At 41.3% G+C, this 288,358-nt stretch overlaps 1 protein-coding gene across 1 annotated transcript; it reads left to right on the top strand.

The window, feature by feature from the left end:
- Nucleotides 1–64,814: 64,814 nt before the first annotated feature.
- On the top strand, nt 64,815–285,422 carry LOC115773465 (thyrotropin-releasing hormone-degrading ectoenzyme). Its single transcript, XM_030720212.1, has 20 exons — nt 64,815–65,309; nt 74,933–75,177; nt 99,522–99,798; nt 137,784–137,910; nt 191,475–191,629; nt 222,249–222,362; nt 233,274–233,411; nt 234,225–234,290; nt 240,850–240,915; nt 241,469–241,647; nt 251,863–251,951; nt 254,742–254,875; nt 254,984–255,039; nt 262,513–262,660; nt 262,783–262,886; nt 263,630–263,737; nt 274,709–274,876; nt 278,525–278,665; nt 278,758–278,839; nt 284,305–285,422. The coding sequence occupies exons 1-20, from the start codon at nt 64,815–64,817 to the stop codon at nt 284,455–284,457; spliced, it is 3,045 nt and encodes a 1,014-aa protein (XP_030576072.1). The 3' UTR covers nt 284,458–285,422.
- Nucleotides 285,423–288,358: the final 2,936 nt, after the last annotated feature.

The raw sequence follows: 288,358 nt of genomic DNA, 5'->3' as shown, positions 1-288,358 counted from the left end.
TGTCAGAGAAAGCTTGCTGCTTTGAAATCTCAGTACTCCCATGCCTTATTGACCTAATGAACAAGAGAGGGCAACAAGGGCATCTCTGCAGAAACACAACGAGCCATTTACTGATGCTAAGGTTTTTAAGCATGGTGGCTGTTCTGGAGGAACTTGTCACTGACAAATCTATGGACAGGATAACTGCATCTATTAAACAGATATCTCTGTTTGCTGAAACCGTTGATCGCCTTGTTCATGTTTTGGCAGAGGATGTCCTGCAAAATCAAAGAAGGCCGACAGCCATTGCTGGCTATTGATGAGTGCACCGACAACACTGACGTTTCTCAGATGTTTGTTTTCGTCAGATATTTAATGGCAAAGTTTTCAAAGAGGAGCTGCTGGCCTTGATTCCAATGGAGGGCGTTTCCAGTGGTGCTAATATCTTTGGTAAGCTGGAGGAGCAATTTCAAAAGCATGGACTGTCATTTGAAAAAGTCAACCTGGTTGTCACAGATGGCGCTCCTGCCATGATTGGCAGAAACAGGGGACTAGAGAGCACACCAAAGTGTGCTGTGTGCAAAATTAAGTGGCGATCTTAAAAAGGTTAAGGACAAAACAATGAAAATAATTAACTCCATCAGAACAAATTCAAGAACACAGTTCTGAAGCCTCTCATGATGATCTCTGATGACACAACAACGTGCGCTGGCTCACTAAAAGCAAAGCACTGGAGCGTTTCTTTGAACTCAGTTAATCAAAAGCAGCAGCTGACCATCAGACAGAGAATGCATGTGCTACATTGTATTTTCAACAGCTATAGTTTCCTATTTCCTAGCACTAAATCTACAACTGCAGCGGGAAGAAAAAAACTACAGTGATATGGTGGAAAAATGATGCCTTGGAAATAAGCTTGTTGTCAGGGAGGCTGGTACACATTAGCACACAGCTGAGGGAAAATTTCTCTTCCAGATTTTGTGACTTTGACATTTACACTGGATTTGTGTGTGGCCCATTCACTGACAGCCCAAGTGGAGAATTCTCCATTAATGTAAGGAGGGTGATGCTGCGGGATGAGGTGCCTATTCAAGGGGAACTGACTTTCCGGCCACTGGTGCCATGAAGGCTGCTGTCCATGGTGCTGAAAGTTTGAGTGCTGAAAGTTTGAGTGCCTTTTGCGTGGCTTGTCCCTTAGAGTATGACACACTGAACACACTGATCATGTATGTTCCCACCATGTTTGGATCAACATACACCTGTGAAGCTGTGTCCTCAAAAATGAACTCCATAAAAACCCATGAGATGAACTGACTGCCAAACCAGTCTTTGGAAGACTGTTTGCACTTTTGTTGTGGGGTTTGTTTATGTTTGATTTTCTAGTTCCTTGTGTTTCCCAGCGTTCAGTGTCAGGTCTGCGTCTCTGTTCCTTTGAGTCACTTCCTGTTTTATTTTGACAGTCTCGTGTTCCCTGTGCTTTGTGTTTAGCTTTGCTTCCCCTTTGTCATTAGGTTCATTTGTTTCACCTGTTGTTTCCACTCTCCCTGATTTCCTTGTGTGTATTTAAGCCCTTAGTTTTTCTCTGTTCTTTGTTGCACTGTTGTCATTGTTTCCCCTCTTTGCTGTGTTTTTCTAGTTTAGCGGTTTGTTTTTCTCTTTTCTCGCAGGCTTCCACTTTGTTTTGCCTAGGTTGAGATTTCGAGTTTTTTGTGTTATTGTATTTTTCAAGTACCTGAAAATAAAGCAGTTTTAGTTTAAGTCCGTGTTGCGTCCTGCATTTCAGTCCTTTCCCTCTCCACCCAGCCCCCACCGTGACACATTCACTTTCCTATTGCTGGAAAAATGCACCACATGGTCCAATCAAAAAAATTATATGGCAACATCTTGCTGTTGGAGTGACAGCAGTAAAATAGACACAGCAATATTGATAGTGAGTTTTGAAATTTGAGAGATTTGAGTTTTTTTAGCTTGTTTGGAGTGTAGTTAGTGTGTAGTGTAGTGTGTTTGTGTAGTCATGGACAGGCAGATGCTGCCAAAAAGCCACTGAAGGAAGACTCTGATGTGAACGCTCTCCCCAGGTGTACAACAGGAGAAGTGACACACCTGGAAGGGAGGCCTGTGAGGGCGCCCTCTGTCTGTGGTGGGCAGGAACTATTTTTTGGAGCAGCACAAATTATTTGTGTTGCATCTTATTGAGACACCTGACTGAGTTATTGTCTGCATTTTTATGTAAATAGTTGTATATAACTTTGTCGTTTGATAAATTTCTGCATAACATTTTGAAAATTACAACTTATATTTTAAGTTATGAAGACTGTTTCTTAAACTTGTGGTTTTGACATCTTCCATCTTTCTCCATCTCATTCTCATTCTCTCTCATTCTGGGAAACAGCAGCTGGACCTTTAGCAAGCAGACACACTGTGTGACAAACTGCACACACTTTGTGTGTTTGCTGATATTTGTTGAGCTGATAGAAATGTTGCATTTAAAATTACCTGCCACAAATCTTCTCTCCATAAATTCTCGCTCCTCTTCTGTCACCCTAGCTAGATGCTGAAGTACCACAACTTACGGACATCTGCACTTGGTCCGGCTCCCTGTAACCCCTGAGTACAGAGGCTATAAATTATATGGTTTTACCTCTTTCATCATTTCGTGTATGTGCTAAGCCCCAGTGATGGAGGATACTCCAGTATGATTGTCTGTGTTATTGTTCCTTCATTTTTAGGCTCAGATCAGTTTGATGTTTGAAGGCGCAGTGACCGGAAATAAAAACTTCACTCACACATTAAACCTAAAGTAAAGAGCCTGTTTTGAAAATTTAAGGAGTAGAAAGTACAAATATTTGTGTGAAACTGTAAGGAGAAAAAGTAAAAAGTTCTCAGAAAAATAAATACTCAAGTAGATTTTTCAGGTATCTGTACTTAAGTACAGTATTAAGTACAGTACTTAACAAAGTATTTGTACTTTGTTACTTCCCACCTCTGTCTGTGGGCAATTTAGAATCACCAGTAAACCTAACCCCACTAATTGTATGTCTTTGGACTGTGGGAGGAAACCGGAGTACCCGGAGAAAACCCACGCACACACGAGGAGAACATGGAAACAGATTTTGGATTGGAACCCAGGACTTTCTTGCTGTGAGGCAATAATGCTAACCATGATGCCACCATGCTGCCCAATTTTGATTTATTTCATATTATTTGATTTAAAAGGTGGATTTTGTAATTTTTTATGACCTTTAGTTTAGTGGATGTTCTGTTTTTTCTGTTAAACAGTTTATTGGATCAGTTATTTAAAACAAAGTGTGTGATTTCAGCTAGAACAATGTGCTTAATGTTCGAGTTGTGATCACCCCGCCTAGTTTAGATACAGAACAGTGAGGTGCCACATATACAAATGGAATGATAACAGTGAGTGTCTGGGGCATGCAGTCCTGCATCGGAATCACCACAGCAATGACAGACAGCACCATCCATGATGCTGCCAATAACAATACTCAGTAATAATAATAATAATAATAAGCTGTACTCTTCTGCTAATGGGTATACCTTTTATTCCCCTGGATACCTCCCAAATAAGAAAGTTAGTGTACAATGAATCAGATTGCAGTGATAAAAAGCAAGTTTATCAGTGGCCTAAGAGTTCCTATCAGTGGGCATCCCAACCCTTGCTGATGAGACCAGCTGCAGCTGGAAAGAAGCCGTTCTTGCTGGAGGGGAGTAGTTCAAAATTTTTTGTCTGGGGTGGAATGATTGGCCATAATCTTTCCTGCTCACCTTAGGATCCTGGAGGGATGGAAGATTGAAACCAATCACCTTCTCGGTGGAAGACTTTTCCTTTTATCCTTTTCTTTTTTGGAGGAGATGCATGTCCACTTACAGCAGGACGAGAAGGAGCCTAAAGGGGATAGAACATGAAATACTTTTGTATTTTTTCTGCAGTGTTATGTCAGCAGATTTATTTTACATGGTCAAATTTTCAGAATAGGAGGTGATTATGTGTAAAATGCTCCTTGCAAGTCAAAAATCCAGCTGTTGTTCCAGTTCTGTGTGATGTGTTTGTGCATGACTATAGTGGGAACAATCTGCACCCATTTAATAGTTTATAATAGTTTTATAAACATTCGCACAAAGGCACCACTCAAACAATGCATCTTAGAAACTTCCATGTGTTTTTACCATACTGGCTTATCAACCTGGTCTCATGGACGATTATAATATAGTCACAACCTGCTGTTTCATAATATTAAACATGAATTTTCAAATATTTTTGATTTTTATTTTGGATGTGTTCTTCAACACGGATTTCCCAACTTTATTTTGTGTCCATGAACGTGACGTTTTATCCCATACCATCTTGGAAAGGTGCAGGATGAGTCATGTTGAGATTCAAAGCAGAGCCAAGTCTGAGTCATACATGTCACATCATTTATATAATTTTGAATGCATCATGAAAAATCTTGTTTGGTATTAAATATGTTGCTTTGTTAGGTTTATGCATTAAAAACTGCTGTGTTGGGTTTAAATACAACAGTTGCCACTTTGTTTAAAATTTTTTCTTTGGTTTCCATCGTTACTTTCTTCTGACACCAAAAACAATTCCTCCTGAAAAGCATTACTTAGAATTTTGCTCGCTGACAATTTGTGTCCAGAAAAAAACAGATTCAGTTTTTGGGCCTATTTCACAAACTGCTGTGACCGGACTGGTTTTATGTGTGTCACAACCTGGTGAAAAATATCACTTAATTACCCCAGTAATTAGAAAGAGAATAAGACTTAGCAGTCATAGCAGTGAAATGAATATTTTTTTCCTCTTCCTGTTGAAGAGATGATCCCCTCTTAATCTTTGTTTATTAAGGAAGAGGGCATCCTTAAAGGGACACGAAGCTGATCTGGCTGCATTATGCAAATCCTGCTCGTCAAACCCCAGATAAAAAAGACAAAACTAAACAGACACACAATATGTCCACTTAAATCCCCATTTAGTAAGATAGGGCAAATGCACCTCTTGTGTAGGTGACACCTTCCCAGGCCAGATCCCTGTAGCAAGTTCTTCATCTCCTTTAGTGTCTCCTTTGAGCTTGTTGTGGGAAATTGCAAAGTCTTCCTCAGCTGACTAAGAGCAGTGCGAGGAAACGTGTGCTGTCCCAGCAGGTCAAAGACGAGCTCAAACAAGGCAAACCAGCTACACATGAAATAAAAAGAAAATAAAAAGTAAGCTGTAGTTACTGAAGGTGCTCTTTGGAGATAATGGACTCAGGCCAGAAAAAACCCTCAGTCTTGAGTGCTTTATCCCGACACTAGATGGAACGCGAAGGCGCTGTCCGTGAAATATTTATAGTCATGTTATCGGGGACAAAGACCTTCATATAAATAAGGCTGCAGGTTACTGATGAGCAGAGAAACAATTGATTGCACTTTTCCCATTTAAATTCAGTCAATAATCCGATGCATGTTTCCCTCCCTGCATTTCCTCATTTATTTCATTAACTCCTGCTGCTGTAACTCTCACTGTACATCTCTCACAGCATTTCCTTCCTCTCTCCCTCTGAAGTTCATGTAGAGATAAACTTGTGACAGCAGAAGGCAGTCGGATGTGTCAGCGTTCTGTTTCTGTGTGTGTGTGTGTGTGTGTGTGTGTGTGTGTGTGTGTGTGTGTGTGTGTGTGTGTGTGTGTGTGTGTGTGTGTGCGTGTGTGTGCGTGTGTGTGCGTGTATGCAGACAGCATGGTTCTGCTTCAAAGCCCATTTTGAGTCAATGGGTGTGTCATGATGGATTTTTGTCAGCCTCCTATGGTGATCCGAGACTTTCTCAGTGTGTGTGTCAGTCGGAGAGTTTTCTGTGTGTGTTTGTGTGTGTGTCTGTGTGTGTGTGTGGTGGCTGACTCAGTACTTCAGGGTCGATCCCTGAAGCTCAACTGTCAAACTTGATATTTCTTCTTTGTTTCGTTCCCTCTCTGTTACTGTATATCACTTCCTTCCTTGTCCCGCTTTCATCTTCTTGTCTTTCTTTATCTCTACCACTATCTTTCCTATAGTTGGACAAATGAGGTCAAAAAACTTTCACATGTTCAACCTGTATTGGTCCTAATATACTGCAATATATTTAAATCTAAAATTAGGTTGAAAAGCTTTGGCTTCTTATATTTGAGGAGTAGAATAAAAAGGAAAGATTAAAGCTGTGTTCAAACCACATTTTCACTGTTATATTAGTTGATTCTAAAGACCTACCATTAATTGATGGTTCAATGTTAAATATAATCTATTTTATTAATTAGCTACTTACCACAAGACTTTAAGGTGGCAGTAATTAAACCATTACTTAAAAAGCCATCACTGACCCAGCTGTCTTAGCTAATTATAGGCCAATCTCCAACCTTCCTTTTCTCTCAAAGATTCTTGAAAGAGTAGTTGTAAAACAGCTAACTGATCATCTGCAGAGGAACAGTTTATTTGAAGAGTTCCAGTCAGGTTTCAGAATTCATCACAGTACAGAAACAGCATTAGTGAAGGTTACAAATGATCTTAGAGCCTCTGACAGTGGACTCATCTCTGTTCTTGTCCTGTTGGACCTCAGTGCAGCTTTGATACTGTAACATTTTATTACAGAGATCAGAGCATACTATAGGTATTAAAGGTACTGCACTGCAGTGGTTTGAATCATATTTATCTCATAGACTCCAATTTGTTCATGTAAATGGGGAGTCTTCTTCACACACTAAGGTCAGTTATGGAGTTCCACAGGGTTCTGTGCTAGGACCAATTCTATTTACATTATACATGCTTCCCTTAGGCAGTATTATTAGAAAGCATTGCTTCAGTTTTAATTGTTATGCAGATGATACTCAGCTTTACCTATCAATGAAGCCAGACGACACACATCAATTAGTTAAACTGCAGGAATGTCTTAAAGACATTAAGGCCTGGATGACCTCTAACTTCCTGCTTCTAAATTCAGATAAAACTGTAGTTCTTGTACTCGGCCCCACAAATCTTAGAAACATGGTGTCTAACCAGATACTTACTCTGGATGGCATTACTTTGGCCTCCAGTAACACTGTGAGAAATCTTGGAGTCATTTTTGACCAGGATATGTCCTTCAATCCACATATTAAACAAATATGCAGGACCGCTTTTTTGCATTTGCGCAATATTTCTAAAATTAGAAACATCCTTTCTCAGAGTGATGCTGAAAAGCTCATTCATGCATTTATTACTTCTAGGCTGGACTATTCTAATTCATTATTATCAGGCTGTCCTAAAAGCTCCCTGAAAAGCCTTCAGCTGATCCAAAATGCTGCAGCTAGAGTACTGACAGGGACTAGAAAGAGAGAGCAGATTTCTCCCATATTGGCTTCTCTTCATTGGCTCCCTGTTAAATCTAGAATAGAATTTAAAATCCTTCTCCTCACCTACAAGGTCTTGAATAATCAGGCCCCTCTTCTGTGGAACCAGCTCCCAGTTTGGATTCAGGAGACAGACATCCTCTCTATTTTTGAGATTAGGCTTAAAGCTTTCCTTTTTGATAAAGCTTGTAGTTAGGCCTGGATCAGGTGACCCTGAAAGATCCCTTAGTTAATTTGGAGGTTTTTCAGCCTAATTTGAAGCTCTTGTTCTAGACAGGATGAACACACTATCATTCTTAGTCAGATGTCCTTGTAAATATAGTTAATGCAGTTTAATCAGCATTTCCATTCACTACCAGTGTGCTAATATAAGCAGCTGAGAGTACTGACAGAAACATCAAGTGGCATTAACTCCCTAGTTCAGGGGTATTCAACTCCAGGCCTCGAGGGCCGGTGTCCTGCAACTTTTAGATGTTTCTCTGCTTCAACACACTTGAGTCAAATATAGAAGTCATTAGCAGGACTCTGGAGAACTTGACTGTATACCGAGGAGGTAATTCAGCCATTTGATTCCGGTGTGTTGGATCAGGAACACATCTAAAACCTGCAGGACACTGGACCTCGAGACCTGGAGTTGAATACCCCTGCCCTAATTGATGGATAATACTATAGTTAAACAAGCTCAAAAGGTTAAACAGTGAAAAACCATATTAAAAAGCATTGTGTACACCCCCCCTCATGCTGCTCTTACCCAGTCTGGTGCAGACACTGTAACTCTGTTGGTCTTCTGGGTAGTGGGGTGAGAGCCCGGTGGGTTGGACTTGTTCCTGTACATCCCACCGATGCTCAAATAGACTGGGATCCGGGGAGTTTGGGAACTCAACAGTTGAGCTTAGACTTCCTGTTACAGGTGGTGTTTTAATGCACAAGGTGTGTTTCATCTAAACAATGTTTGTCTAGATGGTTAGTACCAAAGTCCCACTGGTGGAAGGGAAAGACCCATGACTTTAATTTCAGTGATCCTCAGTAAAATGTGTCAACAATTACATTTATCTCTGTTTGAGGTAAGAGTATGAAGCAACTGCTAATAGGAGTGACACTCACTGACAGACATATTTAACTGGAGTCTGGAGTGTCTGCTTGAAACCATCCATCAGCTACGAAGCAATACACAACAAGCAAATCTGACCAATGTAAGTTTCTTTGATAGTTTTAAATCAGTCTGCTATGTTCACCATCTTTGGCAGCTGAAACCAAAAACAAGTGTGGCTGACAGGGAAGTTATCAGTGCTGCAGGCATTTGGCCATACAGCAAAAGAAATTAAAAAATTCTGACCTGATGCTGGTGCCAGATAAACAAGTCATGGATTAAATACATCATCCCCAGGGGTGCATGTCTGTTCAAGATTTAATGACCCAGCTGACATCCCAGAGCCGACCCACCAGCTGATAAAAGTGGTTTAGCGCCTCCTTCAGGTCAGCCTGTGTTATTTTAAAATTACTGAATAATTTCATCACTTGCTGCAGTGAGTGTCAAATAGGCAAAGTGCAACTGGGATAAAGGCAAGTTATTATTAAAATTGTGCTGGATGAACTGTGTGCTTCTCTCTCTCTCTGTATGTGTGTGTGCGCGCGCATTTGTGTGTGTGTGTGTGTGCGCGCGCGTGTGTGTGTGTGTGTGTGTGTGTCTCCTTGGGCAGTCAACCAGCCCTCTCATCCTCACTTCCTAATGAGATTTAATGCTGAGTTGTCCAGCTAACACACACACACACACACACACACACACACACACACACACACACACACACACACACACACACACACACACACACACACACACACACACAGAACCTGGCATTCAGATGCTGCTGGGTCCATTTAAAGTGGAACATCCCATAATGATGGTGTGTCCGTTTCCATGGCATTCAGTAGTATGAGGCTTTTGGACACAAATCAGTTCAAATTTATTGCTGAATGTCATCATCAGAAGGAACAGGAGGGAACTTTCAAAGTTTTCTGTTTCTCCCCACAGCTCCTCGTTTTCTTTCCATTTTATTTTGAAAACAATTAGCAAGTAATTATACACGTGTCTGTTGCACAAAAATTAGCAGTTAATTTACAAACTCAATGAATTAAAAAAAAAAAGGCTGACAATAAATTTACCCAGCAGCTGAGTGTGGATCATAAATACTTTCTTTAATTTGTAAATTTGGTGTATTGCCAGGATCCTACATGCTGTCTGTGTGTGTGATAATTAAAGCTGTTTTCTGCCAAGAGTAAGTAGTTATTTCTGGTATGACTCCAGTAAAAACAATGCCAAAAAAAACCAAAACACGAAGGCTCCAAGAAGACATTTACTTTAGTGGTGAAACCTTCTTCAGCTCCTCAGCCATGAGTTGGGTGTGACAGTTTAACTAATTCAGACTGTGCTGTGACTCAAATGATGTACGTCTGCGCTTTAAACTGCTGTTTTCAGTGCCTCAATGCATTGTGGTCACAATCTTGTTTATGTAGCAAACCACCATATCTGGTGGCCTTTTGCAGGTAGGAGGAGTTTATGTCCTCAACACCAATGCCAGCAAGCAAAGGGGGAAGATTTTTATCAGGCACTGATGTTATACAGCACGTCTGGTGTTAGAAGAATTATTATGTTCTGCTTTGGGGTCTCCTTTCTGCAGGACATGCCCCAAACACCTCACCTAGGAGGCCCCTCAGCTGGCTTCTTTGGATGTGGAGGAGTAGTACCTCTGCTCTGAGCCCCTCCAGAATGACCAAGCTCATCAGCATATCTCTAAAAAAGGAAACTCATGTCCACCACTTGTATCCATGATCTCAATATTTCATTCACCACCCCGCAGATTGTGGCCATAGGTGGGAGTAGGATTGTAGACCCGCCAGTAAATCAGCAGCTTCACTTTCACACTTTGCTCTCTCTTTGCAACATAGCTCGGTACATCATCTGTGCTGCTGCTGATGCTGCACCAATCCATCCATCAATCTCCTGCTCCACTCTGTCCCCACTTGTGAACAAGACCCCAAGATATCTGAACTCCACTGTTTAGGGCAGCAGCTCATCCGTGACCTGGAGTGGGCACTCCAAACTTTTCCAGCTAAAAACCATGGTGTCAGAGGTGGAGGCGCTAATTCTCATCACCACCTCTTTACTCAGCTGCAAACCACCCCCAGCGTAAGTCACCATCTGATGAGTGTGATAATTACTGTCATATTTTCATTTCTGGGATGTGCACAACTTGCCTCGTTCACACACTTAGCAAGTATGCACACAGTACTGGACGTGTGGTAACAAAAGTACCCACGATGAGACACTGTGTTGGTGAAAGATCGAGAAAGCTGTCACCATGGATCCAGCTTTACATAAACACCAGAAGGAGAATATTTTCACTCGCATGGAACAAGAAGGAAGCTCATGTCAGTACGGGATGGTTCCTTAGCATCTGTCTTTGTGTCTCAGTGAGTTGAGCTGAGATAAGGCTTGAAATTGTCTTTCATAAATTAAATGTACTTCTGAGATTGGAAATTCTGATCACCAAACCTGAGCCGGCTCTGTTCTGAGGCAGCCAGTGAAACTTCTACCAGTCAGTCTTTCTGACTGCTTGTTATGAACGAACAGCGTTATTGGAACCATTTTTACTGAGATACTGGTACAAGGTAACACACATAATGTAGTTTTAATGTGTTCTGCATGGCTGAATAGCTTTAATAATGTTTTTATTCTTCATATCTTAGACAGAGACTTTTATATTGTTGGTTTATGAGTGCTCATCTTCCTCTCTCTGTCCTTATGAATTATAAAGTCCCACATACAGTTTTAATGTAGCGGCATCAATCAGTATTTTATATGCCATAAACCTGAAGTACAACTTATGTTTCTGTCCTCCTGCACAATAAACTGCAAGAAAGCAGGAAAAATAAAATGGTGTATATGATATATTTGCTTTGGCTGCTACTGATCATTTCCAAAAATAAACTTTACTCATTTAAGAAGAATTATTTTAAAATGGTTACAACAAACTCTACGGTCACCACCGAATGAGATAAATCCCTAAAGTGTAGTCAGGGTGTCGTTGGCGTAGCCACCTTTAACAACAGTCAGATCCAATCATGAAACATCCAAAATACTCAGAGCCAAAGCTAAGACAGTAAATACCCACACAGTGCAATAAACCCAATACAACACCAAACACTTCCAGTCATGCCTGCATGGTTACCATGTGACAGCTACATAAACAGCTTCATTTTAATGAGAGCAGCTGTGGTCAGAAACCTGCTGCAGCCAAGGTGGCAGGACAGGAAACGTTTTTCAGCTTCTTTATGTTTCCTTTGGGAAACACTATGAAACCTTTATTTCCTTTTTGGGGGCATGTTTTTTTTTTTTTTGGCATGCTAAGAGAAAAAGTTATCCAACCCGAACTAATTGCTGCCCTTCTTTCGAGGTTCTTTTCATTAGCCACACCCAGGCTGAATTCCTGCCAAATTAACAAATCACTGAAGGAGAGCCTGTCTGACAAAGTGAGGCAGGCTGAAAGATCTCAAAAAGCAGCACCAAGTTTGTGACGTCTATCAGTCTGGAAAAGGTTACAAAACCAGTTCTCTGATTTGATACATGCAACAATATGCAAAAAAAAAAAGAAAAAAATCAGGAAGGGGGGAAATCCTTTTAAAATCACTGCACATCTAAACATGTGATCTCAGTGTGGATGCTGCTTTTTTTCTTTGTGGCTGTCAGAGGTTTTTCACACCAGTAAAAATGATCATTATTCTACCTCCTGACCGACTGTCTCCAATGATGCTGATAATTACAATTATCACACATTTCATGCTTGCGTTGCTTAAAGCGATCTTCCATGTAGCTTTATTTGTTTTATTAAATATTAGCGTGATGCTCATTCACGTCTATTAGCTCGCGGTATCTGACTCCTCCTGAAGCTCTGAATCTCGTCCTGGGCCATGTAGCCAGTGTTTTGCGTTTTTTCTGTTTCCTGTTGTATTTCTGCTGTATTTGCTTACAGTTTAGATTCCTGTTTGTTGTGGTTTTCTGAATCCTGTCATGAGTTATAGTTATGGTGCTTTTCATTTGCTCTTCTTGTCTTTGTGTTCCAGAGTCTGTTTGGTCCCTCTGGTTCTTCGTCCTTTGTCTTGTGTCTGCTGTATTTAGTTGTGTCCCCCGTGTTGTGCCAAGCCTCCGTTTGAATCATGTTTGGTCTTTTCCTCTTTTATTTTGAAAGTCTCCATTTCCATGTGCGTTGTGTTCAGTTTGCTTCCCCTGCCTCGTTAGGGTCACTCAGTGCACCTGTCCTTCCCAGCTGTTTCCTCTTGTCTCGTTACCTCATGTGTGATATTGTCTGCGTTTTCCCCTTTCTTTGTCATGTTGTTAGTGTTCCTGCAGGCTGTGCGCTCTTTCCTGTGTGTTGCCTTTTGTTTATTGCCACACGTCCTGCATTTGGGTCTAACCCTGAAACCACACAGCCTAACTGTGACACAAACAGGCGCATCAGGCTGCACAAAATGAGCTGATTTGATTTGTTTGGAGGATGTCTGCTCGTACGGCTTTGCTGGATTCCAGCAGAGATGCTGAAGGGATTCGAAGGACTTTTAGAGTTTCAGTTGGTATATCAGAACCCCGGCAGCCAACCAGGCTTAAAATGACCTCTCACTTGGCCTTGGAAACATAATTCTACTTTACTTATGTTTGCATTACTGGTTTCTTGAACATAGCAATCAGTTATGTGTTTATCTTCCCACCCCCAACCCAGGATATTTGTTTGCAGGAAGCATCCTGGTTACTTTAATAATCTGGGGGCCTCTGCAGCCTCAGCACCACAGCAGCAAACTAAACTAAACTCCGTAGGATTGAGTGTGAGATTGGTCGGGATTCTTCACTCAGCCATGCATTATTAAACTTTCCTTGACTTTATCAAGGCTTTAGCTAATATGAATTCATTAAATTTCATTCACTCCACTGGCATGTCTTGAAGGTTGGATGATTTTTGATTGTAACTGTACAAATAAAGCCCCAAATTCCTATTAACATACAGATTGAATAAATAAAAGTATATAACCTTGACTGAACTTTATTTCACTAATAAAGCAGCATTACGGGTCCTGCCGCTCAGCAGTAAAACACTGAGAACACACTCACACAGGCAGACACACAGATGTGCTCTCAGTCCCGGTGGTTTGATATCGATCGACGCGCTGCGACGTGTTTGATGAAGGATTTATTGCAGAGTGGAGCAGACAGGCTGGATGGAGCTATTTTAGATGAAGCTTTATTTAACAAGGTAAGTCCCACAGGGGTGGAAGTCACAGAGAGAGAAAGAGAGTAGGAGACAGAGAGAGGTCAGCTATCCAAAGGTCAGAGGTCGTCACGCAGCGCTGAACGTTTTGACTTGAAAGCAGCCGAACAGACAGAGCGAGGCTGCAGAGGATGTTCGACTTTGTTCAGCTCAGATGAGTTCAATTTATTTACCTTCGACTGCAGTTTGTCTTTATGCCGGCGCGTCTGCTTTGATCCACATCCACAAACATATTTTTACATTTCTCTCCTAATTGTGGACCTAACTTTCCTTCTCCATATGGTCAGCTGACAGATGAAATCATTTCCATTTCTGCTTTCTGTTTACTTCCTTTCTTATCTGCTGTAAAGAAATCAGTTTGAAATACATGTGCTTGAGAATTTGTGTTTTATGCTGATTTATGCTGAGACTTTGCAGAATTTCAGGGTCAAATTAATTCACGTGTTGTTTCTGCATCATACAAATAACAACTTATTACGTTTTATGTAAAAATGCTGTAAAAATATGATTTAATCTAAATATAAATCTAATTTTCCAGACTTTCATTGACTGAATTTGCCAGGATCTCTGTAAACACTCATTTCCAGTCATAAAACATGAAGTCTGTTCTGTAAATTTTGGTTATTCTACTTGTCAGGACGATCTTTCAGGATAAGCTCCTTGGCCAATGAGCATGCAGCTCCACAGTCAGACACATTTTTACAGTTTGAAAAATGCTCATGTTGGTGCATCAAACCACAGATCTCCCACTGTACAGCAGAAAGAAACATGCTGAGCACGGTATGAAAACTTCTTCAGGTCTCTGTTGATAGTTTCTCTCCTTCATAACAACTTTGTGGTGTTTTTCATAACTCATCCTGGAGTTATACTGGTGGGGCTTAGAGTTCGGGATGTCACTAACAAGTGTGCAGGCACAGGCAGCTGCAGCTGATACCTGCTTTCCCGAAGCTAATTCATCACTGAGCTGGACCACTCAACTGTGTTTGTGCTGTTGGGGCCTTTTAGAATAATATATTTTGCTGTGTGCATATGCATGCATGCATGTGTGCTTTCCTTTGAGTGCTTTTGGAAATGGCATTGCAGCTGCAGGTGTCTAATTCCTTGATTTAATTCTTGCAGCTGCAGCAGCGGTTGATATTTGTGTTTGCGAGGAACGATGCCCGAATAAAAACTCTGTGTGTGTGTGTGTGTGTGTGTGTGTGTGTGTGTGTGTGTGTGTGTGTGTGTGTGTGTGTGTGTCTGTTGTGTGTGTGTGTGTGTGTGTGTGTGTGTGTGGGTGTCTCTGGGGAGGAAGCGTCACCTTTAGCTCTTGTGGTGGAAGCTGACAGGTCATTAGCAGGACAAACACTCACCCACATATAAATACACACAAACACACTGCACACTTAAACACAATTTAACCGCCAGCAGGGTCAAAAGGGGTCACACAAAGTGACACCATAATAAGTCTCTGTCAGTCTGATCAATGACTACACCCACACACACAGTGAAAACAAATACATACACACACACACACACACATAGAGAATACCAACAAATGGACACATACAGTGAATTTTAATTAGCCAGTGGACTAAACGAGGCAGTGATCCCATTTACTGCTCACAATACAAAGAGTTTCACTTTCTCCCTCGCTCTCCTCCTCCTCTCTCTCTCTCTTCTCATGTTAACAAGTTTGTTTTTTTTCATGCGCCAAGTCATTTATCAGAGCGAGAGTGAGCGTAAACATGAATTAATCAAGTTCTGTTTGTTTCAGCACAATTAGTGATTGAATCAATTCTGCCTCTAAAGGATGCAGCGAGGGAAGGAAGAGGAGTACAGTGCCTAAAAGGGGGAGGTGATTGAAGGAGGAGAAATATGAAGGACAAAGAAAAGAGGGGAAAAAAGAAAGGAGGATGAGGACAGCGTGAGATGATGTAAGAGGAGACAGAAGAAAGAAGTGAGGGAAGCGGGAGAAGGAGGCGGAAAGTGTGGGAAATAGGATCGAGCATTTCCAGGGACGTGATAAACAAAAAACAAATGAGGAAGAGGAGGAAAAGAGGTCAGGATGGAGTTACAGGAGGGATACTTGTGGAAAGAACGAGAACATCAGGAATAGAAGTTAACAAAGAAAGGATCAAATTAAAGGAAAGGAAATGGAGCAATAAAAGAAAAATGAGTGATCAAGAGGAAATAAAATGAATAATAAAATGAATAAAATGGCAAAGAATGAAGAGAAGGGCATGAGAACAGTCTAGGAAAAGGGGAAAAAAGAAGGAAATGTAACCAAGAAAAGAAATAAAAATAATGTGTACGAAAGATGTGACAAAGGAAAGTCAAGGAATAAAGAACTGAAAAAAGGAAAGGAAACAAGGAAATTAAAGGAAGTGGTCAAAAAAAGAAAAATGAGACAGGAAATGAAAACAAAGAAAGGGGCAAAGTACAGTGAAAAAAACTGGAAAATGAAAGAACAAAATGAAGTTTAATCAAAGAAAAACAAAAGAAATTAAAGAAAAGGAACCAAATAAAAAATAAAATTCATATAAGTTTAACCAAAGAAATAATCACAAAAAGGAAGGAAATGAAAGAACTGGGACAAAAAAGCCAAGAACACAAAAGCTGTGAAATGATTCAAAGAACAAGAAAAGTAAATGAAAATGAAAATAAAAGGAAATAATCAAATGAAACCAAATGAGGAAATAAAAAGAAACAAAAATAAAATAAAAAAAACAAAGAGAAAAAAAAAAAAAAAAGGTTAACAAATTCATCAAGGGAAGAAAAAAGAAAGGAAATGTAAGAAAGTAGAATTGGGTTAAAAAAAGAGGAAAGAAAAGAAAGCAAAACAGAAGGTAAATGAAACAAAACTGTTATAGGAAAGAAAAGAGCAGGAAAAATAATGAGAAAACAGCCAAAGAATGAAAGGGTGAAAGGAAAGGACACAAGGAAATAATAAATATCTGAGAAAGGAAAATAAAATTTAATGAACGAAACAGCATCAAAGAAATTATTAGGAAAAGAAATGAACTAAGAAACTAAAGCAGGTAAAGGAAATGTAAGGAAGGAGGCTAAATGGTAACAAGGTAGCAGAAGGAAGCTAAAAAACAATATTAAAAAAAATGAAGTGAAGCAACAGGAAAGGGGGAAATGAAAGAAAAAGAAAGTAAGAAAGACAAAGAATGGGAAAAATAACTCATGATTGGTCAGTAAGAGTGAGTGAACGAGTGAAGGAAGCAGAGGAAGAGGAAGTCAAACATCAAAACAGACAAACTAGAACAACAGAACAAATGAAGAAAGAGAAAAGATGAGTGATCCGAGAAAAAGACAACAAGAAGCACGAGAAACGACAGAGACGAAGGAGCTGAGGAAGGACAGATAAAGAGGAGACACTCAGAGAGACGAGGAATGATGGAGGGAAGTGAAGGGATGAAGGGAGGATTGATGAGTGCAGTTTGGGTTTAGATGTGTGATTAGCATTTAGCTGACTGAGGTGAACTCTGGGGTTTCATCACTGTGTACTGCTGACACACACACACACACACACACACACACACACACACACACACACACACACACACACACACACACACACACACACACACACACACACACACACACACTTCACTCTTTATGAAACTATAAAGGAAGTCAAAAGTGGCTCAGTGCAAATTAGAAATACAAAAGAAAAAAGTTGTCAGAAAAGGATAAAAAATGTTTCCTCAGTAAAGACTTTTTGTTTTCCCGACACTCTTTCAGCTTTTCTTAATCCCTTTCTTCCCGACATTACCTGTATGAATGTGAATGAAGGCGAGAGAAACTGGAGTGAAGGAGTGAGATAAAGCAGGAGAAGACAGAAGGAAGTGAGAGGAGGGAAGGTGAAAGGAGGAGGAAGAGGAGGAGGAGGCAACTCAGAAAAAGATGGAGATAAAAAAAAGTGAAGGCAGGTGAGAAAATGTAGGGAATAAAGCTGATCAAGGTAAAGGAAAATGGGAAGAACAGAAAAGGATGCAATTTCATTTAAGGAAAAACAGAAACAAAAGGTGCAGAAGGAATTCAGAAAAGGAGGGAAGAGAAAGGAAAGTGAAGCAAAAGATGTAAATGAAATGAAAGGAAAAAGGAAATAAAATTACAGCAAAAAGGGAAAATTAATGCAGGAAAAGTTCGTGAAAATAAAGGAAATGCAATAAAATAAAGAAATGAAAAAAAAGGAAATAAGATACAGTAAAATAAAGGGGAATGAAAGAATGAAGAAAACAAATAATGCAACACAAGGAAATAAGGAAGAGAAAGCAATTGAGTAGAAACACAATGAAAAGTAAAAGGTGACGACAGTCTAATGACAAAGCTAACGATGAACGGCCAGCACGTCACTTCAGTGAAAAACAGTTTCTAATAAACAGTCTGGAAGTCAGAGCCTCTGAGGGTACCGTCTCAGGGATGAACCATTTTAAACCTAAAGGTACTTTAAGGGGCGGCACTGCAGAGAAAGAGTTAGCATTGTCACCACACGGCAAGAAAATATATTAAATTATTTTCTGAGTGTTTTTCAGGAGATTTTTAAGATTTTGGATTTTGTCCTGTTGTGATTCATTTCATTCCATCAGCTTCCACACGTGCTGCTTTCTCTCTTCCTGAATATGTAACTCTCCTAATGATGCTGGCTGTGCAGAAACTCCTGGTGCTGATCTCCTTCCATGTTCTTGAGTGTAATGACCTCAGAGATTCCAGCAGGGCTTCAGACTCTGTAACTGTGTTACCCCAAAGCCATGCCTCTGGCCCTGTGCAGCCGGGGCCCATATTACACTCCATCTGATTCACTTATTTCATTCAATTAGGTGCACAATTCCCTGGTATTCCTCAAGCTATTTCTCTTTAACATTGTTCTGCTGTCAAAATGTCAAACGTGATAAAAAGCATCGTTTTTCTCTGAAGCATGTACAGCAATGCACAGCGCCTCAGAGTCTTTCTTTTCACAGTGGATAGAAATGATAACCCGGAGCCCTGTTCTTGACCTCACGATGCTGCTCTTGGCCCACTGCTAATAGGAATAAACAGACACGGTGATGATCAATCTTTTAATAGTCCCTTATTGTCACAGTTTCACGTTGATTTTTCTTTTTTGATGAAAACAGCTTTGCAAATTAAAACTGTTCACCCCTCACTTCCTGTTTGTATGGTGACTGTTTTAGCGAGCAGCTCAGTGTTGCGGCGGTCCTCGATATCAGCTGAATCTCCAGAGCGTCCATCATCCTGCAGATCTGACAGACTCCAGCTGTGCTGCCTTTTACTGCAGATGAAGCTTCAGCAGGTGGTTCAGGTTCTTTCTGTCAACCTCACCAAGTCTGCATCCTGAGTGGAGGGAAGTGGAGTGCATCTGTGGGATGAAAGACTCACTGGAGAAGCAGCTAATTATATTGCTTTGTTATTTATTTGTTAAAGAGCACTGGCAATAAATTAAGGTTTTTAATGTGTGTTTAACTTAATAAAAGGGTATTTTATTGCACGTCCCATTGCACTCACTTCACTTGTAATGAAGTGCTTTGAGAGGATGGTCATGTCCCATATTAAAGGATCTATTCCGGACACAATAGATCCCCTGCAATTTGCATCCCGTCAGAACCGTTCAACTGATGATGCTGTTAATGCAGCCATCCATACAGCCCTCCCACACCTTGAAAATAAGGACACTTATGTTCGAATGCTGTTTATAGACTACAGTTGAGCTTTCAACACTGTCATCCCAAGCAGGCTGGTTGAAAAGCTGTTCACCCTCGGAATATCACCCTCCCTCTGCTGCTGGGTCTTGAACTTCCTTACAGACAGACCTCAGGCAGTCAGAGTTAGTACCAGGACATCAGAAACAAAGACAGTGAGCACTGGGACCCCACAAGGCTGTGTGCTCAGTCCTCTCCTGTACACCCTCTTCACCTACGACTGCATCCCCTCCCAAAGCAACACCTCCATCGTCAAGTTTGCTGACGACACCACCATCATTGGGCTGATTACTGGGGGAGAGGAAGAGGCTTACAGGGAAGAGGTGGCCCAGCTGGTGTCCTGGTGCCAGGAAAATAATCTCTCCTTAAATACACAGAAGACTAAGGAGATGATTATTGACCCAAGGAAGAGAAGAGACCAGCATGCTCCATTATTCATCAACGGGACTCAGGTGGAGAGAGTGAAGACCTTCAAATTCCTTGGCACCCACATCAGTGAAGACCTAACTTGGACCTACAACACAGCACAGACTGTCAAGAAAGCTCAACAGAGACTCTTCTTCTTAAGGAAACTGAGGAAATTCGAATTATCCCCCAAGCTCCTCAGCAACTTTTACAGATGCACTGTGGAGAGCATCCTGACAAACTCCATCATGGTGTGGTGTGGAAACTGCACCACTCAGGACAGGAAGGCTCTCCAGCGTGTCATCAAAACAGCACAATTCATCTGTGGCGCTGCCTTCCCATCACTACAGGACAGTTATAATACCCGGGTAATAAAGAGGGCACACAACATCATCAAGGACCGTACCCACCCACAGCACACACTGTTCACACTCCTGCCGTCTGGCAGACGTTACAGGAGTGTAAAAGCAAGAACAACCAGACCAAAAAACAGTTTCTATCCACAGGCCATCAGGCTACTGAACCACTGACTGATTATCAAACTGTGATTACCTGCCTTTCTTTTCATCTGTATATATAATATATATCTGTATATATTGCACTTGCTTTATTATTTATTTATTTTTATTTTCTACGTTTACTTTCCAAATATACTAGTTCTTAAATTTTATTTTAACTTAGTTGCTTATTTCAATTGTTTGTAAAGCAGTCGCAAGTAAGAATTTCATTGCTCAGCATAACCACAGTGTTTTGCGGTGTACATGACAATAAACGTCTTGAATCTTGAATCTTGAATCAAAACTGAAAAATAACTTGAGCCTAAGTGGTTTTGAAAACCTGCCCTCCTTGAAAAAAGCATAGATATTGGTCGTTTCTGCAGCCATGTTTTACGACCAATATCTACATTTTAGAATGAAATAAACTTCTGGTTGTCGTAGACAAAAGTGTGTTTCATTAACGTGTTCGGTTTTCTCTGGCAAATTCTGAAAAACAAATATGTAAATATGGGTTTCCTCAGATTTCAGAAACGTCTACGCAGACTAAATGGCATCAGATGCAAGCAGAAAAGTTAAAACAATAAATAAATTGACTATTCTTTTATATATATATATATATATATATATATATATATATATAAAATGCTTTACTTGAATACTTGGCCACTCAAAGCATTTTATGCAACATTCCTTATTCAGCCAAACACTTCAGTATTTTGCCCGCGGATACTTTTGCATGCCGACTGGAATAGCCTGGGATTGAACCGTCATCTGTCAGATTAATCGATTACTGTTTTACCTCCTGATCTATGGCAACATTACCCACGGACGTGACCACATGATACGCGGAGCCACGGGTAGGAATGCTCATTTTGGAAACGTTCATATTTCAGGGCCTGCAGAAACGATGGATACTTGGGTTTGGATTAGAGCACATATTGAGTTTTGATGCCTAAACGTAACCAAAGAGTTCAGCTAAAAACAGAGTTAGTGACTTTCCTGGTGGAAGGTTTTGTACATCTGTACAAGCACCAACCAGCCAGCGTCCTGATTTCAGTTTCTCCATGATTGTGGTGTGGATCATTTTAGGAACAAACTACCATGAGCGTCGTGCTCAAGGGCACTTTTGATCTTGCACACTTTTGCTGCACTGTCGCCAAACGCTTACTCTTAGCGAGCTGTTGAGTTTGTCTCACTAATATAGCAGTCTTTAAATTATAAAGTGCCAAGAGGTAGCTGTTGTCAGCTGGTGTCATATAAATAAAATTGAATTAAATTCACCAAATTTAATTAACAGAACTGAAAAATAAAATTGAATTAGAAAGAAAATCGTCTAACACTATTTCTCCTGAAAATATTACAAGTAATATTTCCATATATTGCTTCATCTGCTTTGTGTGACTGTTAATGCCAGATAAATAATGACCACAGGTCTGCAGGAGTATTTGTAAGTGGTTTCTAGAGTTTCACTGATCTTTCAGCAGTTTTGTCCTCGTAACTGTATTAAACCTGATTTTCACTCTGCAGCTTCAGTTTTCCACCACTCTGATCATATCACTGTTGCTCTGCATCTGCTGCCATTCCTTTTATGTGTTTTTATTGTTTTCTCATCTTAAACTGTGTCTGTAAACCAAATCGTCCTCCTAGGACGATAAAGTTCTGAATTGAATCAGAGGTTTTTATTCAGCAAAAGCTGCCACAGAAATGCGCCAACGAACAATAACTTCTAATGGATTTATACAGAGCCGGGCAGGCTATGTGTGTGTGTGTGTGTGTGTGTGTGTGTGTGTGTGTGTGTGTGTGTGTGTGTGTGTGCTGTACTGTAGCAGTGAGTATCTGCGAACCCCTGCTGAATATAAATGACTCAAAATCCAATACTGATCTGTCTCTTTCTCTGTAACACACACACACACACACACACACTGCAGTAGTGACCAGTCCTTCAGTAAAGCTGTTCATTTGCTGCATTAACTGTTGGCTCCTTCTCAGACTGCTGGAACATTTCAGTTTTAAAGCTGCTCTCCTCATACACGCTGATGTCTCCTTCCACATGAATAGGCAGGAATGTACTGTGTGCTGACCACAAACCTGAACTGCCAAACATAATCCATGATAACTTCTTAATTTAATTAATGAATAACTTAATTTCTGCAATATAGATTGTGGTGAGGAGTGCAGTCATTCAGCAGGGGCTCAAAGTAGAGCTGCTGCTCCTCCACATCGAAAGGAGCCAGTTGAGGTGGTTTGAGCATCTGACTAGGATGCCTCCTGGACTTTCAGCTCTCTTTAATTTTTCCTGCTTTATTCTGAAAGTTATTTCCTCATTTTGTGCTTCTCTTCCTCTCCCCATTTCTGTCTGTATTAGTTCACCTACACTTCTTTCCTTGGTGTGTGGCCTGTTTACTCTGTGCTCTCAGTCTTTGTCAGATATTCAAGTCTTCTGCTTTCTGTTTCATGTTCTTCTTTGCTGGATTTCTGCTGGACGCCCGTTGGACATTTCGTTTACATTCTTTGGATCTTCCTCCTACCAGCACCTGAGCACCTAAGTATTCATTAAAATTGCTTTTATTTTACCACCTGCTGCTCAGTTTTTTCCAATTTTTTTGTGTCAGCAATTTGACACACTTGAGAAGCTTTGCATTAGGAAGAAAGCTGTCTTAAAGACAGGGAGGGCAGCCTTAAAGGAACAGAAGCTAAACGGGCGTTTTCCAGACTGATGTCAAATGAGGGGCTGCACTAGCACCTGCTATAAGATAAATAAAGAATATTGTAAACTGTGAATCATGCAGATCTACTCTAGTAGAGTCCAAGACTAAAAATATGGCGCTGGAGAGGAGAACAATAGGTCCACTTTAAATGTGACATTTTTTCATTACAAGTGATAATATCAGCTTAACAATGCCTCTTGTGTTGAGTGCCGGGACTGTGTGAGAGGTGTATACTCCATTTTTCATTTAAAGTTGATTTTCAAAGCTGAATAAGTACCTGCATTTGTATTATCTGTTTCAGAGAGAAAAGACAGAGAGCAGAAAGAAATGTTTCCTGATGTACTTTTTCAGTATTTTATCCGGGTTCCTGAAATGGAAACCATATTTAGAATAAAAGTCCACTTTGTTGTAGGTCATGGAGGCCTGTGTCATGCTGGCAGGAAGACTTAATTCAATATACAATATGTCCATGATAAATATGAATTGCATAATATTTGTAACTTGCTGCAGTCAGTCTGTGTGCAAGAAATAACTTTGCTATCTTGTGCATGTCCCACAACCTAGAACACATCACTTTGCTACATTAAACACCTGCAGGCAAGTTTAGGTTAAGGCTGCGTTTATGTTCTCCCGTAAAAGGAATGCTGTCCGTGGTACCAGCGCGGTTCTGTGGGCTGAGCATTTGGTGCTCTCCGTGGTACCAGCGCGGTTCTGTGGTACCAGCGCGGTTCTGTTGGCTGGTACCACGGAGAGCGCCAATTGCGCTGTCCTTGGTACCAGCTCGTCTCTCTGGGCTGAACATTTGGCACTGTCCGTGGTACCAGCGCGATTCTGTGGGCTGAGCATTTGGCGCTCTCCGTGGTACCAGCGAGGCTCTGTGGGCTGAGCATTTGGCGCTCTCCGTGGTACCAGCGCGGTTCTGTTGGCTGGTTCCCCGGAGAGCGCCAATCGCGCTGTCCGTGGTACCAGCGCGGCTTTGTGGTATGGTACCACGGAGAGCGCCAATTGCGCTGTACGTGGTACCAGCGCGGTTCTAATTTTGGACTGTATGGAACAATTTCTTTTACTGACTTACTCAAAGACAGGTCTAAAAGCTCAGCATCATAAAACAGTGAGATGCAATAATCAAGGTTGTAGCAGAGAAAACACTGAAGTGAAATGTTGCTGAGGCTCCAGTTGATCTCAGTGGGGCATAACCTCCAGTTTCTTCTTCCAAAACTGCATGCATGCAGTACCAGTTGCTACAAGTATGTATGTAATTTGCTAAATTGTGTTTTTAAGATTGTTCCTAAGTATAATTCATTAGGTTCTGCATTAGTGCATGTAGTGACAGGTGACTGAAGACTCCTCAAATGACAAAACAACAAGAAAGAGAAAATATCATTGAAACCGTGTCCACAGAAGACAGACTCCCTCCCAGAGGGTGTAGGGGCAGCCCATTGTGAGAGGCAGGGGGTGATCTGCAATGGTCCAGCCCCCTCCAGAAAGGTCTGGGGTGGCTCGAGGCAATGATGCGAGAAATGGAAAACAAAACTCAAAGAAAAAAGAGAAAAGAACAAAGAAGCCCTCCGTGTCTCCTTCCTGCTGGGCTCTGCTGTGGTAATTCTGGTACTGCCAGATTTCCTGTATTTTTATGTAAGCTGTTTGTCATGTTTCATGATTCATTTCATTACCTGCACACATGCACTTTTATGCATGTGCAAAAGTATTAAATGTACAGTAAATACAGAACTTCCCGCTGTTCCAGGTCTCTATTAGATTTGGTTTGTTTTTTTGTTTTGTCTCACTGCTGTTCTGACTGTATGTATAAATCTGATTAACCAGCCAAAAACACCATCACTGTGCAGAGTAAAGTAGCTGTACGTATATAGAATTACATATTTAGAATTTCTTTTCCAAAAATGACCCATAATCTCCTTGAAATGGTTTGTTCCACATCTTTGCGCATTTAGTTTGTGCAGATCTGTGAAATAAACAAATAAACACCTGCAGGGAAACCCGGCCCCACTCACTCACCAGTTCTCCTGCTTCATGGAGGGTGACATGGTGCTAGCTCACTTCAGATGTTCGTGTATCGTTATGCATGAGTCTTTAATTTCTAAATGCATCAAAAATGGAGCCTGGAGCACACTGGACAACAGCCAGGTGCTATTTGTTAAAGCTAAACAAGGCTGTCATCACAAACAAAGCTTCTAGATGGATCTGCAGTTTTTATTATGCTTACAAAAATCTAATCACAGTGTTGAGGTCAACACCAGTAGCTTTAGCTTCATGTGTGTCTCTCTCTGCTCTGTGTGCGCCTGTGTCAGATTCTAAGAAAACAGAGAGCAGAGGAGAGAAGAGAAAATAGCAGCACCTTAAATGAGAACACATTTGACACACTGAGCTGAACAAAGATCACATACAACACAGTTTCTGCTTGACTATGTTTCATAAAGCGAATATGTTGCTAATGATGGATGATGATGGTGATAATGGTAATGATGGATCATGTTCCCAACTGATAGCGCTGATGCTTTTTGTTCCACGGGAAAAATGATTTATTACGGCATTAATAGCTTGTATCATGCATATGTTGTGTAGCATTAGAGAAGCAATAAAAGTGTATATCTCTCCCAGATCTTATGCTTTGTTTGGATGATTCCCCAGAAGTCCATCTACTTGTAAGTGCACATTAGCAGCTTCACTATTGATTTAAAGTTTGTCTCTAGCTACATTCTTCAGCAGAAGAGGATCCAGTCTCTTTGGTGAAGGTGCGTCACCTGCAGTGAAGAGCACGACTGGTACATGTTCATTTTTTTTTTCCATTAGTCGCGGGGTTGTAGAGCGTGGATTTACCCCTCAGGGTCAGACTGTTTGAAGAAGAACATTCTGAGCAAATGATTTGAAATGTAGCGCATGCCATCGTGCTAATGTGCCCAAACTCACAGTTCATTCAAATAACACACTTTTTAAGGCTGCATCAACACAATCTTCATTGAAAATCAAAGCTGAAGTGTCAGCGTGTTTCACACAAGGTAAGAGCTTTCGGGGGGGGGGGGGGGGGGGGGGGGGGGTAGTATGAGTATCTAGGAGAGGTCCAGCACTGCCCCTGAAGATGACCTCAGAGGGGTCAAGAACCACGTTTAAACCAGGAATGATTTTTTTGTCTTTTAGATGCAGTCACTAAACTTTTTGATCACACCTCATTAAAAAAAAAGAAAATCCTAACAAGGTTAAAAGCTTGATTTTCATTGGAGGGGGGGTTTAAAAGTAACACTACAAAGCTGTTCTTTGGGTGATGTCACATAAAAGCTCATTGAAGGTATTAGCAAGTCTCCATGCTCGCTATCAAAGATGAACATCATACAGTATCATGTGACAGACTCAGCCGCATGCTGACACCATTAATATTTATGAAATATTGTCATCAGCTGACTCCCTGCTGCTTGATGCCTTTGACAGGCTGTGACAGTGATGAAAACACAGCAGCAGCAGAGCTCAAGTGTTTGTTTCTCAAATGATTCTTAAAGTGATAATGCTCCTCTCATATTTAGCAACTGAAGTGACAAGTGTAGCTGCTTTTCATATTTAATTTTGATATTCAGCAGTTTATATTTTGTGTTTGGAACCGTGTGCTTTTAGTTTGTTCCCATAAGGCATCTTTCTTCTGCATTTGTCTCATTTATTGTCTTACTTTATCAAACATCTCTGAGCTGTCATTCCAAGCAGGATTTCAAAGACTGATTTACATCTCAGGAGAGCATTCTGCTTCGACAAAGGTCAGGACACAACACATCTTATGAAAATATCTATCTATCTATCTATCTATCTATCTATCTATCTATCTATCTATCTATCTATCTATCTATCTATCTATCTATCTATCTATCTATCTATCTATCTATCTATCTATCTATCTATCTATCTATCTATCTATCTATCTATCTATCTATCTATCTATCTATCTATCTATCTATCTAGTCTGTTCATTTTGTTTCTAAATGGCCTGCAGAGATGGATTTTATATCCTCCATCCATCATCTTTGCAGAAAGATGTAACCTGAAGAAACAGCCCACGCCTTCAACACTGCACTCAGAGTGAGGGAGTGTGCACGTCTCTGACTGTGTTTCTGTGTGTGCAAGTGCACGCACAGGGATATAATAGAGGTTAAGCAAAAAAGCAACGTGACTTCGGCTGCCTGAAGGAAAGCGAGAAGAAGAAGAAGAAGAAGAAGAAGAAGTGTGTGTGTGTGTGTGTGCGTGTGTGTGTGTGTGTGTGAGGGCTTTAGCTGAATAACTACATTCTCACCTCTGTGTTAAAAATGGCCCTGAACATTAATGTATTCCTTTCTACTTTGCTCTTCATATAGCCGAGTTTCCTCAGCTGTCTCTGTGTGATGACCTTTGCGCGTGCACACACACACACGCACGCACGCACGCACGCACGCACGCACGCACACAAACACAGTGAGCTGTTCTCTTGCAGTATTGCTGTCTTTCAGAAAGGACGAGCGAGCAGCGTGGCTGATCTTGAGTTCCTGCAGTAACAGTAAGAAGTGTTGTTGTGGTTGTGTTTGACTGACAGAGTAGAACAAACTGACCTTACCTGAGCTAATTTCACATTCACAAATAAAGGAAAACTGGTGTATACAGTGCAGACCGTGAGTATCCGGACATCTGCAGTGTAAAGTCTCAGATTGAACTTGACGTTTACATCAATGTAGAAAGAACTATAAAGGAGAAATGGCTTTTTTAAAAACACACATAGTGCCAGAAGTTTAGGGGTTCAAAAGTTACTGGATCTTCTGAACCTTTGTTAAATCATTGAATGGTGTCAGATGATTTCTTGCACAGCTGAGCTGTCATTTAAAGATGAACTCACAGAGAGTTAAGGCAAACGTATTCTGCTTGTTTCCATCTCCATATTTTCATTTTTGGATGACTACAGTGGCTTAGCAATGTATCACAGATCTTTATTATTCCATATTTATATTATACTCACTGGGGATCTTGGTGAAGCCAATCAGGTCATCACTGCTGTACATATGATTATCTACCATTGTAACTATATGACAGAAAACAAGGAAATGTATAACAGGTTCCCTTTAAGGCAAAGTTCTTAAAGTGGCCACAAGCTGCTGACACTAAAAAGGGAAGAACAGAGCAGCAGGTGGTAAAATCAAATCAACTTTAATGAATACTTACAGACGATAAACAAGGTGCTGTTAGAAAATCAACCCATCCACACATCCATCTCCTCAGCAGCTCATCCAACTCAGGGTTGGGTGGAGAGGGTTGAGCCTAACCCTGCTGTCATTGGGTGAGAGGTGGGGGTCCACCCTGGACAAGTGAGTGGACCAGGCACAGCAACAATTAATTCAATTCAATTTTTCAGTTCAATTGTATTTATATAGCGCCAAATCACAACAAACTGTCGCCTCAAGGCGCTTTGTATTGTGGGTAAAGACCCTACAATAATACAGAGAAAACCCAACAGTCAAAACGACCCCCCTATGAGCAGCACTTGGCGACAGTGGAAAGGAAAAACTCCCTTTTAACAGGAAGAAACCTCCAGCAGAACCAGGCTCAGGGAGGGGCAGTCATCTGCCGCGACCGGTTGGGTTGAGGGGAGAGAAAGACATGCTGTGGAAGAGAGCCAGAGATTAATATCAATTAATGATTAAATGCAGAGTGGAGTATAAACAAAGTAAATAAGGTGAATGAGAAACAGTGCATTATGTGAACCCCCCAGCAGACTAGGCCTATAGCAGCATAACTAAGGGATGGTTCAGGGTCACCTGATCCAGCCCTAACTATAAGCTTTATCATAAAGGAAAGTTTTAAGCCTAATCTTAAAAATAGAGAGGGTGTCTGTCTCCCGAATCCAAGCTGGAAGCTGGTTCCACAGAAGAGGCGCCTGAAAGCTGAAGGCTCTGCCTCCCATTCTACTCTTACAGTAAGTATCCGAGGAACCACAAGTAAGCCAGCAGTCTGAGAGCGAAGTGCTCTGTTGGGGTGATATGGTACTATGAGGTCTCTGAGATAAGATGGTGCCTGATTATTCAGGACCTTGTATGTGAGGAGAAGAATTTTAAATTCTATTCTAGATTTAACAGGGAGCCAATGAAGAGAAGCCAATATGGGAGAAATCTGCTCTCTCTTTCTAGTCCCTGTCAGTACTCTAGCTGCAGCATTTTGGATCAGCTGAAGGCTTTTCAGGGAGCTTTTAGGACAGCCTGATAATAATGAATTACAATAGTCCACCCCAGAAGTAATAAATGCATGAATGAGCTTTTCAGCATCACTCTGAGAAAGGATGTTTCTAATTTTAGAAATATTGCGCAAATTCAAAAAAGCGGTCCTACATATTTGTTTAATATGTGCATTGAAGGACATATCCTGGTCAAAAATGACTCCAAGATTTCTCACAGTGTTACTGGAGGCCAAAGTAATGCCATCCAGAGTAAGTATCTGGTTTGACACCATGTTTCTAAGATTTGTGGGGCCGAGTACAAGAACTACAGTTTTATCTGAATTTAGAAGCAGGAAATTAGAGGTCATCCAGGCCTTAATGTCTTTAAGACATTCCTGCAGTTTAACTAATTGATGTGTAGGTAAAGCTGAGTATCATCTGCATAACAATGAAAATTGATGCAGTGCTTTCTAATAATACTGCCTAAGGGAAGCATGTATAATGTAAATAGAATTGGTCCTAGCACAGAACCCTGTGGAACTCCATAATTAACCTTAGAGTGTGAAGAAGACTCCCCATTTACATGAACAAATTGGAGTCTATGAGATAAATATGATTCAAACCACTGCAGTGCAGTACCTTTAATACCTATAGCAAGCTCTAATCTCTGTAATAAAATGTTATGGTCAACAGTATCAAAAGCTGCACTGAGGTCCAACAGGACAAGAACAGAGATGAGTCCACTGTCAGAGGCTCTAAGAAGATCATTTGTAACCTTCACTAATGCTGTTTCTGTACTGTGATGAATTCTGAAACCTGACTGAAACTCTTCAAATAAACCGTTCCTCTGCAGATGATCAGTTAGCTGTTTTACAACTACTCTTTCAAGAATCTTTGAGAGAAAAGGAAAGTTGGAAATTGGCCTATAATTAGCTAAGACAGCTGGGTCAAGTGATGGCTTTTTAAGTAGAGGTTTAATTACAGCCACCTTGAAGGTCTGTGGTACATAGCCAACTAATAAAGACTGATTGATCATTTTTAAGATTGAAGCATCAATAATTGGAAAGACTTCTTTGAACAGTCTAGTAGGAATGGGATCTAACAAACATGTTGCTGGTTTGGAGGAAGTAACTATTGAAGTTAACTCTGAAAGATCAACTGGAGCAAAAGAGTCTAAACAAATACCAGCAGTGCTGAAAGCAGCCGAACATGAAGAATAATCTTTGAGATGGTTATGAATAATTTTTTCTCTAATGTCTAAAATTTTATTTGTAAAGAAATCCATGAAGTCACTACTAGTTAAAGTGAAAGGAATACTCGGCTCTACAGAGCTCTGACTCTTTGTCAGCCTGGCTACAGTGCTGAAAAGAAACCTGGGGTTGTTCTTATTTTCTTCAATTAATGATGAATAGTAAGATGTCCTAGCTTTACGGAGGGCTTTTTTATAGAGCAACAAACTCTTTTTCCAGGCTAAATGAGCATCTTCTAATTTAGTGAGACGCCATTCCCTCTCCAGCTTTCGGGTTATCTGCTTTAAGCTGTGCATTTGTGAATTATACCACGGAGTCAGGCACTTCTGATTTGAAGCTTTCCTTTTCAGAGGAGCCACAGTATCCAAAGTTATACGCAGTGAGGATGTAAAACTATTGATGAGATAATCGACCTCACTGGGAGCAGAGTTTAGGTAGCTGCTCTGCACTGTGTTGGCACTGAAGAGCATAACAATGAAGGAATTAGATCCTTAAACTTAGTTACAGCACTTTCAGAAAGACTTCTACTGTAATAAAACTTATTCCCCACTGCTGTGTAATCCATTAAAGTAAATGTAAATGTTACTAAGAAATGATCAGACAGGAGGGGGCTTTCAGGGAATACTTTAAGTCTTCAGTTTCTATGCCATATGTTAGGACAAGATCCAAAGTGTATTGTTTGTAATGTGGGTGGAAGCCAGAATAGTTGGGGAGATTAGAACCATCGCAGACACAGGGAGAACATGCAAGCATCAAACTTTATTTCACTCTCGGGAAAAACCAGCGTGCCGCATCCATCCACTGCATTTCCTCTGGATCTTCCTTTATTCTGTTAACCTTCCCTTGCCACACATCCACATTCCTCTTCCTCCTTCATGGGCAGGCTTTTGTCCCCATCTCTGAGCCCCGGACTCTGTTCAAGGACTCTACAAATATGCATTCAAATACTCGTGACTTACACCTGTGGCCTTGGTACATTTTGACACTTCTTTTGATAATTCTGCATGTGATTACACTCATGATGAAATAATGCTAGTTTATGTACAATAGCAAGTTGGTTGCCTGAATATAATAAAACATTTGCAAATGCTAACGAATAATGAGAAACACTCTTTCTGTTCTGCACAAGTAAACATTTTCTAAGGATTTCACATATTGTTTTGATGACTTGAACCTTCATTTAACAGTATTTTCTGAGAATTACTGACTACTGTTGAGGATAAAAGTGAAATTTCTCAGATGTTGATTTGAAGAAAACAGGAGTTTCCGTTCTACACACAGAACAAAAACACATTTCATGGGGATGCTGCTGTTCCTGTGAAATGTTTTTATCTGCAGACGCCTCCATTTTCAGAAATTGCTGGCACTCTATTACTCTTAACCTTAAAAATAGGCTTTACAATACTTATACTTGTGACTTAGACCTGTAAGTTAACTGAGCACAATTTGTCATTGGCTGGTGTGAGATGTGGGAAAGCAGAGGTGATGTAAAGTGAGAGACAAAAACCCTCCAGAATAGAAATGTATGTAAAGATTCAGTAGCAGGAACTCCTCCTACCAAACAGCCAAACCCAGAAACATCCAGGCCAACTGTGTTTTTCCAATGAGGCATGCACACAGCTGAAGTTGACAACAGTTTCTAGTGTAAGGTGGCAGGTTTATCTACTTATTTTCATTTTTAAAAATGTAGGTAATGAAGCTGAACCAGCTGAACCAGCTTGTATGGTGTAGTGGGGAGTGGGTGGAAAAGCTGGTTCTATATATTGCATGTGAGTGACTGGAGGTGTGTCAGCCAAAAGATCCAGAGAGAAGTACAGTAGGGGTGTGCGATACAGTCTCAAAATTATATCACACTATTTCAGGAAAATTTGTATTATTTGTAGTATTTTTGATGTTACTGAATGAAAAATTCTTGTAGATAGAAGCATTTATAAGTAACTGAAGGGCATTTTCCATCCTTCTTTTCTGGTGAGCTGCTGTCATTGATGACATACTACCTAATTCAAAGTGTGCATCTATTAAAACATGGTGCCAGCAGAAGCAGCAGTAACATTACAGCACAACACCAGTGACACAGCAAGTCAAATGTAATCACACAAGTAGCTTAGGTAGTGTTTCCTTGGAAATTTAAGCAAAACTATAACATGATTCCTGAACACGTGAGTTTAACGGAAGTAGCTGTAAAACAGCTAACTGATCATCTGCAGAGGAACGGTTTATTTGAAGAGTTTCAGTCAGGTTCCAGAATTCATCACAGTACAGAAACAGCATTAGTGAAGGTTACCAATAATCTTCTTAGAGCCTCTGACAGTGGACTCATCTCTGTTCTTGTCCTGCTGGACCTCAGTGCAGCTTTTGATACTGTTGAGCATAACATTTTATTACAGAGATTAGAGCATAGGTATTAAAGTACTGCACTGCAGTGGTTTGAATCATATTTATCTAATAGACTCCAATTTGTTCATGTAAATGGGGAGTCTTCTTCACACAATAAGGTTAATTATGGAGTTCCACAGGGTTCTGTGCTAGGACCCATTTTATTTATCGTATACATGCTTCCCTTAGGATTAGAAAGCATTGCATATATTTTTATTGTTATGCAGATGATACCCAGCTTTATCTATCCATGAAGCCAGATGATGCACATCAATTAGTTAAACTGCAGGAATGTCTTAAAGACATTAAGGCCTGGATGACCTCTAATTTCCTGCTTCTAAATTCAGATAAAACTGTAGTTCTTGTACTCGGCCCCACAAATCTTAGAAACATGGTGTCAAACCAGATACTTACTCTGGATGGCATTACTTTGGCCTCCAGTAACACTGTGAGAAATCTTGGAATCATTTTTGACCAGGATATGTCCTTCAATGCACATATTAAACAAATATGTAGGACCGCTTTTTGGCATTTGTGCAATATTTCTAAAATTAGAAACATCCTTTCTCAGAGTGATGCTGAAAAGCTAATGTCAGGATGTGGTGGTGTTGTTGCTATGGTGCTCTTTTTCTTTTCCTTTTCCTCCAGGAGGCAGACAGCATGGAGCCCCTCGAGGGTGGGACTGGTGGTCAGGGCAGTCACACCTGTTTCTCGTTTGGTGGCCATCTATGCTGTACTTAAGGCTCTGCCTGATGCCCCCCTCTTTGCCAGAGTGTCTGCTATTGTGTGGTAGGAAATCCAGGCCTTTTGGATTTTGTGCTTTCGCTCATGCCTCTGTGTTTGTCTGGCACCTATATTGCTTGGTTCAACTCTGTTTCCATTTGCCAGTACTTTAGATATTCCCACCTGCCTTACCTGCCTTTTGCCTGCCTGCCCTCCTGGACAACCTCAAGGCCTTCACAGCAACTACATTTCCACTTCCTCGGATTTCACAAGACCGGCGCACAAGTAAGACCCTCTGCATCTACTTGGAATTATCTGTATAACACTACTTCTCGCTGCCAAACATTTACTTCTCCTTCTCTCGATCCAGAGAGGCGCCCTCTCTCCACCGGTGTGCTCCCTCCACGCTTGGTCCCTACGAATGTACGCCCTATCTGGACCTTCCCTGGGATTTTCCCCACCTAACATTTTGACTTGGTGTTGCTTCATTGTAAATAAACTTTGTGCTGTTACGTTCAGCTGTCTTGTCCTGGTATGCATTTGGGTCCTCCTTTTGCCTGCGGCTGTTAGCCGTGACAATGCATGCATTTATTACTTCTAGGGTGGACCATTGTAATTCATTATTATCAGGCTGTCCTAAAAGCTCCCTGAAAAGCCTTCAGCTGATCTGAAATGCTGCAGCTAGAGTACTGACAGGGACTAGAAAGAGAGAGCAGATTTCTCCAACATTAGCTTCTCTTCAGGTGACCCTGAATCCTCCCTTAGTTATACTGCTATAGGCCTAGACTGCTGGGGGGGTTCCCATAATGCACTGAGTGTTTCTTTTCATTCATCTTTCACTCTTTTTTTATACCCCACTCTGTATTTAATCATGAGTCATTATTAATCTGTCTCTCTTCCACAGCATGTCTTTTGTACTGTCTCTCTCCCGTCAGCCCCCCCTCAGCAGATGACCCCCCCCCCCCTCCCTGAGTCTGGTTCTGCTGGAGGTTTCTTTCTGTTAAAAGGGAGTTTTTCCTTCCCACTGTCACCAAGTGCTGCTCATAGGGGGTCATTTTACTGTTGGTTTTTCTCTGTAATTATTGTAGGGTCTTTACCTACAATATAAAGCACATTGAGGCGACTGTTATAATTTGGCACTATATAAATAAAATTGAATTGAACTGAATCAAACCCTACGGATTAAGAATGCAATGTCACTTAAGTTCATATGTGTGTGTGAAGGCAGACAAGTGAAAACCTTTGGCGATATAATGTATTTTAGCCCATAAATTTTTACTATACTGTTTCATGCAGCTCATATAAACAAGAACAGGCAATGAAAAATATCACTTCATCACCAAGATTGGAATTTTAAAGCAAAGAAATAAACAGGCAGTAAAGTGAAATGAAATGCCTGTTACATTAAGAATAGTCGATCCTCCTGTCAACTCATATTTCTCTTTCATTTGGAGAAATGAACCAGTGTAACTCCCCTGGCAATACAGCCAAACTGAATAACAATAAACTACACTCTCATTTGGATCATTTTAATAAAGCTAATTATCTTTATTTATAGAGCACTTTTCTAAACTAATATTACAGACTGATTTATGGGAGAAAACACCTTTGTTTAAACAAGTGGCAAGTCTGCGGCTTTGAATCATGGTAGGGCACCAAACCCTTATGAGAACCGCTCAGATACTTCCAGGCCGCTTTAACAACCTGTCAAAGCCAAACTTAATATTTACTAAAAGTGAAGCCAGTGTAGAAGTGACTAATCCTACATTCTTGCTGGGTTTGTTAGAGGTTGTTTGGAAGTCCATCGCTGCTTGGCTCAATGATCTTTGGAAAAACTTTCTCGATGAGTTTATCAGCAAATGCAGCACGATGTTCACTAATGGCTTTTTTATTTATATAGCACCAAATCACACCAGTCGCCTGAAGGTGCTTGAAAAAAGCTAAGTGGGCAGACCTACCCATTCACACATATACACAAACACACAACAGGTAGGGGGAGTGGAGAAAAGGAGGAGACCGGGACAGCGCTGGGAGGAATGAAAAAGCCTCTTTCTGAGCATCGGGAAAGATTTCACATTGTTCTGATGACTTCATTCAAGAAATGAAGGAAAGCTGTTCTGTTTATGAGAAAATGGAAAACAGTTTGAAACAGAGTTAATTTGGTAACTTGACTTCAATCCTGGCTAAACAGATCCTGGCATCGCAGGATAATGAAGTTCGGATGATGGAAAAGCTTTTAGAAGTTCCCTGCTGGTTACCAGGGAAACAGTTTTAGGGGGGCACAAAGCAGCATCTGTGTGTTACACTGAGGCATCGTGATGTTTAAAACACACACATACACACACACCCACTCCTGCCAGATGCATTGTGGGTATCAGGGGGGCAATTTAGTTCAAGTGCCTCTGTCTGAACGTGACACACACACACACGCTCACAGATACACTCGCACGCACTTGACATGATTCACCGTGCTGAGTTACAACCCAATTTGCAGGGGGAGAGTTTCACTGATGACCTGGCAACCCAGCAGGTTCTTTATTTACTATCTGGCAACCCGACATTACATTTTTTTCCAGCTGAGTCGAAGAGACGCTGGACCGTTTGTTTCAAAGCATCCATCCTTTGAAGCATGTTGGGACAAACACTTGAGTCGTTTCCACAGCGACAAGAAGCTAATTATGACCAACAAGCCAGATTACCCATCATGCTTTGCTTCAGATGTGTATGAAACAAACTGGAGTCTCATTACAACAAGCGGTGTGTTGTCATTAGATTCAATGGGTGCATTATCACAGCGGTGTGTGCGGGCGTGCCAGATGGTGACGCATCAACCATGCAGTCATTATGAGGATATGAGAATAATGAACAAACTGTCTCCTTTAGTTTCCTCCAACACCATAAATACTGCAACATAAACAGCATACATGTGATATTACAAGGTGGCGCCTGTGAGAGTTTCTAATCCTGCCTTTCTCGCAGTTTTGGAACATGTTCAGTGAGTAATTAGTCATTATTTAAGGTAAATTTGTTTGTGCGACTCTGCAGTCGCATGAAAAGACTCCTGAAGAGAATGCTGTAGAAAGACAGGACACCATGTGTTTAGCTAACGATGAGTTTCCATCAGAGAAATCAAGTTCCAGGAGAATTTGAAGGGTTCACATCAAACTTTTGTCAGGACTACCTGGAGGTAAGTACTCCCTGGAACTACAAACCTTCCAATCCCGTTTACATTTACACTGGTTGTAGAGACACTTAAGTACTGGAACATCTCCTTCTTTGCAGTTTATGTTTTCTAATCCAGACTCCTCATTTCCTCTCTACACTGCTGGAGGTAAGGTGCCTGGTAGCTAAATCAAAATTGTATTTCCTCTTCCACATATCAGCTCAATAAAGCGTTGACTTTACTGCCATTTCATTTTTAACAGCGGTTTCCAGGGCTGCATTAACGAGTTCAATCAATCAAGGTACGCCTGCATCGGTCAGATTTCCAAAGCCTTCTGCTCCACTGTAGAAGCTAAAATAAAACCTCAGAAACTGACTTCTAGGAACTCTAATGGTCCATTTCTGTGCAGACACCAGAAAAAAGGAGGTAGTACCTTCTATGTGGGCGGCATGCTGTCAGCACCGTCACCTCAGGTTCTGGGTTTGTTTCTGCTGAAATGCCTAAACGACTGTGTGTGTGTGTGTGTGTGTGTGTGTGTGTGTGTGTGTGTGTGTGTGTGTGTGTGTACTCAGCTCAAAGACATGTTTGATTAATTGGTGTCTCTAAATTGGCTGTACGTGTGAATGCGAGGTAGAGAAAGCCCTTGAGTGCATTTAATATGGTTCTGTATGCATGAAAATGGTGAATGTGTCTTGTGGTGTGAAGTGATCAGTAAAACTAGAAAACTGCAGAGAGAATCCACTCCATCCCAACCATTCCCAGAACTATGAAAAGGCCCCGGAGACAAATGTTGGACTCCTAACAGTCACTGCTGGGGTGTTTCCAATAATCACTTTCAGCAAAGAACTTTGGGTGACTTGATTGACACTTTTAATATTTCATAAATGAAATTAAAAAATAAGTTTATTGAGGTTTTGTAGCTGCATAAAGAAATCCTGGTAGACGAATCAACCACAAACTCCATGTTCAGTGATAAGAGTAAAACTATTAACTTTAACCTACCTGCTAGCTCAAAGTGTTAGTGATGAGTACTGAGTCATCCTGCTGGTAACCTGTTGTTGTGGGTTACCTTTGAATTTAAACATATTTGAGGAACATTTGTAGCTTATCTTAAATTAAAAATGACATCATTTAAACTCTAATTTCTTTCTCATTTGTCTTTTTTTGTCTTTGCCTGAGCCACAGTGAGCATCTCGGGGGAACAATACTCAGAATCTCCAGTATTTCAGTCGGATCCTCACTTTTTTTTTCCCTTTTTTTTAAAACCTTCGTCACTTAGTTGTAAACACGTTGGAAAGCGATGCCTTGTCTGGCTTTTTCTTTCTATACAATTGTTTCTGTTTCTTCAGTCAGACCTGCATTCTTGCCTGAGGTGTACAGGATCCTCTTTCTCTCCTGGAGGTAAACATGCATCCTTATATAGAGAAATGTGGCAGTGTGCACACAGTGTACCGATTGGTTCAGAACAATTCTGATTTACTAACATACGTGCAGTGGTAAGAACAGCATAGACAGATGGACATGTTTCATAAATCCCACTGTAATTTAGTTGTTTGCATAGTGTGAGAATGAATCCACACACATAGTAATTATTACAGTAGAAGTCTTTCTGAAAGTGCTGTAACTAAGTTTAAGGATCTAATTCCTTCATTGTTATGCTCTTCAGTGCCATGTGCCAACACAGTGCAGAGCAGCTACCTAAACTCTGCTCCCAGTGAGGTCGATTATCTCGTCAATAGTTTTACATCCTCACTGCGTATAACTTTGGATACTGTGGCTCCTGTGAAAAGGAAAGCTTCAAATCAGAAGTGCCTGACTCCGTGGTATAATTCACAAACACACAGCTTAAAGCAGATAACCCAAAAGCTGGAGAGGGAATGGCGTCTCACTAAATTAGAAGATGCTCATTTAGCCTGGAAAAAGAGTTTGTTGCTCTATAAAAAAGCCCTCCGTAAAGCTAGGACATCTTACTATTCATCATTAATTGAAGAAAATAAGAACAACCCCAGGTTTGTTTTCAGCACTGTAGCCAGGCTGACAAAGAGTCAGAGCTCTGTAGAGCCGAGTATTCCTTTCACTTTAACTAGTAGTGACTTCATGGATTTCTTTACAAATAAAATTTTAGACATTAGAGAAAAAATTATTCATAACCATCTCAAAGATTATTCTTCATGTTCGGCTGCTTTCAGCACTGCTGGTATTTGTTTAGACTCTTTTGCTCCAGTTGATCTTTCAGAGCTAACTTCAATAGTTTCTTCCTCCAAACCAGCAACATGTTTGTTAGATCCCATTCCTACTAGACTGTTCAAAGAAGTCTTTCCAATTATTGATGCTTCAATCTTAAAAATGATCAATCAGTCTTTATTAGTTGGCTATGTACCACAGACCTTCAAGGTGGCTGTAATTAAACCTCTGCTTAAAAAGCCATCACTGACCCAGCTGTCTTAGCTAATTATAGGCCAATCTCCAACCTTCCTTTTCTCTCAAAGATCCTTGAAAGAGTAGTTGTAAAACAGCTAACTGATCATCTGCAGAGGAACGGTTTATTTGAAGAGTTTCAGTCAGTTTTCAGAATTCATCACAGTACAGAAACAGCATTAGTGAAGATTACCAATGATCTTCTTAGAGCCTCTGACAGTGGACTCATCTCTGTTCTTGTCCTGTTGGACCTCAGTGCAGCTTTGATACTGTTGACCATAACATTTTATTACAGAGATTAGAGCATACTATAGGTATTAAAGGTACTGCACTGCAGTGGTTTGAATCATATTTATCTCATAGACTCCAATTTGTTCATGTTAATGGGGAGTCTTCTTCACACACTAAGGTTAATTATGGAGTTCCACAGGGTTCTGTGCTAGGACCAATTTTATTTACATTATACATGCTTCCCTTAGGCAGTATTATTAGAAAGCACTGCATCAATTTTCATTGTTATGCAGATGATACTCAGCTTTACCTATCAATGAAGCCAGATGACACACATCAATTAATTAAACTGCAGGAATGTCTTAAAGACATTAAGGCCTGGATGACCTCTAATTTCCTGCTTCTAAATTCAGATAAAACTGAAATTCTTGTTCTCGGCCCCACAAATCTTAGAAACATGGTGTCTAACCAGATACTTACTCTGGATGGCATTACTTTGGCCTCCAGTAACACTGTGAGAAATCTTGGAGTCATTTTTGACCAGGATATGTCCTTCAATGCACATATTAAACAAATATGCAGGACCGCTTTTTTGCATTTGCGCAATATTTCTAAAATTAGAAACATCCTTTCTCAGAGTGATGCTGAAAAGCTCATTCATGCATTTATTACTTCTAGGCTGGATTATTGTAATTCATTATTATCAGGCTGTCCTAAAAGCTCCCTGAAAAGCCTTCAGCTGATCCAAAATGCTGCAGCTAGAGTACTGACAGGGACTAGAAAGAGAGAGCATATTTCTCCCATATTGGCTTCTCTTCATTGGCTCCCTGTTAAATCTAGAATAGAATTTAAAATTCTTCTCCTCACATACAAGGTCTTGAATAATCAGGCACCATCTTATCTCAAAGACCTCATAGTACCATATCACCCCAATAGAGCACTTCTCTCTCAGACTGCTGGCTTACTTGTGGTTCCTCGGATACTTAAGAGTAGAATGGGAGGCAGAGCCTTCAGCTTTCAGGCGCCTCTTCTGTGGAACCAGCTCCCAGCTTGGACTCAGGAGACAGACACCCTCTCTATTTTCAAGATTAGGCTTAAAACTTTCCTTTATGATAAAGCTTATAGTTAGGGCTGGATCAGGTGACCCTGAACCATCCCTTAGTTATGCTGCTATAGGCCTAGTCTGCTGGGGGGTTCACATAATGCACTGTTTCTCATTCACCTTATTTACTTTGTTTATACTCCACTCTGCATTTAATCATTAATTGTTATTAATCTCTGGCTCTCTTCCACAGCATGTCTTTCTCTCCCCTCAGCCCAACCGGTCACGGCAGATGACTGCCCCTCCCTGAGCCTGGTTCTATGGAGGTTTCTTCCTGTTAAAAGGGAGTTTTTCCTTCCCACTGTCGCCAAGTGCTTGCTCATAGGGGGTCGTTTTGACTGTTGGGTTTTCTCTGTATTATTGTAGGGTCTTTACCCACAATACAAAGTGCCTTGAGGCGACAGTTTGTTGTGATTTGGCGCTATATAAATAAAATTGAATTGAATTGAATTGAAGTAATGTAAATAGTAGCAAATAAGGGCCTTTGGGTTTGTATATTATGTGCTAAACCTCTCTGCGGACCTGTATGCAATACACTTCAGGTGAGCCTCTCTGACAGGTTGCCTGAGTGACTGTGTTAATGAGTGTGCAGGTGATTCCAAGAAGCTGATTGGTGCCAGTCTGTAGGTTTAAAATTTCTGTCCAGACAAACCCTGTAAAACTCAGAAAGGTTACATATGTCATTCAGTTCTGCCAAAATGCTGCTCGATAACTTTTTGTGTCAGTGTACAAATGTTTTACCATCAGATCCCAGCGCTGCTCCAACCAACAGCCGACAGGTGCATGCTCAGGGAGCGTGAATCAGCCAATCGCTGCGTTTCATGCGTTCTGTGATTAACTGGAAGGCAAAATCTGATCTGACTTTGCTTGTTTTTGAAGCCTTTCTGTAAATCTTATGAGGCGTGAGCCGGGCACCCTCCAGAGTCCCAGTCTGAAACAGGTCTTAACTGGGAGATGACAGAGAGCGAGACTCCGGCCTTCAAGCACAAATAAGCTCATTCATCTTTTGCCTCCCCTCATCTGCATAAATTTAAATATGGAGAGTAAACAGCAAAGTGTTAGTCTGTTAGCTCACTATTGAGCTCCTGGACCAGATCCTGTTACATGTAATGTTGAAGAGAAATGCTCAATTACTCGTGTGTGTGTGTGCGTGCGTGCATGCATGCTATGCTAATAATTCCATGGAGGGTCAAGGCAATCAGAAACCTCTCACTTTTAATCAGCATCACACAGAGCTCACACTCACACACCAGCACTGCTTGTTGTAAACCAGTTTGACAACTCCAGTATGGTGAGACACGCACAGGCTCACACCTGACAGATTGAACAAATAAATGGCTGTCAGAGGCCGCATGTGAACGAGAAACAGAGTGTGACAAATACACACATGCACATTTACTGTAAGCTTAGTACACTTTCACGCTCGTGCGCACACACGCACATACGCACACACCGCTGTGCAGATAAATGAGAAGGTAAACGGTGGGATAGACGGATGCACCTATCAAAGAGACGAGAGAAGCAATCTGTTCTACATTTGTACAGTGAGCTGTCAAACATACATATTGTGCAAATACACACTTTGCAGCGCTCACTCTTCTTTGGTCTCCGAAGCAATCTGGGACTGCAGAGGCAGAGAAAGAACGAGGCAAAAAAATAAAAAAATAAACAGAACAAAAGATAAAATAAAAGTGAGTCCCAAAATAAGTCCTTGACTCCAAGCTGCTGTTTGTTTTCTCAGAATCAATACCTGCCATTCACCCAGTGAGCACAGAAACCAGAATCCATCTGCTTAAGTCTGATGGTATTAACCATCTGCAAATGTGCACATGCTCTTTCAGTTTCACTGAGCACCTGCACCTACAGATACACATGAAATAAATGACCACTCTGTCTTATCCTGGCTGTTTCAACAAAAGCTAACATCCAGGTATCCATGAAAAGAGGATGTTGTAGTTAGCAGGAATTTGGCTACCTCATCGGCATATATATATATATATATATGATACCTAAGGATCCACGTGTTTAGGTTTAGAAAAATATGACAGTTTGGGTTAAAATACAATGTTGCCATATTTTTTAATACTTTGTTTTCCTGGTTGCTACGGTGACACCTTGCTGCTACAAAAAATATTTTTTCCTGACATGAAATATGTTTCCTATTCAAACGCATCTCTTAAAATTTTGAGCTCACTGACATGAAAAAATATCCATGAACACAGAAAAAATGAATTCATTTTTCACGACTGTTTCACAAACTGCTGCGACACACGGCTGATTCACAGCCAGAGGTTAGTCATCGACATGTCGCTGCGTGGTTTCGATTGCTTCCCATGATAAAGTCCTGATCCGGAGCTTCGTGTCCGCACTGAGTCTTCAGATATTAAAGGTGTAAACTCCAGCTCTGCCCATGGTTAACACTGCATGGTGCACATACTGTGGGTTTTTAAAAACTTATCTTAAAGGTGTGTTACTCATAAATGGTGCTAATGTGGAGACACAGAATATGAATTAAATTGTTGTTGAAGGATTGCATCTATTCAGAAAACTGGGGACAAAGCACGGCAGCGTGTCACAAAGCCGAGAGCCACACCCACCCTGGTATGCTTTGACCTGCTTGAGTGGTTTGAGGGTGACCTCTTAGATGTGGCAGATTGTCCCATCAAATTACTAAGTGACATCAAGCACAAGACATTGATCCAAGTCTGATATTCAGTTGTCTGTTTATCACAAAGCTGTGGGGGAGCAGGTGGGTTGTTGGCTATGGTAGTGACAAACTGAGGCCTTCTTCCAAAGTGCAAGCTGTACCACAGAACCTGTCAGACAGACCTCACACTCTGGTAAGCAAGCAGACGTTGTAAAAGCACATGTATCACCCGCAACGGCTCCTGCAGCAACCATTCGGAAACGGGATGGCATAACAAACCTTTGTTTTTGTGAGGCTATTGGCCTGTAAACACTCAGAGAGCTGAGGTCAGGCATGGGTGACGAGCTGTGCGGCAGCACTGGGAGGAAAATGATGTAATACCAAACATTAATGGTTTCCAATGGCAGAGTGATGGAGGAGTGAGGGAGTTTGTCTGTGTCATCTGTGAGGTGGAGCTGGAGATGTTCACGCCACACTGTTCATGGATCATTAGTTTTTGTGTCATTTCCTCTATTAATTTCGACACTAGTCAAAACAAATGGCTTTCCTCCCATGTTTAAGCCTATGGGAGCCCCGTAGGACTCGCAAATTCATCTGCGAGTGCTAATCGTTTGTAAAGCCTGAACGTTGCCACCATTTACAATCTGCAAGTAAACGTCCAACACCATTTGTTGGGCCTCAAGGTTATGAACTGCATTTTAGATGGAATCTGACTTGATTCTCACCTCCCTGAAGGCTTGATCTGAGATTGATGAAAGGATGGATGCAGCTTACAGATCTGAAGAATGCAGCCAAGTGCTTTGAACCTGCATTCTTTTCAGTGGCCAGCAGGGGACAATGTCTCTGGTTGTTAAAAGGTCAGATTGTATGGAAGTCTATGAGAAAATGACCTGACTGTTCCCTATATTTCATCTCACAAGTAAGTTTCCAGATGAGTTTATTGTTACTAATTTTAAGTGTTACTGAAAAAACTTTATTTATAAATGATGGTCCCCATTAAAGTCAAACAGCCTCCTCTTTAGCAGGTAAAATGCTCTATAGGGTCTAAGTCTGGAGGTTGATGAGGCCAGTCTAAGACCTTCTACTTCCTGCCCCTGATGAACTCCTTTGTAGTGTTGGTTCAAGGTTACTTTATTGTCATATATATGTAAACATGTAATGAAAACATATAATGAAATTTTGCGTTCCAGAACACCCATCCAAGAAATACAAAAACAGAAGCAAACAGGGGGGGCAGGTGTCCTGAGGTCATGCAGCTGACTCGCAGCGCTACCTTTAGCAGAAGAACAGAAAGAGATACACTGGGATAGGGAGGTTAAAAAAAAAACATCTCGTACTGTATTCATTATAAACACCGTACGAGGTTCCAAAAAAACACCTCAGCAGAAGCATATTTGCACATGTAAAGCCAGGATAGCAATATGGTGGGTAAGGTCAGGTCAGGAGGGGATGCAGACAGAGACGAGAGGGTGGGGGCATTGTGGAGCCCAGATGCCAGCTCCTAGCCAAAACAGTTCGCTGATAGTGATGGAAATTCATCAGCGGCCGTGGTACACCAGATCCAGCTTCACAAATCACAGAGAGGGCTGAGGGGGGAGAGCGACCGTCACACATAGCCCTGGAGAGATATGATTGCCAGCCCAGGGCCGGCTAGGGAACTCACTGGGGAACCCATTCAGTAATCCAATATTCCAAATTCATTAGTTACTGTCCTCACCGTGCAGAACTGAACCTTATCTCCAGGTCAAACCCCTCTTGCCTGCAAGCACGTTCTCAGCTGGACTACCCGTCCGCTTTACGGCTCAGGTCCACCAGGCTTTGAGTCTGAGTTTGTACAGCCCTGCACCGCCCATCCACCTGGGTCGGCAGCCTCTGCAGATGTTGAACTGCTGCCCAGATTTTCTTAATTTCCCGGTAAATCAGGTATCCTCCGAGCCCAAACAGAAAAGATACCGCTACCAAATAGCCGAATATGTACAGTAGACGTCTTCCACGTCTTCGGCCTCGAGGGATGAGAAGCACACAGGTCTCCACAAGCTCCAAGAATCGATGATGTATCCAACCGGGTCTGTTCCACTCGGACACGCAGGCTCCCCTTTCCCCGATCTCATAGTGGAAAAAATTCGAAAAAATTCGATCAATGGTGTTTAGGGTCCAGCTGTTGGTTATTATCTTGCCACATGATGAAGGGTCTCCCAATCAGTTTGGTTGCATCTTTCTTTAAATTGACAGACAAAATGTTTCTGTAGACTTCTGAGTTCATTGTACTGCTGCCATAATGTGTGACATCATCAGTGAGGATTAATGAGCCAGAAGAAGCCGTGTAAGCCCAAGTCATGACATCACCTCCACTGTATTTCAGAGATGAGCTTGTATGTTTGGGATCATGAGCAGATTCTTTCTTTCTCCAAACTTTAGCCTCTCCATCACCATCTTTGTCTGATCAGTCCATAAAACTCTGTCCCAGAGTTTCTGAGCCTTGTCTCTGAACTTCTCGACAAATTCCTACCTGTCCTTCCTGTTCTTCTTGCTAAGTATTGGTTTGCATCTTCTGGTGAAGCCTCTGTACTTTAGATTGTGATACCTGGCTTCAGACTAAAGGTGCTATCTTCTGAACTTGTCTCATATGAATCTATTTTATTGTCAAACCCAAATGTTTTCAGCGTACAGCAAAAATAAAGGGCCTGGCCTCTCTGTTCCAATATGTTTAGAGGGGAGCGCACAAATGGATTTGAGATGTTACTCTTTTCAATCAAGTAGAAATTCAGACTCTGCAACAGCTTATTTCAGACAGCAGGTGAACTGAAAGGCTGTATTAGAGTCAGATACATTTTATTATAATGTAAATCATGCAAAAATACTAAAACTATTTAAACATGGCAATTGTTCCATAAATCCAGCTATTATGGCTTTAGATTATGACTTCTGATATGAAGATGATTTTCAATTGGAGCTAATTATTCAAAGAATTTTCCTCAGTTACCATGGTTATTTGGGATTGGTGGATCCATATGCATCCATATTTGAGTGTCTGTTGCTGGTGGAACACATGCATTAAAGTCCCCTTTTTTTTTATATCAGCCTCATTCTGTTCTTCTGTTGATTTAGTGAAATAAAAACCTGCTGGATGTTGATGCTTAGCACTGAAAATGTATTCACTGTAATTACACCACTGCAGTGACAGACTCAACAGGTCCCATGCTTTGCAGACAAGAAAATATGGTCAACCATCAAAGCAGCTTATTAAGTTTTCATTTGAACTGTAATTAATCCGCAGTCTCTATCAGGATATGTTATCCAGACAGGGGAAACGTGTGAATGCACTTCATTGTAAAAATCATCTAAGCAGTTGAAAGGTCAGACAGCTCATCTCTTCCTGCTATCAGACACAAGCCTGACAAAAGGAATACACAGTGGGCTTGGTGTGGAAAAAAATATAAGTGCTTACAGCTGCAATCACAACTCACATTTTTAATATCAGCTGTAGATGGAAATAGACAATTGTATCCAGATACAGATTTAATATCAGGTAAAGATGAGATGGGGCAAGTGAAGGTCAGCCTCTCACTCGTAACACTAGCAGGTGTGGATGAATCTGCAGGGTGTTTGGGTCACCTGGCAGGCTGAAACATGAAGACACCTAATAATAGTCATCAAGACCTCAAAATGAGTCCATTCTGGGCAAGACGTCCTTTCACTGAATCACCTGAAAAAAGGTGTCAAATAACAAGCTAGCACGACCTGCTGGGGACAGGCACCAACTCGAATTGAACTGGGAGGTTTTAGGACGATTTGAACTAACCCAGAATGGTTCTGTCCTGAGGCCCCACGCCCTTCAACCCTTCTGTTGGGTTTAAATGCTTCTAGCAGTAAAGGATTTGCTGCTGGCTGGGTCAGTGACCTATCAGGAGCCAGATCAGTCAGTTGCTGACCACAGCTGATCATCTTGAGTATTGTTGTTCTCTTTCAGCCACTAAAGCCAACAACGACTGATCAAAGGAGCGGTGTAATCCAGATGTTGGGAGTAAAAATCCCATTCTACAAAACCCCCACACTGCAGAGCTACACTCGGGCTTCCCATGGCACAGCATTCACCAGACACACATCACACACCTTCAGTGACTCAGTGCACTGCTGACCACAGGATGCGCTGTCGGTCTGTATCTGCATCGCTATCTCTTTCATGTTGTGTGACTATGAATCATGGATGGATTTGTGCTTTCAAGGAATTTTGAAATATTGATGTTTGGATCTGTGTGCATTCAGCAGTCTGTTCTCCCTCTGACATGCTCACTTCTCTTTTTATTTCTCTGCTGCTGCTGCTGCTGCTGCTGCTGCTGCTAGATTGGTGTCAAGTGCAGAGACCACACACACACACACACACACACACACACACACACACACACACACACACACACACACACACACACACACACACACACACACACAGAGCCGTGCATGCACACAGGCATATATTCAGACCCCCCTTTCTTCCTAACAAGTGATACACATTCATTACATTTTCTGCCCACTGTGTGTGTTCTCTGCACTTGACACCAATCTTCCCCGAGGCAGAAGAGTGTGCCGCCCACTTAGAGCTCTCTCTCTCTCTCTCTCTCTTGCTCACTCTTTCTTTTCCCTGCTGTCTTCCACCTTGATCTAGTTGGCTGAAATAGGACTCTAATTGGCCGTGAAATGCCAGAGCGACTGTGTGCTCGACAGGGTGTGTTCACTGACCATTACAATACAGACTACTATAGTAAATTTGTTAAACCTACACAGGTAAAAAATGCTGAGCATCCTGATTGTAACAATATGTGAAGGGTCACAGAAACAAAAAGGTTTATCCACTTGGAAAGAGTAATATGCAAGATCAACTATTTGGAGGCATTTTTTTAGCAGATCCTGTAGTTTTAAATTCTGATTAGTTGTGCTGCAAAAGGAATTTATGCATCACTAAATTAAGACATTTTACTCTGTGTAAACTACAGCTCATTCAGGACCAATAAAAAAGAAAAACATTATTATTTCAATTTCCAGAAATCTCACTTTAGTGATATAACTAGGTGCACATGTAAAAAGCTGAAGGCAGGAAAAAAAACAGCACACAACAGCACATTGACATTGATTAAATCAGGCACTGTGTGAAAAGGAGGAGTTACTGTGGAGGTGAGTTGCAAAGTGGCTTGCAGATACACAGCAACTGTAGAAAGGCTAAAGCGACTTAAATAGTAACAAACTGATGCCATTTGGCAAAAGCAACAATTGCCGTGTTTGGAACACAGAAATGGAAACTTGTAACAGAATAACTGTGATGCTAAAATGCATGAGATTTAATGTGAAATGTAACAGCTTGTATTTTTTGCCTATTTAGCATGTGACTAAAGTGAAACCCAATCTTTACCCTACAGGGGTCACCAGTGACCTGGTGGATATTAAAAGCTTAATGGTGCGGCTTTATGAGAATATTTAAGCTAGTTTGTAGGTAGAACTTTGGAAGAACTTTAGTTGTAAAGTTAGTGATACGTTAAAGAATCGCTGCTATAACCCATAATGAATAAACTGCAGAGTGTCAGTGAAGTATTTAAATACTACAGTGCACAATAATAGCTTTGATGCTGTCAGTGTGCCACCCATGCGTCACCTTTGGGGTGAACTGCAGCTCAGACTGCATCAGCCAGCATCAGCAGCTGCCCTCAGTGCTGGTGAGGATCCAGCAGGGGCGAGCAATTTTATTCCTATCAGATGTCAGTGCTACTGAGCGAGTAACTTGCCGGCCAGAAAATATTGTGTAAATAAGCAACTCGATTCTCTTTCCAACAATGTACGAGAATGTGCCAAGTAGCAATTGATTTCTGTTTGTACCTGTAATCTTGGAGGCAAGGGGCGTACAATAGAAACTACAATATCATTTCCGCTGCACATTTATCGTCACCTGCTGCAGTATAAACACTACTTTCCTGCTGCTTTATGTTTCCAAAGCAGAGGCAAAAACTGCACCACTCACTGCAGCACACATATATTTACTGAGCTTTGTGGATTAAGATTCTTAACAGAGAATATGTTTGATGATTAAATTTTGATGGATTACAATAAACTTTTAACACTGTTAAAATAAGCACCGCCTTTAGAAAAATGCAGTCTGAGATTATATACCTCCACTGACGCAGAGAACCTCCCTCCCTGGACCTTTTTTATTTTATTTATTTATTTTTTGGCAATACCTCTCAGGTTTTCTTTATGTGAATTTTTTATATGTATTTGTGAAACTTAGCTGCAGGAATCCTTTCAGTAAGGAGCATCCTCATTGGATTCCTCCATCAGCCCCCCTCTGTGTCATGATCCTGGGTCCGTTCTCCCAGCATTTTTTTTTTTTTTTTTCTTAGTTTTTGAATTGTGTTTACCTTTTCTGTGCTTCTTTTGTTGTGTTGTTGGTTATGTTTTGATCTCTGCTTTCCCAGTGTTTCCCGGTGTGTAGTGTCTAGTCCGTGTCTTTGTTTCTCTGTCTTCCTTCCTGTTTTATTTTGGCGGTCTTCTGTTCCCCGTGTGTTGTGTTCTATGTTACTTCCTTTTTGTAATTAGTATTATTGTGTTCACTTGTGTTCCCAGCTGTGTCTACTCCCCTCATCAGCCCCCTTGTATTTAAGCCCTGAGTGTTCTCTGCTTGTTGTTGCATCCTTGTTTGTGTACTCTGTCTGCTGTGTGTGCTTTCCCTGTTTAGTTCCCAAGTGGATCTCATTTTTGGATTTATGCAGACCTTGGGTTTGGGATTCTTTGTATTGTTATTTGTATTTTTGGATATCATAAAGAGTTTCACCATTAAAGCTGCTTAATTTCAGTTCTGTCTCACGTGTCTTGCATTTGGGTCCACCCCTGACAGCCACACAGCCTAACCATGACATGCTGCTACAGTTCTTATCCAACTTTTTGAGCAAAGCTGTTGACAAACAAATGAAGGCGTCGCTGCCGTGGCCTTTGTACATTTTTGTGCTCCTTTGTGTTTCTCTTCTCTTCTGTGTTCTCCTGTTTTATGTTTTTCAGTGTTATTTGTCTTTTTCTTCACTGCCTGCTTTACTTTTCTGTTGTCCTGCTGTTCCTGCCTCAGATCATTTTCCCTCCTTTCCTCATCATTGTCCCTGCTTTGTTCCCACCTGTGTCTCTTTTCCTGATCAACCCACTTTGTCACATGGTCTCCTTGTGTCATGGTTGCATTAAGAGGACACGGCTGAGAACTCACAGGATTTATCAAACAAATTTAACAATAATTTACAACAGTGAAGTTTTACCAGGTATTTTTTCCATCAAGCAGAACGTTCAGCTTAGGTAAGTTTTACTAACACTCAATCCATAAGTCTCCTCCTCTGCTTTTCGTTCTTTCCACAGTGTCCACAGCAGGTATGTTTCAGTGGGTCAGGCAGGTTCACAGGTGAGCGCTTCAGCAGGAACACCGATGGGATTGTCTACAGAGGAAGAGGAGATGACGAGCAGGTAAGCACAGGTAACAGGACTGCAGCACAAGCAAGTAAGCAGGTAATTAATCAAAGACGCAAAGCAGCCTGCGCCACACCACCATGCTGAGTAAGATAATCTGGCAACGTGGAAATGAGAGCCAGGTTCAAGTGCTGCCAGTGATAGAAAACAGGCATAGCTGCTTGAGTCCTCCCCGGATCACGCCCACTCCTGAAAGAGCGTCGTTAAATCCACCCAAAAACACATTTGCATGGACAGAAGAGGGAAAGGGAGCACCTGGAGAACAGGAGGACCATGACATTGCTGTCCTTTTTTTTAAAGTAGAATGAGCACCTTTGGTAGCTTGCGTACTCTTACTTAAATACAGATGTGTACTTCTTCCATTGCTGCCCACCAGTGTGTCACTGTGGAGCTTTCAGGCTGAAATTTTCAACTTTTTGACACTGGCTAACAATCCCCACACTGCATTTATCTCATTCATCCTCATTATAGCTGGGTTTCATTGGGTGGTTTTTGGAGCAGAAGTGTTGGACAGACGATGGGCAGTGGCCTTCTCTCCTGTCCTTTAACTTCCAGCTGAGTAAAAGCATTGACCACCGAAGCATCTGAGAGGCCGTTAGTGTCATCGCTGAACGTGATGTGAACCCGACAGAAGTCGCACACACGTGTTCCTTTACCACATGTGTCATAGTTTAAAATGGAGGCAGCTAAAGTTGAAAGCTCCCACTCGGACACGTGTAGTTGAACACACGCGAGTCCAGAGGCAGATGGGTGGGGACGCCCCAATCGCTGTAAAATTAATGGCTCATCTGATAGCCAATCAAATGCTCGGCAGCCTGTGTCAATAGCCAATCAAACAGCTGGCGGTGTGAATGTTGATGAGCTGGACTCTGTCAGTGTCACCTTGGTAACAGCAGGAGAACACCTGACCTTCAACGCTCCACCAGGCGGGAAGGTTTACCAGCCAGCTTTAATTGGCTGGTTACCAAAGGGCCCTGAACTGGAAGATGATGTGAAAATAACATGACAGCTGATATCAGCACAGGTTAGAATCAGAGTTACCTGTCAGTTATTTTCATGTAAAACATAAAGGTGCTGTCAGTGTATTTCCTAAATGTTTAAAACACCTTGTTTATTTTGTGAGAAAATGAATATACACTTTTATTTGAAACTGAGTTATGAGGCTATTTCTTTTAGAGAATAAACTAAACTTTAATTGAAACCTGTTGAATTTTACATATCTTTATTCCCATACTTCTTGTCCACAAGTGAACGTAACTGTTCAAACCTACAGGGACTCATATGATTGGTCCCAAGTTCATTGTGACAGTGAGCTCATCTTCAGCCATGGGGGGCTTTGACAGATGGTGTGCCTCCAACAGGGTCCAGATCTCAACAATGTGGAGCCGGCGTGAGGAGATGAAGATACTGAGTCTGACTAAATCCCCAGAAGAACTGTGGGAATTTCTCCAAGGTGCTCGGTACAACTTACCTTAAAGTACCTTGAAAAACTGTAAGTGTACTCCAAACGCAAAGAGTGCTCATGCACTCATTTAATTGTTGTTTTAGATGTCAACTTACAAACTAGTGATTGCAAAATTTCTAAAAGCATCCTCACTTTACATCCTGCAGCTAAAACCTGTAAGGAGAGATCATTTGAAAGAAGTACAGAGATTGAGGAATCAGGTATGTGGCAATCAGACTCAAAGCTAGCAGAGCAGATTCCAGGCAACTTCACTGTAAATGTGTTGGAAATGATGTTCAGGAGAGACGTGAGTCTGTGTCCCTGAAAGATGTCGGCTCACATTTAAAAAAAAAAAAAGATCGATGCAGTTTTTAAGAGGACGTCTGAAGATTTATTTACTGAAGTCAGAGGTAAAGCCGTGTGCTCGGTTTGTGGAGAGCAGATTGCCGTGTTGAAGGATTACAGTTTGAAGCTCGCTGAATGAAAGGCAGCGATTTGTTTATGGAGTAACTGTATGCCTGGATGGGCTGGAGCTGAAATGGGACAAAATGGGAATGTTGAAGAAACAGTGATAAAATGTTAGTGTTGCATGAATGAGAGTTTAAAAGGCTGTGATACTGTAATGGGTGGACACAATAATTCACTGTAAATAGCAAAGGAAAATACTGGCTCACTACTGTAATTCCATTTAATCCTGTCTGGGAAAAACTGACCAATGGCAGAGGAGATCTTTTAAAATGATTGTTTAATCCTCCAGTTTCAGAGAAAAAAATGACACTTTAAAGGTTAGTAAAAGTTTGTAAATCACTATTATTATTATTATTATTATTATTATTATTATTATTATTATTATTAACTTAAGCTTGTGTGGGACATAGGTTTAAGCTATTTTGACTCTTTTTTTTTAACACCGCCTTACAGTTTTTAGCATTATTACTAAATTATTCTTTATTATAAACTAAAAGGCTGAGAAAGAACCTTAAAGTTAACCTGTGTTCACTGAGATGACTTACATAATGAATATTAGCTACGTCTTTAATGTCGGTGACTCACAAATATCAATATTAGATGTTTTCATTCTCTTGCTACAATGTTTTATGCCTACTTTTTAATTTCTTTACACTGTTATTTAAACTAGCACATATTACACAGAGAGACGCACTGCATCGCACACGTGGAGAAATTATGTCAAACGTGCGTTGTCTGACTGAAATTAGGTGGTGGGATTTGATGCAGCATGAATTTATTAATATCAGATCAGTCAGATCAGACTCCAGCAATAGTGAGAACTCGCTACATTGTACTTTAATAAGGAAATTTGTTAAGCTGTGTTCAAACCATGTTACTGATGAATGAAGCTTCAACTGTCTAAGGAAAAATATGATGTGCTTATACTTCTATTAGGGGAAATTGTCCTTTTTGTGTCTCTGAATAATTTCTTTGTTTAAAGAAATCGTTTGCCGTGCTCTCTCGTGATGGCCTCATAGGATCATGCTGGATTGAGCTGTTGACACAATCATGTTGGTGAATAACATCCACAGATCACCTCATACAGCATTACATGCTGTAATCTGTGGATGTCATTCACTAACATGGGTGCAGCTGTGTGAGTGCGTCTGGATGCTGAAATCAGTCGATATTCTTCTTCCGCAGTGCTCAGTCTGTCTGTCACTTGTCAATTTCTGTCCCTCTCTCATTGGATACCAAGTAGAAACATATTTCCTCATCACCAAAGCTTCTGTCAGTGCTTGGGTTGAACCCAGGACAGTGAGCTGTAGTGTCAACCTCCAATGAGACTGAATTTTAGGAAGATCAGTTGAAAGGGTCGGTACACTGATGATGCACATTATTTTCACATGTTTTTGTCCTTTATTGGACAAAGGAGATGCTTTTTGCATCAACCAGTAAATGGTCAAAACTGAGTAACCTCATGCAGCTCTGTTTATCACATGCAGAAAATATCACAACCGGAGGTCAACCAGCTGAAAAGTGTTTCATTTAAAAGCCTTTTTTCTCAGCGAGTCTGAACCTCTAATTGTTCTGGTGTTATTTATTTTTAATTATTGCTCTGTTGTCTTTGCATACGACTACTGAGCTCAGTGTCTCTAACTTTTGAAAATTAAAATTAAACAGAAGCTCCAGTTCTGCTTTGTTGGTGATTACAAAGTAACCAGTTTTTTTTTTTTTTTCCTGCATAGATGCTTCACATCTTAGCAAATGCCTAAGCTCATTTACTGAAGCAGATTACACAGTTTTTATTCTTCACATCTGTACGTGCACAGCCATGAGTGTCGGGGTCATTGCTCAAAAAAAAAAGTCACGTATAACACATTATTCATTATTATTATTATTTTTTTAAAGTAATGCATTATGTTACTTAAATATTCCCTACAGAAAGTCATTTGTCACTACTAGTTACATTATGTTTGCATTTCTGACTCTCAGTTTGTATTTTTTGAAGTTTTGAGTTTTGTACCTTTTTACAGTTGTTCCTGGTTGGTTACTTTATAGCTACGTACTCTCATACTCATACGCCTTTTTAGTTGGAGTTATCTGGGTTCTGTTCGTGGTTGTTTGTGTTCTGTTCCTTGTTACAGTTTATTTTTATTTTCCCCATTTTTTGTTTGTTTGTTGTTTTTCCTGTATCTTAAGTCTCAGTGTTTAGATGTTCCTTTTCTTTAGTTACTTCCTGTTTTCTTTTGTTCATCTCTCGTCTCGTGTGCATTGTTTAGTTTTGCTTCCCTGACTCTTTAGTTTGAGGATGTTCACCTGTGACTTGTTTTCTCCAGCTGTGTTTTCTCTCCCTAATTACCTCATGTGTGTATTTAAGCCCTCAGTTTTCTTTACGTCTTTGTTGTGTCATACTGTAGTTTCCCATCTGTCTCCTGCATGATGCCTGTATGTGCCCCAGTTGGATTTAAGCCCTTTTTTTTTTCACCTACTGCCTGGGTTCTGCTTCCTCAAATAAAAGTCAGTCTTTGTTTTTGCAATTCTGTTTTTGAGTGTACATTTCAGTCCACATCCTGTACTCCACAGCACAGGACAAAATCGCTATCCTAACGAGGACCCACACAATCTTTCTTTTGGTGTCTGAACACAAAACCACCACCACAAAGCAAAGTTCAAAAGCAGCCCAAAGAGGCTTCAGAGCGAGCACCACGCTGATTCTACTAGAGAAACATGTACAGGTAGAAATGGAGGCTGCACAGCAACAGTTCTGACTGCTCATCACTGCTACCTGATGATCAGGCTCTGGCTGCTGGGCTGGACTCAGCATGCATTCAGCTTTAACATTGCTCTGGGTTCTTTGCTAGCTTTGTGCTAGCATGCTGTCCAGAAGTTTCCTCCTCCCTGCACATGAACTTAAATCAGCTGACTGTCGGAGGAAGAAAAAGGCAGTTTTGATGTTTTTTCTTCTTCTTCTTTCTATCAACCCATTATCCAGGTAACTTAAGCAAGAGGATAATTGTTACTGTAGTGGGATTACTGGATTTAGTGCATTAATGCATTATCATAAAATGTAATGATGCTGTTAGATTATTGTCCTGTTACTACAGTTTAGCTAAATTACCTTTGCACACAGGTAATGAGCCAGAAATGTATCTGGATGTTCCTGGGACCATCTGTAAAAGATGCAACTGACAACAGGCTCCTTCTTCCTGATGTTACTATCACTCAGCATTGCTACATCTATCACAGCATCCTACCTCTGCTTGTCGGGAGACAGACACCCTCTCTATTTTTAAGATTAGGCTTAAAACTTTCCTTTATGATAAAGCTTATAGTTAGGGCTGGATCAGGTGACCCTGAACCATCCCTTAGTTATGCTGCTATAGGCCTAGTCTGCTGGGGGGTTCACATAATGCACTGTTTCTCATTCACCTTATTTACTTTGTTTATACTCCACTCTGCATTTAATCATTAATTGATATTAATCTCTGGCTCTCTTCCACAGCATGTCTTTCTCTCCCCTCAGCCCAACCGGTCGCGGCAGATGACTGCCCCTCCCTGAGCCTGGTTCTGCGGGAGGTTTCTTCCTGTTAAAAGGGAGTTTTTCCTTTCCACTGTCGCCAAGTGCTGCTCATAGGGGGTCGTTTTGACTGTTGGGTTTTCTCTGTATTATTGTAGGGTCTTTACCCACAATACAAAGCGCCTTGAGGCGACAGTTTGTTGTGATTTGGCGCTATATAAATAAAATTGAATTGAATTGAATTGTCCACCACTGCTATGTCTGGTTGTTAGCATCACCAGTTTGTCCATCTGTATCTGGAAGTACCACAGGACCTTAACTCGGTCATACTCAAACACCAAGTCCACCAGTGTCCTTGATTGCCTCGGGGGCATCTCTGCACAGCCTCCACCTGGGGTCTTGCCTTGTGTGGTAGACCCCAGCCTCTATTGATCTTGTGCTTAGAGCTTGTTCCTGTGCTGCCATGATTAGTGCCTCTGTGCTGTCTCTCAGCCCAGCTTGGTCCAACCATTGGTAGGATTTTTTTTTATATCAGTAGGTGTGAAGCATGTCAGGGCCTGGTGCCACTAGCCAGTGAGCATTGCTGTTGTGTGTTGTACCCTTCTCCCATTTGCTCTTCCAGTATGGCTCCATCTCCAGCTTTGTTGTAGATGGAGCCATATTGTTCTCGTGCCACTGGGAGTACACTTTCGATGGTTCAGTGGAGAAATTCTGAGTTATTTTCCTGGCTTTTAGCCCAATAGCCAGTCTTGATAGCCGGGGATTGGTCCGCCAGGGCCTCCGCCCTCGGCCACCGCCCGACACACACTGCACCCGACCCCTACGACACCTCCTGCGGGTGGTGGGCCTACAGGAGGGCTGGCCCATGTAACCTCTTCGGGCTGTGCCCGGCCGAGCACCACGGGCTAATGCCCGGCCACCAGACGCTCTCCCTCGAGCTCCCTCCCCAGGCCTGGCTCCAGGGTGGGGCCCCGGTAACCCTATCCCGGGCAGGGTAAACTGTTCCCTTGCTTTTATAGACATAGGGGTCTTCTGAACCGCTCTTTGTCTGGACCCTCACCCAGGACCAATTTGCCATGGGAGACCCTACCAGGGGGACAAGCCCCCGGGCAACATAGCTCCTGGGATCACTGGGACACACAAACCCCTCCACCACGATAAGGTGGCGATTCACGGAGGAGGCTTTTATATCTCTGGTATACCTCTTCAAGTGGCTAGCCAAGGCTCAGTCTCTGCTTGGCAGTTGCTAAGACTTCAGGCATGGACAGCATGTTGCAGCTCTGACAGCCAGCTAACTTCCCTCTGTGCTACCATGATCTTGGCCTCTAATCATCTTTAGCATGGAGCGTGCTGCTACTTGTGATTGTTCATCTTATAGTCAAGCATCTCAAGGATCACTGTTGCCGTGGTACAGGCCACCTGGTCACTTCATGCCCCATAACAACACGCTGGCAGTCAACATGATAACTGAGACTTTAAACCGCACACTCCAGAAACCAGTGGCTCTCGTCACTGAGGCTACACCTACTCATCCTTACCTGCCCTGGAGGAACTCCTACAGTTCTCGCTGTCGGACCAAAATATCAAACATCCTGAAGGACCCCGCCCACCCCCTGTTTCAGCTCCTCCCCTCAGGCAAGCGATACGGAGCTGTTAAAACACACAATACAAGACTGTTAAACAGTTTATTTCCCAGAGCCATCACTGAACTGAACTCATTCCTCAACGACAACCATGTGCAATAATCTGTCTCATGAAATAAGCTTATCTATCACATGTCCAATACAGTTTATTTTTGTACTTTTTCCCTTGTATTATATATCATCTTTTATATTAAAGGTGTATTTATTTCTATATAGGATACTTTTACAGTCTCTGTACTGCTCTATCCCAGAGTGCACCAACATTTTGTTATATATGCAATGACAAAGAAACCTTGAACCTTTCTTTTACATGCAGTCTGTGTTATAGAGCCAACACTTTGACAGCAATAAGCACTGAGTCACCTGCAGATCCTGTGAGACAATGTGAGATATTTGGAAACTTCCTTTTGCACTAAGCAGTCTGCTTTAGGTACGAATTGGCTGGAAAAGTACAAGCACAAATTGGCTGTCATTTGAATTCCTAAAGTGTAATGCTTCATTTCAAAAGGGATATTTTTAAATATTGTTGCCAGACTCATAGGCATCCACAGCCTTGTTTCCCCCCCCTGAAGGCCTTGGAGAGCTCTTTAGATCTTGGCATAATGATACCTCACACTTCAGTAGTAAAGAGAACAGCTGAGCCTCAATGTCAGAGATTTAAATAAGATGACTTCTGTCACTCTCCAAGGAGGCTCTAATCAATCAAACCTAATCTGAGCTTGTGATTCTAATTTTATGGATTTGAAGGTGTGATCAGTGCAATGGAAAACAGTGTTCTTAAACTCAAATAGTGCTATAACTTCATTTTAAGGATAAGCATTTCTTGCTCTTGTGGTAAAAGAGGCTGACTTTTCTGCTTTCTAGTAATATGGCACGTTAAGCCCACAGAAAAAGCTTCTGTTAATAGCAGGGAGGTATATTCTTCTGGGTTTTTTTTAAGTGTAAATGCTATAGGGTATACACACCACAGCTGTACAATTATGTCCATATAGATCTGGACAAGTAAACACCTTTTTTGTACAGGTGGTGTACCTCTGTACACCACCTTTACTGCAGCTACTGCTTGTTTTTTGGGGGGTATTCTGCAGTCAGTTTTGTATTAATAACTCAAAATCAGCTCTGTGAGGTTGAGATCAGGTCACTGACTCAGCCATTTTTTGAGAAGCTCTTGGGTTGCTTTGGGTCGTCATTTGTTTACCATGTGAAGCTCCATCCGATCAGTTTTGCAGCATTTGGCTGAATCTGAGCAGAGTACAGCCCTGCTCATCAGTAAACACCAGTGACCTGGTGCCACAGCAGCCATACAGGCCCCTTCCATATTGTGGTTTCTCTCGTTATCCATTCTTTCTTCTTTACCTTCATTCTGGTTCAAATTCATCTTTTTTTTTTTTCCTTTCAGAGCTGTGCAGGTGTTTCATCTAATCTGTCCTTGGTCTTGTGTGTAACCAGTGGTTTGCACCTTGTTGTAAACCCTCTGTATTTCTATTCATGAAGCTATATTATTGTAGATTCTTGAAGGCCTCTCTTAAGCAAGGAAATAATTCTTCAGTCATTCACTTGAGTTGTCATCTGTGGTATTTACAGCATTTTGGTTTTGCTGAACTTGCCAAATTGTTGATTTGGACACTCCCAGCGTTTTTGCTCCCTCTCTCTCTCTGATAGGTGTCTGTTTTGTTTCCAAAAGGCAGATGTGCTGCAAAATGTTAACAGATTTAAAGAATAATGTTGCAAGGGCAGCAGGTGAGAGCGTTGCTTTGGTTAATAACTCAAACTTGTGTTTTCTCAAGGCCAGACTTTTGGAAATAGCCTCAGGTTGGTTCTGCAAAGTCCCACAGGCATGATACACTTTCACAAGTCCTCTCACAGGGTCAGTTCTCAGGTGAGTTTCTTTGAAGGCCCTGAAGTCCAATTCTTTGATTAGCTCAACTCTCAAGTAAGTTTCCAGAATTCTCCACAGGTTCAGCTCACAGGTGCGTTAGCTCTGCTTTCAGGTAAAATGCTCCAGGCAGGTTTCCAGAAGTGATAGAGCAGGAAGAAATCTGTAGGACAGGCAGGGTAAGTAAACGGGTTAGTTTTGCAGAAAAATAAGGTTGCCTGACTGATATTACCAAGTGAGTAGTTCAGCAGTCTGAGAATGAGTGCAGAGGAGAACTGGGGTTAAATACAACAGGTAAGTGTCATGAGGAACAGGTGCACCAAACAGCCACGCCTACTTCTGAGAGGTCAGCAGTTATTCATCACATGCACACTCACACAGGATAGGAGAGACAGAGCAGCAGAGGAGAGACAGAATGAAGGCAGGTCCACAGGAGGGACCTTGACTTTGACATCTCGTGGACCTCATATTGAGAGTTTAAAAGCTGCCAAATACAAGTTCAGTTTGAAGGTCATATGTCCAACATTGGCACAATGAGTTTTCAGCCAAGATTAGATGTTGGGAAAAGACAGTCGATGGTCGTGGACTGCAAAGTGTTTGCTGGGATGCTGAAGGAGGATGATATCCAGTAAACATTTTGACTGTGAATAACCAATGACTGATGTCACTGCCATTGGAGAAAAATTGGTCCAAAAATTAAAATTGTGCTGACTTTGAAGACGTGATGTTGCCATCTGCCATCCTTTTTGAGCGTCGCCTACCTCGTCATCCCGACGTCTTGAATAATCCTTGACCTCCACTCACTAGTTAGGTTTAAGTTACGTACACACTAAAAGTGATTTCACAGTGATGTGGCGACTACAGACCAGAGAATGATGATGATTGGTGGATACAGGCGACATAACCACTGGCGATGTGAAGTGGACGGGACCTGAGAAACTTTTCTAAACTTCCAGGCAAGTGAGTGGAGTGATGACCTATCAGATGACCTATCAGTAAATATATTAGAGGGTTGCCTAGGCAACCAGAATCTAAACTGGCATACAAGGAGCGAATCGCTTCCAGTGTGGATGCAGCTTTTAGCACGAACAACAACCTGGATTGGAAAGATTGTAGTTTGGTGTCTCACTCTGCACTGCTGACCTCTAACTCTGAAGTCTAACAGTGAGCAGAGAGACAGTGGGACAGTTCAGATAAATACAATGCTCAAAACAATCTAGGAATATGTTTTAACTTTTTTAATCAGTGTAGCATTAAATCAATTAAACTTCTGGGATATTGACCTGGTCACTTAAGTAGCAGAGGGGGGTTGTTAATCAGTTTCAGTGAGGCATATCCATGGAGGGACGCACAGACCTCTGCACTCTGACTGATTTTAGGCACCAGGGTAAAATCTTTGGACCCGCTGTCAGACCCTATGCTGGTGCAGTTGGTCCTGGGTTTCTCCTGGTGCATGATAATGCCCAGCCTCAAGTGGCAAGAGTATGCAAGCAGGTCGTGGAGGATGAAGGAACTGATACACTGACTGGGCCCCACGCTCACCTGACCTAAATCCGGTAGAACGTCTCTGGGACATTATGTTTCTGTCCTTCCAATGCTGCCAGGTTGCACCTCAGACTGCAGGAGCTCAGTGATGTCCAGATCTGAGAGGACACCACCCTCCTCCCCTCCCAGGACATCAGCCATCATCTCAGGAGTATGCATGCCCTGACATTCAGCTCTGATATCTTCAGTGTTCCTTTATATATATTTTTTGAGTGGTGTACATTGGCTATAGATCGCATAAATGTGTCTAGATTTTAAGGCCATCTGGTAATAGTTTAAATGGATGTTGTGGAGCTGTGTGTTCACCATTTTATCATCAAAATTGTTGGCGATCAATTGTTGCAATAAAAAAAAAAAAGATGTTTGTTTTTATTCTTTATTGCAATAATGTGATCAATGTTTTTTTGCATTGTGAGGGACAGTCTGCCTTGTACATGACCACAACATCAACATGACTGTCTGTGGTGCAGCTTTATTGGAGGGTTAACGTTACTCCTTCAGCCCTGTTTGTTGGGATTCTTCAGCACCACATCTGGTCCAGCTGCAGAGAAGAGTCTGCAGTTCCACACTGAAGCCCTCAGATGGAAAACGTTTTTTTCTTCTTCTTTTCATGCATTGTCTCCTCTGAAGACTCAGTCCTGGGAATAAAAAAACATTCCCACAGTGTTATAAAGAGCTTATGTAGTTTCAGGCATTTAAACTGTAATAACTGAAATGCAGAAGCGCAGATAGAGGCCAGAGGAAGTAAAGAGACTGTAATGAAATACTAATCTCAGCAGACACATTAATTTAAGGAGAAAGCTACAAAGGAAAGGCACCAGTGAGTCCTGGTGCCCACAACTCAGTTACTTTACAGCCAGATAAATCTGCATGAGTACACACACACACACACACACACACACACACACACACACACACACACACACACACACACACACACACACACACACACTGGGTTTTACTCTTCTTTCATCGTTCATTTTCTTTTGTCTGGTTTGCGATACATCCAGAGAGAACAGACGAGAATAGAGCAGAATAGATTTGAATAGAGCTGGGTAGATGTAGCTTTCACATTCAGACCCCCACCCGCCCACCTCCCTCCCTCCATCGCTGCCTCTCTCTCCCTCTCCTTCGGTCAGCGCGTGCCTCTCGGTTGGAGCAGCAGCTCGTGCTCAAGTAGAAACGCACACCGCGAGCGCACTCAGTGCTGAACGGGCGACACGAGACTCTTCCTCACCTCCATCACCGCACGTCACTTTCCTCAGTGCACGGAGGGATGCTAAGCAGGAAGGCTTCATCACCGTCATCATCATCATCATCGTCACCGGGAGAGGAGGGAGCGAGGAGCAGCGGCTCTCCGTGGGCTAAAAAAGTTGAGGAGGATCCGGTTTATTAAAGGAGCGCCGGAGGGGCTCGTGCCCAGTGTTTACGCGGGATAATCCTCCCGGCACGGTCCGTTTCTACTTTGGACTCTGCAGGAACGGATGCGGTGCCTTGTGGGATTTGTTAACGGCGCTTTCCAGGATCGTTTTCGAAACGGTCCCCGGTGCTGAAACTGATCTCCGGCGCGTTTGTTTTTGAGCCACAGTTTTTTTCTTCTTCTTCTTTAATGATTGCCCCGTTATTATTAACGGATTCCGGTGTATAAGTCCTTCAGTGTGCGCTGGAACTGGTCTCTGGCGGTTTGAAGGGATCCCCACGTGTGCCAGCGGATCAATAACGGATTCCTGACATATATCTGTAAACTCCCGTGATGTCCGCGATGGATTTCTCCTACATCACACGCACTTAATGGATTTCTAAAGGCAGAGTAACGAATCCCGGGACAGTCCCGGGTGGACTTGAGGGTTAGTTTATTGACTGACGGTAACCTCAGCCCCCTCCCCGGGGACTAGAACAAGCCGCAGGTATACAGCAGGTGCTCACATATGAATGACCGAGGAAAACGACGCGTTTAACGAGAAAGCGCGAATCATCGGCGCTGAAGTGAGTCCTCCTAATAAGGGATCACCTCCGGAGAGGTTCCCCACCACCCCAGGGACCGACTGCCGTTTGAAACGGACACGGAGATCATCGCTTCCTAACGGGGGCGAGAGAAGTTACCGGAGAACCAGAGGAGTTTTTTTATTTTTTTAATTAATTAATATTTACCGGTGGACTCCATCAATATCAGAGTGATCTTATTAAAGGAATGGATTGATGGATGGATTTTTTTTTAAGGGGGGAATTTTCACCTCTTCCTTCGGATTTCTGCCCCCCCCTCCCCCCCCCGAGTGGCATCCATTTAATCACCGCATTCCTGGGTTATCAATCAGTTTTAATCCAGGTTCCATCCATCAAGCTCATAAGCTGCCCAAAGCAGGGATCGTTTAGACCTCGTGGAGTGGCCGAGTGAATTATCTCCTCCACGGTGAAATAAACCCACATGCTGGCCGTAAATTATCCACTTAACCCCCCTCAAGAGAGAAAAGAGAGAGAGCCATAGAGAGAGACCGCAGCGAGGGTGTTATTACCCTTATTAAACAGCACCTTTATCAGCAGCAAAGCAAATTTTAATTTGAAATCCATCAGAGAAAGGGGTCAAACTGAGGCGCTTCCTCCATTTTTAACAGCGAATTTAAGTTCATTTGACATGGAGGCAAAAAAAATAATGTAACCACAACGCTGGAATTTAAAGACAACCCCATCATTACAGCAGTATTCCATTTTTGGATATAGCTTTACAAAACGAGTTTTTATGAATTGACCCAAAACTTTTAAGGAAAAAGAAATAGTCTTTCTTGACAAAGATACAATTCTGAGCCTTTATTCAAAAAAAGATCTGATACTGCGTCAGTGTGACTTTGATTTGATTAAATCTTCGTGTGAATCCAAACCTGAAATGTAATCATAATAATCTCCAGGAGACTTGTAGCTCATCTTAATGTCCTGTAAGGTGTTCTAATCTTCCGCTGTAACATAATGAAAATCCCGTAATGGTCTCAAAGGGCTTTATTTATGCTTTATTGCAGATGTGAAGGAGCTTTAACTCAGAGCAAATTAACTTTACAGGTACCTTGGGAAAACAACCTGCTGCTTTAACTCTCTTTTGTTAGTTCAGACTTTAGTTTAGGACCTTTGTCTTGATAAAGTGACCATTTCAAATATTCAAACTGAGAATTTCCATCAACCAAAAGTGACTTTAACTCATAATCTGTGAGGAAATCTCCTCACTCTGCTAAGTTGTACTTGTATTTTGAGCATAAGACGTTATGCCTCACGGTGGTTAAGTGTTTAGCTTACCCAGCTGATTTCCAGTCTATGGATGGTACACTCACTGCATAGCCACATCCTCAACGGCATACCTCCTCCTCTTCACCCCCCTCCTCCCTCTCCTTCTCAGTCTTTGCTGCTCTTGAAATCGAGTCATGCAGCATTGATTTTTTTTTTGTTTCTGTTCACCGCAAAACCAAAACTCACATGATCATCTCATTTTTTCCCCCCGGTTTGTCAGTTTGGTTGACTGAAATGTAAGACATGCCGCAGTGTTGATTTTTCATGTGTAGGCACAGCTCAAGGATGTTGGTAACAGCCCATCAGCAGTAAGGTCAGAGTTCAGTGTTTCTGATGTATAACCGCTGGAGTTTCATCGGCACAGACTGAAAGGCTGACAGGCTGAGGACTGGAATCTTTGGGACGATCAAAAAACACTGTAAACACCACTGTAAACAACCTGGAATCTGGCCTGTGCATAAATGAATAATTTTCTGAATCAGATTCTGTTTCTGACTCTAAACTCTGAGATTATTTCTTTGCTTTTTTAGTGAAATTTGAAGCTAAATGGGACTAAACGACAGCAGCCCGGGAGCCATGCGGAACGGCCGTGGCCTCTCAGATCAGTGGGCTGAATCAGTGGTGGTCCGGCCTCGAACCACTGAGCGCCACATAACGGTGCACAAGCGCCTGGTGCTGGGCTTTGCCCTCTCCATACTTACCCTCATTATCGTAACAGCAGTGGCAGTGGTGCTCAGTGTCCGATTTGAGGACTGTGGTGGACGAGACCGCGATGGAACGACTGGGGAGTCGAGTTCCCGAGGCCCCGGAGGGTCTGCAAAGCTAAATGGGAGCAGAGGGGAAAGGACGGGGGAGAGAGGGGACGATGAGGTGGTCCAGCCATGGAGAAACTCGCGACTACCGGGCTCGGTGAGGCCTCGGCACTACGACCTGCGGCTGGCCGTCTACATGGACAACTTCACCTTCTCCGGAGAAGTCAGCATTGAGCTGGAGTGCATCAATGCCACCCGCTTCATTGTGCTGCATGCTGATCGCTTAGAGGTATGTTGGTGCTCTGTGACAAATCTGTGACAGGATTCCTATTTTTGCTCATAGGGAGACACACCGAGATAATTTCAGTTCAAAGATGTAGCCTTTTAGAGCCCCAGGAAGCACAAACTGAATGATCGCCATGCTAGAAGTTGTCTGAAACTTTGGACCTGGTCCAAAATCAACCTAGGCACAGACGCTGCTCAAATAGACCCAAAGATACTCAACCTGTTCCAAAATATGATCAACCCGCATGAACCCTATCAGAGAAAGAACCCAAACACCAAACATGAGCTGTTTTTACGGCCCTGACAGAACGCAAAAGTCCAAAGTCAGATTTTTAACCTGTCAGATGCCAAACACCAGGTTAAGCAGAGCCTGTGTTAGAACAGCAGAGGTAATAGTCTGCTGAATTTACAGAGAAGGGAGAGTGTTTACCTGCATGCCCTACCCCAGCAGCACCCTCGCCTTAGCTGGCCTGAGTATTTCCAGTGAAAAAGAGCAACTTTGGATAAAGTACCAACAATCATATTTGCTGCTGTTTGCATGAATCTAGACTTTCTGTCCTCTGAAAGACCACTGAGGAACTTACATGCCAGGAGATTTTTTTTTCCCTTCAATCTTTTCATGCCATTAAGAAATAATGTGATGAACAATTTTTTTCCCCTGTTCTCCTTCTTGCACAGATCCACCTAAACATAAATGAGACCCATAGCAGTAACAATAAGACCCTGACTGATCTGATTAAACTTTGGTACTGGATCAGGTCTTTGCTACTTCGTCCAGATTCAAGAATTCTTGGACTTTGGAATCACCAGAAGTAGTGTAGTTAAATAAAGTCAACTTTATGAAACGGACAGTGCTGGAAGCTCAGTTATCAGCCATGCATTGGTTGCTGTTGGTTATGGCTGTTTTTGTCAGCGCAAATTCAGTAAGCTATGAAAAATGGAAATCTTTACTGGTATTGCATCTCACTACAGCATCTGAAGTGCCCAGTTCCTGGAAATGTCAGCAGCGTTATTCCCGGCCAGTCTTAAATCGGGTACTTTTTTCCTTCGGGCGTGATTAAACCGTCAGAGCGTTTGTGGTCTCAGGCTCAAACGTTACCATTTTCTTGAGAGGATAGTGAAGAAAAAGCATTTTGAGCTTTTACAATGGCAACAGTTACTCCTGTTAGAAGTGTGAATGCAACAATCAAATTTAATGATATCTCCGCATTTCTAGTTGCTGTTCTTATGTGAAATTTCTGCTTCAAGGCATGAGTACGTAGTTTGGCAGGGATCACTAATATGATCAGAAAACGTGGTCTGGATTTCACTAAAATCTACAATAAATTTAACTTAGCATCCACCAGATTAGGTGGATGTTAAGAACTTTTATTATTGAAGACCTGTGAAGCCAAAATGCATCATAGCCTGTTGATGTAAACATTTTGATCCTTTTGATAACTTTCCAAACAAACCTCATTGTTTGCATCCAGTGGTCTGCTCTGTGCTGAAAACACCCCGGCGCTCTCTAACAAAGAATGTTTATTTCCAGATTTGGCCTCGGAGGTTTCTTTAACGAGGCTAATTAACCGTCAAAGTTGCTGTTTCAGCCCAATTTCTGAGACAAGTGCGTGGTGGGAGAAAGCCTCAGAGAAACGCCTGAGCAACGTGATTTTTTCAGGCCGGTCATCTCTGCTAATGTGAGAGAGGGATAAATCTGCCTAATTTGGGCAGAGGCCAATTAAAAACCCTGCAGCCCCTTTTGTGTTTGTGTCAGAGCACACTGTGAATTAAGAGGTGCTGTCGGGTGCCAGGCAGGTCTCCTAAGGTATCCTCAGAGTTAATGCATTATGAAAAGAAAAATTGTCAAGATGTGGAAAGGCCAAAAAACAAAAATGTGAATAAAAATAGAAGCAGCTGGTTGCAGGAGGAGGGGAAACACTCCTGAAAAGACAGCTTAATTCACAGGCTCAGAAAAAAGCACAAAAGGCACTCAGCATTTAGCAAAGTAGAAAACGCGGTGGAGGTTTTCAGTCTACGTGTTTCACTTGAGATTTCGGCTGACCGTTTTCCCGAGCTTGACAAACACTGTCAGTTCTCATCCAGGTTTCAGTCCTTCCAGACAGTCAATGGTTTAACTTCATGTCAAGTAAAATTAACATGCAGGGGCGCCTTCCATTTGGCTAATTTATGCCTCCTCCAGTCCTCCTTCCTACATCCTCGGATTGTGACCTGGAAATCGTTAGATGTTCCAGTCTTTCAAATGCACCACAGAGGAGATGAAGCGATGAGGAGCTCTGAGCGCAGAAACACAAACGTATCCCACGTCGAAGTTTTATGCAGCCTTTGAATCACAGTGTCTGTACAGTAAGCAGTAAAAGTCAGACATGTCATGCCCATTCAAGCTGGGAGGCATGTGCTATCTGGATTTATATATATTTGATTTTATTATTTATTTTATTCAATTTTGTCTTAGATCATAACAACAAAACCCACACAACCCCTTTACCCTTGGTGCGGACTCACAACAGGTGCTCGCATACGCATGAAGGTTACAGCTTTACGGTGTGTCGCTGAAGTGGTTATAATACAGCCACTTCAACACATGGCAGTTGCTTCTCTTTTGAAGGGTGTGGGGAAAAATGCAATAATTTATACACAATTATATTGTTAATTGCAAGCATAGATTGTGTTGCCTTTTTCAATCTGGTGTTTCAGCTATGCTGTGACTGATGGTCGCGCAGCATCTTATATACAGTTGGTAAAGGGGAGCTGCGTGAATCTTATAGCAATGAGCTCAGTTTTTACACAACTGTGAGAGGTGGTAGTTGAATCCACTTTTACATGTCGAGGTGAATATGCTGCAGAGGTTGTCAGTATATTATCTGCACATGCACAGGGGTGTTCAGGGGTAGGGTGCACATCAGCCTCTTTGTAGCCATAGACACAGGCAAATGGAAATGTTGTTACAGAACTGTAAGGCTTTGATTTGAAACTGTGCTTGTTTAGCATATGTCTAAAATGCAGCCCTAATCCCATGCCTAAGTGGTTCACTGGCAGAGCCCAAGGCACAGGCGACATGTGCGGCTGCATAGGGCCCCCTGACCACCAGGGGGCCCCCAAGCTCACCTAAAAATGTTCATGAAACTTTTTTTTTTTTATTTTACATGCCAGTGTCGTTAAAGAAAGAAGAAACTATCAAAACACCCCAGAATTGCACAACCGTAACAGTAATAATTTAATAAGTAGACTACTCGCTGACCGACTTCGTGTGTCAGCGTGCATTTGGTAGATTGGGGCAGGCACGCGCATCAGCAGTGATCCAGGTGACCTAATGCTGCAGCGGTTATGCCATTTCTGGCTCACAGGCTTTCCCTGTCTTCCTGTCCCGTCAAGGCTCCCTCTTTTTCTTGTTTATTGTCCTGTTAAATAGATTTAGTCCTGGTCTCTGTTCCTTGTGTTGTAGTTTGAGTCCTCCGTTGGTGTTCCTTACTCTTGTGTCTAGTTGTCTATGTTGTGTCCTTGTTCCCTTACAAGGTTCTTTGGTTCTTTGGATGGGACTTTATTCATGCATGCATGTTCAGACATAACTGTGCATCTGTGAGCTGTGGTGGTTCAATCCGACTGGTTTACTCACTGTTTCTGTGGTGACAGCGTTTTGTTGTTTTCACACTGTGGTCAGGTTGCATGGATAGACGAGTAAACCTCGCTTTTATGCCTCATTTGTGGGTGCCACCACGTCATTTTGTGGTATAACGGAGTAATAACATGTTTACAGCACTTATTGTAACACTGGGCCCAACTGCTGGCCACTTGTATTTGATATTATTCTATTGTTCAGCAATTCTGTATACGGCATAATTAGTATTCATATACAGTACCAGTCAATAATTTGGAGTGGTACTGTATTACAAGTGGCATCCACACCACTGCACCATTGCATGGTCTGCAGTGATATTTCCTCCGGTCTGGCAGATCAGTTCAAAGGCCTCATTGAATTCTCTAAAACAGTCCATCATAGATTCACAAAATGACTCTACTGACGATATTAGACAGGAACAAGCTGTGCAGCAGGTGTGGAAAGCAGCCGAAGCCGCCGGAGATAAATTCAAAAAGAAGTGGAAGCATTGTTCCAAAAATAGAAACCGTACGCAGTAAACCGCAGAAAACAATGATGGATTTTATTCTACATGTTCCTGGCCTATTTTCATCTATGCTGCCCCGGATATTTGTGCGTAATCCAGCGATCAGCGGCCGGCGCTGTTGCCAACTTTTGTGCAAGAAAACTCGCTGTTGGCTGTCTCAAAAGTTGCCCTTTTATTAACAATTAAATGGTTGCTGTTTGCCGCAACCAAAACAAAACAGTAACAACAACGAGACTGACTCGGATAATGACGAGAGGGAATCCGGCATGCTTGATGCCGAAATCGCCCAACTGTTCAACTCAGACACTGAAGATGAGGAATTTAAAATGTGAGGGTATTTTTCTGTATTTGTTACAACTGAACAATATTCTGAGTTATTGTGAATGAGTTGAATAAAGTTCGACTTACCTGACGCTTTTGCTTCGCTCTACATATGTTTTTATCATGCGCCTTATAACCCGGTGCGCCTTATGAGTGAAAATAGACCCGTTCATTGATAGTGCGCCTTATAATGCGGTGCGCCTTATGGTCCAAAAAATATGGTACTAGTCTGTAATTAGGTGCATTTGCACAGTTATGCAAATATATACATCTTTTGGATGAAAACACATCCATTATGTCCAAAAGCAGGTCAAAACCCCTAATCACACATTTCCTAAAAAGCCTATGCCCTCTAGATTGAATATGGCATCCACTGACACTTGTCCCATCCTCCACAATGTCATGGCCATGACATAGTTTTACAATGTGTATCTTACTGAAATACAGCGGTTTTCAATGGGCTTGTGTGCATGGGGCTGAAACAGCAATACATCCCAAAAATATTTATATTCAACTTCAACGCTCCAGCATTAATAACGGTTAAGCTCAAAATCAAATTTTGCTTAGGCCCCCTTCAAGGCTTTGGCAGGCTCTGTTCACTGGTGACCTGCTGCTGGTTAACAGGTTAAAAACGGCACTTTTGCCTCTCAGACACAGCATGCTCTTTCTGCACTGCCTGCTTAAGTTTTGGAAAATATCTGGTTTGGATATCTGTGTTCACAATGTTAATCGAGCACATTGAAAATTTATGTTAGAGAGTAACTCATGCTTTGAAATGCCTAGGGGCCCTGGCCAAGTATCCACACCGGACTAGTTTAGAGTGAGACTGGGTTCTTTATGCTTATATGATAAATTTTTAATGAAGACTAAACACTGCTCCCTGTGCATTGTATTTCAAGAGCTTTTACAATGTTTACGAGTTTTGCAGCTTTACCCCTGTTCTGTATAGATGGGGTCTTTCTATATGACTCACTCCACCTGAAAGTTATTGGAGGATTAAAATGTTCAAATCTAACCCAAAGTCAAACATACAGCTGTCCAGGATTTTGACTTGCATGATGCTGCTGGTAAAAGGAGTGACTGGACTGTTGGAGAACACCTTTACTTTTTAGCCTTGCAAAATTTTAATAAAGTGTTAATATTGCATTACAATTTTGTTGTGGCTTTTTGAGAAAATATATATACCGTTGCAGTACAATGCAGCCACAGAGCAACAGTTATTATTATTCTTTTACAACATTTTTAGAGTACATATTGATATTTTCATTGGTTCATGGTTTCAGTAATTAAGGGTTAGAGTTAAGGCCAAACATGGCTGGAACACTTCTACCAGAGGTCCAATAGTGTGAAGCAGGAAGCCCTCTGTAATAAGACTGCGAGCTTTCTCCTCTTCCTTGTGGTCCAATCTCGGGTATTCCGAGTGTCAAAGGGTTCATTAACACCAGGAGAGTTTTCAAACCCCACTGGCTTCTCCAGTCATGCGTGGATCACAGAACAGTAATGAAATCTGTTTTAAAGCCATCCTCACCGGCTTCACTCTACTCCACATTGGACAGATTCTGCACATTGACCAATTTTTACAAAACACTTGACAGTTTGCTACAGATTTGTCGATGACTCGTTGCCGTCTCTTCAAAATGACTTTGCAGGGAGGGGGGAATGTCACATATGTTAAAGAGTTCCTCCCCTTGTGTCTCTCTGTCACAGTAAACACTGAGTGAAACTGAGCTGCAAAGATGCAGACGTGATGAAAGCAAGCAGCCAAATTAGCTAAATAAAATGCACCCCAAAGCCCTGCGTTGCTCTCTTTTTAGCTGAGAAATCAAACCCGCCACCAACAAACAAACAATTAAAGAGCGTTTGTTTGAGCAGAACATTTGAAGGCATCTCAGAGCGCGCCGCTGCGTCAGCTGACTCATCAAAAAAGCCTGAAAAACATCCTTTTAATCTCCAATGTTTCCTCTCTGTGTCAGCAGGCTCTGTTTGTATTGATCAGTTCTTTTATCAAAGGACACACACACACACACACACACACGGTGTTTGATTGGCTGAGGATTACTGATGTGTGACAGTGGTGAGACCTAAAGGTTCCAAACTGTTCCCGTTGCTCCGGGCGTGTTCCCATCATGCACTGTTACTCATCCATTTTTGTAATAATGACTAATTTGATTCATTTTAATTAATTATTTGATACACAAGAGAATTGTGGTACAACTTTAGGGTAAAGAACATGAGAGAAGAACATGAACATGTACAAAAAGAGTAAAGTTAAATTTACTGACATGTTGGAGGTGCCAGAAATAGAAGCTGTTTGTCTTCTGCTTGTTCTTTGACCTGTGTAAACCCAAAATGTACTGAAGCTGCAAAACTACTTTTACCCTCAGGAAACAGAATGCCCTCTAAAATCCAACATGACACATGCTTTTACAAAGTATATTACCAAATTAAAAATGGATGTATTACAACATTTATTTGTACCCCAGTTCTGAATTTTTATGAGACAGTTATCCCTAGTAGGTTCTAGGTCTGTGTTTTCCAGTTTGACCTGCTGTTTGCACCTGCTTTTATATGCTGTTTGGTTAGGCACCAAATATGATGGATGATGTTACCCCTTATGGACCTTTGTTGATTAGGTCAGGTGGCAAGTATTCCCAGAGGGAGACTCCTAATACAGTTAGAAAAAAGGCCGTTCCATTTGGATAATTTCTGTTCTTAAATTCATTCAGCCTGAAAACAAACATTTAAAAACAAATTCTTAGGCAAGAAGGCAGGTAGGTGAGGTAAGAATGTGTTTTTGGGAAATTGCCACGTTAGTTAGTTAAAACCACATTAATGGAAGCTGACTGCAAACATGCCAGATGTTCTTGGTGAAGCAGTTTATACTGCAGAGCCTTGTGAAATTCAGTGTTTGACGAGTGGATTTTGGTTAGATTTGGCTGTTGTGAGCGAAGGTGGGACTGAGAGTAGCAGTACACTGATCAAGACTCTTTTTCCCCAAATACTCCTGTTTTTCCAGGAGGTGTGTGTAATACTGGCTTACTTTGCATTTCCTTGACATTCAGAATTGCCTTTTTTTGGGGGGGGGGGGCATCGCTTCGTACAAAAAACTGATTAAGATCAGCAGCTGATCTGCAGACCTTTTAATATTATTTGTAAGTATGCTCTCACGGTACACCCACAGAAGTGTTTGCACTTATTGTGGCTGATTAGCCCTCTTCACAGGACTGTGTGGGTGTGTACAGAGAGTTCTTGGCTAACACATCCCTGTAAGTTATATGTTTGGATGGATGATTATCGTTAGTGCATCGAGTTTAGTGACATTTCACTTAATTACCAGTAAATCCCCACTCAGCGTCAACCTGAGCTCAGGTCTAATCAGCCAGAAGTCAGAACACCTGTGAGGCTTTGCGAGGCCTTTAATGAGACAGGTGCTGTCCTCTTCCTTCAGTATTAATTCTCCTCAGCTATCGACTGCCTCTTTCTTCATCATCTGGTCAGTTTGACTCCAGAGCATCACAATGAAATATGGATGAATGCGGCTAAGCTGGCAGGCGAACAAACACTGAGATCTGCTGAGCTTTCTTTCTTTTGACACTCCTTCCTCTCTACTTTGGTGAAAACACTCAGATGCTGATACTTTTTTTTTTTTCCCAAGCTACTCTGATACACCCTTTGTTGTACATGTGGTGCCTGCCACATCACCATAGCGACAGCTCTAGCATTCAGAGCAACAGCTGGCAGGGAACCGGGGGCTGCTGATGGCGTCCATCCGAAAAACTGTAAATGCCTGAAACTGATGCAAATGTGCAGATGTTGAAAACAGTGCGTCACTGTGTTGGGTTTGCTGCGTAAATGCGCTGATTTTCCTGAACTGCAGAGGGCGCATCTTCATGGTAGAGCTGAGTGTGAACACCTGTTTTGACACTTACAGTATGCATGCAGTGTTTGATCGTCGCCCAACACCTAATTACTCTAATGGGGATAAATTAAGTGGAATAATTCAGTCAGCTATTTATTTTAAGGAACTGCAGAATATGCACCAAGTGGATATTTGGCTTTTGTTCTGTGACTTGTCATTAAAGTCAGCAAAGTGGAGAATGGAGAATAAAATTCGACTGTACTTAAAAGATGGACAAAGCCACTATGAAATTATTTGTTGGTTTTGAAGCTTTGAGTTTGGCTGTCAGCATCTCTGTTTATGAGCGAGGAGGTGGATCTGACTGAGAAACTGATGGGTACTGTGTTATGAGCTCAACTAAGACGTAGGGGCATTCAGGGGCAAAGCAGAGGAGTCACCCCCTGCTGCCCATTGAAGGAATTCAGTTTTAAATGACTTTTTTTTAAACCCAGAGGCTACATTTGTCTTTTATAAACAGTCTATGGGAGTAGCAGTTATCAGTATACCCTCAAGAAGCCCACAGACTCAAAGTCTACAGGTGGATGCTTGGGTGGAGGTTCCTGAAGTGTCCTCAGGCCGTGTATAAAAGATGGACATGACCATCATTATGTCGCTCACTGGTTTCTGGACTGCACCTGGTGATTCACCTGGTGATCCAAGTTTGTCTTGGTTTTAAAGTCACCCCCTTTTGGAAGACTTCTCACTTTCTCTCTGAAAGGTTCAGACATTTTACATGCACTTCTCTGCAGGGTCACAAGAAGTCAGCAGTCACTTCAACCCACTTCAGAAATCAACCACAACTATCACGTTTCAGGCTGGAAGTGACATTAACATGAGCAGCAACAGGTAGTCAGGAGCTTGAAAGGTGTTTTGGATGTGACTGAGTGCAGAGAGTATCTGAGGATGCAGGAGTACAGTCTGCATGTACTAATGCATCCTATTAAACGTCCCTGCAGGCTTTCTGTGCCAAGTTGCTGTTAACATTAGGTGTCACTCATCAAAATGAATTTTGAATATCCTGAAGGTTTTTTTCATTTTTAAATCCTGTGCTGTTCACATTCATGTTTTCTGGCTTGAAGTCTCTCAACTGAATTTGTTGATGTGTTTTTGTGCATTTTGCCTTTATCTCACCAAGTCAAAACAGATTTTATTTATTTAATGATATAAAACCAAAAATCTGATTATGATCTCCATTTACAGATAAGTCATGGTTCTAAACAGTCTTATTGTGGAGGAACAGTTGGTACGTACGTGGGTGTCTTCATTCCTCTACCTTTCTTTCAGGTGGAGCGGGTGACAGTTACCGCTGAGGGCGGTGCTGGAGGTCGACCTTCTAACAGGCCTGGGGGTGGAGTCATGCGCATCCACCGGCATTTCCCCTTCCCAGCCAATCAGATGTATGTCGTGGCACTGCACCGTGAGATGAAGCCGATGAGGGTTTACCGGTTGAACGTGAGCTTTGATGCTGCCATCGAGGATGAGCTGCTGGGGTTCTTCAGGAGCTCGTACACCATGCAGAGAGAGAGACGGTACACACACACACACACACACACTTTTCTTATAGCAGCAGGTGGTTCAGCTCGAAAAGGTCAGAGCTTCGCATTCACGACATTGATTAACTCACACACACCACATGCCGTACGCCTGTGTGTACGTGTCTTTGTGTGTGTTCCACTTATCACACACACACACACACTCACTCTCTCACACACACACACACACACACACACACACACACACACACGTGCATGAAATAATAAATGTATCAGAACACAGTCTGTTTCCCACCGGCACCATGGGGAAGAAATCTGATGTGGAAACAGCTCTGCAGCAGAGGCTTATGGGAGATTCATAAGGAGTTCTGTGTGTGTGTGTGTGTGTGTGTGTGTGTGTGTGTGTGTGTGTGTGTGTGTGTGTGTGTGTGTGTGTGTGTTTGTGTGTGTGTGTGTGTGTGCGCCGTCTCACAGCATTTTATCACTGTCTGTTATTGTGAAAAACACAGTCGCAGTTAATTGATGGAAAAAAGTCGAGCTCAGCTGTGATTGGATAGAGTAAAAGCATTACCATATAAGGACTGTGCCTTAAGGCAGTGATGAGACAGTATAAAAGTAATTACTCACTTTTAACCTTTGTATTTGGGTATTTAGTTGATTGTGATTGGCTCCATGAGCATAGATATTGCCATATAGACAAATGCTGCCTGAATATGATAAAACTGCATCATAACAAGACTCATTAAGGGAAAGGATGAATGCCAGGAAATTTTTTTTACTGGACACACTGACTGCAGAGTGATTACCATTATTTTATGGAGAGGACATAAAGCAAATGCAGAATGATTGCCTTATTCGAGAAAGAATATCTGACAAAAAAGCTAACTGAGGAATTTGGGGAACTCTGACCTGATCCTAAAGAGCTGTATTAGACATGTGGGTGTATTTTAATGAATTGCATTGGCTAAAATTAAGCTGCTTAGAGTGTTTGAATGACTCAGAGTTCAGTGCAGGGATCTGAATTAGTGTAACAAGCATTTAGGCAGCAATGGCCAGTGGAAATGACGAACATACCAGCAGCAGGTCAGATCAGCCTATTAATGTTAACTTTGATAACACAACAGTATTAAAGTTGTGTGTCTCTGTTAAAGTTCTCTCTTCGTCCAGGGTCTGAACTCAAAAATAGAAGGAAGAACCTCAGCTCTGCTATACTATCCAACCACAAGTGGACAGAGGTGCAGGGGTCTGTAGGTCAGGGGTCTCCAACCTGTGACTCTTTACCCATCTCAGTGGCTCCCTGTGGTTTTGACAGAAAACTAGATGAATATGGAAATAATCAATGGTTCTTTTATCATTATTGTAAGTGATTATTTACATTCTCCAATTGTAATATTTTTTACAGTGAGCTAAAAATGATTGAATATTTTCTCAGCTTTATTGTGGATCATACATCTGTCAGCTGGGACCTTCTTGTTCTTTTGGCTGCTCCCTTCAGGGGTCACCACAGTGGATCATCTGCCTCCATCTCACCCTGTCCCTCTCATCCTCCACTGGCACACGATATCCTGCTTCACTACATCCATGAATCTTCTCTGAGGTCTTCCTCTTTTCCTCCTTCTTGGCAGTTCCATATTCAGCACCCTTTGTCAGTAGATCCACTATCCCTCCTCTGCACGTCTGAACCATCTCAGCCTTGCCTGCCTCTCTGCCTCTGATATACTCATTTCCAATCCTGTCCACCCTGGTTCTCAAAGAAATTTTACTCATCAGCTGGTGCCTTATTCTATTAATCTTGCTGAAGCAGTAGCAGGGGTTAGCATGGATGTATTAACATAAATAATACGCCATGATTCCCAGTTAGCAGTGCTGCTTTCATTGCCAGCACTGCTAATTTACCACTATGTGTTATCTACACCTGGATTTTCAGTCAGAGTTAAACTGAAACCAGTATTTTACTTTCACTCTTTTTAAAGCTTTTATTAGACTGCTTACTTATGATTAAATCAGGCTTCTTTTAGTATTTGCAAATGCTGGTAGGACACAGCATTTGGCAGCACGGTGGTGTGGCGGTTAGCACTGATGCCTCACAGCTAGAAGGACATCTAGAAGGTCTGGGTTTGATTCCACCTTGGTCCAGGCCTCTTGCTGTGTGGACTTTGCATGTTCTCCTCGTGTCTGCGTGGGTTTCCATGTCTGGGTACTTCGGTTTCCTCCCACAGTCCAAAGACATGCACTTACTGGGGTTAGGTTAATTGGAAACTCTAAATTGCCCATAGGTGTGAATGAGAGTGTGGATGGTTGTCTGTCTTTCTGCATTAGCCCCGCGACATACTGGTGACCTGTACACGGTGTACCCTGCCCCTCACCCTTTGGCAGCTGGGATGGGCTCCAGCCCCCCCGCGACTTTGAACAGGATAAGTGGAAGAGAGTGGATGGATGGTAGGACACAGGTGGAGTGCATCACTTTAAAGCTATGGTTTCAAATCTGAATGTATTGAGATATGTTTTTACTCCACAGTTTTCTGTATTGTTGGTAATGAAAATAAAAAATCATTATTTATTTCTTTAATTATGAATACAACAAAAACATGGCATTATTGCTAATAATGATAAATGACCTGCTGCAGAGTAGTTACATGTCACAAAAGATTTTAAATATTTACATGTGTTAGTAATTTTGATATACTAATCAATACTTAACAGGCCATCATTATGAGGCTCAACTATGTGTTGCGGCATAATACTGATTTTTTTTTTTGGTCAAATATTGCTCAATTACAGCTCTTTTCTCGACCTTTGCTATAATCATGTCAGTTTCAGGACTTGTGTTCTCAGGAGGTAGACCAGGTCATCTACTAACTGGAAGGTTGGTGGTTCGATCCCTGGCTGCTTTGGTGCTTTATATTGGTGGTGTTAAACAAATCAAATATCCATGCTCGGTCAGTTTCCGACTTGTCACCGCTGTAATTTCCTTTTGGGTGAAAGCCTGTCCACTAATGAGCCAAATGCTGTTTAGCGTCATAATTGAAACAGACATGAGTGTCATCAGTAAAGATGGTGATTTTAACTATTTTGACTGTTTAGAACATAAAAATTAGTAATGCAGCAAATCTAATAATAGAGTAATACAACCTTGTGCAATATTTAGAGAACTGGATTGATCATCAGAGATATGAAGGATGAGAGGAGTGACTTGGTAGATATGATAGATAAACATAATAAAGAGAGTATTGAAAACGTAGTATCTAAATAAAAGATAAAATGTCTGTGTTTAGTTTGCTGAGACTAAACTTATGTCTCCAAATAGTCAACACAACTTTGGACATTACCTTGAACAAAGCAATATCTCAATTATCAGTGAAATAAAATGAATGTAAATGAGTTCTGAGCATAAAGACCACCAAACTCAGAGGTGGAGGGTGTGATGGTGGCCTAAATAAAGCAAACCCCACATATGGATTTGTATCCAATCTGGAGACGTGCTACATGTATTATTTATTTGATTAAATTGTTGTTTGGTGAGTTTTGATAAAAAACAGCAGGTTAAAATGTGAGCAGATGATTGCATGTCTGAAGGTGTTTGTCGTTTTACATGGACTTACTCACCACACTGTGAATACTGCCGATGTAAGCAGGGTGCATTAAACCAGAGTATGTTCACAAATGAGAAGCTAGAGTCAAAAACCTTTTACAAGACAACTGATTGCTTATTGAAATCCAGGCCAAATTTGTGAAATGGGTTCTAATTACATGCATTACTGCGCCTATTGAGGTGCTGTTATTTGATCCATCCAGGCAGCTGTGAACGGGTGTCTGTTCTGCAGAGTAAACTATCCCCTAATGTGGCTCAACATGAGCAGAGTCTAAGAGTAATGGGTCTAATGGGCCGATGAGCAAACCAGGACAGTTGCTGCAGTTTGTTCAGAATGTGATCAAATAAACAATAAGGCTTTTTAAATCCATCCCTGTGACATGGAGTTCAGATTTTCATGTTATGTATTCATGGATTTGTGGCTTAGGTGGTGGAGCAGGTTTCTGCTGTTCACTGGCAGCTTGATCTCCAACCCTTTGTGTCCTCGGTCAAGGTGCTGACCAAGAAGGCGGGCAAGCCTGCGCTGCAGCTCTGCCAGCAGCGCTGTGTGTGAACGAACAAATGAGGAACACTCTAAAGTGCTTTGAGCACCACTGAGGTTAGATAAGTGCTGTAGACCATTTACCACCTGGACATTTATTGTAACATTAAAAAGTAAAAGCTGGGTAATTTCACCTCGGGTGGTGGCTATATACATGATACAAATCCAAAATCTAACACACAAAAAGAATTTATTGTTTTAATACAAAAGAAAAAAATGGCCACATTTCTGATTGATCTGCATTAACATTCACACTGAGTCCTCATTTAAGAGCTGCAGAATAACAAAATATCTCAAAAAAAAAAAAAACTCTTTATGGACCATCAGTCTTCATTCACTTCCTCTGCTGTGTTCATGTATAGCGATGGTATAAAACTGCAGGTTTAATTGGTTTTGATCAAATTCAGAATGAACTGATTAATACTTCAACACTTAGAAATCTGAAGTGAGAAGAAGAGTAGAAAAATGCTTATTTTACTCTCTATCAGCTCAAAATTATGATGGAACTCTTTGGTGGTGGTGCTATAAATACCAATCAGACTCGGCCTCTCAATGTTTGCACCACCCATGGTCCAGTATTCACTAGCAGCTGCTGTTTGGATCAATCCTGGATCGATACGGCAGCTGCCGGACCAGCAGAGCTCGATCACGACACAGCAACCTGTTAGTTAAACCTTAATGCTCCAGCTGCCAGAAACCCGGTTACAGTCGACTTTGTGCACTAACCTGATTTCTTAAACATCACACAAAAGAGAAACTCAGTTTGCAGGGTGATGGAAAGGTATTAGAAAAATCTGGATGCACTTAGTGTTTGTGTCCAGGAGAGAGAATTAGATGCATTAAATATAATGCAATAAATATAAAGCCAGTAATGGATGATTTATGGGATTCGCCAGTCTGCGTTCATTAAATATGTTAATCTGATGACTAAGAGCAAAGCAGTAAGACACATGGTTAAAAACCACAGCTGATTATCTTTAAAAAACAATCATTTTATTCAGGAAAAAAGCTTCAGAATATCAAATAAACACAAAGCTGGTGTTCAGGGACCGTCCAACTGATACTCCGCTCAAAAGTGTGTGTGTGTGTGTGGGTGTGTGTGTGTTAGCATTAGCTGCACCGCTGCATCAAGCTAATCCTTAAGCTAACAGTGAGCTTTGTATACACACACACACACACACACACACACACACACACACACACACACACACACACAGAAGCTCCAATATGAGATCTGCTTTATATCCAGAGTTACTATAAACCCCAGGCTGGACTTAAATGCTTAAAATGCTGGGAGGGGGAGAATTAATTAGCCTACACACACACACACACACACACACACACACACACACACACACACACACACACACACACACACACACACACACACACACACACAGTATTGCTGTTCAAGCTCAGTATTGATCTTTATGCAAATGACGTAAAGATGAGTTTTGATGCTGCAGTCGCTGTCATCTGCCAGTGAAGCCATTTTTAATTCTGGCTGATTCCGCTCGTCTGTAGAGACGACCGGCTGTCCGCTGCTCACATGACGTCACATCAGGACAAAAGCAGATATGTTAGTACTCAGCTAATGTATAGGAAACTGGGCCAGAGCAGTGCCACATTCACTGCACTGTTTTCCTCTCAGATATCCATAATGTTTAAAGCCCGTGCACTCATCGTGGTTCCCAGGGGACGTTTCATAGTTGTTCTGATGTAATTCATTCTTTAAAATCAACTTTAAAGACGTTGCAAGAATTTTTTGTCAGCTTCACTTTATGCAAGCTACTAAACTGAATTTAACATTTTGTGCCGTTTCAGTGCTCTGTAGCTTTTCATGTTTTCAAGCGGTTGCATCACCATTCTCATAATAGTGTTATTATAGTGTTAAAGGGTTCCCACAGCAATATGCGTTTCCTTATTTTATCATACGCTGAGTTTTAGAGTTGAATGTTCTTATTAAATGCGGTTAAACTTTCAAACAATGAGCTCAACATGTAAAAGTAAGCCTTTGTGGCTCAGCCTTCAGACTACTCTGAATACTTGAGTTTATTATATGGATTACTTCATAAGTTCATCTGCTACAGAAGGCTCTCAGAGTACAGTCCCTTCTTATTCTGTGGGGTTTAGTAATGCTGTTTTGCTAGATGCTACCTGTGTCTCCCCTGTAGGCGTGCGGTGTCCTTTGGCAGTAGTCCCGCAGTTGGCGTTGCAAGTCAAAAGACATTGTAGAACCTTCAGCACCACTGAGTCTTTGTGTATATTTAAGCTTGTATGTGTCCTTTTGACCCTGTGTGGATTAAAGAAAATCCTAATTCAAACTTGTGCTCCTAAATCTTGTTTTTAAAGGCATTAAATATGCATGCTGTACAATCATTCCAGGACATTCATGCCCATGATGAGTGCGCTGCGGATGCACCGGATGCAGGAAAATTGTGTGCTGAGAGATAATGGTCCTGTTTGAAAGTCCACATTAGAGAGTTAGAAGGATGCTGGTGGCTTAAGTTGCACTTATAATAGCTAGGAGACTGTGGTTTTCATCCCATTTTGAAACTTTGTGTTTGACACTTTGATTATTAAATGTGCTTCAACTTGCCGGTTAGGTTTAGGCACGGAAAGGGAACCCTTAGCTTAAATTATGCAACCTCAAAATGCATTAAAAAAATGAGAGACTGGGGGTGACAGACCTGTCCCATTAATGCCATAATGTGTAAAAGTGACACTCTACCCACAATCACTGGACACTATGGGGCAAAGTGGTTTGTTTCAGATGGAGGATAAACTCAGGGCAGGTATTAGAGATTTTTCTTTTTTGTTGTTACACAAAGCTGCTTCTGGGGAATCCAGAATAAAAATATAAAGCTGGAAATGATCTGAATCGTTCCCCTTTAAAGAGGAGGCAGTTTTGTCTGTTTGCAGTTCTGTCATGGGCTACAGTTATGTTTAACCTGCAGTTTGGTTCACGTGATTCAGATTGTTTTAGCTCAGGTCCAGTTTGTCTTCACAAGTGTTTGAAAATGTGTTGTTTGGTTCATTTTTTTCTGTGTCATGTGTTCACTCACTGCTCCATACAGTACATTGTGGACACTCGGATGCTACTTTTTTGTTTTGCATGTGTAGTTCTACACACAGTGGATACATGGAGACCCTCTGGACTCAGCAATCACCTTCACTATAATGAATGGGACGTGATTTCAGGCCCAGCTGCTGCACTTTAGCTTTGGTCTAGGTTGTGCTCATGCTGACATTTCACAGGTAAACGCATAACAAAGACTGACATGTTTGAAGCTAACTAATGCTGCTTTATGAGCGAGCACCATCCAGCATGTGTGATGAAATGATGGTACATTATTTCTATATAAAGCACACTACATCAAGAGGATCATTTTCCTGAACAGGGTCCCCACTGGACTGAAAGTGTGCCAGATCCCTGCCTCCTTCCTGAAACTCAGACTTCTAAAGGAAACCCAAAACCCCAGAGCAGAGCTTTTTTTTGTTGTTTTTTCTTCTCAGATCCTGTGAGGAACATTTTCATTAGAGTGAAGCTGTTTTTGCAGAGCTGCCTTTCTTTAACGAGGAGAGGAATTACAGTTGACGAGGAGTGGTGAGGCTGCTAACGAGGCAGGGTTGGATGAGAAACAGAGACGTTGGAGCATTAACAAAAGAGACAAATGGTTAACGAAGGTTAGGTGTGGGGCTACATTTTAATAAAGGTTTGAAAGAGGTCCATTGGTTTAACACGTCTACCTCATCTCATATCTCTTCTTCATCAGCAGCTTCTCTCTGGCTTTGCTGTCTGATCTCTCCCTCCTTCATTCTGATAGAGTAATCCGGTGTTGAGATGAGATGTTTCAGATCAATACTGTGCTCACCCACTCTGCAGTGTGCGTGTGTCAGAGGGTAACCTATCTAACATGGCACTCAGCTGAAGAAACTTAATAAATTCATTCGCTCTCTGAGCCTTTACACACATACAAAAAAACACAGAAAGGAGGAGGCGGAGGAGAAGCTGCTGTGGAATAGAGGTCTTCACAGATACACAGTATTGATTTTGACCTGAGAGACCTTTGACTCTCTTGACCTGTTAATTTTTAGCTACACTAACATCGTGGTCTTACTGATTTTCTGTCCACTTTAGTTCAGAGGGAAATATCTCAACAACAATTATAATAAGTGCAGTAAAGTTAGATGAAAATATTTCTGCTTTGTGGAGGATGTTGAGGTCACACTGACGGGTAAACCTGATGTCTCACAGAGGAGCCTGCAGAGGTCAAATTCTAAATTCAGTCACTGATTGTATTCATCAAAAATAAACTCAGAGTTGCTCTAACTTGCCAAAGCAGATTATCCAGCAATCTTGTGTGCAGAGTTGTGAAGGCTTCTGTCAGATTGTGTGCAGTACTATTAATGCTATTGTGCAGACAGTGCATGAATAGGAGAGCAGTGTGAGGCGTAAAAGTAGGTGTATTCCAACCACACAATGCTGTCTCTTTGTCTGTGATTGAGTGATCTAAATCAGAGGTCCCCAACCCCCGGGCCGTGGACCGGTACCGGGCCGTGGGACATTTGGTACCGGGCCGCACATAAAGAATAAATAACTTAAATTATTTCCGTTTTACATTATCTGCGCCTAAACTATATTTTATTTTGAAAAATGCGCGGATTCGCTCCGTTACTTCCCTCCATGACTTCCTCTTGACGTGTCAAGACGTTTCTGCTCACATGATACGTCACCGCTAAAATTAAACCCAGAAGCTTCAGGCCTGTCTAACGAAATCGGTTGGTTGACCTACATAACGCTTCTTTAAATTTTTGAGTGCTCAACAAGAGTAGAAAAGCGCTATGTAAGAACTAGTCCATTTACCATTTTTATTTATCAACACCGGGGATAGCAGTGAGGTAGACCCAGCCATCAAACTGACTCTCCAGCGCTTGACACCGCGGCTCTGCAGCCACGCTCCATGTGAAATCGGCCGAACCCAGTCAAACCAGAAGCCAGCAAAAATGAGTATCAGAGAAACAAGCTCAGGGGGCTTACACTGATTCAGTGTTATGGTGAGTTGTATTTTTCATGCGCTTTATACAGTAAAAATCACCTAAGTCGAAGTCGCATAAATCGGGTTTTCGCTCTAGTTGGATGGCATCTGCAGGTCCTGATTTTTCCTAACATTAATTCCAATAAAATCATCACATAAATCCGTCGGATATTCACCTACCTCGGATGAAAAATCTGGTCCCATTGTAATAAATTTCCAGTTAAATGTGATCGCATAAACTGGATGAGTTTAGCGCTAAAACCCTCCTCAGCTCCTGTCCGCCCACTTCCATGCATCGGCTCGTTCGTGCACAACTACACACACACTAACAACGCCTGGAAATTGTTTTAGTGTTTATATCAGTTCATTTCACCGGGGACAATCGTGGCAAGTGTAAGCTACAAACTTGCACTTACGAGTAAAATTTCAGATTATAAAATTTGCAGAAGCAAATTCATAGATGAAGCAGAAGCCATTGCAGCGAAATTCGATAATAGACCCCAAACTGGGCCATTTGAATCCGACTGAGGTGATTTCTACTGTATTTGTTTTTGCGGTGTATCTTATTTTGAAGGCATGTTTTACCATGGCTCTAACAGCTGACCAGGGAGCGCTGTGGGCAGAGAGCCTGTTATTCATGTTGAGGCGGGATGTTACGAGAACGCTGCTGATAGAGTTGCATACGAATACAAAGTGGATTCCCGTTTTTTATTATTATACGTAGAAAATATCACACTTGGTTATGGTCGTATCATTTATTTTGACGTATTTATTCGCCACACCTTAAAAGCCGGTCCGTGGAAATATTTTCTAACACTAAACCGGTCCGCGGCTCAAAAAAGGTTGGGGACCACTGATCTAAATAGTTTAAGGTTACTTAGACCTGAACATGATTAAATGCACACCTAGATCATCTTTACTTCAAGACAATCAAAGTGATATAGTGGGATTGTGTGTATAAAGCATGCTACCTCAGGCTAATGTGAAGACACTTTAAGATGCTTTTCACATGTTTTAAAGGCATGAAAAGCGTTAGGACGCTGTCTTAATGACACCTCTCTTTTCAGTCTAACAGTTTAGTGTAGAGTCAAAGAGTCTGGATGTATCTGGATGTTCCAGGTGAGGAGAAAAAATGACTTATTACCTTCTGGTGGAAGGTCAAGATGAGTGCATTAACCTCTCAACATCCCCCAACTGGCAACACATCTATGGTTTAAGGGTAGGGACCGGTAACTGGAGCACCCAAATTCAAACTGTGTGGAGTTTGTGCCTGTTTGTGTGTGAGTTTCTGGGACTGCCTCCCGCAGGCATGAATATAAGGTTATCTGTCTTTGTGTTAGTCCTCTGATTGACTCGTGACCTGTCCAGGATATATCCTACATCTTACCCAATGACAGCTCCAGGGATAGATACCTAACTTTAGGGTTAGGATAAGCTTTTAGGTTGCATTTAAGACATCTCAGCAGTGTAATATGGACATACAATAAGGATATTTGGGCTTAGGCACCATTCGTGACATAAAATAAAGTGAAAAAAATATGTTTTTATTAGACAACTTGTTATTCATATGTCATTTTATGTTACTAAGCTTTTTTCCTTTAGTAATCCATGTCCTAGTAACTACTGTTGTTTCTGTTTGCAACACCTCAAAATAGCAGCTGCATAAAAGCAGCAAATCAATGTATGCAGATAACTTAGTGCAGTCTTAATGTTACCTTATTTAGAACTCAGAGCTTTACAAGAAAGTGGCACATGTGACAGAGTGGCTTGAAAAACCTTACAATGGCAGACACTGAATCAGATTTGTGTTACAATGAGCACTGAACCTGTGGTGCATTTAAGTCCTGTGCAAGTCCTACACAAGTCAGCAGGCTGTTTATTCATAAATGCTCTAATTATAACTTGAGCAAAATTGCAATTGAAAAAGATTGTTTTCTAACCGCTGTATGCCAGTTAGGTGTGCAACCCGCCAGCTGCTCTGGTGAACATATTTAACATTGGCAACCAATATGAAACCTATGAGATGCTTAAAAATTCCTGTCTGAAGTTTACAAAAATATCAAAATGGGTAGAAGTGAGCAAAAATTAAATGGGACCATCTTTCTCTCGTTGTCTTGTGTAAAACTCCATCTGCATTCACGTACTTGCTTGAAGCATAATCTGGACATAAGGTCAAGGTCACCACACATTCATCTCATTCTTATATGAAAGCAATACACGAGGAATGCTTTGAGTCATATTTATTAATATATAATTTGGCACAAACATTCACAATGAACTGATTAGCATTTGGTAGTAAAAGGTCAAGGTCCCTGTGAGCTTGCAAAAGATGTTTTTGGACAGAACTCAAGAATTCATATTCACATTGTGGTGAAGTTTTACTGAAATGCCTAATAGGATAAAATGAGGAAGTGATGGCATTTATATGTCAGAAAGGTCAAATCTGCTTAGACACCCAAATAATTTGCAGCCTGACTCGCTGGCAGGGGCACCTGTCATGGGTCCAGGGTTTGTGTTATGTAGTTTTGGGTTCCTGCTTTGATTATATTATTCTAAGAATACTGGTTTATTGGTTATTCCATATTCCTACACTGACCTACAGCCATAAACTGTTGACACAAATGGCAGAAATTGGTTCAGAAGAGTTTCTAAGTTTAACCTTAGAGACATCAGCTCAGTCATTCAGGAGAGGCTGAGAGCAGAGCTGCTGCTCCGCCACATCACAGGAGTGAATTTGGACATCTGATTAGGAGGTTTCTTGGACACCCGTGTGCATGGTTTTTTCAGGCTTGTCCAAATATGAGCTCTCTGTGGAGACCCAGAATTCACCGAAAATTAATCTTCTTGCAGTTCCTCGAGAACACCTCAGCGTTCCCTCGGACAGCCCAGTCTCATAGCAAAATGCTAAATATTCAGGACAGAGGAAGCTGTTTGCTCACGTACAAGCACAAACAAACAGAATTTAAAAAATAAAAATGATTCAATTTCGCATCGGAAATTGAACTGTGGTCTCTGGTGTGAGTGGTGAAATGATTGATGATGCCACCAGCACCACTGCTTCCAAATGCAGACTTCTTCTAAAAGTGGAAAACCTTTACTTTGTGTAGACATGGGAATGGCCTGATAGAAAAATTGTGTTCATGCAAATGGGGGAAATTCCAGGAACACATTTAATAAATTAAAAATCCTCACTATTTCATGAACTGCCATAAGACTGTGTTGCCCTGGAAAGGGAGGTGGTGGCTGGGGAGAAGGAGGTCTGAGGATCTTTTCTAAAGCCTCGTCCACGTCCCTTCATCATGCATCAGTTTGTAGCTAATGGTTGGTTGCTATAGGACGTTCCAGGCTCCAGTTGCCCAGGTAATCATGTAATGCATTTACCACCACATCATATGTAAATTACGGTGTCCTTTGCTCTCACTGGTAGTCATTACAATCAGTCACATCAAAGTTGAGAAGACTTTAACTCAGGGTCAGCTCATTTCACACTGACCTTTTTTGACCTCGTGTAGATGGACAGATGTTGATGAAAATTTGTACTTCTGATAAGTAACAGGTTCTTCACCATTTAATATACCAAGACTGCTTGTACAAGTCATACTGAATCCATTCATATAAAGCTGTTTAATCAACCAAAGTGGAAAGACAGTATATAAGGCAAAAACAGGGCTTGTACAATTCTAATAAGCTTGAAAGTCAATATTTGGTATGACCAGTTTTATTCTTCAGCACAGCCTGAACTCTGAGGCAATGTTCTGTGATTTCTTTAAGTGGTCTTCAGGAACAGTTCTCTGGGCTTCTTGGAGGACATTCAAAGCTCTTCTTCAGATGTTTCTGCCTTTTGTTCAATTCTCTGTCAAGAAGATCCCGCGGTGCTTCAATAATGTTGAGTTCCAGGCTCTTGGGACACCAGTCCCTGACTGCTGGTGTTCCATGGTGTTTTTTCTATGCCAGTATCCTTTTACTGCATTGATAGTATGTTTGGGATCATTGCTATGCTGAGAAATGAAGCCATTGTCAATCTGAAGTTTTCCAGGTGGTATTGCATGGTGGATCAAACTCTGACGGTACTTTTCTGTGTTTATAATTCCATCAATTTTACAAGATCTTCAACACCACTGGCTGAAACGCAACCTGAATCCATGACAGAGCCTCCACAGTTTTAGAGGTGGCTGTAGACACTGTTGGACCTCTCGCCTGACCTCCTCTATCATATTGACAAAAAAATTGACCAATAAATTTGAATTCTAATTTGAACTCACCACTCCATCAGTACTAGATGGATCAGCTGACAGGTCATATGTGTCTTTCGAGTCCTGTGCCAAGTTTTTACTGGATTTTTTTTCCCTATTTCTTAAAGACTTTCAGATACTGTTTATGTGCTGTAGATTTTTTTAAGGCCTGCCACTTCTTCTTTTGTCCTCCACTTATCCAGTTTCCTCAATTTTTTTTGAGGACACACTGCACACCCTTCTCAGATATGAGATAGTTTTTAACTAATAGCTCTTTGGGAATTACCTTGTTGGTGCAAAAATACTAAGTTTTTCCTTTCAGGCTGTATCTTTGGCATTTTTCATAGTTTCAACTAAAGAAATGGGAATAAATGAGTTTTTGTGACAGGATGTTGGTAACAAAGTGTCTAAAGATACAATTTAAATTTGTTTCTTTGATATTTTGTCTGTTATGTGCAGACACAACACTGCTTCATCCCTGGAGTTAGGTGCCTTTTTCATCCTCGAATGATTCATAGGTCAGTGTTAAGTGCCTTAACAAACAAACAAAAATAAATTCCTTCGAAAAAGGTCAGGACTGGACTGAAAATGAGCGAAGAAGCAGCAAAAAACTTTGAAAGACCTTTAGAAGGCTGTTGCTCAAGACTTTTGCACAGTACTGTACATGCAAACCATTTTGCAACCCACCTTCATCCCAGCTCCTCCTTTTGTGCCTGACAGTCAGTTTTCATTTTTGGCACTGATGGCTGCTCTGTTCTGTTCTGGAGCTTACTGTTGCTCTCCCCACCTCCAGCTTAGTGTAAGGTCGCGGGAGCTCCCACAACAGATCCATACCTCCAGATATATTAGTACATATGGAAATAACCTTCCTTTTACTATTGAAATGGAATTTCTGTTCTTTAGGTGACCACCCTATGAAACAGCTTCAGTCAAGATATGATCAGTAGTAACTGTACAGCTGCATGCCTCTTAACACAACCAATCAGATTCCTGTATGGGAGAACTCACTGAGAACTCAGTTATGAAAGAAACCAGCATTGGCTGAGAGAGGGTTCTACTTTGGTTTTATACTAACGCTGAATTTCTCACAGCTTCATAAACTGCTTTCATTTACCTCCAGTGTCCGGCAACCGGAGAACCACAGAGAGGAGCAGGAAGCCAAACAATGATGCCCTTATCCTCCGTCTTACTTTTTATTATGATTTTTTTAATCTCTTCTTGATCTCCTACGTCTGTGCCACCTCCTTTGCTCCCTAAATAAACTAGAAAAGCTGAAATCTGACAAAGTCCCATCCCCCCACCCCCTCCACCCAGCCTCACCGTCTCATCCATCAGTCGCATATTTTACACCGAAGATGATGAATCAGCCTCTTCGGCGACTTCCTGTGTAAAAGTATAGCAGTAACAACACACACAGACGGACACACACACATTGCAGTCCTTTCAATGTGAAGGCGGGGAATTGCAATTTGAGACATTGCTTAAACAGATCAGTGTGTCCAGTTTATAGTGTGTGTGTGTGTGTGTGTGTGTGTGATGACGAGTGTGAGAGATGGATATAGAAATGAAACACACTCGCAGTGAAAAGCACCTTACTCAACAGTTTCCCCTTCACTCACATCTCTGAATCTAAATGAGGATTTCTTTTCCAGTCTCCCCTCTGTATGTGTGTGTGTGTGTGTGTGTGTGTGTGTGTTGGATGTGTCATTCACACACCTGCTCTCTTCTTCGGTGGTGTCTCCAGACAATATAATGGCTAACATTACGGTAGGAAATGATGTCATTTCCATTTCTCCTCTGCGTTTCTGGAGGCGAAGCAGTGCCGCATGAATTCATGCATGATTGTGCGTGTGTGTGTGTGTGTATGTGTGTTTATGTGTTGTTGTTGTCCAGGGCAACCATATAGGCCTGCTTGTCAATCAGGATTACTGTTACAACAAGCGTTACCTTGGCAGCAGTGACTTTTGGCAACCCGCAGGGTGTCACGTTAGCTGTGTGTGTGTGTGTGTGTGTGTGTGTGTGTGTGTGTGTGTGTGTGTGTGTGTGTGTGTGTGTGTGTGTGCGTGCATTACAGACTCATCCTCCTCTCTAATAGATACTCTCTTTATCTCGTCCCTCTCAGGCTTTCTCCATTATTCTCTCTCTCTCTCTCTTCCAGTCAGCCTCGCTCAGCCTGTTTATTATTCCCAGTTTCTCTCTCTCTGTCTCCCTTTCTTCACCTCCTCCCTCCCCTCATCTATTCTTCCTCTCTCCTTGCTCCCTCTATCATCATCTCTCCATAGCTTGTGTCACGTTCATTTCTTCAGTCTCTCTCCTTCCTTTCTCCTCACCTCCCAATTCTACCTTTCGCTTCCACTTCTTCTGCTTTCTATAAATCTTTTTCTCCTCCTTTCCTCTCCCAGCCCTCCTACTTCAAGTGTCTCCTTCTCATCTTCTCCCCTCTCTTTTTTCTGTCTGTCCATTTTTCTTATTGCCATTAAACCCCCGTTATTACAGCTGTTTCTCATTTTGGTCCCGTCTCTCCGTTTTTGCATTTTCCTCTCCTTATTTTCTTCCTTCCTTTCCTGCAGTCTCTTCTCACCCTCATCTTCGTCCTCTTTACTCCTCCCATCCCTTCCGCTGTCACATTTCCCTTTTATCATCCTCCTTTTGGATTTTTTTGCGTCCCCTTTCTTCCTATTACTCCACCTGTATTGCACAGACACCCCATCCTCCTGTTTCTTTCCTTTCATCTCTCCTTCCACAAACTCTGGGAGCAAAATGCAGCAGTGTGATAACAAAGATTTCATAGGGATTATTTCCTCAGGTTTTAACTTCTTCCTGTGTCTGTCAGGTGACTGACAGATGAACGTAACAGCGCTCCGATGTGGAAACATTCAGCCTGGCTTAAAGAAATCAGGAGGAAACAGAAAGTTTGCCCGTGTTTATTGTGGATTATCTCACCGCGGATGCCGTTTCTGAGACGAAAAAAAGTTGAAGTAAAAATGGCTCCATGTGAAAACTTCTGCCTACAGGCGGCCAACCTGTCGGCTCCGACTTCAGAGGATTATCCTTTAACCCCCTGAACTCTGATTCCACCTTAAATTTCTCCTTTGATAGGTTTGAAAGGTTCAAAGACTAAAACACTAAAACAAAATACAGCTTCACATGACACCATCACATATTCTGTATGGATTTATTCCAAGGCTTGAGTTCGGTGTGTTGAAGCTTTGAAATCAGAGCCAGAGAGCAGATAAGTTCAGGGCAAATATGAATGTGATGAATTAAATTAAGGGTCTCTTCATGGGTAATTTAAAGCCACTGCAATTCTGCTTAACCAACCACGCTTAATGACATCATTTTATTTTCGGAGGCAAATGCAGCAAATTGGGGTTAAAAGGGAGAGCTGTGATTTGTATCTTTAAACCATAAAGATTTGGCAGCTGGTAGAATTTATTTTGTGTTTTTGTGTTTAGGCAGTTTTATTTATCTTTGAAAGATTATTTCTATTTGCAGTAATTTATTTTTGGTGGCTTGGCGACCAAGTGCGTACAGGAACTCTGGAGGAAGGGAGAGCAGCAAGAGGAGGCATCAGTGACCACAGATAGGACAATCAGATGCAGCATGAAAGGTGGAGCTGGGGTTGAGGTGGGTTTCAAAGCAGCTTGTATGGGAGCTGTGCAGCATCTGTGGACAGACGAAGGCAGCTTAAACTGAATGCCTCATTATGAAAAAGTACCAGCTGAGCCAACAGCTGCTGGAACTGCCATCAGCTGATTGGCTGTGATTGCTTCTAAGCTTGACTTTGTGGCCCTCCTGAACCAACGCTATGATCAATTTATGCCTTAACTGTTGTCATCATATTAGCTACACGCTGTGCAGTTTTGACCGCTGCAGAAAAAAGATGGCCAGTGCAAAATAATCATTATCTTTGACTGAGAGCCTCCTCATCATCCTGGCATCATACTACATCTGTATTTGTGCATGTATGAATATTTGCATAGGCTTTCTTCTTTCCAGTATTTTATCCAGCTTGTAATTTGTTACAACTAAAAAAACAAGGCACTAAAATCAGCTCTCTCTCCAGTGAGCCAGTGCCACTGTCTTGGACTGCAGCTGGTGGTGATTGTCTTTGTTCCTGCTCTGCAGCCTCAGTTAGCACCTCCTCAGCTGCAGTTCCAATCGATAGTGCTGTAGCTCATCTGACCAAAAGGCGAGATCCTTTCTAAAGAAGCAGCTGAATGTTACTGACAGCTGCTGCAGTCACAACCTGGTTGTGAGTGAGCCGGTAGAGATGCAGGTCATCTGCCAATCGAAAGGTCAGTGCTCCTCCAGTTCATGTGTGGAGATGTCCTTGGGCAACATCCTGCCCCCAATGCACCCATCGACATGTGCATGTGTGCATGATAGATTAAAGTGCATGGACTGAAAGCACTCTGATTGAGAATTGAGCTTTTAGTAAAAAATTTTTTTAGTGTTAAGTAAGAAAAAAAAAAAAGCTACATAAATGTCAGTCCATTCAGGGAAAATGTGAGTTTGTTTTACCAAAACAGTTGGTAAAACTGTCTGAAGAAACACTATTGTTATAAGAACAGTAAAGAAAGATGGAAAATGAAGAAATTAAGCGGTGGATACCAGACCAAAAGAACTAAGAGGAGGGACATTTTTTGGCTGTTAAAAATGAGACGTCCTGTCTTCACTCTGTCACACAGTCGGGGCTCAGGCAGCTCATTTACACAGAGTTAAGCAGGTGAAGTGACGATAACTTGTTACTGGGGGCTAATTGGTGTTTCTCTCCAGTCCTGCATAATTCTAGCTGCAAAGTTTGGAAGAATAAGTTTCACTTCGCAGCTCTGCAGTGGGAATAGTAACACGAATGAACTGGCAGCAGAAAGTGGTAAGAAAACTCAGCTAAAAGCAAAATCTGAACCTAAAATGAATTATCTGCATATCCCTTTAAGCAATGACGTGAAGGCCCGTCAATAAAACTGCTTCCAGGTTCAAGCCTCTGCTGCACTGGCTGAACCTCATGGCTGCAGTGCTGTGTGCCTTGTTTCTTGATAGACATGCATCCTTAAAAAGCTATTCAGTTGTCATCCAACCTCTTTATGGCTTATTCTTTTCTTTTTTTTTTTGATCAGAACAATTCATGCATATCACACCTTTAGGCGAGTTTTTAAAAACCCGATGAAGCCAGCAACGATGGCCTGTTGACCGTCTTTGTTGTGTCGCTGCCTTTTTTGATCCTCTTCATGTGACAGTATGGTTTGCTGTGTAGTCCGGCCCATCTGAGAGGGGTTTTCTTCAGTGTTAGTGTGTAATAAATTGTATTTTATTAGATTGATGCTTCTTAAGCTCAGTTTGTCTGCAAACTCGACAGTTTGAGTGCAGCTTACTAAAAAACCAGCATGGCTTCCAGCCTCGAGGCTTCCCAATGCTAATGACTGACACGGTGGCCATGTCAATTATTTACAGATAATCTATGTCCTCAGAGTGTAGTTGGTTTTTAACAAAAGACTGCCTGTGCTATGACCTTTAAATTAACGTAGCCATCCTCAGGAGGAGGCAAATCAATAAATATTTAAATTTTGCTAACACTCCAAAAAATTGCTGCTTAGTTTAGTTTTCCATCTTGTGTTTCAGCAAAAGCTAAAGTAGTGCTCAACACTCTTTGTTTTTCAGCCAGAACATGTAGATATCAACTAACTCTTGTAACATTGAATATCCTCGTTTTCATTGCTGCCTGGCTGCTACACTTGGTTGTTTCAATCCAACTGATACACTGACTGGAGAGAGAGACTGAGGAATGCTGCTTTTTGGGGGCAAAGGGACATTTTGGACCAATGGCATCGGACTTGACAAGCAGCTAGGCCTGGTGTCAGTTCTTGTAAATGTCAGTAAGTCTTTATTTGACAATTTGACAAGGAAAGAAGTTACTGTTTATTGTATTTGATCAAACAAGTTGCGAGTTACACCATCATCTGTACCTCAAGTACCACAGAAAAACATGCAGTGATACGTTGCAGAATCTCAGCATTGACTCGGTCCCATAGTATCTGTTCTCATGTTATTCCCAATGAAGAGTAGTCGTTGCAAAGGATGAAAAAGGGGGAGCTGAGAGACAAACTCAAAGCCATAGGATTTTGACCCTAAGGTTGTTGAAACTTCCAACAGCAGCTGTGAAGCATTTCGAGGTCCCAGTATTTTCAATCTTGTTCCCAGTGAAGAGAAATTGGTTTCTGTTGGGTTTTACAAGAAGTTTGACTGGGTTACATGTAGAGAGACACAGCAGGTTGGCTTCATGCTTTTGCCCTGAGGCAAAATAAGTAGGAAAAGCAGCTGCATGAGGTTTCATCAGACTATGGTGCAGCAGTCATTTTTTTTTTTTGGGTGTAAAATGTATTTATACTCATCTCTGAGTCACTCTCATTGAGGCTTGACCTCTGACAAGATGACTCTTCATGTTGTACAAGATGTCCAGAGAGAATATTACAGTGAGTTGCAGATGCAGATAGTGGATGATGTAGAAAACAATATCTGGTTTGTTGTGTTCATCTCAGTTATTTGACAGCGTGAGTGAGTCATCTTCAAGTCTTTGAAAAGTGTTTTGAGACAGTTATGGAGGACTGAAGCAGCCAAAAAGAGAGAAATATATAAAAATCATTAAATCAACAAACATAAAATTATATCCTGATTTACTTGAGGCATGCATTCATCAATATTCATTTTATTTACATATTTTTTCCATTCATTTCATCAAATCTCAATTTAATTTAGTCAGTGCTAAATTAATTTTATTTGTTCCTGTAATTCTTTTACAGTTTGTCACATTGTTAACATTTTAATTAGCTGATATCTAAACACATTTTTACTATTATTAGTAGTACTTTAAATGGTATATTGGCAGTTTTGGTCGTTCATAGAATTGTTCACATTGCACATGGAAATTCAGTTTTGTCTTTGTTATGAAAACTGTGCCATTATTTCAAATAAAGCATCAAAATTACAGGGAAAAACTGTCATAAAGAAAAGTGATCTGAACAGCGGCTGAGCAGGTAGCTTTTGTGGGAAATGGAACTGGGTAATTAGAGGCAATGTAAATTATAGTTGACCTGAACACAAAGAGAAGTCGAACCCTGGCAGCAGCATTGTGTTGAGCCAAATTACAAGCAGGTGTGGTGGAAAAACGAGCAGCAAGGGATGTCATGTTTCCACTGCTTGCTTTAAAAATCACATTTTCTCCTGCGATGATGACGGCAGTATGCTTTGATTCACTCAGGCATCACATATATCAACACACGGACCTGCGGTGTGGAACGAGGCTGAGGTCAAAGGAAGAGTTAAAAACAAAAATTGATGGAAGTGTAAGACTGAATGGAAGGAAAGGTTCAAACATGATGAAGAGAGAGAAACGGGAGCATGAGGAAGATGAGGAGGATGAGGGCTTTCAGAAAAGGAGAAGAATGAAATAAAAGTAAAGACCCATGGCAACATAAAGGGACCGTGCTTCAAACTAATTAGACTGAAAATTTTCTGGACCGAGTCGTTGTGAATGCCCCCATGAGGTCCTCTAAAGGAATAACAGCGTGTTACTTTAAGATGAAGAGTTGAATTCATAAGCACACTGAAGCTGCAGGACTTTGGTTCAGTTAAGTATACTCAGGAGCTTTGCTGCTTGGTGTGGCCAGTAGCTACATGTAGTCCCACCCACACCAGAGGGAGGGGAATTATTAATGACTCCATTTAACTTTGTATTATGTTTTAAGCTCATCGGGCCGAAAGGTAAATGTTTGACTGCTAATTCATATTCATACTATACAAACTGGGTTTGTAAGTCTGATCTCTGCCATGGTCCTGGGCTTTTATATCTCCTTTGTTTTCCCCATCTTTATGTTTCAGTTAGTGTTAGTCATTCATGTTTTATTTCCTCTGTTAGTTTTATCTTGTGTTGGTTGTACTTCCAGTTCTTTTCCCTCATTCATGGTCGTCTGCCCCACTCTCATTCTTTCACCTGTGTCTGGCTGCTCCCACCTGTGTCTTGTTGTTCAGTCAGTTCTCTGTGCAGACCACATATTGTCTTCTCTCCCGTTTCTCTGTTTGCACTCTCATGTTATTTTCTTGTTACTTCTGTTCATTTTAGACTCAGGCATCTTTTTTGACTTCATCTGGGTCTTTTGTTATCAGCCTAATAAAGGACTCACTTTTTGTTGTTTCATTGACCTCAGTGTCCTGCATGTGGGTCCTCCCAACACCAAAAAATTGTGATGCCTGCTTTTAGCTTGTGGCCTTTATCAGGACCATGAAAGATGTATATGATTGGCCTTGAGCCACATGACCACATGCCCAATAGCAGGTTCCCCATTCACTGATATGTGGATGTATATGTGTTTTGAAACCTTCTTCATATCTATCTTTCCTATTTTATGATGACCTTGATGAAGGCCACAACTTGAAATGCATTCGTCCTTTTTCTCTTCACTCTGAAAGAAGGTGAAGGCACAGCAGCAGCAACCTCTACTCTGCTTCTAAATATTATAGGAAAAAAGACACAAAGTCTGTTTTACACAGTTTGTGGTGTGAGTTGGTGTCCATCCCTTGGCTGTGCAGAGAGGCTCTGGGGGGAATCCAATGCAGAGGCTACAAAGATGCACTTGAGTGCAGTCCTCCAGAATGCCAACAGTGCACAAGCCAGTGGCAAAGACATGATACACAAACTGAATGGTGATTGGTTGAAACACTCGGTGTTACTTCATTACAGAGAAGTTCTCTGTATCTTGTGGCATCTGTCTTTTCTGTGGCAGGGCTGAAGCTACAGCCACAAATACACATAAGAGGAGTACCAGCAGTGACATTACAGCTGCAACAAGTAGACTCGGGTCTGCAAATTTCTGTGTAGCACCTCTGGAGTATGATGCCTGGACCTTCTAGAAGGTCATATTGGCCAAATACAGGACTTTCACAGAGGAGGCTGTGGTTTGTCTCCTGTGTGGTACAGACAAATTTTCCTGTTATTTTGGTCACATCATACTCTAATTTGAAGGTTGGTGGGTCAAGCTACTGCTCCTCTTATCTCTCCTACTCTAGTCTGTCTGCAAGCCGGGGGGTTATTGACCCCCAGCACTGAAAAAGACACATGCCTCAATCATCAGTGTCTGTTAGAGCAGAGGTCCCCAACCCCCGGGCCGTGGACCGGTACCGGGCCGTGGGACATTTGGTACCGGGCCGCACATAAAGAATAAATAACTTAAATTATTTCCGTTTTACATTATCTGCGCCTAAACTATATTTTATTTTGAAAAATGGGCGGATTCGCTCCGTTACTTCCCTCCATGACTTCCTCTTGACGTGTCAAGACGTTTCTGCTCACATGATACGTCACCGCTAAAATTAAACCCAGAAGCTTCAGGCCTGTCTAACGAAATCGGTTGGTTGACCTACATAACGCTTCTTTAAATTTTTGAGTGCTCAACAAGAGTAGAAAAGCGCTATGTAAGAACTAGTCCATTTACCATTTTTATTTATCAACACCGGGGATAGCAGTGAGGTAGACCCAGCCATCAAACTGACTCTCCAGCGCTTGACACCGCGGCTCTGCAGCCACGCTCCATGTGAAATCGGCCGAACCCAGTCAAACCAGAAGCCAGCAAAAATGAGTATCAGAGAAACAAGCTCAGGGGGCTTACACTGATTCAGTGTTATGGTGAGTTGTATTTTTCATGCGCTTTATACAGTAAAAATCACCTAAGTCGAAGTCGCACAAATCGGGTTTTCGCTCTAGTTGGATGGCATCTGCAGGTCCTGATTTTTCCTAACATTAATTCCAATAAAATCATCACATAAATCCGTCGGATATTCACCTACCTCGGATGAAAAATCTGGTCCCATTGTAATAAATTTCCAGTTAAATGTGATCGCATAAACTGGATGAGTTTAGCGCTAAAACCCTCCTCAGCTCCTGTCCGCCCACTTCCATGCATCGGCTCGTTCGTGCACAACTACACACACACTAACAACGCCTGGAAATTGTTTTAGTGTTTATATCAGTTCATTTCACCGGGGACAATCGTGGCAAGTGTAAGCTACAAACTTGCACTTACGAGTAAAATTTCAGATTATAAAATTTGCAGAAGCAAATTCATAGATGAAGCAGAAGCCATTGCAGCGAAATTCGATAATAGACCCCAAACTGGGCCATTTGAATCCGACTGAGGTGATTTCTACTGTATTTGTTTTTGCGGTGTATCTTATTTTGAAGGCATGTTTTACCATGGCTCTAACAGCTGACCAGGGAGCGCTGTGGGCAGAGAGCCTGTTATTCATGTTGAGGCGGGATGTTACGAGAACGCTGCTGATAGAGTTGCATACGAATACAAAGTGGATTCCCGTTTTTTATTATTATACGTAGAAAATATCACACTTGGTTATGGTCGTATCATTTATTTTGACGTATTTATTCGCCACACCTTAAAAGCCGGTCCGTGGAAATATTTTCTAACACTAAACCGGTCCGCGGCTCAAAAAAGGTTGGGGACCACTGTGTTAGAGTGCTGCATGTGCAGAGGAAACGAGCTGTATGAATGTGTGAGGTTTATAAAGTGCTTTGCAGTGCTGTATAAATGCAGTCCATTTACTTGTCGATAAAGAGGAGCTTTGTTTCATTTTTACTGGCATTCATAACTGCTGACCTCTCCTTCTTTGTATTTATTAACCCCTTAACATCTGCCATGCTGCCAGCGATCTGTTTGGGGTTAATGGGAGGGTTACGTTCACATCTACCTCTTTATATGAAGTGTTTACCTTTTTGACATTCCCAGAAGGAAATCTTAGAGGAGAAGAAGTGTGAGGCCAAAAAAGCACGTCGTTTCTGAAATTGTTTGTTTAGCATGTGGCTAAAATGTACCCCAAAGTGGTTTGTTGGTGACCTGATGTCAGGAAATCTTTATATAATGTTTATAATTGTTTATAATTGATATCTTTTTCTCCTTTTCCTCTCCTAGCTACCTGGCAGTGACTCAGTTCAGTCCGATCCATGCCCGGAAGGCCTTCCCCTGCTTCGACGAGCCTGTCTACAAGGCCACGTTCTCCCTCACCCTCCGCCACGACCCCCAGTACACCTCGCTGTCCAACATGCCGGTGGAGAGCAGCTCGCTGTCGGACGAGGATGGCTGGGTGACCAATCACTTCGCCCGGACTCCCCGCATGTCTACGTACTACTTGGCCTGGGCTGTTTGCAACTTCACCTACAGAGAGACGCAGACGGACAGCGGTGTAACGGTCAGTCCTGACACGCACAATAAACACCAGTCACTGCTGCTGTTGATGCAGTGTTAGCCTGCTGAGAACGAAATCTCTCTTCTAGTGATGGCTTATTTCCAAAAAGTAGGTTTGTAACACAACTCACAGATTCACAGATTCACAGCTGCAAGCGTAAAAAATTGAAGGAAGCAGAAGCAAAAATGAGTGATTCTAAAGGTAAACACATCTAATAAACACAATAAATAGACACAAGACAAAATTCATGGAGGTAAAATAACAATCTAATGATCCAAATTTAATTATCTTCTCTCACAGAGCACGGAAATTAAGCTTTTGTGGAGCTCTAATTCATTTTAAAAACATTTCTGCTGTGATCTTGACTTAATGGTCTCATTATGTAGCAAATACCAAATGTTGTTGATTCTATGGCAGCCTTTTTCTTCTTCTCTCCTGTCATTGCGGCTGTGTTTTCTTTGGGGACTTGTGTTTATCGCGGGGCTGAGAGAAAAATGCTTGCGTGATGAAACCTGTGTGTATAAAAGATAAAATGCAGCCGCCTGTTCCCTCAAAATAATGTCACATTTTAGCCCCCTGTTCATCTCTACACCGAGTTTCATGTCATTTAATTATAATCCGTGGGGTTAAAACACTAAATATGAGCACCAACTGTTATCTTGCGACAGTAATTGACATAATGAAGTTCTAATTTGTGAGTAAGAGTTTTATATCTCACAGAGAAAAGGAGGAGAATAGAGTCTCACTTTTAATTTAACATGATTAAGGCAGTTTACCAGTAATGTTAATGCAATATGTATCGTAATCATGTGCATGCATTCAAATAAACTGGTATGACTTTGAATATGAAGATATCTGTAAAAGTTTTAGGAGCTTTTTGCTTCCCTGCAATCTGAGTAGCTGTGACCATCTTAGGCGGTAACCCTGATCTTCCCTGAGCCTTATGTTGGAGAACAGCAGAGTAAAACCAAAAAGAGAAATTTGCAATATGTGCACAAGAATTCTTATGAATACAGTAAAGGCAGTGTCTGCAATAATAAATATAAATCTGGAATATACTGTATAAGCAGTTCAAATTATTGCATCTCTGAGTTATTGCGCACATAATAAATTACAGTGATGAACCATAGTGTCACCCATTAAGGGAGGAGTTATAGAGTTTGATGGCCACAGGTTGGAATGACCTCCTGTGGCGCACTGTGGTGCATTTTGGTGGGATGAGTCCTGCACTGAATGTGCTTCTGTGTCATAGAGTGGGTGGGAGCCATTGTCCATAATGGCCTGCAGCTTAGACAGCATCCTCCTCTCCGATGCTGCCATCAGTGAGTCCAACTCCTCTCCTACAACATCACTGGTCTTGTGGATCAATTTGTTGAGTCTGTTGGCGTCTGTGGCCCTCAACCTGCTGCCCCAGCCTGCAGCAGCATAGAGGATAGCACTCACCACATAGAAGATCCTGAGCATATTTGGGCAGATGCTGAAGGACCTCAGGCGTCTCAAAATATAGAGATGACTTTGACCCTTCCTGTATAGGGCATCAGTGTTCTTAGCCCAGTCCAGTTTATTGTCAATATGCACCTCCAGATATTTGGATTTGCCTTTATACGCACTGACCAGCGTGAACTTGCGTCACTCCACCTCATTGTATAGACTTTGTATGTTTGTGTTGTAGTCTGGGTGCTTTTGGGGTTTATCAGGGTTAAAGCTTCCACCCTGATTTTATTAATGTATTATTTTTTTTAGAACAAGTAAATTTTCTCCAAAAAAATTAATCAAATTTGTAATGAACTCTGTGAAACAGGACAAAATATTATCATAAAAGGACTGTTCGTAGTCCAGTTTCTGCCTTTTATTCAAGCCAAAAGTATCTAGGATGTGAACAAACGTTATTGTTTCAGGTATATTTGTTTTAGCTTAAGTTGAATATCTTAAAGGTGCCATAAAGCTGCCCTCTGTGGTCTGCTATATCAGGTGGTGTAGCTGGCAGTGACGTTTCATCCTCAACAATCCCAGGACCTGATGTGTTGTTGTCTCCTTTCCCTAATTTGTTATTCCAGGTTCAAGTCTGCTAAGAGATTAAGGCTCAAACTCTAAATCCACGCCTTTGGCTCCAGCTTTGGTTAATGAGCTACAAATGTGTAACCAGAGTAACACCATGCAAACAAACAGCTGTGTAGTTATCAGTATCCATTCAGTCAAAGGATTGGACAACCCCACTCAGTCAAGAGTTTTTTTTTATTGTTTTTATAATGTTTTAGAACTAGTCTGAAGACACTGAAACTATCAACAAACATATGTAATTATGTAGGAAGCAAAAAGTGTAATCAAACCAGACAACAGCAGCCAGCGTTTGCCCTCTTGGTATATTTTAACCAGCATTATGAGGTCCTCACATATAGTGGATTTTAGTTAGTACCTGATCCTTTGTGAAAGTTGGTGGAATTTAGGATTAAGGAATTGCTATATAATAGCAATATCATTTTAGTTTATTTAAAAACAGTCCATCAGTCACTCATGATGGTCAGATAATGTAGTCAAGAACTTTTCAAATGTACGTGCCAAAAAAACTGCAGTGTGTTGGAGTACTGCTGCAGCAGCTCTGGCCTCCACAGTCACTCAGTCTTAATCCAAATGTCATGGTTTGGGACGAGTTGGATGGTAAAGTGAAGGAAAAGCAGCCAGGAAGCAGGGGCGATTCCAGTTTTGTTTGCTTTTTAAACGGTGGCTTACAGGGGATCAAGAAGCAGTCACGGATGGCCCGTGGGAAATCAGAAAAATTCAATCAGAAATAAAGACAGCATTGAAAATTGGCTTAAGGAACACTGGGCTCTCCTGTGCCCTACTACAGGTAATATGGCTACACAACAGAACAGTGAAAGAAGTATTCAGATCCTTTACTGAGGTAAAAGTAGCTACACTTCATCATACGATTACATCACAGTTGTTTATTCATTAATGAATGGCCACTTTTATATTAAAGTTGGAGCTAGTTTTAATTACTTTGTGTACTACTCCTGGGTGTCTCATTATATATTATATCACAAACTGTTAGATTTGTATCTAATATTATTAGTAGAAATCTGCAAAATAATTTGTAACTAAGTCAAGAACAATATTTGCATCCAGTATATGGGGACTTAATAAATTAATAATGCTTTTCATTTATATTACCATTTATTTGTCATACAAAGATAACCTGTTTAACTGAAGGTAGTAGTAGTAATATTTTTTTAAATGATTAATGCTCATATTAAACATGGCTAGAGTTTGAAATAAGTTTCACACAGTTTTTTTTTTTTTTTTTTTTTTTTTACTGTTAGTTCTTTGTGATATCATATAGAGAATAATCCTTACATGGTCATCTCAGGTGTGCCCCACTGACCTACTGTTCAAACCTTCAGTTTACAGAGGGCCAGGAAATCAGGAGAAATTTGTAGTGGAGTATTTTGAAATGTGGCTCATGCCAGTCTGATTTCATGGTGATCAGATGCCTCTTAAGTAAAGCTCAAGTTTAAATGTAACTGTACTGCAGTGCAGCAGTTGAGTAAGTGCAGTAGTTTCTTTCAAGCGTTTGTGCTTTCCATGCTCTCATCCAGTAGCACTGGGCATTGTGAGGCTGACCTTGGGGGGCAATTATACTTCAAGAGGGGGGCGGTTCCACTCCTTTAGACATCCTTCTGCCAAGTGCTCAGTATGTGTTGGAACGTCTTCAGGACTGCTGGAGAGACTCCAGGAGACGACCTCTTTAAGCTGGTTGAATGAAGAAAGTTTTGTGCAGAGGTTTTAAACCAAAGATGGCTGTTCTGAAGAAAAAACAAGTTTGATTTGTTAACACTTTTGTCTCTGTGTGTTATTTTATCCACTTCATTGTTGATCCACAGTGCAGAAAATGGTCAGAAATCAGGAAAACTTTTGAATAAGTAAGTCTGTCCAGACATTTGATTGGTACTTATTGACTTATCGACTAATTGGGAAAAATAAAATTAAGCACCAGTAAGAAAAAGACCCAGTTTAGTTGCTGGGTCTTGCTCTGCTGAGCTCACTGTCACGTGTTTCCATCTTTAGAGTCATAGTACCAAATCACTAGAGTACTTCTTTCAGCAACAAATCACACAAGCTCCTTCTTACCTTGAGATATGAGGCAATAATGTCATGATTGACATGCACACAGTTTGTCATGTTGATAAAATGACACAAACATGCCACCGCAAGACAGCAGTGCTTCAAGCTAATGCCGTGGTTAAATTGCTGCATCAGGACTACTGAGTTAAAATGATTTAGTCTAAATATAGAGATTACAGTTTAATATACGAAGATGATGTAATTAAGTGAGATTGAAAAGTTTATCTGGGGATGACATGGATATTAAGATGTGAACTTAAGATAACATTTTGGTGTCTTGAGATAAGAGGTAATTAGCTTGCTTCCTTACAGGTCGACACGGTTTTATTACATTCTTATTCCTCACTGGAGTTGTGTCAATATAACTGGGTGTGTTGGGAGGCCAAACGACCAAATCTGAGAGACCCGTCTGTGGCTGCCAAATTTGCATGGTGGTGGTTTGGATTAAGGTGTTGGTTTTAAATGAAGTGAAAATGAAGCCACTGCCAACCACATGCTTTTCAGATGGTCTTGAATGGTGGATCAAAATCTGACTGTACAATTCTTCATTCATAATTCCATCCACATCCAAGAGGGCCAAACACCTTCCAAGGTGTGCCTTTTGAAAAAGTTTTTAAGAATCATCCCACATTATAAGCACTTGAACCAGATTCGGGCCGATGTCGGCTCCCAGAACAAGAGCAATGAACTGGAGCCAAATGTTGTGGTTGAGAAAGTCCACCCACAGGCCTGTTGTTCCACCTCCTTTTATAGTTTCTGGGTTTTAGTGTTTATCTATCATGTCCATTGTTTCCGATTTGAAAGTCAAATCTGCATTTTCCTGTTATCCCATCATCCTTTAATAGCCGTAACATTTAAAACAGAAATATGCACACATCCGTGTTCTTACACAAGGACAAATACATGCACGACCTTGTTTCGCCTACTCCTTCTTCTTTTTCTTCCTCTCCTCTGATCATCACTCTATCAGTGTAATTACAGCTCATCCATCTCGTCTGCCAGAACCTCAAGGACAGCACTCCAACTCACACACACACACACACACACACACACACACACACTCCGCCTGTGTCTTGTCTTCTTGTTACCGCAAGATAATTTTGGTGAAATGCTGTTTTAATGACAAATCCTATCTGGGTCATTTATAACCATCACCAGCCTCCAACACTATGTGTGTGTGTGTGTGTGTGTATAAGAGTGTTTTGTGTGTAGAGTGATGTTAGGGAGGAATCAGTCAGGCTTGCCTTGGTCTTTGTAATGAATAAATTAATCTTTATTTTTGTCCTTTCCTTTTTTGTTCACCAAAAATACAAAATAAAGCTGCCATTATTTCATATTCATCACAAGCAGATAAAGGAAAACAAAGGCACGTATATGTATCCCATGGACTTGTTGGAGGTACCTTCAGGAGTTCTTTATTGTAGGAAATGCATATGCTGGTGATGTGGCCCTGCTGGCTAAGCTTCTGGGGTTGGTGCAATCAATACTAGATATGATAAATGAGGAGAATCAGTCTGCAGGCACCTCAGTCACCAACTCACCAACAATCACACTAATTGTTCACAAGTAGAGCCTATGGCAAAGGTGTAGCAAACCAACTCCACCCAACTACCAACCCCTGAAATTTTTTAGGAGGCCAAACAGTTCAAAAGCTTGACCTAAACACCACTCATCCAGCTGGAATTAAGACACGATCCACTGGGCATGCTGTGGTATCCAGTTGGTGGTATGCAGTCCAAATCAGCAGCGCACAGCTATCCAGACCAGAAGTAACTGGGCTTTAACTTTTGAAGGATTTAGCATAACAAAAGTCCCCCAAGACATCTGTCATATGCTCCAGGAAACTGTTGAAGCGTGTGGGAGAGAGCAGACAGCCTCGCCTTATGCCGACAGGTTCTTTTGGAGCCTGCCCCCCAAATTTTGTTCTTCTATCCACCATGACTGGAGGTTATGCAGAAGATGAGAAGGTCTGAATCCACTTAGTTTTTTTCCTGGGAAAAAATATTGTTTTGCTCCAATAATTAGCATAAAATCTAAAATGTTATATCCCAATTCCCCCACCCTTTATCCCATTTAAAAAAAAAAAAAAAAAAGTCCACTGAAACAATGGTGTATTTGAACGATCAGCATAGAGTGGATGTCTCTCAGGTGAACTTAAAGGTGGAGGTTATTTAGTTCCTTTCAACAATGTAACCAGGTTTACTCCATCTGAGGAACCTGGTTACATTAGCCAGCATTTGAGAGCTTGAACTTTTGAAGTTCACCGGCGGGCCTGTGGTAAATAAAGGGTTAAGGTCTGCAGACTGTATGCATGCAAGGACAAAATAAATAATTTGCACTCTGACCCGGTTCAGATAATTTTACATAAAACAACTCACAGATGATTGAGTAGCTATGTTAAAGGATCAGAATGCTTTTACTTGCTTAAGGCTTAAATCAAATCAGGTTCAGGTAATTGTTGTTGGGAAACACTGCCAACAGAATATTATTTACTCTGACCGTCAATCGCATTCATCCATTTCATTTTCAACAACCGTTTATTAGTACGTCTTTCTGATGTATTTTTATTAAATTCCTCTACCATATTTTTTTTCTTTTGCAAACATCGGCCTGACTTTAAAATAGGTGGACTAGGTTTTTAGAATAGTTTTTTCCCTGGTGTCTCTTGGCTATACATGGAAAGTCTGTTCGTTTTGACATTAGTTGTGGAGCTGTTACTACCTGAAATTGGGGATGCTTAACAGGTGGAAATTTAAAACATAGCCTCAAGCTTCAGTGGTTAAAGCACAAAAGGCGAGGGAGAGGAACAAACCAACACTCTGTGCTGCTGCTAAAAACAGAGTGTGAGGCAGAGCTGTGCTCCATCCCAGTGGACATTACAGTGTTGTTGGTGATCCTGTGACTCAAATAGGGAGGACATGTGGGGTTAAACAATACAACAAAATACAATACATTCAACTTCATTAATGTCACTAGGGTCTTTTGTTTGGAGCAGCTGGTTGTTGCACAAAGCACAGTAACACAAAGTAACACTAGAGACAGAGGGAATTGTTTCGGGAGAAGCATTTTGGCTTCAGCGAAATGCCAAATTTCAGGCAGGCTTGGCGTGGATGTGTAGTTGTGTGTCTACATACTCATACCTCTGACTCTTGGGTTGATTCCCCAGTATATACTGGTCAGCTTTTACATGTGTAGAATGTGTGGATGCTCAATTATAGCAAACAAATGATCATAAATGAATTATATTGAACTCAACTGATCAGTAACTCATTATATCCTTAATGGGAGTCTAAAATTCTAAAAAATAGTTTAACTTCCCTTGTCTTGTTATCCCACATAGACAAATCTCTTACTTTGAAATGACATCTGCAGCTCAATGAGAATCAAATTGCAATTAGACCGAACAAAAAAATTAAATTATACAGTAAGAGTCAGTGAAAACCTGTTGTACATCAGTGGCAAAGAAGGAACAATTAGGGAGTTAATTATGATACAGTGATTAGAATAATGGCACTCACGCTCTGGTCAGGAAACTGTGAAGATGAAAATGGGCCCAGCAGTGGTGCTGATGAAATACCTCCATTTTCCCATCGTTAAATGTTGAATGAATGGGTTTTCTTTCCTTTAACGTATGCGTGCTGTTGAACCAAGATAATTCATGTAGACTGCATCACATCAGCTGCCAGAATCATCCTGAACACTGTGAAAGGACAGATTTCAGATTAAGAGTGAGATTGTCTTGGTTGAATGATGTGTTTTTTAAAAAAACAGGTTATGGTTCTATTTACAGACAATAAGTGTGCTGGGCATGAAATACATCCAGGAAGCAGCACATGCATATTTTTATATTTACAAACAGTTGCTGGCTACGCTCTCTGTGTCTCTGTTACAGCATCACACTCATATTAAAATCCTTGTTTCAGCCTGAAGGCAGTGGAGAGGCTGCTGTCTGTTTGCAGAGCAGCTTCCTCTGACAGAAACATTAATCCTCGGATCCCTCCATCCTCCTCCTCCAAAACCTCCAAAAGGAACAGCTTTATATGACAAAAACATCCCTCTGTCCCCTTCATAAGTGATAAAACAGCTTCATCTGACAGAAACATTCATTCTTCCTTCCTCCTCAAAACTGCAGAAGGAAAAGGAAAGCGTCTGTAGGAATGCTGGACTGAGAGCAAGATGTTTTATTCTGTGTATAAATGCTGTAGAACAGAACGGGAATCTTCAAGTTAAACCGTTCTTCTGTTTAAGCTGCCCCAGGGAAAGATAACCTGTTAATGACAGTTAATTGATCGACAAGGTTAAAGCCAGTGTTTCCTCAGGGAGTGTTTACTATAAGAAGAAGCTCCAAGATGATTTTTCCACTTTGTACTGAAGATTTTTAACAAAACTGTACCAAAATGCAAAAACATTTACTTTCAGTAGTTTCATTTTTATTTAATGTACTGTCATAACGCTGATTGGTGCTTTGGAAACAAATAATAAACAGTCTAATAATAGATACATCAAAAGTACACTTACTTGTACCACTCACTTGTACTAAATAACTACATATCATCTTTTTGTCAGTTCTGTGTCCCAGCTTTGCTGCAGCAACGGTTCCATTAAACACAGAATATATTCTTAAATCTTATTTATTGCTGTCCATGGATGGAGTTGGTTATCTGGTATCAACAACACCCCATGTACTTGAGTATATCTGTAGCTAGAGTTCAGAAACCCGGACTTACTGGATAACTACCTTCATGGGATTGCTTGGTGTGATTGCACTGTAGCAGCTCAGTGAAGGTAGATAATAAAAAGTCATCCTGGGTATGTTGAACTCTGTGGTCCAGCCCCCAGCAGTCGGACTAAAAACCGGGTCGTCACTTTCATCCCCTGACATGACTAAAGATGAAGCTAATTAAGGTAGTACACACAGAACTGCAATTTTATCCAGTAACTTCTGTTTTATGAGTCTTATGAACTTTATCAAAAATGTAACAAGAATTACTTAAGCAAGTATTCCAGATTTCAGTTATTACTGTGCACCTCTGACCAAACCATTTAGTCTCCAGTGATTTGTCCTAAAAAAAAAAAAAATATATATATATATATACAGTATATATATATATATATATATATATATATATATATATATATATATATATATATATATATATATATATATATATATAAAATCAGTTTTTGTGCCATCAAATATAAATGCTGAGCTCATCCTGGCCAGCCTACTAAATATTGGCTCCGCCGCTGGTCAATTAGTAATCGAACTTTGGCAAAGTGTTCCCCTGTGGCTGTCCAGCTTCTAATCTATTACTAAGCAATTGTTCATTATAGAGGAACTGCACAATAACATTTCTTTTTAGCCTCTAATCACATTATTGTTTGGCAATAGGAGGTCTTATTTCATAGACCAACTGTGGTAGCAGCTGCTGTGCCAAGTACAAAGCGGTACTGCCTTACCATAGCCTCATTTTGTTTTTCTCATACATAGCTGCTGGTAGCATTAGCAAGCCTGATTAGCAGTGGCATAAAATGCATTAACAAGATTTATACTGCAGTGGCAGTAAAAATAATGATGCTATATTCAAAACTTAAACCAGATTTTTAGAGCTGACAAACAGAACCATAAACAGCGGCAAGCAGCAGGGCTGTGGCTATTTACTGACGCTCCTTCATAGGCTCGCATACCAAGTAATGGGTCAGAATATTATAAAGCTCAGCTTAGCACACAGTGGATGCTTAAAAACTAATGTTGGTAGGAAACACTTGAAGGAGCTGTTATGGTCATAAAAAAATCAGTATGGAACAAACACTCTCGGTGAGCTCTTAGTCTTTCAGACCATCTGAGCAGCACAAACACATCCGTCAGGCTGGGCCACTTCCAGGCATCTTTGTCACACACAAAATTCTTCTTCTTTCTTCACCTACTTCAAAAACAGCTGTTTGTCTTTTGTGCCTCATTGTAGTATAGCATAATGTGCCTCTGTGAGAATCTGTTCCTGTAATGAGACGCTTTCCCTTCAGGGAGGATTAAAGCCTGACAGAAAACAAACAAACAAACAAAACAGTGTGTGATGACCCACTGCGCACAGACCCCGGTTCAATAAAACCTCCATCTTTCAGCCATTTAGCTCGTTATTCCTCCATTTTCTGTCATTTCACCCACTGGCAGTGCCATAAAGCAAAGCCTGTTGGTGTTTATCTACCAGCTAATCACTGCTGGAATCTGAATGGGAGCCGGTTTTTGTCTGCAGCGCATCTGCCTTCAGCAAGACGCAAACAGAAAAGCTCGACAGTGAAGGTCTGTCACACCGAGATTACAAAAGGCAGTTTCAGTATTATGGATGACAGAATTACACAAAAATAACTAAAAATATATATTTAAAAAAAAGTGTTTTACTGACATAATAAAGGTCATCAATTTTGCATGAGCATAGCTGATATTATAATTAAAGTTTATGTAAATTTTCCATATTGATGCCATTACATTAATGTTATAAATAATACATGACGACAATAATGGTCTCTGCAAATACTCTGTAATGCTAATCTACTAATTCTGTATCATATTACACTGATGACTATAATCATAATGAAGACATTGTTAGCATGCTCTAATATTATAACAGAGACATTATAAGAGAGAGGCATGGAAATCTAAACAGAAATCAATGGGAGAATTCCTTAATGGAAACGCTGGCAGTTGTCCTGCCCATTCCAAACCAGAAAACTAATCCATCTCACTCCCGTCAAATCACACAGCGCTTGGTCAGAACCTGCCAGCTTCTCTTTGTGATACACTGGGTACCACTCTGACTTCATTTTTTTTATTGTGCAGAGCATCTCTGTAGGAGTTCGGTAGGTTTAGAAATAGACGTGATGGACCAAATGATCTCCTGGTTTCGTCACAGTCGTGGGACACTTAACTAAATGTTGGAGAAGATTCTTGGAGATGGAAAAAGTTTGTATTTTGTTGCATATTTTATGCTGTGAAAGTCTGTGTTTTAACCCAAACCAGTTACAGCCCCTGAAGATAATATTAGTTCCTACAGTAAACCTTGATGGGACTTGAACTCCTGACTTTAGGTTGAAAGTCTTTTGGATTGTTATGAAGATTTTTGACCCACAATCTGTGACGAGCTGGGAGTGACAGTGTGATGGGGAAACACACGAGCCAGTCTTATTGACACGGTCAATGTTTTCATGAGAGTTTGAACCGTGTGGTTATCACTGTGAAGATGTGGGTAAGTGTACTTAGTATTTTTCTTGGATAATCGCATCAATAACACAAATAAGCAGTTGTGGTGTTTGTTCAGCAATCGTGGGATAAACAGAGATTTTGATCGTGTCGCACTCTGGGTTAAGGCATTAATGGAGCTGTAATGATGTGTAACTTTTGTATATGAGTAGTCAAATGTGATTGATTGGGGGAAAAAAATATTTTACACAATATTTTGGTGTAAAGTTACCAAACTTTTGAAGTGGTTTCTGTCAGATTTGGCTGCGTTTCTATACATGCAGTGTTGAAGCTCTCTTGTTGGGGTTTTCTCTGTATTCTTGTAGGGCCTTAAAATATAAAGGGCACTAAGGCAGCTGTTGTGGTTTTGCACTATATCAATAAAAATGAATTGAATTGAACTGTGATTACTGCAACTGGTCATAATGTTCTCCCACTTTATTTAACTGGGAGTTTCAAATGAATACCCAGAGGTGTGGCCAACATGGATGCTGGGTGGTAACATTTGCTTCTAGAAGAAGAAACATGCAGTTTTGTCCAAGTGCACAAAGTATCAGTCAGTGGCAGGTTATGGCAGGAAGGGTCTGTCTCTAACAAGCCATGTTTCATCGTTCAGGGTTAATGTTTTATTTGGACTGTACCAAGAATGCATTTATTTTCCCCTGAGTCATACAAACCTTCCTTGATTAAACTGGACCGCCTCTAAACATGTCAGCTGGCATAAATCGGTGTTAAAAAGCTCATGTTAAGGGTGAGCTATACCAATCAAAAGACCTTTGACCGGTACTGTATCAGAGATCCTGTATATCCTCTCAGTATGAGTTTGCACTCAAAGCCATGCAGCATGTTCCTCTGTGCTACAGAGCTCCACTGTTGTCCAAAAGGTATTAAAAACACATCTGTGAGTGACATTTTTGCTGTGGGTGATATGTGAACATACAGCCTGTGGTCTGTATGATTGTGGTAAGGAATTTTTAATAAGACTGCATATTCCTCATGCAGAAATAATCTCCCAGCATGTGCAGATGTAAAGTACAAACTATGGAAACACATTATATGGAAAATAAGGAGCACCTGTGCATTTGCTACTTTTCTTAGCAGCATTAGCATCCAATTGTTGTTGGAAAATACAGTAATGTCTGTTTATTGGCCACAGTCTGATAGATAAATGTCACATTAACATGTTATAATAAAGCAATTTTGCATGAATTCTAATTATGTTTAAAGCTCTGCAATATTAAGACTATAAAATTAGAATCAGTTTTTTTAAAGAAAAATAAATATTACACTGTTGTTATAAAACAGTAATGAAGCTACTTTATTAGTACACCGGCAGGCATTTTTCCGCTCTATGATTAAGGAAGCTGGAAGGAGGAAAAAAAAGAAAATCTGGGGTATCTGTCTACCATTAACTTCTTTAATAATATTAAATGTCACATTTACATTCCATAGTAATAATAAAGGTCATGTTAATGTCCAGCAGTGACAATTAACTGCAGGTCAGATTCATTTTTAAAACGATAAAAGGTCTCTTTTAAATTTGTTATTTGTGTGACATCGATTACTTTAAAGTTTAACAACATGGATTTAAATGCATGCAGCGCCATCAGTTTGTGTGTGTGTGTGTGTGTGTGTGTGTGTGTGTGTGTGTGTGTGTGTGTGTGTGTGTGTGTGTGTGTGTGTGTGTGTTTGTGTGTGTGTGGGGGGGTGCATTTAAGTTATGGAGCTGCTGAGGCCTAAAATGAAGGGCATGGCTGCTTTGACAATATGCCTACAGAGGCAGTGATAGCTTGTGGTAGCAGTAGTAGTAATATTATACAAACAAAGCACAGTATATATGCATCCATCCATCCATTCTCCTCCGCTTATCCTGTTCAGGGTCGCGGGGGGGGGGCCTATCCCAGCTGTCAGAGGGCGAGAGGCGGGGGTACACAGGTCATCAGCCTGTTGCAGGCTAACACAGAGACAGAGCACACAGAGCACAATAAGTAAACTGAATAACAGTTTTCAGTGGTTTAAATATGAAGAACTTCTGTACCGTTCATTGCTGCTTTTTTCTTTGATCTTAGAGGCTGTAGATGCAGCTCTCCCAGCTAATGTTGCTCTTGGGAAACAATTTAAGTATCTTTCAACAGTCTGTCAGGACAAAAGCGTTCTGCTGGGAAAATTGCTTGGGAATTTAGAGCTGTCCTGATTTAATGGGGGTGCCTATTAGTTGACAGGCCAGTGCTTCTAAAAAAATGCATACATGCAAAAAAAAAAAAAAAGATAAAAGTGACTGTAAGGCTTAATGCTTGAACTGGTTACCCTCTCTTAACTTGGAAATCAGAACTTCCTTGAGATCCTTGTTGAAAAGTCTGAGGAATAAGCTCACCGACAGGAAAGAAGAGAAGAGAAACCACCAAATTGATTTTTTTTTTCCCCCTTTCACTTCTTGCTTCTCAGCTCAGTGGATAGTTTTACCTCCACAGGCCACCAAATATTATTGGCATTCTCAAAATGAGTGAAGAAACTTATAACTGTAGTTTCAGCACAGTCCTGCAGGCTCACACAATTTAATCTGGTCAGTTTTGTTCATGGACACAAAAAAAATGCCTACAACACATTTTGACAGCAGTTTATGAATTCATCACACAATCGTTTGACAAAGGGGCAGAATCAGCCGTGGCGCTGGGGGCACTGGTGGTGCTTTCAAGAATCCACAGTTTAAACCCCAGACTGGACCAATATATGTACATATGAATGACAGTTAATTGAATGAGTGAATCATGCAAAGGTGGAAATGATACTCACACTGAGCAACAGGAGGAATACATCCAGCAGCTCTGTGAGTCGGTGCTTTCGCTAAATCTCTGGACAAATGTTTGAGTTCAGTTGTGTCCTGACTCTTTATTCTGAGAAGGGATTGCTGCATGTATCAAACTTCATATAATAAATTTGGTGACCTTACAAGAAAATATTTGTTTGCTGTACATAAATCCACCAAAAGACATCTTTTGTAGTTTTGGTAACAATTTAGTAACTCTGCATTGTCCTAACTTTGAGCAGGATTTCCACCAGAAATACTGTCAAACCTGATGTGCGAGGTATTAGCATAGCATAATTAGCATAATTTAATGTTGCATTTGATTCATGTAGCACTCACTGCTCAATATAGACCAAAAAGCTAACTGTACGTGATGGGAACCCGATGCTGTGATCTCAGTCAGCAGCTGCGCAGCGTGCAGTGATGTTCACACATGCAGGTTAAAATATAAAGTCTGATATCTGGATTTTTTTTTTTTTCCTGTGAAAGTAAAGCAAGCAGATGTTAGCGGTTGTAGGTAAGGATTGTTTGTCTCTCTAACTAAAGTCAAAAACTTCCTGTCATTCACATCTTTGCCTGCTTGTACTCACACTCCTTGAATTGTGTTGTAGGTGGCCAAGTTGTGGTGATAGATGGGTTCAAATTAAGTTCAGATTGCTTGCAGTGTGTGTAAACTACAGTTCACCGACGATCTTGGGAACTTATTTATAAACTACGAGGGTCACTAAAATTGTGGGGGTTTTATGAAATGGAGTGCAAAACTGGAAGGGTGACAGTAAGGCCTGGTAAGCACGGGAGTTTGGCAGGTATACAGTACCAAACTACAGGGGTGTTGCACACACCTGCCAGGCCTGAGTTACTCAGATGTCAGAGTCCAGGTAAACCTGCACAGCTGCAGGCTGATCCTAGGAGGTGTGCGCAAAGGTGAAGGTTCCAGTTAATCAAGACTTGAAACAGGATATGTGGGACACATAAATGATGCACATAGAAGAGGAGGTGTGAAGCAGGGCAGAATGGGAGGTGTTTTCATTCATCATGCGCTGCTTATCCCTTGTCTAGCTTTCCCTTCTTTTTCTAGTCCTTCTAAAGTCAAACCTCCTCCTTTTGCGTTTTATTTTGTTGGCAGTGAGAGAGTCTGTTGTCCTTGTTCTGCATCACTTCATCAAAGCGGTGTCATCAGCAAAAGCGATGGCATGATTGGACAGATGTGTGGTGCCTGACTCACAGGTCAGCAGTGTTTGTTACAGAGAGAGCAGTGACTGTCTGAGGCCTGTTGAGTTCAATGTCAAGGACCCACAGATGCTGGAAGGAGAGTGCCTTAGTATACGCTGGTGCACCCTCTCGGTGCTCGTATCAGTTGCTAAACCATCCATCAAATTACCGTGGCAACTGAGCGTCCATCACCCCATCCATCATCCAAGGGCGACAGACGGAGCATCAGAAAGCAGCGAGAGATGTCACGGACGAGTGAAGAGATAACAAGGGGAGAGGGGAGGAGGGAAAGAAGAGAGAAGAAAGAGGAGGAAAACGAGGGAAAAGCACTGAAGGGACTTGTGGGGGAAAAAAGGCGGAGGAAACAGTAAAAAGGTGCATTTATGTGCCTGTTCTGTGCTTGTACTCTGATTCCCCAAAGTTTGAATAATATTCAGCTTTGAGCAGAAAGGAAAATGTCACAGGGGCTTCTTCTCCTCACTTTTCTCAGGTTGATTGACTGGTTGACTGACTGGCTAATGTTGTGGTTTCCTGCTGAGAATAAAATGATGTTTCAGAGTTGTTTCCCTGTCTGCCTGACCAGACTTTTTAAAACCATTCAGGTATCCAGAGAGGGATCTTATCCCCACTGCTGCAGACCGAGTCTGCCGTTCATGTGATGTGATGCTGTTACATTAACTTATCTTATGTAGAGCTAGCAGAAACGTATTTTAATGGGTAGCTGTTAAAACTTCCCGTTTCATAAATTTTAATGCAGAAATCGGACTCCTTTCATTAAAAATGCACAAACAGTCCACCTGCTTTCATCTGTAACATCCACCATCAGCACCTTGAAGCTTCTCTGTTTAAGGCTTCATATCATGTGGACAGTAAGCTGTGGTTTATGGGGAATGGGGCAGATTGTTGGCTCTGACCAGTGACTCCCTGGTGTTTCCACTGCTTGACTGGGCACTTGTCTTGGGAGCAACATAGTCTAGAGCATGACTGTTCTTCAAAAAGACAGTATGTTCTCATCCCATGGTGTCAAATTTGTCAGAAGACGCTGGTGTTTAGGACCAGCAGCTGCAATATTAGAGGTTCATGGTTCATAGTCCCATTTAAAAGAGCACCAAAGTCTGCATTAAGAGGCAGATGTAAGAGTGATGGTACAAAACCTTTAAATTTGTAGTTCAAGTCCTGTTTAAGAGCTTTTTGTTTCTGCCTTTCTTTTGCTTTTTCGCCCTGCTGGTTACATTTAGGAAAAACTGGTTTGGGTTCAAATGTCCACAACGACAGTACCCACAGTGTGCATAAATTAAGAAAACAATATACTGTGTATTCAATAGAAAATGCATTTGCCACATTAAGTGACACATTTATTACAGGTGACCTATTTGGTAACAATTCTCGTGACAAATGAGTGTTTTACATTCAGACTTCATGTGTAAATATGAACAGAAGAAAGACGAGCAGGTTCAGTGGAACCAAAACTCCAGACTTTAACTGAGCGTCACACAATATGGCATCCACAGTATTATACATTATCCAAAAAAAGTTTATTTGCTGAGCAAACCTGAACCTGACATGCTGGTCAGATTGAACAGGCACTGGTCAGTGTGAAATGGGCTGCTGTGATTGGTCAGAATTCTATGATAACTTAATGAATGTTGTCTTTGTATGTTTTTGTAGAGAACAGATTTGGTCTTTTGTTGAAATAGTTATTTTGATACCTGAAAATCAAACCTAACTTCTCAGGGCAGTCATGATGGACCGTTTGTTGAAGTGCCCGTTCAGCCACATCATGTGCGTGTCTTAGTTTGGAGGGTTTTTTTTTTTGTCACTTTCTTTCTCTTTTCTTGCATTCCAGTTAGTTTTTCTTCTTGTCTTCATTTTGGCTCCCTCCTCAGTTTTCTGACCTTTCAGCATTTGCATGGTTTCCTGGACTTTAGATAGTTTGCCTTTCTCTTTCCTCTGTTTGCCAAAACCAGCCAACCTCTTGTGTATGACCACCGCCTGGAGTTTAATTTTGAAGATATTGACTTTGAACTTTGACATTGCCCTCTTTGTCTGGCTCCTCTTTCACGTGACACCATTACAGTGGGTATCTCTGTGGTGCCAGCTGCCTATAACAAAAGACAATATTTGACACCCTGTGAGTGAGACAAGGCTGTAATGTCACATTCATGACATCTAATATCTCCTGCAACCTTTGATTCCTGCTCGGGTGGAAGTACTTTCTAGAGATGAGAAGAGGAGTTCTCTTTAAATCTTTAGGAACGTGTCACTGATTTGTAAAAGTTTTTTTTAGAACAATCTGTTTTATTCTGTTCCGTCTAGTTTGTCATTTGTATTCATTGTTCTCCAGCACATTGAACTACAGGTGAAATCCTGTGACCGATTACAAATTTCAGGCCAGGTTGATTTATGTAGAGGAAGACATCCAGCATAAAGTGGAGAGAAGCATCTGTTTTTGCATTTTCAAAGGCACACGATGGAGAAAAACCTCCATTACTCTTTGAAACATGACGGCGATAAAGGAAGGACTGAAGGGACCTTTTAGTTGCTTGGAGGTTCCCAGACAAACAGTCCTGGATCAGGCTCGGCTCACTTGCTGATGGCTTATGTTTAAAGGACATAGGAGAGAGGCCTTGGCTTTGTATGAAATAAAATAATCTGTTCATTATAATGAATGTTTAATGAGGCACAGTGCAGGGTTGGGGCATTAAGTGACTCTGGGAATTTCAGTACTCTTTCATTATATCCGAGACCCTGTGAGTGGTTTGTTAACAGTTGCAGGGACGTTGTTGTTATGGCGGTCTGTAAATTTCTAAAGGACAAGGGTGAGAACGTGACACAACAAAACAGCATCAGACCCGCTGACTGTCAGTGGCTCAGATCTTTATTTCCATTGAATGCAAAGAAGCAGGGCTAAATTTAGCGAGCTATTATTAGATTCAGAGCTTTGAGAACTTCTCTGTGTTTCATCGTATTTAAATAAGAAGCCTCTGTGTTTTTGATCTGCTCCAGTTTGCTGTGATAATTTGCCGCTGCCGTGCTTTGCTGTTAATCGGTTTTACATTAAAAGCTTCCCACCAGTTCAGGAGGAATAATCCTTTCACCTCCTCAATAGGATTTTACTGTGGAATATTTGCAGAAAGTGTTGTTTTCACTGACAGCAGTTTAATTCAAACTGCAAAGTAGATTCCACCGGACTTAAATGATGAATGGAAATGGCATCGCAATGAAAAAGAGAGGCTCGGAGCAGCAGAGAGGGGAGTACTGCAAGACTCTGTTATTGCACTGATGGGAAATAAGATATATACCTTATGCTGAACTGAATGCGAATTTAACATGCCTAATGTTAAATTCATAAGAGATGCTAATGTAAATCAGTTGTTCAGCCAGCTTTGGTCCAGAATAAAGTATCTTAGAAACTAAGACTCAAACGCAGTAAAAAGCGCTGAAGTTAAGAGCTCCTAATGAGGCACAAGTGTGGCTTCACAGTTGTGTACAGAGTGGCCAAGTAGTGTTTCTGCAACAAATAACATGTAGGTTGAACAGAAGGTGCTGGAAGTCACACCAGTGAAATGTGGAGCACAAATGGCGAGGAAGGTGAGATCAGTGAGATGAGTCTGAACATTTCTAGCCCAGCTGGGGAGATGATGTGGTGGAGATTGGTTGGTAAAGCCGGTGTAGATGTTCTGAAGTGGTTAATTAGTTGATGGCCATGAGGTGAGGCCAGCCAGAATCTAGCAGGAACTGGAGCTAAGTCACTCGTCAAAACCCACACACACACACACAGAGAGGCCTGAGTCCAGCCTGGCCCCTACACCCTCCCAACTCTGTGATGTGTGAATTTGTATGAAGTCAAGCTTGTGGCTGCTGAAGTTCTCCTAATTGTAAATTGGAAGAAATTCAGCAGCAAGCTTTGGGATGCTTTCACCTTCCTCCAGAGGAAGCAGAAACTGCCACTCAGCCTGCGCTGCAATATTTAACTAAATCACATCGATACACTTGAATCATATCATCACAAACACTGATGTACGGAAAATATTTCCTGTTTGCTAATGGAAACCTCAGACCAGCTCTATAGTTTCTTTACACTGATCTGAGATATGAACTCTGATTTGAGCTTCCACATTAGGTTTTTAAGATGCACATCATTGATGTTTTGATGCTTTTAATAATACATCAACACAATGTCTGGAGTTTTAACTATATCCCACCAAATGGTTTTAATGTGATTATTTTGAAAACAAAGCAGAAGGCCACACCGAGAACACCTTAAAGCATATTTCTGTCCATTTAGCTCAAAAGAAAATGAGGTCTGTGTGTTCAGATATGTCTGAGGCACTTTCCTGTTTTTACTGCACATCTGTCTGTCTTTCCAAGAACATCCATCATGCTTGGATTTAATTTTCCCTGATATCGGTTTTCCATCTCTTTTATATCTTGATGAAATCTTTCTCCATGCTCTTTGCTGACATCACCCAGACTTGGTGGATAAAAAGATGAGAATGTAAGAAGTGCATCTTCAGTGACATTCTGGCACTCATTAGTTGATATGCTTTCAGCATGTGATCCACAAACTCAGGATAATTGCTTTGTGCCTGCCAAGTAAATTCTGGACAACCTGCATGAATGCTTCCTATGCCGCTGCTTCAGCTGGGTTCAGTTTCCTTTTGAACTCGTTATCAAGCATCAGCTCACGGATTTCAGGACCAACAAAAACACCTTCCATGATTTTGGCTGAAAATGCTGAAGCGCATCACCGTATCCGTCAGTAATCCTCGCTGTCCAACACTTGGAACATCATAACTGAAAAACGGGGCATGCTAGATGAAAACAGTTTTCAGATTTGGAGCCAACAAGTGAAATTTGTTAAAAAGCAGGTGAAAAAAAGCCCAGGAGCAAAACGCTTGTTCACCAATGTTATAGGAAAATGCTCCAATTCTGACCCAACATCACGGCAGCAACATTTATGAAATCCTTTGCTATCCTTGAGTGACTTTAACAGCATTAATAAACTACAACAGGAAAAAAAAATCTTTAATACATCATTAGTCTCGTTTAATTTGCTTCCTACAGAAATCTGAAATACATCTATCTGCACAAACAGGTTGTCTTTTGTGAGGTTTTAATTTGCCTTTGCAAAGAGGTCAAACTGCAATAAGAGCACAGCAGGAGTGTGTATGGTGCTCGACAACGAATACCAAGCACAGAATCATTTATAGGAAGAACCCGCCGTGGTCACAGAATACAATCAGAACCTTCTGTGTGAAGGAGAGCTTGTACAGACGAGTGTATCCTGTAACAGGATTATACAAAGACAATAACATGATACTATGGAGCCGTCTGTCTACCCATAAGAACACAATTACAAAATACAGAGGAGGGAAAAATCTTAAAAATTTCCATCACAAAACAAATTAATTATGATCCACTTTCTTTTCATAATTTTCATAGTCAGGATATAAAATTTCCACCAAAGCCATTTTATTTCATTTTTTCCTGACAGTCACACTGACCTCAGATTAGTATGGTGTAACATGGTCCAGAGGCCCATCAGTGTTTAATTAGGACGGGTGAAATGGAGTGAAAGCATGAAGGGAGAGGTTGTAGGGGGGGTGGAGTAAAAATGGGACCAAGGGAGAGGAAGAGGAGGAAAGGAGCAGGGGAAGAAACATATGGACAAAAAGGACAATCAACAGTGGAGGCATGGGGACCGTGACACCTACTGAGCTCTGCTGGCTCTGTGAGAGACACAGTATTGAGATATCTTTATGTGACGCGTAGCCGTGGATTTAGGTACAGCTATTCGTGCTTCATTCAGGATAACCTGTGATAACATTGTTGATCACTGAAGGTTTGTCAGCTTTATTTATGACTGCATAAACCACAAAATAGCCCACAAAGCTCCAGTACAGTCTCAATGCAGGTTATGAAAGGGTCGAAATCGAAATCTCTGTCAGTGTTCGTGGTTCTGCCAGTTTTCAAATTAGGAGGTGGGAGGCAGTGGAAGAGTTTACTCTTTCTTGGCATAGGATATACTTTGAGCTGAAATACATTAGTCATGCTGTCTGGCAATTAAAGTTACATTGCTCCTAATTCACCATTTACCATGAGACTGGAATGAAAGTTAGTGATGGCCCCATCATCATTACTTTAGGGTTTGTATTAATTTTGCCCATATTTGAAAGCCAAATCTTGAATTAAGATAGTGAACAACATAAATGGGAAGCTGAAAAATCTCTGTGCCTTTTGGGGGCATTTTTTATGCAGTTATCTAAAAATAACATGAATTCATACTTGGTTAATTGCACTGACTGTTAAAGCAGTCCGTGCTCCAGTTTTAGTGGGTGAAACTCTATAACTTATCAGTAAGGAGCAGGTATCTGTGTCTGTATGATGCACCAATGCAGTTTGTGAATGCAGCTTGTTAACAAAGCTTGCTTAGTGGTGGGTGACAACGATGGTCACTTCTGGCTCCAAAGAAAATCACCAAAAATGAAACCCAAGCAAAGATGGTGGCATCGATGAAGCTAAAGCTGAGGCTTCAAAGCTGCAACATCAGGACGTTTCAAACCATCCTTGCCTGAGGCCTGCCTCCCCGAGCACCGAGTATTGCTGCAGTCTCTTGTTTCTTTTTTTTTTTTTTTTGCACCCAGCTTGTATCTCTGTATGTTACATCACAGTTCCCAAATACACGGTCCATTTCCCCTGAAGTTGTTGACTTCTGAGAAAGTAAAACCCCTCGCACCTTCACGTATTTATGGGCCCTCTGCTTTGCTGATGTAGGTTTGATTTTTATCGGGGCTGAGCTCCAGCTGTGGCTCTCACAAAAATCACAGAGATGGGATAAAAAGGATGCTGCAGCAGCCGCCAAAGAGAGTGTTAGAAATTGTTTTGTTTTGATTGAAGATGCTTTCCTGAAGGCAGCGTGTTTTGGGGCTGAACATGAAATATTCTTTACGTTTATATTTTATCATCTCATTATTCAGGCTTAGAAAATGGCAGTTTATGCATCCTTTCATGCATTTTCTAGACTGTTCAGTGGGGGCATTAAGAGCTGCAACAGGTCCCAGGATGCTCTCACACCTAGAGGCAATTTAAATTTCTGCTTGAGCTCACCTGCATGTTTTCAGAGCATGTGAGGCTGACACGGCGAGAACATGCAAACTCGGCAGGTCGCGTTTAAATCGAGGACTTCCTTCCTGTGAGGCAGCAGGGCTAACCATTTAGCCAATGTGTGACGATTTTAGTTCAGGTGAAGCAGCACATTTCGGTCCTGGGGGACATGGCGAATGCATGCGTATGATGCTTTGAAGTCACACGTCACACCTCGAACCCCTCCGCCGCCTCCCCATTGGAGAAAATGCAACACGTCCGGGTTTCTCCTCAGCTGTGAGAACATGACCAGAGGCACTTTAGGAATCCTCAGGAGATGATATTCAATTCAGGAGCTTGCTGTCAGTCTGCCGAAAGAAGCTACGATTTCAATAAAGCCTCCACTTTCTGAGCTGATATTCACTCTGCTGGCTGCCGCGCTCTGAGATGAGTTCTGGTGGAGGGAGGAGAATGGGGGGGTATAAGAGGAGAGGAGCTTTAAAAAGTTTGAATTTTTATTGGAAAAAAAATCAGTCCTGCTGAGGAAACTGGAGAGGAGTACAGTGACGGGGCTGGATTGTGATTAGGGAAGTTTTAGTATTTGGGATTTTGTTAATAACCTACAGTATTTATTAATGTAGGTGTTGGTATTTATTGTGTCAGTTAATAGTATTATGGGATTGGGAATCTGGTAGTATTTTACTGAATCTCCATATCAAATCTGTTATGTAATCTGTTACAGTTAGATTTCTGATCTTTAATCAGCCTTACCCAGTAAGATAGCTAAGACACAAACCCCTTTTTTTTCTTCACAAGCTACTGTATATCCTCCATGTACTGCATCTCAAAAATATATTAAAAATTCATGTTAATTTCATGAAAGTTTAACTCTGAGAATCTCTTAAAATAGATGTGCAACAAGAAATAAGCCTCTCTCACAAATAGTGCAGGCACAATTTTCTGCTGAAGTTTTCTACTTGAATTGTGTGAATACTTACATTTCTACACAAATCTGGGATTCATACCCCTACTCTTTGTACTCTGCAGATAGATTCAAAACTACCAAGCACACATTTTTATACCTAAATCTAATTATAGTAATTTTATTCACCAATATTTAGTTTTCCAGAGCAAAATCAATCAAAATCATGCTTACAGAAGACACGCTCCGGACATTTTTTCAGAGATACACTTCAGTTCAATTTAAGCCAATTTTATTTATAAAGCACTTTAAAAACAGCAAGCACAATTTAATTCAAATCAACTTTATTTATATAGCACCAAATCCCAACAGTCAGTCGCCTCAAGGTGCTTTATAATGTAAGGCAAAGACCCTACAATAATAACAGAGAAAACCCAACAGTCAAAACAACCCCCTATGAGCAGCACTTGGTGACAGTGGGAAGGAAAAACTCCCTTTAACAGGAAGAAACCTCCAGCAGAACCAGGCTCAGGGAGGGGGGGTCATCTGCTGTGACCAGCTGGGGGTGAGGAGAGAGAGACATGCTGTGGAAGAGAGCCAGAGATTATTAATAACTGATGATTAAATGGAGAGTGGGGTATAAACAGGGAGTGAAACAAGGTGAGTGACGATGATGTCAGCAGCCTAGGGCTATTGCAGTTTAAATAAGGGAGGGTTCAGGGTCAGCTGATTCAGGCCTTACTTAAAGCTTTATTTTAAAGGAAGGTTTTAAACCTAATCTTAAAAGTAAAAGAGGGTTTCTGTCTCCCAAATTGGGTTTCTTGCTAGTACCGCGTTGAACTACTTTTTGTTTGTTTGCCTTCAGAGCTGTTTTAGTTCTTCATGGCAGATTCATCAAGGTGCTGAAAACATTCCTCAGAGATTTTGGTCCATGTTGACATGAAGCATCACACAGCTGCTGCAGATTATGTGCAGATTTGTCGGCTGCACATCCATAATGTGACTGTTCAGTTCCACCACATCCCAGGGGCCAAATCAGGCTCTTTGCAAATTGAAACCTGGTCCATGTCACTTTAGGCTCTTCATAAATTTTGGCCCAGTTCTATTAGTTCTCCACACAGTAAGATGCCTTGCATGCACACGCTAAACGGGACAGAGTAGCCTCAGCCTTACAAGTTGCTAACATAAGGATAACACTCGGCAACAAAAAAGGGTTTGATACAGAAGGTAGAACATTTCAAATGAGGTTGCTGATAGAAAACTGTCGTCTTTTTGATGTTTGAATCCATGTGCTAGCAGAGATATGGAGTCATATACAAGGAACAGTGGCTTCAGAAAGTCACTGAACCAGAAAGAGGCAGGCAACCACAGCACAAGCCAAATCTCAAAGTGATGGAGCTGTAAAGGGAGGTTTCCTTTTTGTGTGCAACCAGTCTCATGGCAGAAAGCTAATCTGTCTGGTACAAGTCAACTACATAATCAAAGAGCTTTTACTTTTCTGTTTAATGAAACTTCTTACACAGCTATTAAGCTGCCATGTTCAGGTCTGTGAAACAGGTCCAGTAAAACTTATTGACATGCACATTAAAGATTAATTGCTTTGCTTTAACATCAGGATCCATTTGGCTTTGTTGGATGTCCCATTCTAACAGTACGGCTGCAGTAAATTCAGATCAAATCAGAATACATGATTCTGTTTGACTAAATGTTATAAAGCTCGTGCACTGGATGAGGGCTCTATATGGACAAAATCATATGGAAAACGGCATTTTTAATTAAAATAAATAAATAAACTACATATATCTAGCAGGTGATGTGAATTTTTCCCAGCTGAATTTAGAAGCCCAGTTTTAAAATAATACCAAACAGAAAACAGCGTTTTTCAGCAATTTCTCACTTATGGTCATTTGTCCAATAACTGCACTGATGTTCTCATCTCAGGCTAAGAAGTGAGCTGGTCCATGTCCTCCAGACCTTTTTGATTTTGTTTTTTCAACTAAGCCACAGTCCGAGTCTCATGGGAGACGCGGTTTATCACCTCGTTTATAGCGGCCCATGCTTCCCCGAGGAAACACCCGGTATGCCTCCTCTCAGGCTTCCTCCTTAAATGCTTTTGTTTCCAGTTTTTTGAGTTGTAAAATTCTCCTGCTACTTTTTCTTTAGCTGTGCAGGCTCTTCTCTCACTACATTTCTCCATGATCCACTGCAAGCTAATTTCCTTTTGTAGACAAATGCGGGCGTCTCAGTGTGCACATAGCAAACACACACCTATTGAATTACTCTAATTCATTAACATGTTTACTGTGGTAAGAATAAATTGGCTCGTGCATACTTCATGAATAATTTTGCAGTTGCATTTCTCAGGTGTGCAAGTTAAGACCAGTTTTTCACCCCCTGAGGTGCAGTGTCCATGTGCAGTCTTACACTGGTGTTACAGATGCTTGTCTAAGGCCATTTTCTGCCGCTCGTCTGGGCCCAGGTCACAGGGGCAGCAGTCTAAGCAGAGATGCACAGACATCTCTCTTCACTGGCCTCCACCTCCAGCTCTTCTGGGGGAACACCAAGGCATTCCCAAACCAGCTAGGTGCCATTCCAGGTCGATGACTTTGAGTTTGTAATCAGTTGTATGTCTCAGGCATATGAATAGATCACAACCTGGTAGTGAGTTGGATCAGGTAGTGGTGGGCGTGTGTTGCAGAGGCCTCGGTTTCTGTTTAAGGATAGATGTCTATTTCATGTGATCCCTTTACAACTGTTGAAAATTGAATTTCTTCTTTAGAAAATTCTCATTAATCACCTCCTGCTGATGCTGCTGGTGATGTTTTGACAATTTTTCCACCAAAAGAATCCATCAGTATCAGCTTAGATTTAAAGTCTGCTTCCTGACTGAGCCACAAAACACTGTCTGCTAGCAAACTAAAGAAGCTCTGCATCAACCAGCTGATTATTACCATCCCAAAGAGCCATGTTGCTAGTGTGGCCAAAGAGATTATAGAGGAATAAAAGGCTTGATATGAGATTCGTTAGCTACAAAGCTTAGAAAAGTTAACATGACAGTTTCTGTTGATTTTCATGTCTTTCACCTGTAAAATTCACGTCTATACTTTGAGTTCGGACTAGTTTATTTTGGCGTAATGAGCAATCAGACTGAGCTGGAGCAGGACTGTTCCTGTTCCGGGTCAGATGGTGCTGAAAATCTATAAAGATTATGGTCAATAAATCTGAAGTCTTCCAGCTGCTTTCAGTTGGTGAAAATCTTTTAGAAACATGTTTATTTGGGCAGCCGACACTGACTGAAGATGTTAGTTGACTGGAGTAAATACCTGAAGCTGGCCTCAAATTCCCTCCACAGGCTTTACAGTCCAACAGGCCTCTTTGAGTAGGATCTCAACCAAACTCTGAGCCTCTTTCATTCATTTTTTTTCACTCTGCAAATAAACAGTACAGGCTGTTAATGTTTGTTTTGGTGCAGGAACACACGGAATGAATCTTACAGGACTCGCAGGATCTTCTCCTGCCAGGATTTCTGCTCTTTCTTGCCCGGTTGTTCAGTCTGTTCCTGTGTTTACCCACTTGTGCAATTTCAGCTCCTCCTTGACTCTCAAAGACTAAAATGTGTGCAGTTTGGTGGAAATATTGTATTTACTTTGTCCAGTCTTCAGCTGGACTTCAGGCATGTTCCGAGCTTACGGGGCCTTTCAAGCAGGCTCCCTCCATTGTTTTCACTGCAGACTGGACAGCTGCTGAGATTGGTAGCAGCAGCAAGAGAGGAAGAGTGATGAATGACACCCCTTTCCCAGAAAAGAACAGACAGATCAATACAGAGAAACGGTATTGGCACAAAACCTGCCTCAAAGTCAGATTAGCCTGAGTGGAACAACTGTGATACAACAGCAGCATGGCTTTCACCTCCCAACCCTCTGAGGTCAAAGTCATCATAGGTGATAACCTTACCTAACCCTGTTTGGGAGAAAGGCAGCATGGGCTTTTTGGAGAAATGTGAATTGTTTTTGAGTCAGATGATTGTTTTATTTGTTCATTGCTTGAGACGAATTGAATGAAAACAATATTTACATATCGTGACTGGGGTTAGGATTGGGGTTGGGGTCATCACAGGGTTAAGTTTGATGGTGGTGCAGGATTAAACATGAAGGATCAACACTGTGATTAGTCTTCCAGGACCAACTGCATAAATGAATGCATTTTCATGGGAGATAATTTGTCCAAAATTAATGTTCACAATGTGGCCCATCCAACCATTGAGTTCAATTCAATTTTATTAAATTGTGCCAAATCAAAACAGGCACCTGACTTTATATTGTAAGGTAAAGACCACCCAATAATTACAGAGAAAAAATTAAACTGAAGAAGGACAAGAAACAGCCTTTATTGTCCCACAGAGGGGAAATTTGGGACAGAGGGGAAACAATGTTGCAATCTGAGCTCAAAAAAGACAGATGTGGTCACTGCGATGTTGCCCACTGCTTTCTGGACTCTGGACTTTGAAGCCTTTTTGAAGCATTAGCATTGGAGCCAGAAGTGCCCATTTTCGGATGAGAGGGTAGCGTGCTTAGTTAACACTTGTTTATCCAGCTCACATAAATTCTGAGTAGATTGCACAGATGCACATATCCACTAATTGGTGCTAAATAACATGCAAATTAAATACTCTGTGCTCACTCAGCACAACTGGAGCACAGACTTCTTAGAAAGTCTGCTAATACTTAACTGATTAATGTCATTAAAAATGTTCCAAAAGGCACCGACACCATAAACATGGTCAAAAGTTCAAATCCAGTTAGCAGAAGTGAGACGAACCTGTTGGGACCAAGGATGGTCTTCTTTCAGCATTTACAGCTCAGAGTATTTATGCTAGGATGTTTACATGTTGACACAAATTAATCTTATTTGTTTACTGCAAGTACTAAACTTTTTAACCTGTTCAACTAAATCACAGAAATTATTAACTGATGTCAAAACAGGGAGTCCCACTATTTATAACCTGCCCCATTACTGGGGTAAGTTGTAACAATAAGTGAATTAAAGAATTAAAAAATGAGACTGCATCACAAAAACTGCATTTTGATCATGTTACTGTACACTCACCAATACTTCAATGCTTCTTCTAAGTCTCTAAAATCCCCTCGGCTGTTTGAACATGTCCACTAGGTTAATAGTGCAGTTTTGTTTATTTCTCCCTCATAGTGGTAATGCTTTTCTCACCCACTGTCTCACCATGCTGGAAAGAAGGGAGCAGGATAGTGAAAATGTGTTCAGTTGTCATCTTGGTTATAGTTTTACAAGGTGTTACGACCATCTCCACCCCTGTCAGCCATTATTTAGATGCCTGCTGCACAATGGTAGTTGGAAATCAGTGCAGATGGAGTGCTTTAGATTTCACCTATAGCACTACTAATTTTAGCAGCATCACTACTGATCAGAATATACAGCCGATCAAATTGGAAATCAGTGATTTTGCTGAAACATCACACAGCTTTGCAGTTTCACATGCAAGGTCACAGAGGAAGTTGTCTGACATGAACCTGATGACATGATTCTTAGTGAAGTGATGCTGTTAACATCCACCCATTGCTGCACCCATTCTTCCCTAAATCTACAGAAGCCACTTGACTGAGATGGTCGAGTAGATTGTGATATTTCATTTTAGATCAAAGCGGCGGACCGAATAACTTAAAAATAAAAAGTTTGATGAGACGTCTGTTTGAATTACAGCTCAGAGCACACTGCAGAGTGGCAGCCGTGTAAACGCTTTGCATGCTTCACCTGGAAAACTTGCTTATGGTTTCGCTAGAAGGTGGCTTAACACTACAAACATTCATTTTTAACCTGCTTTTATTGGTGTTTGTGCAGGTTTACAGGAGTTTTTATACGTCACAAACACAGTGACACCATGTAGCCGCAGATTCGCAGCGTTTTGACTGAACAGGATTCAACATGTTTTTACAGCTTTGTGAAAACAGAATTTATTAGAGTGGAAGTGAAGCTCAGAGAGGGAGCAGAGTGGCATTACTGGGACAGTAATGTTTGCCTCTGTGTGTGTGTGTGTGTGTGTGCATGTGTGTGTAGTAGGACAGCAGTGATACAGCAGTATTACATCATGTTTGTGTGTATGTGTCTTCATGGGGAAAATAACACGTGTATTTTATCTTTGTGTGTGTGTGTGTTTACCTGCTGCTGTGCATGTGTGTGTCTGTGTTTGTGTGTGTGTGAGTTGTGTTTGATAGCCAGTCTCTACTGTCCTTCAGCTGACAGTGAGCTGGTTTCTCCCTCTGACAGTGAAACCATTCACTGCACGCACACACACACACACACTCACTTTGTCCTTTTTTTTTTCCCATTCACACATGCTGATTCGTGCGCATTGATCAGTGATATCACTGCCGCCTGTCGCCATGGTAACCCCTGTCTGTCAGCTGACATTGTTTGTGTATAATTAGTCTGGAGGATCAGTCTGATTAACTGCTCCATCCATCACCCAAACAAAGCGAGGAGAGCTGGCAGCTTGTTTTTAGGGGACATTTCATTCATTTTGTGGCTTTCTGATGGTTTTCTGTAGCGTTTCAGTGTGTTTCTCAAAGCTGGTCAAAGTAAGGAAACTTGTTTGGAACTTATTTTAAAAAAATGTCCTTGTAAATCAAAAGATCACAGTGAGTTAATGCAGCTTTTGGGCCTAGTATGCATCACGTAATGAGTGCTGGTTTCCCACACAGTACATTATCACAGGAAAAAGTAGATACAAAATTAATTTTTAATTGTCGTTATGCAATTAATGCATAATGAAAGAAAGAGGCATGAATGCAGGTATTGTGCGATGAAGTGGCAAAGATTTTGTGGCAGCGGAGCTGAAACAGATGTTAGAGAAAGTGTTGAGCTGCGTGTCCAGAATGTGGTGTAGAGGGTATTAACCATCCACAGCCATTCACCACAGCCACAGTCATTTGGATGAGGTCTGCGTCAGCTGATGGAGGAATCCAAACTGTTAATTCAAACTAATAGCAATGATAAATTACCTCTGCAAGTAAAATGGACGCATCGTAACATTTCAGTATTCAGGTCACAGAAATGTTACTTCTCAAGAACATTTTATATACTTGAACAGAGCAGTTTGAGGTCAGAGCACCTCCCATCAGCTTCAAGGCATTATTTAACAGTTTGATTCCAAGCTTTCTTCTCTGTGCTTTACAAGCTGGAGATTTATAGCGCGCTCCTGAAGGCATCATCACAATCTCATTATGGAGCACATGTGAGGATTATCTGTGATGACATATTATTTTTTGAGTGCTGTTTTGTTGCAGAACTGTGCATCTGTTTATCTTTTTTTTTTCCACTGAAATTTTAATTTGATAACACTTTGAAGACTTTTCTTATCTTTTGATATGAGGATGAAAATCAACAAAATTCAGATTATCTTACCACTATCCTACATTGTAATTTCATACCGTAAGAGAGGAGTCTGTGTAAGCTGTCGATGTCCCATTTCAACGTTACAGTTTCTCGTTGAACTAAGTTAGTTATTGTCATGGAAAGCTGTGTGGCAGGCAGGAAAAGACCCCAATGCAGGACTCAGGAAACAGGACAGAACTTAAATGCAGCTTTATTGCTGGTTAGCACAAATATGCTAAACATATACTGGGCTGAACAGGAGCCAGGAATACTAGGGGGAAACTAGGAAACAACATGTAAAAACACTGAGAAGGACACAACGAGGAAAAAAGGAAGACTACGACTATATATACACGTGGAGGTAATCAGGGGGATAAGACACAGCAGAGAGCACAGCTGAAACTGGACACTGAAAACGAGACAAGGGAAGTAAAACTAAATACAAAACATAGGAGACAAGAGATTACAGGGACACACCAGGACTCAGGAAATATAATATAAACATTACCCATGAACTAAAAAAGAACTAAAAACCTTGGAATATAAATGTAAAGAAACAAACCAGGAACAAAAATAATAAGACACATCACAAACTCTGGGTCCTAAACCCAGAGACCATATAATTGTCTCTCTGGGAAAAGGATTTAAGGAAATTTGTCTTTTGCTTTTCCTGCAATGAATTTACGAAAGAAGGTATTGCATCCATCAACAAATTCATCAAAGACCATGTGACTGAGGTAGCTATTCAAGACATCATCAGCAAAACTTACAAAATAATCTCACAGCGTGAGCAAAGAAACTGATCTGAAGTCTGCTGGTACTGCAGTGATATTTCTCTGCAGCTTGATAGCAGCAATAAGGTGACTGGCTTTGTCCTCTGTCTTTCATAACCACTGCAATTTAAGATTGCATTTATTGTACAAAAAATGCACAAGAAGCAGAACTAAAAGGAATTTTGTGCAGTGGAAAGCTCAGAGCTTACACAAAGGTGTGGGCAGTGTGTAGCTTGGTAGGCAGGCTGTAGTCTGCCAATCAGAATCCACGGCTATTTTTTTTTTCAAATGTTGGATTAACTTTTGATTGGGTTAGCAGTGTGCATATTTGCTCTAGGCTACCATTGGTCAGGGTGTATGATCAAAACAACAGCCTGTTTTTTTTTGCGTCGATGTAGGCGAGCCATTGCAGTTCCTAAAAATTATGTTATACAGAATGTGGCTGCAGAAACTCTGCAATAAATAAGAGTGAATTTATTGTAGTCTTTGCAAAGCTGAAAGCCAATAAAACCCAGGCATTCTGCTAGTGCATGCCGGATGGTCTGTTTAAAGATTGATTGCCTTTCTGGATCATGTTCACATATGGTTTCTTCTTTGCATGACAGAGCTTTAACCGGTATTTGCGGAGGGCACAGTGAGCTGTGTTCACAAATGGGGATTTCTGGAGGTGTTCCTGAGCCCACGCAGTGATTTACAGAAACACACCTGTTTTTTATGCAGTGCCATCTGAAGGCCCAAAGATCACAGGCATCCAATATTGATTTTTAGCTTTGTCCCTTACGCACAGAGATTTCTCCAGATTTTCTGAATATCATTGACACTACATAAAATCATCATAAGAAATCTTCACAGTTTTACACTGAAGAACATTATTCTTAAATCGTTCTACAGTTTGTAGATGCAGTTTTTTTGCAGGTTGGTGAACATTTTTCCATCTTTATTTCTTAATTTTTTTAAGCTCTTCTTCTCTAAGATGCTCTTTTTTGTATCCAGTCATGTTACTGACCTGTGGCCAGTTAACCTCATTAGTTGAAAAATGTTCCTCCAGCTTTTTTGTTTTCAGTCCAGCCTTTTGTTGCCTCCAGCCCAACTTTCTCAAGATGTGTTGAGCTAATATTTTCTAAGAAATAGTTTAGAAATATGTTTTCTATGTTTGATTGTGAATAAAATATGGGATTATGACATTTGCAAATCATTGCATTTTGTTTTTGTTTGTATTTTACACCATGTCCCAATGATTTTTGGAATCAGGGTTGTATAATTTTTTTGCTGTTTACCTTTTTAGACATGATGACTATTCTTTGTTACGGTTCCATTAGCACCTCCCACAGAGTCATAATTTTGATATTGAGTGTTTTGTATCATTAAGTGATGGTAGCTGCTGCTGATGAGGCGTATGAACTGTAGGAGTATGCTGCACAGTGAGATTAGACCAGCTGACCTCAATCACTGGATGTCTACTGAATAAAGCAGCATCAGAAGCTAATTTTCTCTTGCAAACCTGACACATGCTTTTTTTCTTTTTTTTTTTTTTAATGAAAATTGACTCAGATGGAGCAGATGTCTGTCTGTCTGTGAGGTTGAAAGACTCACTTCAGTTTAAAGAGTCAGAATCACAAGAGGGCAGATTGATACCACACCAACAAATACTAAGTTAGCATCAAAGATTAGAAAATAGAAATTTCTGTTTTCAGTTTTCCTTCACAGTCAGAGAAAAACTCCTCGTGTGTGTTTAAACAACCTCAATGAACTTCTGCACTGCAGCTGAACTTTTGTTTACTGGTGGCTGGAATATTAAAATCATAATAGGTCTTTATTTTAAAATCTTTATCCTTTTTTGGTTGGCTTCACAGAAGCTGGCGGCCTGTGGGCTGGTCGTTCAGGTGGTGCTATAACAATGAAAATCTTGCTGGGATCATTTTCTGTTTTCTCTGGTGCTACCAGCAGGTCAGAAACTTTCACTCGCTGAGTCCAACGACCACCAGATTATTTTACATAAAATATTAACCTGCACACATTCACGGTCCTCATGGGTGCATGATCTTAGAATTTCCAGTGGCAGAACCCCGAGGTTCACGTTTGTTGTTTGGATGTTTCAATTAAATTTGGTTTTAAATGCTCATTCTTCTCAGGATAAAGTCTAAATTTGTGTCTATTGTCAATGTCAACATCAACATTTGTGGTCATGTCAAACTGCTGACATTGAAGGAACAGTCAGTTGTTTTTTACATCTCACCTCCACCTTCTTGGACAGAAGTGAGCTTCACTTCATCGACTTGTAGAGGAATCCTTTTACAGCCTCTAGAGTAAATAGATATGGACAGCCTACACTCACTACGGATGAAGGGCTGCCAGAATGGTTTGTCCTACAGCGGCCACCGTAGCTAGGACTATGCACCTGAATTAGAAAGGGTAAGAGAACAGAATTCAGTTGACTGCAATTTCAATCTACTGACATCCAGCAGCTTAAGTAGATTTTTCAGGTATCTGTACTTTACTTAAGTATTTATTTTTCTGACTACTTTTTACTTTTACTCCCTACATTTTTACACAAGTATCTGTACTTTCTACTTCTTACATTTTCAAACAGACTCGTTACTTTTTAACACGTCAGAGAGAAGTTTTTATTTCCGGTCAGTGCGCCGTCAAACATCAAACGATCTGACCCTAAACGGAGGAATAATAACACATAAGAGACAATCGTACTGGCGTATCCTCCATCATCGGGGCTTATCTCGTACAAAGGGATTAAATACGCAAACCCATACAATTAATGTATCATTTATAGCGCTATAATCAGGGGTCACAGCGGGCCGGACCGAGTCCGTAAGTTGGGCTGCGGCACATAAACAGCTTAGCTAGCGCTACTGAAGAGGAGCGAGCACGAAGGGAGTAACGTGTGGCAGGTAAATGCAACGTTTCTAAATGCTCAACAAATATCAGCAAACACACAAAGTGTGTGCAGTTTGTTACACAGCTAGCTAAAAGAAGAGCTGCTGTATTTCAGGGACAGCAAAGAGAGAGAAGTTCACTCAGAGATGGAGAAAGAGGACAGGAGAGGAAGAAGAGAGGTTAGAATTAAAGGTAAGGACTGGAAAATAAACTGAAGTATGCTGACGTTGTGTAATTCAAAGATTCTATGAAAATGCTGCAGTTTAGGTTAGCTTGTTGTACTGTATTTACAGTACAGCTCTGTGTTGGACTGGAGCACAGTGTTTGTGTTCATGGTCAGAGTTACAGGTTACATCAGTGCAGCAGAGATGAGTTTGAATCAAAGCTGCTGATGCTGAGATTCATTCACTGAATCCAACATTTCTACAGCCTGTATGCTGTCAGTGTAGGGGATGGAGATCAGCTCAGAGAGCTGTGAAATACTGGGTTACATCTTTGTGAGTTCACTTCATCCACACAGAGCAGTAAACCTCAGAGCAGCAGCAGCAGGTCAGCTGATCACAGCCTGCACACCAACATCATTTACTGCAGCTACAATAGAAAGCTGTGATTCTTCTCCCCATGCAGAGCCACTACAGCTGATCTTAGGGTTCCTCCACCTTCTGAATCCCACTGTAACCCCTGAGTATCCTCATGTTGGTGTTTAGGTGGAGGCACAGTCACCCTCTACTATGGAGGACACAGAGAATAGAGCTGTGTTTAAATTCCCTTTAACAGTTTGTGTCCTACATAACAGATTCAAGCTGAGTGCATTCATTAGGATTAAAATTTAGATTGGAATAACATTTGTATTCTCATGTAATATTATTTTATATTATTACAATAATATATAATGAGGTTCGGTTAGTTTTACACAAAAATAGCAGGTAGAAACATCCTCCAAAGAACTACTTTTACTTTCCTACTTTGAGTACATTTCAGAGCCTGTACTTTTTTACTTTTACTTAAGTAGAGAAGTTGAACCAGTACTTCGACTTTTACTAAAGTATTTTTTAACATAAGTACTTGTACTTCTACTTAAGTACAGAATGTCAGTACTTTTGCCACCTCTGAAGGTAAATGATGTCTGTAAATGAGTGAAGTCAAAACATTGTGAAACTGGGCAAATCCATCTGACCGTGATGATGCCCCATGGCCTGCTTTAATGGTGCTCTGACTCATATCCAGATGAACGTGTTGGAGACATACAGAATGAATTCAAATGTCTTTGTATTTCAATAGAAGCCGTGCAAAATTTAGCATTGTGTTTTTTAATTGTGTCTTGGTGAAGCTGTGCACTGTTAAATGGGGTTAAAAAAAAGGGGGTGAGGTGAAGCTGCTGTCACAGCTCTGCAGTGAGAAAGCTGTGATTTTGCTTTCACCCACAGCTTGTCAGTAACTGTGAGGCACAAAAAAAGAACCTCTTCTCAAGTACAAACTGCCATCTGCACCAAATAATAGAATCACTTTTGAAACAGCAGATGATCATTTCAATCCCAGCAACAGTGATGAGTTTGAGCGTCTCACACATGCGCTGTCAGCATGTGCTCCTGCAGCTCTTTCAGTGAGGTCACCAGCCCGACCGCTGAACCACCAGAGCGTGCTGATAGGCGCAGAACCATCGTGTGACCCGGTACTATTGATTATTGATTGGAGCATGTGGCAGAAAAGCTTTTTGTGGTGGTATTGGTAATTGTAGTGGTTGATGTACTAAATATACTATAATGCATGTAAGATGAATTCTTCTTTCCATCCCATTTTCTTCCACTTTTCCAAGTCAGGGTCTGGGGGGACAGTTCAGGAACAGTTCTCCATCCTTCTTGAAGGACATTCAAAGCTCTCCTTTGGATGTCTCTGCCTTTTGTTCTGTTCTCTCTCAAGATGATGCCACACTGCTTCAGTAATGCTGAGGTCCAGACTTTGGGGAGGCCAATCAATGACTGATGGTGTTATTGTGTTTTTTTTTCTATCCAGGTATGCTTTTGCTTCCTTAAGCTCCTTCACAGCTGCCCCATTTCTGATGATGCTTCAGTTAACAGTAGATGGATCAGCTGAAGGTCCAGATGCATGTCTGTGTTTCAGGTCTTTGCTGGATTTTTTCCTATTTTTAGGACTTTCAGATCCTGCTTCTTCTTTTGTCCTCTACTTGTCCAGTTTTCCCCACTTTGCACACCAAGCCAAGATATGCCAGGTTTTTGGCTAGTACTGTAGCTCTTTGGGAATCACCTTGTTGGTGCAAAAACACAATTTTATGCCTGCCAAACTGTGTTATCTTTGGCATTTTTGTTGTTGTTGTTGATTCAATTAAAGAAATGGGAAAAAAATGTGTTTTACAACAGGCAAAATAAAGACAAAGTGTCTAAAAATACAATTTAAACTTGTTTTTTTGCTAAGTTGTCTGTTATGTGTACTGACAACACTGGTTCATTTCTTTAGTTATATGCTTTTTTCATACTTGAATGATTTAAACGCATTCCTCTGAAAATGGTCGGGTACAAGGACTGGGCTGAGAATGAGTGAAAAAGCAGCCAAAGACCTTCAGATAGCCTGGACAACTATTACTCAAGAGCACTTTAATAAAAGAGTGTCTGGCTCCTTGGAAGCAAAAAATAAAGAAAGTGTGGGGTGATTTGAGACTCTTGCACAGTAACATATATTAAAATAAACACAAAAAGGTTTATGGATTTTTGGTGCTTTGAGGTGAGAGCCCTTCAGTTACATTACATTCAAAAGAGACAACTCCACAACTAGATATCTCCAGAACTAGGCAACTCATAGCAAAGCAGTCTGTGTGGCCAAACAGCACTACATGTCAACAGAAAATAAATATGTAAACTTGATTTGGGGTGAACAGTCCTTTTAAATAAATGATGCTGCAGCTTCAACTCCTGTCCGATAGCGAGCCCACGCAGCATTAGACTGTGAGAAATATTAAAATCCACCTGAAGCAGAGCTTTTAACTTCAGTTTTTTTTCTTTTTTCTCCATCTACTGTCAATATTCTTGCTCACAGTTGTAAATCAATTTTTTTCTTGTATATTTGAACCACAGTCAACTCGACCCCGTTACTCTGTCAGGAGGGGAGAACATGAAGTCGACCTCGATCAGTGATTCTCTCTGTAGATGTGACCCACCGAACGCAGACCTGATTCCATTTGTTTCTCTGCAGATTTTGATAAAAACGTCCCTCAAATATAATTTTTTTTCTCTCTGCAGATTTGAATTTAAACCACCCCTGATTGTATTATTTCCCCTGACGAGTTTAATATACATGCAGCCTTCTCCTGTTTGTATCTGCCAAATTTAATTTCCCTTTCTGTATAGATTTGAAAAAAAAAAAAAAAACGTGGTTTAATTCCATTTTATTCTCTGTAGAGCTGAACATATGCTAATTCCAATTTCCTTTCTCTGTATCTGTTTTTAGATCCATCTCTATTAACATCAGCCTAATTCCATTTCTTCTTCTTCTTCTTCTTCTCTGCATCTTTGTCTTCAGATCCGTCTCTATGCCCGGCCAGATGCCATTTTGAGCGGAGCAGGGGACTACGCCCTCCACATCACCAAGAGGCTCCTCGGATTTTATCAGGACTACTTCAAAGTCCAGTACTCTCTGCCCAAACTAGGTAAGGCTGCTGACGTCCTCTGCTTCCTCTGACGTTGCGCGGGCTCGTCTCCTTCGTTGTCTTGCCAGGATCTGCTCAGTGTGCGCCACAGCTCACAGACTGCGTGGAGCCGAAGTAAAGGCAGAAAGAAACACTTTGTTCCCCTGAAGTCTGATTTCCTGTCAGCATTCATTAAATAAAAACCACACTGTTTACTTCCCATCCCCCTGCTGATCCAAATTAGGAAAGCGAAAACAGCTTCCACTTCCTGGGTGGCTCATTTTAGGGAAGTCAGCCAACTCTTTGTCCTTTGTACAATTACCGTTAGGCTCATCAATTTTCACTCATATGAGGCAAAGAAAACACACTGTCCTCCTTTTCCTTCTGTGTGTCAGGGGGCTACAGCACGATTACATCTGGGAATTGAATCTCAGCTGGTCCGTGTCAGCCCTACATATTAAACACTGACCGTCAGAGTGTATTTTTATTAAAGGAGAAAAGGGTTTGTCTTTATCCTCATCAGAGCAAGGTTTCAAAGTATTGAAGTTCAGTGCCAACTTTGTCCCTTCATCCTTTATATTTTTAGACTCTTGTTATATAACTGCTTGAATTAAACTAAAGGAAATGTGTGATTGCCTCATTGCAGAAATAAACTAGTTTAAATGCCTTACAGTTAGTTCTTTGAAGCTTCTGAATGGATTTGTATGGTAGTGACAGCTGACACTGGACCACTGCAGCTCAGACTTAACTACTGCATTTAAAGTGTAAGCTGTAAGTAGCTATGAAAGCACTTCTATCAGCCTGCGTGATTGTTTTTTTTGTGTTTCTTATATAGATGAAATAGTTAAATGTGTGGGTCTTAATGGAACTGAAGCTGAACCTGAATTTCAACTAAGTTTGAAATAAGTTTAGATTAGAGCGGTGAAAGGACTTTTATCAGCCCGTTTTTCTACTTTTCTTACATTAAACTCTGTTTTGTAGTTGTGAAATGAGCACGTAATTGAAGATGAAGCTAAAGTTGAAAGAAGTTAAAGCAGCAGTTTGTTGAGTCACTCAAAAGTCAGTGCTTTGTAGATCTTGTGTGTGTGTGTGTTGTCTAGGGGTTGAATTAGCACCCTAAGATGGAGTGTAGCTGAGATTAGCTGACCTGCACTGCTGCTGAGTCTCTTTGTGGGTTTGACAGGACATAAGCAGATGTTTCACGATCTATCATGATTTTCAACACTAGACGGCATAAAGTTTGTATAAAAGCTAGAATTTGGCTTGTGAATATGATCACATCATCAGCTTAAATTTAAACTGGCATCTGCTACCCCTGCTATAACTTTTTTTTTACCCCTGCTATAACTTAACACTGACCATGAACAGCTCAGCCTGCTCAGCAGCAGCCCAGCACCGTGCATTACTGCAAACTGACCAGTTTAGCCTGCACTGAAAGGTACTAAACCGGCCTGTTCATCAAACTTTGAATCACACAAAATTAGTATACTTCAGTTTGTTTTTCAGGAGGCTTCCCAAACATAATTCCAGCAACGCATCATATTTAGATTCAATATCCTATTAAAAAAAAACTCTAAAATGAATCAGCAAGTAAGCTTCAAGTTTATGAAATCAGACTTGCTGGGCAGTCTTTGAAAATAACCTCATGCTCCTGTTCTGTCCTCTAATCTTCCCTCTTTCTCCATCTCTGAGAGTGAATGTGTCACTCACTGTTGTCTTTTCTCTCCCCGGCTGTATGGCATTTCTTCCTTATTACTGAGCAAGCAAAATTAACTTGCTTGACAGTATTATGCATTAATCTGCCCATCAGATTTAATCGCTCATTAACTGAAGTGCCTGCTTTAACCCCTCGTGTGGCCATAATTGCTATATATGAGGAACTTAATGGAATTCGACCTGAACCTGCAGTTGAAGAACTGTAAAAGTTGAAGTGGCAGCAAAAGATGAAGACATGTGTGACAGCTCATGCTATAACCCTTTAAGAGGTGAAAATAAGTATTGAAAGGAGATGAAGTGTCAGCTCAGTTGGGCAACAAATCAATATGTTTGAATTTTAGATTGCTCACCATCTCTTTGTCTATTTTGGAGTTTTTGGAGTTGTGGGCTAGTAAAATGAAATGAAATGGAAAAAAAAGAAATATTAACTAGAAATGTCAAAAAAATCTCAATTTGCTGTGGCATGCATATTTGTTTTGTTGCCCCAGAGATCGTCCTCGTTCATAGTCACCCGTGGGTTGCAACAGTGTCGCATCTCAAGTGCAGACTGAATAACCATAAGTTTGTTCCAGATGCAGATAGTGGAAGATTGAAGCAGAGACACTGAAATTGAGATAAACAGAGTGGGATGACAGCCAAATATGTGACCACAGATTTCCAGTCCTGTGTATTTTGCTTGAAAGAACTCTTGTGTATCCAGCCCAGCATTCAGAAACGGTCTGGACTCTTTCCAGTGATGTATAAGATCTTATCTGTGGGCGCAGCAGAATGCTGCAATTTGCATTCAGAAGGAAATTGGTCTAAATCTGATTTGAATTTAACTCAGACGTTATGGATTAAGTGAAGCCAGTTCAAAATGAATCAGTCAATACATGGATATTTTTCATGCCAAAAATATGTAAGGTCTAAAGTTTACATTTTTTTTGTGTCAATAAGGGTGACAGAGACCATATTGTATTAATCACTGCCAGTAAACACCGTGGTATTCATGAATGTCCCGGCATTGATCTGTAGCCTTGGTGAAAACAGTAAATACTAACACAGTACTTTGATTATAAAGACTTGGACAGAAATGTATGCATGCTCCTTACAATTAACTATAAATTCCTTTAATACGCAGTACAGTCGCCTGGCTATGAAACTGACTGCTTTCTCTCGAGATCCCTTCAGGAACAGAGTTTTACACCCAAGTATGCAGGCTGCCTGGACTTAAAATTAAATAAAAATAATTGATTCTCATCTTCCAGGAACCATTTGAATTTCCTGTGTAGCCCTAAATGGTTGAGGAGTTACAGTAATGTGAAGGGCACGTGGTGAAATCTGCTGATTTTTCCGTGTGTTATTAGACAGCAGTACCTTCTGAATGCTTTGTGCTACCACGATGTGCCAAATATCTCCATAAAGCTCGTCTTCTCTTCTTTCCGACAACATTTTTCTCTTTAGCAAAAACGGTAACCGAGTTACGTTCATTTAAAAAGTGTGTGTCAAATGTGCAGGCTCATAGTAAATAAAGGGTTAAGCGTAAAGACCTGGAGAGATACGTGTCCGCCATCATGAGTCTGTAGTGGTGTTATGTGTAAAACTCTTTCCTCAGGGCTTTTACTTTAAGATGGATAGATGTTTCGAGGCTTTTGATAAATAAATTGTCCCATTAAAGGTATTGTGCAGTTTGTTTGTTTTTTTTAATCAATTTTTGGACATTTAAATGGTTTTATAGTGGTTTCTGTTGTATTTGTTAGATTTTATTTGCTGTTATGTTCCTGATTGATACTCTTTTCCATTTATTCTGTGTTTACCCTGTCTGCCCTTTTATTCTGTAAGTTTTTGTGCTGTTATTTTGAAAGTTGGTTCTTTCTGGATTTTTTCTTCCCTCTTGTTCTTTCTCCAGCCCTCGCTGTCTTGATTGAGTTCACCTGTGCCTTATTATCTGTGCCTCCTGGTGTGTCTGTAGTCTGTTTTCAGTCAGTCTTTGTTTCATTGTCTCTTCTCCTACATTTGGCTTGTTCTTTGTTCTTTTTTTCAGTATAATTAACTGTTGGATTTTTGTTGTTGTTGTTTTTCACCCACCATCACCATGCATGGCATTCTGTTACTTTCAGGTAGCTATTAAAGTACCTGATGTTCAATTCAGTTTCGCCAAATCACAATCAACAGTTACCTTAAGGTGCTTTATGTCGTAAGGTAAACACAATGCAAAGAAATCTGAACTTCTGAATTGAGAACTTTCATTAATTCAGCATATTTTGGAATTATGATGCAACGGAGATGTTGTTGCATAAAATTTGTGCAGCACTTAAATACTATATTAGCACACATTCCCATAAACTCGTACAGAACCTAACAGCAAATACACGAGTCTCATATTTGGATCTATCAATCATCCACCCATCTGTTTCTTAAAAGCATATCCAGTTGGTGCTGTGTTGCAGCTGGAGTTTGTCCCAGGATTCATATCCACCGTGATATCAGAGCAGGTTCAAACTCAGAACCTTCTTGCTGTGATGCAAACATGTTACCACTGTACTGCCCTTCCACTCACCAGTCATTTCAAAAACCTGTCCAAAATATAACACCTAAAGTTAAACTCAAACAAAGCTGAAGTAATTCTAACCTTATACCAAAACAAAGTTAACTTCTTTAGAGCGAGGGCAGCTGTCAGGCTTTGCATAATTAAAGCATGCCACTTTTTAGTGTTTCAAGTGTCATTTTAACACAGCTTCCTTAGTGATTCACACTCACTTGGTGTTGGCTTTCAAGATCCCTGAAAAGCCTTCAGCTGATCCAAAATGCTGCAGCTAGAGTACTGACAGGGACTAGAAAGAGAGAGCAGATTTCTCCCATATTGGCTTCTCTTCATTGGCTCCCTGTTAAATCTAGAATAGAATTTAAAATCCTTCTCCTCACCTACAAGGTCTTGAATAATCAGACCCCATCTTATCTTAAAGACCTCATAGTACTGTATCACCCCAACAGAGCACTTCACTCTCAGACTGCTGGCTTACTTGTGGTTCCTCGGATACTTAAGAGTAGAATGGGAGGCAGAGCCTTCAGCTTTCAGGACCCTCTTCTGTGGAACCAGCTCCCAGCTTGGATTCAGGAGACAGACACCCTCTCTATTTTTAAGATTAGGCTTAAAACTTTCCTTTATGATCAAGCTTAGTTAGGGCTGGATCAGGTGACCCTGAACCCTCCCTTAGTTATGCTGCTATAGGCCTAGGCTGCTGGGGGGTTCCCATGATGCACTGAGTGTTTCTTGTCATTTTCTGTGATTATACCCCACTCTGCATTTAATCATTAATTATTATTAATCTCTGGCTCTCTTCCACAGCATGTCTTTTGTCCTGTCTCTCTCCCCCCTCAGCAGATGACCCCCCCTCCCTGAGCCTGGTTCTGCTGGAGGTTTCTTCCTGTTAAAAGGGAGTTTTTCCTTCCCACTGTCACCAAGTGCTGCTCATAGGGGGTCGTTTTGATTGTTGGGTTTTCAGTATAAAGCGACTTGATGCGACTGTTTGTTGTGAATTCTGATAAATAAAATTGAATTGAATTTGAATATTTTTGGGAGGCATTTAATGCTAGTTAGTATTTCTTCCTCTACTGTACCAGAAAACTGAACTAAGTCAGTTAGTTGAGGGTATATAACAAAACTTTATATTTATAGAAATATGATCCTTTTTTTTTTAATCTGTGCTTTCTCAGTTTTCCTCCTGTAGCACCTTCATCCTTTCTGCAGCAGTGTGCATCCACTTTGCGCAGCCATATTTGCTGTTTACCCTCCTTCCTGTCCAGATTAATGAATCCTCTCAAAACAGTCAAATTTCATCTCATCCTCTTTCTTTTGTTCTTGTGTCTTTGTAATTATTTGTGTTTTATTCTTCTGACCTGCCAGAATCAATTAGCTCTGTTAGAGCGCTACATTTCTTTTTGCCTCTCATCACCCAAACAAGCTAATGTGATCACTGTGGCCCCATATTGTATATGTCAGACACTTTCTTGCTGTCCACATTCATCCATCACATTAGAAATTCACTTTCAGTCAAAGCTTCCTGTTTGTTTTTATCGGCTCAGATTAGGCTTGACATTTAATTCCACCCTCCCTGACCTTTACAGTGATATTAGCAGCATTAACAAGCTGCCCCGTGCTGAGTTAAAGGTGACGTTGCGTCCTGTCGTCCAGACCCGGTCGCACAAAAGTTTCAGGTTAAAACCCTGAATCTCTAAGATGTCAGCTTGTGAGGAATGGGTTTTATTGGCCTGTCAAATCGGTCTTATCTTTTATATACTGTGACAGTGTGAAAAATCTCTGAGAGTGGAAATGAGAGATTCTGATACAGCAGCTATGGCGTAATGAAAGTAAATGTAAAAGATACTTAGCATTAACTGTAGTGTTTAAAACATGTCCGGAAGAAGCCCTGCCTCATGTGTGTTGTAATGTACATATTACAAATGAATTACAGATACTGCAGTCCGCCTGGAGGCAGCTGCATGTGTTGATGTGTTCTGGAGGCATATGGTTTTCACAGGGAATCAATAACACACTGAGGACATGTAATGAAGGGAAAGATATTTGGAGTGACGTGCAACAAAGGTTCCCCTGTCAGATCCAAACTGAGGAAGATGCAATTCATGGCGCATGAAACCTCCAGGCCAGGAGGGACTGCAGCACGATGTCAGTAAAAGATGCACTAGAGATCTTGTAAGAGAATTTTTAATTTAACTTGGAAAATGAAGTAATTATCTGGTGGAATACCATGTACAGAAGTGTTTATCTTGTGGGCATAAAGTCAGTATGTCTTAATTTGGGTACTTCTATTACAGATTCTATTGTGTATGATATGTACTATACTACACCAGTCAAGCATAACATTATGACCACCTGCTTAATATTGTGTTGGTCCCCCTTTTGCTGCCAAAACAGCTCTGACCCCTTGAGGCGTGGACTCCACTAGAGCCCTGAAGTTGTGCTGTGATATGTGGTACCAAGATGTTAGCAACAGAGCCTTTAAGTCCTGTAAGTTATGAGGTCGGCCTCCATTGATCTGACTTGTCCAGCAGATCCCACAGATGCTTGATTGGATTGAGATCTGGGGAATTTTGAAGCCAACACCTCAAAGTCATTGTTGTGCTCCTCATACGTGTCAAAGTAACATCCAGATGAATGGCAGGACCCGAGGCTTCCCAGCAGAACATTGCCCAGAGTAACACACTGCCTTCACTGACTGGTCTGCAGCTATGCAGCCCCAAACACAACAAACTGTGATGCCCTGTGTATTCTGACACCTTTCTATCAGAACCAGCATTAACTTTTCAGTAATCTGAGCTACAGTAGCTCGTTTGTTGGATCGGACCACACGGGCCAGCCTTCACTCCCCACATACATCAATGAGCCTTGGCCTCCCATGACCCTGTTGCTGGTTCCTTCCTTGGACCACTTTTGATAGATACTGACCACTGCAGACCGGGAACACCCCCACAATTTGGCCCTCGTCAAACTCACTCAAATCCTTACACTTGCCCATTTTTCCTGTTTCTAACACATCAACTTTAAGGACAAAATGTTCACTTGCTTCCTAACATATCCTACCCATCAACAGGTGCTACGATGTAGAGAAATCAGTGTTATTCACATCACCTGTCAGTGGTCATAATGTTATTCTTGATTGGTATATGTTCTTAGTTGTCTAGTTAGTGAATTTCAATAAATGCTGGTAATTTCTAACAGTGAGTTGTGCACTTACAAAAAAAAAAAAATTACATTTGTGATGCTTCACTTTTTTTTTTTTTTCAAACCAATTGATGGTAACATCAAAAACTTCATCCAAGACAATGTCTGAGGTGATCCATTAGTCAAAATGTTGCTGTGTGGTTTGGATTACTCACTTCATGTGTAATCCAAAGGCTTCATATCCTCACTGAAACCGCAGCTGGCTTGAGAGAGATCATTTTGTTTTCTCACAATCTGGTGTTCAGGACACTGTGAGGGCTGAATGTTTTTTTGAGTGGAAGAGCAGGGTGTGATGATACCAGGATAAACCCACATTTCCCATCATGCTTAGTTGTGCTGGGGTAGAAGATGTAGTGTAAAGGATGTTTCAGTTAGCGTGCTGCCACTGTGATCCTGAGCAAGAGTCAGACTCTCATATAGATGGAGAGTCACCCGAGGGCTGTTGAGTTATTGTGCCAAACAGTAGTCCAATAATCCCCAGATGTCCTCTCAGTTCAGCGTTTTGAAATTTTGAAACTCAAATTAGATCCAAACTCGAGTGTCGACTGTGGTAAATACACGAGTGCAAAGAGAGCGAAGTCTCTGTGTGAATTCCTCTTTGATTTGTCTTTCTGTTTTAAGTTGAGTCAGATATTTCCTGTATGTGGATGAAAGAGTGTGTGTGTGTGTGTGTGTGTGTGTGTGTGTGTGTGTGTGTGTGTGTGTGTGTGAGCTCTGACTGAATGCAGTCTTCCATTATAAATTAGCTTTGTGTGTGTGCCCCCCTTCATCTGCATATATGCACATAACCATGGATTGTGTGCATTCATACTGATGTTGACATCAGTTTTTACCACAGCTTGCCTCTAACCCCACCCTACTGTTGCCAGCTTTCTCACTCTGTGTGTGTGTGTGTGTGTGTGTGTGTGTGTGTGTGTGTGTGTGTGTGTGTGTGTGTGTGTGTGTGCGGTCCCAAAGCCTCAGGGCTCCATCTGTTGTCATGCAGGGCATCAAGCTCCCCTGAGAGAGCGAGAGAGAAATGATGAGCTGCGATACAAATTTAAAGGGACAGAGGGAAAACGGCTCTGCACAGACAGATGACGGGCCATAAAAACAGAGTAATAGCAGGAATAATTTTAGCTTTTTTCCCTGTTCGAGATGAGCATTAAGGTGTCAGTCCGTCTGTCCAGCTCTTCTTCCGCTTCACATATCCCGACATCTACTTCTTAAAAAAGTGCTGAATGTATCAGGTGGATGGTAATTAAACCAAACGGTGTCATTACTGTCTGGATATATTCATGATAAAATATATATGGATACCTTGCAGAACTCAGAGCAGCTGAATCATCCTTGTATTTCCTGGAAGTTTCCACAAAAATCGGTGACATCACCTTAATACAGCCTACTGTTGATAGCATAGCTTTATTCACAAATCAGATACCATTAAAATGCTTGCTTATACTTTAAAGTAGGTGTAGAAGAAGAAAACATGATCAATGGAGAAACAGCTGGATGTTTAAAGTAAGAAGTGGTACTCATATATATTATATTAATATTGGTCAGCTACATGACTGCATCCCTTACTTAACTAAACCCACCAATTTAATCCAACTATCTAAAACCAGGACATATCAAGCATAATTAGTTCAGGCAGGCCACAGAAGTGAAGACCCATAGAGCTCAAGGTCAGGTCAGTCCATCTGAGGGCTCAGCTGACACCCCTCTGCACATCCAGCTGCCAAATCTTACGCAAGACGCTTTAGTCGGCCCACAGTTGGATTCTGCAAGCCACTTTGAAACCTTCTGACACCCCAGCTCCTGTTTTCATGTTACATCTGTTGCCATACATGCTCTGCTGCAGCCTTACTGCTGCTCTCATATAAGAGGAGGGAGGTCACAGAGCAGAACCAAATCTCAGTTATTCCAAATAGAAGTAACAATCGGCTTTTTGCTGTAGTGGTCATGATTGAAGCAACAAAATTCAAAATCCTGCTTAAATAAATGTCCATAAGTACTGGCAACAAAATGAGCTTAAAGTATCAATAATAGAAGTAATTTTTTGCAGTAGCGTGTCCATGGTTATTGATGTGAGTGAGCAGCATTTGTTCCTTGGAGCTACATTACAGGATAAATCTGAATCTTTCCGCTTGTATAAAACACTCTTTGGATTTTAATGCATTTACTTGCACAGTTCATCTATTTTACTTGCATAGGGTATTGTCTCATATCAGAATACTCAAGTCATGCATTTACTGGTAATAACAGCTGCAGCATTACCCCAGCTGCCAAGAGGCAGGGTACACCCTGGACAGGTCACCAGCCTGCTGCAGGGCTAACACAAAGAGAGAGACAACCATTCACACCTATGGGATATTTAGAATCACCAGTTAGACACGGAGAGAACATGCAAACTCGTCACAGAAAGGCCCCGGCAAGATGGTGGCTTTGAACCAACACCACACCACCATGCTGCCCTGACCAAATATGATACCCAAAATATGGACTCCATTTTAGGCCATTAGCTGCTGCATTTCACAAATATTTACGCCTTCTCGAGCCTCCGAGTGTGAAAGTAGTTTTTTACCCTCATGAATACACCATCTGAGTACTTCAAGTGCACTTTGTGGAGCTTTACTTGACAGTGCGATTTATGCAGAATAGCAGCAAATGTAAATACGTAAAAGTTCACATACAAAAGAACCTTTATTCATTTTTAATAGTTTGTATTTTCTTTTATAAAAGTTTTTCATTTATTAGGAAAACTTTACTTTGTTTGGCAAACTGCTTCTAACTGTCAAACATGACAAGTGACAACAATGCACAATTAATACTACTTTCTATTTCAGTGCTTGTAAGTTATTTCTTTAAAGTTATCATCTGTACAGGGACTAGAAATAAATAGACTTTGAGTGCAATGGTTTTACTAAAACAACAATGAAAATAAACAGGCTGCCTCAAATTTGGACTTCAACACATGCACCTGAATGTGGTTCCTTTGCATTTTTTGGTGCATTAAAGCATAATTTTAAATATGCTGAGAAATCCCAAATTTCCTTTGGAATGTGATGTAGTTCAGGGAGAGATTCCTGAGCTCATTTCAAATGTTTCCTCCAGTTCTTAGTAAGGACTACGATACACCTGCTCAAGGAAAAGTGTTGACAGGATAACGTCTGAACTTTAAGTTACCACACTGTCTTCAAGCAGAGCTTCAGCTGAAGTCCTTCACAGATGCAGCAACAGCTGCAAACTTCAAGTTTTAGGAAGGTAAGCCAATCAGATGATGTCGCCGGTGACAAGAGCAGATGGGTTTTTGCTGCAGACAATGAGTGGATTCAGCCAGTGTCTAGTTAGTTAACAGGTGTGTTAGCCATGTGCAAAAGTTTTCAATAATGCTGAGGAAGTTAATTTGTGACTATCTGAACTGATGTTAAAAAATGTGACCGTCGCTTAAGATGCAAGTAAAGGATAGAATCTAAAAAGTCCAAATCAAGCGTTTCAGTAAACATCGGAAGCAGGACCGAAAAGCCACAAGCCTGTGCTCCATGAAATCTCTTCATCCATCTGTTTTCTTCTGCTTACCAAGTTCAGGGTGGAGGTGAAGCTGAAGCCTGTCCCAGCTGTCACAGGGTGAGAGGATCGATATACCCTACATGGGTTACCAATCTGTTGCAGGGCTAATGCAGAGGGACAGATGCTGACATTCACAGCTGTATGGCCAGTGTAGAAACACCAATTAACCTACTGTGCACGTCTGTGCAGGCATGTCTGTGGGCAGCACAGTGGCGGATAACACCATCGCTTTGTAGCAAGAAGGTCCTGCATTTGAGACCACCGGCCTGCTGGGGTCTGTGTGGGTGGATATGCCCAGCTTCCTCCCTCAGTCCAAAGATGTAAATCTGCAGTCTTGAAGACAAATATGCTGATTACAATGCAAACAGTCTTTGAGTTTTAGTATTTAAATTTAACAGAAAAGTAATGCTAGCAGTTTCAAATGATTTAAGATTAACTATGAAATCCACTGTGACTGAATTCCAGTCCACAGCATCTTTCATTATATCATGGCTGCACTGACGGAGAGACCCTCAGGCAGACTCGGACTTGCAAAACAGTTCAGAGGTTTTATTTATAAGCTCAGGGTTAAATAGCAAAGTGAATTTAACTGCTAATGTGGACTCGGAGGGGAAAGCAACTTAAAGTTGAAGCTGGAATGCTGAATTACAGAGTTCACAGTCAAAACTGAAGTTAATCCATGAGACAGGTTCCAGTAAGGCAACAAACTGAGGAGCAGCACACTGAGAGCTTCCTGGGAGAGGAGACGGGAATGTGAGTCACACACAACAATCTGGAAATGAGTGGAAGGAAAGCCGGCCCTTAAGTATCGTGGTTGATGATGTGACAACCCAGCAGCCACTGACCACACCTGCCAGAAACCCAGTCACCTGAACACCTGAGAGCGAGAGGGAGAGCGAGCAAAAAGGAGAGTGGAGGGGTAAAGGCTCCGGGGAACCACGACTCGTTAACGTAATTAACCTGAATCTTTTCCCCCTTGTAGCTCAGATTGTTGACTTAGATAGATGCTCAAGAACAGGAAATGAAAGTGAAACATCTGCAGCAGGGACAGCAGTTGGGTTTTCTCCCAGAATATCTGATGTAGGGTAAGCATTTAAACGCCGCCCATGAGACCATGAAACATTCTTTCCCATGAAGTGTTTTGGAGGGAAACTCCCAGCCGGTCACTGAGCCTGTTTCTATTGTAGATCTCTTCTTGTTTAAAGGGAGTTCGTCCTCCCCACTGTCTCCAAGTGCTGCTCGCAGGGGATCGTGTGAATGAAGGCCTTGAGACAACTGTTGTAAACTGGTAAATATAAAATGATACCTCTGGAGTAAAGTTGAAATTCCGACTCCTGTCCTTGTAGTTTTCACTGACATTCAGGATGCCAGGTAGTGATGCAGTCCATCACTCCGCCCACAAAAAGGTGAAGAAACAGAAATTTGAGTGGATTTAATTTGCTAAGTAATGCACTTTGAGGGAGGGGGAGAGGGGATTTACCTGGTACATTTTAATATTAAGTGAAGTTTCAGGATCCAACTTAGACCAAGGTGGAAATTTTCCACACCCAAACCTGTCTTTCTTGTTCCCTCCTCTATTTCTTTGCTTCCTCCACTTCACTTTCTTGTTGCTTGCAAATGAAACCCAGAGATACTCGAGCTCTTTCACTTTCAGCCCAAACTCGGTCCCAGCCTGGGAGTTAGTTTTTCCTCCCGTTCTTTTCAATTGCGAAGTCAAGATAACTAAAGAAGCGATAAGGGGCCTCTCCAGGCTTCCGTAGAAATGTATTTGACTGTTCCAGCGGAGCAGAAATCTTGCTGCAGCAGAGCGAGCGGAGGCTCAGGTGATCCGACTGTCAGGAGAATTACACTGAATATCTGAGTGTGTCTGAACGTGTGTGTGAACACGCCAAGTGGACTAATGTGCTCTGTTGAGTTCTGGCTCCATCTGGGATCCACAGAGAGACAGCACCGCCTGAGGTCCAGCACACACGCCGACACACACCTACATTCCTCTACTTGTGTATCTTTTCATCTTTTCTTTCGGTCTTTCTTTTTTCCCGCTTTGTCCCCGGCTCTTTCTCTCATGCCTTCGCCTCGGGGTGACACACAACAGCAGATGGACTAGACTGAAATGCACACATGCTCGCGAGCGCACGTATTAAAACACACACACATGTGCGTGCAGAGCTGCAGGCCAGTCAGCTGTCTGCCTGCTGCTGCCTCAGTGAAGATGAGAGCTGGAGTCTCTTCCAGTCGTCCGAGCCATTCAGAGCTGTTTGAAGGAATTTAGCATTAATATTCAATAAAGTGGAGAAGACATTCTTTTCCAGACCGCAGACTTTACAAAGTTTCCTCACAGAACAAAAAGAAATGAAATCTATTTTACCCTGCAGAACATCTTCTACCACCAAAAAAAAAAACAAAAAAAAACTCATGTTTGAAGCTTGTGATGAAATCCCAAAGTGTCCAAAGTTGTTGAATTTATTGGGCTCAATGCTGGAGAAATGTATGCAGAATGATTCCCGGTCCGGACATCTGACGTATTTCTATTTGATGAATGGTGCAATCATAAACGCATAGTATTATTGGATGGAATATTTCAGTGTTGAAATCAAATAAAGAGGATAAGCTGGGGAAATAACAGCACCAGCACAAAAAAAAAACAAAAAAACATTTGCATCACTAAAGTTGTCTGAGACTCAAAACGGCCCTTTTGGCAAATATTAAACTCAAAGTTTATTTCTTATGCATGAATTATGCTTCTGTGGTGAAGCCTATGCATGTGGCCACCAACATTTGGGAGTCTGCAGGGAGGCAGACGTCAGGTTAGGTGTAGGTTTCAGAAAGGTTTGCATTATGAGGTTGTAGGTTTAGTACTAATCCTCTGTATTACTGTTTGCCTGTGAGTTCAGCATTGAAATGAAATGACTGTTCCACTTTTCAAATATTTGTTTCGCTCAGTCTGGGGCTGCACCAATCCCATGGTCCTAAAAATAAGTTCCAGGGGAAAAAAAACTCCAGAAAAAATGATTTGCTATGATTATTGCCCAAAGTACACACATGTAGGTGGGGACTTTTTATGCCAATATACTGTAGCAAGCATGTTGTGTCCTTGACACTCCTGCACATCTGGGCCAATACAAACTGCTGTGGTTGTGACACAGCTTTCACAAACTGCTCATTTTACTGCACAAGTCGACTTTTTCCCCAACTGACTGATGAATATGGTAAAAATATTTAAGTAAATTCAAGCATGTTGAGTCCAAACCAGCTAAATCGGCGTCGTTATCAAGAGCAGGGCCTTGAAAAATGTTTAGTTTGAGCAATTAGTTATTTTTAGTTAACCTCTTAACATCTAGCAGGTTGTCAGTGACCTCTGTACACTGAAGTTTCACCTGTTTGGGATACCCTAAAGAATATCTCATAACAGAATAAATATAAAGACTAAATGCATGTAAGGGACTTCATTAATAATGCAATCTTCTAGTTTCCTTAACTGCTTCATTAGCATGTGGCTAAAATGCATCCATCCCATAACCCTACCTGACTACTGTGGCCTACTACAGACCTGCTAAATATTAAGTGGTTAAAAACATTGATTTATCACTAAACACAAGTGAAATGTTCAAGAGGTTAGTTGTTTGATCTTAATTATAAAAATTAAGGGCATTTTCTGGAGTTTGCACACTAAATGAAACCTTTCTTCTACACTTATCAGATCCTCTTAGTGCCTTTCTGTCCTTTAAAGATGCTCAGAATACATTCTCTCTGTTAACTTTGTACTGCAGGCACACAAAAAAGATGGAAAATGAATGAAGATGTTATCACTGTTATCCTCCTCCAAAGTCTTTTAGCTACAATTTCTTTCCATGACCTCACCGCTGAAAGGTAATTTGGAGCCCAGTCTGTGGTTCAAAGGACAGGATGGATGAGCGCTGGGTCTCTTTAGGACACTGTCTCTGTTTCAAAGCAGTTTGGGAAACAGCCAGAGGTGAGGAATTTATTTCCAGCAGTGAGCAAAGCAGAGCCCAAGCATCCAGAACCTCTAAGCAAGAGTTTAAAGGGATTATTTCCAAACAGCTAGAGGATGACAGTCACAGATGAGACTCGATGTCTCAGATCCTGAGGAGATACTGAGGAGAGCAGTGGTCTGTGGCCTTCACCTGCTAAACCATCCCCACTTTGGAGGTTGCGTTGTTGTCGCCTCTTCTGTTGTCACTGTCCTAACTGGACAGATTGATGTCACTTAAGTTTCACTGACTTTGTCTACTTCTGCGGTGATCAAGTCTTCCCTTAATTTTTTTTTTTTTGAGCTGAGTTGCTTTGCTGGTAGAACAATGCCTGCAAGGTGATACTGGGGAGCTATTGTGCTCTTTAGTTCACATATATAACATATTTACTCTTACAATTTTGGATGCTCATATTAAGCATGCCAAAAGATAACCTCAGCATATGTTTGAGCAGCCTGTGAGCCAGAAGCTCAGGCATCAGCCTGCTCTAAATACTCACCCTTTTCTGCTCTTTTATTTTACTGTTGCTAATATGCTCATCTCAAGTACACAGGTCTTCTGACGCCCCATCCCCCCCGTTTTTCCAAAACTGCAGCCTGCAAGGAGGGTCCATCAGATGGAAGTGTGCCCAAAGTGGGAGGAGCTAAAATGGCTAATTTCAGAGAGTGGATCAAGTGCACCGAAGGTCCTATCAGATAAAATTAGATTATTTTTGTGAGTCTGTGACTCGTGCAACAATACCCTACCAGAGTCCAAGCATAAAAATATAGATTGATAGTGAACTTTTCCTGGCATGCCTCATTTCTGAAGCTGAATATGGTTCAGGCCTAACAAACATCAGTCATGAGCAATAAAAAGGATCCAAGTTGAATTTCCATGTAATAAGGCTCAGCATCGGCAAACTTTCATTATTTTCCTGCATAAATAATTTTCCTTTAATTTCCTCCCATATTTTCCCTGGTTTTCTACATTGAAGATGTCGTGGCTTTATGCCCGAGTTTGGGGATCAGTGATATGTGGGCTATTGTCCAACCTGTCACCACAGCACAGTGAAATTTGCTAACTGATACTAAAGTGCATCATCAACTTAACTTCAGAATAATGACTTTCTACTTTGGACCCAGTCTAATAAGAAAAGTGTGTCTCATGACCGTGGGATCCAGAGCCAGCCTTAGTGATTTACAGTGACGTGCTGAGGCAGAGACCACAGAAAGTGAATTACATTCCACGTCTTCAAGCGACTATGGATGAAATAACCGCTGACAGGAAGTGGGTGGGACCCAAGATAAAATTTTCTCAACTTGCTGGTGAGCAACTGAAGTGACTACCAATGAGAGTGAAGCGTGCCGTCGATTGACGGCAAACTGCTGCTGTCATGCCAAGGTGAGACAAAACATGACACTAAAATGGAGCTGTGTGGTGAGCTGGAGAGTCTGTTTATGCTTTGGTGTGTTTTACAGTTAGCTGTAAAATTTCAGAATAAGAGATAAAGGTGATGGTGAATGATGTGGAGGCCTGCGGCCCTCGTGGAAGGCCAGGTTGGGGTTGTTGGATGAACTTCCTTGAAAAAATCGAGTTAAACATTCAGCGCCACAGTTGAGCAGCTTGCTTCAGATTGAACCTCTTCTCTCTCTGGTATGCAGTCAATACTCCAGCTTGATTAATGTATTTAAAAGCACTGTAATTGATTTCTATTTTTTTTCCTGTCATTTTCTCTCAGAAAACTCAGAAAACCTCAGACCTCAAGACGTGCATGATCTCCATCTATTGTGCGAGTGCATAGCTATTAGTGTCACTTCAACATGAGGACAGAGCTCATTATCCAACACACACTCACTCACCGTGTCTTTAAAAGCACCAATTAGAGACATTTAATCACTGTACTGTCTGGGCGAGTTACACTGATATAGGCAGACAGGACGAAAGAGAGAGAATCAGATTTAATGTGACTCAGCTCAGGCTTGTTAACCAACCGCTGAGACCTGCAGCCTCAGCAGTGGCAGCAGTAGGTGTGTTCTTAAGGACCGAAAAACTGTAATGTTTGAAAATCAGGCTCCATTTATTTGAACAAGCACAGTTAATATTCAGTAATGTGGAAATAACTCTGATGACATCTGACTGGGTGAAGTTTTAGACTCTTTCAATGTTTAAAGTCCTATTAATCACCCAGTACCATCAGAAGGAGATCCGATCAGCCCCAAACATTCAGCCAGAGTCACAAACTGCCTTCTGTGAACCACGAGAAGAAGAAGGAGACCTGCCACAGTCTCCACGGAGCCCTGATGTCTAAATCATAGAGGCAATCTGGCATTGCATGAACAGAAAAAAAAAAACACTGAGGCAGACGAAATCCACACAAGAACTGTGGAAAGTTTCCCGAGCTGCTTGGAGCAATTTACCTGCTGAGTACGTTGAAAAGCAGCTCTTCTAGGCAACGGTGCTTTAAAGACATTAGCGCCTAAAGCCTTTGCACAGCAGTGTTTTCTTTTTTTTTAAGATGAATTGAATTGGGCTGTCAGTCTTCAAGCTAAGCTAAAATTTGTGCATCCAGTATGCAGAGAAAAACGATCTCATCTGACACTTTGTAGGGACTTACAAAAATATCAGACTGCTCCTACACTTTTATTCCTTTTTTTAAGGTGCCTCAAAAATGTGAATCTTGGAGATTGAATCTTTGTATTTACTCAGGTTACATGTTGTTGGGCTTAAAAAAAGACCTGACCTGATTAGGATGCTGGCAGTTAGGAATAAGACTCACTGCTGCATCTATAGCATGTCTTCTAATTGATTAATTATTGCTAATTTACTGATTAAAAAATGTTTTTTCTAGCTCCATCACCAGGTGGATTTGTTTAGTATTTTGCTTTATGGCTAAATACATATAAAACTGATATCATCAGTGTCTGCTGCATGTGGTTTTTATAACTAATTAGAGAAGGAGAGCAGCAAGAGTGAAAGGGAAGGTTAAAAGATGGTAGTGAGACCTGCTATGATGGATGGTTTGGAGACAGGAGGCCGAGCTGGAGGTGGCACAGCTGAAGATGCTCAGAGTTTTATTGGGAATGACAACTACGAGATTGTCAAAAATCAGGACAGTTCAGGTTGAGCATTTTGGGAACAAAGTTAGAGAAGATATGTTGGAAGATGAAGTTGGAGCTACCAGGCAGGCGGGAAAAGAGGAAGACCTCAGAGGAGGATGCTGGGATAGGGTGAGATGGAGGTAGATGATCCACTGCGGCGTCACATAAAGGGAGCAGCTGAATGAAGAAGCAGCAAATGTTAGCACAGTAGCAGCCAAGACAAAGAGTGTGTGATTGATAAACACACAAGCTTAATACTTCTCCTGGATTACATGTTTATGCCTGAGTAAACCACAAGAGAGCGTTAATTGAGATACTCCATCCACAGAGTTCATGTGAGAGGCCATGCACTCCTTTAATGCACACTTTAAGCTTTATTGCAGTCTAAACAAATGAATTATAAAGCTACGTATAGAATTTACACCCCGAGGAGCTGCCACGATGGCATAAAACTCTTAATGCTGTTTAGCTGAGCATTTTAGCACAGTAGTCTGTGGGGACTGACTCCCTTTTAAAGGCAGCCTCAAGTGGTCATTTGAGGAAATGCAGTTAAAAAGCTTAAATCTCTTAAAGAAATTAAATGTCGCTGAACCCTAATGTCAAATTTAAATCTGCACATCAAGAAAATTTGTGATTTGATGATGAACAGGAGGGAGGTGAACTATGAGAGTTTGATCTGCGTGATCAAACTCCCTGAGCCTGGTTCTGCTGGAGGTTTCTTCCTGTTAAAAGGGAGTTTTTCCTTCCCACTGTCACCAAGTGCTGCTCATAGGGGGTCGTCTGTCTGTTGGGTTTTCTCTGTAATTATTGTAGGGTCTTTAAAGCACCTTGAGGTGACTGTTGTGATCTGGCACTATATAAATAAAATTTAATTGAATTGAATTGAATTGATGGGCTGACACAACTCCAAACCTCTAACATAGCATCTCTGTTTGTTAACACAACACTGACTCTAAAAATGACCACAGTGAAATTACTTTTTGACAGCTTATTTTGCAGATAAAAAATATTTGAAATGTTTCTAAAGAGAAACTTTTTTTCCCCATTTCCCTCTCACAGGCTGGCTTTTTCCTGGAGACCGCAGAGGACAAATGAAATCACGCTCTCTCTCTCTCTCTCTCTCTCTCTCTGTGTAACTGAGTGTGACTCGTCCGGACAGCCAGTGCAGTGATTAAATGTCTCTAATTGGTGCTTTTAAAGACACAGAAGACAGAGCGTGAAGCTGAAGCAGCTATTTTAGTGTCACTTCAAGATGAGGGCTCATTATGTAACATGCACATACACACACAGAGCGCACAGCTCTTTAGTGTATATGTGAACACTACTCTGTGTGTGTGTGTGTGTGTGTATGCGCGTGCGTGCACACGCTCCTACTCTGCTGTCATAATCAAAGACAAGCGGCTGAACAAATCATGGAAAATAGATTTTAAAGAAACACGGCAAAGAAAGGAGCCCAAACCAATTCAGGGGAGACAGAGATGGAAAAAGATCAACATTTTCCCAAAGATGTGCTGTAAGTAACACAGACACTGGTTCACCTGAGAAAACGCCGATCGATTTGAGTATTGATCGGTGGTCTGAGTGGATCCCTCTGTCTCGGCAGTAATGAGGCTTCATGGGATTTAAAACTAAACTTTTAAAACACTTTAGTTGACGTCTGCTCGGCAGAGAGGTGTGTCGAGTTTCAAATCCTCAGCAAGCACCAACGAGCGGGGAGGAAGCGTGCCGGTGTAACAAAGTCAGGATGCACATCGTTTCACATTTAAACTGAATCTAACAGGCACGCTGGCAGGATGGTTTCTTTAAAGTTGTTATAGTGCAGCTGGTATGACTTTAAAGCAGCCACACAACTGAAATGCTTTAGAGTTCGATGTAAATGTTGATCTAAGAAGTGTTCGTGTTGTTCATTCATTTTCACAAAGGATAGGAATCTTGTGGTGCCCTGGTTAGCTCTGTTACCTCACAGCAAGAAGGGCCACCACCTTTCTGTGTGGAGATCACATGTTCTTCCCATGCTTGTGTGGGTTCTCTCCAGGTGCTCTAGGCTCCTCCCAAAGTCCAAATCATGCTAGGTTCCGTTAACAGGTGTGAATGTGTTGTCTGTCTCTTTGTGTTTGCCCTGCGATAGACTGGTGACTGTCCAGGGTGTACCCTGCCTCACAGAATATATTCTGTGCCCTGACTCTCGCCCTGTGACAGCTGGGATAGACTCCAGCACCCTCACAACCCTCAGTTAGATAAGCTGAAGATGGATGGATGGATGGATGGATGGATGGATGGATGGATGGATGGATGGATGGATGGATGGATGGATGGATGGATGGATGGATGGATGATGTAAAGTAGCTGCTAAAAACACCTGAAACTTCTTCCACTGATTATTGCTTGAGGACCTGGTGACTCGTGTTGCTGCAGTGCTGCTGGAGCTGTGTTGATCATGATGGAGGACTGGCAGTCTAAAGGGTTACCCTCCTTAGTCCCAACTTTTCCTCATAGAGACTTTTTAATGTTGGCTGGCTCACTTTCATCAATGGGATTAAACCCAAAATACTCCTTATTGACTTGTTAGTACCTGTAGTCACCACGTTTCACTGCTCACTGACTTCAGTTGACTGTTGGGCCTGTAGATCCTGTGCTCTGGTGCCATTTATGCAATTCCACATCAATTTAGAATTTAGAAATGAGCAGTTCTGCCTTTGTGCTTATTTAGTAATACTCCAATGTTAATATTTACCATACTGCAGCAATATTGTCTTCCTTATTTTAGACTTAATATGAAACTGAAAATGTTTTTCTTTTTTATTATGAGATAAGAAACAGTAAACATGGAACCCCAAGGTACCAAAGTCTGTGGAAATAGTTCCTGTTTTTCCAAATTCTGTTCACTTTTATTTATATAGCGACAGGAAATCACAACAAACAGGCGCCTCAAGGCGCTTTATATTGTAAAGTAATAAACAATAATACTTTAATATAAATACCTGATTTTATACAATGAAAATGTGTAAATGAAAACTTTTCTCTGTCTATTGTTTGAAGAGTCAAGATTTACAAGGCTAAAAAATATTCACTGGACACTTTAATAGGTACACCTTGCCAGTAATAGCTTCAGAGCTGCTTTAATTCTTCATGGCACAGATTCAATGAGGTGCTGTAAATGTTCCTCAGAGATTCTGGTCCATGTTGACATGACAACATCACACAGTTGCTGCAGATTTGTCAGTCGCTCCCATGATGTGAATCCTTGTTCCACCACATCCCAAAGGTGCTCTGTTAGATTGAGATCTGGTGACTGTGTTTCAGTACAGTGAACTCACAAGGTTGAGATGATCTGAGCTTTGTGACATGATGCATTATCCTGCTGGAAGCAGCCGTCAGAAGATGGCTACACTGTGGTCATAAAGGGCTGGATTGGTCAACAGCTATACTCAGTTAAGCTGTGATGATTAAACAATGCTCAGCTGGTTTTAAGGGGCCCAAAGTGTGCAGAGACAATATCCTCCACAGCATTACACCACCAGCAGCCGGAGCTGTTGATACGAGGCGGGATGGATCTGTGCTCTCATGTTGTTTGCACCAAATATTCTGGCCCTACTATCTGAATGCAGCAGAAATTGAGTCTCATCAGAGCAGGCAGCCTTTTCCAATCTTCAGCCTGTGTGAGCTATAGGCGCTCAGTGTAGTCTTCTGCTACTGTACTCCATCTGCCTCAAGGTTGGACGTACTGTGGCTTCAGAGATGCTCTTCTGCAAACCTTGGTTGCACCAAGTGGTGATTTGAGTTACTGTTGCTGACCCCTGGTATCAACAGGGTATTTTGAGAGCTGCTACTAACTGGATGTTTTATCTTTTTCAGACTGTTCTCTGGAAACCCTACAGATGGCTGTGTGGGAAAATCCCTGTAGGTCCCAGTAGGCTCCTTTTTTAGTGGTGGATTGAGCTGCATCTGTTACTTAATGATGTGTGGAGTGTTTGTTCCCACCTGAAGCAGGTTATGATGGCCATCTAAGCCTGACTGTGTGATCTCAGGTTTGGGTCTGTGACACTCCTGACTTTATATAGAGTTTAAGTGGGCGGGGTTTGTACCCTGTTGAGTTTGTTTGTGAAGCTGAATCACAGCTCTGTGGGTCCACAGATCAGTTACCATGACGACCAAAGTCATACCTGTAGGCAGGGGTGTGTGTGTGTGTGTGTGTGTGTGTGTGTGTGTGTGTGTGTGTGTGTGTGTGTGTGTGTGTTGGGAGAATTCAGGTGTGAGTGTTTTTGTGTGCATAATGCGCTGGCTGGTTGGGGTTGGCTGGTCGGCTGGCTGCCAGTTTGACTCAAACTTTCCCTGGCATCACTGCCAAGGTCACACACACGCACACACACACACACACACACACACACACACACACGCGCGCACGCGCACACACACACATGCACAAAGTGTTTTCCGTTTCACCTCTGTTATTTTCTGGAACAACTTCCCCTCACTGTCCGTACAGAGATATAGTTCCCTGCATGCATGTGCGCGCACCCCCCCCCCCCCCCCCCCCCCCACACACACACACACACACACACACACACACAATCCAGAGTGGAGTTCGTCGGCCTCTCACTGACTAAGTGACCCAACATCTGTTGCCATGGTTACATCTTTCCCACTCTGTGCATCTCAGCATCCATCTGCTCTGCTCTTTGTGAATTTCAAATTGTCTTTATTTGGGGGGAAACTTACAGTGTGTTTCCACAGCAGCACAGTTACAGTACAAGAGAATCCTGCCCCTCCTCTACTGGCTCTGTGACTTAAACTGGGTTAAAATGTTAGTAACAACATTACATTCTTCTGGCAGAGGCTTTGATGCTTTTATCACTCTCAGCTTACAGTGAGAGTGCTAAAACTTGACAGGAACAAGATGCTGAGCGCGCTGTGGAATACGTGCTCAGTTATTCCAAAGACATCACACAGAAGGAGAGAGACAGCATCAGATGTTTTTAGCAAATCCTGAAAAATAAAATATGAATGGCAAATTAGAGGACACCCCCCATCATACTTTCATCCTGGGCCGACTTAGTTTTTGATGAATATTCCCATTAAACAGTTCTGTTTTGTTTATTTATTTGTTTGTTTTTTGCTCATTGGTTTTGCTTCCACTTGCTTTTTGCTTTTTGGTTTCTGCGTTCACTCACTGGTTAGGTTTCAGAAAACAGTAAAATAGCCCCATCACAACAATAACCCTGCAGATTTGGCTCACTGATGGCATAACCTCATAAAACCCATCCATTTTCTGGATTGGTTCTGCAGCAGGCTGAAGAGACTGAAGAGGCATTCCAGACATCCCCGCCAACTTTTTCCAGTTACTCCTGGTAAATCCCAAGGTGCTCTCAATGCAAATGCCATGTAAAATCTGTCCAGGGAGTTCTGAGTTTACCCTGGTTTCTTTTCCAGGTGAGCATGCTCAGAAAACCTAAAAGGGGATTCACCTGATTCCGGGAGCATCTTGGCTGGCTCCACAAAGGAACATTGGCTGTAGTATGACCTTCCCGTTGATGTCTGAGCTCATAAACCTATTTCTGAAGCTGAGCTCAGCCACCCTACAGAAGAAATTAATGTTAGCCATTTTTAGGCACATCTTTATTTTAGTCTTTTTATGGCTCATGACTATAGATAAGTGTTGGATCCACTGGTAAATCAAAAGCTTCTGGCTCAGTTCACCAGTCTAATAAAACACCTACTTAACTGCGGATACTGCAACAATCTGCCAGTCCCTCTCACGATCACAATCCTGACTCTCAAGAATGCAACAATGCAGAGGCATCAATCCACCATTTTCTGACACAGAACCATGGCCTCAGTCTCAGAGGTGCTGACTCCTGGCTGCTTCCATCCACCCAGTGCTTGCTGAAGGTGTGATGAAGCCAAATTAATGACCTGATCTGCAAAAAGCAGCGACGCAATTCTAAAATCCCCTTTATACACGTCTCGTGTATAAATGGGCTGCACCAGTAGCTTTGACAAATTTGCATTATTTGCATTATTTTCTATCCCAGGAATGAGAATGTACTGATGTTGGGCCACCACGTGCTGTCAGATTGCTTTGATTCTCCAAGTCTCTGGACCTCAATTGGAGGGATGGACACGATTCTTCCAAAACTCATTCCTTCATTTGGCGTTGTGATGGTGCATATTGTGAGAGCTCACAATGGGTTGAGTTCTGGAGGGTGCGAAGGGTGCGAAGGGTGCAGCGTATGATTCACATCAGTTTCATCCATCCCCTCGTCATCCTGGAAGAGAACACTCCCATCGGGATAGGAATGTTTCAGAACAGGATGAAGGTGATCATTTGGACCAACTTTGTATTTATTTACATCCAGGCTTCCATCTAAGTAGATAAGTGGACCCAAAGCATGCCAGCAAAATGCCTCCTACAGCATAAAGGATTTATTTCTTATTTATATGTAGAAGAGAATCAAAAAGCAATTACAGACAACGTGTCGATCATTTTCCTGCTTATGCAAAGTTACTATATTTGGTTCTTTTCTTTACAAATTTGTATATGAAGTTTCTCTTCTGTAGGCTGAGAAAATCCCTTGAACTTTGTGTTAAAGTCCTGTAGATTAAGCGTAAATGCACCGTCATCAAGCTTGAGGTGCTTGTTTTTCTCCTCAGCTGTTATTCCAGCAGCGATTGAAAGGCTCAGACTTTCATTAAACACGTCAGCATCTGCATTTTCAGCCAAACTCCTTTCCTCTGTGCAGCACTTTACAGCAAAGTTTGATCTTATCTATTTTTTATGTTGTTTATAGTTATAAACTCTCAACGGTACATGGAAATATTCTGTCATTTGATTTAACACAAATAAAAATACAATATGACTGTCATTAGCTTATTATAAACTACTCATTGCTACACCTCCACACCCAACCATCTGAACACCATAAAGGTGGTTCAAATGAAAAGTGGGGTGGAGGGTGGGGAGGCATTTAAATGTCTTCAGATAGCTCCCTAAATTTTGCTAAAAATTAAAAAATGGCGTTTTATCTCTCGAAGACCCGATTATCTTACAATCCGAGAGTGATAGCAGTCTTTGATTAAACAGTTTTAATATTAATGGTGTGACAGCCGTAAATCTTAATGATATCTCAAAGCCTCTCAGTTTGCAGATAAAACCTTTTAATTCGAAACTCGTTATTTTAGCACGACAGCTTAATGAGCACTATTCACTCTGGAGATTATAAGGTTCATCTATCTAACCCTGTAGCTGAAACTCTGACTGTGTGCTGGCAGCTGACGTATCTGTGCATGTCCCCACAAGCCAGCATAAACCAACCAGACTCTCCTGGCTGCTTATGTGTCGGTGTGTGGTTGTTTCATTAAGGGCCTCCAACCATGGCCAAGCAGACAAATTAGGACACGTGTCAATGACCAAATTAGGACTTGTCAGGACTGTGACGATACCGTGGCCTTAGCGTGTCCCGGAAACGGGAGCAGCGTGAGCGCGTGACAATTTAATCAGTTTGATCAAAACTTAATGGCATCAAGAGGACGACAGAGAGGAAGACGGGGCTGTAATTTCCAGGTTGGAGGTTTTTGATCAGAAACTCGTCGGTTCATATTCACATCAATAACCGATCTTTTACCTTCTGACAAAAAGGGTTTTACTGGTTGGCTCAGTATTTTATCAGGATCTCTGCAGACTCTCCCTCATGGGCCTAAAATATTGTTCTCTGTCTATGGGAACTGACACAGCTGATCGTGTGCATGCAAAGTCTGTGTTTTTAATCAAAAGGGAATCATGTTGGGGGAGGAAATACATACCTAATTAAGAATGAATATATATACATTTAATTTGCTCATGGCAGTCCCTGCATGCATAGCCTACATGCAGAAAGTAAGAAGTGTGCTCTCAGTCTGAATATATGAATATGGAAATTTTGTGCTTAAAAAACCTTCCAGCTACCAACATGCCAAATAACAGGTCAGATTATAGCCAGAGTCAGAAAATCTGCACCGATTGGCCACAACATTAAAACCACTGCCTGGCAAAATAAATCATATCAGTTATCTCATCATGGAAACCTTTGGTCATGATCTCATGAATATGGATACTGGCATATACCAGCCACCTAAACAATAATGCAGTATCATTCCTAGATTTTTACATACATATCCATGCAGTTCACAGACTGAGCTACGCCAACTGCAGGGAAGTATCCTGACCATGTGAAACAGTGATGCAGCAAAGAGCACTGTCCAGTAAAGCAGCCGTTTGGTATGTCCTTGCACTTACCTCAGTCCATCAGGCACAGTGGCAGGGTGTGATCTCCTAATTGCACTCATGATTATCATAGCACCCCCTTATGATTGACATGTTGGTTTTAGGAAACAAGTTTCCAGCCCTCCTCTCATCCAATAAAATGTTTCCTCTGCAGCACCTACCATTTGGACACGCTATGTTCAGGCCACCTGCACTCTGACAGATTGACTCTTTACACGAGCAGTTTTAAAGTGTAACCAGAAACAATGGTCATAATTTCAAACCTATATTTTCTGCTGAGGCCCGTATTAGTGTTTATTTTATTAGTAACATAAATTTATACTGCTTCCATTTTATAATTCCCCATGTTTTATGTTACCATCTACTTTTATGGAACCACAATAAATGACACAACATTTGTTTTTAACTACCGTAAACACCACTTACTATATATAAACTAGGGTTTAATATTTTTCCCGAAAATGACATGAATTAAATCCCGGGAAATGACGAGCCATTTCCCGGGAATCCCGGGAAAAAGTTTATTTATTTTTTTATTTTAATTAGGCCTTCTGTAGCCTGTGTCGGCCTTAACCTATTGTGATATTGTAGAGGTAGCTTTCCAGCTATGTCCTGTTATGCCCAGTAGGGGGCAACGTCGTCTTGATTAATGCAATAAAACCTACATCTCGACATTGGAGTGCTCGAGCTATGCGGTGTTGTATCGTTCCTCAACACACCCTTAACAAATATAATTCGAATATTCCTCCATTGTACATGGAATTATACCAAGATATTTTACAACTGCTGGTGCAAAACAATACGGTTCATCTCCACACAGCATTGATAAAGGCTCAGCCATGCTGTCGTGGCGACATCTGTTGCGCTATATCTCCACCAGTGGAACGCTGTAATAGTCATTGAAAAGTTAACTACCGTACTACACTATAATATGGCATAACACAGGGCCTTGAGTAATGCACTACGACTTGGTCATTGCCATTCTGGCAACAGCAAATTTATAACACCGTGTCTGAGGGTTAAAGTAGGTTCGCTGTGAATCGTCTTTTGAAAAACTGGCCAATCCTTATAGCCTAAAAAATATACATTTTACTCAACTCCATTTTAAAAGCGAAATATGTTAAAGCAATCTATTTCATGATAATTTCTTCACACATTAGGCCCGCATCCTAATTCATGATTGTTAGTAAGCAGCTGCAAACGAGGAAAAGAAACACTCGATTGCCTACGATTTCAACAAATTAAAGAGGAAAAAAGTACAACTGTGTAATACCTCTATTAAAACGCTTGAGATGAAGGCTGAAGCCTTAAACGGAGGCTGAACGTGCCTGAAATGAAGAGTAATGCTTTTCGCATTAAACGAACCCTTCTCTCAATATTTCCTTAAATTTAACATTCTGAAGCTTTCTTTTCTTTCTGAAAGTCAAATCGACGCGCGCGACTTTTTTCCCGGTTTCCCGTCTAACGTTTCCCGGGAAACGGGAAATGGTTCTGATCGCATTTCCCGGGAATCCCGGATCCCGGAATTAAACCCTAATATAAACTCTATCAGTTTTATAGTTCCCTTCAGGGAGCACACAGGGGAGCTGTCCAGTGCTGAATCTCTTGGCAAATAAACCAATTAGTCCTGATTTAGAGTAAACAAATCACATTTCTCAGACAAATAATGATGACAAACATTGTTCGGTGGGTCCTTTGTCTCGAGGCTGGTTAACCTCAGTTAACATGTTGAGATGTATGAGATGAAAGACAGAACTGGCTCAGCCCAAAGCAACAAACACACCTCTTGGACAGCACTTCAGCTGAATACTGACATCCTCATAATGAGCCCGATCATTTGCCTGGAGGCTGCTTGGACAAAGGAGGATTAACTGTACATAAGTGGATTAAATCAGAGTTGTTCTTTTAATTTTACAGCAGTGACGACATCTTTGTGTTCTGTAGTCTGGATTTAGGTCAGAGTACAAGTTCAAATAACAGATTTCTAATGGGACTGATAACTGGAGAGTCGTGCTTTAGGTGCTTCATCAGATGTTCTGCTTATTTTATGTGTATTAAAGCATTCATGTAAAAGATTTTATTCTTTTCCGTTCACTGTGGGTTTTCCATTGACTTTTTTGTGGGAGTTACACGCCTGTCTGGGATTATAGGCGTATAAATGGAGTTTCCACCCTGGACCACAAGTCAGAATCAATACACTGATTCAGCAAAAAAAAAATTGGAATATTTATTTATCCACATAGGTGTAAGCAGTTTTGCTCTAAAATGAACCTAGGCCAAAATAATAAGTGAAACCCATTTATCTTCCCAAAACAAGCAGCGACTAACCAAAAGAAGAGACATAAGCAAAACTTCCTTTGAACACAAAAAATACAGGAAAACGGTGAAAGGCAAAACAGTGATGCCCTATTTTTGCATTGGTGCTATAAGCAGTAAAAGTGAATTATAAAAAAGAAAATGCAGCAGACCTTCTTAATGTGCATGCTGATGACTTGTTTTAGTCACAGTTTGTGGCAGAAAATGATAGTTGTCATTGTTGTTGTGTACCTTGTGGAAAAAACCTACATCTGTACATAAATCTCTAACTCACAGACATGCCTCAAGCTAATATTTGTTGATTATATTTTGTGTAACAAATTAATGTATATGCTTGTTTAGTGTGACTCCATTAGCCATTTTAGGGGTCCAGACACTTCTTCTGTTTCCTAAAGCAAAGAAGCGCTGAGGCACCATCCAGATCAGTGTGGCTGTTCCAAAAGGTGTTCAAATAACAGGTAACATCCAGAAAAAGCTACTGTAGGAGTCAGTGGGAAGTTATGTTACAGTCACAATAGGCAAAATGGTAATTGGAGACCATCGCATGAACAAAATTACTGCAACTGTCTGCAAAAATTTGCAATCTTGTTGCCTTGAAATAGTTGCTTTCAAGACGGGGATCAGGTCTGCGACCGCTCTTCAAACTGACTGTGGTGATAAGGTGGAGTCAGCCTGCTATCAGTTAATGATTGAATGGGGTCACGTTGGCAATTACATGCAATCTGTTCGTGATAACACAGCAGTTAAAGGTGATAAATCAACAAAAATTACAAATATGTTGCCATCTGAGTCCACAGGCGGTGATGCAGGATGGCGATTTAACTGCAGAAAGACAAAGGGAGTCAGCAACCTTGCTTTATGGGAATATAGGCAAGATGCAACCAGGTGGCAACTAGCTGAGTTGGATCCCCTGTTGCAAAGATTATAAAGTAGATGGCTATTATTTGTAAACATTCACAAATCTGTCTCAGTGTAACTGCAGTTGGTTTGAATCAGATGGTGATTGTTTGCCATCTTCTATGTATTAATGAAAACATTAATACACAGAAGACATAGGATGAGAGTTAAAGTTCTCAGATGTGTAGAGACACTGAATGCTTGCATAAGGGCTAAACAATGTTATAAACACAACTGTAATGAGAGTCTAGATGTGGCTGATGGCCAGTCAGTTATTTTATCCACTATCCAACACGTAAATCCCAAGATTGTCTTTCAGGTCTTAGTCACACCATCTTTACTCAGCGCAGCATCACAGAGACACAACAGAAAGACCTCACCCAGCAGCACCTGTGAATGTCATCTTATTTTCCAGTAGGCTGTAATCTGAGTAATGCACTGAAAGAGCAACACTAACGTGTTGGGTTGAGAAAATCATTTGTGCCTCAATGGAAGCATTAGCTGTAGTTTGCTTTCATTTCTGTTTCTTATACGAACCTTTGCAGAAGGAAATATTGATGAAAAATAATGGGTAGTCCCCCAGTGATTTTCACGACCCTTCTGAAGCCTGCATTGATGTTGCTTTCAGGTCTCTGTGTGGGGAGACCTTGAATCTTCACCACACATGATGAAGGCGTCGCAATGATCTTCTTCCTTTTCTGCTCTCTGTCATTTTTCCCCACAAAGTTCAGTAAAAATCACAAAAAAAAAGTTTAATTATGAGATTAACTTTTCTGCTCTTTGTGTGTGTGTGTGTGTGTGTGTGTGTGTGTGTGTGTGTGTGTGTGTGTGTGTGTGTGTGTGTGTGTGTGTGTGTGTGTGTGTGTGTGTGTAATCCTATGAATCGGACTAATTAATCTTCTCCATTAGCTCTGTCTCTGTCTCTGCAATGTTTTTGTTTGAAGTGGATAATTTATTACTACAGAGGCTGTTTGCATAGAATTTATTAGAATATAAAGATCCATAAATCATTTTAATATTCTGTCTACCTGCAGCTGTCTGTCTGCCTGTTTGTCTTAATTCAGCCATCGCTGTGCTCAAAATGTTTTTCACTCCAGTTCTAACAAAAGCCTTTTTTCCCTGATATCACACTCCAAACTGAGCATCCTTATACTCGTATCCATAGCAACCTGCAGCTGGCAACAGCTGGCTGCTCTCACTGACCAGCATCATTATTTCCATTCAATGCTGAAATAAATCACATCTCCTCAACCCACATAATAAGAAAATCATTATTACTCATAATGGTTCTGTCCAAAATTAGTCACTTCTCCTACTCCAGGTTTATATATATATATAAAATATAAACCTTGTTTTCTTTGCTAAATCTGGTTGGCCAGTGATGGGTTTTAAAGCAACACCCTTTCAGGCTTTTGTAAAGACTTGAATTCAGTCTGAGTTCACCTTTGAATTGCAGGTCCAAGCGATATCTGAATGGCTCATAACTGTCGAAGCTAAAATCAAGTTAAATTTGGTCCAGAATAAAGCTCAATAGATGTGTGGATCACACCTGGCTGTTCCTTCAGATGCAAACTCGTCTTTTCAGGGTGCGATGGTTAGCAAAGCGCCTCAGAGCAAAAAGCTTTGGTGAGAATTTGCTGGCAGTGTGATGAGTTTAAAGAGACATTGAGGAAATTGTCTTTTAACTTTTCAACCAAATTTAGACATACTGTAAACGTCTTTTACTAGATTTTTTTTCCCAGTAACTCAAGAAGACAAGATTTCACCTTTCACTTTTTAACCAGATCTCAACATTTAGCAAAGTTTTGTTGTCTTTTCATGAGCTTTTGTTGGGTGGGAAGTCGTTTATGTTGTGATTATTTCTCTTGGTCATCTGCTGTTTTACTGTGCAGTACGTGATGGTAAAATGTGCCCATGTAGTGTCTAGATGTAGCAAGGGATTTCAAGATACTCCTATCTCGGGATTTGCAGTTTTAGTGCGGGATCTCACAGGATAGTGCAGAATGGATGTGGCTTTATGGAGCTGTTATCCAAAGACGTGATCTACGCAGGGTGAGCATTTCTCCTTTTCATGAGGTTTGTAATAGAAAGGGTCAAAGCAGTTTGACTTTAGACTTTTTTTTTTTTTTTAAAGAGGGTTTTCATTATAAGACTATAACTTCCTGTAAGTAGCAGGAAGTTATAAATAAACCAGATGCTCTAAATGTTTAACTTCAGTGGCAGGAAGGTCTCTGCTTGACAGAAACGGTGATTCCATTAGCAAATTGAGGGGCTGCTGTTTTCATATGTGACTTGGTGCATAATAGCAGCAGCACAGAGAGGTCTGCAGATCCAAACTTCTTGGAACAGCATGGTTTCAAAGCTTCTTAGAGCCTGTTAAAAGGGAAACATTCAGTATAAGTTATACATCATTAGCCACACTGTCAGAACTCTGCAGATATCTAATCAGTACCCTGTAGGAGCCTCAAAAACTCTGTAACAAATCCACAAAATCTGCTGTGATGTCAGGGTGGCAAACACTGAAGATCTGCAGCGCACTCAGTCCACCACAATGCAGGGTCAACACGTCGCTGAAACACAGCAGAACTGATGCCGGGTCGACCGAGCGTGATGAGCGCGTGATGCAGGAAACAGATGGCAGGCTGAAAGAATGATCAGTGTGACAAAATGTAAAGAGAAATGAGCAGACGGAGAGCGCGAGAGAAGAGAAGGGAAGGAGTCGGCAGGGAGAGTGAAGAAAATGAGTAGATACACAAAACAGATGGAGAAATAAGAGTGAAAAGAGAAAGAAAGGCGGAATAAAGACATTATATGAACACCCCATCTGCTGGCTAATGAGATTCACTCTGCTGAGAGAGACGGAGATCTTATCATCCGTCTCTAACATCCTCATTGTCAGGTAAAGATGTGATGTGACTGAGGAGTAGCGTTCAACCGTCTCGACCGTCTCTAATGTAAACATCGCCGCGGCTGCTGCTGCTGCTGAAAGCGAGCCGGCGCCGTTTGAGTTCAACAGTTTCACAACTCTGTGCTCAGTGTGGCCATGCCAGCCACGCCAGGGGAAAATAATGGAGTAGTTAATTTCCTTGGTACGTGACGGCAGGAAATTGTATGACAGCTGTCCACCGGCGATAATGGGTGTCAGGCAGCATCAGCGTCGCAGCTGAATCATCTACTCTGGGCCCACAGGCAGGATTTAAGATAATAGTTGGCTCAAATTGTTGCCTTGGGTGTCCCAACTTCACTGTCTGTCTCACAATATCAGTAAATTATTTAACTACCATTTAAAAACTGAAAGGCCATTAAAGATGATAGATTGTTTAATCAGTTCAAACATTTGTGGACGCCTGGATTTCTGTATGAATAAAATCACCTTGAGTGAGGATGCCTCATCACTGCTGATTTTAGATTGTTTTTTCTGTTTTGTAGGCATTGTGGGTAAGAGCATGCATATTCAGTGTGTTCTAATAAGTTATAAATGTTCAGAAAAGAGGACTACATGAAACAAACTATCCAAACTGAGACCGTGTGTGAAGCTCCCATCTGCAGTGACTTTGACTGTTGGTTAGTCTAATTAAACACGTGTGCATTCATGGAAAGCTCAGCAACCCTTCACATGGTGTGGCACTCAGGTACAAATGTATATTAATAAAAAACAGATGCTTTGAAATCCTGAGAAAGGGCACTTCAGCCAGGGAGGAGGGGACTGTGCTGTCAGTCACTGCTGTCAATCAAAGTCCACACAGCAGACATCAAAGCCTCCTATAAGCCCTCAAATCTTATTAAGGGAACATTAATTTCCATAATCACCACCAGCACACATAGTAGAGCATCCAGATTTAGCAATAGAGGTCTGAATAACTGACATATTAAGAGCTTGGAATTTAATGTAGCCAACATCTCCGTGGTTGCCATCCATTCCACCTTAAAGCTCTTTCACATTGGCTTCAGCTTCGAACGCTGGTCGCTGCCTCCTGCCTTTTCCACACAGTTGTTCTCTGACGAGCACCTATTCAGCTGAGTGTATCCGCAGAGTCCTGCAGGGCCGTGCAGCTAAAGCATTTTCACCACCAATCTGTTAAAATCTGTATAATCAGCAGAGGTGGCAAAAGTACAGACATTTTTTACTTAAGCAGAAGTACAGATACTTGTGTTAAATACACTCTTGAAGTACTGATTCAACTTCTTTACTCAAGTAAAAGTGAAAAAGTACAGACTCCAAAATGCACTCCAATAAAGAAGTAAAAACTACCTCTTTGAAGGTCATTTATACCTTTGTGCTATATTAACATAATAACATAATAATAAACATGCTCTTTTTGGATATACACAGCTGAATTCAACAAGATACATGCAAATGTTTCACGTGCTATCTTCACTGATTTCCACCCCTACACTGACAGCATGCAGTTGGTATGAAGGTGGAATTCAGTGAATGACTCTCAGCATCATCAGCATAAATTCAAACTCTGCTGCTCTGATGGAACCTGTAACTCTGACCATGAACGCCACAGCCGCTGTGCACCAGCCCATCACAGAGCTTCACTGTGAATTCACCACAGTGCTGCAGACTAACCTGTTTATCCTGCACTAAACTGCAGTATTTGAGTAACACAAAGTTTAGTGTACACACAGTATGAAAAAACATAGCTTCACATCATATACAGATCCAATATCTGATGAGGACATTACATGTGAGCTTTAAAACTCCAGTTTATCAGACGTCACTGAGCAGTCCTTCCCTTTAAAATCCAACCTCTCCTCTCCTCTCCTCTCCTCTCCTCTCCTCTCCTCTCCTCTCCTCTCCTCTCCTCTCCTCTCCTCTCCTCTCCTCTCCTCTCCTCTCCTCTCCTCTCCTCTCCTCTTTCTTACATCTTTCACCATCTCTGAGTGGATTTTTCTCATTCTTTTTTCTCCCTGGAAATACAGCAGCTGGACCTTTAGCTCACAGTCACACTGTGTGACAAACTGCACACAAACAGTTTGTGTTTGCTGATATTTGTTGAGCTGCTGGAAAAGTTGTGTTTGAAATGACTTGCCACTTGAAAAACTTTACTGCATTTATGTTCGTTCCTCTTCTGGAGCGAAGTGCTACCGTGATGCTGAAATACCGCGACCACAACTTATGAACATCTGCACTTTTTCTAGCCCACTGTAACCCCTGAGTATAGTGCTATATGCATAGATTTGCCTTTTGCATTTCTTTGTATGGAATATGTATGGAATATAATACATAAAACTCCAATAAGGCTCCAATTGCTGTGATGCTTTAAGAGGTGCAGTGACAGGAAATAAGAATGTGCTGCCTGTTCTGAAGTGTAATAATGTAGCGAGTAAAACTAAAAGGTTTTCAGAAAAATAAATACTCAAGTACAGATACCTAAAAATTCTACTTAAGTAGAAGTATTTGTATTTCATTACTTCCTGCCTCTGATAATCAGTGACCAGGATGTACAGGAATATAAATGAGTCAGTGGGGACAGCTCACACTGAGCAATCTGGAGACAAAGTTAGAGAAACAAAACTAAGATGGTCTGGACATGTGCAGAGGAGGGAGAGTGGATGATGAAGATGGAGCTGCAAGGCAGGAGGAAAAGAGGAAGACCTCAGAGAAGATTCATGGATGCAGTGAAGGAGGACATGCAGAGGGTTGGTGTGACAGAAGAGGATGCTGAGATAGGGTGAGACGGAGGCAGATGATCCGCTGTGGCTGGCAACCCCTAAAGGGAGCAGCACGAGAAGAAGAGGAGCACCAATTACATTTTATTTATTTATTTTTTATTTATTAAGTGCAGCACGGTGGCGTGGCGGTTAGCACTACTGCCTCACAGCTAGAAGGACATCTAGAAGGTCTGGGTTCGATTCCACCGGGCCTGTCGGCGTGGGATTGCTCCCACAGTCCAAAGACATGCACTTACTGGGTCTAGGTTAATTGGTCACTCTAAATTGCCCATAGGGGTGAATGTGAGTGTGGATGGTTGTCTGTCTCTCTGTGTTGGCCCTGTGACACCCTGGCGACCTGTACAGGTGTACCCTGCCTCTTGCCCTGTTTAAGCTGGGATAGGCTCCAGCCCCCCCTGCGACCCTGAACAGGATAAGCGGAAGAGAATTAATGGATGGATGAAGACTGACATTTAGTGCATTGACGTTCAGTGCCTTGTGAGCGGCCGGAGCGCCGGCACTCCCAATTGCAAAATTGTGAATTGCAATCACATAAGATAGAGCAATAATTCCTTTTTACATATAAAACCAGAAGATTTACACTTACATATCATGCATTCAGCATGTCCTAGAGCGCTGTATCCTTCCTCTAACGGGTTTGCAAAAATTACGTAGAAAGGGCTAACAACAAAAACGCACTCTGTGTGCTTTATCATGTGCATTAGCATGTACAGCTATGGCATTTCTGTATCTAGCATAATATATAGATACAGAAACGGTTTTCAATTTCTTTGTGGGTTAGTGCACTTTTTAGCTACCTTAGGTAGTTACTCTGGATTTCATTGATACATATTATAATTCGGGTTCTGAAGCTTCTAATGATGTATAGTGAGTTGAAATATTCCACAAGATGGTACTACAGCATGTACAACTGTAAAGATATGGTCTGGTGGACTTGTTCTATTATAGGTCTTAAAGGGCTACAACACTTCATCCTGTGCTTTATCCTGTACAGATGAAGTTATTTGCTAATTTTGTCACAGCTAATTTACAATCAACATTCAACCTAACGTGCATGTCTTTGGACCCCGGGAATAAGCCGGAGTATCGGGAAGAAACTCACGCAGAGAGCAAACAAACACTGAATGATCCCAACCGACCAGGAGCCTTCATCATTTTGATTATCTGACAACTAAGGTGGGTTTTTAATTGTAATAATGTTACATATTTTGGCTGCTGTTGACTTAACTTAATATTTCCTGATATTTCAAATCTCAAACCGATGTCAGCGTTCTCAGATGCCCTGAGGTTTAGTTGAAGTGCTGATATCCCCACTCATAATTTCAATATGATTCCTCTTTTTTGTCATCTTCCACCATCTCTCACTGATTCTAGAGGTTTGTGTTGTTGTTGTCACAGATCTATAAAAATATATAGATGCAGTAATCCTCCATTATTATCTTTTTAAGAGGAAGGACGGTTACAAAGATGGAAATCTGAGGGGATAAAATCCTTTTTATCCATCTGATTTCTCTGTGGGGCCAGAAGGTGATATTTTTAACACTGAAGGAGGATTATACAACAATGATGCCATTCAGGTGACTTTGACAACATGACTGACAGGAACCAAGAGAGACTAAACAACAAAAAGCAATTAATAAATGTAATTACTGTACATCTATCATCAGCACCCAATCTACAGTGTAAACAGAGAGTCTCTGCAGCATCACAATCTGCATTAATTATACTTCATAATTATACTTTTCCAGGTGTGTTGTGACGCTTTAAAGGTCGACTCTGCTCAAATATAAAATGTTTTATCGCTGCAGGGAAATGAAGTCCACTGATTGGCCGGACTGGCAGAAAGCCAAGCCAATCACCTTCCCCCCAGCGATCTGACAGCCACTGTCCTCTGAGTCTCCTCTACATACACACAAACACACATAGATTTTCCACTCGTGGAGAGCAGCAAAGAGAGATTCAGAGTCTGTGTCAGGACAGGAAGCTCAACATCTTCACAGTGACCTCAGTTTGCGTCCCTCTGTGTGAGTCTGTCACACTGGAAAGTCTCCGGTTGTTGCTTTAGGCTAATGAACACTTCACTGAGCCAAGACCTAATCAGAGAATTTCTACATTATCTTCATTTTCGAGTTCAGGTGTGCTGACAGGTGTAGAAACAGTCAAATTGAGCGATCAGTTAGAGCCTTAAACACGAGGATGAGTATGCTGTGAAAATCAGGCAGCCTTTGTGTGCATTTAACAACTCACTTTTTCTGTATGTTCATTTTTCTTTCACTTAAATGTAGAATATACATAAGCAGCATAATAATCCATGTATTCATTCCGACGTACTCGCTGTGATCCAAAGAGAAGTGGCATGCTGACAGGCTTAGCCTTTAAAGCTGGCAGGTGCCTTGCAGGTTTTATTTTATTAATGTGTTAACTCACACTGCATGGCTTAATTAGGCTTCATGCGCAGCCAGTGCAGACAACTTCTCTGCTCAAATCTCAAGAGCTCCAGCTCCACGTGAGTTTTGCTCAAGCAAGTTGGCTTTTTAACAGCCAGCAGAGGGCAACACCAGCAGTTCTCATACAGTAGGAAGTCAGAAAACATTGTTCTTCCAAATTTATGATCTCTCTGCTTTTAAATCCTATTCTGTTCCAGGGTGATGTTTTTGTAAATTATGGTCCAGCTTAGAGTAAAATAAATGTTAAGGGATTGATTAGAAAATCTCCTGGGTTAAAACTGCCTGAATCTGCTCTGAACGTGTAGCTCTGTGCTCCTCACAGTTCATCTAGCTGTCACATCATCCGTGAGCACAAGGGGCTGCCTGCCTTTGTAAGCCATGCATGCCCTCAGTTCATGTTACTTCCGCTGCTTTACTGTTTACTGGTTGTGTTGTGTTTGACTCATGAGCCATTTCAAGCCTTCTGCCTACTTCTGTCTTCTTATTGTTCAGTTACAGGTAGATCAGTTTCATCCTTTCAAAGAATGCTGTCAAAGAGCTGCTCGTACTTTCTTTTGTTTAGATGTTTTAGTGTAATCTGGCTCTCTTCTTGAGTCTTATACATAGTTTGGACCTTTTTGTGAATCCCCTATACTCTTCTCTTTATGATAGATGTGGATAGCGGTACGTCTGCCTCTCGAGAACACTTAGCTGGATGCTGTGAAGGGTTAATTTCTTTACCATGGAAAGAATCCTGCGATCATCCCTCATGTCATGTTATGTCATTGATGTCAACCTCTTCTTCTTTTTTCCAAAATGGACAGTTGATTTGGTCATGCCCAGTGTTCTCTGGATGGCATGTTTCACTGTATTTGGGAGCTTATTTGATTACATGTTGTCAAATCACAGGCCACAGCGTCCCAATGCAAATACTACTCTTGGAATCAACTTGAAAAAATAGTGAAGTAACAACCCACATCTGTCTATGCAACTGTCACATTATCTTAAAGTTCTGTAAATCCTCATATGACTTGAATTTAGTCTGTCCTCTCCTTAAGACGAGCCATTTATTTGAATGATCGCATGATTCTCCCTTTAGCTGCAGGACAGCCTTTCAGCTTGCCTACTAAGAACAGCAACACCATCAGCGTGATATTTATTCTGTACAGGAGTTTCATATTATGGGGTGTAATGAACATTTCAGCCTCCAGCAACACTTGCTGTGGTTGTTTATTTGTGTGCAGTAGAGTTGTGTCTCGCTCTGTGGCTGCAGGTTGTCTGGTGGCTGTGAAGGCGTTTAACATTCAGAGTCTCTCCTCTGGTTCCCTCCTCTCGTGTCTGTTGAATATGGAGCAGCTCTTATCTGAACGAGCTAAAGATAATTGGTGGACAAGTGGAGCTCGACTACAGAGAGGAAGAGAGGGAGGCAGAGTGAGAGGAAGTAAGGAAACACAGAGACAAAATAAGAGCTGTGTAGCTTTTATCTGTGATGTCTGTGTGTGGTGGAGGCAGGGGACGACACAAAGACCAGGATCATGCCTGAAAGTGTGTAACCCTGAGCGAAGGGAGACGGTGACATTTTAGCTGAAGCAGAGAAATATTCAGACTCACAAATCAAGTAAAAGTAGCAGGAAAAGAAATGCTTCAAAAATAAATTCCATAAGAGCCCTTCATTAAAATTTTACAGGGGCATTCCCTCCGCAGTGAGGAAGCACCGGACCATTTCAGCAGTTCTCTCCTGAAATCTAAAAACTCTTCCTTGTTAACAACATCAGGAATCAAACATTTATATCAAAAGTGTTTGCAATTTTAATTTGACATCTTTCTTTTTTACCCCTCATTTCTTTTTCTTGCTCACAAATATGCATCACGCCCTCAGGTCACTTTTGGTTGACACTGTGTGCTGGAAACAGCACTGCTCTTTTTTCCAGCATCTTTGGCATTTTTTTTTTTTGGCACTTGTTGTTTCTGTGAAAGGCTGAAGTGTCTTTATTAATTAATGATTTGTTATTAAACATAGTGGTGTAGTATTTTTTACAGCAAAAAGTTTCTGGGGTAATCCTGCTGGTTGTCTGGGGGCTGTCTGTGTGAAGTTGGCATGTTTTCCCTGTGATTCCCTTAGATTGATTTTTCACTGCATGCCTCAGGTTACTCACACAGTTCAAAGATAAGGATTGAAAGGATTTATCAGTCTTTGAAGTTAGGAAGGAATGAATAAACATATAAGGCAACATGCTGAAGTATTACTCAGTAATCAAAGGTGTTGTGGCTGAAGATGACCCTGATTCTTCAAGAACTGTAACTGGTTTTTGTATTGGAACAAGTAGCCACCCTCCTGTGGACACAGCAGGGTGCATGGGAGGGCCCTTAAGGGGCCAGTGCGATGTGGATCAGGTGGCAGTCAACGGTGGAGGTGGACGGACGGAGTCCAACAAAAATATAAAAAGTAAGAGGTGCAATCATGAAGTCCAAAGACTTCATCCATAAAATAAAGAAACTAAATAAAGTTTTATTATTGAATGTCCTTCAGTGCACCTAAACAGCACACCTTCAGCTTGAATGTCATTTTAGGAAAGAGGACGAAGACACAGGTTGTTACAGTAGAACTCTACATTGGTAATAAATCATTTTCAAATAAATTTATTTGACTTTATATCCCCAAAAAGTCAAATAAAATGATGAGGTTTGAGGTTTATGTTGAAGTTACATTAGCACCTGCAGTTAGACAATGGTACTTCCAGGGAGAGACTCTCAGGCTGCAGCTGCACTGGAAGCAGTCCAGTGGTGCACGAGGAGACGACCTTGAAGAGGAGGACAGCCAATTAAAATCAGGGATTGTTTTTTTATTTTTGAGTGTGCTTGTGAAACATTTTAAATGCACCTTTTACTGTCGGAGTGTTGCTTTCTTTGCCCAGTTCACTCTCACCACACGTATTTAACAATATTTTTTCTTAAGCTATTGGAGTGAAGGTGGCTGGATTATTGATTGATTGACTGATTGATTGTGAAGATGATGTTTCACCTCTCATCCAAGAGGCTTCTGTTCTAACACCTGATAGAGTCTCAGGTATTTAACCCCTAGTAGGGCTGTCCCCTTGAAGGTGGTCCAGAGAATCACCTCTAAGGGGAGGCATCAGACCATGGAGGTGGTCAGACTCTTTGGGTGGCAATAAGTGTCATTGGTTTTCAGGGTTGGTCAATAAATACCAAAAATGGAGGTAAATCAGACGTATCAGCAGCTGATTATAAAGACCGATAAGAGTAGAGCCACGCCACGATCAGATCCAGACGTTTTACTTTTAGGGAACTCTCTAGACATCTCAAACAGAACCTTGATGTTAAAGAGTGGCTTCGGTTAAATATTTAAAAATCCTCTCTGGCTTCAAGCAATACATTTTATACTATCTGACTGCCATTATTCACTAAATGTTTTAGTACCCTAAGGCTAACATCATCCCCCAGGATCACATGTCACTTCCTGGACTGCCAGGGAATGTAATCCTGGCACCAATTTATTTTTAGTAGTTTTTAGAAAGCAGTGTTGTTTCAGCCTCCGCTCTGTCAATTATTTTCTTATATAAGGACACCTCCTTATTTGCTGTTTTCAACACATGTTGTGGAAGAACAATTTAGGCAAGAAAATATCATTTTAGACACTCTGCTTATATCGGATGACAGGCCTAAGAGAAAATCAGCCACACTCACATCATTCACAAAAGCCTCCACTGCACCCTGAACATGGATAGCATTTGGGTACTATGTTGACTAATGCAGCCAATTAGAGCCAAATTGCCTCAGACTACAGGAAAGTGCTGCTTGGAATCATAAGAATTCATTGCTAACCCTCCTGAGGTACCCAGGCAGTTTGGAAGAGAATGAAAAAATGGTGGGTTATTGTTGCAAAATAGCATTTGCATCCATCATAACAGGAATACCCTTCATCACTAATTTGATGCCCTGGAAAGCCCACAGAATGCCTCACATGAGAATGCAGCTCGTGCCTTTAAGACTTTACACCTGAAGTGTGCTTGTTGAGGTGCTGACATGAAATTCAGTCCACAATAAGACAGCAGGTGTGCGCTTCAGTTGAGCACATGACCTCAGAAATCCATGAAAGCTGGAAAGTATAAAAAAGGCAATCAATGCTTGTAGAGGTTCACATTTTATTAAAATGTCACCGCTGGTGCCTGTGGCCTATAGGTCTTCATCAGTGTTAACAGTAAGTCATTAATGTACTGGTGAGATAATGACTTCTTTTTGTACAGCAGACCTCACCCCAACAGGCTGAAAAGTCTGAAATTTGCATTTGCCTGCAGAGAGGGCTCTTCTGTTTCTAATGTTTAGTTCAATCAGTTCTTTTTTTTATTGTTGATCATTGCTTTTTGCTTATTAAATAAATTCTTTTCTGCTGTAAACTGATTCTAAGGACAGTTATGCTTGTGTTTGGCTGCAAATGGTTCTCAGCTAATGCTAATGAATTTAATTAGTGGTGTAATCTCATATGAACACAAAAAAATCTGCCTGAGTTTGGACAGTTTTGCCTATTTTCAATTTAGTATTTTCTCTATGGCCCTTTCACTGGTTTGAGGTGGGAGGGGCTCGAGTGCACGAGGTGATTTCAGAGAGCTCAGAGCAGCGACCAGGATTCAGCTGCTAAATTGGAAAATTGCAATTACAAGATAACCAAAATTAAAATATATTAAATGTAGAACAGCCAAATAGAAACAAAGAATGCCAAATGTGCAAAAAAGTATAAGTTCAATATAAAAGAATAAAATACAGAGATATACATGGCAAAAAAAAAAGGGTAAATGTGCAGATGACAATAGCATGTGCACAAATTCAGCCACATAAGGATCACCAATATATTTAAGTACTTATTTATTAGAATATTTAACTTATTATTTTCATATTATAAGTCATCCATGTCTTTGTGGAGCTGCTTTGTTCACTGGTGTGCAGTCATGTTGGAACAGGAAGGGGCCATCCCCAAACTGTTCCCACAGAGCTGGGAGCATCAAACTGTCCCAAATGTTTGGTATGCTGAAGCATTCAGAGTTCCTTTCACTGGAACTAAGGGGCCGAGCCCAACTCCTGAAAAACACCCCCACACCATAACCCCCCCTCCACCAAACTTTACACTTGGAACCACCAAACCCAGACTCCTCCCTCAGATTGGCAGATGGAGAAGTGTGATTCATCCCTCCAGAGAACACGTCTCCACTGCTCTAGAGTCCAGTGGCGGCGTGCTTTACACCACTGCATCAACGCTTTGCATTGAGCTTGGTGATGTAAGGCTTGGATGCAGCTGCCATGGAAACCCATTCCATGAAGCTCTCACTGTTCTTGAGCTGATCTGAAGGTCACATGAAGGTTGGAGGTCTGTAGTGACTGACTCTGCAGAAAGTTGGTGACCTCTGTGCGCTATGACCCTCAGCATCCACTGACCCCACTCTGTGATTTTACGTGGCCTACCACTTCATGGCTGAGTTGCTGTCGTTCCCAATCACTTCCACTTTGTTATAATCCCACTAACAGCTGACTGTGGAATATTTAGGAGAGAGGAAATTTCAGGACTGCACTTGTTGCACAGGTATCATCCTATCACGGTACCACGCTGGAGTTCACTGAGCTCCTGAGAGCGACCCATTCTTTCACTGATGTTTGTAGAAGCAGTCTGCATGCCGAGGTGCTTGGTTTATACACCTGTGGACATGGAAGTGACCGAATACCTGAACTCAGTGATTTGGATGGGTGAGTGAATACTTTGGCAATACAGTGTATATCCAGGCTTATCATATTTTCCAGTCTTTGGGTGATATGTATTGCAGCATTTGGGGTGGAGGTATGCACTCTGAGTGCCCTTCCAGTTAAATTGTGCAAATTAAACGTTTAAAATTCCTGAATAGCAGCCCGAAGGTGGAGCCTCTTTGGTTTTTGCTGTGTTCAGGTAGAGTTGAGAGTTGGACACACCTGTCCAGGGTGTACACCCCTCGTGCCCTTTGCACCAGCTGGTGAATATAATGCTGTTCAGACCAGGAATTGTATATTTATAGATGTAAGTATTGTAGAACAAAGCATCAGTGTGAAAATCTCACACATTGGTGCTACTCTGATACCTCAGTAATAGTGGCTGACTGGAAACATTTTAACATATTTTAATGAAGTAAATTTATCTTGTTTTATTTTGGGGTTTTTTTAACACAAATTTGCATTACTTTCAGTTTTTACTAAAAATTTCTTAGAAACGGATGCAAAAAGTCTTTGTTTATTACATAAATCTCTTATTACTTTTATATAAATGCATTTTTTAGACAGTGCCTGTCTGGTAGATACTCACATCTTTAGAATACCTAACATTTATTTTTGCCTCAATTTACAGTTAATGTCCAAACCAAGAGAACCCTAATGACATCGTTACAGCATCGTGATGGTTTATTCCCAGACTTGACGAACCTCCTACAGAGACCCCAAAATTTACTGTAAAGTTGGTGTTGAAATTTTCTTTTATGCTTAAAAAAATACATAATTACAAAAGCCAGTGTGTGGTGTTATTTGCCTGCATTTCTGACAAAAAAGTAATAAAAGTGAAGCTGCAGGCAGAAAACAGGTGAAACACCAGGGTAACCAGTGCATGGAGAGTGACACAGGGTATGAGCTGAATGTAATTTAGGTTATAGATAACGTGTGTGTGTGTGTGTGTGTGTGTGTGTGTGTGTGTGTGTGTGTGTGTGTGTGTGTGTGTGTGTGTGTGTGTGTGTGTGTGTGTGTGTTTTGAGATCCAGGAACCTCCTGAAGGTTCATTCTGTGGTAAAATGAACTGATTCATTTTATTTTAATTTAAATGTCTATTGAGTATCATGCCTCATTTGCATATTATACTTTAAATGTGAAAACCTCATTTGCATTTCCCCCCTTTAGTAAAACCAATCACATTTCCATTTCTCCTCCACCAGCCAATCAGTTCTGCTGTCTGAGCCTCAGTCATGTGGATAATGAGGTGTCAGCCAATCACAATCAGCCTCGGAGAAGAGGCTCGAGCACTGGGATTGGGTGCTCGCTGTGGAAATGTTGTTTCCATGGTAACATGTGTATTTCATAGTCCATTACTTGAGCCGCCAGTTGTACCCCACCCGTCATGCTCCACCTCCTCCTGGTTGTTATTAGCTGACCAGAGCATATGTACTTTTTAGGACTGGTTTTAACCAGAGAGAGGAGAGTCCGTGTAAACATGCTCAGGGATCTGTGATGGTAAATGGTAAATGGACTAGCTCTTATATAGCGCTTTTCTACTCAGTATGAGCACTCAAAGCGCTATTACAACATGTTTACATTCACCCATGCACTCCCATTCATACAAGCACTTCCATATGTACTAAGCTAAGTGCTTTTTAATTAACTATCATTCACACACATTCATACTCCGACGGGACGGTCGGAGAGCAACTTGGGGTTAAGTATCTTGCCCAAGGATACATTGGCATGTAGCCTGGAGTAGCCAGGAATCGAACCGCTGACCTTCTGATCAGTAGGTGACCTGCTCTACCTACTGATGCATTTAATGTTCAGCAGTATGTCAGTAATTTTTCTCCAGGAGAAATTAAACCTAAGTTTTGGGGCATCTGAATCATATGCACTCAGCAGAAAAATCATTAGTTGCACCATCTTAGTACCATGTTGGACCCCTGTTGCCTTCAGAGCTGCATTAATTCTTCATGGCACAGATTCAACAAGGTGCTGGAAACGTTCCTTTGAGGTTTTGGTCCACATTGATATGATTGCATCACACAGGTGCTGCAGATCTGTGCACATCTCCACATCCCAAAGGTCCTTCATTAGACTGAGATCTGGTGACTGTGGAGGCCATCTGAGTGCAGTGAACTCACTGTCATGTTCAAGAAAGCAGTTTGAGATGATCTGAGCTTTGTGACATGGAGCATTATCCTGCTGGAAGCAGCCATCAGAAGATGGGCATAAAGGGACGGACATAGTCAGCGGCAGTACTCGGGTAAGCTGTGGGGATTAAATGATGCTCAGTTGATACTGAGGGGTCCAAAGTGTGCTGTGAAAATATTCCCCACACCAGCAGCAGCCTGAGTTGTGGATACACGGCAGGATGGAGCCATGTTTTCATGTTGTTTATGCCCAGTTGTGACCCCGCCATCCGAATGTTTCAGCAGAAATCGAGACTCATCAGACCAGGCGATGTTTTTCCATGTTGTCCAGTTTTGATGAGCCAGTGTGAATCATAGCCTCAGTTTTCTGTTCTTATCTGACAGGAGAGGCACCTGGTGTGGTCTTCAAGGTTCAACACTTTGTGTTCAGAGATGCTCTTCTGCATACCTTGGTTGGAACGAGTGGTTATTTGATTTACAGTTGCCTTCCTGTCAGCTTGAAGCAGTCTGGCTGTTCTCTGACATCAATGAGGCATTTTCTAACACTGGATATTTTCTCTTTTTCAGACCATTCTCTCTAAACCCCAGAGATGCTCGTGTGGGAAAATCTAAGTAGATTACATAGTGGAGATCACTTTCTCTGTTATGTAATTAACTTGCTCCCATCCCAGAGACTAGAAGAGCCTGATAGAAACAGATAAACTTTCATATTGAGTTATTATCCACTCTTAATACATTTTTCATGTTGTTCTCTTTGAAAGACTCTTTGAAAAAGAGTGTTTGGGTAAACAAGTCATGCTGCTGTGCTGATCAATGTGTGTTGAGGCTGTTAAGTTACTTGTACTGGAGGACACTGTCTCTGACCTACAAACTGTTTCTATAAACTGCTACACGAGCGGATCACTCAGACATTGACCGAGACAGTCTTTGCTGTCACTCTGACAGCTGCTGGCTGGATGATGTATCAGGTGTGAGCAGCATGAGCAGCCTGACACTGAAAATATAATGTGATGTATTATATCTGGACAAGGCTGCTGAGGCCTTTCACACCAAACCTTTTTCACTTTTTCTGCAAGAACTTCATCCAGAACGTTTGGCATGCCGAGTCCAGGAGAAGTCTGTTATTATCTGTTCAGATCTGTCGTGCTCCTGGCCCGGTGTTGTGTGTTTTTTCTGCTTGTGTTCCTGCAGTGTTCCTAAGTTTGTTTACAGTTTAGATTCCTGAATCCTGTTATTATAGTTTCTGTATTTCATTCTGCTGTCCCTTTGTTCTGGTCTTCCCCGCATCTCTGTGTTCCTTTGTCTCGTGTTTTGTGTTCAGTTTCCCTTCCAGTTGTTTCCCTGTGTGTTGTGTTTAGTTGTCTGGTTAATCATGTATCCTTAAGTTCCCAGTATCTTTAGAGTTTAGTTCTCCCTGTGTTTTCCCTCAGTGTTCCTTTGTGTAGAGTGTCTTGTGTCTGCCTCCCTATATGATGTGAAGTTTGTGTTTGTTTTCCTCTCTTTTTTTGTCGGTCTTCTGTGGTGTGTGTGTCTTGTGTCCTGCTTTGCTTCCTCTTGTCTGTGTTTGTGTATTTCTGTCCACCTGTGTCTCGTCCTCCCCAGCTGTCTCTCTCTCTCTCTCCCTGATTACCTGGTGTGTGTGTGTGTGTGTGTGTGTGTGTGTGTGTGTGTGTGTGTGTGTGTGTGTGTGTGTGTGTGTGTGTGTGTGTGTGTGTGTGTGTGTGTGTGTCTTTAAGGTCTCAGTGTTCCTTAGTTCATTGTTGCGTTGTCGTCTCTGTTGCTAGTAAGCTGTGTGTACTTTTGTGTGTAGTTTTCCGTCTGTCCAGCATCAAAGCTGTTTGAGTTCAGCTCAGTTTTCACACGTCCTGCATTTGAGGCCAACCCTGCCTGCCACACAGTGACACATAACAAGACCTTGATAAACTATCCATCTGCAGCAAAAGTTTATATTCACTGGCATCACACAATGTCATGCTTAGATTTCTCATTTCTTTCCTTGATGATGAAAATAGATTTTCTCTTTGATAGAGTTAAGTATGTAAACTTCGTGTCATCTTTTAATATGCTGGTGTGTGAGAAACACACGATCACTGTAAAATGCACACCTCTAACTTTAAACCTAAGCAGGTGGGGTTTGATGCATGCAAGTGAACAACAATACGGATGTTTAAAGCTTTCAAGTCATTTATATATATATAGCATGGGAGAGCAAGCTCCAGCAGCAATTCTCTCTCACTCTCGCTATTTCATTAAAGAGTGAAGAAGCGATAATTAAAACAGATGATGAGGAACATCTGCATGAAAACATGCTCACTGTCCTCGCCAGCCATTAGCGTGAGGAAATAGGAGAGATCTATCATATGTTTGTTCTTCATCACCACTGGAAAACTGAGATAAAACCACAAAGCGTAATATGTGAGTGTATTTTCCATGTGCACCAGCTGATTTGAAGCCTTCAGGCAAAATCTAGTTGTGATTATTCTCATTTGAAGTTAGAGCAATTGGCACATCCAGCTAAATGGCAGCCTTCGGGTCTGAAAAATAAAGCTGTCGCTGAAGTGCTAAAAACTGCAGTTCCTTCAATGGCCACTTGAGGCTGGTTCTAAAGATGAGTCAGACTCCCATGTTAAAATGTACAACAGAAATAAACATGTTTACAGCCTGTTAGCTCTCAATAGCCAATTTCCCCTTCAATTTAAATTGTATTAAGGCTTGATTGACAAGTGGGTGCTGACTTGGCTGCTTGCTGTTTGTTCAGATTAATTTAGATACTCCTGTTAGCACACTGTCACATAATATGCTGTGCACACTTTGTGTCTACTTGTACGTTATGTAAATTCAGCAGTTTCTCAAAGCAAACATGGGTTTGTGCTCTTACAGGAAAAAATAAGTGCGAGGTTTGACAGTTATTGTCGTGCTAGCTGCCACGCCATGACCACTCCTAATGATGATGACAGTTCAACCTGCATAAACGCTGCACAACACCACAAGTAGTGTGAATGCATGCAAGTGGTTAGCTAGCTGAGCTCTATCAAGATACTTTCACCTGCTCCCTGATTTCCAAAGGGGCACCGGGGTTTGATCTGGCACAGATGCAACTCTCCCATTTATCTGGGTGCAGGGACCAGATAAAAACTACATTTTTCAACATGCAATGTAGAACAATAGGCTTCAATATGCGTTATGTGAGATCTTTGCCAAATATGCTCTGCTGTTCTTGTCATTATTGTAGAACTCACATTGTATCTCCTCATTTTTCATGAAACGCACCCACAGTTGTTTGGAACAGACCCTTCCAACCCTCAGGCTCCACAGACTTTTGGATACCTCAAAACAGTTAACACAGTGGGCCATCATAACAGCCTTCAATCCGCCAGAAGATGCATGCTGGGTTAAAGAGGCAACCAGGCAGTGCGAGAAGTCGCATCATAACATGTGTTCATACCTGATTAACTGCCAGGCTGAGCTGATTGACAACTGCTGCAGAGTTGTGCTTTCAAACTCAAATATGAAACAGACTGAGCTCAGCTCGCTGCTGTGATGCTGTTTGCACAAGTTAAAAATAAGACAGCTGGGTGATTTCATCACTTGAAGGTTCATCTTGACTCGTATAAAAAAACACTGAATGCAAGCAGTTAATGTGAATTTCTGTATTTAGATTTGCCAGCAGGTTTGCAATGTTCCTCACTTCATGCAAACACAAACTGATAGCAGACCGATTCGGTCTCATTGCAGTTTTATCACCGATACATAATTGTCACTTTGAAGGTGACGGGTGGTCACAGGCCTGGTCCCTGTCTTCAGAACAACCATGTTAAAGGTGGTGAGATTGCAGACTCGCTGCACACGGTCGGAATAGTTTTGATGGTGCAACGGTCTCCAACCGCTGCTTTCTGACATGTGACTGTGATACACTGAAAGTATCCTGATATTAGCATTTATTTCAGAGGAAAAATGTACCTCAGACCAGTGGCTAAAAGGATTAATCATAATTGAAAGACAAATTTTTACCACATAAATCTGTCCATCAAAGAGGAAGCAGCAGTTTTGATTCTGTCAAAGAGCCTCACGTTAAATCCTCTTTATTTCCCTTTTTAACTTCTGTTTTGCACGTGTTTCCTCAAATATCTCTTAACTTTACACCCCAGGCTCATACAGAGCACTATCTACAGAGAGCTTAGGTATTTTTTAACACCCACGAACCATTAGTAACCCACTAAGAGTTGGTTTGTGAATGTGCCCAAGGCTATCCAAATATCAGCATCACTAATCTGTATTCATACCTCAGCTCTCTGACATTTATCACCAGGTGCTTGTACTTGATTAGAAACATCTTCATCCATGTAAAGGTTGAAAACACTTCGGCTATCTTTAGAATGAGGACTTCAAAACAACATCAGAGTGTTGGAGATTATACAGAAGAGGTCGTAGGAGACACTAAAGCATCCTCGGGAATGTTTGCACATGCCTTGGTAACACCTCCCTGACAGCAGCAGCGATTAACTCAGCAGTGCAGTTGGGCCACTCGGTAAAAAGCCCTTTATAAAATAATCCTTTAAGCTGTTTGCAGTATGTGCAGCTGATTCTAGAGTTTATCGAGTATCACAAACTCACTGCAGGTACCTTAATGTAAGATTACACTTAAACATCTGTAATTTGGCTTCACTTAAAGCAGCCCACTGTAGTTACATTTCTTGTCCTTTGGTCTGTGATTACGGAGGAAGGCGCTCAGACAGTCCGCAGCAAACCCAGCCGATAGATATCAGTGTGTGTGTGTGTGTGTGTGTGTCAGAGAGAGAGCTCCCAGCAGGAGTGTTTCCGGCTCTAAAACTGCTCCACCAACAGGTTTCACAGAAGTGTGTGTGTGTGTGTCTGTGCATGTGTTGTTTCTCAGTGCTGCTACCTCCCAGTTCAGCAGCAGCGATAACGCTCAGATCATGTGATGAGTGACAGCTGCTGAACTGCACTGATGTCCTGTTTCGCTCAGGTGATTGACAGTTTCGGCAGGAGATCAGACCGACTTTTGTGCGCGTGATGGAACTACAACAAAATGTACAAACTGAAGCGTGAGGTGCTGCCTGAAGCTTTTAGCACAGAAAAAAAACAGGATTTTGCATTTTATTTCATTAAAAATATTTTTATTGTATTAATTAATTAACTTGCATAATCTCCTCTGTCCTCCACCCTCCTAGGAATTAATCTTGGTGCACCATCTTTAAGAGTGTCGCAATTCCATATACTGTATATAAAAGATGGATGTAGCTGCTGTGACATCACTCATTGAATTCTGTATTCCACATTTTGTATTTGTAGCTTCAGAATTTGTCTTTTAGCTGTCGCCATGCTGGGTTTTTTTTGTTTATAAGACAGAAGTGACTATATTTGTTGAGTGGGAGGAGTCTCGAGAAATGAGCTAATGCTAGCAAGCTTGGTTAACTGTGAGGTCCAAAGCAAAGTCGTCCTAGAAGCAAGTCTCACCACTTGGAAAGCATCTTGAACTCCATGTTTCAAAGACAAGCAAATTGTACTTTTTGGGGAAAAAATTGTAAATCGGTTAGAATGCTTATTTTCTTTCCTCCTGATTGTGAAGACCAGAGATTTTTATATTTTTTAAACAACAAAAGTGACATATTCTGATAGCACAGAGACAGACACCTACTAAGTAGTACAAAAAGTACAAAAATGCAATCCAATACCCAGAAATTCCATAATAAAAGATCCAGTTCAGTCACAGCTGGGGGTCTTCCTGCAACAGCATGAGTGAGATGACCAGAATAAAAACACATTGGCTGTGAAGTGTAATTTCTCACCTGTCAGAAATCACTTTTCAGATTTTTCTGAGGACAAACCATTGTGTGATTACAATAATGCAAAGGGTGCTTGTGCTGTCTGCGATGAAACTTGATGATGTGCTCTGTGTTAAAGGGTTAATAAAAGCAGCTGTGCTCATAATTTTAAGCCTCAATATTCAAATGGTTGAGTTAGGTGCGTAAGTGTATCCAACAAGAAAGTTTTTAGTATAAAGGAACTGTGGTGAGCTGGTAGAGATGATGTGTATTCATAAGCTGTGTTAGATGACTATTCAAACTATCTACTCATCATCATTTGCTGGCGTGATAAATCTGAGGTTTAATATTCATCATCTTCACATTCTTCTCATAACTTCAATTAAAAGTAAATGTGTAACTTGTCATGAACACTTGTGCCTGTTTGACAGAGAAAATAAAGTGGAGCAAAAGTCTGAAACAAAGAGCAGACGGATGATGCGTCTGTGTCATATGTCATGTTTAATCGATATCACTGTCACAGCTCTGAAGCGTGAATGTCTCATTTTGTCAGATGTTTGTTGACTCCATTCTTCTCTCTTCATGTCGCTGCCTTGTCTTCTCCACAGAGTAGATGAGGAGAGGAAGGAGGGATTTGCCTGCTTGTACATTTGTGTGCTTCTTGTGTTTGTTTTTGGCACTTGTTTGTTTCCTTGTGCATTTCATGGTTTTTTTACTTCCTTCCTTTCGTCTTTTTCCCACCGTTATGATTGTGCTTGTCACTCTCATTAGCTTCACTTGTGTTCACTTAACTTGTTCTGTGTGTTTACAGTCCTGTTTCTGTGTTTTGTCAGGCTGTTTTTTTGTTTGTTTGTTTTTGTTCTTTTCTGATTGACTTTTGTTTGGGCTGCTTTGGATTTTTATGATGCCAATTCTCAGTAATGCTCTTTGTTTAACCGTAAGTGCCATTAAAGTGGCTCTATTATGTTTTGGGGTGTTTTGCGCTAAAAAATAAGGAAACACTTCAAACACTCACCAACTATTAACTAATCGGTATTGAAACTATGAAAACATGAACGTTCTCCATTTCCAGTTTGTGGTTCCAGTGGTTACTGATTGTTTGCAGACAAGCTGGCTTCTTCCTTCTTAGCCTTGAGGCGACTGTTCATTGTCATTTGGCGCTATATAAATAAAATTGAATTGAATTGAAAATTCCAATCTGCTATCTGCTAATGGCTCAAACAACAACAAGGTGGTTTTTGGTGCAGAACTATCTTTGTGACCAGATTCAGCCAGCAACCATTCACCAACCAACAGGGGATAACCCTAACCCTAACCGAGTCTTTAGGCCTAACATGTGAGAAGGTCAACTTTTGTGCTGTGACATTAAAGGTACAAAATTGTCACCAAAGGTTTGAGACTGGTCTGGTTAAATGGTTAAGATGGTTAAATGATTAAAATGAGTACCCACTGCAGTAATGACATTGTTACTTTACTGGGTTATATGTGGCAAAGAGTTGGATATGAATTGGTTTGGAGAGGGTTCGAAATGGAAGCACTCAACTGTTGGTCACAGCAGTGCAAACTTCATGTAGCCCTTTGTTAATTTCCTGCCCTCTTTATGCTTGATGTATTATTTTGTTTCTAGCCTTTCATTCTTTCTTTCTTTCTTTCTTTCTTTCTTTCTTTCTTTGAGAAAATAATCTCTCCCTGGTTTTTCTGGTTGTCCTCAAGGGATCCTCTGATGAAGGTTGCTGCAGCTGAAATGCCAAAAGTTTGTGATTTTAAATTTAAGACCTGAACTCTTCACTCATTCGCTGCAGAGGAATGCCTCATTCTGAAAAAAAAACCCCAGTTTCTTCACCCAAAGGAACTTTTCCATCTTTCTCTACATCTTCTCTGTGCTTTTCATTTTCTTCACCTTCTTCCCTGATCTCTCTCTCTTGGACTGCATGTCTCTCTCTCTCTCTCTCTCTCTCTCTCTCTCTCTCTCTCTCTCTCTCTCTCTCTCTCACACAGATATATGTGGAGTTATATCTGGAAAACTCCATATATCCATGTTTTGTTGATAAAAGCCTCCTTTGGCACATAGTTAAATTGACTCATGAGTTTAATTTTAACCTGAAATGGGATCCGTGCTGATGCCAGCAGTCATTCTGTCACAGCGATCGCCTCCTTTTATTTAAGTGGTGGAATCTCGCTGAGAGTTTATTAATGGAGGAAAACATTCAGCATATGTTGAAAAGCCCTAATGTGGTGTTGTTGTTGTCACGATTGGTTTACAGACTTGTTGGCCGTGCCCAAACACCCCTATGCCGCCATGGAGAACTGGGGGCTGAGCGTCTTCGTGGAGCAGAAGATCCTGTTGGACGCAGAGGTGTCGTCATCATCCTATCAGATGGAACTCACCATGGTGGTTGTCCACGAGATCTGTCACCAGGTAGGCGACATGCCTGATGGCTCGGACCTCATACTACCTTCTATCAGAGATTGCAAATACACTGTAGTAATAATGTCGTCTAAGAAATGTATTATTCAAACCTTCAGATGTCATAGGGCTGGATGTAACTGATTTCTTGGTTCACGAATACTTGCTGACTATGCTGATCAGTATTGCTTACATGGATGAAATGATCATTTTAGATACTTTAAGTCTGTCTAGATAACTTTTTGTACAAATGGTGCAGAAACAATACATCTGTGAACCACATAAATCACATTTTCCTACTCTGTAGACTACATAATCCATCATAACTATGGTAATTTCAATGTAGCATTACCTGCTCATCCTCCTAAAGATGTATCCTAACAATGTTTGATGTCCCCACCATCTGTTCCACATCTTCTCCTTAAAAAAAAACTCAGCTCCAAAGCCTCAGCTACACTCATTATCTTCACGGCTTAAAAAACTTTCAATCTTTTTACGTCACTGAAACAAACTAAGATCAACTAGAGACAATGGATGAGAAGAGATCATTTGCATACAGTGTAAGTAATGTGCACATTCAAGGGAGAGATTATACAAATCTCATCCAAAATTTATAATATTTCAGCTGACAGGAGGAACTTTTTCTCTAATTTAACAGTAATAAACAGAAAGAACATGATATTTGGGATCACGCAATTCTGGTTTCAGAAAGTTCAGGGGATCCTGACTGTATGAGTCATCAAACTTTTCTGAACGGGGAATAAATACAACGGACAGCCTCTGTATAAATTCAATAGAAACATGGATAGATTCACTCTGGCTGACAGAGCGGAGTTTGAAGACATGCCCACTCAAATTAACCATGTCTCACACTGAATATGTGGGCTGCACACTTTTTCTTGAAGCTGTAATTAATGCAACCTCATGTGAAAATGGAGCACAAGTACATGAAGTGTACTTGTGCTTATGAAGAAATCTCCATCAGCTGATAAAACATGAACAGCAGGTGGTGACCATTCTGAGACAAACTGAGTTCATTCGTTCCTTTAAATGTTGGCAGACACTGAACAGAATTTTCTTTCATTTGTATTCGTCACATATCTGTTCGTTAGTCTCTGATTCTGCTATAATGTGGTATTTTGTTTACTTGTCACATAAGCCATAGATTCATGTTGACAGAAGCGGCCTGTGCTGGATCGCTTGCCTCAGTGAAATAAAACGGAACCACCAGGCTCAAACTGGTGCCTTGTGAGTCAGGTTAACCTGTTAGCACACATTTATAATAATCTGATCTGCAAAAGACAGCCACAGCTGCTGGAAGTAATAACGTGTGCAGACTGGTCAGTAATTGGTAGCTCACATCTGGAAAAACAACATCAAATGTCACAACACCTGGGGAGGGCCCAGTGTGTCTCATATGCAAACAGGGACACTTCTAACACTGAAATACTAATAAAGCAAATGAACTCAGTTGATCACAGAATGGTCACCACCTGCTGTTCATTTATTATGATAAGAATGTATTGTAATAATAATTCCTAGAACTTCCCATTCTTCATTAGATTCAGTTTGTCTTTTTTTGTTGTTGGTTATGAGGATTGCAAGAATTTCTACCCACCATGAATCTCCTTTCAGTCCACACTACTATAAGAAAAATATTTATTTTTCCCGTTTTTTTGACCTTCTCATCCTTCTGTGTGCATAGATAGAAAGCCTGTGGCAGCATCTATGACAACCGATAAGAGATTAAGTCAGACATGGTCTGAAATGAAGAGCTGAGGTAGAGGTGGGTTGCAAAGTGGCTTGTTCCTCAGTGGGTGTGTCACCGAGTGGAAAAAACAATTAGAGACCTGAACTGGTAGGTGGTGTACCAGGGGGGCTTCTGCTTAGGACTGCACTTCCTCCTCACAGTCACTCAGCAAGCCTGATTTCCCGGCTGCTCGGGATCTGCTGGGGAAGAGCTAACGGTGGCTATGCTACAGGGGTCTGGCTAGCAATAGGCCGGGTCCAGAAACATGCAGTTAATGGGGTTAGGTTAATTGGTGATTCTAAATTGCCCATAAGTGTGAATAGTTGGCTGTCTCTCTGTGTTAGCCTTGAGGCAGGCTGGAAACCTGTCCTGTACCCTGCCTCTTGCACTGTGGCAGATGGGATAGGCTCCACCCCAACCCCCACCTCGGCGACCCTGAAAAGGATAAGCAGAAGAGGATGAATGGATGGATGGATGGATATTAAAATCGGTTTCAACAGAGCAACTACAAACAAATTAAAGTGAATTTAAAAAGAACAAATAGGTTCTGGTCGTGGAACGCAGGACCAGCTCTTCATCCTCTCAAGGATATTCGTGTGTGCATGGGAGTTTGCCCATCCAGTCTACATGTGCTTTGTGGGCTTGGAGAAGGCATTCGACCGTGTCCCTCGGGGTATCCTGTGGGAGGTCCTGTGACAATATGGGGTGTCTGGCCCATTGCTGTGGGCCATTCAGTCCCTGTACAACCACAGCGAGTGTTTGGTCCATATTGCCAGCCATAAGTTAAACTCGTTTCCTGTGGGTGTTGGACTTCGCCAGGGCTGCCCTTTGTCACTGATTCTGTTCATAATTTTTATGGACAGAATTTCTAGGCATACCAATGTGGTGGAATCTCATCTCTGCTCTGTGTGGATGATGCGGTCCTGTTGGCGTCATCAGGGGGTGGCCTCCAGCTCGCAGTGGAACGGTTCGCAGCTGAGTGTGAAGCATCTGGCATGAGAATCAGCACCTTTAAGTCTGAGGCCATGGTCCTCAACCAGAAAAGGATGGAGTGCCCTCTCCAGCTCAGGGACGAGTTCCTGCCCCAGGTGGAGGAGTTTAAATATCTCAGGGTCTTGTTCACGAGTGATGGGAGAAGGGAATGGGAGATCGACAGATGGAATGGGACTGCGTCTGCAGTGATGCGGACGCTGCACTGGTCTGTCGTGGTAAAGAGGCAGCTGAGCGTAAAAGTGAAGCTCTTGATTTACCAGTCGATCTACGTCCCTACCCTCACCTATGGTCACGAGCTTTGGGTAGTGACCGAAAGAATAAGCTTGTGAATACAAGCGGCAGAAATGAGCTTCCTCCGAAGGGTGGCTGGCCTTTCCCTATAGAGATAGGGTGAGGAGTGCGGCCATCCGGGAGGGGCTCAGAGTAGAGTTGCTGCTCCTCCACATCGAGAGGAGCCAGTTGAGGTGGCTCAGGCATCTGACTAGGATGCCTCCTGGGTGCCTCTTGGGTGAGATGTTCCAGGTATGTCCTACCGGGAGAACGCCCCGGGGTAGAGCCAGGACACACTGGAGAGATTATATCTCTCGATTGGCCTTGGGGTCCCTTCGGATCAGCTGGTGGAGGTGGCTGGGGAGAGGGAGGTCTGGGCTTCTCTGCTTAGGCTGCTGCCCCCGCGACCCGGCCCCGGATAAGCGGAAGAAAATGGATGGATGGATGCAAATTAAACAAAGTGAAAATCTACAAGGACTATTCCTGTAAAATTAAATACTGTCCAAAGCTGCCTTGTTGGAGTTTTGTGCTTTTCGAGTGTTTCTTGTTTAAATATATAAAGAGATTTTTACTGAAATGAAGATGGTAAACCTGCAGAGCGACAATAACTGCTTTAGCAAAGAATTTTTAATATTTCCTTTCCTTTCTTATGACTTCACGGATATCCAGATGCACATTAAAAACTTCTTATAACTTTTAAAATTTGCAGAGGAAAACAGGTTGTTTGTGTGTATGAGACTTCTTATAGTTTATGTATCTGTGTTTTTCTGAAAGCAGCTCAGGGTTGAGCTTGGAGGTCTTGGACGTTTCTCACTGCACTCATATAGGCATGTCGGCACACCAGCGTGAGGCTTTAAATAATATTCATGAGATGAAAATGTTCCTTCAGAGAAAGTGACCCACCTACAGAGGCTAAATTTGTTGATATGATATCTTGCTGAGACTAGAACACACCCCTGTGGCTCAGCCTGAACCTGTGAGCTGCTCTGATGTGACTGGTGGCCTTTTATACTCAATTGCATTATTTTGATGTGAAAAAGGAAAAAAAAAAAAAAGAATAGTAAACGTTGACATGAAACCAGGGTAAAATTAATACATTTTCCTCTAACAGATGCAAATTATCTGGTTATGAACACACTGAATGTGACAGAAGTCAAAACGGCTTCAACTGCAACACCACTGAGCTCTGTGTTTGTGTGTTTGTGTGTCTGTTACAAATTTCCTCAGGCAACAACAAAAGCAGAGAGGATGATCTTGTTTTTACAGTATGACATCAAATACGTGACGAGCAGACAAACACGATGAAGCAGAAGGAAATTTAAAGGTTTTAGTCAGAAGAGAGAAAGCGGGCGGGAGTGTGACCAGGCGAGCAAGCTTAAACAGCAAAGACAGACATAGTATGAGAAGTAGAGAGAGAAGAAAGTAGAGCGTAGGAGACGGAGAAACAAAGAGGCAAAGAAACAAAGTGATGGAGGGAGAGAATGGAAACGACATCCGTTAAGGAAGAATAAAGGATATGAAAAGATGAACAAAGACAGAAAGAGAGCAGAGCTCTGTAAAAAATACCCCAAACATTCCCCCTTATTCACATTTACCAGTGAGCTTTGCAAACATGCAACATTTGCTGTTTATACACTCAGCATCCAGGATCTGTTCTCATCAAAATAACTAAGGATATATACATCATTGAATAATGATCAATAATTAGTCATTTACACTAATCCTGGGAACCATTTAAACTTAAAGAATTAACTGATGAGATTCCACCTTTGTAACAGTCCATCCATCCATCCATCCATCCATCCATCTTCTTCCACTTATCTGGGGCTGGGTCGTGGGGGCAGCAGCCTAAGCAGAGAAGTCCAGACTTCCCTCTTCATAGTCACCTCCTCCAGCTCATCCGGGGACATTGAGGTGATCCCAGGCCAGCTGAGAGATAAAATCTCTCCATCCAGCAGGACGTGCCCGCAACACCTCACTCAAAATGTTCCATCCATCCATTTTCCTCTGTTTGTCTGACTCAGGGTGGCAGGGTGGGAGCTGTCATAGGGGGAAAGGTGGAGTACGCCCTGGACATGTCATCAGCCTATTGCAGGGCCAACATGGAGAGACACACAACCACTCATGCTCACTTTCACACCTTTGGCCAGTTTAGAATAGCATATCTTTGGACTGTGGGAGGAAGCCGGAGTACTCCTACCAGAGTTCAAACCCAGGACCTTCTTCCTGTGAGACAACAGCGCTAACCTCTACACCACTGTTCCAGTTATGTTCCAATTAGTTCATTTATATGGTGCCAATTCACAGCAGTAGTCATCCCAAAGCTGTTTTGTATTGTCACTGACTTTGTTAGTCATTATCAACTCTAAAGACTGATTTATTAACTTACCACCGCTGGCCTGTCACTAACTCAGTGGCTGGCTTTGACAGGTATACACACACTCCATCTTTATTGTTGCAGGCTCTTCACCTGTCTTGGCTGGAACCTCCTGGACTGTTAAACCCTCAGAGGTCTAAGTCATCATAGATGATAACCCCAACCGTATGTTTCAGGAAAAGGAAAAACACAGCTTTATTTTCTTTGTTGCCTGATGGCGAGAACTTGAGAGAGCAATTTAATGAGGCTTAGGCTCAGACTGCTGGGAGGGGCTTCTCTGATGCACTGAGCAAACACGATGAAGCAGACTATAAGAACAAGTCCATTTAGCATTTCTTCTTCACTCATCTCTTTGTGTTTATACACCACTACTGTATTTAATTATTAGTAATTATTAAACTCTGGCTCTCTTCCACAGCATGTCTCTCTCCCCTCACCCCCAGCTGGTCGGGGCAGATGACTGCCCCTCCCTGAGCCTGGATCTGCTGGAGGTTTCTTCCTGTTAAAAGGGAGTTTTTCATAGGAGTTTATCTCTAATATTGGAGGGTCTTACAATATAAAGCACTTTGAGGCAACTCCTGTTGTGAATTGGTGCTATATAAATAAAATTGTATTAAATTGGGGAAAAACAGCTAGAGTTAGAGTTGGGGCTGTCTTTACTGTTGATGCAGATCTTAGGATGCCTAGTTGATAGCTTTGCTGTCTGTTTTTACGTACAGTATGAGCACACAACAGGAACATTTGCTTCTGATGTCTTCCAGTTTCTGAAAATATACCATTTGGTTTATTTGAGGGTGCTGCCTGAGTGTGCAAGCGGCAGGAAAAAGGGCACCCAGCCGTAAATACACCAGATTACCTGTGCTACTACCTGGCGTACACGGGTACAAATCGGCACAGATTGGTCCAACTGGCCATCACACGGGCTTTGTGCTGAGAGCTGCCACGTTAAAAATGTCTGATCTTGCTGCACTGGAAATTTGCATTATTCCAGGCACCCCCTCCAGGTTATGCACACAAAACAGAGAGTAAAATCTGATGAGTTGGGGATGACTCGCTGCCACTCAAAAATAAGTAAATGAACTTAATATGGTATATGCAGTAAAGGAGCTCTACTTTATGTTAAGCTAATGCACTTTCAACAAGCTTAGTTTAGAGAACTGAAATTATAAACATATTAAAACTTCGCTGTGAACAGCCAGAACTTAACACAAAACTCTTAACACAAGCTGTTACTGTAACACCGGTGCTACCTGTGAGTTCACCTCACGCATATACAATCAGGGCCAGGCTCGGCAGCAGGACACGCACGTTTAAACAACACAAAAGCGTGTGCTTCACTGAGGTTTGCTCCGAGCGCACTCACCTTAAACAGTAACTTGGGTTTTCTGTGTGCAGCAGCAGCAGCTGTGGGACTCCCGTGTGCGTGTCCTCCGTGGTCCCAGCACACTGCAGAATAAGAGAAGTTCATCAGTAAATGCACAGCTGGTGTGCCAATCACTTCACCTGGCACTGCTTAAAGTAAAAAATATATGTATATTAAGAGTCTCATGAGTCAATGTGCTTGTAATTTCAGACGTGTTCCTTCGTACAAATGATGAATTTAAACAAGTATGCACAGATTTAGTCCTGAGCATGCAGGCGAAATGTGCAGATAACTCAATATAAGCAAACTCAAACAGTTTAATGCATTTAAATGAAGTTGCTGTATTTACAGCGCAAGGCTGTGCATGGGTTGTTATCTGTTCCAACATTCACACTAAAGGGCACAGATTTAAAATGTGGTGACTACTGCTGCGCTTCATACATTTAGGATAGCTACACTGTGGTTAGTGCGCTGCTCTCTGAAGCATTATTATATGCTGTAGCATTAAAATGTAATATAAAGCATGCATTTATTTATTTTTGTGAATATGACCTTAAGTAATCCATAAATCCACCTCTAGGCCCAGTACATTGGAGATAAATAGTATTTCATGGATAATTAAATGCCTCAAACTTGCCTTCTCTTTATTGGAGTGGCAGCAGAAATATTTGAAAATCTCAAAACCGAATAGTTAAAATATGTTTTGATTTTGATGATGAAAACAAAAGGCTCCACTATAAATATTGCGGTGCCTCTGCCTGATGGGGGAATGGTCTGTTTCCATTTAATTTCCTTCAGGATGTGGCCTCATACCAGCATTTCTCTGTGCTGAGTCTTGATGAACGCTGCCTTCAGGCTACTCCTGGTGTGGAGCACAGAAACAGCCTGAATAACAATGTTAAGCAGTAATGTGTGGTGTTGTACAGTATACTAAGTCGTAAATATTATTGGACATGTCATCAAAAATGTAGTAATGGTGTTTTTGTTTGGTTTTGGCTCTTTTTCATTTTTGTTTTTGTCTCTTTTGTCTGGTTTGTTAGTTTAAAGCAGCGAGTGTGAAGAAAGGAAAATGATAAAGTAATGTTTTGTCTGCAGCTTTGCACTCTGTTTCATCCTGGAGCCATTTATCTCTCTCAAACACATGCAAATACACGGAGAGACTCACAAAAGGAGAGAGAAAGTTGTCTGAAGCTTTCAATAATCAGCTGGTTCAGGTGGAAAGAGTTTAACTGGGAAACAGAAACAGACTTTTAGTGGAAATCCTGTTCAGAGAAGGTTTAGCTGTGATGACTGTGCGTGTACTCACTGCGTGCAGAGAATAAATGTCTTATTTCAATCACGGTTAATTATTTGCTCTTTTTTAAAGAAAATAATTATCTTTCAGGGCTGTACCTGAGGATGAGCTGATAAATTATAAAGTATAAAACACTAAATTCCAGCTGCAGACTTGTTACAGTGCCATTGAACTTTTTGGCATCCTTTTTGTCTTCTGTCCCAAAATCCGCATCGAAATTGTTCCTCATCTAAAACTCATAAAAGGTCACCGTGTAATGAACACTGAAGCTTTAGCCTGTTAGCATTCACACAAATGAATCTATAATACATCAAATCTCAGTTTGTCTGTGAACTCCTCCTACACAATCAGCAACTGACCAACCCAGCTTGGCACAGAGGAACATCTTAGGCCCTGCTTCTATCACTTCATCATGTTGCCCAGCAGTCACCTGCCAACAGGCTGAAACGAGCTTGTGCACTTACGTCGTATAAAATCAGTTCCTAACATCTCATTTAAACCCACAGAAGTTTTTAAAGCTTTATTTCTGATGCTAAACTGCAAAGAGAAATTATGACAGGAATAAATGGGGGGGGGGGGGGGGGGGGGGGGGGGGTCACAGGATGTGCTGCGTGTGTGTCCAATTCTATTAATTCCCAGCTTGATAGAAAATAATAAATTCAAATGAACAACAATATTAGAAACATTAGAAAATTATATTATCATTATCATCATCATCATCATCTTCTTTATTATCATCTATGGATATTTATACAGAGGGTCATACATTTATAAATGAGGTTATATAAAGTATATGATTTATATCCACATCATTGAATCAGCAGAAAAATTCAATTAAGCATGATATAACATCATGTCATGATGTTGCCTAGCAACCACCTAATAATGGAGTACAATCACATTTATATAGTACAGCAGGGAGCGGTGATTCTGTTGGGGTGAAAATCCACAGGTGGGGCCCTCCAACCAGCATTTATCCCCACATGTTATAAATAATGTGACGACCACAGTCTATAAAACAACACTTACTATTATTGTGACTGTAGAAATGGCAGAGAGTTCACTTTGGTAACGATGCCCGAGACCGAGCTGGCTGCTTCTGAAGTGTTAATACTGCAGCTTCCAGCTTCACCTTCCTTCAGCCTGCGAGCTGCATTAACGAGTCGACTGCTGGTGTCCACATTTGTTCCTCCAATCAGATCTTGGGGACAGATTGTTTACACTCTTACTTACAGGTGATCGACACAGGTTGCCACAAGATCCTTAAAATGATCATCACTGCCTGCAGAAACGCGTCCCCGTGAAGTGCCAGCACACAGTATGCTGTGCCACATGTCCACTGACTGCTGTCTGCTCTCCCACACGCTGTTCAGGCAGCAGCAGCAAAGATTCAGCTTCCATCACTCTGGGTTTGATGTTTCATGTGTTTGTGTTGTGAGTGAAGCAAAAGACCGATTGGAATCACCTTTCACACCTCTTCTAAATATAGTTTGCATCTAATTAAAAAATATATATATAAATCTGTTTTTCTAACAACACAAGAGGAAAAAAGAGTGTAAGTTTCCAGTCTGAACAAAGCCTAAGTCTTTGCCCTCACATGCAGAGAAATAAAAGTTTGTGTGTCTGTGGGTGTGTGTGTTTGAGGATGTATTGTAGCCATCTGTCAGATTAGCCTCCTCTGCTGTCATGTTTTTATGTCCCCCTTTATCAGCCACAATGGAAGTATTTGAGGACTTAAAGACTAAAATGTAATAAAATATGCATCTTATTTTGTATTCTAATCAAAATCTGATGAATGTGTTTAATTTTTTAAAATCTACACTCCACTGAGTTTCTTGCCAAACTGCTCTGTGCACCCACAGTGGCGTGCAGCGTGGTCTCTCTGCAGATCTCTGTTAACTTTAACATGGAGCAGATGATAAAAATTGTGTTGTGGTGTTGACGTCTTGTTAGATATGTGCTGCTGACAGGTTCAGAGTGCATGTGCTGTATGCTGCTGCTGTTCTTAGGTGAACAGATGGACCACATGTGGTTGTGTTCCTCTTTCAGCTGACGGGAATACAGATGGAATCAGACAGAGAATTACACTGATATGCATACAACTCATGTTTAACAATACCTTCAGTGGTATTACCATAATTGGCCAGTAGATGCTGGCTCTAATTTATTTATTTTTTTTGTCTGCACTTCTTTTTGTTTCTCCATCCATCCATTTTTCTACATCTACATATAGAACTGCACCATAATACGTCAAGAAAGTTCTGTTAGCGTAATAATCATTGAAGGATGTTACAACAGGTCTATAAGGATGTGCGTAGCTTCTTAACCGGGTTCTTAACACGCTGGATGTCGTCTGTGGTGGCTGTTGTCACACGTGGCCATCCTTTAGTTTATCCTTTAAGCTAAAGTAGTAGGTTTGGTGCCTGAATTTACCCAAACCTTAGTGATTATGGTGCAACCCACCCCATAAAAAACTCTGGAGCAACAGTGACATAGCAACACATTTAAAGCTGTCCTCCCCCAGAAAATTACCAATTACCAAGTTTTTAAAGTAAACCAAACTCTGGTAGATATTACTAAGACGTGCATGTGTTCAGGTGGTGCAAGTGGAAACTAATTTTAACAGAATGATATCTGATATATATATATATATAACACCTGCATACATGTTAAGCGGTTAACTCAAAACAGCATATTTCCCTAAACCATCAAGTAAAAAGAAACTGATGACATGTTCTCAATGGGCTCCTCATCTTCTTCTCTTCTCATCAAACATTTAATCACTCGCCAGGATTTGGCTTTCAGATTTGGCGCAGGCGCTATCGAGAGCCAGGAGACGTTATTCAGACAGATGGATCAGTATTTGGGGTACACAAAAAGAGCAGTTCATGTTGAAATGATCAGTAATGAATGAGTGATTACAATGTTTGGATCAGAATTAAACAGTAATGAGTCATGAAGAAAGCGGGGAGTGATTAATGGATATTATGAATCAATCATTAACTCATGGTTCACCAGTATACTGCCTCTAAGTTGGTTCCCTTAAGTTACAATATAGTCTGTATTAAGAGTTATTAGGGATGTCCTCATGAATGATGCATCAACTTTATTGTGTGTTAGAGTGTAATTTGCAGGTGTGTATGCAGTAAAACACAGACTAGACTGTAACCACCAAATGGTTAAAGTGATTCTCTCATGCACGCAAACATATGCACACGCAGGGCTGTGTTTGCCAGGAGATGCTCTCAGTTTATTCCTATCAGCTGTCTGTTAATTAAAACAGACAAAGAAAAACACTGGGATGAGATTCAGGAAAACAGATTTACTGTCTCACTCACTCACTGCCGCCCTCCCTCACTTAATTCAACCATATGCAGGAGGAAATAACGCAGTGTGTATTCTGGCGAGCTGACAGCAGAGTCAGTGTTGCATAGCGCGCGATAACTGTACGTGTTAACCTCTTAAAATCCACCAATTCATTGGAAACCCATCCAGGACTAGGATTGCAGGTAGGGATTGGTTCCCTTTTACTGCGTTTGTCTGTTTGAAACAGAAAAGCTGTTAAAACCAAATCACACTTCATTTCAAATGTAACATTGTGTAGTTTCTAAAATGTGCATATTTGGCATAAATCCAGCCCTAACCCTGTTGCCGGTTATCTAATGGCACTGAATTCACTTTACGTATGTCTTAGCTTTAACCACATTTCCATCACACGACGCGATGACTTGACAGCCCAGCTCGAGGTCTCTTCTCCACTCAGGTGCAGGAGGCGCTCGTGCTGATGTCTAAGAGAAGGACAGGACCATCAATCATCTTCTTTACAGCCTACAGGAAACAATTTATGTCTTAAACTTTCAATGTCAACCTTTTTCTTCCCAGCTGTCATGTCATTAATCCTCATAACTGCTACAGGCTACAGCTCCTTCTGCTGGCTGGAGCAGTAAAGTAAGATTCACTGTGAGGTTCATGTGTAAAGAGTAAAGTGACCCAGAATATGAGGAAATGAACAGTCCTGCTCTAATCCACTGGATAGTTTAATGTATGTAATGTACTCAACCCCATTTTCAGGCAATTCTTTGAGGAAAAAGGATCATTGGGATCATTTTGACACTTTATGATTGAGACATCAGTTCATTTTTGTGCTGAGAGACTTCATGTCATCTGTACTGGTTTACTTACACTGGTTTCCAGAATTGATTTTAAGGTTTTTTTTGTTGGTTTTGAAGTTGTTGAATTGGTTGGCGCCTCATTACCTGAGGTGACTGAGGGCTGTTGAGCAGATGCTCTTTGCTGTCCTGCAGTCCAGATTAAAACACTGAGGAAATCGGGACCTTTAACATCTCTGACAACTTTCTTAAAACCTGTTTGAAAACCCATTTTTACTCTTTGGCAGTTTAAAGTAGACCGAGTTCTGATTAACTTTCGCTCATACTGTCTTTTTTTTTTTTTTTTCATTTTCTGTTTTTTAGTGTATTTTATTATTATTTATTATTTATGTAATTGTATCCTTTTAGCTGTAATGCACTTCGGTCGTTAGCTGTCATTTTTAAATGTGCTTAAAAGTAAATGTGATTGGATTTGGCTTGACTTTACTCCCAACAGTAGAGTCCACTTTTGGCACCAAAAGTAAAGTTAATGCCTTTTCTATCTTAATTCTTCCTCTGTGTCTTCTGATTTATGTCATTTCTGACTGTTTCCATGAGGTCTGTCTCTTGGTTTGCACTTTGGACACATTTCAGAGGTTCAGCCTGGTTTCACACATGGTTCTGTGCTGGTTTCAGATGGTTTCAGTTATTTTTGACTTCTTTTTACTGATTTTTAGATTAGTCAGACTGGGTTCTGAACTGAGATCTGAATGGTTTTAAACATGACTGTAGACTTGATTTCAAACTGTTTTCAGGCTTGGTTTTGTACTAATTTGAGACTTTATTTTGGGGGGGTTCACTGTTCTCCTGTGGATTTATTCTGCGGATGCTTCTTCAACTACCGGATGTTGAGATAAGGAATCTTTCGAGTGGGATGGTGAGCTTCAGGAATACTTGTTCTACTTGTGGCTGAAGATAATTCTTGACCCTGGCTGAACGTTCAGCTCATTGAGAAGATCAGGCACCTTCCTGAGTGGGTATTGGATAAAAAGGTCATCGTACTGTAATGGTGGCTGATAAGATCACTTTTGGACCAATCAATGGCTGGAGATTTAATACCATAAACAAACAGTCCACAGTACACATTATGGGAAGTCTAGTGGCAGAGTTTAATTCCACATAAATTAACCACACTAGAAAAAATTGTTTTCTTTAAACAGAAGAATCAGGCTATAGGTGTGAGAGTCCCCTTTTATTTAAAATATAGACAATAGAACAATAATTCTGACACATTACTAAATATAAATCTCAATGACTTTGAGAAGGCCTTCGACAGCTTTAGTAGGAACACCGTCTGTGGTCCTGTAAAACGTTATGGCCTCTGTGGGAAGTTCACGCGCTTCATAAAGAACTCTTATAACAAGATTACTGCATGTTTCTGCTTATCAGGAAGCCTCAGAGTCCAAACTGGGCCAAACGAGGCTTTTGGTTCAGACCGTTTACTGAATTCATTACAAAAGAAATAGTAAGGAGGTGCTGTGTGGACCTGCTGGCTGCAGCTACAGATGATTTTGACTTTGCCGATGACCTTTCACTTCACTCACGCGTTTTGAACAATTAGAACAACTAACAGGAACTACCAGAAACATCTACAGTAAGTGTAATTGTGAGACAGTCTGCATTGACAATAGTTCCACTGGATGTTGGATGGCATTCAAGAAGAGTCAGTCCACCTCTGTGGGTCCAAGACATGGAGAATAACCAAGAGGACAGATTATGATGATAAAGAATGAGGCAATGCTGGAACAGACTGATTAAAAAACTTGAGAAGCAGATATTAAAGAAGAAAAAACTGCAAACATCATCATTAAACAGGCACTGAAATGGATCCCCCTCCCCCAAAGAAAATGAAGGAACAGTAGACCACCGAGCACCTGCTTCAGCCCTACAGGACCCTCGAAACAATGCAGAGGACAGCAGCAGGGCAGGAGTGAAGTAATGGATGACCTATCCTCCTCTTAGGTCCAAAAGCCATGTCAAGTTACTGTGCAATGTTTTCCACAGCCTCCTTTCTCACACAGGTCTCTGGACTCGAGGTGGTTCTCCTGCACAATTATGAAGTCTGATTATTAACATTAAACAACATAAAAAGGCAACAAAATAACAAAAAGTTAAAAACATCCCTGCTCGATTTTACTCTGTGATCAACTGTGTGTGTGTGTGTGTGTGTGTGTGTGTGTGTGTGTGTGTGTGTGTGTGTGTGTGTGTGTGTGTGTGTGTGTGTGTGTGTGTGTGTGTGTGTTTAAGGTGTCGGGCTGTATATTTTTCTCCACAGCGTTTGGGTTCAAAGTGGATAATTTATTACTGCAGTGTTTGCATACAGTTCATTACAATACAAGGAGCCATAAATCATCTCATTGTTTGCTCTCGCTTTACCCGTCTCACTCTTTCTGTTTCCTTTATTCTTTATTCTTACTGCTCCCCTTCCTTCCTTCCTTCCTTCCTTCCTCTGTCTGCGATTTTAAATTTATATTTTTCTCACACTGACACTCGGTTTTCCTTGTCCATCATTTCAGTCTGGAGTCACAGAACTATTTCTTTCATCTACAGTTGTTTTCAGTCTGCTTTGACCTTTAACCCCTGACCTCCTGACCATCAGTTGTAATGCTGCTGATGTGGGAAGTTTGTGAAAGTTTTTAAGCCTAAAAAAATCGAGTGTTCTTGACAAGTCATCTCAGCCCCAGTCGCTGCAGCTGATACACCAGCTGTTTGCTCAGCTCACACCCTTATTTGCTTCCAGTTGGCATGCCTCTTATAGGGTGTGATGCTCAAATTGCTTTAGCCTCCCTAGGGTGGTGACTGCAGGAAAAAAAAAAGGTTGCATCACCAAAAAGAATTAATAGGTGCTTTCTTAGCTAGATATAACCCACAGTTACATTTTAATGTTACGAGACCTCTGTGCCAAAAACTGCTGCTCACTCGATGGACTCTTTGGACTGGATCCAGAAGTAGTCAGTAAACAGACTCCATGCTAAAAAAAAAATTTGCATGTAAATAACACAAAAATGGTTCTGGTCTTTCTAACTTATTGGACTGGGGTGCATGATTGAGTCACTGAGATCCCAAAGGAAATGTAGACATCCGTTAGCTTGCAAAACACAAAACATCAAACCCAGCATATCCACAGATACAGCTGTAAGTCTGCACAAAAGCATGGTGCTGTACTGGAATCTGTGCATAGTGTGCTATGTGGGCTACAATACAGACAGGAGTCTCAGTGCTGGCTTTCAGAAAGCAATGCCAACAAATTTGAAGAGCTGAATGAAGCTAAAGCTGAAAGCTGCCTGCACAGCACCCAATTAGCCCTCCCATCCACACTTGCAGAATAATGATGCGGCTCGCTGTGCGATTAATTGTATTAACAGACCATCCAAGAAGTCTGTGCTCCAGTTCTAATGAGTGAAATACTCATATTTGATTGGTCTGTTACTTGGTGCTAATTAGCAGGTGTCTGTGCTGCACTCATAGAGTTTGCTAACCAAACATGCACGAGCTGATATCTCCACCCTACAAATATGGTCCGAAAACCCGGCAGCCAGAATGCGAATGCTGACTCTTCAAAATCAGGCTTCATTCCTTCATCAGGTCACGTGAAAAGAAAAAATTCCACACTCAATCCTAAAAAAGTGTGAACCTGTGACACAGTCAGTGTCTGAAAAAGTTTGGAGGGGGAATCACCAAAGTCTGAATAGTTTTTGATGTGGTGTCAGAACTTTCTTCAAAAAAAGCTTTGTTGTGGTACAAATTTCTTTCTTTTTTTTTTTTTTTGCACAGCATATCAGCTTCTTCCAGGATATTTATTAAAACATAATTAACGACACATTCGTGAAATGTTTTTTTTTTTTTTTGTGAAATCTGAACCAAACTAGTGAGGAAAATATTTTCTTCAGATGCTTTGTTAATCTGTCTGCCCACAGCCTCCTGTGCTGTTCCACTACCGAAGGACAGGAGGGTTTAATCAATAATCATGTGTGAGAGGAATGCAGCTAAATTTGGCTGTGTTTGTGTGCGTGTGTGTGCGTGTGTGCGCGTGTGTGTGGGTGTGCGCTGCCTCCTCCTCATGTCCGAGGCTAATTAACAGACCATAAACAAACATCTAACGCCCTGCGTGTGTGTGTTTCCTTTTGTGTGTTCACGCTTGTGTCTGTGTGAGGCTTATTAGGAAGGCTGAACACACTCCTGCACTCACTACACAGTGGGTGATCACACACACATGCGCTGCATACACACATTTAAAAGCCCCTTATTAAATAGCTATAATGAACCTCAAACACAGTGGTGTGCGTATAAGTGATGAATATGAAACCAAAAGCCAACAAAAAACTTTTCATATATATGTGAAAAATGTTTTTATTCTCAGCTTGATTCTTACATCAGGTAAGCTGAAGTCACCTGATGTAAGGTGGTAAAGGCCTTTCACATACTGTATTCTATTTGAATGAAGTTTGGGGGTAAAAAGACAGAGCACAGCTGTTTGAGGGAAATTGCTGAGCCTGTAAACCAAATTAATAATTTCAAATGCACTGTTTCTAAAAGTGTCCTAGAGCTGTGAATGCTAACTGGAGCACCAAATGCTCGTATGAAAAGATCTCCTATTTGATTCATATTTAGCTGAAATTGTGCCCAGCTGCTTTTAATAAATGACTGGACCTTTATTTATGTTTATGTCAACTCTCTGATATAAAGATGTCTGCTCAGCCAGAACCATTAGTTTTAAGGCTGAAATGTGAATTTTTCATAATGGGCTCATAAAGAGTAGTTTTTGTGTATTCGCAGTTGGTGTTGTGGTTAATTAGAAGTCATATGCAGTAGAACTTTGCTTTAATTGGTATTGACAGAACACGTCAAAAACACACTTTTGCGATGAGTTCAATGTGCAGTTTTTCTGTAGTAAATTAAAAGTTCTGACAGTTTGTTTTTTTGCATCAGTTTGAACGCTGCACATTTGTAGATTGAATAATGGGAGTGTGGAGGGACTGTCAGGGAAACAATGGGAATTACAGAGCTGTTCACATGCTTTGTCTGACAAACTGTCATCTCTCTTTGCTGACTGTCACACAACCATCATCAATAAATTACTGTATGCTTAAGTTAACAACAGCAGCTCTGACTGTCAGATGGCAGAGCATGAAGAGGAGACTTTTAGTACTTTGCACTCAGCTGTGTTATTTGATACTTTTCAGATTTAGGGCCAATTTTGACTCAGCATTATTTTTGGAATAAAAACAAGAAGAAAAATCAGCAGCACTTCAGTGTAAAACCCTCAGGAGTCGGTTATCCATCCTGCCTCATGCCGGCTGTTCTGGGTTTAGAAATCTGCGGTTAAACTTTTGGCCCAAACAGCTGGTCCACGTGCTTTGAGGGTTCAGTGCTTCAGAACTTGGTATGACACCGTTTAGTGTGGCTCAGCAGCACACAGTGTCCTTCAGTGTCAATCACAGATTGGTTTGTTTTGCTTACACACACACACACACACACACACACACACACACTGGCTCGATGGAGGTACAAAAACACTACTTGTTCAGGTTTAGGGAAAGCTTGTGGTTTGGGTTCACATTTTTAAAAGATGAACCCTGAAAATTTTGCATGTTCTCTCTTCTCTGCATGGGTTTTCTCCGGATACTGCGGTTTCCTCCCACAGTCTAAAAACATGCAGTTAATGGGGTTAGGTTAATTGGTGATTCTAAATTGCCCACAAGTGTGAATGGTTGTCTGTCTCTCTGTGTTAGCCCTGCAACAGGATGTAGCTTGCCTCTAGCCCTATGACAGCTAACCCCACGACCCTGAATTTGATCAGTATAAGACAATGGCAGTATGTAGGGCCCTGGGAACAACAGACTGGTTCAGCTGCTCTGGAGCTCTGCAGGCACCCTTCAGAACTGGTCTACAAACACTGAGGGTTGTGTTAAAACGATTCAGAACTTTTTTGGTTACACAAGTGAACCAGTCTGCTTGATTCCTATTAGACCAAATCCACCTAATCCAAAGTCTCTCCAACAAGCTTTTTAGCTGATATCCAAGTGGTTGAAATAAAGTGAGGTTCTTTAACAATGTCCAAAAATTCTCAGAACTGGTCAGGCTGCTAGTGGAGGTGTTTGCTCCAGATTCAACTGCGCAGGAAGTCTGCAGGGATGCTGTTAGTCGTGTACCAACTGGTGCAGAAGAGCTCATCTGTTTGGCCAAGTTGGTCCATATACAGGAAGTTTCTTATTCCTGCTCCAACTGGCAGGAGTGGTTACAGCAAAGTCCAGTTGGTCCAAAACTCTATAAGGCAGCTCCAACCAACGCAGAACTCAACAAAGCTGTGCAGTTTTATGTAAGCCTTCATTCGTATGTGCTCCATGTTTCAGGTTAAAATGGTTTTGCAAGAAGGCTCTAAGGCTGTGGTCCAACTGGCTCACACCGCTCCTGGCAGCTTCTTACAGCATGTGCTATGCTCCACATGCAGACAGATGCAACTCATCCAGATGTGTCTGAGATCTTTTTTTCATCGCTTGTTGGTGTGTAGCATAGGCTATTATCCAAAATCAAGTTTCAAAACTTACCATCATTTGGCCTGTGGCCACTGTTAAATCCCCACACAAACAGCAGTCGCACAAAGATTAATTAAGCAGGCAGTTTGAGAGTTTGTTGTGACTGTTGTTGACAGCGCTAATTTCAAATTCAGCCAGTCAGGGCATGAGACCCTGTGAAATTCTCACTAGCTTCACAGATGTGGAGATGTAAACAATATCTGTGCCAAATGACAACCAAGAGTCATTTGGTGTTGGCTGTCGTAGAGCCGTGAGGAGCTCCATCCAAACAGAAAGTTAAAATCAGATTCAGTCCCTCTTCTCAAGTGAGGGATGAATATTTATCAGCGAGGGTCAGGCGGGGGGAGGAGAGGAAGAAGACGATGATCAAAGGCGCAGATCTGCTTTGTTCTGAAGGAGGGGGAGAGAAGGAAAGAGAGAGAAAGGAAAACAAAGATGAAGAAAGGAAAGAATGAATGTCTTTAAATACAGTAGTTTTTGTACTCTCTGTTTTCATCATTGCATAATTACTTAGAATTTTTATATTTGCTGCATGTAAGATTGTTAAAAGTGTGGCAGCAACTGTAATTTAATTTCTAAAAATAAGTTAGTACGTTATACTGCTACAGTAACAACCCCCCCCCCCACCCCCGACACAAGCAGTACAAAAGTACAGCATTCAACAAAATGCCAAATTACCTTCATTAAGAGTTATTTAGCTGCTGGGAATTCCTGTGTATACACTGGGAGCCAGCTTTCCAAACGTGTGCAAGGTTAGAGGAATAATGCAATCTCCTGTGTATGCTGACTGGCGAAAATAGCCTTCACTTAACAAATAACCTACATGTAGATGTTTCCACTTAATATTACACGTGGAAGAGTTTAAGTATCTCGGGGTCTTGCTCATGAGTGAAGGGAGTGTTGAAGGAGACTGAGAGATGGATTGGTGTGACCTCACCTGTAAAGCTCGTGACCAAAGGCATGAAATCAAGGATACAAGGAGCAAAAAGGAGTTTCCTCCTGCAGGTGGGATAGGATAGGATGAGGAGCTCAGTTGTTTAAGAAGGACTCGGAGCAAAGTCATTACAATTCAACAACAAAAGGAACCAGCTGAGGTGGTTCTTGGATGCCTGCTGCGTGAGGTGTTTTGGGAGCAGAAACTCAGGAGAGATTACATCTCCCGGCTGGGTTGGGAATGTGTTGGTATTCCCCTAGAAGAGCTGGAGAGAGGTCAGAGACTGCTGCCCCTGTGACCTGGACCTGGATAAGCAGCAGAAGATGGTTGGATGGACAGATATGCAGCAGAAAAAGCCCCCTTTGGGTCTGGCAGATGATGATGAAAACTACCCAGATCTTCTTGAGTAAACCAGCTAGTTGCTCACTTTGTAGTGAGAGCATCAGCATCTTTCTGCTATGACAAATGAGATACACAGGATTTATCATTTCCTGTGGTTTGATGTTACTTAACCAAAAGGCTTTTAGGTGAGAGCAAAGTCCATGCAGAAGTGTCTCAGACCTGCGTTCTTTCAAATGGCCAGCAGGGGGCGACTCCTCTGATTGTAAACAGAAGTCTAATTGTGTAGAAGTCAGTGAAGAATAATCCTGTCTCTCAAATGAACAGTGACTTCAGTAAACCGTTTCCAGGTGAGTTGATGCAACCTCTTTGTTTTTATGTAAGTCTGTATGTTGCTCCCAGTCTTGGCCGTGACGCCCTTGTAAAAGAGATTCAATCTCAACAGGATTTTCCTGGTAAAATAAAGGTTAGATTAAAAAAAAATATATGGGCTCAGAAGCCAGTTTTAAGTCCTATTTAATACAAGTTGTCCATTGTGCAAATTCTAGCATAAAAAGACAATAAAGCAGGGTATGATTTAAGGTATGGTACCCTACAATTGACAAGTCACTAAAGTATGAGTGTGTCATGCATTTTTTTATTGCTGTGTTTAAAAACACCAAGATGTGAACTTCACAGCCACTGGGTGACCCCAGGGCGCCTTTCGTCTTTTATTTATGTGTGAAAACAAAACTGTAATAAGTATTCTGAAAAGCTCTGTAAAGAGAAATGACTTGGTCTCAGGTTGCAGGTGCAAGTACAGATGCACATAGGCCATCCTACCCTGATGGCATGCAGCACCTGCAGATGCAGCCTCAGATTGATCGATCTCCATATTTGTGGCATTATGTGCTGTTTGTGCTTGGCTCTCTGGTTTGAATTTATATCATCTGCCAGTCAAATCAATGGGACTCACTCTAAGTAATAAAGCTCATCTACTAGCAGGGCGACAAGCTCATAGCCCAGATGTTACAGGATAACTGGTCTGCTGTAATCTGTCATATTTCAAAAGTAAACCATCCAACATGGCCCATCACTACTGTAGAAAGAAGGTACCCCAGAAAGAACAGATGATCTGATTAGATTGTGGAGCACCTGTCTGCATAAATTTGCATATTAATGAGAGAATAATGATTACCCAGAAATTGATGTAACTCTTTTATACTTTAACAAGTTCAAATTGATACCAGATGTGTAGCATTGCCTATGAGCTAATTAGCTTAATTAGTAGGAAACAGATAACTGAAGAACAATATGTACCAGAGCAGATGATGGGATTGCATTTTGTTTGGCCTTGCTGCATGGATTTGCATATTAATGAGGTAAAACCTTAAATCTCAGCGTTGCTGATGACAAATTGCTTTTTTTTGTGACCATGCTCTTCTCTCACGGTGGGCCATAAGGAGATCCGAGCACTGCTTGTTGTACTTTATAAGCGATATCTGCGGCAAACATAAAGGTGGTGTTGATGCTGATCCTGTTTTATTGACGTTGTTTAATAATTTTCTGAAACTTGGAGGGAAATAAAAAAAACATTCACTGTAGTTTTCACACTTTATTCTCCTCGTTGGCCAAAAGTCAAACTTACTGCTGGGCCGGCTCACCACTCCGGGGCAATCCTGAAACATTAATTTTTGTTTCTCTGCTTTTTTCTCTGTCACGTTGTCCTCTTTTACTAAATCAGAGACTTTGCCTCATCTGTCTGTGCTGCTCTTTTCTGACTCATCATCTCTGCTCCTGATGTCGGACTTTTCTTTCCTGCATCCTGAGCCTCAGCAGCCTGTCACTTCAGCTTTCAATCTTTTCTTTTTTTTTGGCTTTCCTTGATGCAGTTTATGGACCACTCTACCTACCCACAATGCACGTGTTTAACTGTGGAAACAGCAAAACCATAGCAACCCGAGTCAACTACCCCCCCACAACCCCCCCATGGCAGACCGGACCCACATGAGACGGTTTTGTTTTAATGAGGCTGAAGCGCCGTGAGAGACGACAGAAAAACTAATGGAGACAAGTGTGCTAAAAAAAACCTACAGAAGTTGTCATTTTTAATTAGCAGAGAAGTCGTAACAAGTATAGAGGATTAGTTCTTGTCATTGGGTCTGTCACCATGAAAGGAAAATCTCTGCAGTGTAAAAATTAATTATATTTTCTATTTGTCAGGAAGCTTGAACAAACTACACCAACATGAATCAGCACGATCTCATGGAAACGGAAAATTTACTGACCCACTTCCACCGTTATCAACTGGCTGGATAAAAAGTGAAATCCTTTCAAAGCAGGAGAACAGAGAATCAAATGTAAACTGTCATGTTTAATGGAAGAGCAGCTCAGCAGCAGTTTGTCTGATAGAGCAACAATCAAAGTGATTTTACTGCACAGTGGAGCCGCGTTCTTTGATCAGAATCTTTATTATTTCAGCAGAAATGTACACTAACTACTTTAATTCTGTTGAGCCACAAAACCACAAATCTGTTTGTTTTTATTTATCGTTTCACAGCAGAGATTTTCACTAGATGCAGAGAACTATCAGCCATCACGTGCAGCTGTTTCGTAAAATTGAATTGTAAACATGTTTGAGGCTGAGGATAGCTGGTTTTGGCAGCCCGGGATTGGAATGCTGGGCCCTCCACTCCTGACCGCAGCCCAATCCACAAGACACTTCGGATGCCTCCTCCTGGGTGTGTTCGTGAGATGTTTCCAGCATGTTCTACTGTGTGAGGAGGCCCCAGGGCATACCCAGGACATGCTGGAGAGATTATATCTCGTGGCTGGCTTGTGAAAGCCTCGGTGGCCAGAGCTGGAGGAAATACCTGGGGAGGGGGATTTCTGGGTGTCTTCTTAAACTGCTGCCCCTGATGGATAAGCATGGATGGACAGTCACATTCAGCCACTTCACAGGGATTAATTCAGGGATACCACTGATCTCATCGTTTGAAACTTTGGCCATATTTGGAATAAAGGCATCCACTATTGTACATATAAGAAAAGCACAATAGGTCCCCTTTAAACACCCCATTTCCATGTGATTTGAGAAAATGGGCCTTCATTTCTGATTAAGTCTTCAGTAAGTCGTCATCAGCTAACGATCTAAATCCACAGTCTAAGAATAGTCTGATGCAAATCTGAGGCTAATGCATTATTTATGATTTTTGGGCTGTATAAATAAAATTCATTTGGCTTGCATCAAGTTCTTTACTCCCAAACATCTAGCTAAACAGCAGGGAGTGGTGGAAGTGGAAGTAATGATAATGGGATAATAGCACTGCATAAATTTACATGTAGAATTTCTACCACACAATTATCCTTATTGTATTAAATAACAATGACAAAGGAGGACTCAATGATGAGAAATCACTGTTTATAAATGTCAATACAGCGTTTGGCGCACAGCCTTAATCCCTGTCACAACCATTCAGTACTGCTGCCTCACAAACCAGCAAACACACAAGTGATCCGCTTCAAGATAGTAACTACTGAACCCGAGAAATGAATCAGAAAATAAAAAGTCATTCTATTCATTCACTTCCTCCAGTGACAAATCAGACTTGACTTGGTCCCTCTCCATGGAAAAAAACAACGTGAACAGCAATGAGTGACAGTAAGAAAGGGGGAATAAATTTAACTTACTCCCTTTAATGGAACCTCTAATGGAATTTGGCATGGTGAAAGGTTTGGACATAAAGATTTCAAAAACCACCGCATACAAGTCGAAATGGATTCCTGGTGGCCGCTCAGTAATGACTCAGTATTTCTTGTACCGAAAACCTTGGAAAAGTGGTATCATACAAGGTTCTGCCAGTAACAAAAGCTGACACGTGCTGTTTGCGTTCCATGGTGGCCATATTGGATTTTTTGCATTCTGGCCACCAGGTGGTGTGTCACACTATGCCTAACCCCCCTCCATTTGCTCCCTCCACCAGTGGTATGACTGGATTTGAATTCTTCGCTCCCCACACTAAGCCCAAACCAAACAGCAGAGAGTTTGTGTGTGTGTGTGTCGGGGGTGGGGGCATAATTCAACTGACTCAGCAAAGAAATGGAAAGCTAAACTGCAGTGAGTGACAGCAATGTTGGGGCTACAATGGGGCTACAGACAGTAGGTTAAACTGATACGACGGGATTCAAGTCCTTCACTCCCTACAACAAACAGCACACAGGTACATCTTACCTGTATTACCCCGTCATGGCCTGTGGGTTTGGTTAGGTTATTTTGAGTTGGGACTCTAATTCTGTAATGTAGTGAGGATTTTCTGCTTAGTGTGTCTGTTTAATCTGTTGGCTCTTTGTTTTAGTTCTTGTTACTTTTGTAATCTAGTTTTATTTAGAATATTAAATATTTAATCCCTTGTATTTTACTTGATGCTGGTCTCCTTGGAGTGTTCTTGCATCTTGTTAGTTGAAACAGTTGTGACCTGTTTTATTTCATTAGGCCTCGGTCTCTTGTGCTTTGCTGTTAATTTTACTTCCTTTGTTGTAAACTTAATTAGAGTTAGCTGTGTCTTGTTACCCTGGTGTTTCCCATCTCCCTGATTACCTCATGTGTCTATTTAACGTCTCTGTTTGCGTGCACTTGTCTTCATTCTTCAGTCAACCTGTGTTTCTGTTTCCCCTTCCTCTGTGTGCTCTGTGGATTTCCTTGCCTGGAGTTTATTATATTAGTTGCTACCTTTTGGATTACTTGCTTTTCCTCAAAGGTAATTTTTTGTTTGTTTAAGGAGTCTGTTTATGATGCAATTGGGTTCACAATCTGCATATTTTGATATTACATAAGCATGGCACAAAAACAACAGTACCAACAGTTGGAACAGTCTCACTGTCAGCGCCCACCAACCCCTTGGTGTCACGTTTGAGCACACTGCGTACCTCAAGGGTTATTTTTCAATGTGTAGGGTTAAACTTCTGGACATGACCTTTTTCTAAATCTAGTTTAGGTCTCCATCACACTGATGTAAATGCTGGTTGGCAACCACTGGTCACTAGGGGAAAATGAGCTCTCCCTGACCAGTTGCAGCTGGTTGCTGTGAAAGTGACTGCTAAGCTCCAGTCATGCAGGTCGAGACACTGGTCAGTGACCCTATGATAGTCACCAGTTGCTGGTGGAAAAATGGTTGGCGAGTGGTTGCAGGTAGCTGCTTGCTGTTGCTAGGTGAAATTGGTCATGAGATACAGCGTGACACTGAAAACCACCCTGTGATTGTTTTAATCTCTAGCATGTTGCCACGGTTGCCCATAATTCCAACTTGTCTGCAAACAACTACTCACCAAGCTATTGTGAAATTATGAAGAGTGAGATGCAAACTGGAGTTGGACATTGGTAAAGCACAGCTTTGAACTTTGAACTTTTTCAAGTTTACTACTGCTCTGTGCAGATAAGTCCGTGTCTTCCATTCAAACAATGATTGGCAGTCAAATCAAAGCCATCGCAACGAGGGTTTTGATGCAGCACCTTCTTTGCAACTGATTTCACCTGGCAACAGCCAAAGATGACACATCTGTCCCTACGTTTACCAGAGGTTCCCAGGGACTCACTGACGGCTCTCTGGGCTTGTGTGACAGAGGCTATAATAAATAAACATACCCAAACTATGATATGGACCTAATTAGACAGTTATTCCTTATATCCAAAATATATTTAAAAATAGTTACTACATTTAAAGGTTCGCAGACTAACAGCCTGGTATCAAATCACACCTGTGTGAGTATTGAGAGGAAGCAGCGACCTCACATGAAGTCGCTGCTTCCTTGTGAGAGTACAACTTCATCTGGCGCTGATACGCATTCTATAAACTGCAGCAGTTCCCGCTGTGACTGTAGCTCCGCCTCAGGAAGTTGAACTTGTCTGTTGAGCCAGGCATCGGCAGCAGCCAGCTGAACAGCCTGCCAGCTCCCCACAGGGTGGTCGGTTTGAGTCCCTGCCCAGACACAGACACAACCTGCCAGAAAGCGAGAAAGGAGTTAGCATGCACGTCTGGACACATTCTTTAGCTTCACCACATCTACAGGATTTATGAACTGCGGACTGCGTGTGTCCATGCAGCTCAAGTGCTGAATTTTGCCCAAACTGTGCAGGTTTTCAGTACTGTGAAGGAGTTAATAGCACGGAAGTATGCTTCGAAAATAATGCTGCAAAGAATTTGTTTTTTTTCTTCAAACAAAATCCAGTAAAAAGGGGGGGGGGGGGGGATTAGTCAAATCAATATTTGGTATGACCACCCTCCTCCTTTAATGGCAGCAGTGCTTCTAAGGGCGCTTGCACATGTTTTTTTAAGGCTCTAGGGAGTCGGGCATGTATGGATTACTGAACAGGACTACTACACAAAGGCCCACAGACCCAAAGAGTCAGTTTATCTGAAGAAGTATCTCAGAAAGATACACAAAACAACTAGAATGAGAAGGAGTTCCAATTACCCTTACAAAGCATCTTCATGCAATGCACCAGCAACTCATTTAGATGTGAGACATGTACAATATATTTGGAGGTATGATGCAGAAAATAAATGCATACATGACAAGGGCAGAATGGTGGTGCAGTGGTTAGCACTGTTCCTTCATAGCTATAAGGTCTGAGTTTGAATCCACCTTGGCCCGGGCCTCTCTGTGTGGAGTTTGCATGTTCTCCCCTGTGTCTGACTTAATGTCACACCTGTTGTCACTGGTGTTTGTTCTGTTTGGTTCTGGGTTCTTGCATTCCCCGCCTCCAGGTTTCTGCATATGCACAAGGAAGAATCCGAATCAGAAATACTTTATTGATCCCAGAGGGAAATTTCAGAAGGTTCCAGAAAATAGACATGCTGCTAAATACAAAATGCTACAGATGAAAATAAAAAATTTTCAAATCAATTTTATATTTTAGTGGTAACCAGTTCAAGAAAGTCAGGAGAAGTGATGTATTTTTTTTCCCAGTCAACGTAAGCTGCATTTTGAGCGTGGGTGGGACACACAGGGAGGTTAAAAAAACAAAAGCATGGGCAGCTGTTTCTAGGTCCCTATAAGGGGCGGCACAGTGATGCTGTGGTTTGCACTATTACAGGAAAGTTCCTGGTTGTCTGGAACTTTATTTGTGGAGTTTGCATGTTCTCCCTGTCCCTGCGTGGGTTTACTGCAGGTGTTCTAGTTATCTCGCCCAGCAAGACATCCTTGTTAGGCTAACTGGTTCAGTTAATTCACCCTTTCTCGGGTCTACTCTGCTGCTCGCCCTGTGACAGCTGGAAAAAACTCAAGGATTTGGGGGCAGGTTGGGCTATGTTACACCCACATTCTGAAGAAGCGCATTTCAATATCAACTAGAACAACTTTTCAAATTAAGTCTCTCAGATGGATTTTGGTCTTGCAGTTCTTCTTTCACAAGCTTTTCAGTTTGGGAATGCCAAATAGACAAATATTCCAGAAAGGATGCTAATCAAACCTGACCCATCACCACTAACCAGGTTGTTAGTAACAGGTCAAGAGGTTAAACTGCAGTAATTCATGTTTTTTCAGTACAGTTTGAAACTTGAGTCCATAATTCGACGAGTAAACTATTTACCGAAGTCAGTTTGTCCATGCAGCCAGAAGAGACGCCCTCTGCAGGCCGTGAGAAAGAATGCGGGTTTAAGCCACTGGTGTAGCAGCTTCACTTCTCAGACCCAGAAGCTGCTTCTACTCTTTAGTTAGAATCTATGGGAAGAATCCATAAAACATTTTGAACTGTTCTGTGAACAAGTAGATGACAAAATAACAACACAAAGATGTAAATCATCTAGAAATGACAGCAAAGCAGCCAGGGAGAGACACAAAACGACTCACACAGATGTTGCTGTTTTTCAGCCCCAATGATTATCTTGGTCATTAGATTTAACCATTTCTGCTTTGACAATTTTACAAGTTGTCTTCTAAAAGAGCTGCAGCGTCTTCACCACCTGCTAGTGTTTGACTATCTGCCTCATATGCCGTATGCACTCGACTGAAGTGGGCTTCCATGCCCCCGCTGCTACATAAACAGGGGCAGCCTCTGTTTTTTTTGGTGAAGGTGGATGCTCAGTGTTCCTCCTTCACTTCTAAAAGAAGTAAAAACCCCAGTCATTAATTTCTGATGCACTGAGGTATGGCTCTGTGACAGCATCTGCTGAAAGCTCCAGAAACTAATTGTAGTAAAGCCAGTGGTGTTGTTGGTTCATGGGTTAACTGTTTTATAAGGAAAGACTACAGAATGACATTAGACTGCAAAATTAAAGTCAACACACACACATATACTGTTCTACTTTACTGCAGAAACTTTGATCAGTTGAAGGACAATTTAATATAGACATGCTGCCAAATGTACAGTCACAGACACACACACACACACTGTGCTGAGGTATGAAAAGTGCAGCGTGGGCCGTTTCTGCAGATGGAGACTTTAATCAGGGTTTAAAGTGAATTTCGAGGTAAACATTTTTTTTCGTGCATGCGTCTGAAGGTTTAAAGGGAACGCTCAGACTCAGAAACAAAGCTGGTAGGGACTCTCATTTGTTCCCCACTGTTTTCATTCAGACCGCATTGCCAGGAAACAGCTTGGATCCAATAAATTACTCCTGTGGCTGTGCGTTTCGCTATCAGCAAAGTTCACTCCATTTTCTTACGTGCTCTGCCTTTATTAGACGTCACTGCTGGTTTGCTCTGATGAGGCTCCGAGGCAGCTCGAGAAAAGGCTCACGGTCCAATCAGGTGGTGCCGTGCCAGATAAATGAGAGCCAAAGCCTCCACTTCCTTTGTCACACTTTAGAGCAACATTGTTGGTTGCCCTATAGTGTTGTTGATGAGCAAACCTGCTTCATCACATCAGCTCAGGGCAGGCAAGGAGGCCAAGTGAGTCCTTCAGGAGGAGCAGCACTTGGAAGGCCCTGCTGTCCCTACTCAAAGTTTGTCTGGATTTAATTAGATTTTCTGTTTTGGGGTTTTTTCTTTTGCACAACAAGAGTTGTTTTGCAAGTGCTTCAGATGGCATATGAAATTTTAACTATGCTGCAGGAGTGGTTGTAGAAATTGTAATGGACAAAATTTTGAATAGATTGCAATTAAATGAACACTTCTTTGGCTTTTCTGTTCTCTGTGCCCTCAGCGCTAGCTTTGTGATTTTAACAAATATTTTAATGCTGGACATATTTTGGGGACACACATTGAAGATTAATTTCCTGAATGTATGCGTCTGTTCAGCGCCCACGGTGTGACTGTGTGACTAAGAGTGGAAATTTTCATGTGTACAACTGAATGTGAAACAATCTGTTTTTGGATAATTTCAGGAAGTTTGAATTTCACTCACAGCCGGAGCTTCAAGAGATGAAATGATGGACAATAGTAATAAATTGCTACATACTGCATAAGCAGCAATTTCATGCATACATGACTGGACTGAAGTATGTTTTTTATCAAACTGCAGCCTCTGCAGCCCCAAAATGAAACACATGCATCAAGTGCCAAATATTGCAATTCAAGTGGCCACTTGAGGCCAGCTCTGACAAAAGATAGCATTGGTCTATATAGTTAATTTATCCATCCATAACTGTACGGGGGGATTTTTAACTCACCCATTTAAATGTTTTTAAGGCTTACATATAATTTATAATCAAAGACACGGCCACATTAACCATCATTTAGGTGCTGGCACCATATACTAGCTTTCCCTGAACTTCTTTACTATCTTTAATGCATAATCTGACAAATAAAATATAATCTGGTGCATAAGCATTTGGACAAGAGCACTTTTTTTTTTTTATTTATCCTCAGTACTCAGTTACAGTAGATTAAAAAACAAACTTTCACCTTTAATTTAAGGGGTTTGACAAAAGTGTTGCATTAACTTTATGATTTACAGCCATGTTTAATGCACGGCTCTCCATTGTCAGAGCCTCAAAAGTAATTGGACGGATGATTTAAATAATTTTTATTGCCTGTTCCCTCGTTATTCCACAACAAACTGTAATAAATGGACTAGTTCTTATATAGCACTTTTCTACTCAGTCTGAGCACTCAAAGCGCTTATACAACATGTTTACATTTACCCATGCACACCCATTCATACAAGCACTTCTGTGCTTTAATTATCTAACATTCACACTCCAACAGTGGCGTCGGAGAGCAACTTGGGGTTAAGTATCTTGCCCAAGAATACATTGGCATGCAGGCTGGAGTAGCCAGGAATCAAACCGCTGACCTTCCGATCAGTAGGTGACCTGCTCTACCTCCTGAGCTACAGCCACCCCACTAGCAGATAAAAGATCCGGTTCTGTTTCCAACTTGCATTTGGTATAATAAACATTCACTGGAACAGTCAATATGAGGCCCAAAGAGATGTCAGTGCAAGTAAGGGAGGCCATGAGCAGGCTGAAAAGCTACAATAAATCCATGAGAGAGAACAGAAACTTTAAGAGCAGCCAGATCAACAACCGTTCTTTCAAAGCTCCATCAACCGAGAAGGTAACTTAAGGTAACAGTACTATGAGAATGCTTGGCTTACTGTGGAGTTTGCCCTTCATGAAAGCACAGATTTTCTGTAGGAGTTCATAAAACATTTTCATAAGTAATAAATCTGAAAGATTTATCAGCTCCTCCTCTGTTTGTCTTTCAGTGGTTTGGCGATCTGGTGACTCCGGTCTGGTGGGAGGATGTTTGGTTAAAAGAAGGTTTTGCTCACTTCTTCGAGTACGTCGGCACCGACTTTCTCTTCCCAAAGTGGAACATGGTGAGTATGAAGCTGACCTTTGCTTCATTTAAGTATTCAAATGCCTGTCACACTCATTAATGCAGCTTCGTTAGAACGTTACAAACAGCAAACATTTGCATTTTTCACGAACAGCTGACCTGCCTCGATTGTTTCTGTAGATTTGAACTGGCTTTGCAGTTTCTGACTCGTGTTAAACTTTGGGAACGGCATATGAATCATAATAATATACACTCAACATTTCTTAAGAGCTTAACCACCAGGTGCATCTTCAGAAAATGTCACTGCGGAGTGAAATAACCGAGAACTTGGTGGTCGCAGAGTTTCACTGACTTTTTTGAGAAACAGGAAATGCAGCTCTCTGCTGAGCGTGTAGAAGTGCTTTCAGGTATTCCGAAGCTCTGTCTGCTCACTCATGAAATTTAATTTTTCTCCCTCCTTGTGGTTTTATGAGTCAGGATTTCAGCTGAAGGCCTCAGCCAGTCAGATATGAATTCGATTTTTTTTCCAGAGTAAAATACAAAAAAAAAATCCCCAGACACCAACTACAACACGGGTCGAAGGCAGAAAATTTGATCTAAAAACAGAAAAAAAAACCCATTTCTGAGGGCGGCAAACAAATAATGAATATGAAATCAAACTTCAAACCTGGTTTATTTTTCTGTTCAGAGGTTGAGCAGCCAGTGGATTCATTTTTACTGGTTTGGCAGAAAATAATTCTCAATGGAAAGTGTTGACAGAGAGATCCGAGGATTATCCGGAGTAACTGGGACAGTTTTTGTGGATGCTTTTAGCACCCCAAACAAAATCCTGATCTCCTCCATTGTACTGTAGCAGTGACAGAATAACAGTCAAACTGGGTTAGATAATGGGAAGGTCTCTGTAGTGATGTGGTTTAACTTACCCTTTCTGAAACTTACCATAAAATAAGCTGGCATAACTACTGAAATAAAGTAGAAGATATTTCAGGTTATGGTCGCTGGCTTTCTAAACAAAGTTCAGTGCAGCACATTAAGGATTAAATGTAACGCAGCATCCCAGTGGGATCATCAATGGAAAAGATGGAAGACAACAATGAGCCTGTAAACCAAAAACTTAACTGGGTCAGTTAGTGCAAGGTGCAGTTCCTCAAAAGGCCAAAATGAGCGAGTCCCCATAGACTCCAATTTTAAAGTACTTTCATTTGCTGCAGAGATAAACAGCCTGGTACAAAAGCATGCTTTGGGCTCTGTGGATTGGATTTTACAATCTGCAAAAGAAAAAGTAACTAAAGCTTTAAAATAAACAGCAAGCTGAAAAACTAACTTGGTTTAGTTCAAACTTAAAGCAGTCTGATAAAGGTGAGTTACAGGTTAGAGGAGTTGCTGTCGTGCAACCTTACAGATGGTGCAATTGCATCAAAGTCACTTTTTTAAAAGTCATGAAATACATTACAATGCATCGTCACATAATTACCAGGTAACAGTATAAACCTGAGGTCCCACATGCAGACATAAATCCCTGTCCTAATAAGGACAAACATATAATCTTTTTCCGCTGTAGAAACACGAGCAGATAGAAACGAGGGGCACGATGCTACAGGCCTGACTGCTCGTCACCGCTTCTGTTACCTGTTGAATTTCAGGCTCAGGCCGGGCTCAGGGGTGTTCGCACGCTGTCTGAGCAGATGCTTGCAAACAGCCAAAGGTCTGTTGTTTCTGTCCTGGACACAGTTTTCACTTTTCCATCGTGCACAATAAAAATCTATGAATGTCCATATTTCCACTCCTCAAAACTTGTAGACTACTCCACCATTTTCCTCCTCCCTGCACACAGAACTAAAATCAGCTGATTGTAGCACAAAGGCACAGGAAGAAAAATACATACAGTAATGCATTATGTTACTGTGTTACTGAAAAATGTCATGTGATTACAGCAACGTGTTGCTTGCGCTTTGGTTTGCTTTGGCCACATAATGTTTGAAAATCATGGTACTCAGTTATGTCATTGGTCTTGCTCATGCTCTCATCCAGGGGTGCTGGCCAAATTTAAGTCTCTATCAAAGTTACCAGGACACACTGCTCATTACTTTATCCTCTAACCTGTTCTCATTTCCTGTCTATGCACCATTGGAAACCACATATCAAAGAGAGACCTGTGGTTTGATGGTAACAAACAGCCATCAGTGCTTCTCACCGCACTCTTGTGAGAACCATTGAAGCAGATAATTGTACGAGCAGATCAGCCTGTTGTTCTATTTTTAACAGCCTACCTTGTTTCTCTTTTCTCTGTAAAATCTTTACATAACTTCTAATGCATTTGGATATAAGAACAGAGTTAAAAGCGGCTGTTGAGGAGGAGGAAGTCCTGACTGCGAGGTCTCCTCCTGAACTCTTCCACCTTCCTTCACTCACATGAATCGATATCTGCTTCCTCCTTTGTCTAAAACTGTTTCCCTGAAGTTCAGCAGAAATTCAGCCGTGAATCTCCTCAGCAGGTAAAATCCTGCTTTCTTTTATTCTGCTCAGGTTTGCAAACAAATTGACTCAGAGGATGATTCAACTCAAAACAATATAAAATTAGAAATGAAACCTTCCTCAAATTTGCTCAAAGCCTCCCGGGCTACCCCCCCACCCCACCCCACCCCCCTCTCTAAAGGACAAACTCAGAGAAGTTCTCAGAAAACGGTGAACGCTGCAGAACTTTAAATTACTGCACATGCACACTTCCTGCTTTGTTTCTGCCCAAGAATGTTGTGATTTTCTTCCAATAGAGAATGTAGTACACTGAAACACCTTATCTTCTGCACACACACACAGTCTGCTTCTGAGCGACATGGCATTTTTAAATCCCTGTTACTGCCGTTCTGCACGGCTGGACGCTTTAATAGAAACAAAGTGTTTCTCCAATAACAAGCACAACAATGATAAAGCGAAACTGGTGCTGATAAAATAATTTATTTCTAATGCAGGTTTTTATTTAAAAAAAGGCCATTTCCATCAGCAGTGAGTCACAGCGCTGCAGGGCCAGGAGCAAAACACAGGAGAAGGGAAACAAATATAAATATGATGAGGACAGGAATAGATTGTTTCTGTGTTAGTCAATCAATCACATATCCAATCAGCTGCTACTATAACCTCTCCAGAATATGCTGGAGAGGTTATATATATTCACTCCGGGGTTTCATCAGGACGATGAGGATCTGGATATGTGGGCAGGAATGAAGACTCCGGGGCTTTGCTGCTTATGCTTCCAGGGACACTTCCAGGGAAAACTGCAGTTCCTCCAATGACCACTTGAGTCATTCTCCATAGATCTTAGCTGTTGGGGATTTAGGGTTTATTCATGGGAATAGGTGGTAGGTAGATGCTGATGGCTGTCTGTTTGAGTCACTGAACTGAACATCTTGGCCATGTCTAGACTTTTGGTGCTTTTTCATGCTTAAATTATCTGGCAAATAATGGAGCTCTTTAGTTTCATTGCACTGGGAGATCATCCAAAAAGTCTGAGCTCCAGTTTGGTGAGTGATTTCATTAGTTCTTTTGCTTAGCATTGTTTAATATCTATGTATGTGTGTTGCACTCACTCAGTTTATAGATGAAGCTTGCTAGTTTCTTCCCTAAACTAATAAAAGCAAAACTGAAAACAGGACTGCTGGTACCTCCCAACCCAACTCATAATTAATAAACGTTATTCCTCTGTAGCTTTTGCAACAGAGGAATAACCCCAGTGCTGATGGATGTGTGAGAGAGGCTGAGACAACTCATGTTCTGCCATCTCTGGCATTATATGAGTGCAGGTGAGCCTTCTGCAGCCAATCAGCACAGGAATAAATCAAATCAGGTTTAATAAGGTGGATGGAATAATAGCAGGATGTCAGATGTGCAAGCACACCTAACAATACCCGTCAAATATATGGATGAACTTTGTTAAAGCTTGTGAGGGTTAGCTGCAGAGTCGATCAGTGGGTGGGCGTTTTCAATGGTAATTCATGTGAAAATAAAAAAAACAAAAGCGCTTCACTTTCTCCACAAAACCTATAAAAAGTTAAAACTTCAAACTGTGGATTCACAGATGCTGGGAGGGACCTCAGAGCAGAACTGTGGAAGCCACAGTTATCCCGACTGGCCTGGAAACGCCCCTGAGGAGCTGGCTCAGTGGCCTGGGATTGGGACATAAAGTATGGGGAAAGAATTTTTGACAAAAAGTGTCATAAATGAAGCTGAGAGGAAGCTTTGGCAGAGCATTGTGAGTCGGCTTGTAATCTTGTTGTGTTTGATTTTGGTCCAGCGTGATCAAAGCCCTTCTCCTAATCACAAGTGCTTAAAAGTTAATGTATCCTCCCCAGAGATGTGCCGACTAATTATTTTTTAAAGCAGAATTAAACTTGGTTTATACAAGTGTAATGACGGCCCGCTTCTCTGAGACTTTAATGAAAAGCCAAATGATCAAAATCATACATTTTGCAGACACAGTGTGTTGATCTTGGATCGACACAGCGGTAACGGGGACACAGCAGGGAAACTAATCACAACTTTATCCCAACACAAACCGGAATCGTACTTAGCTGAAAAATTTAACTGTAGTTTCTAAATATTTTACTTGTTCCACATTTTTAATCCCAATTTGCTGATAATCGTAACACATTGTGACCTCCTCAAAGTCAAGACACTCGAGAGTACTCAGTTTTATATAATTTAACAAATTAATAAATAAAATATGTTTAAAGCATCAACCTTTTTTTCCCTCCTTTTTTAAAACTGTCTCATATTTGTGTAACAGGCACGCATATGAAACGTCTTTAAGACTTAGTGGTGTGTTATTTGCTTCCAATATATGTGCAATCAATTACTATGGAGATTTTCTTTTCTCTGTAATGTGGGTGCAGAGATTTTCATCATCTTCTCCCATGTGGCAACCTGCAGTTCCTCAAATGGCCACATGAGAGAGGTTCCAAAAATGAGACAATCACCATTTTGTTACAGTTATGCATTATTAGATGCATGGCATGCGTAGCCAATGTCTTTCTGCTCAGCCTCCACTAACTGGTGTCACTGAACTGAATTTCTTCTCCGTGCTTGAGGTTTGGGCGCCTTTTGTAACATTTTTAATGAGATTTAATCTGACAAATCCTGCTGTGTGGTGCAGACCACAAAGAAGTCTGCTTCAGTTTTGTTGAGTTAAATTCAAGCGTTTTGAGTCTGTTCCTTTGCACTAATTAGCAGGTCTGTGCAGCTTGCTAACGAGGATTGTTTAGGTCAGTGGTTCTCTAACGTTCTCCATCGTGTGACGATGGAGAGTTTCGCTAGTCGCTGTGCTAACGTACCTGCTAACGTTTCCTTGTTCCACCGTGAGAATTAATCCAATGTTCAACATTTCTTCCGCATGACTTTTCTCCCAGGTCGTTCACGCCCCCCACCTGTCACGACCCTGGGGGCGCGCCCCACAGTTTGAGAAACACTGGATTAGATGATAACTTCAGCAAGTCAGCATCTCATCTAAATTATATCACTTCTGCCTCCAACAATCCAAGACTGCAATAATCACAATGCTCAAGTCAGGGTTTCACAAATGGGCCACATCCATCTATTTATGCATGTACTGAGGCTGTAATTCAGGCAGGTATGTGTGTCTGTGCCTGCTGCACATACATGAGATGGGTTACCAGTGACTTGGGGGATGATGAGAGGTTAAGTAGTGAAAATGATCTCGGTGCGTGTGAGCAGCCATTCTGCATAATTTTATGAAGTAAACAAATGTTTGTTTTGTTTTTTTAACGCTGACAGCAGCACATTTGTTTATCTGTTCTGTGTGCAGGAAGCAGGTCAGAGGTGAGTGTTGACTGACTGGAACAAATAGACTTCCTATGGAAAAAATAAAATATTCATGTTGAAGAGGAGAGAGGACGATCGATATTCAACCTCTTCTCTCATCTTTGAAGTGAACGTTTCAAGGATGACAAAAGACTGTTTGTATTCAGTTTAATAGCACACGCTGGCTTACAGCACTGAGCCTGCTGGGAAATCAAAGTATTTAATGGAAATATTTGGGGAGCATTATCTTTCCTGTATTATTGTCAGTACGTATTTTATAATTCTGCAGTCTTGCAGCTCTTCCATATCTTCTCATCACCGCTGTAAGCAAAGCTGCAGCACTGTGACGGTGGCAGACAGATGAGTGTTTGAGATGAATCGGTCCTGACTCTGGACTGAAGACTTTTAAAGTCATGCTTCTCAAAGTTTTGATGACTGAGTGCAGGCTTAAGGTGCTGACATATTAAAAAACGCACATCACATTTGATCTCTGACCTCACATAATACAAAATCCCTCTGCAGTGAAGACAGTTAACACAACACCAAAATACACATACAGTGTGTAGTTTTACCTGCAGTATTTGGAAAAAAGGTACTGGTGCTGATGACAAATCCTCCTGCTGGCTGAAAAGCGTTTGTTGGTCCCAGCTTTTTGCACTCTGTCTACACTGATGACTAGAGGTGTACAAGGTCTCCACACTCGACGTTTTTATGGTGGGAGGGATACCATCCAATACTTTATGCTGTGAACATATTTGTGCACTCAAAGTAGAAAGTGTAAGTGTAAAAGAATGCCATTTGAAACAGTATTCGACCCTGTGAAAAGTAAAACTTCAAAATGAATAACTGTTTATTTAAATTCCATCTTCAGCCTGTAAAGTCACCAGAAGAAAAAGCCTCTCAACCCTAGCATCTTTAAAAATCAATGTTTCTGGGGCGCATAATATGCAGAGGTCACCAACTTTCTGCAGAGTCAATCACTGCAGACCTCCAACCTTCATGTGGCCTTCAGATCAGCTCAAGAACAGAGAGCTTCATGGAATGGGTTTCAATGGCAGCTGCATCCAAGCCTTACATCACCAAGCTCAATGCAAAGCGTTGATGCAGTGGTGTAAAGCACACCGCCACTGGACCCTAGAGCAGTGGAGACGTGTTCTCTGGAGGGATGGATCACACTTCTCCATCTGCCAATCTGAGGGAGGAGTCTGGGTTTGGTGGTTGCCAGGGGAACGGTACCTGTCTGACTGCATTGTGTAAAGTTTGATGGAGGGGGGGGGGGTTATGGTGTGGGGGTGTTTTCACGAGTTGGGCTCGGCCCCTTAGTTCCAGTGAAAGGAACACTTAATGCTTCAGCATACCAAGACATTTGGGACAATTTGATGCTCCCAACTCTGTGGGAACAGTTTGGGGATGGCCCCTTCCTGTTCCAACATGACTGCACACCAGTGAACAAAGCAGCTCCATAAAGACATGGATGAACCAGTTTGGTGTGGAAGAACTTGACTGGCCTACACAGAGTCCTGACCTCAGCCTGATAGAACACCTTTAGGATGAATTAGAGCAGAGACTGTGAGCCAGTGTCAACATCAGTGTCTGACCTCACAAATGTGCTTCTGGAAGACTGGTCAAAAATTCCCATTAACACTCCTAAACCTGTGGAAAGCCTTCCCAGAACAGTTGAAGCTGTTATAGCTGCAAAGGGTAGGCCCACATCTTATTAAACCCTCTGGATTAAGAATAAGATGTTACTCAAATTTATATTTGTCTCTGAAGGCAGATGAGTGAATACTTTTGGCAACATAATGTATTTTCTTGCTGCTTGTTTATGTCCTATGGCCATAATTACATTGAATGTGACATGCATGGATATTTCCTCTAGGCTATTTTACAAAACATGAAAAAAACAATTAATATTCTTAACAACCCCTGACATGTCTCCTGTGAAATGATATGCTCAGATGAGGTAAATTATTGTTTTGAATGTTATCAAGCAAGGTTTGAGTTCATGACTTCTATATGATGTGCACATTAATTATCCATTAAGCGCTGGAGGCTCTCAGTGATGGGTCTTCCGTAGCCTCACTCCTCTAATGATCTTTCCTCTGTGCCTGTTATTTGATGTCAGTGTCTGATTGAGAAAGCCTGGTTGCAGATGGTGTAATTGTAAATATTCTCCATCATGCAAGTCACTAGTAATCGGTTCTCATTCTCTTCTTTTTGCTGCCAGATGAAGGTTTGTCAGTTTCAGATTATTGAACGTTGCACCATCGTCACAGTTCCTGCAGCTTTATTCATTGGTTACCACATTAAGCAGGTGTTCCAAGTTCAGTTGGAACGAGCTGACAGAAGCAGGCTTGGTCAGGTAGAAAAGTGCTAAATGGAAGCCTGAGCCTGGAATTTCTTGGCATTGTTGAACTTCAAAGCTTGATTTCTAGAATCAGTTTTGTCATGGTGTTGTAGACATTTTGGTTCATATTATTACTCAGTTTCTCTTGTTTCTTACTGGGAGATTTTCATTCTTCTGTGTCATTGTTTCCTCATTAATTTCTTGCAATTTTGCTTCCCGTCTTTATCTGTTATCATCCAGTATCTTTTTAGTTCTTATTTATAGTGCTCTGATCCACAGTCTCTGTCTCATTTGTTCCCATGTTGAGCTCCTAATCTGTGGTCAGCATCATGCTCCTCATGTCTGTGTTCCCATTGGTTCCTTCTAGCACCTTTGTGTTTTTGGATTTCTGGCACCATTGTTGTAGTTTTTGTGCATCGTACTTCCACCAGCCTGTTCTTAAGCTTAAGCTTACTTTCCATTTTCCTTACATGGTCGTAATTAGTTTATGGTCTTGAATGCTAGTTTCAGGTCTTATTTTAATACTGTGTGATGCTCATTTTGTAAATTAATGTCTCCATTAGAGTAAAAAAGGATGACAAAGCAGGATATGCTTTAGTGTTGTGTATGTGCGATGCATCCCTGGGTCCCTCGATCAGATTCGCTCTTTCCTCATCATGAGTAAAAAACTTATTTGAACAAACATCACAGTCAATCAAAAACATGATTTTTTTTTTTTGTGGCCTTGCAATGACGAGTTCATCATGAAAGTGTCACACAGAGTGCTGTCTGTTACTCAAACGTGCCAAGTTTAAATGACCCCAAAATGAAGAGGAGGATGGAACGAGGAGGGAGGAGGAAGAACAGGCGGTGAGGAGGAGTGACAGGCTGGAAGTGAAGGAAGACGGAGCGATGAGACGAGCAGACGTTTTAAAAGTTCAGCAGCTGCTCCTGAACACCGTCCTATCCCTCCATCTGTGTGTGCGTGTTTGTGTTTACCCTGACTGTTGGCCTATTAGCCATCCCTCCACATGTGGGTCCATCTGGTTCATAATGAACATATGGACCAGATGGACCCCCCGTTTCTCTCTCTCCAGGTGATTTAAAGTGTCTCTTAATTAGAGCTGATGTCTCATTTAGACCAATTTTTTTTTCTCGTAGACGCATTTAGCTTCATCCAAATGTGCCATTTAACTAATTGACTAATTGTGTAATTCATGGTGGAGTCCCTGAACTGTGTGTTTACCTCTATGTGTGCCTTTCTGTTGACTCTGAGATGAAAGCAATAGTCTGTCTTTTAGCAGGATTTAGCCAAATCCTCTGAGGAGGGATCCTGTTTAAAACAAAAATGGGGGGGGCAACTCTTCTGGCAGCCCTGTAACAATTATTTTTATTTAAAAAAAACTGTTTGTCTGAAGTAAAACTGAGTTATTCATACCCACTGAGATTCAAACTGCCATCACTTCCTCTTGCCAGATATTAGACAGTTCATTACTGCAGATAAGAAACTAACTTATAAAAAGAATCTGGAACCAAAAATGAGACTCCCCTGACTCTGCAGTTTCAGAATGTTCAAACTTAAAACTGCTTAACAAGATGAAAATGTGACAAATGTAAATCAGCAGTCATCTACCAAGGAGTAGTCTGATCCCAGCAGATGCTATAAAATCTTTGTTGTTTCTTTTGTTCATTAGAAACTTTTGTTTAGCAAGATGCTGGATCATTAAAACTACATCTACTTAGTGCACACTACTTTAATCCAGGAATTACACCCAAACACGTTGGACCAAGAATTAGCCAGATCCCCACAGATAACTGTTAATTTACAAAAAAAAAAAAAAAAAGTTACTATTCATTCTATTCATTAACATCTGAAACTTAATAAGCCAACAATTCCATTGCTTAACAAGAAGGAGGTTCATTAAAACTAAATCTCCATAGTAAACACTATAATCCATGAATTAGACAGAGCCACACTTCTCTGGATTTAGCCAGATCCCAGGGGTAATTTAGACAGAGCTCATTAAATCTCCACATGCTTGCAGATGTATATTAAAACCTCGAAACCAGAAAAGCAGATGAGGAGAGGAAACAAGAAGAGGAGTAATGGGAGGGAATGAAGACCGCAAAGAAGATGAGACACGGGATTGAGGAGAGATCAAAAGAGAGAACAGACAACACGGAAAGATACACAGTGGACGCAATTAGAAAATAACCACGAGGACGAAGGAAGAGAAGGTGAGAGAGAAACTGCAGAAGTTGGATAAGGTGAAAGTCCTGAACAACGAGGTCCCAAAAAGCAGCGATGAGCCACAGCTGAACATTTACTTACTGAACTTGCTGAGTGTGTTTTCTACATATAACTGTTTAATCTGCAACAAGCTGAGCTGGAACAAAACCATCAAAGTCCAAAAAAAAAGTCTAGTAAAAGGAGAAACATCCAGTTTTTCCTACTAGGAAAACATGGTTTCCTGAGATTCACTGGATTGTTGGATTATTCTAGGCACGTTTTTCTTGTCTCTGACCTTTTGCATGAATTTTTATCTATGACCAATAATGTTGGTTGGTGAGGACTGGAATATGGTCTCTCAGGAAAAGGATGAAATCTTTAAAAACAGGGTTAACTGGATCAACAATTAAGGTCTGCTGTAAGGCACAGCCCATGATTGGATTTGTACTTTTGTTAAATGTCAGACTGCTGGTTAATATATTTGCTTTCTGTCACTCTTCTGTCAGTTGTATGTTTTGTGTGTGTGTGTGTGTGGGGGGCTTATTGACCATATCTGAAACAAAATCAACTGTCTGTGTCTTCAGGAGAAGCAGCGTTTCTTGACTGACGTCCTTCATGAGGTGATGCTATTGGATGGCTTGAGTTCCTCCCATCCCATCTCTCAGGAAGTGGAACAGGCGACGGACATTGACCGAGTCTTTGACTGGATTGCCTACAAAAAAGTAAGAAGCCAACTGCAAGAGAAATTCAGTTGTTTTGAATTTATTAGTGATACTAAGACACATGGACTACTTGAGGACTAAGTGGGAAGCTTCTATATTTCCAGCCAGTGTATACCAATGAGCCAAAACCATAATGTAAATAATGTTGATTATCCATATATGGTGTATCTCTAAAGAGTCGAGGTTTGTGGGGGTGCTCCTGGTTGGCGATGGTGGGAACCGGCCCACAGTACTGAAACAGTAATGGGCTGTGAAGACATGTATGATCTGTGGTCGCTCCCAAGTCATAATTTCAAGGATGTGCTGCAGATGTTCTGGTGACAGACACGCAGATGTGGAAAGTTCATGTGACAGAGGACTGGAGCTTGGCTTATTGATTATAAATTGAGATCTTGTGCCTTTCTTGTGGCACTACCATTGATTAAAACTGGTTTGAGTTTGTTCCAGCTCTCTGAAAGGGAACTTTTAACAAACCACTTTAAATGTAGCTGCCTGGTCATGTTGAACTGGCTCCAGTCACACAATAGATGTAGTTGTACCATCAACTTCTGTCTTGTAATTGCCTACATACTTTGACAAATTGAGGTTATAGACTTTAAAGCAGAACACAGGAGAGAAGCATCGTTCCACTTCTTTTAGTTTGATGATCAGCAGTCTGGGCAGTTTAAAATGTGGATCTAAGTCAGTGTCTAATTTCAAAGTTCACCAAAGTTGACTTTCATCTACTTTTCCTCCACTGATCACAGCAACTCCAGGGAGGATGGTGGTGGTGTTAACCTTGTTTGAAAGTGTGTTTCTCTTTGCTCTCCATAGGGGGCGGCACTGATCCGGATGCTGGCTAACGTGATGGGGCAGCCGCTGTTCCAGAAAGGACTCAATGTAAGTTCCTGCCTCTCTGCGGGTCCAGCTGTGCATACAGAGGTTTTTAAATCAAAGGGAACAGCTGGGTCTTTGGGCTTTAAAGTGATTTATCACCAACACAACATGGAAGGATTCAGACAGAAACACTGTGGGTGTGTGTTCAGCCATATTTTAGCTAAACCCTGACTCCTGACTGTTTGGAACACACTGTGAATACAGATGAGGAGCGAATAAGGAGATTTGGCTGGAGGGACACTCTGAGAGGAAGTTTGCAACTTTTTCCTGTCGATATTTTTGATCAATTTTAAGTGACCTGAACTTAAGCTGGACACAGCCAGAGCAACAAAATGCAAAAGTTAAATACATTCCTAGAGGTTAAATTTAGAATACTGAAAGGACAGATTTTCTGAGGGTACGGGACAGGAGACAGGACTTTAGAAATGCTTATTTTGCATTCCTACTTTCATATCATGGTGTACAGTGAACAGGTCACCAGTCTATCCCGGGGCTGCCATCAGAATTTTTAGAGTGTTCTAAAAAAAAAGTCATCCATGTGTTTTTTTTTTTTAGGACATAGTTTCCTTAAAATTACCCAGAGACGTGTGTGTAGAAGGCAGATTCAGCCGTCGCAAAGACAGCTACTGATTTGTGAACTTGGTTTTAGCCACCGAGGGGAGCTTCATATGGTAGGGCAGGGATCCTCAAATCCAGGCCTCGAGGTCCGGTGTCCTGCAGGTTTTAGATGTGTCTCTGCTTCAACACACCTGAGTCAAATATAGAAGTCATTAGCAGGACTCTGGAGAACTTGACTGCATACTGAGGAAGTAATTCAGCCATTTGATTCAGGTGTGTTGGATCAGGGATACATGTAAAACCTGCAGACCTTGAGGCCTGGATTTGAGGATCCCTGTGGTAGGGATTTGTCACCCACAAGGTAGGCCCTCCCTAAAGCATGCCCTGCTTTGGTCACAGCAGATGACTGCCCCTCCCTGAACCTGGTTCTGCTGGAGGTTTCTTCCTGTTAAAAGGGAGTTTTTCCTTCCCACTGTCACCAAGTGCTGCTCATAGGGGCTCGTCTGATTGTTGGGGTGTTTGTCTGTATCACTGTGGGGTCTTTATGTTACAATATAAAGCACTATGAGATGATTGTTGTAATTTGGTGCTAAAAAAAAAAGGAGCTGAGCTGAATTGAATTGTCTGTTTTACTCTAAATAGGACAATAATAATACAGCAAAATGAGACTCCTGTTCAGTAAGACTCAAAACTATTGATTGAGATGATAAACTCATCAGGAACGTGTAAACCTCGCAAGAAGCCATGTTATTTTTTGAATACTTAAATGCATTTTGACTTATTTATGCAAAGAGGAGTCGCCCCCTGCTGGCCATCAAAATGAATGCAGGCTTTACTTTGATCCCAAGCTACATCCATCTATTTATTATAAATCTATCCTCTACCCCTCCAGATTTCTAGCATTGTTTGAATAGTTTGATTGCAGCAGTAGTCGGGCATTAATAAGTAAATCTTGAGTATAATAAAGTACCCTGCATTTCCTAGATTGTTTTAGATCCCTCATCCGTCTGAAACTCTGGTGAGGAAGAAGTTATTTGGGAACACAGGAATTATTTCTTGTAGAACTCTCACAGTATTAATAGACTGTCACGCTGGAGTTGTGACACACAGCGGTAGTTACATTAATGACGGTTTGTGTTGCATATTTGTGGTTCAGGTTGCTGTGCGGCTCTTTGAGGGTTCAATCTGTGACGGTGTCTCAGAAACATGAGAGCAGCAAACACTGAAATCACACCATCGTGGTCACATAGTTTCTTTGACTGCTACGGTCTTTTTATCCTCCAAACTGGAAGGAGACCGTTTGCAGTTATGGTAAAAATGAAGCTGTATGATGTAACGTGAAAGTGGGTTAAATGTATTTTTTACCCCCCGGAATGGAGTTACAGAAATATGTGTGAATCCTTGCACACACACACACGCGCGCACACACACACACTCTCACTATGTCCTGGTTTTCCTGCAGAAACTGTCAGTGACCTGGAACATACTGAGAATCAGATTCTATATAAAATACTGCTGATCCAGCAGCAGGGCAGGGCAAATACACTGTGTGTGTGTGTGTTGCAGCTCCTCTCACATACACTGTGCTGAGCATTACAACATACTATGTAATAAGAGCATTAGTTTCAGTCCCCAGCAGTGAGTCTGGAGAGAATATTTTCTTCAGTAGTTTAGATGATATTAAGTAGAGCAACAAAGCCTTTCACAGTCGTAACCTCTCTGTCAGAGCGTTTCAACACCTAATCAGGTGTTTAGTGAAAAATACAGCATATAACAAGCCATGCTAAACAACTGCAATGCCATGTGATGGAGTCTCATTCTGATGATTTGCGGTGTGACAGGAGCTGTAACCCAAATAATTTATGATTGTTCATGCTTTTCTTAGCAAAGATAATACTGTAACATTTTATGCTTTATGTGAAAAACATTTGTGACTTTATGTGCTCATGAAAGTTGGTGCATTTGATCAGCTTTCTGCAAGTCCCAGAAAAATCTAAAATTTCTGTCTTGGCTTCATGAAGGTTTAAATATTGTACATGCATGGATGGATTACTGTACCACAGGCCCAGGGGTTTCAGGGGTCCCTGGAGTGAGAGGCTCTGTATACTTAATATCTTCATCGTGAAAAGTAATTTAAAAATCTATCCCAAAAAGAGAGAATAACCATAAGAAGACAAAAACACCAGAGATATAAAATAATAAAGCAGAAAGCCAAAGCAGCCACATTTTCTGTCATCTGTGTTGGAAAAAAAACAGCTAGTTTTTTTTTTAGTTATTTAATGTTTTATCTATACTGTAAAAGATGACTCATATGTATAATAAAATCAATAATAGTTTGTGCCTGTTTTAGAAAGCAGTAAAAGGCTGAAAATCTGTTAAACTTGAATACACTGGGGCAGTTTTAAACTAGAAACTTTACTCTGAAATCATTTGAAATGATATTATTCTGCAACCAGCCATATGTCTTTATTTCCTATAATTTGTCTATTTAAGCTGTGTTTAGTGTGATCGATTAAATGCTTTGGGACCATTCAGGAGTCTTAGGATGCTTTTTAGGCTCCATGAGGATCCTTTAAAGTGCTATAAGGTGTGTAAATGTTGTGGAACGTAGTAAGAGCCCACTGACACCTGGAGTACATGAGATATGGATTTCCAGACTTGAGTTCGGGCTAAGTGTACTGCAGCTCAGTCAGACGTGTGAAGATCAAATACTGGGCACTGACGATATCTGTAGCATCTCATCAGTTCGGCTTTAATTACCTTAACGAGTGGACTTTGGCAGACGTGAAACATCAATATTAGTTCACCTTTTCTTTATCCCCGATCTCAGAGTCAGATATCGAGAGCTTTCAGAGAAATCAAGAGTTTCCCAGACTGGATCCTGACTCGTGTGTTGATGTGAATAGATAGTGATGATTATGGTTGCTCCAGCATGACTTCAATGCGGCATAAAACCTGGAACCTCATTAACAATTATCAATATTATCTGGACAGGATTTAAATAACCACCTACAGTGAACAACGAATTTAGGAGCTTTTCAGGAGCCCGGAGGAAGTCGGCTGAAGGCAAGATTTAAAAAAAAAAAGAGGGTGTTTATTGGTTCAAGTTCATCTTCAGATGAGGGAAAGCAAGTCCTCATTAGGCTCTAAACATACCTACAACAATAGAAATCCCTTACTTACACCTACTGATTTCCTTTAATGACCTCTGACTACTCAAACACATTGTATTTGCTATAGAATGCTTGTTATCACTGCAAAACATTTGGTTTAAAGCGACTCACACAGTTAAAACCAACAGAGTCAGGCTCAGACTCTGAGTGTATGTGTGTGCGGGCCTTTTTTTTTTTTATCTCCCTTCATGTCAGAATTAGTGAAGGTGGCAGAGCCAAACTCCCAAACATGCTCAGTGTTGTTATCATGTGTGTCATCTTGTTCCAATAAAAATCTTCCTTATCGAGCTCCATACGCGCCACGACAAACGACTGACTGGGAATCCACGCTAAGGCACACAAAGGACGGAGGAATCACCGAGGAGGAGATTAGTGCTCGGTCTCTGTAGGTGTTCTGTTATCTAGCACTACTTCCCTGCCTTTTCCTTGTTTTATTATGAACCCAACCAACTGCCAGCTTCCCTGAGAGGTTGCAACTCTCAATCCACTGTAGTGGGAATGAGTTTCTTGCTCTGGAAAACGGGCTGGGATTAAGTCAGACCCAACTGTTGCTGAAGAACTGCAGGCTGAAAACAAAGCCACCACGCCACTCAGTCCCTGTTGAATGAGAAAATGCCCCTTGGAGTCTTCATCTGGTTCATTAGCTTGGAAAATGTAACTTAGAGTGTTTGGGATTGAGCCCAAAACCCCTTAGACTTTTTACACAGACTGTCTTCTCTGACTCTTCTCATCATGTCACTGACTTTCAAATGTACAGGTTCAAACACCTGTAAATGTTCCTCTCAAAAGGCCTTTCAGAAATTCACACAGACATAGGTGGAAATTTAATAATACCTGAGAGAGTGCCCCTGAATTCAGTCAGTTACAGCTTCACAACCGCAAGGCCAAAATGAACAACCTTGGGCACTGTGGATAAGAGAGACTTGGGAGAGTTTTGAAATATAATATATCCCCATGTTCCCATCCCCAGGTCAGTGTGAGATCTAATAAAGTGCATCAGAAGTTGACATTTTTATTTTTTGCCTAATAAAACTGGTAAATTAGAGAGTAAATAACAGCCAGATGTTATTAACCTGCTTTAAAATTTTGATGCTTCTTTGATTGAGGTCCTTGTACTGACCCTGCATCCTTTTAAAAATGGTGATGGGTTCCATCCATCCATTTCCTAGTGGAGCAACAGTCACTGGCACTCCCTCCAGCTCTTCCAAAGGCTAGTTGAGAAAAACAGTCAATCCAGCGTATTCTTATTCTGCTCCTGGAGTCTCCTCTCGGTTGGACGTGCCTAAAACACCACAGCTAGGAGGCGTCCGGGAGGCATCCTAGGAAGATCCTCAGTGTTTCCCACAGAGCTGGATTCTGTTTAAGTGCGAGCAAAAGAAAGATAATTCCCGCTTTCTTAAAATAATTATAACATATAAAAGGTGCTCAACTCAAAATATAACAAGGCTCAAAGAGGCGCAGTAATCAGCTGCCTCTCCAGTGAGTCATCCCATGGTCTCACTCCAACTCCATCATCTCAGAGAGCTGTTAGTGGCCATAGTTGTTTATCTAAAAGCTGAGTGCCACACACACTCACCCATTCATATGAATGTGTCCAGGCTTTTGACTGGTACTGTAAATAGTTCTCCACCTGCTGCTAATTCTGATTAGAGTGGTCCTAGAGCTTACAGTGGATCTCCAGAGCAGTACAAAGACTGCCATCACCAGCTGCTGTCCAACACAGTGGAGTGCAGCGGATTGGTGGCCAAGAGAGAAACATGATTGATATCAGCTAATCCACCCTGATCAGTCTGTAGAGAAAAGGGCTGGTTAGCAGTGACTGAAATTTCAAAATGAGAGTAAGAGGATTGTCTGCTAGTTAATTGATTGTGGATTGCATCTTTCTCTCAGCTAGATGGAAAATAAAAAACAACAAAAAATTAAAAAGCCAAAATGAGTCACCAAGTATACTTTGGCAGCTGTTTTTAAGGCACGTCACCCAAGTAAGATTTATGTGTGGGAAAGTACTGGAGCCCAAACTACCTCATCTGGTTCCTTTCAGTACAGAGGTGGTAGTAACAGATGAATGGGGAGATTCACCTGCACAGCCCTGCATGCAGAAAGTAATGCTCATATTTTGATGTAAGATTTAAATAGTAAATAGCAATACTTTATTCCCGTGGCATCACTAACAAGACATTGTTAAATGTTAGATTCAACTCATTGTCATTGTGCGTACAAGGCACACAACAAACTGATCATTCCAGATCACTCATCCAGAGACGAGCATCTGCGGTCATGCAGCCAGAGACCGGCGCTACCGTTAAGCAATGTGGTTTAAGTGTCTTGCCCAAGGACACAACGCAGCACAGGGACAGGGGCTCAAACCTGCAACCTTCCGGCTGGAAGACGAGTGCCTACCCACTGCGCCACTCCCACAATCCCAGGTGCTAGGGTGCTAGGTATTGTGCATGAGTCCTGGCCTTGTAACCTTGTTCAGCCTGCTGAGGACCAAGTAATCAAAAATGTGCTCAGGGTATTGTGATCTTATTTCCAGCTGAAATGTGACAATGGGGCACAGAGCTGAACAGTCTGAATGTGGGAATAAATCATTCATCTGTATGACAGATACATTTGAGTGTGTAATCAGCATACTCATCACAGATCCCTGATACCTGAGTGTCCTGAGGTTTTTTGCTCAGTGGGATTACCTGTACATATGTTGACCTCATTGTCTGAAACTCTTCCTATGTGTAATATGAGTACCTGCTACATTAACAGTGTTTGTATGATAGAAAATAAATAAAAGTATAATTGTGGCAATTAACATTTCTTTCTATCGTTGTTTTCAGGATTATCTGCTGAGTCACATGTACAGCAATGCAGCCAGAGATGACCTGTGGAGGAAACTGACTCAGGTAACACTCACCTCCACAGTTCCCTGGCTGAAAGGCTTCAGGGCAGAGCATTGTTAGTGCCTTGCTCAGCAGCAGGGATTTAAACCTGTAACTATTCCTCACTTGGCTCTGTGGGGACCGAGCTGCCGGACTGATTGAAGCTGTTCTAATGAAGATGCTCGTTATTACCTGACTTGATGAGGTTGTTGCTGTGGTAACATGACTGACAGGTGGAGGAGGACCTTGTTTTCTTGTTTGTCCTACACAGGAGAGGCAATGATTTGATTAATTGAGCGTCACCTTCGTTAGCACTGTCCATTAGACTGACACTGCTCTTTAATTAGCTGCCAGTCTGATGTCTAATTACCTCAAGGTCAATTTTTTTTCCCTCTAATTAATATAATCACTGATTGGATGTGTGTAATATGGTCATTATTAGTCATTGATTATTTACACTGATCTGTGTGTGTGTGTGTGTGTGTGTGTGTGTGTGTGTGTGTGTGTGTGTGTGTGTGTGTGTGTGTGTGCGTGCGTGCGTGCGCGCGTGTGTGTTTTTGATTCTGTTGTCTATAAGGCCATGCACTCAGAGGGCCGGGACATTGATATCGGAGAGATGATGGACAGGTGGACTCTACAAATGGGCTACCCTGTTGTCACCATCAGTAAGAACCAATCAGAGCAACTGCCTACATATTACATCACAGTCAGCCAGGAGCACTTCCTGTATGGAGAGGAAGTCAGAAAAAACAACAGGTACGGGTACTCAAAGCTGTCAGATCTTTTAATGTTCTGTTATTTCTTAGAGACTGTACTCAACTACACATCATTTTAATTATCTTACACTTAATTTATAGTGCAATGAAAGCTCAACAGTAACAGGATGGCTACACACAATTTTAGTGTATGTATTAGACTAAAATCCTTATGTTCTCCGGGGGTAGTTCCTACAGGACAGCAATTTACCTGCAAAAGGACAGTTTGCCTCCTACCAGGTAACCTTAAGATCCAAAGTGGCTGCCCAGAGATTGAGCACGCAACACCCTCAACCTCTATGAAGCTGCTGGTTTGCAGATGTCATATGGATTTATCGAGTATGTTAAAGCTTCCAGATCCAGAAAATGAAGGCAGCGCAGCTCTGGTTGTTCAAGGAAATGTGTTGTATTGAGGTCTATGAGAAAATGACCTAAATTCTCATGTGATCCATGACCCCCATTTAACATTTCTCAACTGAGTTTATGGTCTCAGTTGATGGTCTTGTTTAATAAAATATTTGTAAATTATGGTCCATATTAAGCTGAAATAGACCATAAAGTAGAAAATACATGCCTTATGGCAAGTTGCTACCGTGTAATCCTGCAGTGACCCTCTGTTTCTTAACCAGATCCTTACTGCTTCCATAGGAATTAAGAGGGTAAGTAGCAGCCAGATTCTGATAATCGAAAGTACATCAGCAAGTATGAGCACCTCTATGAAATCAGAAGGTTTGGCAGTTTGCTGGTCTTGAGCATTCAGGTGTTTTTTTTAACTCAATGCCACAGTCTACCAAGGAGTGAATGTCCCAGTGAGTTAACCCCAAGGTCAGTGTCCAGAAAAACTGCAAAAAACCCAAGTGCTGCATCTCAAACTCTACAAGCCTCTGTTAGTATGTTAAAGTTCATGACAGTACAATTAGAAGAAGACTGAAGAAGAATGGCTTGTTTGGAAGGGTTGCCAGGAGAGACCCTCTTCTCTCTATAAAGAACATGACAGCACAGATTAGGTTTGCAAAATTACATCTGAACAAACACCAAGACTTCTGGAACAATGTCCTTTGGAGAAATGAGACCAAAGTGGAGATGTTTGATCATAATGCATAGCACCACACTTGGAGAAAACCAAACACAGCATATCAGCACAAACTCTTTGTACCAACAGTCAGCAAGGGCTGATGATTTAGGCACCTTACAGTCACTGAGTCGACCACGAACTCCTCTGTATACCAAGGTACTGTAGAGTCAAAGGTGGGGCCATCTGTCCAACAGCCAATGCTGGCTAAAACTGTGTCGTGCAACAGGACAATAATCTGAAGCACAGCCGCAAATCTACAAAAGACTCAAGTTGCTGCAATGGCCCAGTCAAAATCCAGACCTCAATCTAATTGAAATGGTGTGGTGGGAGCTGTGCATAAATTAATGCCTGCAAACCTCAGGTAACCTCAGGTAACCTCAAGTAACGTTGGAAAGAAGAGCGGGCCAAAATTCCTCCACAACAATGTGAGAGGGTGATAAAGTCACACAGAAATTGATTAATTCAAGTTATTGCTGCTAAAGGTGGTTCTACGAGGTGTACTTAGTCTTTCACAGGACTACACAGTCCTGTATTGTCCTGTACTAATTTGTCAGTTACTCCAGATTGTCCATACAACCTTTCTTCAAATGCCACTCTTTGGATTAACCTTTTTTGTAGCTCTAAGAATTATGGAACTGGAGTCTCTGGTGGATGCTAGCTGGCGACCGCTCGTCCTGTTCCTGACACGTCTCTTCATCTGTTCTTCATTCAGTCATTCACCGCTGAAACTATTTTCCTCGTTTCATACCATATTAGGTGTTAGGTTTGTCTTTCGGTGATCTTGCTGGATTTTTTTTCCTGAAGAGGCACTTTTCGTCTTTCTCCTCACATTTTTTACCACCTTTACATCTTTTATATTTCATTTATATTTGATTTGCATCATGTTTTATTCACATCCTTTACAGCCTTTGGAGTTTACTCTCTTCTGTTTTATCGACCCACTTTCTCTTCCATCAATACTTCATCAGCTCCCTTCCTTTTTTTTTTTATAAACCTATTCTTATTTTCTCCCACTGGTTATTTTCAAGTCTTTCTCTCTTTTCAGTCTGTCATGTTAATGTACAGTAGTTGACATTTACAATCACTCTGACCTGCTTTCTCAACAAAAGTTTCCTCACCGTTTTTATGTTATGTTCTTTTTCACTTCTTTCATTTGGTGTCTTTTGTCTTTTGTTTGAGCTCAGAGTTGCTCCCAAGGTCTCATCAGCTGATGAACTGAAGCTGTTTGTTGTAGGTGGAGTTGAAATCTTTCTTTTGCTCTTGTTGAGTCTCATGGGGCTGCGTTCAGACACACTCAGTGGTCCCGGGGCATTCACCAACACTAAAAAGAAACTGCTGCTGTGCTTTTAGTTGATTCAGCGTCACGGCTGAATGCAGCCGGGGCTGATGCTGCTGTTTGATCCAGTGGAGCTGTGTTTAGAAGCACAGTAGTGTCCCGCAGTGTTACACGCTGTTGACTCAAATCCAAACTGCTTTATTTATTTATTTTCATGCAGGGAAACAGAACTCTTGGAAATACGCTAAATTGTGTGCAAGTTGTCCAATCCTTGAATAACTTGGGAACTCAACTTTGTACCTTTCTGGAGGGAAAACACTGGATTTATCCAGAGGATGGGCGTTTGGCTGCACAAGTTTTAGATCTGTTTAGAGCTGTTAAATAGGCTGCTTTCCATGGGATTCAGTAAGTCTTCTTACGTGAGCTTTAAATATTTGTCAAACAGTTCAGACGATTGCTGCCGACGGTTTCAGTCTTCAGTCTGTTTGATGATACGCTGTATGAAATATCAATATCAGGCCCCCTTGCTGTTTTTCTGTTTTCTTTTATTACCTCAGCAAGTCAACAGGAGAGTGGCTGTGGGAAATGGCATGCAACAAAGGTCCCAGTGGGGACCTGAACCTAAGACATAGCGGCTCATGATCACCACTTTAACCTTATGGTATGTTCAGACCAAAAAGGAAGTAGTGGTTTCCCATAATTACATGCAAAGTCTATACAAAGATGTAAAACTTGTCTCTTTCTCGTGGACAGCCAGAGCTATATGATTCAAATTCTCATTTAATTTATGTCAAGATGGAACAAATAGGGAGTAAGACATTATTAAAATCATAGAACTCGTTATAGATCTTACAACTGTTCATTTCTATGCAGATGATACTTTATTATTTACCTTTGGCTCTACTGAATACAAACTCTTAACCCACATTATAATATGTTTTTGAAAATCTCCAGACCTCTTTTCTGAAAATCTGCTCTAATTTACTATTATACTCCTATTAAACTCTAATGCCAGATGGACAGTTTTAAAAATTGTATTTCAGTTTATTTTGAAGAAGGAGCAATTTATTATTCCCTCTGTAGTTCCTTTCCCTTGTCAAACCTTGACACCTACATTAGCCATGTTCAGACTTTTTTTTTTTTCTCATTTTTGGCCACAGCGGCTTTTTGTGACAGTGGAGAGAGACAGGAAATGGGGGAAAGATACAGGGGAAGACACGCGGGCAAATCGGCGCCGGGCCGGGACGCGAACCCGCGCCACCCGCACCGCAATGCGGCGTGTGTATGTGGTCGCCGGCTTCACTACTAAGCCACCCAGGCGCCCAGCCATGTCCGACTTAACTACTGAGAATTTAGTCAGACTAATATTGCCTGCAGCCTCAAGCAGAGAGGGCTTCAGAGGTCTGTTAAGTTCACTCCCCACTTGGTTCAAGTGAGATTGCTTGAGGACATTTACCAGAGACAGTCACAGCTTTTTGGAAACAAAGGCAAAAAAAAGTCATTCAAGTTCAATTTAATTTAAAACTTGTTCAAAAGTTGTAAGTGTTTGCACTTTATGTGGATGCAGTTTTGATGTTTCAAGTCCATACTGAAGCTCATTCCTGAATATGAACCATATAGACACTGATCATTTTATTATCTACACCTGTTCAACTGCTTGTTAATAGAAATATCTAACAATCACATGGCAGCAACTCAGTGCATGGTTAAGATGACGTGCTGAGTTTAAACTGAGCATCAGAATGGGGAAGAAATGTGGGCTGGTCTGAATATTTCAGAAACTGACAATCTGCTGGGATCTCTGCATCTCTGAGCACATGTTGAACCTTGAAACAGATGGGCTAAAGCAGCAGAAGACATTCATATCAGTTAAGATCAGGAAACTGAGGCTACAATTCACATGGTCTCCCCAAAACTGGACAAAACAAAAAAAGACGGGAAAAATCTTGCCTGGTCTGATGCGTCTCGATTTGTGCTTCAACATTCAGAATGTGGCATAAACAGCATGAAAGCATGGATCCAACCTGCCTTGTATCAGCGGTTCTGGGGTGGTGGTGGTGATGTAATTGTGTGGGAGATGTTTTCATGACACAGATTAGCACCAGCTGAGCATCATTTAAACACCACAGCCCATCTGAGTATTGTTGCTGACCATGTCCATCCCTTTATGACCACAGCGTACCCACCTCCTGATGGCTGCTTCCAGCATGCATCATGTCACAAATCTGAAATCATCTAAAAAAAAATCAAGTCAACTAAACCTGCAAATCTGCAGCAACTGAGTGATGCTATCATGTAAATATGGACCTTTGCAGAGTTAACTCCTTATAGCTTAATGTCTGACTGTCGGAAGACAAATTTCTCTTTTCTGCCACAAGCTTTCCCACTGTTCCCCTGGTTACCGTAGTTATGCATTTCACCGCTGTGCTGGTGATGACACCTGCAGAGCACCTTAGCCCCTGGTCTCACGAAATCTATTTCAGACATTGAGGGCTTTTTACTGAATTGTGTGGGACTTTTCCAAGCACTGAAAAATACATTAAAAGGGTACCCACTGTATTCCCACGTGATGCCTAAGCTCATGACCAAGCGTCAGTATATGCTGACCTGAACATGAGGAAGTTTTTGCATTGACTCCAGATCACATAATTGGTTTTAAAAGTTCCTCAAAACAAGTGGGAAAAGCTTGTGTCTGCCAAAGTACACCTTACACTTTGAAATCATCTTCTTCTTCTTCTAAATGACTCTGCTGAGTGATATTCCCAATAATACTAACTAATAATACAAACTAGTCGCTCATAAACTGCCTGGCATCCAACCAGCAGTCACATCAGTGTGAGAAGCAGTCATCTGTGTCTTTAAGAAAATTAAACTGGAGAGGAAGTTTTTCATTTACATAATAAAAAAAAGTAAATCTTTATTTTCAGACCTTTTTTGTTAACCTTAAGTGTTAAGGTGACATTTTGAAGATCACGGTTTATTTTTGTCAAACACATTCTTCTCTTCCTCCAGCGCTCTGCTTAGAGACATTTTAAATTTGGGTCTTTTTATTTTCCCACCATCAAACACTCAGGGAAATAAATGCCTTTAAAAGAACTGAAGTGACAGGCGATGAGAAACCAGAGAACGGCGTTGGCTAACGTTAAGGTCGAGGCAATGATACTGAAAATAAATCAAACAGTATCTCAGTCAGGATTTAACAGCTCATTTCTGTGGCTGCAGAAAAGGCACCTCGTCAGCTGACAGGTAAACAAAGATGTGATTGGCGAACCAGTGTCTGTTTGATTTAATGAGCTTTAATGCTAAACAGGACAGTGATAAATTATTCATGAGTCCACAAAGCCACAGTTATAAGAAAGTATTTATATACTGCTTTACCCTTCTGAGTTAGATAAATTTGACTAAAGAAATGTTCCAGAAGAAGTGATTCTTTTTCTTCTTCTTTTTCTTCTTCTTCTTTTGGCTGCTCTTTTCAGGGGTCACCACAGCAGATCATCTGCCTCCATCTCACCCTATCCCAGCATCCTCCTCTATTGCACCAACCCTCTGCATATCCTCCTTCACTTCATCCATGAACCTTTTCTGAGCTCTTCCCCTTTTCCTCCTCCCTGGCAGCTCCATCTTCATCATCCACTCTCCCTCCTCTGCACATGTCCAGACCATCTGAGCCTTGTTTTTCAAACTTTGTCTCCAAACTGCTCAACCTGAGCTGTCCCTCTGATGGACTCATTTCAAATCTTGTCTATCCTGGTCACTCACAATGAAAATCTTAACATCTTCAGCTCTGCCACCTCCAGCTTGGCCTCCTGTCCTGGCAGAGGAAGCAATAATGAGGTATAAAAAGCTACGGGAGGCAGAAATCTAGAAAAAAAAGAGAGACCCTACCCTCTGCTCCACCAGACACCACCGGGAATATACATGTGATTCATTCAGGATATGACGAGGTCAAAATCTCCTTGTACTACATAACAGAGCTGTGAAAAAGTAGCCATATCATCTATTTTGTGAAGTCCCATTTTAAAGGCTTGGCTTTAATATAATGTTCACTGTAATGTATGTTTCTTTAATGGTAGATGTGCCATAAGAGGGCAGAGTGCCAAGATATTAGCTACTGCTAGGAAACTTGGTTAGCAAGCATAGCTGGAGTTAAGTAACAACATATAAAAAAAGGCTGAGTTAGCTTTATAATTCATCAGATAAATGCATTAAACATAGTGTAATATGCTGCAACACCACAGACATACTTCTGAGCTCCAGTTTAGTGACTTAAATTAGCAGAGGTGAAGCAGCATACAGCTAGCCGACTGTGTCACTGGACTGTTCTTCACCCTTAGAGAGAGGATGAAGAACTCAGTCATATGGGAGAGGGTGAAGAAGTAGAGCCATTACTCTGCCACATCACGAGTAACCAGTGGAGGTAGTCTGGGTATCTGACTAGGATGCCTCCTGGGTGTTTTCCAGGCGAGGTGTTTTAAGCACGTCCAACTGGGAGGAGACCTAGAAGCGGATAAAGGAGAGATTATGTCTCTCAGCAGGTTTGGGACTATTTCCGTGTCCTGCCAGGATACAGAGGCCATGCTTAGACTGCTTCCCCAGCGGCCCGGACCCAGATAAGTGGTAGAAAAAGGACGGACAAGCAGTGTCAGATTCGGTACTGTAACATAAAATACTAAAACTAAAACATGCAGATGACAACACTCTGTCACAACATCAGGAACTCCTTCCAGTGTTGATGCTGTATTAAACTGGGGTGATTATATCCAGACGTATCCATAATCATCTGAATATGAATGATCACATTGTTCTTAGTGGTTCCCCTCAGAGTTTCTGGCTCTGCTCGCTCTGGGTGTAAAGGGAAATGATAAGTGCCCATTTGTAAATCCTCCTTAAGGCAGCTTGTGTTCCAACACAGAGCAGTCATGTAGTCATGAATAATTTGGTGCTTGTCACTGAGTTTTATGGTAATTTTATGGTGCGGGTTGTGTTAAGTGCTGTTTTGTGTTAATTTTGTGGCACGCTCAAATTGCCCTTTGCATCTGGAAGTTGTGAAGTGACCTAGAAGCTACTTTGGGTTGTTTTATGTTACGAGACACTGCACGTCTGCCATTTTTATTCCCTGCAGCCCATATCTGACGAGCCATTACCAGGTTGATATTGTAGCTTCTGTGTTTTTGATCATAAATGTTTTGATTTTATTGGAGACGCTCGGAACGGCGACTCTAAACGGGGTCAACGTGTTCTTTAATGGGGGAGGATGAGCAGAGAGGTGAAAGGCTGTCTGAAGAGTTTCTAAAGTTTCCCTCTCTGAATGTATCACTGCAGTCACGCTGCGTCTCTCGCTACCTCCAGTGTGAATGCATGTGTTTCACTTGGTTTCTGCCTTTGATGAATAAACCATAAACTCTGAGGACACACACACTTGCATCAATATTAATAAACACATTCTGCTGTCCGGGCTGCAGACTGTCTGAGTGTGTGTGTGTGTGTGTGTGTGTGTGTGTGTGTGTGTGTGTGTGTGTGTGTGTGTGTGTGTGTGCACGTGTGTGCGTGCGTGCACGTGAGGTTTAGCTTCCCTTCTGTCAATCACGTTGATATAAATATCAGATAAATTATTTGCTTGCTAGGCAGTGTTATTGATCCACTGTTGCCTGCGGCGACAAATGGCTATTATAGGAATGGTAAATGGTTCTTTCTCAGGCTGATTGTATTACAATGACCCCTACTTTATAGTATTCACACACCCTCTGCTTCAAAAGGGGAATTGATTGGAGTATGTAAAGCTGATTGTTTGCCATTTCTAATTTAAATCGACTCTAATTAAAATATGAATCAATTTAATCAAAATGAGCCTAATTATAAACTCAAGGCTTTTAATGGTACTGAAGAGAAACACTCATTTTTAGGACTCTTATTAGTACTTACATATGCTAACTGTGAAGATTAAAATGAGACTTTAACATCTAATAGGAACCATCAGAAAGCTACATTTGTTCCTACTGAGCTTTAAGATTCAGGAGTTCTCACCTCTCAGAGCACTGCCTGCATGGCTTTGGATTTTTTGGGCAGACATTCACCTCAAAGTAGTAATAATGCACCCATGACATCATAAATAATCATTGTTTTTGTTTGGTTATTGTTACAGTCTCTCTTGCCTTCACCATGCACATATAACGTTTTCAGGTGTTTTGTAGATATTGTGCTAATTATAAATTTTTTGACCACAATAATCATGAAATGAAAATTTGATACCTCAAACCAACATTTGAGGGACAAGAAAAAAATAAATGACATGAACCTGAAATGATCAACAAGGTGCAATCATAAAGTTGTACTCAAAAACCATCCCTACATAAGTAAGTTTGCCCGGCAGGCCGGATCCTTTTGCATCCTAGGACCACTTCCAGTGCTCCAGATCTTTTTGGATCGTTTCCTGGAAGCCTCTTGTACTTCTGCAATTTTAACATGGACGTCAAATGTGTGCGGAGAGCAAACAGCAGCTTCTTTGTGACACTGACTTTAATGCTGGGATCATCACTGGTTGTGAGAGCTGAGTCTGCAGCTGCAGCCCAGCAGTACAAATTCCAGCTGTGCCACAAGTGGTCCAGAGGTGCACCAGGAGACAGTCTTGAGGAGGAGATCAAGTTTATATTAGGGATGGGTGTGGTGTTGTTTCATGTCAATATGGACCAAAATCTGAGGAATGTTTCCAGCACTTTAATGAATTTGTGCCATGAAGACTTAATGCAGCTCTGGAGCCAAAAGGGAGGTCCAACCTGGTATTAGTAAAGTGTACCTAACTGAGTAGCCAGTATAGTTACAAAAGTCGCAAGTGCCAACACATAAATTTACTGTGAAGCTTTAATGTCTCTTCGGTCCCAAATAGAGTACAATACATTCCTACTGACTACCTAAGCATCCCGAGGCCTCAGTTTTAACCAGCGTCTCTACACATGACAGCAACGTGAAGCAGGGAAATCATAAAATGTGGTCATTTCATGAAATCAGTGTGGCTTCCTGTGTCACCTGAGGCACCTCCCTTTGAAGTTTTCTAGGCCTCCCGAATAGAAACCAGACTCTAGGGTAGAGCATTACGTGCTCTAGGGTAGAGCATTACGTGCTCTACCCTAGAGTCTCATTTGCTGGAGAGATTGTTTAGCTTGTGTGGCCTGGGAGCACCCCTGGATCCCCCAGGAGAAACTGAAAAATGTTGTTTGGGGAAAAAATGAAATCTGGAATACTAGCTGAATCTGCTGTCACTGTGACCTCACTTTGAATCTGGATGGATGGATGGACGGATGGATGGATGGATTTGTTGGTAGATTTTTTAAAAGAATCTGAATTCTTTTGCACTGAATGACTCCCACATTTCGTCTGTCTTGCTGCTACTCAGAAACCGTTTAACTCCTAAATGTCAACCGTTCAGGAAGAAAAACAGCCTGGTTTAATCCTAGCAGAGATGCCATTTTGTGGTAATGTAATTGTTTTCTAAAAGCTCGAAAAGCTCCAGAACTCACTCAAGCAGTGAAGGGACATTTATGTATTGTTCAAATGATGTGAAAATGTAAAAATCACCAAACCAACCAGCCAGAGTTTTCACATTTAACCTCTGTTCCTCTGAAAGAGAAGATAACCTTCAGCTGCTTCCACTTGACTGATGCTCGCTGACTGCTGCAGCTATTACAGTCCCTCTGTAACACACTGAGCGTCACTGCCTCCATTTCCAGCTGACTGATGCTGAAAGATCATCGCTGACCATCGCTCTCTTTGCTCTCTGTAATGCTTCTCTATCTGATAACTGAGGCAATAAAACCCAATCCAATTCCACTGACCATCACTGACATCACTCTCTCTCCCTCTGTCTGTAGTTTACAATGGCAGGTTCCACTGACAGTCGCTGCAGGAAACGCATCCGCTGTTTGTTCAGAGTCTCTCATCTGGATCAACAACAAGACAGGTAAAGTGGTGTGGGTGTAATAATGCTGCGTGCTGCTCTCACACATCATTCACCGAATGCCTCTATAAAAGTTTACTCTGCAATCATGACTTAATTATTGTGTTACCTTGAAATAATGAGCCGTTGTCTTGGGATTGTTTTGTTATGCTAAAAGACTAATCTATTTCCTGATCACAAATTACTTATCTCATTATCTGCAGACATGTGATTTGTAGTTAATGGGCTGAACAAATCACAGCTCACGGATACAGTAGATTGTTTTGAGGCTTCTCTTTTTCAAGGTTAGAGGTCTTCCAGTGCTGAGAGTAAACATCGTTTCTGTTTTTCATTTTTAATAATAAACCTCCCCCAGTGTGTCTTCATGTAAATATGACTCATTCTTAATGGGTTTTTTTCTTTTTTAAAATAAAAACATTCATAAATAAAACCCCCTCTTTATTTGAGAATGAGTAAAACGCTCTGTGGTTCAGCTTTCAGAGAAATAAAAGGTCATAGCAGTTCATTTTTTAAAGAATAGAGAGCTCCACAAAGTACAGCTGCATTTTATTTGATATTAAGAGGTTAAAATTACTTTTTACAGAGAACAGAAGTTTTATGTGTTGAGGGGGCGCTTTGTCTTTATTAGATTTTGGAGGAAAGTGTGGGACTTGAAAAATAAACCTTTCAGAATAAAGCTTGTTCCTCTTTTGTCTTGGCTGCTGTTTTTATTTTATTCTTCGGTTTTTGGAAAATGAAGCTTCAGATTTTGTAACGTTAATTCAGTCTGAAGCCCTGTACCGACGAGGGCAGCTGCACGACCCCCCACAGAGAAACTGATAAATTGACTGACTTGACAAAGTTTTCTGATTGGATGAGTAGAAGGGTTCAGCCATCAGCTGATGTGTGCCAGCGTTTAGATTAGCTCGTGATTAAGGTTTGACTTTCAGGCCCATCTGAATTAATGCTATCCTCAGTTTCTGAGTGTTGTTAGAGATGATAACTCTGTTTTGTGGAGAATAAAGTTTGCTGTCCTTCAGTCTCTTTAGAATGGATGTAATTCTGGCTCTGTTTCTGCCTTTTCTGGTCTTTGGAAAGAAAACTTCGCCCTCGTTGTTTCACTTAACAGCTGACTGCAACTCCAGTTTCGCAGTTTCACCTATTTGCAGTGTGCATGGAGAAGGAGGAGAGTCTTAAAAGTTCAAGAGTAGGACACAGTTTGTTTCCTATCAGAGGGAACAAGTTGAAGAAGTGGGCCAGACTGAGGTCAGCTGCTGTTTTCCCTGTTTTCCTCACACATCCTACAAGCTGTTCTACTAAAGCTTACAGCCTGATTTTAGCATCTCTGAGGATGTTCTTGTTGTTCTGAGACGCTCTCATCCTCACTTCCCTGAAAGTTCGTGCAGATCAAGCAGGCTATTCTTAGCTCTTTATAGATTGTGCTTTTTTTTTCTGCTTTTATTTTGTGTATTCCAAGTAAATCTAAATATGCAAATGAGGAGTCCTTTATAGTCCTAGTTTGTACTCTTTTCTAAAACAGAACAAATCAGAACATTTGATGAAAGCAGATTCAGAATTCTTGTTTCATTTTGTTGGCACATCAGGGCCAGAGGTTTTTACAGAGAGGATTTTACCACTCAGAAAATCCTGTTAACGACCTTAAAAGAAAAAGATTTTCAGACTGTGAATGATATATAAATAAACTCCTGTGAAGCACCATCAGAATACTGACGGGTAAAAAGCTGGAAGTGGAGATTTCTGACTAAGAAAAATATGACAAAAAGAAAAATATGTGCATCATAAATCTAAATAAAAGTGAAGGGTCGTCTGTCTCTCAGTCCTGCGATAGCTCGGCAGCCGATCCAGGTGAGCCCCGCCTCTCTCTGTATGTAAGTGTCAGTGTGTGGCAAAAATCCACAACACAAAAAACCTCGGTGAATAAAAGGAAAACTCAGGAGGAATACACACACAGCTGTTGAGGGACAACACAACAAAAGGGAAAACGCAGACAATATACACACGAGATGACAAAGACAAGAAGAAACAGCTGGGAATCGAATACAGGAAGCAAAACTGAACAGAATAAACACGGAACAAGGGATCGCCAAAATAAAACAGGAAAGACCAAATGTAACTCAAATGTGAACTTAAACACAACACGTGGAAGCAGCTACACAGAAGGAATACAACCACACAGACACTCAGAGAAGACACAAGGACACATGAGGCCGGAAAGGAAAACTAAACTCCACATAATAACAAGAAGAAATATAAGAAATACAGGAGTGACAAATGAAACCATAAACACCCGAAGAACAAAGAAATCTAACACCAAAACTCAGAAGTCCAAAAAACCCAAAACGCTGGGTCAACCCCCCAGGATCATGAGCCCCACTGTGACTGTGGGATGGATGGATGGATGGACAGTTTCATTAATATCCCCACAAAACCTTTACAGTTGATCACTTATAACAAGTTTTCCAAATCTGCAAATTTAAGTATGAATATGAGGTTCTGTCTAATAAAATAATTCCCAAATTTGCATCAATGTCTTATACACAAAGTAAATGTAAACATTTTGGACATTTTCTTGTGAATCACATCGACCAAACTCTCAAACTTGAGCAATTCATTAAAAAAAAAAGTTGGGTTGGCATGATGTGTTCATTGGGTGGAACCTGCACTACAGGAGTACCTGAGCCTTGGAATCCCTTTGAGGAGCCTGATAGGATATCTGCATACCTGATCCCTTTCTCTTCATGTGCTGTGATGCTTTAAGTGACTGATGGAGGTTTTTTTTTTTTTTTGGCTCAGAAACCCACAGGATTGGTCAGATGGATGACAACACGTGGTTGGTAGGCAACATCAATCAGACCGGCTACTTCCGTGTGAACTACGACCTGCAGAACTGGAAACTGCTGATTCAGCAGCTCCACACCAACCCCCAGGTAAACTTACCTGTATTCAGTCATCTTTCCATCTGTCAGTGTGTCTGATTCTTTCTCTGCTTTTCTTCTTTGTTTTTCAATCTCTCTTTGTTTGTTTCTCGCTTGCAGATCATCTCCGTTGGAAACAGGGCAGGACTTATCGATGATGCTTTTAACCTGGCCAGGTGAGACGAGAATTCACTGTAATACAACACTATATTATAAGACAGAAGTAAAAGAGTTTCCCTTCTCTCTCTTATTGGCTCATCTGTCACTGATAATCACGTGGACACAGAGAGGATACAGACTGATCTGAGGAGAGAGGCTTTTCTTGCATAGAGCTGATAGTTTACCGGCTTCTGTCAAACAGATGTTTGTGCAGATATGTGCAGATGTTTTTCAGAGTCGGGTAGGTGTTTTGTTTTCCTGCTGGGTTTGGAGTTAGATTTCATCGGCCGTGTATACAGAGGTTTATTCTGTGTAATGTGAGTTCAGTTGAGGCCAGTGACTCTTTGTACACAAGGCTTTGGGACTGAGCTTTACCAGAGCACACAACCACAAGCACGACGATAAGTGCAGCTCTGCGGCTCCGGGATTAGCACCACCGCCTTGTACTTGAAGGTTTTTACTCAATCCTGTATCCTGTGTGATGCTTGCATGTTCTCCCTTACATTTTAATCCTCAGTGCCTATAAATAAGCATGTTTAGGGTGAGCCTCCACAGCTTTCCAGTAAACTTTGGTTGCGTTAAAACTACATCAAACATTCAGTTTTTGAGTCTGAGCGAAAGGCTCGGTTTCATCATTTAGTGGCAGTTGGTGAAAACCAGCTTTGGTACTTCCTCCAGTTGTTCCTGCAGGACTTCCAGGACCGTGAAGCTTTCCGAGAAGGTTGGAATTTACACGTTTAGGTGCCAGAAATAATTTTTGTTTTTGTGAAACATTGGATCATTTTAGCTCTGTGATTTGTGAATAATTTCTTAAACGAACCATCTGAGCAGGTGACAGATTCAGTATAAAATCTAACAATCTTGAATATGTTTTTTTTTCTTTGTTTGTTGTTTTGGAAGTCATGCGTAGCTCTCTCAGAGCTGCTGGTGTGTCCCTGCTGCTACAGTACAGCTGTGAATGGGTCAAAGTAGGGGCTGAATTTGCCTGGGCAGTTAATAAATAGTTGTCTCAGACGCACCTGAGTCCGTCCACGTTCCTGCATTCAAAGAAGCCCCGCACCAACGTGCAGAGAATTTCAAAACCAAGCCGAGCCAGACGGGAACTATGTGATGAATGAGCGATCAGCAGCCGCGGGGGGGGGGGGGGGCTGTAGAGTGAGTCGTTTCTCATGGTGATGTTTTCAGCCCGAAGCTTTTTGAGCACTGTAACCAAAATCTACTCTGACACCAGGCCTATAACTCAATCTACCCCGTCTCTCTTTCTTCTTTCTGTATCTTTCCCTCCCTCTCTCAGCCATCTGTCCTCTGTCATGTTGAATGAGCAACATCCAGAGACGACTGCGCTGTCATCCTTTGCTCAGGAGTGTGTGTGTGTGTGTGTGCGCATGTGTGTGTTGAGTAAGGAGCTCAGCATGAGGTTTCCATCTGTACAGAAAAAGAAACTACACATCCATTAATATGCACACTGACAGCAGCACACTCTTTCTTCACCCTGGATCTGGTAACATCACCACACAACATTAGAAGACAAGGATTACTTTGTTTTTTAACACAATGAGTTTCTTGTTGCCGTTTTGTAGTCCTCCTACATGAAGCCTTTCTGGAAACATCTATTTTTAAGGCAACTTTCTGAGGACAGGAAACACTTTGGCACTTTGTTGGGAACATTTTCCTGAGATACCGTTAATCCTTAAAGAAGCCTCCTTCTTCTGCTATATGTGAAACGTGAAATATAGTTCTCACATGTTCTTCTGATGCTCCGAGTCATTTTCCAGACTCTCTTTCTGAGCTCAGCATCTGCTTCACGGATTTTCTCACTTCTGTATGTCAGTGGTAAAGACGCCTGCAGACACTCGGAGCATTAGAGGAACCTTTAGAAACTTGTTCGGGTTAAAATGGGCTAAAGAAGCACTTACTGATATTGAATTTTCCTTATGAATGGGCATAAAGTACTCAATTAGCATAAAAAATGTGTTGTGTATTCTCGCTTGTTTTATTTCACTCCTGTAATGTGCAACCGAGTAATATACATCATATTTTTCAGGGCTGTGCGTGAATGTTTAAAATGTTGTTTGACTAAGAAAACATCAGCTGTATCTCAGATGATCCTGGGATCTGTAGTAGTTTAGAAACAGCTCCAAGAGACCTTCCCGATCCAATCTACAGTTCTCCTTCTTAGAGTCCCTCAGACTTTCCCATTAGTCTGATTATTGGTCAATCCAATGAGAGCCGTCAAACAAATCATTTTTACGCTGGCAAAGAGAAACTATCAGCTGAAGTCAATCATGATCACTAACAAGAAGTTAATAGGCCTTCTACACGCTCATTAAAAGATTTAAATGAGTGTATGTACATATTTGAGCTGATATTCATGCCCGTGATGATTGGATGTAAACTTCTGGCCACAGCTGTATGGATGGTTCTTTGCATGTGAACAGGATCCCAGGTTTTGAAACTCAGAGGGGGAAATATATTCAAACACACATTAGAAATTACTTACATCTGTTATACTCCTCACACCTGCAGTGGTGCACAGGAAAGGCCCTGCATCAGATTGGTGTGTTTCTACCTTTGATCCACGCTGTCTTCTCAGGGATTTACCATTTAATCCCTGCATATAAACTAAGAAAACTGATTATTACTTGTCATCTATGGGAGATGCAGAATCACCGTCTTTAATTTGATAACATGGATGGTGTACTTATTTATTTGCTGGCTCTGTCTTGCTTGTAGTTTATATCCAGTGATGTGAGCTGAGGTAGAAGAAGGCTGAATATGTGGGCACAGTTTATACCACCTCTTCCACAGTTTATGAGTCTAAGCACAGGCATTTTTTTTCCAGCACATCGTGTCATCAGCTGATTATTTCGGGGAGTTCAGTGCTCATACTGATCGAAATGAGGGCCAAAATTATTAAACTGTGATAAACTCGTCAGGTCGCAAACAAATCAGCTGCCAGGCCATCTAATGATCACTTTATAGTAACAAAAAACCCCACTGAGATCAGTTTTATCGCACTGAAGGCAGAAAAACTGCTACTGCTGCTCATTTAGAAGACTGAGAAATGCATCTTATTTATAAAGATGTTATTTCAGCCTTTTTCTGAGAGCTGCTCATTGAATTGATTCTTTAATCTCAGAATTAATTTCAGTTGTGCTGATTCTTCTTCTGCTCACACTTAAATTGACTGAAGCCTGAGCAGTCCACATGGCACTAAATACCAATTGGAGGCAGCAGGACTGTATGAAGTTGTGTGTGTGTGTGTGTGTGTGTGTGTGTGTGTGTGTGTGTGTGTGTGTGTGTGTGTGTGTGTGTAAGGCTAGTTTAGCAGTAATAAATGGCTCAGTGAGTGTGCGCTTTAACAGTGATGGATGTTGCCTGTGCTGTTCTGTGTCTGTATGTGTGTGCACCAGTCCCTCGTTAGCTCTCCACTGAGCCTTGCTAATGGCTAATGGACAAACAATTAACTGGCCCTTAACGATGTTAACGAGTTAATGAGCTCGTTAAGACGACAACACTGGGTGAAATGCAAAGAGAGAGAGAGAGACTGTAACTGAGACAGAAAATTGAAAATCTATAATCGCTTCACTTCATTCACAATCACACTCAAGATTTAACACCCTGCTAGCATCTCACAGAAGTTCTAGTGTTCATTGCAGACGCAATATGAAAGTACTGGACAGAAGAGAGAACATGCTGAAAGGTGACTGTCCTCGGGTTGCTGAGAGAAGAACAGTCATGAGAGCCGTACAATCAAAAATGAAAGTGTAAGAGTCCTCAGAGAAGAACCAGGTAATCAAAGCTGATATCAAGTCTGCTTCTTGAGGTCCTTGTATTCAGCCCTGATAATTCTCCTGAGGATGTGTCACTACAGAGCACCTTATTCCACCATTAGGTCTCCGATCATCCAATCAAGGCCTTTTAACCATTTCCTTATTATAAATCCAGAGGCGACCACAAAGTTATAGCACCTAAACTATAAAACGGCCTCCCTCAGCCCAGCTGCTCAGCTGAATCTGTGGTTCATAGTTGTGGGGTGCAACTTTTTTGAAGGACTCCACTTCCAAAAGTGAATTTCCCATTTATCGTCTGAATTGAAGTTTGGGGGGGGGGGGGGGGGGGGGGGGGGGGGGGATCCTCACATAAAGAGTTTTAAACCTTGGACCAAACCAGCTAGCTATGAGGTGAATCATGACCATGAAAAGATCTGATTTGGAACAAAGATTGTCTTTTCATAGTGTTGTGTATAGTGTAAAAATAGGTTTGGATGTACGTATTTTATAGTTTATGTTGTGTGTGTGGTATAGCCCAGTTATTGATATGGTTCAGTGCTTACTGGATCAGCATCAGATCAGTAGTATTTTACTTAGCTAAGCTAACAGCTGCTGGCTGTAGCTTCATACTTACCATACAGAGGTGAGCACGCTGCATAGAGTGTAGATCACTGATTGTAGAACGTCTTCTGGGTCAGAAAAGTGAAATCAGTGCAGAAGTGTTGGTTCCACCTGTATTCTTTCTAACAACCAGGAGGAGGACTCTAGATAAAAATGTTTCTGGTGAGTTTATGGTCCAAAGTGCTAATTTATTAAGTTAATTTTGTATGTTATGGTCCTGTTAGTAAAAAGGACAATAAAGCAGAAGATGCTTTACTGTGTGGTTGATAAGTCGTGAGAAAACGAGTGCACAGTGTCCTTCAGTGTTTCAGTTTGCAGTGTTGCTGTTTGTGGGATTTGCAGTCAAACTTTTCTGGGGCTGAAGTTAGTCGAGGCGTGTAAAGAGGCCTTTGTGTCATGAATAATCTGTTGATAATCGGTGATATCTCTCTGCCAGACGTATAAGGTTTACAGTGTTCGGTGAAAACATCTGAATTCATATTAAAGCCGCTGATCATAGATTAGTAAATAATTCTTTTAACCTTTTATTGCTTTGACAGTTGATGCCTTGATGATGGATCACATGCCGCATCAGTGAAGTGTGACAGGGGCATGTCTTAGAGTTTATATGTACTGATAGTTGATGGATGGTGTTTAGAAAAATGTGAAACACTGACAAATAAACAAACAAGAAAACCGATAAATCGCCCGCTGCTGTTGCCATGGTGACTGCCATCTCTCTCTCTGCCTTCATGTCGAGTCCCGTCAGTGTTTTTGCAGCGTGGTAAACAGGAAGTCTGTGCAGGCTCGATGGATTATGGTAATGTCCCAGAGGCCAGGTGCATGATGGGAATGGAGATGAATGTGTGGAGGCTGGTCGGGTTGGAAATGAGGCAGATTATGGAAATATGATGGTCTGGAATTCAAACTTTCCTTGACAGCTCAGAGACTTAGTGAGTCTTATCTCACACAGATTAACTTTCTGGGGAGGTCTGCCCCTGTCAACCTGTCTGTCTGTCTCTAAAAATTAAAAAGCCGCCCCCTAAAAAAAGAACGTTTAAGTACAAGAGCATTCGCTTTCTTCCCCTCCTCTTGCATGTGTGTGAGCCAGTCACTGATGGACAGATCTTCTGCAAAGGTCACTGTTCAGCATCAGTCTTTGGTCTCTCTCGCTGAACATCAATAATCAGAAAAAGAAAAAACAACAAAACTAATATTACTTCTGAGCTCACTTTCTATCTTTGACCATGCTTCCTTATTAATATTCATGAGCTGAGGGTGTGAATGAAGGTCAGCACAGGAAACAGGTGAGTGCCCACCCCTCACCATAAAACTTCATGAATGTTAATGAATGCACAAAGGAAGCTTGTTAATATTGATGAGGCAGTGGATGTAACCAGGGCTGCTAAATTGCTCAGGTGGCATTTAGAGGCCATGTTTTTCTTAATGTGTTCCTACAGTGGTGCTTTTCAGGTTGAGGGTTACACAGTGAGGGTTAAAGATCAAATCTGCATTAAATCTAACTTTGCATTAGCTTCGTGATCCATAAAAGTCCTCTGTGTGTCCTGAAGATCCACAGAAATACCAAAATGAAGGATACTGTATGGAATGCCAAGTGTGTCAAAAAACAACAAATAATTCATGTCCGATTTCAGTTCAGGTTTGCATTTTTAGCCTGGAAATATGCATGACGTGCTCGTTAGGGGAAAAGACAAAGGAAAAAAATGATCCCGACATATGAATAAGCAGAGAGAAGAATTGTTTGAGTGTTGGCTGCTGCAGTGAGATATTAAAGCTTTCAAAGGTGACCATAAAGCAATCCTGAGCCCTCTAATGAGAACTTAAATGTATAAAGAAAGATAAAGCATTCTTATCAGATTAAAAAAAAAAAAAACTCAACTCTTGTGCTATCACAGCCTCCCTCGTGGCAGTATTCTGGGAGGCTACATTTAAAGGACGTCATTTGCATTTTTTTCATGTTTTGGAAATTTTATGGATGAATAACTGAGTGTACTGAGATGCTTTTACTTGTCCACCCACTGTTTTCTATAGCGAGCCATTTCAGTAGCCTGTTGGTAATTAGGTTAAATATTTTTGTTAATGCTTATGGTGCATACCATACATTTACATAGTCCTAAAATTTACACGATGTGTCGGTTGTCAGTCATGTTAATGTTTTCGTGAACCTTGCAATGGTATGTTGCTTTGAGCTGTTGAGTGACATTATCTCCTTTTCTTTTTTAATAAAGGATGGTCTAATGTCTCCTCTGCTAAAGAAATCCATAAAAGAAGCACTGAAGCAGTTAAAAGAGTTCTACCAGCTTGGTTTATCACTGCAGATCAGGAACGTTCTGTCAGGACAAGCAAGGCCAGCAGTGCAGTGAACTCTAAAAGGATAAAGCAATTAAATGAATTATTAAAATTAAAGCCTACCAAAGTTAAACCAATCTCTCTCCTTGTATCTTACACAGTGTTGCTTCTTACTGGTTTGTTTCCATCATTTGAATTACTGCTATCTGGTGGTCACAGATGGCTACTGTCTCTGGAAGCAGGTTTAGGCAGGTTTCTGCTTGACTACGAGCAATTGGAATCTGTAGTGTCTGTTGTTTGCACATGCGCATTGTTGATATATCTCTGGTCTGATGAGAGACTAGCATGCTAGCCAAGCTGGTCCTGGCCCTTCTTCCACTGTTCTGAGATCAGTTACAATCTGCTTTTTTTTGTAGAAACAGAGCTAGCATTAGCAAGTAAATGAGCACCCTGTGGTTCATCATTAGAACAGATGTTTTCTGAACCTTGGCCAACATGGTGATGTTGAGGAGCAAGAGTGTAGTGTGAAGTTTTTAATAACCATCCAACCAACCATCTATAGCATGTTAGAAAATATCACACGGTGCTCAAGTTTTTTAATTATGCTGTGATTTTTATTTTATTAATATATATATTTTAATACGCTTTTTAAATCAAGGTGTAGAACTGTTTTTCTGAGTGAATTAAAATCTCATCATAAGGGCCTCTGCATGCCTTTCTGTAAGAGCTACTTTATGCCACTGACACACTGACTTTCCTTTCTAAGCAAAACTCACTATTCAACCACATCATTCCTCTCTGTCTCAGGGCAGGGTACCTCCCACAGGGCGTTCCTTTGCAGCTGATTGGCTACCTGCCAGAGGAGACGTCCTTCCTTCCATGGCACGCTGCCAGCCGAGCGCTCTACCAACTGGACAAACTGCTGGACCGCACAGATGAATACAGGCTGTTCAGTGTAAACAACCAATCAGTCACAATCTAAAACAGTCAATTAACGACTAACTACCTCTTGTTAGCAGAATAAACTGTCTCTTTGGCTGAACCTTAATAAGCCTTTATTATTGTATGTGCTACCAGGACTATGTGCTGAAGCAAGTTGCATCACGATACCATCAGATGGGTTGGCCGACGAATGGCCCTGGCACAGACGCTAATGTCCTGCAAGCATCCTACCAGACTGAGTATGCAACACACACAAACATTCGTGTTGGTATTATTGCACTACTAACACACAATCAGTATGTAGAAGGCAGTGCCCTTCAAGCAAAGAACACTTGTTCTTTGAATGAGAAACACCGTCCTCATCGCCGAAACACAGAAAACACAACTTTAACATCCTTGTAGCCTGTTTAAATGCTTTCCTGTCACGTTGTTGAAGAGATCAAAATGATTTATGACAGATTCTTGGGTTACTTGACTGAAGTATTTTTTATTATTATATTTGGACCCAGGCTTAGCTTAGCTTGAAGTTTGTTTGCTAGGCTGCATGTTGTCATTTCCTGGAGTTCTGAAGTTCAGACAAAGAAATTAATATCTACCATGTAGAAATGTGAAAATCTCAGTCACTCCACTCAGCTGTTTAACAAAAAGTACTTAGTCTACACAGTGAACCTTGGTTTGTATATCTTGTACACAATGTACTTTCTTCTTTAGTGTGTGAATTTGGATTCTGTCAAATCAGACATAACAAGTTCAAACATTTGCAGCTGTAGCAGATGCATTTTGTGAACCTTGTTAAACCTCTGGCCACAAATCTGATTCTCAAGGACAACTATAAATTTAATCTGCAAAAGCACCAATCACACACCACAAAACATGTAACCCCAGTGCCTTTTAAAAATCAACAAAGTTATTGTCCATAAGATCTTCACTTGAGTGTCTATTGTTCGATGAAAGACCTTTTTTTTCCCCCTCCTCTCTCCAGGGAGTTGCAGAGGGAGCTTATTATGTTAGCTTGCAGCTTTGGGAACAAACAGTGCCACCGTCAGGCCGTCGCCTACATCTCTGACTGGATCTCCAGCAACAAGAACAGGTACAAATACACACAAAAACTGTTTCGTTTAGTATTTGTGCCAACACTGGTGCAACATGCAAGACTGGAAGTGTTCTATAGATAAATGGGTGTTTAAGGACTCATTTTAGATGTAACGTAATTATTTTTAAAAAGGCAACTTATTTACCCGAGGGTGATGCGGTGTGCAGAGATGTTTCAAATTGATGTCAGAAATTAAACTGAGCAAAACGATTTGCATGATCCCACGGCTTTATAAACCTACTTTGTAAACATACAGAGCGGAGACTCTGCAGGGAATACCAGACTTCTGGTTACATCCGTCTGAGACCCAGAGGAACGGAAATTCATCTGTTGGCAACTAACATCTGTTTATTAGACTTATTCACTGTTTGAGGCAAAAAAAGGCAAACTGTCCTCTGAACAAATGATTGTTTTTGAATGAACACGTTTAGCGTTTTTGTGATGAAGAAAGTGTGTAAAGGAAAAATTGGGAGTTTAAGAGGATGACACCAGCTTTACTGCGTGACCGTGTTGGTCCAATCTGAATTCAAAGAAAAACAAATGTATGAGTGCCAACAAATACTAGCTACCTAATAACTACCCATGTGTGTATGAGTGAAAGGTAATGCATAAAATCCATTTAAAGAGTCTATTTTAAAAAGTGCTGTAAACTAAGTTCTGGCATGGTGTGTTGATGCTGGAACGGCTTTCAGATTTCTGACCTTTAAATGTAAAAGGCCCAACAAGCAGCCCTGCAGCAGCCGTGCATCCATCCAGCCTCCCCTCCCATCGTTTATTGATCCATTTGTTTCCATTCTTTTTCTTTTCTGTCTTTCCTTTTGGCTCTGGTTCTCTTTTTGTCTTTCACGTGCTGCTGGCTCCGTCGTTCCCTGTGTCTTTAACGAGATCTGCAAAATTAGATTTCAAACTGCACATTAAGTAGAAGCAGATGCTGGAGTTCTGTACAGGACAGCAGGGAGCCGATGATAGGAGGAATCCTGAAATTAACAAGAGCACAAAATTAGACTGTTTCTACTCCATCCAGTTGAATATATGATTGGATCTAAACAATAGGTAAGTTCTTGCTAATGTATGAAGTGCATTTTTCTGAATAATCACCCGCTGCAAAATATTTATAGATTCACTGCATTTACACCATCCCCTTTCCATCATCTCTGTTTTTCAGTTTTAGCCTTCCATTTTAAAGCTCAGTGTTTTATAGAGACCCATATAGATCCCATTTTTCCCTCCTCACTACAACACCGCTGTGTTTCATTCTCTGAGGTGGAAAAGTGCCGGATAAATCTACATTCATGCAGGATTAATCTCTCCAGGGGTGACTTTTTAATATTTCATGCTCTATTCACTGATTTTTAATCCCATATGGAGATTGCATGTATGTGATCTTCTTCCCCATGCCTGAGTATTAATTACCAACCTGTTTTTAATCAAAATGCTGCAATAATTGCCAGGAGAGAAAGCTCATCTGACCTTGTTTTATAATTACACAGAACCTCTTAATATCCACCAGGTTGCCAGAGAACCACTGAGAGGTAGGGTTAGGATTAAGCTGTATTTTAGACACATGCTAAATTAGAAAATGTTACTTTTAAAATCAGTTCTCCTGTGTTACACTGTGGAAAACACTGGTTGGAGATCACTGCACAAGCAAAACAAGACTATGCAATGAACTTACACTCTCATTGATTGTAATTTCAAATAGCTGTTTTGACGAAGGGGACCGGCTCTATGGCCACTCGCACTTAGTCGCAATCTTTAAAACAACTTTGGTGCATCAAGTTGATAAAAAGGCAATGTAACAGTAATACAGCCACATGCCAACCAGTTGAGTCTCCTGTTGCAAAGAGATGCGTCACAGACATGTGCTCATCAGCACAAACTGCCTCAGATTGATTGCAACACACTGGGAGTCTGCAGTTATGACTTAGACAGAGATTATTTGCAAACCTCTCGCTGTCTGAGAGTGATTGCAGTCAGTCTGAGTTTGACCGCTGTTGTTTAGAGACAGGTTGCCTCTCACCAGGTGACCTGATTGCCCCACGATCCAAAGTGGTTACCCGGAGGTCGAGGTTGTTACAGGCTCAGTCTCTCTGAGGCCAGCTGGTTGCTTCAACTACTTGCAATCAGTCACCAAAAGCAAAAAAAATTCAATGCAATCACCAGGCAACAACTTTTTCTAGTTGCAAGGAGGTTGCCATCCAACTTTTACTCTAGTGTGACGGAACCATTACATCCGTTTTGTCCTTAATTTTTCCAATTTCCATTTAGACAAGCCAAAACCCACATCAAGTGGTCGATTTGAATCTAACCCTAATACATGAGGATTGATACATTTAAACACACAAAAGTTTATCGGATGGATTTTTGATTTTCCAAAGTGCTTTCCCGTCAATACCAAACAAAATTGGTGGCAAAGTCACCAAACATGAACTGAGCTCATAACTCAGCAACACTTTAACCTATCAAAACCAAACTTGGGACACAGACTTGGGACTCCTTCACAAGGACACACAAGAATTTTGATGACATTTGACCCCTAGGTTGCGTTAGAATTAGAAAAATGTGTTTTGACCAATAACCACTCGTGTGTTCAGATTTACAATGACATTTGTGTGTCTGCTAATACTGTCAGAGGTCCCGACCAAACTTCATAGTAGCTTTTTGGACCCCTCCCTGGGGACACACAAGAAAACTGGTGTCATTACACCTTTGGGGGGCGCTGTAATTAACAAAAGTGTGTTTTATCAATGCAACTTGCTGGCAGATCTTAACACCTCTTCCTTACTATTCTCACAACTTGTTTCCTAGCAACTGTTGCGTCTCACTGCTTAGGTTTATTGGTGATTATAAACTGGCTTTATGAATGTATGGGTAAAATGTCCCTTGTAGTAGTCGGTAAGACAAGAAAAGTGCTATATAAATGCAACTACATCACATTACATTACTGTATGAATTAAAATTTATCAGCCGTGTCAGTACACAAATCTTAACAGCTTACTGGTGATCTGGTGTAGAAAGAAAAGGAACACCTGAAGCTGAACTTTGCTTATGTAACTCTGTGTGCATTAATTTTAAAGCTACTGTTACAGTCCCTGTGAAATGTGCCAAGATAAATGTAGCTTTGATATAAATAAGTTGAACAGCAGGCCCGTGTCACATCTCCATCTCATCCATATAAATCTATTCTTTTGTTTTGTTTTTTTCAAAATCACCTGCTGCAACGTGACTCAGGCACAAAAAAAAAGAAAGAAAATCTGAACAATGAGTGTGTAATTACAGCAGAGAGCAGCTAATATTTTAGTGCCTAGATCCTCTGGAATATTAATCATGTCCCACTGGGGTTACTTTGTAAATTAACCGTCTAAATAGCTCAAAACTGAACTGTTTTTAAATGAACCTTATACGTCTGCAGCCAGAGATGGATTATGTGGTAGGGGTTTCGGGGGGCAACAGTGGATCGCTAGGCCCCCATTAACCCCAGTTACTTCCACTCCTTGCTTTGTGTTCATTATTCCTCTGCTCAAATGCATTTTGATTTAATAGATTGCAAATTGCTTTAAGAATATGCAAACAAAGAATCTCAATACTGAACTACGACTGTGCTGTCCTAGCCTCTCTGTCCACCTCTTTGCTTCGGACTGAAATTGAATTTTTATTTGATAGATGAAATATGGTCAGACATTTATGGTTCTGAGGTTTAATGTCAGGTTGACATTTGCGGTTTCAGGTCAAATATCTTGACTACAGTTAATGGATTCCTGTGACATTTGCACATTCATGTCTCCATGAAGAGGAGTTGTCATAACTTGATCATCTGGTCTTTAATCTAACCCCAGTATCAAACCAGCTCCAAGCCATCCAGCCCATTGGTTAATGATCAAACTCTGTTAATGAAAATAAGAAATATTAATACAGGTCTGTAACAAGATGCAAACATGGCTCTCTGCATAAAAATCATGCACTGCTCACCCACTTCCACCCTGACTTCCAACTACAGGGAAGGAGGAACCAGACAAAATGGAATTAAGTTGGGTGGGACTCACGGTAAATCCCTCTTTTGGAAAGTCAGATATTCAGCCTTAATTGGCTATTTTGAATCGATCTTAAAAAGTTATTTGGTGCAGCTGAAGTATAATGACTTGCTTGGAACCAGATCATTTCTGAGGCTGAAAAATTAACATCCCAAATCTGCAGTTCCAATAAGGGCCACTTGAGACTGGCTCCAAAAGCAATCATTCCCCATAGTAACCCACTAATGGCACAGCAGCACAAAGCATGTTCCCTGAATGTGTCTAGTTTTCCCATTCACAGCACTTCTACATAGGGTGATTTAAAAAAAAAAAAGAAATAACTTCCATAACTCCATCCTAACATTGGAGCTAATTTTTAATGGAATTGTCTGAGATATATTATGGCTTGCTGTGTCGTACAGACCATCCCAAAACTCTTAATTTCCAGTATTTTTTTTAATCTCTTACTTAGCATTCATTAGCACTTGCATATCTGTGAACTGCATCCAAACACTTCATGGAGACGGCTTGCTAATCTTAGCTAGCTAGCTGATAATTTAGCGGCCCACCCTCTCATGTAAGTGTGGTAACTTCTGGAACCAACAGGCCGTAGGTAACTAAACCTCACGGTTGGCTATGTCCATCTTTTATATACAGACTATGCATAAATAGGACCCAGTAGCACTACACTCTGCTCTGAATATGCCTGACTGGGGAATTTGGTGTAACAATGTTTTTAACTACCTGACTGAGAACATGCTTCTCTGTTGAGTGCTTTAAAATCCTCACAGGATTACTTTCAAATATCCATATGATATTTAGACTGGAATGTCAGACATACTGTACAGACATATGGACAGACAGACAGCAGATGGTGGAGAGCCATGTTTACTGTCGGAGGAGGAGTCTGATGCAGGGGAGGAATATTTCAGGAGAAAGACGGCGCTTTAGGACATAAACTATCCTCTGCAGACTGTTGAAACACATTCACACACAAAGGGAGTTAGTTAATGCGATCAAAGCCATCTGTGTGTTTTATTACATGGAGAAAATGCAACATTATGAAGTTATTTTCATTGTGCAGGTGATGAAATAGATGTAATAGCAGGAGGAGAACACCGAGTACTACTTGATGTTTTACATGATTAATAACCTGGTAGTGTTATCTGGGTAAACACACTCGTCATCATAAATACACACACTCGAGTGTGCGGTGTTTGGCAGCTGTCGCCTGAGAAGGACTTTAATGCCACAGTCAGCAGTAATGTGGAAGTTAGCCAACGGGTGTGTATGTGTGTGCTGGAGCTTGCTCTTAAGTGGAGCATCTCTAAAATGATTTCCCAGGTCGCTGAATGATGTAATTGTCCCTGCATCACTCACTCTGTGCTCACACTGAATGCACACACACATATTAAACACACACATTTTAAAAATACACACACACTCTGTTATAGTCCACAATATAATTTTGCTGCCAGTTGAGCTCACTGTATTGAGATGAAAGTTTTTCGTTTTGGTTTGCTGACAATTTAGGTCAAGTACTCACACACCTACACACACACACACACACACACACACACACACACACACACACACACACACACAAACTTTATAGCACCTTTTTTGCTTTACTGATGATTCAGGCCAGTAACCAGCTGGGACACGGGGTATTTAACCCTGTGAGGTCTGAGCTATCGGACATGATGGCAAAAGTGTGTCATTATATCTCTGAAGGTGACCTGTCATGCTCCATATTTGTGTTCTTGGACTTTGTTAGAGTAGCTTTGCATGATTCACAGTTCAAAATAATCTTGTCTGGATTTGGGGCAGATTCTTAGTTCATCCTCTGATGATTTAGCATCACCCCTTCAAGGCCACGCTGCCTTTAAGCCAGCTTTTGTCTGAGTGGCTGATCCTTGTAAACAAGAGAGTCAAACAGCAGAGGCATGCACTGCAAAGCAGGATTTCCTCTTACCTGGATAAGGTTCAGTGTTATGGAGGTGTTTCTTTATTTCCTTGTTGGCTGCAAAAATGTTTTAATCTTATTGTTTTATCAGCATTAATATATGATCCTAAAAGAGGGCACTTTTGTGCTTTATATCAAATTTGCACATAGCCTAGTCTAAGGTCTGAATTCTGTTTTATGTTTATTCTTCACCCTTGAGGCTTCAGCTGAAAAGATAAAAACTAAAACTGTCTTTAAGCTTGACTGAATGGAATATTCCACTATAATCAATCAGATTCTCCAATGCCTTGGTCATAGAGCTGTGATATTGATAAGTCTGCTACCTTACACAGTCTACATTTTTGCCTGCTTTCCTTCCTGGCTTCAAACAGCCTAACAGCACTGTACAGTAGCACTTTTCCTTTCTTGCACACAATCATGCAGGCTTTTAATACTAAACCACTGTACAGTGCTTTTTCTCTCTCTTTGTCTGCAGCAGCTATGTTGCTTTCTGTATTAAGTGTTTTATAGCTTCATATTTTTCCCAAAGTTCGATTTTTATCTTTCTCTGTAAAATCAGCCACTGTGCTGCCAGCAGATTGTGATTGGTCAGATGCAGCCAGTGCCACCTCTTCCATGTAAACATGCTCATCACTAGGTTGGAAAACCCTGAGTTATCTTAATCAGCTTCATGTAACCACCTATCCCGATTGCCAATGTTAGGGTGAGTGAGTCTAGATAATGGAAAAGTACCCTGAGTATGTTAAACTCACTTTGTAGTACAGCGCCCAGGCTGGCTCTGTGCCTGAGATGGTCATGGTTGAGTCAGAAATTCTCCACTTATTCTCGACTCTGTGGAACTCTACGTAATTAACTCACTGGCAAAATAGGAAAAAACAAAACCGTTTTACACAACACTACTACCGAGTAGTACTACTCAGATCATTTTCTCAGCACTTACCACACCTTCCCAGGAGTGGTCGGCCTTCCAAAATTACTTCATAAGCACATCAACAACTCATCCAGGAGTTCACAAAAGAACCCAGAACAACATCTAAACAACCGCAGGCCTCACTTGCCTTAGTTAAGGTCAGAGATCATGATTCAACAATGAGACAGAGAGTGGGCAAAAATGACATCCGTGGGAGAATTCCCGTCAAAGTCCAGAGGTGCTTTTGCATGACCTAAACAGGCTGTTTAATGCTGGAAAACCCTCCATTGTATCTGAATTAAAACAATTCTACAAAGAGGGGCCTTAATTCCTCCACAGCGATGTGAAAGACTCATTGCCAGTACAAATAAGTAAATCACGTAAGCCAAAACTTTCTGCCATGCTGATATTTTAACATAAACTTGTGATATAGTAATAGTGCCCACATCTATCTTAAGCTCTAAGCAGCGAGCTGAACAGTCCTTCTGTGTGGGACTCTTCCCGGTTGCAGTGTAATTGTCTTTCTCTGCGTGTGAAGTGAAGTGATCACGCAGGTGTTCTGACTTGGCCTAATGAGTTTGTGATTTGTTTTTGTCTCTTCAGAGGTGCATCAGTGTAATTGCTCCCCTGGAAATGATAATGAAACTCAAGTTTCACTCAGCATTGTCTCCTTCATTCCAGGCAATGTTGTTGTCTATGTTTTTAACTCATCATTGTAAATGTGCATGATGGAAAATAAGGAAAAGGATAGCAGGTCCTCTTTTTAATGCTAGAGGTAGTCCTGAGAAATCTAACTGTAAGTTCATGAATTTACTTAAAGGTTTCTTAGAAAGGCTCAAAGACAAAGCTTTTTTAGCTCAGCACAGTAATCGAAGAAATTTGAGCTCACTTGACATAAATCAACATGACCCCCACCAGCCTGATGCAGGATTGGTCTTTCTCGTCTGAATACATTGGTCAACATGGCTTTTGGACTGGTCTTATGGAAACCTTGTGAGACCAGATTTTCCTCATGCAGGAACGATCTTTCAGTAGACACAGATCTAAAGTTTAAAAGAGATAAATAAAATATCATAGAAGCACTGCAAGGAGAACCATCTGTGTTTAAACAATGCTCAGTTGGTACTGAGGGGCCCAAAGTGTGCCAAGAAAATGTCCCTCACTCCATCACACCAGCAGTAGCTGTTGATATGAGGCAGGATGGATCTATGCTTTCATATTGCTTACACCAAATTCTGACCCTACCATCCAAATGTAGCAGAAACTGAGACTCATCAGACCAGGCAACATTTTTCCAATCTTCTTTCGTTCAATTTTGGTGAGACCATGTGAATTTGTAGCTTCAGTTTCCTGTTCTTGCTGACAGGTGTGGCCCACCTGTAGTAGTGTGGTAGCAGCTTATCAATAGCAAGGTAGGAAACATTCAGTATTTTTACTTTAAATGGGACAAACTGGGCATCGTGTTCTCTTAAATAAGACTTTAAACATCAAAAACCCATGAGGAAAGTCATTTTCTCTTAGTTACTTCTTTACATTCAGACTTATTTTTCACAACCAGAGGAGCCACCCCCTGCTGGCCCATTTTTGGGCACTTAAACTTGAAGCTGCGTCTGTCTTTTAAACACAATTATGCGGATGTGGGTTTTGTCAGGTAAATATGAAGTTTTTATGTTGTTTTGACAGTTGTGAACATTTGTGTAGGCTCTACTTTTTTTTTTTTTCTTCACGGATGAAATGGGATTCATGGTGTATCAAAGGTCTTGCTCGAAGGGCTTCCAGATCTAGCTCTTATCAATCAGCCTGTACCACCAGGTGTTGCTTTTTTCCTCCAGCAGGCAGATAACTGAGAGACAGTTTGTGTAACCAGCATTCACTGCGCCAGGTCGCCTCACAGATCCCACTTTTATTCCTCTGCCTGCAAATGATGATACATACCACAATAATAAATGTTGACACAAGTCGTGGGGTGCTTTCACAGCAGGTTCAAAATAAGATACATCATTCAGTTTGTCTTCAAAGACTTTACAAAAAACAACTTTATAGACATAGAGTGACAAAGACCTGGTTCATTTGTCAGCTTCTACTTTAATAACCTTTGTGAGGTTACAAAAATGAACCATTTAGAAGCAATATTCATCAGCACTGCAATAAACACCGAGTGTTTTATTTTAAATGGGGGTAAACAGGCCAAAATATGCCAGAAGAGGCATTTGTGACCTAAACACTGGCAGCAATAAATAAAGAAAAATGCCAGAAGGTGATTTCAGAGCAGATTTTCAGTTATTATATCTTGTGCACCTTCTTTGTTTAATGGCTGGAGAATCAGCTCCATCAGCTGTTTATCAAATCAAACAAGTCTGTAATATTCTGATATTAGATATGAACCTCTTAACACGGTCAGTGCTAACGTGTTGGATGTTAAGAGGTTAATGGATGTTAATTTGCGTTTTCCTTACTGGTAATCTAGTAAGGGCTGTGGGGGCAGCAGGCTAATCAGCGACCGACTCCAGCTCCTCCAGGGGGATACAGACGCATCGTTTGTATTTGCATTTGTATTTTTTTCAGCAAAGTGAAGCCATTATTTTACTGGTTGATCTACGTTCCTACATTCGCATGTGGACTGAAGAGTTTGGTCATTCTGGAGGTGCTCAGAGTGCTACCATCAAAAGGAGTCAGTTTAGGTGACTCAGGTATCTGACCAGGATGCCTCCTGAGTTCTTCCTATGTGAGGATGTTTTGGGCACCTCCAACTGGGATTTGACCTGATGGCAGACCCAGAACATGCTGGAGAAATTGAATCTCTCAGTAAGTGTTGAAAGGGAGAGTCGCTGCTTGGTGTCTCTGCTTAGACAGGTTTTATTTTTGTACTTGTCTGCTTATTAAATTAATTACTCATATCTGGGAAAGGGTCAAAAGACAAAAGCAGCTGGTCGATCATGTAGGTTGTAAACCAATAGCAAGGTTAATGAGTATTTAGAGGAGAAAACAGGTGAAAATGGAAATATTACACATCCCAATGACAGTGATTAATATAGCTAAACACACTCTGTTTCCCTGTGCAAGGATTTGTAGTGACATCTTGAAATGAGTGGGTTTGCAATTCTTCTGATAATCTGGTCGCTCGTATTTCAGTAGACACAGATCTAAAGTTTGGTGACTTTGCTGTGAAATATGGGAATCAGCGTTTATCCCTGCAGCTTATACTTCTAGATATGCATAAAGTTCCATAACATTACTGCTTCACAAGGAGCCTGATCCACCCTGCCAACACAATTAGCACTCTGTCTGAATCCACTAAAGCACTTGAAGAAATGCCATGGTAGTCCATGTTATGAATACAGTAAGGCAGCAGCTACCTGCTGCCACACCACTGAAACTGTTGTGAATCTCTGCTGTGAGCATTTTTCAGCACAGCAACGTGATTGGCTAATGTGTTTCCCAGTTCAGTGGAAATTCTCCTATAGATCTCTACTCAGGATTTATGTAGTGCCATGTCTGTCTCATATAAAGTGTGTTTTCTTAGCCGTGTGTCTCGGAGCTGGAACTTGGAGGGTGACTAGAACATTTGCTGTGTTTACTCAGATTAAAGTTTGACTTGGCAATTGTGACTGCAGCTGAGACAGAAGCTGTCTGCAGTCAGCACTTCTGCACGTCAAACTTAAAATGTATTCCAACACAATAAATTTAGAGGTGTGCATGCCAATTAGACTTCCTGAAACTTTCTAAAGTTGCAGTTGTTTGAAAGTGTCTGAATGTGGTTCTATCTCTGCATTTTATGACCACAGCAGGAGGAGGAGGAGGAGGAGGAATGTTTTTAATGGAGCTTCCTAATGGAATCAGAATTTCTCACTTAGCACCCAGAGAGCATCCTGGTTAATCCTGCAGACATGTCTTATCAGGGCTTTTAGTTTTATTACCTTCCTGCCCCTGCAGGAAGCTGGTACTGCAAATAAGTCACATCAAGTACTTACATTCCTTAAATGTGCACCAGACTTTACTTTTGCTGTACTGGTAATTTGTTGCATCGGGGCAGATTGAGTTCAGTCGGTCTGATGGTTTGATATTGTATCCGTACCCTGTAGGATTCCTCCTAACATCCGTGACATAGTTTACTGCACTGGAGTCAGCCTGATGGATGAAGACGTGTGGGAGTTCATCTGGATGAAGTTTCACTCTTCCAATGCTGTTTCAGAGAAGAAGATCCTCCTGGAGGCCCTGACCTGTTCAGACAACACCTTTCTCCTCAACAGGTACATATGACTCTGCTGCTTCTGCTGCCACAGGTATTCGAAAAATTATTCTGCATTACTTATTTTGCAAAGACTCAGTGAGGTGTCTGGTTTTTAAATAAGACATGGGAAAATTTGTTTTGAAAATCGTTTACCAAAGTCCTGCGATGCAATATCATTGATCTACCCAGCAAACGCTCCCTCTTGGGGCCCATGTGGGGGCGCTGTGGGCAGCCCATTGTGGGCCCTAGTACAGATGTGATATGTGCTACTAAGCAGCGCACCCACAGTATGCCCACACTGTAGGTAAGGGGTCACCACAGAGTGGATTTGATTTTTACACCAGATGCCCTTCCTGACGCAACCGCCAAGGAATTTATTTCTCCTTCCAAACCAGGAATCTTCTGCTTGATAGTCAAACATGTAATCCACTTGCCCTGAAAGGGAAAAAAAATTCTATAAAATGGGTTAGTCTGACTTAGAAAATTGAATATGGCCTAATAACTCCCACTTCTTTAGTTCTTTTATCAATAAGATCCAGTTTAACTTCCATTTTACTGAGTCAGAATCAATCACTTTCATATTGTGACAGTGGAATAAAACATGTTCTGTCATTTCATCTTCTCCACAATAGTTACATTTCCCTGTAAGGTTTCTCTTATTATAAATAATATGCCAGTAAATATGCCCAAATGAGTCCACAGCAGGTGGGTATGTGTGTCTTCTGTGGGCAATACCACTATGGGTTGCTTATAGAAAACCCTCACAGGGACCAAAAAAGTGTGAAACTGCCATGGGCCCCACAAAGGCTAGCCTGCATGGGGCCATCTTGCTGTGTTAAAACCAGGTTTCAAGCAAACCTTTCACTCACACAGTAAAGCGTGCCCAGCTTTACTGACCTTTTTTACTCTAATGGAACATTATTCAACAAAATGAACATCCTGTTGTATTGAGTAAGACTTGAAACTAGTGGAACAAAAGCAACACCAGCACAAATGTAATCAGGGTTTCATGGCTAAAAATGAAACCCGAGCCACTTATGTAGACTCTGCAGTGGAGGGGAGCATGGATACAGGCCAAGTGTGTCTGAGCATTGGAAATATGAATGATGATGGTGGCACAGCATCCACAAGTGAGATTAACTTAACCTCTTAACACCCACGGGCATTTTTAACTTTCTGCCTGTGAGACTGTGCCAGTGTCAGGGACACAGCATCTGGCCTGAATTGTAAAATAAGGCTATATTGTTGCTGTGAACGTAATTCACATCTGGATTATCTACGACCTGCTGTTTCTCTTTAATTGCATCTTGCATACATGTTATGCAAATAGCACATAATATTAAATTGTTAAGACACTCATTAGACATGCTGATGTGAAACGACATCCACATTTATTTTGAGCTTTTATAGGTGGCTGAAAATGAGGAACCAAAGGTGCACGACATAAACTTTAATGAAGAAACGTGTTGAAGAAAAACAGAAAGTGCTGCAGGGAACAGTTTGGTTAAGTCAAACTTAGATGAGGTCTAAATAAAACATTATCAACCAAAAGAAAATGGAGAGAATAGAATAGAACTAATAGTCTATTAATAGTTTATTAATAGACTATTAGCTATTATAGAACTAGAGTTTGTTCATGTTTGGAAGATGACTCGGATGTTGATGAGTTTTTGCTGAGCGTGTGTGCTCGGCTACATTAGCATATGACACACAAACCTGTGAAGAAGTAAGAAAAAAAAAAAAAAGGTGACTGAATCTTTCCTGTCAGGTGAGGTCTGTTAATTGGTGAGTGCACTGACAGGAAGAGGAAATTGCTAATTGACAGAAAAGGTGTGTGCAGTGAAAACTTGCCAGGGGCGTTACATGCACTGAAATCCAGCAAGCCAAGTGCATGTGTGTGCGTAAGTATGCATGTGTGCAAGTGTGTTTTTGTGTGAGTGTGTGTATGTGTACACAACACAGTATTTTATCAGGAGCTAACTGCCACTATCGCTCATTGAGAAAAATTGCAAGGGTGAATTGCACACACATTCACAGTGAGAAAGATCACTGTGTGTCTGTGTGTGTGTGTGTGTGTGTGTGTGTGTGTGTGTGTGTGTGTGTGTGTGTGTGTGTGTGTGTGTGTGTGTGTGTGTGTGTGTGTGTATCAGGTATTGATTTTTCAAGCCACAGTAAACTGTTCTGCAATCAGAGAGGTGGTACTGTATGTTCAGATTGCAGCTATCACGCACACACACACACACACACACACACATATCAAGGACCACAGCTCAGAAACAAACTGATTGGTCACACAGGAAATGGTTTCAGCAGAGGGATTGCGTGAAGAGAGAGAAAATTGATTTGGGGGTTTAATGAGAAGATGGCAGTTACAAACAACGAGCCAAGCAACGCACGCACACACAAACACACAGTGAAGCAACAGAAAATAAGGAAAAATGAAGGTAAACTTCAAACACAGCGTTGGATGATTGAACATCAGTTTGTAAAACTTCTTTTGTTCCAGCTCTTTGTGCTGCTCAGTTTCACATCTCAAAAAATAAAAAAATGTTGATTTGATATGTTTACACATCCAATTGATCCCTCTGTGTGATCAGCATGTTTCTCTAAATCCCTTTAAATTCCCTTCAATCCCCTTCCAGCTGGGAGTGCCTCGCGTGAGTGTTTCAGAGGGCTGTTTCTTGATTTGTCAAAAACACTCTCCAGCAGCTCTCAGGTCAACAAAACTACAAAATGACAACTTGACCTTTTCTGCCCAGATTACATCAGGGCTGCCAACCTTCCCGCTGTCGTGTGACACGCACTTTTACCTTCTCACACTGCACGAATCTCACACCAAAGCCAAAATCACAGAGTTTAAACAACTTTATAATCTTAATATCAGAACATGAAATCGATTTTACATGCTGGAGAGAGACGCACAAAACTTTCTGTGAGAGTTTATTAATCCTAAGAATCGACAAAACTGTATCAGGAACCAAAGCTGGTCACTGAGATACTCTCAGCTTCACTGGATCCATATGTGCATGTGTAAAGTAAAAGAGTTCCATGCATTTTGGTACATTAGACTGTGATTGTGACTTTAATTATTCACGGCTATCTATTATTTCCAACACAAAGACGAGTTGTGTGGAGTTTTCGTGTTCTCCCCGTGTCTGCGTGGGTTTCCTCCCACAGTCCAAACACATGCAGTTAGTGGGGTTAGGATAATTGGTGATTCTAAATTGCCTGTAGGTGTCAATGGTTGTCTGTTGCTCTGTGTTAGCCCTGCGACAGGCTGGTGACCTGTACAGGGTGTACCCTGCCTCTCACCCTATGACAGCTGGGATAGGCTCCACCCCACCCCCCGAATTAGATAAGTGGAAGAAAATGGATGGATGGACAAAGACAAGCTGCTGAGGTTGGGGAGCGGTCACAGAGTCACAGTTTAACTGTGAAATAATTTTCTACATACCAGCTAAAACTAAAAAGATTTTTTTTTAATATTTTTTCTCTTTTTGCTTAATTTTAACATCCATATTTGCAGCACTTTTTTGTATTAATATTATGAGTGTGCTAATGTTTGTTGAGGACAACCTTTAGCATGTTAATATGTTAGCATATACGGACTGGATTTTCATCACAACTACATTTGCAACCTTTCCATCCTTTTCTTTGTGTCTCCCAGGCTGCTGAACCTGTCTCTGACCTCAGACCTGGTCCCGGAGCAGGATGTGATTGATGTCATCATCCACGTGGGCAGAAACCCTCAGGGTCGGAACCTGGCCTGGAGATACTTCCGAGAAAAGTGGGACATCCTGAACGCTCGGTGAGAACGATCAGAGAGACACGTTCTGTACATGTCGCCCTGCTGAGCTGGCCGGCGAGGAACTGAATGTGTCTCTCCTCATTTCTGTTCAGATACGGTGAAGCTTTGTTCATGAATTCAAAACTCATCAGTGGAGTCACAGAGTTCCTCAACACTGAGCGAGAACTCAATGAGGTGAGTGAAACCACCATTCTACCCTGTTTTTATAGTGATGTTTAAATCGTGTAACACTGATTTTTAAAAAAAATATTTTTAATGTTCCGTATTGGCACAGACGGGCCGGCAGGTGTCACACTACAGAGAGCGGCAGCTAGGGTTTAGAAAGATGTATAAACTGCTATTTTTCTTTCATTAAAACAAAAAGATCCTCATCCTGTCAAAGGTCTAAACCCCATAATTTTAGTTTTCTCCAACACCATCAAACCATGAAGTGTTAAACTGGCATGAATACAGACTCAAAGACATCGGGATCTTCAGTATTTTTGCTCTCAGTGCATTCCTGTGACACGATGTCTGTAAAAGGTGGATGCAGCCATTGTGACGTCACACTTTGTAAAGGTAGTAAAGTCAATCTTGTGTGGTAACAGTTTCAGCACAAACTGCTTTAACATCATTTTTGGCTCTAAAGGGAAGATCATGTTGTGTCGAGTCAGACTAGAAACTAGTGTCTGACAACAAAAACGCACACTGAGCGTGTCTCCTGTGGTCACAGCAGACTTGTTTAGAGCTCAACAGTGAAGGAAAAAAGTCCCAGTCATATTCTCCACAGGGATTTTGATTATGAGCCATAATGTTGTAACCATCCAAAGTAGACTTGATTCTACCCACAAATGAACTGAAACAGCAACTGATTGGTGGAGGTTGCTGTTACCATGGAAAAGTTTAACCTAGGAGATGTCAGGTTGCACAGTAAGTGGGAAACATCAGATACTATGAGGCTTTACTCGTCCTGGTCCCTGGGTTTCCTGCCCAAGTTTTGGGTTTTGTATTTATTTTTGGATCCTTGTATTTATGGTGTCTTATTATTGAGTTTATATTTTTATTTAAGAATTATTGCCAGGTTGGTTTATTTCCAGGTTGTCTCAGTTTTGCCTTTAGGTCTCTTTGAGGTCAGAGTTCATTCCTTAAGTTTCAGCCTGTCCTGCCTCCCCCGTGTTCCCCGTGTCTCATCGTAAAGTCTCGGTCTCAGTGTTTCTGTCTCGACACTTCCTGTTTCATTTTCCTTTCTTCTCATCATCCCCTGATTGGTTGCACCTGTGTTACCCATTTGTTCCCCATGTCTCCTCTTGTCCTTCCTCGTGTTCCCTTTGCTTGTTTAGCAGAAGTCAACTTGCAATCACAGCTGTTGCCATTCAATGGCCTTCAGGTAAAATGCAGGTTTAAGGCATTTCTGCATTTACTCCACATTTCAGATTACATCCATTTTGTATACTTGCCTGTGGTTACTGCACACCATCAGTATCACCCAGTGACCGCAGAGAAGCTTGAGTGCAACAAGTTATAACTCACTTTTATTTAGATGCAGGAATGGTGTTAGAGTAATTTGGAAAACCTTAAAGACTTTCATCCTGTAGGAACTCTAAAGATTTTGTCCTGAATGTGAAGTGAGCAAAAATAAAGGCGTCTATATCCTAGCAGGAGGAGGATCGGCATGTTTTCTGCATGCCAGTATGAAAGCTTGAACGCTAGCAGGACCTTGAGATTAATCATTGTGTAATTGTGTTCTCGAGAGGCTCACAGCTGGATCAATATTCCAAATTTATTGTTGATTACTCAGAGAAAATAGAGCTTGATTAGCAATCTTAATCATTCCTCTGCGAATCATTTCACAGCTACTGTGCTTATTGTTTGATGGATACAGATATAATCAGATATAAAGTTAAAGGAGGAAAAAAAGGCTGTAGGTTTTTCTGATTAAAATAAAAATCTGTTTATTCATATTTTTGTGATTAATATTTTTTGACACTCCTGCTGGAATGGTAACAGCCTCAGATTTGGCTTCGCTGTCAGTGAAACCTCAGAACAAAACCATCATAACTCTAAATACAAGAACCACAGAAAATGAGAGGCGTGATGATCCTTTAGTTTAAAAAGGGTCTCAGGGTGACTCACACAGGAGAGGAGAGGGAAAGTGTAAAGATAACAGAAAGGGAAATTATGGCAGAGAAGAGGGAAGGAAAGAGGGAGCAGAGGAGTGCACAGTTAACGATATGAACTGTAGTAAAGTGAGCTGCAGGGATGGATTTTCTCCCGCGCTCCACTGAATCTGTCAAACTCAGAGCTACATTAAGTTTCCTTTTTGGTTCTCAACTTTAAAAAAAATCTAATTAATTCACTTCCTTCAACAAAGTTTCTCTTTTTGACACACAAAAAAAGAAAAACCTCAGATGTTGGAAGCCTTCTGTTAATTTGCAGTCCTGTAAACCAAAGTCTCATTTTGATATCTGCACTTTCATGCTGGAAATGCTAATTATAAATCTTTTGAACAAAGTTTTTTTTAATACCTTTTAAAAGACAGTTTAGCTCGAGTACGTCCCATGTTCTTACTCAAATATTTTTCTTCAGCTGTGTTTAAAAAAGAAACACACATCAGCTGTGTGTTTCAGCCTGCTAATAGACAAACGTATATGGACGCTTTTTATTAGTTTGTCCAACTGTATACATACAGGCTCAAATATATACATACACACACTCAAATCTTTTAATAAGTGGTGCTGAAATTTCATCAAAGTCTTTTATCTTCTCGTTAGTGATCATGATTGACTACAGCTGGTTGTTTCATTTTGCCAGTATAAAAAGGACTTTTCTGACAGCACTCGTTGGATTGACCAACAATGGGAAAGTCCAAGGACCTCAGTGAAGATCTAAGGAGAATTGTAGATTTGCACAAGTTGGCAAGGTCTCTTGGAGCCATTTCTAAACAACTGCAGATTCCAAGATCATCCGTTCAAATAACTGTACATAAGTACAAGTTATTCAGCTGTGTCACCACTTTGCTGAAGTCTGGAAGAAGACCCAAACTGTCACCCTCAGATGAGAAGAAACGAGTTAGGATGTTCAGGAACCAACAAGGCTCAAGCCTGCTATGAACTGGAAACTGCTGAAGCATCAATGTTCATAGCGAAGCCAGTTTTCCATCACCATAGACTGAGAGGGTGCAGACTAAGAAAGAAGCTCCTGCTCCAAAATCGACGACTTCAAGCTCTACTGAAATCTGCAGCTGCCCACATGGACGAGCCAAATGCCTTCAGCAGAAACGTTTGATGGTCAGAAAGACGAAGACTGAGCTGTTTGGACAAAACAACAAGAGCTATGTTTGGAGAGGTAAAGGTGAGGCTTTCAAACCTAAGAACACTGTACCAAGCATGGTGGTGGCAGCATCATGCTCTGGGGCTGGTTTGCTGCCAGTGGTACTGGTACACTGCACAAGGTGGATGGAATAATGAAGGAGGAGGACTACCTCCAAATTCTTCAGCTTCACCTCAAATCAGCAGCTACATGTTTGAAACTTGTAGACAGTTGGATGCTCCAACAGAACAATGATCTCAAACATACATCCAAACTGGTTTTGGAATGGATAAAGCAGGATAACATTAAGCTTCTGGAATGGCCTTCCCAAAGCCCCGACCTCAACCCTGTTTAAAATGTGTGGACTACACTTACAGGCTGGGTCTGTGCCAGGAAACCAAACAGTGTAAATGAACTCTGCCAAGAAGAGTGGTCAAGTATCCTGCCAGGATTACGACAGAAACTTGTTGATGGCTACCAAATGCACCTGATCAAGGTGCAACTTGCTAAGGGACATTTAACCAAATATTAGTGGAGGTGTGTGTATGTATTTGAGCTTGTGTGGATTACAGAAAATTAAAAATAAATTCAAACTTGTCCATCTAGTTCTTGTTTTTTTAAAGTAGTTAAAAATGCTGTACAATTATTCCTCCCTGGAAAAAGAATAGTTCAAAGAAATCATTGAAAGCCTAAAATTCCCACAACATTCACGTCCATGATGAGTTGATCGAAACTTCTGACCACAGCTGTAAAGTCCAGCATACAGCTGTGTGAGCTCCATTGAAAATCTTATAAAGTCATACTTAAACTGATTGTATTTGCTTAACCTGAGCTATTTTGTAGAGTAAGGAAGCTTCACCGTAGCCTGCATTGTTGCATTCTGTGTATCTTGGAAGTATTCTCCAAGCTTTATCATACTGGGGGGTATATGTGATTCCATTATATTTACAGTTCAGTTGCTCAGGTCGTGTTTCACGAGCAGAGTAGTGTTCCAGCTTGCTGTGTGCATTGTGATGCTCTACTCAGGGTAATAAAAGGAATATCTTTAGAGTGGATTTCAACCCGTCTTGCTAATGACCATCAAGAGTTTGTAATCATGCATCACAAGTACCATTCAAGTTAAAGAGTAACAAAGAATAACTGCATTTAAATTTCCATGATTGCAGTATTTAATTTAAAAAAGGTACATTTACACATACCTGCCTAAAGTAAAAGAATATCATTGATGCACATGTATGTAAAGAACATTAAACAAGACACTGAAACTATCTGAGTCGACTTTAAGCACTTTAATTTAAATGTAATGAAACGGTACATGTGCCATCATGTCGAGGTTCATCAATAATATATTAATCAATAAAATAAAATAAAATGTTTGCATTTAAGTTGTTCCAGCTTTGGGGGGCTCACAGTGCAACTCTAAAAGCTGTGACTGAGATGTGAAAAAATCATCCAGGCTTATTTCAGTTGGACTGCAATGGTTATTTGTTATAGTTCCCATCTAACTTTGTGTTGGCTGTTTGAGGAAGATCCTGCGAGCCCTGACCCCATTAGTTCCATCCAACACCTCTGGGGTGAACTGGAACAGCAACTGTGCTCCAGATTTATCACCCAGCATCAGTGTTGGAGCACACTAGTGCTCTCATGGCTGAATGGGACTAAATCCCTGCAGCCGGGTTCACAATCTGGTCAAAACCCTCAAACTTAGTTTTTTTTTTCCTGCTCTTGGCCATCTCAGGCACATGGGGGATAGGAGCCCCACCCACCTGTTGCTCAACCTATTGTTTAAATGGGGCAGCCTATCAGAAGAAAGCTGGCTTTAAAGGAAAGGGTCAGGGGGCAAAAGAAGCTTGCATCAGACAGTGGATGAACTGAGGGGCTGCACCAAGGCCCATTATAGCATACGGATTACTTTGAACTAGTAATAATGCATATTGACTCTAGTAGCAACCAAGAATAAAAATATAGGCCTGGAAATGAGAGTAACAGGTGCTCCTGTACTGCATCTGTCGTAGCTCCAACATAAATGTTTCAACAAGCTTGAAATGCCCTGCAGCTTTTCAAAAATCTATATTTACGTGAATCATTTTAAACTCTAGTTTACTCGAGTCTTCCTGAAAGTTATTAGAGAAATTAGCCTCTGCGTTAGGGCTCTCCATCCTCGTTTCAACACTGAGGGGTGTGACAGCATTTTTTAGCACCTATGGGGGAATATTTCTGTTCTTCTCACATGTTAGTTGCACACTTCTGATACTCTTTTTACTTTTCTACCATCTTCCTTTCTTTCCTTTCTTCTTCTTTACTGTCTAATTTCCTCCTGCCACTGTTTCCTCCTCTGTTTCTTCCTTCAGTTAAAGGAGTTCATCCTTTCCAGCGGTGTGGGGGCGGGGCCTGCATTGCCGCGGGCGCTGGAGGTTGTTGAGGGCAACGTGCGCTGGCACCGCCTCCACCGGCGGCAGTTCTACCAGTGGCTACGCAAACCTCCCAGCGCCACCTTCGGCTAACACCGCCGGCAAGCTAGTGAAATGACTGCAAACTGACTGCTACGCTAACGCCCTGCTAGCTAGCAGATGCAGTCAGATGGAAGGGAAAGACGACTGAAAAACGAGGAAGACTCGAATGGTTTCTTTACTGCTTTTGATTTTTAAAGAACTTTAATTTCATTCTTTTTAGCTCCACTGGATTGCTTTCCTCCACTTGTGGCTGATGTGGTTAAATTGGTTTCTGTGCTATGAAATAAGTGTAGCCTCCTTTAAGGGTAAAGCTGTAAGATCACTTGCAGTCATTGAAAGAAGAACCAGATTAAAAATGGCCAGCAACCTGAAATGACCAAGGATTTCCCCAAATATCAAACATTCACAGTCTAGGTAAAACAAAAAAACAAAAAAAAAAAAGAGACAGCCCATGGGGACAACTTAAAATGACAAAAATTAGCATTCAATGACTGATGTGCGATACTAGCTTTTCTTTTGCTTTAATAATGAGAACCTAACCAGTAGAAAACATTTGATTGTTTAGGTTCAACCATAAATTGACTTGAAAGGAACCAAAACAGACCATGCAACACATCCAGAACAAAGAAAACGTTACTCTTAGACAAATCATAGGTGTAATTGCCTGCATTTTCCATCCATTTTCTCTCTGCATTTTGATTGGCTAATTAAAGCTACAGCTTGGGGTTTTCAGCCCTTCATGGCTGTGATCCTTGCTGCTAACCAAAGATCCAGAAGAGTTTAATCGGTCCTGCCTGTGTTCACCACATTAAACCGGCTGACGGTAAAAGGCAGATGCCCCGGCAGTCAGGAGCATGTCGATCACTGAACAGAGCTGTAATTAACACTACATGGACTCGGTGTCCTCTGATCACACTCAGAGGACTGATTCATACTCATTAACGTTCCACAGTGTTCACACTGTTCAGCCTGAAATTAAAGAGCAGCTTTTGGGGTTGTTTTTTTCAAGATCAAAAACTCACGCAGTTTTTGGAAATATCAGTGGGTTGGGTTGGGGGGGGGCTTTTGTTGGGGCCTTGTTTCAGAAATGTCCTTTGAACATAATCTCACAGCACAAAAGCTTACACACAATTTTGCTCTAAACCAGAGAAAACACCATGTTGAAGAATAACAAAGGTCTTTTTTCTTTTTCTACAAACAAAGCTGGACAGCATTTGAGGGAGATTTTAAAAGAAACCCAAAAACAGTCTTGGTGCATAAAGGGGATGTTGGGATCAAGCAAAAGCATAAAGAAGACTGAACAGGACAAATTTTACAATTATCTACACTTAACAAGTTAAAATAGAAACACTTAGCATCAACTTCAAAAACACAGTCGTGAGTTTACCATGAAAGGTATTTTCCATTTGTCGATTCATAATTCTGTATTCTGTGCCCTTGGTATAACTCAATATTGCTACCTGACATGAAATTGAAAGAAAAAAATGTTTAAATGTATTATACATATATTTTTGCATTTATATCGCCAAATTAAAGAGAAAGGAAAAACAAAGTGAAATATAAACTCTGCACATCTTTCATTGGCATGGACAACTCTTAGGCTTAATGACTCTCTCTCTGGACACTGTGTTTCTAATTTAATCGTAGTTGTAATTTTCTTTTAAATGTGCACTTGCTGATTTACAGTCTGAAGATTTCCAGCCTTTTAAGGCTTCAATCCAAATTCCTTAATGAGCAAATCCCATTTAATTGTGAGAGTTTATAACATAACAAGTTGCATACACTTACTGAACCCTTTATTTACACCTGTTTAACTTCTCGTTAACACAATTTTCTGATCAGCCAAAAGCATGGTAGCAACTCGAAGCATTTAAGCATCTAGATGTAGTTAGAACTGAGCATCAGGATGGGAAAGAAAGGTGTTGTAAGTGACTTTTAACATGTCATGGCTGGTCTGAGTGTTTCAGAACCTGCTGATCTACTGGGATCTTAAGGGATTACAGGGAATGATCTGATCAGAGCAGGTCCCTGGGAGAAAATGCCTTGCTGAAGTCAGAGGTCAGAGGAGAATGGCCAGACTGCTTTGAATGATAGGAAGGCAACAGTAACTTAACTAACCACTCATTACAAGATATGCAGAAGAGCATCTCTGAATGCACAACATATTTGGCATTCATAGACTGAAATGGCAGAAGGTCAGCATGGGATTAAACAAGAAAAGGGATCCATTTTAAATGCTTTATAGTTTAACCCATTTCAGCAGTTAAAATATTTAAAACAATGAAAATACATTTACATATTGAGTCCTATTTTAGCTTGATATTACACATCTCAATTATGTGAAAATGACAGAACCATGGTCAAAGGCACAAGTGGAAAATGCCACTTTAAACCATTTAATCTGCATCCACCAGATCACCTGGGAAGCACTTAGGGGTAGGTTTTAACTTAAGGTAAACAATCATAGTTTCAGAAACAAGATGATGTTACCTTTAAAAGTAATTGTCTTGTTTAGGTTTCTAGGTTTGCAATTCTTCTGTTACATGACTTGTACTTGGATATGCCAAATACATATAAAGGGTTAAATGTGAACCTAATCCTAAGCATTTCACTGGCGACCTGTTTGATGTGAACCAGTTAATTACTTATTTATGAAAATGTAGACCATTTAATACCAATTTCATTTAAAAATAATTTGATCTTTGATGTTTTTATTTATTTAGTTCTTGCACAAAACTGGACCAAATATCAGGTTCGCATTAAGACTTTAATATACACACACTGAACTTTGTTGTAAATAAATGAAGCCTTTTACCTCCAAATTTCAAACAAATAAGTTGCCAGTGATTTTCCAGATACACATTAACATGATCCAGTTAACTGTCTGAGCATCATCATTGGTAATAACCCCAACCCTAATCTATCACAATATGCAATTAAATAAAACAAAAACAAAAAATACCTTTCAAGTCTTGGCAATCAGGAGATAAAGCAAATAATCCTTCTAATCAACATCAATATCATAAAAAACAGACGAGCAAAAAATACATTTTTTTTCTTGTCACTGAAGCATAGGGTTAGAGTTTTCTGCTAGTTTTTGGGGTCACCAATTATGACTTGGACCTCAGAGCATTAATACATGACTTTCGTAACCAAATTGTAGACACCTGCATCCACACAGTTAGGGGTCAGTTGTAATTGTAATAGTTTCCCCAAACACCATTCATATCAGATCTGTCCGTCAGAAAACCTGCTATTTTGTGACCTCCTAAAGTCTGATAGAGTCTGATAGGATTAACTGAATGGCAGATGGACGAGACTGTTGGAAGATTTCCTTGTGGAAAACTGAGATGTCAGGGGACTGTAAAATTGACAGAGCATCTCAGAAAGCTTTTTCTGGCTAACAGCAATCTTAAAAATTAAATTAGTGACCAAATAACAGCTAAAAAAGATCTCTGTGGTTTCACAAAGCACAAAACCAGAAAGTTGTTGGACAAAGCACATCAGCCTCAACTTCTGGACAAAACCTGCAATCACAGCAACATATTTTTTTAACCAGTCAGTAGTTAGATTTCAGTCAACCATTTATTTTTTTATTTTTTGTCCTCAAATGGACAAATCCATGAGTAGACTTAAAGATGGTAAAATGAAATGTCCAATGAGACAGCTGAAAGCATGTCATTTAGAGAAATGTGTTTAGTGTTGTTATATGCAGATGATGTGGCTTTTTAAACACAATTGTACTCATATTGACGTGACAGATTGAAGGTCAGCACCAGAGGATTTATTTAAAGATTAGAAAGCACAATGGACTTTTCAGAGGGACAAATTCTGCAGAATGATGGAATGCACATCTTGATGAACAGAACTTCACACAGTGAATTACTGATGAAATCCAAAGTCTGCAATGATGAATTCTATGGTAAGAAGGATCCAACACTTTGGCAGAGTT

Source organism: Archocentrus centrarchus, chromosome 23, assembly GCF_007364275.1.
Source record: "Archocentrus centrarchus isolate MPI-CPG fArcCen1 chromosome 23, fArcCen1, whole genome shotgun sequence".
Classification (NCBI taxonomy): domain Eukaryota; kingdom Metazoa; phylum Chordata; class Actinopteri; order Cichliformes; family Cichlidae; genus Archocentrus; species Archocentrus centrarchus.
This window is presented reverse-complemented; position numbering and strand designations above follow the sequence as displayed.

Excerpts from the sequence above, each read along its gene's own strand:
- LOC115773465 (XM_030720212.1), top strand. The coding sequence starts at position 64,815 with ATGGGACTAAACGACAGCAGCCCGGGAGCCATGCGGAACGGCCGTGGC. Across the intron at positions 251,952-254,741 it reads CTGGATCAACAACAAGACAG|AAACCCACAGGATTGGTCAG; the intron begins GTAAAGTGGTGT and ends TTTTTGGCTCAG. Across the intron at positions 254,876-254,983 it reads AGCTCCACACCAACCCCCAG|ATCATCTCCGTTGGAAACAG; the intron begins GTAAACTTACCT and ends TCTCGCTTGCAG.